General features: G+C 36.6%; 2 protein-coding genes across 15 annotated transcripts in view; one reads left to right on the top strand and one right to left on the bottom strand.

The window, feature by feature from the left end:
* Window positions 1–3,976: 3,976 nt before the first annotated feature.
* Window positions 3,977–179,644, bottom strand: LOC131430657 (protein NDRG3). Of its 13 annotated transcripts, XM_058595783.1 has the most exons (12): window positions 172,086–172,237; window positions 171,445–172,053; window positions 104,259–104,470; window positions 64,402–64,497; window positions 41,961–42,154; window positions 41,564–41,684; window positions 41,342–41,483; window positions 41,101–41,280; window positions 40,915–41,035; window positions 40,691–40,803; window positions 30,229–30,313; window positions 3,977–15,359 (listed from the first exon to the last, which is right to left on the bottom strand). In XM_058595783.1, the coding sequence occupies exons 3-12, from the start codon at window positions 104,468–104,470 to the stop codon at window positions 15,112–15,114; spliced, it is 1,512 nt and encodes a 503-aa protein (XP_058451766.1). In that variant the 5' UTR covers window positions 171,445–172,053; window positions 172,086–172,237; the 3' UTR covers window positions 3,977–15,111. The 13 variants fall into 13 exon arrangements, with proteins under 13 accessions (XP_058451766.1, XP_058451765.1, XP_058451767.1 ...); XM_058595782.1 differs by having other exon boundaries at window positions 171,445–172,242; XM_058595784.1 differs by lacking the exons at window positions 171,445–172,053; window positions 172,086–172,237 and adding an exon at window positions 157,715–157,933.
* Window positions 179,645–209,856: 30,212 nt separating this feature from the next.
* LOC131430658 (FK506-binding protein 2) overlaps window positions 209,857–238,372 on the top strand; it is an 82,472-nt gene continuing 53,956 nt past the window's right edge. The window contains exons 1-2 of one of the 2 annotated variants that reach the window (XM_058595797.1): window positions 209,857–209,986; window positions 228,758–228,933. In XM_058595797.1, coding sequence (XP_058451780.1) covers window positions 228,758–228,933 — 176 coding nt within the window. In that variant the 5' untranslated portion in view covers window positions 209,857–209,986. Of the gene's footprint in view, window positions 209,987–210,723; window positions 210,878–228,757; window positions 228,934–238,372 lie in introns of those variants that run through there. The other variant, XM_058595796.1, reaches the window with a different exon arrangement.

Here is a 238,372-nt window from a genome sequence, read left to right on the forward strand (position 1 = left end):
TAAGCCCTTCTCAACCTAGTGCCTATCGGTCGTCAAAAGGTGAGATAACTAAGTGCACACAAGTTCCTATCTCATGCCTCCCCGTGTGTCTGTGATGTTGTTTGTTCAATAGGGACCGTGCACGAGGGCGTGGTCTAAGACAAGACCTGACAACTGGCTTCTTATTCTTCCTTCCGAATCATCCTTCTCGTCATTTTCGCCCTGTGGAATAAATACCAACGTATCGGCTACAGTGTAGCCATATTTCTTTTAATAACTATGCTAGGAAAAAAATATTACATTTAAATTTTTAGACTTTAGGTTTTTGATTTGAAATAAACATAAAACATGTTTTGGTGAATGCATTTCTTTATTATATATTAATGCTTAAAACAATTAATTGAGCTTTGATGACAAAACACGAAATATCTTATGTTGAAAAAAATTGAATCCATTGTTGACGTATTACCGGATCTTTTGCAAACCGGAAAAAATTAGGTTTGGATAGAAATGCTTAATGCGACCACAGTGTGGAACACAACAGTTGATTCTTCTCGTAAAACTAAACGCACTTTAGAGTTTACACTAATTTAACAAATCTTTTTTGGTTACACTTTAATTCACTAAACAGAAAAACGGCTTGATGTCTATTTTAAATACACAGTCTTGCCACTATAAACATTTATTACCAATGAGATTGAAAAAAAGTGAAACATTTTCCGAAAATTCTCATTTTCATTGGTGAGCTAAAATTATACATTTTAATAAATTTGTTTTCAGATTTTCTTTATACTTGGCATCATTGCTCGCGTACCCTGCAAAAGTTTTTTCTTTTCACAATGTGCAGGTGGCAACATCAAAATCAGCCAATCAGAAACTGGTCCATTTTGGAACGAAAGCAGCCCCCCCAGATGTCAGGTCTTGTCTTAGGGCGTGGTTAGTGGCCCGGCGACGACAGCGCACGAGGCGGCGAGTGGAAAAAATAATGCTACCATAGCAAAACTTGTAAACTGAGTTTGAAAATACTTTCTAGCGTATTTTCTCTGCGGATTTTTTTCCGAACCCTATGGAACTATTCGCGTGTGGTGCAAACGATTGTTCAACATCGACTGACTATTAAATTTTGAATCGAATTATTCATTCTGTATCTAAATACGGCCACATCATTTTCTGTCATTGCAGTTGGATTTGTGTATAATATTTGTCATATTCACTCAAATTCAAACACTCAAACGATATTCTCAGCACATTAAATGAATTTTTTAATCGACTTGACCGGAAACACTGAAAAATATCTTGCTAAAACATTCTAATTTCAGACCTTTAGTAAAAATTGCTTCTGTGTAATTTCTTTTTATACTTTCACTCAAAGAAAATACCCCAATAAAAAGTTTAAATATTTTTTAAATGAAGTTAGTTTATCTCGAAGTTATTCTTACTTTCGCTGAATTGCAATTATTACACCACTTTCTATTACTTTGTTTCCAGAGCAAAATAGACCCAAATAACTTTCCATCCGTCAAACTTTGAAAAGGTCCGCAGTTTTAGATAAATTTAACTACTCGATAAAGTATAACTACCCGTCTGTCAAATTTTGACTAAAAGTTCAAATAATTCGCAGGATGGTCCATACTCTTAGAATAGAGGAAGAAAATAAATTGTAATCGTAAAAATGCTCACGTGTAACCAGTTTGACGTATATTGATAATACGAGTCACGAAGCTAACAACAAATAATCATGTTATTGAAACGCTGAACTGTGTTTCTCGGAAATGACTTAATCGATGTTGACCAACTCAGATTCAAATGAAAGGTCTCATGGTTCTACACGGGATTCTTGAATTTCATCCGGATCCGACTTTCGGTTCCGGAATGATAGGTTGCAAAGTGTGTTAAAATTGTGTACCGCCACTTAAAGAGTCGAAACGAAAGGAGTAAAAAGTTTTCTAAATTTGTCTCGAAAGTATTCCCGGTTTTCGAATAACGACGGCAGATAATAGTCATACACTCAAAAAAGGATCTCACTTACTTTTGCACTTAGTCCGGTTCAAATGAATGATCTTATGCTCCTACCGAAAATTAAGTATATTTTTCGGTTGCAATTAAAATCATGTTAGTTGATGGCCATATGAACCAACTTCGATAATACGTTCTCGGGTTCTAGTGCCCGTAATACCTAAAATAGTGAAACTCACTTCGTTTTCTCATCGATGTCAGAGTACTGTTTCATTCTGTGGGTTATACTAGTTAATGCACAAACAATCTCTTTGGTTTATTTTAAGAATCGGAGAGAAATGTTTTAATAGTATACCACAGTATTATATATGAGAATATGATTGATGTGAGAAAAGGATCTTTACACCACTATGTTGTATTTAAACAGGTTTTTGACTATTTAATTCAGCGTGAACATATGGTAACAGTGTAAAGCTGTGGTAGAGTTTTTTCGCCTATTCGCCACTAATGGCGCTACTTGTTATCGTGCACGGTCCCTATAGAACGGCGTTGACTATCACCTTCTGCGTTAGTAACCGAATGAGATGGTGCGAATTGGTTTGTAGGTAATAATTCATTTGAAACGCGAAAATTATTGAAAATACTTCAATTAGGCCAAGTATTTCGCCTTCACGTCCTATTGCTGAAGTCTATTTAAACCCTTAATGCAACTTCAAATTGTCAACTCGTTTTCATGGAAACCGTTTGCAACATTCCTTGCAATTCATAAATTAGCATTTTGCATATAATCCTTATATAATTTGACGGGTAGCATTTCGAAGTTGTTCAGAATGGGTTTTACAATTTCTAGCATTTTAACTAGGCTTTTCGGAAGAATAAAAACAGATGAGAATTTTAATGGGTGAGTGTTATACTAATTACAGGTATAACAAAACAATTATCAATTAACACTCAAATAGGCTACAGTAATATCATTATTAACGGGTGGCAACTAAAATTTTGGAATTTCTTTCTCAAGCTGACAATAACTGATTGTCTTTCATATGTACTTTTTATTGAAAAAATAAAACCAATACGCTAAAGATGTAGAACCGATTCAAAACGGTTCTGCCAATCTTGTATGGCAAGAATCCGACAGAAACAGAACCGATAATAACCGCTGGGCCAAATTCTGTGCCGGAAACGGTTGTTGCATTGTTGCCAGACTTTTGCCGGAATTCTGGCAGAACTCCGTCAAAAATGGCTGGCAGACATAGCCAGCCGTCTGGGGAGAAATCTGCCCGCCGCGTACAAGTGGGCGATAGTTACATTTGGAACGATTCTACAGCCTGCTCGAATTTTGGCACTCGAGTATCGAAGTATTTTACGTGACCATTGTATAGTATTTTAGACAGTCAATTCGATTACAGCATTGAAAGCTTATTCTCCGTAACTGCGATCAAATTATTTCAGTTCTTTAGAAAGAAAGTAACAAATTAAATCAAAATTGAGCGAAAATGACTCAAAGTTCTCTGATAAAATGAATTTATTACCCGCTAGCTGCCCAGCAGCCCTTAATGGTTCCGTTTTAAGTCAGAATATTTTGATTTTGTTCCTCAAGTTACCGGGTGCAGTAACCAAGGTTACTAGTAACGGTTTTTCAAAATCAATAATTTACCAACTTGTGTTGCCAGTTTCAACATCTTTTCAAGCGATTTCGTTTGGACTTTACCAATTACTGAGGGGTAGTTAAATTTGCTATACAGTTTTGATAGTCGAGTGACAGATCGTATCGTCGGTTCAATGTTAGGTTTTATATGTAAAACTATTTAGGTTATGTAAAAAGATTTTTTACACGTTAGTTTGAGAGAAGGTATTTGAAGAGCTTAGACAGAAGAATGAATGTCGCTGGGCGATGTCAGGTAGAGAAATATGTCAATTACACAGTAAAAATTTGTTTGTTTACCTTCTTAGTTCATCGTTTTCTTTCGTTTCATAGTATTTTCAATCTCTACTTACCTTTGCTATGAATATTGTCAACATAAGCGAAAGAAAACTTCACTTTAACTTTCTTTGTTTACCTTTATTATCTTTACCGTTATTGTTAATGTCTTACAACAGAATGAAAAAAGTCAAAAAATCAAATAATCCGTTTGCTTCTAGCTTAGCAGTGAACTGTTTTTTGTCGTTTTTATATTTTCTTTCACAATTTCACACATTTGCTTAGTTGCTTATTGTGACCGCTCGGGCTTATGACATTTGTATTTGCTTCTATTGTTTGCTCTCTTGGATTCTCATACTTATAACTAGGATAGTGTTAGATTATGTAATATTATCATAAAAAGTTTCATATGTCGCGTTCTGCATCAGAGGCCTGTGTACTGGTTTCGTTTGGAGCTGTAGTTTAGTTCAGCTCAAGTAAGGTTTCTGCCACTTTGGTTGTTGATTATAGACAGTTCCGTCCCGTCAGCATATTCGATTGGTCAAAAATGAATGCAAGCGATTCCTTCTTCGATCCGCGAATCCGAATGCGAGAAAAATATAATCAGTTTGACGGTCGCTTACAACATGATATACTAAATTATCGTTAATTAGCTTAACTAGGACCACAAAAGTGCAACAACAGTGGGCACAAACAGATCAATGAGTGTTGTTCTAGGCTGCTTGTGCTGTACTTTTTTTCTGTTTTTATTCTGCTTGTTCTGTCCACGGTATAATTATTTTAAATTCCATCAGGCACTCAAGTGAAAAATAAACTGTATCATAACCGTCGCACGGCGGTAATTTTTAGTTTTTCTAAGCCATTGATGTTTTGAAGATACTTGCTTAAATAAGTTGCTTTGGTTCTGCGAATCCGCAAAATTGATTCGAAACTGAATGTTTTTTCTAAATGTTTTGCAACCTATGGTAGAACATTGAAACGTCAGCAACCAAACATAGATGAATTCAGATCAAACCGATTTCAAGACATAATTTGCATTAGTGTTTGGAAAGGAAACTCATCGGTCTATTGCTAGTAGTTGCTGATTTATTTCTATGTCTAGGTCCACGTTCAGTAAGTAGTTGCGCATGAAACTTCTAAAATACTTGTCAGGACCGGTAGCACGAAGAATTTCTATAGTTCGTGTCCTGTTGGTACACACTACGGCAATTTTTACGCACCCAGCAGAGCGGATTTAAGCTCTTAATGACTCTAGGATTCGAATTTTGAAGTTTAAATCAAGCCTTTACTGATTTTGCCTACTGGACAGTATAACTGTCCCTAACGTTTAGGAATCAATTCATAAACAGTTTGCCTGCGGGTGTAATTTTATGCCCATATAAATATACGCCTGTCTCTACATAAACATGCAACGTCTACAAATTTTCAGTAAGTTCAATAAGCGATGTAGCGTTCAGGTTCGATTTAAGTCAGTATATTTTTGTCAATACATCAGCATTTACATGCAATCATTGTGAATACTACTGCGTTGTTTGTTCGTTTGAATTTTTATTTCAAAGTATATTATAAACATTGATAAACATATCAATAGATCGAAACTTAACTCAGCAAACTGTTACTGCACGTGATTTGTAAAAGAAACATTTGTAGAGTATATGAAACGAAAAAGTCGAGTAGTTACAGCCAGTATATCAACAAATATAAGCTTAACTAAGTTCACTTCAAAACCACATGAATGAAATCGTTTTATAGCTTCCTAATGCTTACTAGTTATTATCTATTTCGCTTATTTAGCACTAACTAATCAACAATTGTTCAACTTTTTAAGGTAATCTCCTTTACCTTGTTCTTTGATTATCAGCCCTTCGCGATTCACTTGTTTAAATGCAAATTACTTATTTTTTTAAGCAAAACTCAAGAGATTAACATTTTTTCCGGAAAATTAACTACATAGCAGATTCAATAAATCACTAATCGAGTCAACTGTTGTTAGAACATTCATTTTGTTAGTTTGATTTAGTCTAAGTACGATAATGGTTTGCTTCGGTTACTCGAATGGCAGTTTAGTCAGACACTAAAGAGTACATATAATATGACACAAGTTCATAGGTTTCTGTTTATTGCAAATTACAAAACACACTGGGCGCGTACGGATAATTGAACGGGGTTTACAATCACTAACTTTTGTCTTGTTCGTACGATTCCATGTCACATGTGAGTGTCGAAGAAAACGTCAGGGAGCTGATTTTTATTCTCTAATAAAATAGCTGTCTTTCTCAGGAAGTAAACTTTTCAGCTTACTCCAATATTTCGCATTGGAGGAGGTGCTTTCATCAGCGTTTTCGTGTCAGTTGTCGGTTTACGGTTGAAGCAATTTGCATTAAACTGTGTTTTGAAGTGCTTTTTCTTTTGTTGATAAATGTGTTCGTGAGATTTATCATTTCTTCTTAACATTTGTGTTTGTTGTTTTGTGTCGTGTTTATGTTTAGAGATATGCATCTTGCTTAGCAGACCTATCAATCTTTTTCTCAACTTTTCAACGTCAAGTTAAACTTGCTTCCATTACTCTTTCTATTTAAAAACTCAGACTATCAAGCGACCCGTCGTAATAGAGTGATCCTTTTTTTTGCAGCTAGCATCCCTTTGGGTCGAAACTTTACTTAGATTTTACGTGCAGTATATTTGTAATTAACAATTTACTTCTTATATTGCTGCTTCTAAACTGATGTGATCTCTCCTGTCGTTGACAATTAGCAAACCCGAAATCGAAAAACGTAACTGGTAGCACTGTTCGTGTTAAGCCACATGCATCTGGGAAGTAAAACTCGGTAACTGTGAATTGTTTTCTTATATTCTCAAATGCAATTATTTTTAAAAGCTTGTCGCTTTGAAGCTACTGCACCTTTCATTCCATTGAATCGAATATTGAATTTAATTCGATTTTGTCTGGTATTTAAGTTAAGTGAGAATGAAAAGTTGTATCAATATTCTAAAATTGTTTGCAAGGATCTATATCTTTGGTAGCACTTGCTCCATAGTTACCATTCATAGCAACTGCTCGACTAGAAACCATTGAGAATACGTGCGCTCTAGCGGCGACTAGCAGAACCCCCCATGGCAAATGTCATTGCAACTTGCATGCCATTGAGCTGGTAGAATTTGAATAATGCCAGCATGAAATTAGTGCATTATCCCATTAAAGAGCAAGACTCTTTTCAAGCAACAACGTGTGCGTAAAAACAAATTCCGGCGCTTCTTTTTCTGATTTTACTCAATAAGTCTTCCATATGGTTGAAAAATAAACCATTTGGTTCATACTGCTTAAAATTGCAATTCAAGAAAAGCGAAAATCTTAGTCTAAAACTCTTCCATTTTTCTTAAAACTGCTCGAGAAAAAATTTTTCAGTTTCAGCTTACTTCCACTAACACATTTGATGAGCAACAAACACATTCCTATATCGATTTCCTCTTGCAGAAATTATTGCGATATAAAGACTTACGTACCTTCTATAAGTAAACCCGCAAAATAGACATCTTCAATTTAACACGCGAAAGGCAATGCATATGGAATGTTGTCGTAAAACTATTTGTTTTTCCGGAAAACTGCTTTTGTAACAGAAAATATTTAGTTTTGTTTATTTTGTGTAGTGCAATCTAATACAAATGCATTGAAGTAGTGTTGCTAATTTTTTGGTAAAGAATTAAAACCTACATTCATGGAATGTAAGCAATTTTCCATCAAACGTTCGTGAAAAATTGATCAAACTGATATTTCATCCAAAATGTCCGGCTTAACATTCATTTGCGAATAAATTATTGTTAGAAAAGATTGATTGAAACTCAATCGTGCAAGCCACTTTGATAAATTGGTTGCACTGCATATATGAATACATAGATCTATGACATACGTACCAAATAAAATGTACGTAATACACATATTACCAACACAAGTTAACTTGGTTTACTCTTGATCTTTAAAGATCTTGGCAAACAGCCTTCATTGGAAAACGCTGAAACCGTTTTCTTCACTACGGTTAAGTGGAAATTCATAAACGAAACATCAGTTTCTTAAGAAATTGTTGTAAATAGAATAAAGTTTTTTTTCTCGAAGCTATAGCCGAGAAAACTGTTTTTGTGGTTTTCCACAATGGCTGCTCTCCTGAGATGGCAAAAGCGCATTCACAAAAATTTTGAAACTTGATGGTTTTTTGAACAAAATCTAGCCAATCCTTCAAATTTTCGAATTTTTCAATTATAATAAAGATTAAATTCGCTGGGTTGTTCGGTATTCTTTTGAGGAAACTCATTCTGAATTCTGAACACCAGCTTAAAAATCGAGCACTTGCTTATACCGAATTCCGCCAATCACAAACTGCCCCCAATTTATCTATGAAAGGGGACAGATTTATCTTGCCCTGTCATAGAGTAATCAATGCTACATTATTAAATGAAAATGTGAAATTTACTGTATTTATTCAATTCATAAAAAACTTGAAAATTGATAGCCACTGATAATCCAAACTATTACTTGTTCTCAAATGATATAATAATTGAAGCACTTATTTTAAGGTATCAAGTAGATGACTGAGCCGATCTTCTCGAAACCAAATCTACTAAGAAATGCAGAATTATGGGCGATATTCGTTGAACAATTCCCATGCGAATCACAACGCATAAACAAAAACAAGTGTTCCAAATTATTCAAATTACAAGTCTCAGCGATTGTATCCTTTATTCGGATTCGGTAACCGGGACACTGCAAAACTCAGCTCGAATGGATTTCTTATCAATTTTCACAAACTTTGAATCGAATGGAAAATAAAACATTTCTAAAAATTGCCAAGAATTTTTTTTTCAGATTGTAGTTTTTGGTCCAGAATAATGAATGCGATTCTTACAATGTGTCGAATCGATTCAATTCTACATTAGGTGGATCAATCTTCATTTCCATTCTTGACAATTGATCACAACTCAGGGTACCCCACAAACAAATTTCGTTCCTGACTTTGAATGAGAATTCATATACACATTAGTATTTTAAATTTGTAGTTCACAATTGTTTGAATTTATGGCCGAGCGATGTTCTTAAGAATATCAGTTAAAAACTAGTCAGGAGAAATAACCAAAATCTTAGTTATGAGATTGAATAGCCTGTAATTTGAAGAAAAACAGTCAAGCAAACATTAGAAAATCAACAGTTATAGTTATAGCACATTATCTTATATCACATTTTGTTTTCTCGCTTGTCAGTCAATGGTTTTTTTGACTCATACACATCCATGACATTCGAATCTGTGTTCTATTCGTGTTTTAAACTTTAAATGATTCAAAACACTTTAGTAGTGAAAATAGAACTGCATCTCATCGTTGCGATTGACATGTTTTAGTCGAAGATGAACAATGAATCTGTCTATGAGAATTAGAACAGCTTATTGAACGGTCTTAAGGTTTCTATCGTTCGCTGTTTGTTAAAACCAGACGAATTAGTTTAACCTAATGACGTTTTCGCTTGAAGCAAAAGCCGACTAAAACAGCTGTCAACTGTATGGGTTTGAGAACTGGGTTCAGTTGAAACCACGAAAAAAAAATATTTAGAACGGAGCCAAATTATTCAAAAACCTCTGTAAACTTGAAGCTTTTTATAAGTTGAGAATGAGAAGCTATCTAACCCAACTTACCATAAGTTCGGATAAAAGCGACAGATTTGGTTTAAGCATCTTACACGCAGAGAAAAATATTGTAAATGTAACTAAATCTGGGTTTCACGTAGCGATTTATTTTGTTGAAATAGTGACAAAAGAAAAATTGGTTTAATATAGCAAATATTGTTGCTTGAAACAACAAAACTAGGTATTTGATTTTGCTCAGTGGACTAGTTTGTTTCTATAAATATTTTGTTAATTCCAACAAATATTTTACTTGTGCGTTCCTGTCAATTTGTTGACAAACAATTTCATAGTAAAGTCAACTTGCAAAATCAGTTTAAAATGAACTAATTTTGGATAAAGGTAATATTTATAGTGTTTTGAATTTATAAACTTGGCAGTTGAAATAAATGATAAGATATCAACTTGAAATGATTAGTATTTCAACTTACGCTTTTGTTTGTAAAAAATATTCATTTTGTTTTGTTTTTACGAGTAAAATGATTTCTTTCGAAATAATTTGAAGGCTTGTTGTTGGTACATTTTTCTTCAATTTATATATTTGTAAGGAATTTCAATTACATTTATATTCCATACATTTATAATATTTATCTACATACCACAATCAATCCAATACTACTTTTTATAGTATTCAATGATTCGGTACCCTTTCCCGGTGCCCTTCTGGTGAAGATAGAGATAACCTGCATCAAATATATGTTGTTAAGAAAGCGTGTTATTGTAGTTTCTAATATTATTAACTATCAATACTTACGCTTGGATTGATGAAAAGCCCGATGAAAAATATATAAGCAGGTAAAATTTTACTTTTGAAACGCGTAAAAAACTTTTCTGTTCATTCACGATTGAAAAAACGACTCTGGTTTATAAAAAATAGGACTGGTATGGTTCTTTTGAACAATAAACTTTGTTGTATCATTACACAAATAAGACAACAGATAAAATGAATAAATTTTGTTCTTAACATAAAGATAAAGCAGACTTGAATTAACATAGATATTGCGAATAAAATCTACTCTGCTTTTATTGATACGCAATACATTGATGAATTATTTCAACAATAAAATCAGCTGGAACAATTATTTTTTTCGTTTGGCAAGACCAAAATATTTATTCACATTGAACAGAGATCTTTGTTGATGTTGAAGGGAGAAAATGGTTTAAAACAATCATATTCTAGATTGAAATTAACATGAATCGGATTTGAAAATCTACTAACCGATTTGTTATTTTAAACAAGCTCCATTTCTCTGCGTGTACGAAGTTCACGAATAACATTCTCATCAGCAAGAAAGTTTACGCGGTACTTGTTCTGCAGAGATGCCAGGGAACAAGTCTGCAAAAAACTCGATTTTCAAAAGTCTGCAACAAACGATGTCTGCAGAACTATGGTAACAGAGGTATTTTGGTCAATTCATATATTTTGACCCACCTAACAAACTTTATGGATTTAACCGATGTTAAGTAACCCATGTTGCATCAATTTGAAGTTAATTACATTAAATTACCTATTGCGGAAGGGGTTTTCAAAAATATTACAACATTTGGTGGGTATTTTTACAAAGTGGATCAAAATAAAATAAATCCTAAAGTGGGCCGAAATACCTCTGTCCCCTGTAAACGAAATCTGCAGATCTGACATCTCTGTTGTTCTGCACTATCAAGTTGCCAAAAGTTCCTTACGTACTCTTAAGCAGAGATACCAGGTGAAAATTTCAAATCTCTTCAGGCAGGTTTGAAAAAGTCTGTAAATTCTGGAAAAAGTCCGCGGATTTCCATCTAAAATGATGCACGGAATTGTTTTAGCAAGAAAAAAAACGCGTCGATTTCAAGTTTGTAAATTTTGACAGCATGTCTACTGAATCTGGTATCTCTGCTCTTGAGCAGTGAGAAAGTTAACACTAGAGATGTCGATTTTTTTTTAATTACTCGATTATTCAATAATCGAATAAATTTTCCGAACTAATCGACTCAATTTTAATCGATTATCAGAATAATTAATTCATTACTCGATTAATTATTCGATTACTATCGTTGGATTTTTCGAATTATCCGATTAGTTCTTTAATCGAATATTAGTTTCAAACTAATCGATTAAATATTATTCGATGCGTAAATGCTCTTAAAATGCATTTATAAAGTTGCCTCCGCATTTAACACAACCATAGTAGCTAATGGAAAAAAGTACAACTAGTGATGTCTGATTTTTCGTATTAATCGATTATTAGGATTTAGATTAATAAAAGAGGAGTCGATTAGTGTAATCGATTACTATTAAGCACTAATCGATTAATGCAATTAATCGATCAAATTATTCTAAACGGAATCAGAACTGCCAAATGCCAAATAAGTTTATCATATAGCAAGCAAAAATTTGAGAAAATGTGGTTGAAATGTCTAGAAAATTTTCAGTTTCTTGGATTATTCAATAAAATCTATGATCAAACGGATAGAAAAATTCGCGAACATTGTAACCATGGGCAGAATGGATCGTAAATCATTATTTAGATCGAAATTCGTATTTCCTTGAATTATGACAGATGAAACTGCAACTCTCATCATAGCCACGTTTAGTTTTATGCTGCATACAGAGTGAGCTCGACAAGCTAAGCCGTGCTTGGTGCTAACCAAAGGAGGAAACGTACTCATAGCAAAACAGAGGAACCCTGTCAGAGTGAAATCTGAGTCGATTTCTCACTTGTACTCTAAAAGAGTCCTTTTGATTTGCTGCTAGTATCATTCCCTATTTTGATTTTCCAATGTCAGTCATCAGCTCGGCTCAGCTTCATACGCCCACTCTGTCTGCAGCCTAAGGCTAAACGTTATCTGCAAACTGAAATAAATCTCGATTAATTAATTGCTATTAATCGATTAGATCGAGTAGTGGCACTGCCGTTAATCGATTACAAATACTCGATTACTTTATCTTTATTTTGATTAATCGAGTAAAAAAACACATCACTAAGTACAACACTAGAAGCGCTGTTAGTGTCTCCATATAGTGAGAAATCTATGTTTATTCGATTTATGACAGCTGTCAAAAACAACCATGTGTTTTCTTAACAGCGTGAAAGTTCACTTGGAGCTTGTTATATGCATACAAATTCTTAAAAGTTCCGAATGTACCTTTAAGCAACAAGAAAGTGTATGTTTCCAGTAATTGTGAATCTTTTGGTTGCATGGGTGCAGTCGTCTACTCGATTGCTCGCCAGGGATGCCAGGTTCACAAATTGCTCTGCGTTTCACAGATTTTCAATATCTTGCAAAATTGTTAAAAACTAAACAGTTTTTCACAGGTTCCGAAAGCGAATACAGACTGGTACTGATTCTTCAGAAATGAACACCGATCTTGCACAGACTTATATTTGTGGTGAACACAGATTTTTGAAAAAATAATCTGGTTCCATAACGATGTGTTCGTTTGTATATTACAGAAATTTGGAAACATTGACACTGGAAAACAACTGTCACAATTTCCACTCGTACAAAACTTACATTTTCTTCCCATGTCGTAAGAGTTAAATGAAAATAAAAAGCATTGATTGAACTGTTGAAAGCAAAATTGGTTGAAAAAATCCGTTCAAGTAGTTTTAAGTGCAAGACTGGATAAAATTATTGAGTGCAAAAAGCGGACTTGTATTTTGCATGAAAATAGTCGTTTAAAAACTTCTCTATTGTAAGAACCGGATAGAAACCTTCGAATGTAAAAGCCAGATATTTTTTTTTCTGGTTTATCCGAATGCGGATGAATTATGGCTTATTTGCAGGGATGCCAGGTCATTTTTCCAAAAATCTGTGATGAAGCCAAAAACCTGTCTGTGAAAATCTGTGCACGTTTTCCGTACCATAATAGCTGATCAGAATCTTGGTGCTAAGCTGTGATCGATTTAAAAAATCTGTGAAAATCTGTGATTAAGTTCAGAATCTGTGAAAATCTGTGATCACTTTCAGAAATCTGTGTCATTTTTAAAATCTATGCTGAAAGTTGAAAATCTGTGAAACACAGATTAATCTGTGAAACACAGATTAATCTGTGAACCTGGTTGGGAAGGGCGGTCTGTTCCATGGCTCGTCCCGCTGCGACAGTCGACCCAGTCCGGGTTTTACCACGGGGAGAGTCGCTTAACACAATCTATATTGTGCCTCTAAAAAAACACGTGATATACTGTGAGTCTAATACCGTTTTCGTTTTTGAACCTAGACGCGGGCGACTCTGACTCCGATTAAAACGAACACGTGGTACGCGCCCTAAACAACAACTCATGAAAAAAGAAAAAATAAACAAACTTGCATGGATGCGTGGTGCGACCCGAGAAAATTTTCAGAGCGAAACTACGCGATTGGAGTCCGATCTAGAGCGACCGCAGGTTGCTAAAACAAACATATCAAACGTTGTTTGGGCGACTCTGGGTCAGCTTTCGGACTGCTCTGATCAATAAACGAAAACGGTATAAGTGTGCCACGCTGTTCCCCATGAAACAGCTACTTGTCAAAACTGAGCCCTTTGTGTGCCGCAACTGTGCAACTGTATGAAAACGAAAGTGCCAATATTGATAAATGCGCCAACGCATTGTGTTAATATGTGATTGGCACATTGTTCTAAGCGTCCTCCCATTGGGGTTTTACACACCTTGTTTTATCCGGTATTCCATTAAAAAAACTAACGGTATATAATCCTAGATCGCTCTCGTGATTTTTTTCTAAACGCTTCCGTGGATAAATAGTTTACTTCCAAAACCTTTTGCTAAGAAGCTTCTGAAATAATATTCGAGTGCGATCAATTTCACGATAAAATATTTAATGTTTGATAAAGCAAGTCGCAGAATTACATAAAAAGTTCCTTCTACCTCCAATATGCTGGGTACGAATCGACCCGGAAGAGCGTTCTAGGGTTGAGCTAACTAACCCGATTTTTTGCATTCAGCAACTCAATTGCAATGATAACCTCTCCAGTAAAAATGGCGTAAATTTTACACATAGTTCACAGTCCTTGTGTTATATTCCCTAAACATGTGACTCGTCTACCAGAACATAAGTTTACAGTATGGAAACAATCGGTTTTGAGTTTAGCATTTCCGGTAAAGCTCGTGGTTCCGTTATCATTGTGATGAAATTTCGATTATTTCGCAAGAGTGATAGAATTTTTATCCATTCACGATTTATAGTTGAGTAAGATAATCATTTTAGAACAAACGAAATCATACGACAAAGTGTAATGTTGTTTAGCGTTCTTTAGTTACTTCATACGGTAAAATATTGCGAATATCTTTTCGGGTGTGGCTTTCTATGGCAATTCAGCAGCAATATATCTTTTCTGGCAAGCTTCTGATCATGCAAAATCAGCCTCCTACTCTTTCTAGCCTTTAGCGTTCGTTCTTCCTAAAACTGTACAGAAAATATAGCGTTCAACAGTACCTTCTCTATCCTATACCGACGGTTAGTCCACACTTCCTGTTCGCTTTCGTCAAGCTCATACTTACCCGCCGGGAGCGGCGACGGTGACCATCGGTTCCTCAGTGGCCGGTGACCGCTGGGACCACCACCACCATCACCATCGCCACCCGTCGCCGGGCCCGATATGTGTCTTTTCTAGCATGTCACGTTTTCCGGCAACGGGTTCTCGGTTATTCGGATCGAGGCCCCGGTCGTTGCGCTCACCGGCAGATTGTTGTTATCAGCCACTCCCGGTCCCGTACCGCCGATGACACTACCTCCTCCATTTCCGGCGTTTCCGTTTAGCCTGTCGAACTCTTGAGTGTTGTTGATGTCGTTGTTGTTGTTGTTGTTGCAGTTAGTTGTTGTAGAATGGTTTTTAGCATGCGGTGAAAATGTTGGTGCTGCCTCAACACCATTAGTACGATTAATAGCTTTAGCTGAATAAAGCGAGGTGCGTGTCTTTGATGGGATGATGGTTCGCAAATGAGCTAGTCGTTATAATTTGTTGATTTTATATTTTCTCTGCATTTGGTAGAAAATATACACTGATTACATTTAATTAATATGATTCCGCACAAAATTTCATTGTTTTGTACTTTTATTTTCGAATTTTGCCTTCGCTAATTGTAAGCACGTTTGTTTGAGTGGTGATAGTATTTTAACAATTTTTTTTTAAACATTGCTGAGCTGAGAGCAAAATGAGCGTTCAAAAATCAAAATTGAATAACTTACGAGAAAAGAAAAAGAGGAAACAGTTGGCAGAACACGAAATAAACGCAAAGAAATGTGAAGTTACACGAAGGAACTGTGGTTCCCGAATGGTTCCGATTTACTCTTCATTACTAATCAATGGATATTTTCATATGTTTCCAATGGAGGTTTCAGTGATTCGAGCAATCATCCCGAACAAATGTTTTTTCTGTCTCTTATTTTCCTTATCGATAGAAACAAAAACAATTTACAAGCCAAACTGTTTTTAAAATAACATGGATAATACTGTTCAGAGTAGTAATAAGCATTGATGTTTAAACAAAACCGAAAGTAGGTGCTAGAATCGTGATAACTACTACTAATTTATGAAGCATATTCGTTTATGTTCGATGATGGTGAGTATGATAATGAAACCTGGACGTCACACATGTCTTACGGTTCGGTGAATAATGACGAATTTACGATGGAAGCTTGAATGAACTGATAGCAACAATTCTATTATGAATTGGAGATCACTTCGAACACAAGTTACTGATTGAGGTTCAATTATTGAAACATCGATTAAAAAACACATAAAAATTATTGCTGTTCTTTTCTATCAGTCAAAAATGTAATACATCCAAAACTCCATTTACAAAAATTTTTTTACGAAGTATTCGAAGTATACGTAGCTTTTTCTAAGAACCAAATCCCTAATAATGTATTTTTTTTACGAAGTAATTTGCAAATGACGTAAACTTTTTTTACGAATCTACTTTGTTAAAACAGATTTTTGCCAAATATAAAAATGTGTGCTATGCCATGCTGTATTTTAGAAAATGATAGTAGCTGGAAAACAACGTTTCAACTCGATTCAGAATCCAAGATGGCGACTTTCAGTTCATTGAAATTCAATAAAACCCCTTACAATAAAATGATGTCAGATTATGAGCACTGAATTTCCATATTCCATTTAGTATCGGGGTGGTGGCAGAGAAAAAAAACCTGTTTTAATTCTCCTAGTGGTGTAATGATGCCTTTCTCATATCAATCATTCTATCATATATAGTACTGTGGTATTCTTTAAAATAATTTTCATCGATTCTTGAAAGAATAACTGAAATCGGTTTGCTTGACCGTCTACTGATAAAAACTATCAATAGGAGAAGATTTGCGGTCAATTAAGAATTTGTTTACGGTTTTTCGCCCTTTTCAGTGATGGTATAAAATTTTTAACACATTTTACCCTATATTTCCGGAACCGGATGACGTTCAGAGATTCCGTATGGGACCGCAGGACCTTTCATTTGAACCTAAGTTTGTGAAAATCGGTCGCGCCATCTATGAGAAAAGTTAGAAAACATATTTTATTTTTTTTGCACATTTTACCCTATAACTCCGGAACTGGAAGTCAAATCTAAATGAAATTCAGGAGTTTCGTATGGGACCTAAAGAGCTTTCATTGGAATCTAAGTTTGTCAAAGTTTGTTCAGCCATCTCCGAAAAAAGTTGGTGCACTTATTTTCACAATTTTGGCCCATTTTACCCCAAAATTCCGGAACCGGAAGTCGGATCCGAATAATATTCAGGAATGTATGGGACTATAAGACCTTTCATTTGAACCTAAGTTTGTGAAAATCGGTTCAGCCATCTCCGAGAAAAGTGAGTGCAAAAAACGTTACATACACACATAGACACGTACACACACATACAGACATTTTGCGTACTCGACGAACTGAATCGAATGGTATATGACACTCGGCCCTCCGGGCCTCGGTTCAAAAGTCGGTTTTCGCAGTGATTGTATAACCTTTCTATATGAGAAAGGCAAAAATCAGTATAAATACGAAAAACTTATTTTACATTGATTACAGGTTCTTTAAATCAATTATTGCGATGGCAATGTGCGACGGTGCGTTATCGTGGTGGAAGATCCACGAGTTCTTTTCTCCGCAAATCTGGTCTTTTGGCGAATTGTTCCACGCAAACGTCTCATATTGACTGAGAGCGTTACACGGTGGTGAGCCGGGAACTTTTTGACCAATAATTAAAATATCTCGGTTGATTTTTCAAAAGGTCGTAAGAGCTAGTGATAGTTTTACCACTCAGCTCTTTGTACAAAATGATACCCGAAACCTTTGACTTTCAAACAGAATTGTAAAATCCAAGAAAACCTTCATAATCACGTTACAATAATCGTAAGAGAAAGTAAATAAAGAGAAACTCAGTTCGCTTTCACATCTCATCCAAGTCAGTCGATAAAACAAAACCGCTTACGCTCGGGACAGAAGAAACCAAGTACAGTATTGTGTAGTGAACAATAGAACGACCTCGAAATGAGTGAGCCAAACGAACAAAAGCTACCGCCGACACGAAAGAATACAATTGTTGTTGACTTCAGGCAGTGCAAAATTCGACCTTCGATACGAGAACTTGAAGGTTTGCTTAAGGAGCAAATGCATCTTGACATTAAACGTGTGCATTTACTTCAATGCAATAAGACAAATAATGTTGTTTACATCCAGTTTTATAAAGAGTTGGATGCAATTCAATTCGCAAAAGACTATAACAATGTGCACTACGAGGAGCATGAAAATATCAAGTACAACATTCCAGTATATATGGAAGATAGTGCTATAGAAGTGCATGTGCATGATCTTCCCTCAAGCGTCGCCGATTCTTATATTCGCAAAACTATGTCCCAATACGGAGAGATCCTCTCTATCGAAAAATAAAAGTGGAAGAACTTTTTCCCGGTATTCTAAATGGCGTACGTTTATTACGCATACACTTGAAGATGCCTATACCTTCTTATGTGACTTTCGATCAAGATACAAAAATTCCGTGCAAATCACTTGTTACCTATGACAATCAGATGGCCACATGTCAATATTGCTAAAAAGCTGTTCACTACGATAAGCCATGTGATAAACTGGACAAGGAGACAACTACACCAAAGGACAACGGTGCTTCCTTCACACCAACCCTAAGCAACCCCAGTACACCTGTGACAGTCACCAACAACAGTGAAGCATCCCCTTCAACGAAACCATCCAACGTATCCGCTATAGAACAAAATACACCAGCTGCAGTTAACAGCTTACCATCCAACCAACCAGAAACTGCAAACAATGTACAACAAAGCGCATCTACAGCCACTAGCAACGAAATCAACAACAATACCATCGATGCGGTAATGGATGACGAGACGAACCACGAACGAAGTGTCCCTCGATCCTCGCAGGAGGGAAATGGAAATGCTCCTCTCCTCCTAGAAAAAAGGTGACAACGAGATCCAACTCAAAAAAAAATTGTTAAAAAATCGGTTCAATCGGCCACGTAAAGCTTGTACGCAAATAGGCCTGTATAATAAAACAAATATATCTTTTAAATAAAGAGAAACTGTCACTTGCTAACACGGTCATTTGAAAAATCAACCGGGATGTATAATCTGCAAGAATCTGTCGAGAGGAGAGAGTATCTGATGGCAAATAAGACCAATTCTGCAGAATGCAAAACGTTTGTAGATATACTACAAAGGTTGGGTGCATTTTGAAAGTTCAACAGTTAATTAGTTAAACTGAGTGCAACTTGCGCAGGTTTCCAATGATTTAGCCCAGATTTGTCGGCCGGAATCGGTTCGATTGTCGAACCGACTGATCACATTCCTCTATAATCATCAGTGCTTGTATTGTGAATCCTCAAATGAATGAAGCAACACCTAAAAAACATCCACTGTGAACACTTTGCTTGACATAACTGAATGAGAGACCTATATTAGAGAGAAACTGGATGCGTGAGAGTATAAAGACTGTCCCAGAAAGTATGGACGCAACCAAAAACCGCTGCCATTTCACTATAGTTCAGAATCTGTCAATTTTTATGGCTGCGTCCTGTTGTTTACACTCTTCTCTAGCCACTTGTGCAGTTGTTTATTCATTAGTTTGTTTCGAAATGCGTGGACTTTCAGCAGAACAACTTCGAAAAATTGTGTACAAATGGTGCTCAGAACGCGGACTGTCACTGAGGAAGATAGCAAAAATGGAAGGAGTAAGTGAAAAAGCCATGCGAAATGCTATCAGCAAGTTCTGTGAGGATAACACGTTTGAGAATAAACCGAAAACGGGTCGAAAAAAAGGTCCTGCTAACCCTCATTTGAACTGCATAATCATTGACGACGAAACCTACGTAAAACGCGATTACAAATCCTTGCCGGGACCACAATATTATACGGTGCGAGAAGGGCAAGTGTTAAACCAGTCCGAGACATCGATTGAAGTCGAAAAATTTGGTAAGAAAACTATGGTCTGGCAAGTAATTTGTAGCTGCGGTAAGATTTCGAAACCCTTCATCACTACTGCTTCAATAAACAGCGAAATATACATCAAGGAATGTTTACAAAAACGACTTCTACCCATGATTCGAAGCCACAAGGATCCTGTTGTCCTCTGGCTAGATCTGGCTTCTTGCCACTACTCGAAATCAACGGTTGAATGATATACTACCAAAAATGTCACTTTCGTCCCAAAAGACATGAATCCACCAAATTGCCCACAACTTCGACCAATTGAGGAATTTTGGGCATTAACGAAGGCACATCTTAGGAAACATGTCTCGGCAGCCGAAACCATTCAACAGTTCGAAAAAGATTGGAAAAAAGTGTCAAAACTTGTCGCCAAGAAGTCTGTACGGAATTTAATGAGAAACGTTCGCAAGAAGGTGCACCAGCTAGTCTACAATGGCTAAGTAGCAAATGTTGAGAATAATATTCTGTTGTTGTAGTCTAATATTATCAGTATATCGAATAAAATTTGAATATCTAACACTTGTGAATTATTTACAGAGAAATCAAAGTGCGTCCATACTTTCTGGGACAGTCTTTATCTTACTGAGAAGACCAGTTCCCTAGCTTGGTAAATTCAAATTGTTCCTTGAGAATTTACACTGTGTATATATCCTAGAAAAACTAATATAAATGTTCTTTAAATTAAAATTTATCGGAGGTAAAAGTTATGAATCTAGTTTTTTCATAGGCATCTTCAATATGAGAACCATTCATCAAATGCTAACCTAATGAAACATAGTCATCAGCTAGCGCACATATTCATAAACTAATGACCGAACGAAGCAGCTTTTCTTGCTTGGGTTGCGCTGTGAATTTTACCCTGCTGCTTCAAAATCCTACAATTTTGCTTAAAAATTCGTGTTCTACAAAAATCTCAATCTTAGTAATACAAAAAACTATAAAAAACTGTCATTCCATTTGTTTACGCAAATTTCGCCCTCCGTGTTCCATGCCAACAAACAGGGCGATATTTCAATTGCTAGTAAGGAAGGGCGAAACTATTTTTTTCTTCTTTATATTTGAATCTTTTACTACTGGAAATGGTCAGCCAATTTCATGAACAATGTGCAAGGGCGTATCTTTATAATTCACACAGGAATCATAAAAGTAAACAAATCGAAAAAGGGCGAAACTCTTTTTATGTTGATTCATTCAGTGGATATAGAAGTATAGTGGTAACAATTGCGTGCCTTTTGAAGATAAACAAACAATTTATCGACTAATCATAAATTGATCTGAGAATATACGATAATTTCTAAACACGATTTGAAACCAAAATCGAAACATTCATCGATGTTTTTATCCATTTGCTGTCAATGTTAGATTCGCCGTTCATTGAAAAACAGCTGATATGTTCATTGAAAAATTTGTAGTGTATTAGTAACCTTTTTTGCCACCGCACTTTACTGTGATGTCCCTCGTGAATCGCTAGAGTGATCCGTATGGATATATAGTATATTTGGTTCCGTGCAAATCACTTGTTACCTATGACAATCAGATGGCCACATGTCAATATTTCCCAAAAATTTTTCACTATAGTAAGCCATGTGAAAAACTGGATAAGAAGACATCTGCACCAAAGGACAACAGCGCTCCCTTCACACCAAAAAAAACAATACATCGGAAACAGCCATCAATAACAATGAAGCATCTTCCTCAACGAAACCCATAGTCGCAACAAATCGACCGTCCCACGACCAAAGGGCCTAACGGCAAATGCCAGTTTCCCTTTGTTTACTTTTTATTCGCTTATTGCCAGATTGATTTTATATTTGAACCTTAACATTTCGCATAAGTTTCATGCCCAAACCACACACTTTTGTGTTTGGAGAAATTTCAATAACAGCTTCGTAATAATCGGAAGAGAAAGTAACCAAAGAGAGGCTCTCATTTGCAGTTAGGCCCTTTTGTCGTGGGACAACAGTGACACCGAACCAATGGATGGGAGCGAGAATAGCGATCCACTGCTCCCCCTTAAATTGTTGGATGGTAATGAAAACGCCTTTCCTCCTAGGAAAAAAGGCGGGTGGGTAATGTCAGCGACATAACTGGATGTCGTGAATACGAAAACAACTGACATGTTCCTTAACACTTCCGTATATCGATTAGTTGATCAATTGTATGAATTATGCAAGCATTCCCTTTTTCCACATTTTTCGCAAAAACAAAAAAGGCTTCACTTGATCTAGATTACTGTGAATTTCACACAGCGAAAAGTGCAAAAATCAAATCAAACAGTTCTAGATTTGCACTAAACTGAGGATATTTCCTTTCGATTTGCGAACAACAAATTCTAATAGTTCTTCAGAAAACTTTTAGAGCCATTAGTTGCTTTTTCATTCATGCAAATGACTGGCAAAATTTTTTTTTTATCAAAAATTTTTTTTTTATCAATGTTAAAGGGCCTTAAGTCAAGCTAAGCGCATATGAGCCAAAATAAAAAAATTCTTATGAAAAATATAAAATTCCCGGTGAAACCCTCAACGAGTGCACACGTTGTGTCGTGTGCATGCGGTAAGAATTTGAGTATTTCGCGAGAAAGAAAGGATTTTCTACCGAACTTTGGTGACTTCTGTTGTCACCAGTTGTTGAGGTTTTCACTTGTAGTCTAGTGAAAAGAAAGTCCATGGGACTATAAACGAATATTAACTGGCAATATATCTAAGTTGCTGTGCCATCAATCGGTGTCATCTCAAGTGAGGGACGCCACTCAGAAGTGAAAAAGAAGTAACCAAATCGAAACGACCTTAAACACTTTCTTCCGGCATAACCATTTTGTAAGGGTTTCTAAGGAATATCAATAAACCGAAAGCCGCTGTCTCGGATCTTGAAACAACCTCAAACATCATATTCTAGCACCTGCTAAGCATACATTTCTTTGTTTTCGGTGTCTTATGTTTATTTTATAAATAAAATACTCCGGCGAACTACTTTTCGAAGTTAAAACCGGAGCTAGCGATATAATAATAGTAATATAAATTAAAATTAATAAACCTAATACATGATGTCGTAATTTGAACAATTAGTCAAACAGTTAGTCATTGTAGTCAACCCGGGGTTGGTGGTTCAACGCATAGGGAACCTCTTCTTGGTTCTGTAGGCTATGAATCGGCTGCGAAGTCTGTTGAAACAGATGGTCAAATTCCACCCAAAGAATCCAATACCAATGATTTTTTTGGTAGTCAGCAACAGTACAGCAATGTATAGTACAGAATCGAAATTAACGTAAGTATTCCAAGTAGTTAAAATTTGAAACACAACTATAGCAAAATTCCAATGCAGCAGAAAATATAAAAAGAATGTCATCAAATGAAACTAAAACCCATCGAAGAACAGAATAACTAAGCATTCGGCATGTTACGTACTAGTTTTTATTTGCATTTATCAAATTATTGAACATGAACATGAAAAAAAACAGACTAAAATACTCTTCATTACTATTTGATTCGCTGATTATGACCTATGCTAAAATAAAAAACTATAACACAAATTAACAGAGTAAAACTCAGCATTCGTTTCGATCTGAAACATACCCGATATCGATCATCTAGCTCAGCCTGAAATGCGTTACACAAATCGTCACAGATCGGAGGGCGTGGGCACCCGGCCTACCACTACGTAAATAAATCTCTATCAAATTATTAAATAAAAAACTAAAACAAAAACGAAAAATGTTGCAGCAGAAGAATTGTGGTTGCACTGATCGAAAGAACCCCCATTCAGCGGGTGACGGACGAGCGCCGGTATTGATTTAATGCGCCAAACTGTTTTTCTTCTCGGCAGGAGGTGGAATATTTTTCGAAACTAGTTGCGCAAAATGTTAGTGGAAAAGTAAATGAAAAAGCTAGTATGAATCGTGTGGTAGTTGGAAAGAATGACATTTAGATTTTCTGTTTTCGATTGGTAGCTGCTAAAGATGCTAAACAATTTCTGTTTTTTTTCATTTTAAAAGGCACTCTAACCACCACGGGTTTTTAAATAATTCAAATCCTTCCGTTCCGTATTCAAATTGGTGGGAAAATAACAAGAGGAGGTAGAATACGTGGATATAGCGATTGACCAAATGCCTTGTGGTAATGCAACATTATGATAAAAGTAATAGTTTAATATATAAGCATCAACAATAGTTGTATGGAAAAATCGGATTAGGATTGTGTAATGTAGCTTAGTTACGAAAAGCATTTTTTTTCTAAAGTGATTAAAAATACACACATTCTCAGTCATTCTTAGTGTCACTGCAACATACATAGCGTACTACCGTTGGGATGATCAGAACTAAATCTTCCGCCGGGCACGTAGAAGCAGCAATTAGCAATTAGCAGTTCCAATCTTTGGTTTTTCACATCTTCACATCTACGGTTATGAATTTCTGTATGATACATGACAATCGCTAAACGTCTGTGTTGTGCGGCCTGAACGCAAAAGTGCAAATTTATGATTTGTGCGGGTGTAAATATTCCGTGTCGCGGTGATTGCAAAGTGTACATATGCGGTATGATAGTAGGTGCAGGTGTGCTTTTTTTGTTTTTTTTTTTCAACGTTTCAGGTATGGAATTTTCAGAGACATCCTCCGGGCGGGATAGGATCAGCCTGCTAAGCGTGCTTTGCTTGGATCGGTTCTTGGGGTCACTAGTAAGCTGTGCGTATGGGGGTAACATTCGGGCTCTAATCAAACACGCTCTTTCGCTCTCGCCAGCCGGCAACTCTCGCTCACTCGTAATTTAAACTTTCTACTGTGCCCGTGCGTGACAGTTTGCCTATCTTTTGTAAAGCGCCAACAGCTAAATAAGTAAACAAATGAAGAAAAAAAAGAAAAGATTCATAAGTTTAGTTTATTTTCAAGTAGAATGTCTTATTATTGATTAGTATGACGCTACGAAGAGAACGCTGAAAAAACTTTTCCCCGACATGGTTATAGACTTCGACGTGAATATTTTTTGCTCAGCTGTTTTTTACCAGTGATGATTTTTTTGCAGTCACAGAAGAACTGTTTTTTGTTCTGTTTTATTTGGACACGAAGATCGAGTTATTGTTATGAATTTCGGTAGTTATAAGAAAGTTTAATTTTTTGATCAGTAAATGATAACGTACGTATTTTTTAAGCTGCACAGGGCCTTGCAATTGAACTGCTACGTAACTTCAACTGTCATTATTACATCCCGCATAGCGTTTTGGCTACCTGGGCAGCCATGGCCACCAGACGGCTACCAAAATTGATTCAGTGAAAGTTGCCAAATCCAATTTGACAAAACAAAGTCGCCTATACCTTCGCTGAAAATGTCAAAGATTTAAATGTGGAAAAATCCTGGTAGATACGGTTGTATCGTTTGAGTTGTATATCTGACAGCGGTGAGGCAGTCGGTCACCAGAATGTCTGCTAGCCATATTTTTGCAGCTGGCAGCGTTTAACACATGGATCAATAAGTCCCGAGACTAAAGCAGAGATGGCGCTCGTAGTAAACCAGTAACCACATCTTTCTTGAGTACTAACTTTTGCTTGAAACGGGTCAAAATTTTAAGTCGATCCGACCCGAAACAGCTGAGTTATCGAGGTTGGAGTAAAGTCGTTTTGTAGTTTGTTTAAAAATGGAAAAAACCGAGTTTCGTGTTTTGATAAAACATTGTTTTTTAATGGGTAAAAACACCGTGAAAGCGAAACAATTATTTGAAAAATGTTATCCGGACTCTTGTCCATCAAAAGCAACGATTTGTTGGTGGTTCGCCGAGTTTAAACGTGGTCGTACCGACACAAATGACGCGGAACGCTCGGGTAGACCTGTGGAAGCCGTTACACCGGAAAATGTGAGTGATGTGATAAGAATTATAATGAAAGATCGTAAAGTGAAGCTCCGTGAGATTGCTGAGATGACACAGATATCATATGGAAGTGTATTTACTAACCTTCATGAAAAATTGAGCATGAAAAAGGTTTTTTCCAAGTGGGTGCCGCGATTGCTGCAATGCACCCTGCCACAAGTCGATGAAAACAATGGCGAAATTGAACGAATTGGGCTTTGATCTGCTTCCCCACCCCCCATACTCGCCAGAATTAGCCCCCAGTGACTACTGGCTCTTTGCTGATCTTAAAAAAATGCTCCAGGGAAAAAGATTTGGCTCAAATGTGGAGGTCATCGCTGAAACTGAAGCTTATTTTGAAGTGAAAGATAATTTTTTTTATGGTATTGAAAACATGGTATTGAAAAATTGGAAAAAATTGTTGACCATTGTATCACCCTAAAAGGTGATTATGTTGATGAATAAAAAAAAAATTTGCAAAAAAAATGTTGTTTCCATTGTTAGTCTCGGAACTTATTGATCCATGTGTTATATCAAGACAGACTATAAACAGCTTCTAGGATAGGAAAATTATACGGCAACTGAAATTCAAGCCGATTAAGCTGACGAAGTTTGCAAAGAAGTATCTCGCGCAGTAGGCCATCTTTTCCTGTGGCTCGAAGATTGACTTTCACAATGCGACTGGGACCATTAATCATGATAAAACTGTGTGAAAAAACGTTTGATGTCTTTATACAAGCAAACACAATTGTTCCGTTCTGTTTTGATCGGATTTGGCAACTTACCATCAAGGAAAAATACAATAAAGTGGTATGCTGTGAACAACGTCCAGATGATGCCCAAAGGACATGAATTCTCTCAACACAGCATAGCTTTCCCCATTAGAAAAATATTACGCCATAGTCTCAAGAAGCATCCCAGGATAGTAAGTAATCAGCGAGATGCAACTCAAGGCAAACTGAAGTTCTGTGGTGAGCAAAAAGACCCGGGAGGCTGTGCAAATATTATTGAAAGAAGTCAAATTCGCATTCGCTAAACAGGAAGCTGTCCGGGTTGGCGGTTCAATGCATACGGTGCTAGTCTTACAAACCAGTTGTCATATGTTCGAGCCCCAAATATGTAGGATTCACAGTGTCAGTAGGATCGTAGTACTAGCCATGCAATGATACGGTAAGAATCGGCTGCTAAGTCTGTTATGAAACAGAATGGCCAAATTCCACAAAAGGAATGTAATGCCAAGACTTTGCTTTTTTAAACAGCAAGCTGTGAATATTTTTTTCCTTATTTAAAAGAATTAAACTTTGAAAGGGCATGGTATGATTTTTTCCCCGTTCCCAGAATAAAGAGGCGTTTCCAAAATTATTTTTGTTTGAATGTTTGAAGTTCCTTCTGATGAAACGAAATAATTATAAATAATTATCTGAATTATCAACTTCAGCAATCTCAAAACTTGTATAAAAAAACTATAAGGTTCAGTCCCATGGGGTTGTTCGAGCCATTGATGTGGAACAAGGCAACCAAAATTTCTAATGATCGACATTTTCAATTAATCGTCACACTTTTGAATCCTCAAATCCACGAGCGTCTGCTTGGATTGAACTTTATTAGGAATCAATTGAACAATCCAATCAGCGTGGTCACCACGAGATAGCTTTATGGTGATTGTTTTGACATATCTCATGTATTTAGACAAATTTTTCAATTTACTTGAGTTTGAACGAATGCAGACGGCAAAACCTTACAAATATAGGTAATAAAAACGATTATTCACGTGTTGTCATCAAACATATGACTTCAAATTGTCCTATACTCTTGACAATTTCGGATGAAATTTGAAATTTTCAGTTCACATACAGATTTGATTTAGATGATAAAACATGAGTAAACAGACTAGTCATAAAACTTTTGATCATAATTTATCAATTACTCTCAAAATTCAACCCAAAAAACAAAGAATATCCCAGATATGAAAACAGTACCCAACCTCACTTCTTCGAATTTGGTATTTCATGTTACGATTTCTCCATAAATATCAATCAAACATACCACGGAAAGTTACTGAATCATTAATGATCGATTTTTTACCAAATTTTGACACGTTTTTGTATGTTAGTATTCGATTCATAAGAAAAAAAAACCCTGCATTTTGTTCGAATCTTCAAGCAAAATCTGAAAATTATCACCATCGCTTAGTTCAAAGCTCGCCACTCGGGCAGCGCAGCGATCGCAAAAGAGTTGATTGGATTCTTCAATACCGAACACGCGAACCCTGAATTTGTCGTGATTTGTATTTGTTTTGTAGCCGACGAAATTACATCAATAGCCCAAATGTATGCAATTATATGTTCGTACATGCTTGCGTTACGGATATCGATATTTAAGCTTCTCTTCGGCAAGCTTGTGTTCAAGTGTTGTATGCAAGCAGTTATTTTTATAGCGTTGTTTCTCTACCATTCTGCGATTTCGGTTGAAGCGATGAACTTTTTCTCATTTAGAATCGATATCATCTTATATAGATTAGAAATTAATCTTATGTACTCAAAATTTACCTTGGAGTAGTTGTCAATTTCTCAGGTGAAACGACATAACATAGAATTTCATCCGATCTTGCATGACACAAGAACAGATCATACCAATTAAAGCTTTAAATCGTTTCATGGCACTTTTTGTCTTGCTGTCTAGCAACAACCTACCTCTAGCATGCTACGCGTAGGAATGGAAACGTTAGCTATAATTTCGCTTCTATTTATGGATTCGCATGCTTCCAACAGCTTCGCTTTTGCATCGATTGACCAATCAGAGCGATGCTTTCCCATTGCTATATCGCTTACTTCTTCAAAACCATCGACTATGGCAGGGAAATCTGGTATGCCGCAGATTTTTTGCAGACAAAATAGGACACTGCTAGCTATTAATCAACATTTCAATGATATACAATTTAAAATACATGGCTATGAACATTCAAATCAATACGTCGAAATATTTCCAATCAAATGGTGACATAATATTAATAGTTGATACAAAATTGACTGAGCTGTAATTGTTCAAAACCTGACCACATTTCTACGTGTATTTTTCTAATTTGCACCCGTATATAGAAAACGAAAATGTGTTCTACATAAAAAAATTTTTTTTTTGAAAACGAAAAACAAATATCCCCACAAGCTGCGATAACCAAACCTGTAGTCCCTTCGATAACAGCAACATTCGACATGACGGGTGGTTTTCCGCGAAAAACACGTACGGATATGGAATGGAACGGAACACAAGTTTGCATGAACATGAACAAACGATGGTAGTATGTAGAAATTTAACAAAAAAAAAAAAAACACGAAAAACAAAACAGATCAAAGCAAATTAAAAGCCACTAGCCAGAGTACGGTCGTCTCCAGCAAAATTGTCCACACTCTGCCAACAACGAGTATTTGTTACGAAATCATATTATTTTTCCAGCCTGAACTACCAGAGCGAAACGAACAGGGACTCGCGCATACACACACAGTTACAAGAGAGGCACGGCACCGCGGAATTGGGTGGGTGATTTGGTTGGTTTACGAACACGTTAAGCGCGCGACGGTAATACGAGTTTCATCGAGGCCGGCTCGGTGGTTAGGCAATATGCGAAATAACAGGGATCAAAGTAATAATTAAAAGGCTAATGTTGTTCGGTTTTTCGATGAAGCCGGAAGCTTTCGCGTTTGAAGCTGGACTCGGGGATCCAAACCGGAAAACACAGTAAATTTTTATTAAACTTTTTATCTGTTTTTCTCTCTATTGGTTATATATTGTTATAAAATGAATCAACAACAAACTATCAAAAAAATGAGCTTTCGTTTTTACACAATTGTTAGATTCGCGTCAAGCTCACTGACATTAAATTTCTTGTTCTAGTCGTACAGTTAGTGGAACGTGATTCAAGCGATCATGTTAATTCATAATGAAACCAATGCTATCATTTGACTTTTACTTGGATTGATGCTTGTTATTGTTGAATTCTGTGCTTGCTAACTAGATGAGATGGCTTGACATTGGCTAAATGTTAAATGTTGATGAATCTGAGTTTGAGCAAAAACACAAAACTTTTACATTTACTTGTGATAGCATATTTGATGATTTGAAGGACTACTTTGTAAAACAAAAAGTTTTCTATGTGATCAATGAGCAAGCTTTAATTTTGTGTGTGTTTTTTGTTTTTGTTGTTACTTCGAAATTGGCCATATTAACTTAGCTCGTATTTGCATGTACGTGTACTAATTGCGCAGAAATTTTGCTCGCTACCGTCTTTAGGATTGTTTGGGTACGAATCGCAATCTTATAACTGTTGAGTACTTTTTTTTTTTTTTTTTTTTTTTTTTTTGTGTTTTAGGTTTTCATTTCTCTCTACTAATTACGCTATAAGACTGGACACAAGTGGTGGGGAGGAAGGTTTTAGCACTTACCGTAGCCCTCGCCCTGCAGGAATAATCGGAACGCTTCGGCCAGCTTGCCCGGCTGCTCCTCCAGTACCAGCCCGCAGTCGGATATCTGGAATGGAATGGATAAATTGAATGAATAAATAATAAATATTGTAAATGGTGATTTTTCAAAAAACAAAACTCAAAACTCATAATATTTGAGAAAATTAATGAAATTCTTATTGGAATCGATACAAAGCAAAGTCGTGGCATTACATTCCTTTTGTGGAATTTGGCCTTTCTGTTTCAACAGACTTCGCAGCCGATTTTCAGTGTACAGAATCATTGCATGGCTAGTACTATGGATCCTACTGACACTAAGAATCCTTCCAGGTCGGGGCTCGAACATACGACAACTGGCTTGTAAGACCAGCGTCCTATGCATTGAACCGCCAACCCGGGAATCGATACAACGATCAATATAATTTAATATTTGAAGATGATTTCATATAAATGTTGCGCAAGGTCCAATTTCGGCACCTCTCCAACATATCGGTATTTCACGAATAATGCTACCGATCCATAATCCATACACACAAACAGTGACTGTTTTTTGGGGTTGCAATGGTAGCTCTTGCAATGCTTCTGGCTAATTTTCACTCTAGATTAGTGATTCTCAAAGTGCCCACTAGAGAGCATTAGCTCATTTTCAGCGGGTAGTAAACTCAAAATTGATAACAGGTAGTCAAAAATTGTGGGCTTCCATTAAACATTCAAATCATGTCTATATTCTAAATTCAATTCATTCAAAATACAGAAAAAACAGGTCCACTTTCAGAATCCAGATGCTGAGAATGATTTTCTGAGTTCGACTTCTAGTCCAGAATCCTGTGGTCAGATCCAGAATTCAGATTCGTGTTCGGAATTCAGATCCAGAATCCTGCTTCCCGGTTCGGAATTTAGGTTCAGATCAAAAATTTCTGTCAGGAATTCAGACCCTGAATCTAGTCTTGAGATCAAAACTTATGTCCCAAACACACGAAAACCTATATATTCCTGTCAGGAGTTCAGATCTATAACCCTGGCCCAAACTGCAGGCCTAAAATTCGGATCCCGATTTTCGCTCAAGAAGCCAGGTCCATGTTCTGAAAATGGGTAGAGAATTCAGGTGAAGAGTCAAGGTTGAGGATCTAGTTTCAGGTTCAAAATCTCTGTCAGGAGCTGATCCGGAGTCAGAATTCTGGTCCAGATCCAAAGACCAAGTCTAGGTTGAAAATTTGAATTCCTAAATCCTAAATTCCGCAGAATTCAGGTTCAGGTGAAAAATATCTGTCAATAATTTTGATCCAGAATCTGAGACCAATTTCAGAATTCAGATTCCAGACTAAGAATTCCGGTCCAGAATCGAAGTCCCGATTTTAGGTTCAGAATTCAAATTCTGCACTCAGATCACAAATTCATGTTCAGAGGTTAGGTCAAGTTACTTAATTCAGGTCCAGATCTCGACTTAGGTTCCATGTACAGAATCCAGCTCCTGATTTAGAATCCAAATAATGAACTCTGTATCTGTTTCAGAATACAGAATCAGGATCCAAGATCAGAATGCAGGTCCAGAACTCAGATCCAGAAACCAAGTTCCTAATCATGCTTTCAATTTTGTCTCAGAATCCAAGTCCAGAGTTATGATTCTGGATCCAGCTTCAGGCTCAGAATGCAAATTCAGGATCAAGTTCCAGGTTCACGATTCTGGTGCACCCCCAGTATCTCTGTCACATTTTTTGAGTAAAAATCTTGTTTAGAATCCTGAATCTAGCTTCAGATTTACACCCGCTAGAATATGCAGCTGTTGTCTGGGCACCGACATTGCACGCATCGAAGCTATCCAGGGTAAATTTGTTAGATTCGCTCTGCGCAATTTACATTGGAGGGATCCCACTAATCTTCCTAGCTACAAAGATCGTTGTAAGCTTATTGACCTGGATCTGCTATCTGTTCGTAGGAATGTCTTCAAAGCCATTTTGTTGCTGATTTATTAACAGATCGGCTGAAAAGTTCGTATCGTTTCTATGAGAGGGCGCCACTAGAATTAAATCCATACCATTTTCAGTTAGTACCAACCTTCAAAAGATACGTGTATAAATTTGACAGCTGTCTGATTATTAGTTTGTGAGATATTGCATTTTGAGTGAAGCTACTTTTGTTATTGTGAAAAAATGGACAAAAGAAATTTCGTGTGTTGATGAAACACTACTTTTTGATGAAAAAAAGTGCCTCCGATACCAAAAAATGGCTTGATGAGTGTTATCCAGACTCTGCACCGGGCGAAGCAACAATTCGTAAGTGGTTTGCAAAATTTCGTACTGGTCATATGAGCACCGAAGACGATGAACGCAGTGGACGTCCAAAAGAGGCTGTTACCGATGAAAACGTGAAAAAAATCCACAAAATGATTTTCAATTACCGTAAAGTGAAGTTGATCGAGATAGCTGACACCCTAAAGCTATCAAAGGAACGTGTTGGACATATTTTACACGAATATTTGGATATGAGAAAGCTTTGTGCAAAATGGGTGCCGCGTGAGCTCACAAACGATCAAAAACAACAACGAATTGATGATTTTGAGCAGTGTTTGGAGCTGTTATATCAAAATAAAACCGATTTTTGTCGATATATAACAATGGACGAAGCATGGCTCCATCACTTCACTCCGGAGTCCAATCGACAGTCAGCTGAGTGAACTGCACGCGATGAACCGAACCCAAAGCGTGGAAAGACTCAACAATCGGCCGGTAAGGTTATGGCGTCTGTATTTTGGGATTCGCATGGTATAATTTTCATCGACTACCTTGAAAAGGGAAAAACCATCAACAGTGACTATTATATAGCGTTATTAGAGCGTTTGAAGGACGAAATTAAAAAAACGGCCTCATTTGAAGAAGAAAAAAGTTTTGTTTCATCAAGACAATGCACCGTGTCACAAGTCGATGAAAACCATGCTGAAATTGAACGAATTGGGCTTCGAATTGCTCCCTCATCCACCGTATTCTCCAGATTTGGCCCCCAGTGACTTTTTCCTGTTCTCAGACCTCAAGAAAATGCTCGCTGGTAAAAAATTTAGAAGCAATGAAGAGGTAATCGCTGAAACTGAGGCCTATTTTGAGGCAAAGGACAAATCGTACTACAAAAATGGTATCGAAAAGTTGGAAGATCGCTATAATCGCTGTATCGCCTCTGATGGCAATTATGTTGAATAATAAAAACGAATTTTGGCAAATGTGTTTCTATTAAACGATACGAACTTTTCAGCCGAACTGTTACAATCACGTATCGATTGTCCCGAACTTCTGCAATTGATTAATCTGGACATTCATCGACGTAATCTACGCTCTCATCGTTTCTTGAGTTTACCCATTGCACGAACAAATTATGGTTACAATGAACCATTTTCCAGTATGTGCAGGACATTCAATAGCTGCTCCAATGTTTTCGACTTTCATCTATCTCGAAATATGATCAAACGATTGTTTCATTGCCACTTGTCAGATTAACTTTGGATCAGGATTTGTCTGTAATCGTTTGTATTTTTGTTCAACCTAGTGATGGTTGAACAAAATTACAAAAATTTCTCCCATCACCGTTGGAAACTAATCGGATTCGCTCGATGATACTAACCCTTTCGCTTCCCCTCTCATTTTCTTCGTCTTCTTTATTTCTATTGGAAACTAATCAGATTCGCTTGCAAATACTAACCCGCTCGTACTTCCTTCTTTCCTCCGTCTTCCACCATCTTTTCGATCACTAATTAGATCTACATGCCGATTCTAACCCCGTTGTTCGACCACGCTTACTTTCCACCCCCTCCACCTACCTTTATCATCCATTTACCTATCCCTTTTTCTCCGCCAGTTGAAGCAAGAACACTATTGCTGCCCTGTAGTGCTTGGTGTCATCAACTAGATATAGGGTTACAGGTTTAGTTTTAATTATTAGTTTTTATTGTTAGTGTTAAGCCTTATTGTATCTGTTGGATCATTGTAATCTGTTGATACGAAAGATGAGGAGGTTTTATGCCTGCTGGAGAGAGAGATTGCCAAATTTCATCTCCATCGGGGTTTTCCCTGCTCCCAAAAAAAAAACAAAAAAATAAACAAACCCGAAACCTTCATCGAGAGTTCAAGCCAAGAAATCAGTTTCAGATCTAGAATCCAAATCCATGCTCAGTTCACAAGTGTAGATTTCTGCCTCAGGCTCAGAATCTCGGTCAGAATTCTGGTTCAAAAATTATGTCCAAATTCAATATTTAGATCCTGAAACCTTGTCGGATATCCAACTCCAAGGTTCTGGTTCAGAATCCTGGTCTAGGATTAGAATCTCTGTCAATAATTTAGGCTCAAGTTTAGAATTGAGAAATCCTAGAGAAATCAGGTCCAAAATCCAATTTAGACTCACAGTTCAAGTGCAAAATAGGTTCAAAGTTTAGTTTCCGAAACTCTGTCAAAAGTGCAGAAAACAGAATCCTGGCACAGAATCCAGGTCCAGAATCTAGGTTAAGGGTCTCTGTCAGGAGCTCAGATTCACAATCTAACTCCAGGCCTAGAATCCAGATCCATGTTCTCGTATAAGTACTAAATACTGCTTCAAGTTCAGAATCCATATTCGGATAAAGAATCCCTTTCAAGAATTTAGACTCAGATTCTAGTATTCTAATCCAGAAACCTAATATTCTAATCCAGTGTACAGGACCATAATCCAGATCTAGATATCGCTTAGTCATTACTGAGTGAGAGGACTTGGTAGTTTTTCTATCAAACATAGAACCAAATACTAACAAATGTTTGTTTGATTTAAAATGTTTTCGTTTTTGTGTCCCACACAAGAAGTAGAATCAGAACTAGATATGACTCGAAATGTTACTTTTGAGCGAGATCTTGAAAAAATCATAGTGTTGTCCACATACGCCACAAGAAAACGCACCTAATGCAGAACTTTTCTCCCTTACCTAACGAAATAATGAAATCCAAAAACTGGCATAATACGTTTTCAGAGACAGATGTAATGATACACAACACAGAAGACTTCCTGCTAGAAAAGAACTTAGTATTTGATCTGAATGTGCACGCTCGGTTAAGTTTATGTTTTAGTCGATCTTCTCCCAAGAGCACGAACATGTTTTTTTATGTTATACTGGTTAAAACAAGGTGACGGTAATATTTCTTTACAACATAAACATTGAACTAACTTTCAACAGTTTCTGCATTGATTCAGATAGCTATCGGTAGATTTTCCCAACGTAGTGATAATGAAAATGCCACCTAACAAACTTTTCAAACTGTTGGCTTGTATATGACGATCACACTATGGAGTCGCAAGAAGTGTATGGAACATAAATAAAACCAAGATATAACTTTTTTCAAAACTTCTTTTTGACGAAAATAATAAAAAGGCAGAATAGTAATTATTGTTCTTGCACTGTCATGAACACGAAGAAAATAATGCAGAGATTGAACATCGATTGTGATAACGTTATAATTCTCATGATATATGGCTTTTAAATAATGAGAAATCACTCTACTTGGATTAATTTGGAGCATTCTGAACATAGGGTTATTTCGTTGATTATTTTTCATATCTTCATAAACAGACTTTGATTGAAAGCGCATAGAAAAATAGTTAATTTAAATTAAATTCCGCTCGACAGTTTTAAAATCGTTGTGAAATTTGTACCTTGTATCAAGTTTGTAATTTCAAGTACTCTACTGCCTACTCAGTAATGATATTATAATATAGATATATATATATATATATATATATATATATATATATATATATATATATATATATATATATATATATATATATATATATATATATATATATATATATATATATATATATATATATATATATATATATATATATATATATATATATATATATAAATTCAGAGGTCATTCTTTGTAATCGCATCACATAAGAACGGATGGACATGATTCTTTTTTTGTTTGATCTGTTTTACCCCCACCGGGTTCGTACATCAAAAAAATTAGGAAAATTTACCGGAAAGGTGAGAAAAATCCATAAAGTTGTTTTGTATGGACAATGGAATTTTCCGTTGGAAAAGTGCTTGGCCGTCGAAAAAAAGAATACTAGATCGTCGAATAAATTTTTTGGCGCCAACGAGATGTTCTGTGTGGAGAATTCTCATGCATACGTGATTAATTGGGTATTAAAATTGGGTAAATAAATTAAGGTTTGAGGACAGAGGGCCACGTGTTGAGTTTTAAATCGACCACGTGGCTCGCTCAATTCCCTTTGCCCATCGTATTTCTCTTGTACTCTCTCGTATATGAGCAAACTGTACCGGGTTCTCAACATACATTTTATTATTTTGATGAGAAGTTTTATCACATTAATCTATCGTATGGGTTGGACATTACATAGATTCCAATGAACAATAAAAAAATATTCAACTTTCACAAAGATTGAATGTCTGTGTGTTTGGCAGCCTTGTTGAGCCAATTTTATTTCTCTCTCCTTTTTCAGAATGCTATCAGGAGACCAAAGCGAAAAAAAAGGGTGGATGCATTGAAACTGACTTTGTTTCACAGAAAAATACAAGACTTTATTTTTATCGCGATAACATATATGTTTTTATGTACTAATCGCATCTAAACTAAATTGTCTAGACTTTGTCACGGTAGATTTATGATACAAGCCTTCAAAGCCGAGATATTCGATGAACAAGTAGAGGTATGCATTTCCGAGCGTTCCAATTTTCAGCAGTTCTTCAGTCAGAAAAAAATACAACACGATCGCTAAACTCAATGAATCATTCTGGAAATTTCATAGAATATTCTCAACTAAATTTCGAAGACATTGTCAGGTAGGTTTTTCTATATTCTGCACCGTTTCCAAGAAAATTTAATTTGAGACGGGAAAATAGCAAAAAACCTACCACTTTACGATACTGTCCTCAGCCCTTAATGACAGAATGCATATGACTGACCGCTGCAGGTAGAAGAAAAATTTTGATATCCTGTTGAAGAATTGTATGTAATGATAATATTAATCGCTGTCATATCATATCATATTGATCATTGTGAGCGCGAGTTTAAAAAATCAGAAAATTTTTGAATGAATCAATGAAAAGATTGTGCTGTAGAAGCGCTAAGATCTTCCTTGCATTTTACTTTCTAATGATTTAGATTACACTAAGCGCACATAATAAGTTGCATTTAGATCAATGTTTAAGATGATTACCATAATGGATTGAGACTGCCATTTTCTGTTTCATATTCTGTGAAGAATGTTAAAATTGGTAAGATAAATACCTAATTTAAGTGTCGTCTTTACAAGCAACCAAAAGTTCCACAGTACCTGAAAAGTATCGACTTTATTACAGCTTTAATGTACGCGTGGTACTTTTTGGCAACTAGAACGTACAGAAAATGTTCCCAGAAAACTTTCTCGCTGCTTTAAAGCTGTAAAAGGAACTTCTGCAAAGTTTGTTTTGTTGCGTCGGGTGAACACTCAAGTTTGAGTAATTCCTTAAAAACGGACTGTTGGGAAATGGAGACATACGTGAAGCACTTAGTCGTTTGACAATTCTGCTGTCCGAAAACATAAATTCGAACAAAAAAATTTTGGGCGAGACGAAGTTCGACGGGTCAGCTAGTTGTTTATAATGACGATGGTGACTAGTTTACTTGAACACAAGTTATTTTCAAATTATGGAATGATAAGTTATTTCAGTAAGGCATTACAACGTAACGACAACTTGTTTTTAGCCGACTTAACAACCAGTAGATACTGCGCTTTTTGAGTCACTATGGATTCTACTGACAAAAAGAATCCTTCCAGGGCTCGAACATACGACAACTGGCTTGTACGACCAGCGCCCTATGCATTGAACCACCAACCCGGGGTTATATGCACATAGTTAGAATAAGCGGCAATAGTAAAATGATTCTATCGCAATTATCCACTTCCCATACAGAATCGGATCGCGAAACGAGAATAAGCGACCGTTTGTTGCTTCAGAGAAAATCCCCACAGCAGCGAGCTAACCTTTGATTCTCAGACAGGTCATCGAGAGAAATTCGCTCTCGTACTGGTGTCTATTCTATATTAAATGAAGCATGCCGGTTTTTTGTTGCTGCGACGATATCCGTCTCTTTTTGGCACTGATTGAATCGTGTGAAGAGTTGCTAGAGAGCGTTCTTTGGTAGGATAAAAGCCATCGATTATGCCGGAATCAACAAATATGTTTGCCGAAATTTCGAAATATGTGTAAGCTTTTGCCGTGCTTTTTAGTGAGTACAACAACTATAAATTCTTATTCATAGAAATCGCCTTCCATAGCCTGCTTTTACTGTCAAGAAGTTATTACGGGATACCGAATCAGACGAATTTGATGAAGGTGATTGCTCTCTGGTCTGGAGGAATATCGGAACATTTTTAGGGCGGCAAAGTAATCCTTGGGACCTTTTTTTTGCTTGCCCAAGTCAGCTTTCCGGAGATGGAGTTCTCTCATTTTTTTTGCGGCGGCAAATATCTCATTTTGCCCTGGGCTCCATATTTCCTCGGTACGCCACTGTCATACAGGAAGGATATGCAATCACTGAAAAACCGACTTTTTAACCGAATGTCATATACCATTCGACTCAGTTCGTCGATTACGCAATATGTCTGTATGTGTGTATATGTGTGTATGTATGTGTCAAATTTTTTGCACTCATTTTTCTCGGAGAGAGCTGAACCGATTTTCATGAACTTAGATTTAAATGAGATGTCTTGTAACCCCACACAAAGTTCCTGAATTTTATTCGAGTCCGACTTCCTGTTCCAGAATTACAGGGTGCAAAAAAAATGAAAATAAGTGCACTTACATTTCTCAGAGACGGCTGAACCGATTCTCACAAAATTACATACATATATCACAAGTACTATACATAGTTCCTGAATTACATTTTGACCTGACTTCCGTTTCCGGAGTGACAGGATGATTAGTGAAAAAAATCTTATATCAAATTACTCCCTCACTTTTCTCAGAAATGGCGTGACCGATTTCAACAAACTTAGAAAAAATGAAAGGTATCATAGTCCCATATAAAACTGCCAAATTTCACTCGGATCTGACTTCCGATTCCGAAATTATATGGCGAAGTGTGTCAAAAATTGGATACCGTTAGTTGAAGCGGCGAAACAAAACACTTAAAAAAATTTCTTCACTTGTCTCGAAACTATTCCAATCGGTAGTCATTGACAATAGACAACCAAATAACTCGATTCCGGCTATGCTGATTCTCGTTTTCTGATTCCGGAAGCACCGGAAATAACAAGTAAAATAATTTCTACACTTGCCACAAAACTATTGCAATCGGTAGTCTTTGTCAGTAGACGGCCAAACATTAATTTGGCTTTTCTTGTTCTTGGGTTTGGATCCCTGTCACTTTTCTCGAACCAACTTCGATTATACCGGTTCCCAGATTCCGGTTTCGGAAGTACCTCTTTTCGTTTCCTCAGAAATGGCCTAACCGACCTGAGTACTGTTTCACTCTGTAGGTTATATTAGTTTGTGGACAAACCTTTCTGTTGTTCAAGAATCAAAGAAAATTATTTTGAAGAATACCACACATTTATATATGAGAATATGTGAGATATAAGAAATGCATCATTACACCACAAGGTGGATTAAAAGAGGTTTTTTAACGCTGTTTACTTCGAAGTAGAGGCATTGAGTACTACCGGTAACAAATTCAATAATCATCTTTATTAGTTTGCATCTTTTGTACTTTTTTACGTTTATACGAGAATAAAACGAAACCTTGACCACACATTGAATATTTATAATTTCGAAAAACTAGAACCGATTTTTTTGTTTACCTTAAATAGCTGGAATCTCGGTAATTCATAAACTCCACTTATTGAACATACAGTAAAAGTTTTGCCGAATGTACAGTAAACTTTTTGCTGACAATTTCGGTAATAACTGACGTTTGTCAAACTTAAGGTTGCCGATAATTCGCAATTTTATCTTTTGCCGAGATGATTACCGAGTACTTGGCTGTGCAAATCTCGGCAACTATTTTACCGAAAAAAAAATTAAGTTTTTATCACCACTGGAAGAACTCATAGCTATTTAATTTAATTCAACAACTATTAAATTCAAAATTGAACAATTTCATGTTTTTTTCAAAATATACTGTTGTGTACGTCAGCGAATCAAGTAAAATGTTGTCATTAGAATCATAAATCGGTCGAATGGCACATCAGCATAATCGTTCGCTAAACACTATGCTGAAATCAGGTCAGAATAAAATGTGCCGTAAGCATCTTCCAATTAAAACAACATTCACTAGCAGCTCGCCAATTTGCGAGACCAGAATAATCTACCTCCTGTCACGGATATCTCTATCCACTACAGACTAGGATGTCCTTAGACGACCTCCTTCCCTCCCATCGGTCCCGTGGTGTAATGGTGCAAAAATCAAAGAACAGTAATTACCTTCATCCAATTTGTTTTCTCCGGTACCAGTCTGCCATTAAATGTCACCGTGTCGTCAATGTGGGGCGATAAGGCTCCCGTGATGTTCAGTACTGGCATTTTTAGGGATGCAGCTACAACCGGAACGATGTTGCCGAGCGGAATGAAAAACGAATGAACAAAATAGTAGCGTTAATTTTCCTGTGCTAAGGGGGCTTTTCAATTCTCGCCACGGCATTGTTTACCTGTTTGAGGTGAACCCGATGGTGTCCTGGCGATATTCAGATCGGTACGCTTGATGTACGAGTCGATGAGCATGGCCAGATTGACGGGGTTTATCGAACGTTCGAAGTTAGATTTGTACAACTGAAAGCAACCAGATCAATGAATCCCTCGTTGGAAGAAAAAAAAAAGGCAGCAGCATAACATACCTGAACTAAATCCAAATTCCGTTCCTCTGGATTCCGGCCGAAGTGGTGCCACATTAGGTAGTCCAGTACGCCCTGAGTCATGCCTTTGGTGCGAAGATTGCGAGAGTTTAACAATTGGTAACCCCATTCAATCCAACCGGCTGCCGTAGAGCTGCAGTTGATAAGGCATAATGCGCCGACCTAGAATTGTGGCAAATGTTCAATCCCGTTTCAAAACAACAACCGTTGCCGGTGCACGTACCTTATCGGGATTCGACAGGGCAAACCTAGCCAGGATGTTAGCTCCAGCACCGACCCCGAATCCGATGATAGTCTTTAGGTTGAAATGTGACATAACAAATAGAAGCTGCGCTGCCAGTTCGTCAAACGTTGGATAAACGTAGCTGCAAGGAGAAGATGCACCGTGATGAATAAGCTGATGGTCTGGAGCATCGAACACAATGCAAAGGACAGAAGCACTTACTCTTCCGGGAAGGTAGGGGCACCTTCCTCCTGACCCGGAGCGTTCACGTGGTACACACAGAAGTTGTCCAGCAGAGCACGCATCGATGGAAAGTTGAAAAATCCCGCAAAACTCGATGCATCTAGAAGATATGGAAGTAATTGCCATTTGCAAGTTAGTGTTGGAAATGGGTTGAATGCAACCGAGTAAACGGTAATTGAATTACACTCAAAGATACACTTCAGAGCAGCCTGTCGAGTGCAGGGAGGGAAAAAACAACGACAGCAAGACAAAGTTTCTTCCGATCACCGTATCACCGGAATTTAAATGTTAACCTAAATTAAGTTAAATTGTGCACGAAGAACGAATGTCTTCTGCACAATTGCAACCGGCCACAAATGGATATCGGTTCACTTACAGTTCAATCCCAAATCGTGGTACGTCAGAATGCCCGGTTTCGTTGTATCACCTTGCACCGCCACCAGGATGTCCCCCTTGTCGGTCGGAACTCGCCGCAGATCGCACTGACCCACAATCGAACCACGCTGATTTGGGTACTGCAGCTGTACGGAGCGCAGCTCGATGTCGTCCATCGGATCCACTGGCATGGCTCTGTTTTTTGGGGGAAGAAGAAAAAAACGAAAAATTAGTGACGCCAAATTAATTGCAGTGTACAGTAGCGCAAACAACGTCGATGCTGTGTCGTTATTCATCGGATTGTTTATCGGATGCAGTTTACATATTGACTTATATTTTCCGGTGGATTTTGTGACATTGTCATGTCCTTGGCGTGAGGAATAAAAAAACAAGTGCCACCACGCTAACGATTAATTGTCTCGCTAAAGTATCAAATATTTTACGTCCAAAATGAACATTCCAACTTTCACATTCGACATCCGTACGCGCAGTTTGAGATTTAATAGCTCAATGTTTCACCCAGACTCAGCGGATGTTTCCTAACGATTTCCTGCAAAACCCACCCGCCCTTAAAATATAGCAGACAAATCAGAGTTGGGTGGTTTGATTATTCGCTGTTATGCAATCGCTTCCCTGTAGCAGCAACCAATGGTCGGTTCTGAGCAGAGTCAAGCATGGAACTTTGTTTTCGATTTCAGGTAGCTATAGCTACCAGCCAATGTGGCGACTGTCGGTGTACTTTTTTCCCTGTGTTCGCTAACCACTCTTCCCAACAGCCTCACCAAATTGCCCCGTTCGAGTTGAGTGGCTGCAGCACGAAAATTTTGTGGTGCGGTTGCCATGCGATTCATCAAACGGAAAGGGGGTTTTGTCGGGAATATGTCGAATGTTTTGGTTGTGGTTTGCACTGTTATTGAATCAGCAAGTGCAAGGATTCGACATTAAAAATTCGACGGCTATTGGGTACGCTGAAAGGGTCAACATTCTCGGACTGAACTGATTGGTACACATAATTGCTGATTATTGAATTCAATTGGTATCGAGCCGAGATTCGAGAACCCGTTCCACTGAAATGCTACCCATGCTCATGCTGTGAAGCATTCAACAGGAGAAACCGTATCAGACGGCTGTTGTATGTAATATTCATCATCTAGACCGATTGCTGTAAACCTACGCTTTTCTCGTTCCGACCTTCGATGGGACGAAGCGGGTGGGGCAAATGAATTTTCAATGTTCAATCAGTCTCGGAAACGGTGAACTTTCCTGCTGCTAGCCGGAGGGAGCCCGAGCTCTGATTGGATCTGTTGACTTAAGCTCCCGATGGATGAATGAAATTAAAATCGATCGCCTCGGAAGTCTTCTAGCAAATTGCGTTCTTCCAGTCAAGCTGTGTCAATTTTTTTCGTTCCAGTCGTTAGATAATGGAATTTTAAAAACATGGCTTCTCCTGATGGATTTGAAATTACCGACGAAGCTTACGGCAAGGATATAATGTTAACGAAATAATTACTTTAACGTTCCTGATCGTCAGTTCGATGGGATATTAATACTGGTGGGAGGATACTTTACCAGGCACAGTAGTGTAGTTACACTTTTCGGATCTTGAATTGTCTCATTTAGGGATTTTCAATTACAGGGTTGCAGGTCGATTACCGATCTCAATTACTTAGTTTTTTTTTCTGTTTTTCCCGGTGTGTGAGAAAATAATCCGGTTATCAAAATTGCCTCTATTTAATCGATCCGATACTGGAACCGGAATCCGAAAATCGGTGTAGCCGAAGTCAGTTAAATTCACCTGAGGAGTTGTATAGTTTACATTTGATTCAAAATGTTCGAAAATCAGTGCAGACTGACTAAAACGCAAGATGTATTATAGAATCTTAAGACCTTTCATTTGAATCGTAAATGGTTCTTAGATTTCATTTGAACCTTAGATCGGTTCAGCCATCTTTGAGAAAAATGAGTTACACTATTTTAATTTCGTTTCACATATCATCCTGTAGCTCAGGAACCAGAAGTCAGATCCAGACATAATTCAGGAACTTTGTTTGGAAGCACTTATCGTATGAATCTGAGTTTGAAGAAAATGATTGAATCATCTCCGAGAAAATTGAGTGAAATTATTTTCCACACACGCATTTGCTGATCTCGACGATTCGATTGGTATATGGGTGTTATGTTCTTCCAGCATTCATTACTGTCAGTAGTTTAAATCAATATAATTATGCAATTGTTTTTAACTCGAAAATGCTGCCATCTTGGCCATCATCTGATTTACATGTCATATTCGAACGATTATGTTACCAAAAACGAACCGTGCTTAATTCGGTCCCAGGCAAAATATCATGAAAAAGGATGTTGTACACAGTCTTTCTGGTACTTTTATACTTTTACTTTTATGTAACAATACAAAAAATCGTGTTGCACGTTGCTCCCAAGCATTGCTTTGTCATACAGCGCTCAAAATTCCTACTACTAGAATAAAGGAAAAAGTCGCTTACACAAAAATGTCTATATCTCCGTTATATCATAAAATATCTAAAATTGTCATTCTATATGGCGATTTGGAAACTTTGACACTCATCGCCCTGTAACTACGAAACCGGAAGTCGGATCCGGATGAAATTTCACAGTAGCTTGAAAGATAATATGAGCTTTATTTCAAATCAAGATTTGTGAAAATCGGTTCAAGCATCGCAGAGAAATCAAAGTGAATTCTTTTTGTAGAGTTTTGCTTCATCACTTTCGGTGCTTCCGAAACAGGAAAAGGGAGGAACCAGTTCAGACGAATTAAGTTTTTATGCCTTAACTAACAAGCTCTGCAAACTAGAAGAATTTATCAGACAGTTTTATGGGATTTGTAACTGTTTTTGATCATCGTTCGTGAAATACACTTTTTACACGACCATACTTGGGGACTCGAATTTAGTGTTCGATCCCCTCAAGTTTCTTTCTTCTGATCATACCTATATGAGCCTGTCTAGCTTTTCCGTTCTAAATTTATAACTGATTCAATCTAGAATACCTGTTCGTCTTTTCATTTTCATATCTTTCGTCTCTCTCAGTTCATACTTGCCGAAAAGAACCAATCAAAATCGCTATAGTAGACATTATGCGGCAATTAAAACCAAATAACATATAAAACTTTTCATTTGAATCTTAGTTTGTGAAAATCGGTTAAGCCGTTTCAGAGTAAAGTGAGTGCACACTTTTTCTCTAATTTTCACACATTACCATGTAACTCCGGAATCAGAAGTCGGATCCAAATGAAATTCAATAGCAGGCTATGAGACCATAATACCTTTCATTTGAATCTTAGTTTTGGAAAATCGGTTCAGCCATCTCTGAGAAATATTTTGTGACATACAAAAACACATACACACACACGGACACACACACAGACATTTACTTAGTTCGTCGAACTGAGTCGAATAGTACACGACATTCGAAAAGTTTCAACAATATCCGATACTGAAGTTCCGAGGAGTCTTGATTCACAGTTCTTATTCGAGGAAACTATGGAAAATTTGAAATACTATCGCGTAACGAATAAAAAGAATTAGACAAAATAGTTGATTCATTGTAGTGACATTTTCTAGAAATTTTTAGAAAATCTTTTTAAATCACTAAACAAAGGTCAACAGATTTCACGCGCGACTTGATTTCTTCTTATTTCCGCTTTATAATTTTAATTATTTATTTAAATTATTAATTGGTTATATTGGTTGATCTGGGTAGCCGGCTACCGAGAGAAAATTATTAATTTATCAAACAAACAAGTATTTTTTACTATTTATTCAATATACCGATATATGTTATCTCTGTTATTAGCCTTGTAATATTAACGAATTTGCGAAATAGTTGATTTTTATCATTCAATTTATAATCTTAAAAGACAAGCAATAACATAGAAGAACAAAACATATTAAATAAAACCTCTATCCAAAGCTAGTCGCAAATTGATAAGTTGATTGAAGAGATAATTTAGTAAAATAGTGTAATCAGAAGTGAAACGTTGAAAATATCGAATAACTGAAAGGAAAAAGGAACTCCTGCAATTGTCGCCTTTTACGACATGGAAGCAGGAACCCAGTGGATCTATTTTTGGCTCATTTTTTCCGCCGGAACCCACACGCCATCTAGGCTGGTACTGTCCGGAGAAAGATAATAGGTACTATCAATCTCCTAGTGAACATCAGCCCCTGTATAACCCTTCTTTATGAGAAAGGCAAAAAGCAAAAAGCTTGTTCTAGTCATCTAGGGTATTCAGTTACAGGTAATTGGTTTGTAGTGAGCGCATATGACTGTTTTTCTTATTTTTTGTATACCTTAGATTGAAAATGAACCAATAAGTACCAACTCCCCTACCGTAAAATCGAATCCATCTAACAACATTTATGATATCCATTCAGAACTAAATTTTTTATGACACAGAACAAAATTCTTCCATATTTCTTAAGATGGACGCTTCCCACTCTGGAAAACCAACAACAAACTATGCTTGCAATTTAAAAACATTTCGTATTGAGCTTTCTTCGTTCCCTCTGGAAGTGAAAGTGGAAACTGCGAACCTAGCACAATATCGTCATTACCAGGGCTTCGGCCATGGTACAGAAAATTGTTTTATGGGCATTGTTCAAATTGTGGAAATTCGCTTGCAACTACGTCTGTTCAATGGAGGAATCTTTCAGATAAATTTTCATGCTCTGATTGGGATGCAAACCATAAAACCAATAATTGATGTAACATAATGTCCTGTCAGACAAACAAATTTAAATTCTCATTCAACAAAATCCAATTTAAAATCATTACATAAACAAAAATTTAGCAAACCCGTTCTGTTGCCACGGCTGGTTCTTCTCAACAATTTTTTTTTTCTAATGTACGTAAGTTGTTACTTATGTATTTAGCTTTGACAGTGTTGTCCGGTGGATTCAAATTTGGTGTATAACATCTGCATAGGTGACGAAATATGGATTTACTCATATGAGACCGAAACTAAACAGCAGTCGACTGCATGACTGCATGCGCTCGAAACACTTCAAAGAAAATGGTGGCTGGGTTTTTCGGTATAAACGGACATATTGCTACCGTTGCCTTAGAGGATCATAAGACCGTCAATTCTCATTGGTATACGACAATTTGTTTGCCAGAAGTTTTTCGTGAAATAAGGAATACAAACGCAAGACGCAGAATCATTCTTTATCACGATAATGCAAGCTCTCACACAACGGCTCAAACGACAGAATATTTGAGCCCCCAAACAGTCGAATTGATGGCCCACCCGCCTTATAGTCCTGACTTGGCACCTCACGACTTCTGTTGGTTCCTTTCCGTGGAGAATAAACTGCGTGAAGAACGATTCAATACTTCTGAAGAAACTGTAGAAGCGTTCAAAAGCCATGTTTTGGGGGTACCTCAAGCAGAGTGGAAAAACTGTTATGAGAATTGGTTCGAGCATATGGAAAAGTGTATTTATAATCTAGGGAAATATTTTGAAAAAAATGAAACCATCTGCGATCAAATATAATACTTTTTTTCATTTTAAGGCTAAAAACACAAGTAACAACCCTCGTATCTGAAACCACAAGACCTTCGATTTGTACCTAAGCTTGTCAATAGGTTCAGCCACTTCCGATAAATTCTAGTGACATTTAACGCAATTATCTCGGAATAAATTTTATTGTTTAATTGATCGTATTAAAAAACTCGTGTAGTTCAAAGATCGTTTTTTCATTCAAAATATTTTATAATCTTAAAGATTTAATTTTTTTGAGAAATCGTTCAAGTAATTGAACAATTAAAGTTTTTAGGTAAAAAAAGTGAACAGTCCCATTAACTATTGGTTTCAATAATATAACGGACTTTTTTCAAGGAGCTCGAATCATGTTATGAACACTTTGTTGGCAATTTTATTCCACCATCTCATTATCTCTGCAGCATTCCAAATCACGTTTCCAGCTTGTGATTTAAATTGTTCAATATTCCTTGATCGTGCACAATTAGGTGGATTGAAATCATTTTTGCTATATCTCACCTTGTTGGCAGTGGCAACTAGCCAAATCTTACCAAATATTTAGAGGACCTTTGCGTGACATTAGAGTAGAAGAAGGTAATGTTGTGAATTGATTGTAGCGACTGAATTTCATGATGCAAATTACTTGTCATCGGTATAGTAGGTGCCTTACAACAAACAAATATCATGTAGGTAAATGCGAATGTAGTGGTTACTCTTCATAGTTATGGCGTTGGTGTTAAAACTCGAGTATCCACAGAGGAAGTTATTGTTCTTTGTCTGCTCAAAAGAAGCCGTTTTCATTGAGATAAAGCGAAAGTTTTTTCAGGTGAAATTTCTCAATGAATACAAATCCGATGCTGTTTTGTTGATATTTTGGATCGAAATTGAGATTCCGAGTGTCAAATGACAAAAGTGCTTTGAGTCAAAGATGTGAAAGTGCTTGAGGGCAATGTTGTAAAAAATTAAAAATATTCTTTTTAATAAAAATCAACGTAAGAGCAGCCTCCAAGACTGTAATCAAACGTAGATGTAGGTGTCACCGTTAAAATGATTAAATATTCAGTTGGAGTTTATCACATACTCGCATTTTTTTAAGTTTTCGTAACTCCAAAATATATCATATGAGCAATTTGAAAAATTTGGATGAAACTTTGCACATGGCTTCAGTGTGGCAAACCATAAGTTTTGAACCGATTGAGAGGTCAATCCGACTAGGATGTTTACTTTTTGAGTTCAACGAAGTTTTATGTCAAAATTTTCAGATTTTTGCCAGTATCTGTCACATTTAACCTTGAAAACAGAATATGTTTATATACTTAGATTCCATACGGTAATAGCTATCCAACAAACCATAGATTGTTAAAATCAGTCCATTTTCAACGGAGATATCGACACTTTTATATTAGCGACTTCTCTCCCTATTCCAGCATCTATGATTCAAATGAGAGGTCTTAAAATCCTATAAAACATTTTACTTTTTAGTCAGATCCAACTTCTGGTTTAAGAGATACAGGGTGATTAGTATATAAATGTCCATTTCACATAATTAAATTTTTAGTTAAGGCGGTATTCGTTTTTGGATTCGGAATGTACCCCCAAATTTTAATTCACACTACAATTTCTCAAAGATGTCTACACACTCCTCAGGTGAATTTGACTGATTTTGGCTACACCGATTCTAGAATTCCGGTTCCAGTATCGAATCGTTTCTCAAAGCTCAATCATTTTCTCAAAATTTCTCGATCATTTTCGCCAAATTGAACTTCAAAAACAAAAATTCAGGTCCCATACAAAATACAAATCCGGACTTAAGGTCCCATACAAAATTGGTGATCCGATTCTAGAATTACAGATGATGAGTTTTTAAAGTTCATACCGATATAGAAGATGTAAATTGTTTGGCGTAATAATTTAAGGCCATTGGAATCATTTTGGGTTATGCTAGTTCCTGAATACCGGCTCTGGAAGTACCATAAATGATGACGAAAAGCACTAAAGTGGAACTCACTTCGACATATCATGGAATGCTCAATCGATTGTCACACGTTAAGATTGAAATTCGATACGATTTGCAATTTCGGCATTACAGGGTAATGAGTGATTAAAATCTCAATTTGCCATTTAAAACGACGATAATTAAAATAATGTCATGAGAACTAAAACACCTAAGAATATCCATGCAAAAAACACATGCGGATTGATAAAAAAAGGTATCATCTCACTGCAAGGTGGATCAATCACGATTTTTTCAGTAGTAACGTTTGTGACTCTTGAGCAATTCCAGAAATGGGATGGGATAGCCAATCAATCTATAGATCAATCTGTAGGTTTTATTCACAGCTTTAAAATACAAATTATCAAAAAAATTAAGACCCTGATTTTTTTTAACTTTTTCGGATTATTTTGTAATGATTGAGAAAAAAATCAAAAAATTTTTCTAGTGTATATTTTTTTAGAGTGCCCAATCGATTCCCTACAACTTCTTCCTGAACGCCATTTTTGAACAATTAACGGTTTCCGAGTTACAACGATTTGAAAAAGGCAATTTTTGTGAAATGCAAGAATAGATACGCCCTTCTTAAAAACCAGTCGTGAGTCGGATTGACCTCTCCATCGGCTCAAAACTTATGGTTTGCCATACTGAAGCCATGTGCAAAGTTTCATCCAAATCGGAGAAGGTCGATTCTGATTTTGATACTTTTTCGTCTACTCATTCCTGGAATTGCTCTATTACGGTTACATTTTGGTATGATTATTACAACCAGAGCATCATTCACAACTATAAAACCTTGCAATTCGTTTTGTATCTAAATTTGTAATTGAGTTTGACTCCATCGCGGTAGCATAACGTGTTCGATTCAGCAAAAAAAAAATCTGTTTTAATCCACGTAGTGAAGATGTTTCCTTTTTATATTATTCATGTTCTTTTAATTGCTGTGGGACTCTTAAATAAACTAATCATTGAATAGAAACATGACATGTTTTCATCGAGAGGTTTGGGTACAATGAATTGTTTTGTATTGAGCGCGACATGTCATGTGCGAATCGGTTGATCGTTTGAATCAGCTATTACTGAGCGCATCGAACCATGTGCGCTTAGTACAAACCGGTTCCTTGGATGGCTACTAGCTGAAAACGACCAGTATGTCCTAAAATTCTTTACCTTTGGGACTACATCAGTAAATAGTCTGTGCCTCGGTACAGTATTATTATCTCAAATAGAGATAACTTTACTTCTGCTAAGCGGTTTATGTTGAATTGCTGAACTGCTATGCACTGATGAGTCGAAGACAAGACGTTAAATAAAAAGTACGACAAGTTTGTTCGGGCGCAAACAAGCATAACCTATAAATGGAAAGAGTTTTGAGCCAAATGTTTGAAAATTCTTTCGTTTCATAACGACGGTTTGAAAAATTAAGCACTCATCACCTTGTTATTCTGGAACCACAAGTCGGATCCGGGCAAAATTCGGGAATCCCATATGAGAACGTAAGACCTTTCATTTGAATCATCTCGGAAAAAATGCATAGACAATGCCCAACTCGACAAAGTGAGCCGATTGGTATATAACATAAATGCCCAAACCGATTTTTTAAGTAATGGGATGCCCTTTCTTCAAGAGAAATGCAATGAGATATGAATAAAAATTTAAAATTGATCCCTTTGAAAAATTTACACAAAAATAGAACTCGAACGTATCTTCTTTAGCACATACGCAGTTCCATTTCGTCACCTGGACACAATTCCAGAACAGCACAAGGTTGACCGCAGTATACAACGAACGTGTAAACGAGGTAAATTTCAACAGAAACTTCTGTCGGAAGAAAGGATCAAGCTCAAACACTTTGAAAATCCAGCTCACAATTTTTACTGTATGCGACCGGAAAAAAAAGTTTGCAAAATATCCGAATCGACCGCCAAGGTAATATAAAATACATCGTAACAACGAACGTAACACCGCCGTATACAACAAAAGTCACTTTCTGCTCGAACAAGGTCTCATCCGGATAGCATGGCTCTTAGCCTTATCAAGTGGCATGCGATTATTAACATTCCCGCAGACTGAGGCAACCTGCCAACAAACGTGATTATCGATTCGTTTTAGCCTGGTCGCTTCTGCCTGGTCCGTACATCATACTGTCAACACTTAACCCATCAGAAGGGGGACAAAACAAGTCATTATGTCTGACTGTTCTGTAAACATGTTCGCTCCGGTACTTCGGCACTGGGGAGCCCGTCCCGACTAAGCGAATCAGCATCATCATCATCACAATCAGCACCATCCTCGTTACGGTTTTGTCATCTCTGGCGGCTGACCGGTGCTTCGCTTGTCACATGTTGGATGGTCATCTTCATCTAGCACATCTTGGCAGTTTTAATCGCATGCGGAAAGCACTAAGCTTGGTAGGTTCACCGTTGACTTGTGATTTCTGATCACGTTTCCGATATAGTTTTAACAAACTACCATCGGCCTCCGTTTGGAAGGGAGGAGTCTCGAACACGTAAAAGTGCCGAATGATGAAAAATCGATTCATTATCTAATATTTCCAGATACTGTCGCCAGGGCAGTACTCGCAAATGGAGCTCATTTTTTATTCGACCACGGATTCTTCGAAGTGGAAACTTTGGGCAAGTGAAACCATTTCCTACTACTTCGGTTGTTTCCGGGAAAATGTTAACTTAAATACGACAGGGCATTGAAAAAGGGAACCAATTTGTTCAATTGCTGTTGGTTAAGTATACACAGGCAAATCCTGAAATGAGTTCTGCACTCGATACCGGGGGCTTTCGGGTGCCATCAGGAAAATGACGAGGGTCCTTTGATAGTCGTTGTTACTGATCGATTAGCTTTGCTGACCTTTCGCCAGTATAAAAAGGTGTGGTCTGATGACCGTTCCGCTACTGAATTACATAAGTTGTTAGCACATGTACAAAAGAACAAATAATCAACTGGATTTCTCTGTTGTTGAGGGATACTATGTTTGTAGATAACAACTACATAGGATAGTTTTCAATCTATTTTCTTAAACTATGCGAACTGATATATTACTTCGTACTGTAAATGTGAAAAATAAAAATACATCCAAGAGCCTAAATTCAAGTTTAACATTTTGTGTTACAATTCCGTTCTTAGTGCCATACCGAACTGAAACAAGGGTACAAGGAAAACGAAGATTGAGTTACATTCGTCAGACACACGAACGACACAAACTTTTTCGCACGTCTTTCAGAAGCCGTTAGCGACTATGTGTCAAAAATAAATTAGCAGGTACACTCTGCAATTCCATCATTCACCATCGAAATGACGCATCATTCAATCAATAAGTTGCAATCGAAGCTGACGGTTTCATTTCTATATCCTATATCACGATGCTCCAGAAGTCAACATTAGATGAATGCAACATGAGTAATTGAATTTTTTTCCTGCCATTCGATCAACTCGTTCTGTTGCGTATTACCGCTAGAAATGTTAAAGCAAGGATGGAAAAAAACATAACTATCTAATATCAAATATGACTGGACAGTCGAAATGTGAAATGAAATGAAAATTGTAGTTTTTTTGCGTTAGTCTCGAAATAAGAGGATGCAAATTTGTTTGCGAGTATAATAGTTTCAAAGTATTGAGAACTGCATTAGATATTAGACCAGATTCGATTTTTTTTTTGGACTCTAATCTAATTTGCTAATCTATCTATCTTTGTATCTATCTATCTATACCAAACAAGGATGGCTTTTATCGTATCAAAGAACGCTCACTGGCAACTCTTCGCACGATTGAATCAGTGCCATCAAAGAGAGACGGATAACATAGAATAGACACCAGTGCGAGAGCGAATTTCTCTCGATGACATTTCGGAGAATCAAAGGTAAGCACACTGCTGTGGGGATTCTCTCTGAAGCAATAAACGGTCGCTTATTCTCGTTTCGTGATCCGATTCTATACAGGCGGTTGATAATTGCGATAGAATCATTTTACTATTGCCGCTTATTCTAGCTATGTGCATATAACCTTTGTATAAGTTGTGTCTATGAAAATGTCTGTGAATGCTCCACACAAGGGTTTTGAAATTTTGCAACCTAGTACGAGAATCATCAAGTTGAATCATCGATTCGATTTCCTGCGATAATTGTCAACTTGCGATTCTCTTTCTTTGAAATTCCACACAGCAACGAATCATTATCAGACTGTAATTTTTTTTAAGGGCGTGAAATACTCAGAGTATGAAATGGAGCGAAGAAATGTAGCAAAATTCTCTCACGGTTCATGCATTGAGATACTCGAGTTCTCGTAGCTTCTTCTACCGGAGTGAAAATGTTGTATACAATATAGATAGCAATATAGCAGCTTCTGTGAAATTTTCAGCAATCAGCAACACTGATACCAAATGCATATTTAATTCAGATACAGGTTTTCTTTTACGGTCATCAAAATACTTGCAAGTATTTTTATTTGGCCAGAAATTTGCAGTTACGTACCAAACCTGCAAGTGTTCGTTACGAATGCTTCTATGAGCTGGATGCTGTAAAAGAAAAATTGTATGAAAAAAACTTTTTTTAATCCACGCGAAACTGGAGAGTTCGATTTTGAAGATTTTCATAGCTATTTCTGGTATTTTCGTATAGTCAGAGACCGGTACGAGTATAGCCGAGGTCAGTTTGTGTAATCATTAACTAACTAGAAATACACAGTGAAATAATTTTAAGCGTTTTTTTGAATTGTCGCTTTAAAGGGCGGCTTGAATTGGAACCGCTGGAAGCGTTGGTAAAGCCAAATTTGTGAAATCAATGTGAGTTCCATTCAGCAATATCTGACCACTATTCTCGGTATTGTCCAGTACCGCTATAGTCGAAATTGGTTCATTTCGCCAACGACCAACACGACCTCTAAATCGAAACAGTTTTAGGCTCAGCGTAGAATTTTTTTCTCATGTTTGGCCAAATTGCTTAAAATAACGGTTTAAAATTCTTGACACTCATCAGACCATAAGACCAGATATGTCTATCTCTTCTGTGTGACGAAGAGCAAGCAAAATTTCTCCTCTCGCACTGACAATTTCAACGAGAGCTCTTCGCTTTTACATATATACACCACTGTTGTATAAAATGTGCACGCATCATGAGTGCGCGTGTTTATTTTCTTTTACCTCTAGCACTGAATCGCACCAAAGTGCTAGAGCAGAGCTATCAAATTCCCTGAGGTGGATGCAAATACTTTCACAGAGATGTACACGCCGGTGAGCACTACACAATTTATCGTTGAATTTTCGTTTTTTCCTCGCAAGTTTTTCATAGCAAGGCCAGATCTATTCTCTGTTAATTGAAGTTCACAGAAGTGTTCGCGCACCATCACTTGAGTGTATTTAGGAGAGAGCACGTGAGAGCGATTCATGCGAAGAGAATGTGGTTCTCTCGCACCAGCTTCTTTCAACACAAGCACACGCTCAAAGTCTCTCTAATGGACACTGAGAAGAAGTGCGCTTTCCTCTTTGTGTGGAGCACACCAAATGTATCCGCAGTGTAGAAATGATACTTACGCACTGGTGTATCACTCTAGTGAAATGCCTTCACTGCATGAGACTATGAAACTATGATACTTTTAAACCACTCGACCGATTCCGCTAATATTTGAATATATTGTCAATATATGTTTATAGTTTTGAGGAAAAATATAAGAACTTTACAGAGTTGGAATTTTGTATTTTAGAACGTCATTTGTATGCCCTTTTAACGGTTTTCAAGGTAGGTAGAATCTAAAAGTGGTAAGAATGTGTTCATATTATAATCACCATAGATAAATGGAGACGCATGATCGCTCACAACGATGTCTTAAAAATATCAAAAAATTGTATCTCAAAAACAGAAATAATAAATTTTTGGACATGTGATGTAAAAACGTTCAAGCTTTCAAAGAAAAAAATAAAATATTACATAGTGCTCATCGGTTGCAAACCGTGAATACCGTTGAAAGGGAATACAAATGATGTTCTAAACACAAAACTCTAACTTTGCAATATTCACATATTTTTTTCCAAAAATTGCAGATATTTCTTGATAAAATATCCACAAATTAGCGGAGTCGTCGAGTGGTTCAATAGTTATGAATTAATCAAAATACGGAAATTTTCATAAAATTATAACTAAAAAACAAAAAAAAAACATCCATCGCCAATTTTTGGATGTTATGTAAAAATGTTTAAGCTTTGAGAAAAAATATAAATAGACATTAGTCAAAAACCATGAAAACCGTTAAAAGGTTATACAATTGACTTTTTCAAGCACAAAACTTCTACTTTCAATATTCGCATATTTTTCCTAAAGACTATAGGCATTTATTGACAACATGTCCAAAAATTAACAGAATCGGAAGAGTGGTTCAAAAGTAATGATTTAAAAAAAATGTATTTTTTGAAGAAAATATAAAAAATACGGGTCTAATATGTTTCGATGGAGAACGATTCTTCCAAATTTTGAGAGATTGGACATCAATTTCTCATGGAATCCCTGTATATGTAAGCGACTTGTTCCCCTATTCCAGTAGTAGGAAGTTTTTGGACGTTTGGGAGAAAAGTGAAACACGACATGTATTACTGTAATTGTTTCTAAGCACCAAATAGACTGTGTACAGTATCCTTTTTCATTACATTTTGCCTCGTTCGATTTTGGCACGATTCGTTTTTGGCAACATAATTGACCAAATATGACATATGTATTAGAAAGATGGCAGTATTTTCGAATTCAAAACAATTTCATATTTATATTGATTTAAACTGATTACAGCAATAATTGTTGGAAGAGCATAACTTCTTACATTGTTATTGTGTGTTACAAATCATTTCACTCAATTTTCCAGAGAAGGCTTAGCCGATTTCTACAAACTTAGACTCCTATGAAAAATCTGAATTTCATTTGGATCCAACTTCTGGTTCCACAATGATATGTGTAACAAAATTAAAAAAATGTCACATATTTTTCTCGATGATGGCTGAACCGATTTTCTCCATCTCAGTTTCAAATGAAAGGTCTTAAAATCCAATGAAAACTTCCAGTTTTTCAATCAGATCCGAGTCCCGGTTCAGGAGCTACAGGAAGATTAGTGTAAAAATAACAATTTCACATAAATTAATCGGATTTGCAAATTTGTATAATCGATGACAAAATAAACTTATTTCAATATCACTGGTATTCGGGTTTCGATCCCGGAAGGTACCCAAAATTTTTATTTGTAACGCACAACGGTTTCTCAAAGATGGCTACAGTGATATTCAAAAATGTCGAATCAAATGAAATGATTTACAATCCCTTATGTTAATGTAATTGTCTTCGGCTACACCGACTACCGAATTCCGGTTCCGAAACTATCAGGAATAAGGAAGTTCAAATCGATTTCTCAAAGCAGCCCGAAAAAAAATTTTAAGGACAAAAATTTTAATTAAAAGACTTATGGTCCCATATAAAATTGGTGAATTTTATCCGATTCCGACTTCCGATTATGGACTTACAGAGTGATGAGTTTTTACACGTCGAACCGCTATAGAAGATGACGACAGCAAAAAATCTTTAAAGATGGAATCAGAACTTTTCCAATTTATTCGTCATAATAATTAATGACCATAACGAATGTATTTTTCAAAAACAAATTTTTCGACATAATACTTGATCTCGACGTTTCATGAAATTTTAAGACATTTGGAATAAAAACAAATAGATTTCGGAAATTTCATGTCATTCTTCAAGATCGGAAATTTTTGAACTTTGACCACCGGCGGCACCCTTTTACCCATAGCCGATTTAGCAAAAACTTTGCAAAGGGGCTTTTTTCGAGACGCTTAAATTTTTAGCACTACCGCTTTATGAAATTACATACGACCCCTTTTAATTGGTACCCTATTAAACACATGTGCACACACATTTTACGAACTCGACGAACTGAATCGAATGGTATACGGCACTCGGCTCTCAGGGCCTCTGCTTAAGCAGTGTTTGCATAGCCTGTTATCTATACATGAGAGGCAAAACGTATTCATCAAAGCACAGAAAGTCACTGTTCATTTTTAGTAGATTTGGCTAGCTGCCACTACCATCGAGCGATGCTTCAATGGATAGCAAGGTTTTGGATTCAAACGCAAATGACTTCAAATTACCTAATTGCCCGATCGAGGAGCAATGAACAAACGAGAGACTAAGATACAAAATGGTCGTTGAATTTTTTCAGAAAATCCAAAAATTGGTTCGAGGTATTTTATGAAAAGTTTGTCATTTCATCAAAACCAAAACGGAACAAAATTGTTTGTACTTTTCCTGCAAATGCGATTAATTTTGTTGGACTGTTTAATAGTAATAGAAAAACTCGTTTTTTTTTCTTTAAATTTCCCATCTTGCAATGTATAAGCGATGGGGAATTTAATTATTATATCTACATTGGGAAAAATTTAATCAAAAAACCAAAATGGCATTTAGAATTGTCACTCTGCGATTTAAACCATTTAAAAAACAAATGTAATAAAAATAGAAATAAGTTTGATTTTTATCAAGATTAATTTAAGAGAATAGAGTGTGCAAAGCTGCTTCTAATAACAAAGCCTACATGGTCAGAAAGTTTCATTTAAATCTGAGAGGATGCTGTCAACATTTATTCGAGTTGGCGCGAAATTCGTCCATTGCAACTTGCGAATGCGATCCTGTTTAGGTGGAACAGAGTTAAAGGCTCTAGTCACTAAAGTAAGTTATCATATGTTTGATCCAGAGCTTAAAATTGTCACGCATTCTCAATGAAAGAAACCATTCCACCAACCTCATTTTCAATATTTAACTGTCTCATTCGTAAATGACCGACACCAGAGCAAACGAAGAGAGACGAAGCATTTTCGTTTCTCATTGAAAAATGAGAGAGTATAATTGCCAACGTCACTCTGTCCTCTATGACAATACGAAACCAAACTAACATCTGCAGGGAGCATCAGCAGAATTTCAATTCTCATTCTTTCATCGATGTATTTAGAGTCTGTGACGCTTGGCTATAAAGAGTGACTAAAATATGACATATCGAAAACATCCCAGTACTGGTTTGGAAACCAAAACTACTACAAATTCGAGCACCAACAGGTAAAAGTCATTGTGAAACCTTTTTTTGTCATTTTCGATTCTCAAAGCTTCGGTTGAATACCGACACTGCATACTATGGGATTATCACTGAAAACCGCAAATGACAGAAAGGGTTTATGTCATTGACTGGACATGGATTTCGTTCTCATAGTTTGCAAACGAAGCTGATAGTGACAGTAATTTCTCGTCATTTTCGTATATTTTGAGTCAATGAAATATAGTACTTCTATTAGCTCTGGTTGGATCAACATTTTCGAGCGATTATAAAAATGAATAAAATGGAGGCATTAACTATGTAAAAGTTAAGTATCTTCATACTCGGATGCGAAGTCTTAATTTGGGTAACAAAAAGTGGAACCTAGACGTCGATGGCTTCGGGAACCAACTGTACACCGTTCCAGCACAGTAAGTTCTTCCCACGCAAGAAGTTTCCTGAATTCATACTGCGTTCCTCACATATCGTATATTCGCAGTGATGAACTAATCCAAATTTTCTAATGTGATTCCTTATAACAAGTAAAGTTTTTACGCTTCAGTCGTTTACTTTGTCAGTCGGCGATGCTAATAGAAAACCTAGTAAGAGCACATTTGCCATCGAATGACTACTTTCCACAGACAAACAGAAGCAGCAGTGTCTGTCTGTCGTTCCATAGTCGACCCCATTTCCTCATCAAACTGCAAGTGCCCCTTGTTCGGAACAATTATCGTAGCGTGACGATGTCTGCATGGCTGGAGTACCTCGTGGCAAACGAGCTCATTCTGGTTGAAGCTTAAGCCAGGTCATGATGGGAAAACGGCAAGGCCGTTTGAACAAAAAACTTCCCATTCGGGTGACTGCACTCGCGCTGTCCTGCCACCAGGCACACATTTTCACAATGGAGCACCGAAACAAAAGGGAATGAGCGGAGGAATATTGTGCATTATGAAGCTGCTTTTTTCATTATCAAATGGAGCCTTGCCAGGACTTCTTATCAGTTGACGACAATGGAAGGCACAGGAAAGTGCAGCCGAACCAACCAACCAACCAACCAACAGATCCCCGTCTTATTGGCACTCAGGCTTAACTGCCGGCGTAGGCACGGTCCGATGCATCATTCCAAAGGGATTTTACGGTCAGGAACGACAACGGCAGTTCATCGTTCGTGAATCATTTCGTCATGTCATAATGACCGTAATCGCGTGCGGAGAAATTATAATGCCAGCAACTTGGTAGACTCATTTGAGCGAATAAACGGGCTGGCATGCGCTTCGGTCTCTCAGCAACGGAACTGATTGGTGGAAAACGGAAATCTGCTTCCATCATTTAAATTCCATGAATAGTTAAGAAGGCCTGAATTTGCGATGGGCTAAAAGGGTGTAAACTGCCGGCGTTCGGAATTTTCATATTGAAATCGACGTATAAAAATAGAGTACAATTTTATGGATCTTCCACGAAAGTAATATGAAAGAAGCTTGAAGGTTGCATGTATTGAACATTTTCATTGCACTAACTTTTCGGATCGATAACTTTTGGTTATGTTACGATCCGGAAACTTGTACAAACTTGCCAAGTACAGTTTTCATTGCTTTTCAATACGCAATTATTATTAAGTTATTAAGTACAATCCATTTCCTTCAGAAGAGCCATATCGAAAATAAAAATTTGATAATTTTGGTTTAACATTTCGAGTCTGCATCTTCGATGGAAACAACCTTAAGGATCCTGAACCGGATCAAATCAATTAAATGAAAAAAATAGTTTTTAGCCGAATTTCCGTGTAGGGTCGGTATCGTTTTCCAACTGGTTTAGAAAATTCTATTAGGAACTGGCAGTAACTGTAATATTCTACGGATTTTTTCCAACCTAGAATTGAGTGTTTAATAACACATTTTATCACCCTGTCTTGTCTTTATGTGTCTGTGCTGCCAAAGCGATACTGAATATTCCCTTGATATTTTATCAAAGGAATCGTACAATGTCTGATCAGTATCAAAATAAGTTATTATATCTTATTTAGTCATTGATGAGTTATTCGAATTTCATTAAGTTCAATTGATCTAGTAGTTCTATCTTCAAATAAAGTACTATACAATGACAGAATTTTATATTCTGTTGCTATTTTCTCATGCTGATTTTGTTATGATTTTTGATATTTTAACTCTTATTTCAAACTAAAAAATGTCAATATATAGAGATGTTTGATTCTAATAATAAAATTTGTTATTGGTTTAAAAATCACTTCTACCCGTGCTGGTATTTCGAAAAGTAAATTTTTTTTCGGCAGTAGTATACTGAATACTAATAGTCTCTGATGAATGCAATCAGACTGATATAAATTATCCACGCGAAATGATTCGTGCGTGCATACTTGTAAATAGTGCTATAACCGAATAACTTATATTTGTGACCACGTTAGTAGTATCCGTTGGATCGTAGTACTAATCATGCATTGTACTGCATAATAAGAATCGAATGTGAAGTCTGTTTAAAACAGAAGGGGGCGAGTATAGCGTGATGGATAAGTCGATGCTTTACACGCAACCCATGTGGATTCGATTTCTTAAAGTTAGAACCTCTTTAATAGAAACAACAAAAAAAAAACAGAAGGTCGAGGATCTTGACGGAATATAGCACCATAAAATTTCAAGCTGACGTATGATTGAAAATCTCTGAACAGGGATAAATGATTGGTTGAAGTTTTGAAACTGACCAAATCTTATACCGAGTGATCCATCTGCATGTTTTGCCTTTCTCTATAGAAAGGTATTAGAATTGCTGGAAAAACCGATTTCCGAACGGAGGCTCGGAGACCCATAGTATTATATACCATTCGACTCAGTTCGACGAGATCGGAAAATGTCTGTGTGTGCACTTTTCGAAGATATTTATACGCGCTCAATTTTCTCAGAGATGGCTGAACCGATTTTAACAAACTTATGATCGTTTGAAAACTACTGTCGGGCCATTGATCAAGTTCAAAGATCAAATGGCTGTGACTTTTGGTTCCGGAGATATGATTGTATAAGTGACGTAACCGACAAAACGCGTTGTATTTTCACCGCTCAATTTTCTCGGAGATGGGTAAACCGATTTTAACAAGCTTAGGTCCGTTTGAAATCTATTGTTAGGCCATTGATCGAGTTCGAAGACCAAATGGCTGTGACTTTTGGTTCCGGAGATATAATGGTATAAGCGATGTAACCGACAAAAGACTTTATTTTTTACCGCTCTAATGTATATAAGGGTGCCAATATTTTGGAATCACCTCTAATTTCGTAAAGCGCTGATGTTCAAAAGTTTAAGCACCTCGAAAAAAGTCCCCATGCAAAATTTAAGCTAAATCGGATATGGGTAAGAGGTGCTGTTAAGCTTTGACTGTCAAACGTCTTAGAATTGCATGAATTGCATGTCGAGATTTAGTGTCATCTCAAAAAAAAATTTTTTTTTAAAATCGACTTTCTGGGACTTTGAGATTTGAGTCCCAGAAAGTCGATTGTTCGAAAAAAAAAATTTCCAAGATGACACTAAATATCGACGTTTCATGCAATTCTAAGACTTTTGGCATCAAACAAATTTTTCGATTTTGGAAATTTCATGTTTGTTAAACACATTGAACTGTCAAAGGTGTGACAAATTCAACCAGGGGTTTTTAACAAAAAAAACAACGCATTTTTATCCTTCAAATCAATTGCGGAAATGGGCGTTTCATGAAGAATAAATTTCGAAAACTTCGCGTTAGTTTTGTTCAGCATAATTGACTAACAGAGCCTGAGAGGAGCGGGTCATTTCGCCGAAAGCCGTTTCACCGAATGCCATTTCGCCGAATGGACCATTTCGCCGAAAAGATCATTTCGCCGAAAAAGTAATTTCGTTTACAACACATAATAAATTTGAAAACTTCAAATTCTGGTTATTCATCAAAATTCTTTATTTGTTTTTATGTCTCCTGAATAATTGATGTGTCGCAACCACATAACCGAAGCCAAGATGGCAATAAGTCGCCGATGCGACGCCAGCTGAGTTGTCCACCGAACCGCCGTCGGAAGCGGCGGCATCTTGCATATAAAGCTGTAACTCCCTCGTTTGCCCGGTCTATTCAAAGCTAGATTTCTTTACTTTAGTGGCGAAGCCGCATTTGATATTTTTTTTCATTTGCACTCAGTTATCGGCAAATACCGCAACAATTGACTCGTATATACTCAATAATGTTAACAAGTTCTCTTGGGGATTCCGTTCTAAGGGAATGGTCTTGTGATCCCATAAAAATTCCTGAATATTATTTGGATCCGACTTCCGGTTCCGGAGCTATGGGGTAAAATGTGCAAAAAAATGAAAATATTTGTTCTAACTTTTCTCGTAGATGGCGCGACCGATTTTCACAAACTTAGGTTCAAATAAAAGGTCCTGTGGTCTCATACGTAATTCCTGAATTGAAATATAGGGTAAAGTGCGTTAAAAATTTTATACCATCACTGAAAAAGGGCGAAAAACCGTACTAAATTTTCTAAATCGACCTCAAATCTTCTCCAATGGATAGTTTTTATCAGTAGACGGTCAAACAAACCGATTTCGGTTATTCTTTTGAGAATCGAAGAATATTATTTTGAAGAATACCACAGTATTATATATGATAGTATGATTGATATGAGAAAAGCATCATTACACCACTAGGTGGATTGAAACAGGTTTTTTATATTGATATTAAAAAATCCAATCTAATAGTGAAGTCACCTTATGTAAGACGCAGATCACATCGACCAGTTGAATGATCGTTTACTCTATATTAGTGTCTTGTTTCGAATATGATATGTAACCCGTTATTGTTGATATATTGTCAAAATGCCTTTACTAGTATGAAATGGCGTCCAATCGACACTAGTAGCAATCGATTGCGTGGGAATTAAAGAATGTTAAATGCAATGGAATATCATTGCAAAATTGCACTTCCACTAGAATATGCAAAACTAAAGCAATCGAGCTACCAGTGTTGTTCAATGAAAAAACGCTATTTTTAATCGCTTGAAAACAACGATATTTCTTGTATAAATACAATTAAAAAGATTTTATATATGAAAGGGGCGCAGGTTCAGATATTTTTTCTAACAAAAATTGCAAATTCGATAATGATAACATTCTAGAAATTTCGCGGAAAGACGCCTTAACCAATCACCCTTCCGGGAATCCTGGTTACCGTTCCAAATACCGGTAACCGCACAGTTCCATTTGTTTCCCTTGGAATTTTCCTACTACTGCACGGTGTTTGTAACTAAATATGGCAAATGGCCAATATCGGGTATTATCAGCAATTAGCTTAGGCTGAATGGCTCTGCGGTTCAACGCTGTCAAGTTTATAAGCAGGTGTAATTGGATGTGTGTTTGTAAGTTAGATCACTCGCCCAATTACTACTTTATTGCGAAAATGTGGTACCCGCGCAGTCACTAATTGCTGTCCTTTGCAATGATGATACTGCAGGCTAATAAATCAAAACAATATAATATATCTTTTCAAAGTGTTTACCTTCATGTATAATTATTTCGGATTCAAATTGATTGCTAGGAACAGAAAACAAGAATCTAATCAAATATTACCTAAAACGCAATTAAAATGTGACTGATGGTGGTAACTGTTCGGAAAATGAGAGCTGTTTCGAACGACTATCGTAGTTTGAGCTGATGTTTCGGAAAGCAAACAAAAAACAAACACGCGAGCAGCATAACTCAAAACTGCGGGCAACGGTCCGAATGTCAATCCAAACTCACGCTCGGAATACGTACTCTTCAATTTCTTCTAATCTTTCAAATATTTCTTCTCCTTCATATTGTACTACATTTGATACTCACCCCAGCAGGCGGGCCTCCTCGGCAGTGTGGGCTGGAGCAGATGGCATTCTGGCGTTGGCCGCTTTGCCGGTCTTGTCTCGGTCCCTGAAATTAGTACTATTACATGCAAAGGCCAGACAAAATAAAATCAAACAAGTAAAACAAAAACGCAATCATAGTAGAAAGTAAAAAAAATCACCTGATAGAGCTGCAGGAGATCGGGGTGAAAATAAGGATAAGGTAAATTAGATGGCTATTAGTTAGGATGAAGAATCGGAAGGGCGAAGCTGCGACGCGGAAGGATTAGATAACATGATATGAGAAACCAAAAAAAAAACGGAACAGAAAAACAGAAAGCTTCCAGGAGATTAGTGCGTGTTTCAGTTTCGTTCAGATGATTATAGTGGCGCAAAGTTTGCATGTTTTTGTGCCTTAAGCAAATTTTGCAAGCGAATGGCGGAGCTTCATTGCTTTTTGCTTGAGTAAGTATATGTATGTGTGTGTGTGTGTTTTTGCGGGCAACCAAACAACAGGTCAGCATGTGCATGCTGATGGAAATGAAACAGAGATGCCACATGGAACAACCTCTACACTATATTAAGACGATAGATAACTGAATGGTTCATAATGCCAAAGAACGAGTGTTGTTCAACATTAGCAGTTTGCCAAAAGTTCAACGATAATAATATTTTGGTATATAATAAATAAATACAAACTTCAATGAGAAACTAAGTTTGCCAGTAAGCCTGATGTCGCCTAGTGTAATATGAGGTAAATCGTTAAAAATACATTTTCATAAAGACGACGTACATTCAACGCACGACAGGACTCGACTAATATATCGTGAACACCTTTTGAGTTGATTTATACAATTTTCTTTACGTTTAGCCTTCAACTCATCATTGGTTCAGCAGTTCAAATTGACCTGCCAATGCCACATAGCAGTTCAACTTAAACCACTAAGTAGACGCAAAGTTGTTATTTAACACTAATGTAGAATATAGAACCAAAGTGCAATCCTTTCTGATGTCTCGAATTTATTGTTTTAGATTGTTTTTAGGACAATAGAATCAGTTCGCTTTGACGTCTCATCCGAGACAGACGATAAAACAAAACCCTTTAGCAATTAATTTATTCGTCTCAGTACGGAGAGATCTTTTTTCCATCGGAAAGGAAACTTTTCCCTCGGTTGAAATGACGTACATTGAAACACATGCGTTGAAAAGTCGTTATACCTTTTTATGTGACTTTCGGTCAGTGAACAAGGATGCCGTGTTAATCGCTTGTTACCTACGACAATCAGGTGGCTACATGTGTCACTACGGTAAAACGATAGGACCACATTGAGCTCGGTTTTATAATATTTAATTATATATTTATTGATTGAGTGAATTTCGCAACTTTTACTGCTTCGCTTCCAAAATTGAAACGGTGCATTGATACAGACTGACTTATTGGCGACAAATATTTTCTATCACACAATTAAATAACGCGAAACAAATGAGAGCAACAGGCACAATTTTGAAACCGATTATTATTTTTTGAATTTGCATATTTCAGTGAAAGAAACTAACAAATATTAAACACTGTATTTTTCTCGAAACAGTAAAATGCTGGCTTTATTCGCAAACGTTCAGTGCAAATTTTGCGCTGCGAAAATCGCAAAAGCTAATAAAATTATTCTAGACTTACACTAAACTGATGGTTTTTATCTCCGATTTGCAAAAAAGCACTCTTCATAGTTCTTCAAAGAACATTTGGAGCAATTAGAAGGGCTTATTTCGTGTAATGTTCCCCATCGTTGTCCACTTTTCGTTGTATTTTTCTCTAATGCAAACAACCAACTACAGGATGACGCAATCGAGGATTTCTGTGAAGAGGAACTGGCTCTGCTAACGACCCCTATTTGATTCAATACTGAAATAAATTCTTGATACCGGAGCTGAGATGTGGACCAGGTTAGCATGAACGAAATACATCCAGTGTTAACCTTTTATACCTACCCAGATACAAGGGAGGCGTCATGAGTTTTCTTCTTTGATATTCGTTGACACCAAACATTTCAGAAAACTTTAATTTTGAATTATTTGTGATTATGCCATACAACTGAAAATGTTATCATGAATTGGTGAACATATTTCCGATGGTATGTAGCAAAAGTTATGTTTATGCGATAGATACAACAAGTGATATTCACGATCAAAAACTTATCACTCTCTCAGAATATAAATTTTGAAAAGGCGCCTCATAATAAAGTAAGTCGTTTTCACGGCAAAAAAATGGCGTAACTTCGGAAATCCGCGTAAAAATAAACCGCGTAGTTTTGGAAATTACCGCAAAACTATAGAAGAAAAATTTTTGTTGCCAAATGTCTACAAAAATTCATTAAAGATTGATTATTTTTTTAAATATCGACTTTGGGATCTAGAAAATTTCCGAAAACGAGAATTTTGGTTGATGCCAAATGTTTTTGAAATGCATGAAATGTCGTCTCGTCTGGTGTAATTTCAAAAAAATATTATTTTGAAAAAAAAAATCTAAAATTTTCTAAGTGTCAGAGAGTTGAATTAAAAAAATCGAGATAACACCTTATCTCGATGCTTCGTGCATTTCTAAGACAACAAAAATCGCATGAAGCAACCGCGTAGCTTCGAAAATCCGCGTAAAAAACGCATAAAAACCACGTAAAAAGAAAAAACAGTTTGGAAAAGTTTGTTGAAACGCATTCGTAGAAATGAATTTTGAATCCCGTCACTGTGGTTTTGCCTTTATTTATAGAAAGATAATAGAGTTTCTGCAGAAACCGATTTCGGGGCTATATCACTCGACTCAGCTCGGCGAGATCGGAAAATGTCAGTATGTGTATGCATTGTGAATCAAGTTCGAGGATCAAATGGTTGACACTTCTGCTTCCGGAGATATTATCGTAGAAGTGACGTAACGGACTAAGCGAACTTTTTTTTATATATACCCTCACTTTTCTCGGAGATGACTTAACCGACTACAACAAGCTTAGGCTCATTTCAAAACTACTATTAGATTGTTGAGCAAGTTCGATGATCATATGACTAAGTCTAAGTAGGCCGGTTTTGTAGAGATAATCGTATAGGTGACGCAACCGACAAATAGTGCTATTTACTATTCGTGCAATTTTATCAAATTTGACAAACGATCAAGTTAAAATGTATCATTTTCAATATATTTCGTTTGAGGAATGTTGCCGAATATGTGACGTAAAAGCTGCAGTATACTTTTGTTAACTCCCCGAATCATTCTGAATGAATTTGTATCAAAAATGAGTAAAAAATCGTGTTAGAAATAATCTTAATAATAATCAAAAAATAAATATTATGAGACTGTATGAATGACAAGAGTAAGGCATTCTTACACCACTAGTTAGATTAAGAATAGGATTTTTCGTAAATTTTTTCAGATTGTTCCGGTCTGTTTCCTCGTTAAACACTGATCAAAGCTAAAAACATTCTCTGATTAAAATTTAATTAGTTAATGCTTCAAAGCGAATTATGTGTATGTTGAATATTGTTAGCATATATCCGGATTTCGAAAAAGTTTTCATATGCAGATCGATTTGACAAAAATTAAGTAAATTCGCATGACCGTATAACTTCAAAGATTGTATTTGAACATTTGCAAAAAAACAAGCGAAATCGAAAAAAAAACAAAATTTTTATGCTAGATTCCTCAGAAATGCGGGAATGGTCGAGATATGGTGTTATCTTGAAAAAAAAAACATTCTATCGAAAATAACACCTCGGTGAGTATATAAAAAAATGTTTGCATCCGATAACCGCATTATTTCGAAATTGGTATTGAAAGTCGGATAAAAATGGTACAAAAAACGCATGTAAAAACTTCAGTGTTGTTAAACCTCGAGAGTCGAACATCAAATGCTAGATTCATACTGGAAAAAAATCGACTTACTCTATTTATTTTACAAAAAAAGTTTCTCATACGGGATTAAATTCGCTTTATCAAAATTCTTTGCAATTATATGTAAACTATATAATCTTTGTTGTAGCTTAGGTTAAATTCAAATAAATTTATGCTAAGTGCACCTAACCAATTTCACTTATATTTACGATTCGTCATCGACTCATCAGCGCATTGGCAGTTCATGTGCAGCTGATAGTGCGACTAAGCAGTTCAATAAACACGACATAACAGTTCAACTAACACGAAGCACACGTAAATTAATAGTAGAATTGGTTATGTTCACATAGAACAAATTTGGTTGAATTTTGACCAAACACTTGAATGATTAAAGACTGTACCAGAAAGCATGGACGCAACCAAAAACCGCTGCCATTTCGCAATGGTTCAGAATCTGTCAATTTTTATGGCTGCTTAGTTTGTTTCAAAATTCGTGGACTTTCAGCAGAACAACGTCGAAAAATTGTGTACAAATGATGCACAGAACGCGGTCTGTCACTGAGAAAGATAGCAAAAATGGAAGGAGTAAGTGAAAAAGCCGTGCGAAATGCAATCAGGAAGTTCGGTGAGGATAACACCTTTGAGGATAAACCGAAAATGGGTCTAAAAACGGTCCTGCTAACCCTCAGTTCGATAAACGTATACTAAAGGCGGTCGAGCAAAAGAAGGAGGTTTTAGTTCGGGATGTGGCCAAAAAAGTGGTACTTCGAAGTCAAATGTTCTTCGTGCTAAAGAACGTTAGAATCTTCGAACCTATAAGAAGCAGAAACAACCAAAACGTAGTCCGAAACAAGAAGCATCGATCAGGCCGAGGGTTCGAAAGCTGTACAATACGATTCTTGCTGGAAATTTGAACTGCATAATCATGGACGACGAAACCTACGTGAAACTCGATTACAAATCCTTGCCGGGACCACAATATTATACGGTGCGAGAAGGGCAAGTGTTAAACCAGTCCGAGATATCGATTGAATTCAAAAAATTTGGTAAGAAAGCTATGGTCTGGCAAGCAATTTGTAGCTGCGGTAAGATTTCGAAACCCTTCATCACCACTGCTTCAATGAACAGCGAAATATACATCAAGGAATGTTTATAAAAACGACTTCTACTCATGATTCGAAGCCACAAGAATCCTGTTGTCTTCTGGCCAGATCTTGATTCTTGCCACAAATCAACTCAAATAGAATGGTATACTACAAAAAATGTCTCTTTCGTCCCAAAAGACACGAATCCACCAAATTGCCCACAACTTCGACCAATTGAGGAATTTTGGGCATTAACGAAGGCACATCTTAGGAAACATGTCTCGGCAGCCGAAACCATTCAACAGTTTGAAAAAGATTGGAAAAAAGTGCCAAAACTTGTCGCCAAGAAGTCTGTACGGAATTTAATGAGGAACGTTCGCAAGAAGGTGCGCCAGCTAGTCCACAATGGCTATGTGGCAAATGTTGAGAATAATACTGTGTTGTTGTAGTCTAATATTATCAGCATATCGAAAAAAAATTTGAATATCTAACACTTGTGAATTATTTACAGGGAAATCAAAGTGCGTCCATACTTTCTGGGACAGTCTTTACAATATAGACGGTCCGTAAGTCGTTGCAGACATCAGTTCAAACATTACACTTCGGTGCAATTCGAAAACAGTGTCACTCGCAGTTCAGTTTAGTTAGTTCAGTTAAGAACTGCTAATGCACTGGCGGTTCGATGACGAAACATAAAAACAAGTTATCTTTGTATGTTTTCTTTATAAAAGTTATCACTTTAATATTATTTACATGTCACAGAAAAACTTTACTTCACTCTTCGAAGTGGTACAAAATGAATTTAAGATTGGTTGCGTAACGTCTTACCCATTACGCTATGACAGTTGCTAAACATATGCGAACAAATGACATTTTACATCATATAACAGAAAAAATTATTTCACGGTGTACAATGTGGAATAAATTTTATATAAACTCGAGTGTGGCTCCAGTCGAGTACAATATTTATACTTCTGCTCTTCCAAATTTACCCACAGGTTACCAGAAATCTTGACTCTCTGACAATAAACCGTAAGTCTTTTGGTCACAGCTAGAATTCTTCCCGTGATATGCAGTCGCTTCCCAGTGATTACCGAACTGATTCTCCAGGAGACTGGAATCGAATCTACAAACCATATCTAATCCATGAAACTGGTTCACGATTGAACTTATAGATATTAAATTACTAAACAAAAAAGATTGCCACGCATGTACACTGTGCACGGTTACATCAGATCTTTTGTTCATCGCTCGTCGAGTAGAGACATTTGTGATCGGGACCATTGAATGAACAATGTCAAAAGAAATATCCGAGCCCGGTAGACACTAATCAAAACAAAAAATCATTATCAGCGAGGTACGAACATAGCGTGATGCGTAAGTCGTTATTTTACATATGAAACTAAAAAAATAAAATCAAACGCTGCTGTCATTTACACCGATGCAAATATACTTGGCGCATAAAAAGCAGTCATATAAAATCTGCATTTTGGATACTACAATAATAAATAGATTAATAGACAAAATTGAATTGACAGAATTGCTAACAGACAGAAAACTTAGTGACTGTTCCGTTCGGGTACTGAAGCGAACGGAGGTTGACAAATAGAACGGGAACTATACTTGAGCTTCGAAAACTTCATTGGAAACGACACTAGTCAATGTAATGACTCAACTCTTTCACCAACTTCGATATTTGCATTCAGATATTTATTCTAATTAGCATTCAAAGTGAATAGAGAAAATGTTTGCGTCTTCTTGTTTCGTCTATATTGAAAATCTCATCGTGTTTTACTTCGACTAGTAAAATACCTGAAATGCAATTAAGTCGGTATGGAATTGTTGAACAAAATCGTGTTCCCACTATTTAAGCTTGATGAAAACACTGATCACTAGAACATAAATGGCCATCACTGTTTTGTAAAAACGAACGGGTGATTGACGTCAGAGACATAACTGAATAAGTTGAACACAAATAAAACTAACACGCTGAATTCATCGAAAATTGTTGAATTTTTATTGGTTCTGTGCGAACGACACAAATTAAATCTTCAAACTGGTCTTCTCGTTGATGTCTGCTGGAGGCAGAGTAATAAATTTGCTCGATCGTAGAACTGCACACTCACAACGAGTGGAAAGCCTCTCTTTGAATATTACGTCATTACACGTCAATAGTCAAAAAGGTGGAGCATAGAAATACTTGACCACAGAACCGTACACGGTGCGAAATAAATTAATACTGATACTAGTTTGACATTAGAAGATGAGCTTTTTGGGAACGTTTTTTGTCGGGTCGGGTACGGCTGACGATTTGTTGAGCAATGAGAACTTAAGTAAAACCAGGGTACCAAATTCCGGAATGAGCATGAACATAGCGAGGCACCTTTCGCCGATGATAACGCAATTTGTTGCTAATTAGTTACGATAATTTTGAATTTGTTGCCTAATTTATTTTTTATTTTTTTGAGTACTTCGCTAAGTTCATATGAAGTTAGCGAAAACCTCCTTTCAAATATGCTTCAAAAAAGATCGCAGCCCAATGAATAATTTGTTGCTAATTAGTTACGATAATTCTGAATTGGTTGCTCAATTATTTTTTAATTCTTTTGAGTACTTCGCTCAGTTCATATGAAGTCAGCGAAGCCCCCCTTCCAAACATGCTCCAAAACAAATCGTAGCCCAGTGAATAATTTATTGCTTATTAGTTACGATAATTTCGAATTTGTTGCTCAATTTATTTTTCTATTTTTTTGAGTACTTCGCTAAGTTCATATGAAGTTAGCGAAGACCTCCTTTCAAATATACTTCAAAACAAATCGCAGCCCAGCGAAGAATTAGTTGCTAATTAGTTACGATAATTCTGAATTTGTTGCTCAATTATTTTTCAATTCTTTTGAGTGCTTCGCTCAGTTCATATGAAGTTAGCGAAGCCCCCCTTCCAAATATGCTTCAAAACAAATCGTAGCCCAGTGAATAATTTGTTGGTAATTATTTACGATAATTTCGAATTTGTTGCTCAATTTAGTTTTTATTTGTTTGAGAACTTCGTTAAGTTCCTACGAAGTTAGCGACGTACTCAAGAAAATAAAAACAAAAATTGAGTAACAAATTCAAGTTTTGAACTTAGTGAATTACACAAAAAAATTAAAAAATAATTAAGCAACAAATTCAGAATTATCGTAATTAATTAGCAAAAAATTATTCACTGAGCTTCGATCTATTTTGAAGAATATTTAAAATTGGGCCTTCGCTAACTTCATATGAACTTAGCGAAGTACTCAAAAAATAAAAAAATAAATCGAGCAACAAATTCGAAATTATCGTAACTAATTAGCAACAAATCAGCAACAAATTATTCACTGGGCTGCGATTTGTTTTGAAGCATATTTGGAAGGGGGCTTTGCTAACTTCATATGAACTTAGCGAAGTACTCAAAATTTTTTTTTAAAAATTTAGCAACAAATTCAAAATTACTGTAACTAATTAGCAACAAATAACAAACAAATTATTCACCTATTTGCGTTATCAGCGGCGAGAGGTGTCTCGCTAAGTTCATGTTCATAATTCCGGAGCTTCTGTTTGAACAGATTTCGCAGTCGATGTATGACAATTGTATGGTTAGTGAATCGATCCTACTGCCACTAAGAATCCGTCCAGATCGAGGTTCGAACATACGACAACTGGTTTACAAAATTCGGACCAACCAACGAAAACTTACAACGTTGAAAATAAACATGACGCACAAAAAACAGCCCACTGTTTATTTAATAATGTATTTATTAGGGCACACTGCGTCAAGCGCTAAGATGCCGAGGGTACAGCCTTCTGTTATCACTAATCACAATATACTGAGAACAAATCCATCTTCTCTGACTGATGAAACCCCAAAAGTGTTCGTGTCTGAACGAGAAAAAATCAATCAGGGAATCTAACAAACCGATGCCAAATTTATCATCCCGTCCGAACTGGAAATTTCGACTTCAAAAAAGGAACGACGAAATAATACCACTTCAACATTCAGTTCAAAAGGCGAACAAACGAAGCTGCCAGCAGCGAAAATCAGGCAGAATATTTCACATTATTGCAAGTTCGTAGTTGTTCAGGACTTTCATTGGGTTTCATATTCGTTGGATTGGACGCTTTTTCAAGCTAGGAAATGAGTGCCTGGTGTTTCAGCACAGACATTACAATTGACACAGTGTGAATATTTCTGTTTGTGTGAACATCAAATTCGTTGGAATGCTAGAAGGTAAGAAAGTACACTTAAATCGACTGGCCCCGTATTTCCGTTTATTTCTATATTTTTTAGAGCTTATTATTTTTTTTCCTTTCTCTCAATGAACACCCGAAACGTAGGAGGACCCTTTCCGTACCGAACTAACGAGCCTGGTCTGGTCTCGAGGAACCCGCATGCTTTGGATGCTGCTTGGAACTTGTTTCCCCAACAATATTTGCATGTGCTTTGCCGTGTCATTTGCGATACCGGCGTAAAAGGGGTTGGCGGACAAAAAAGAAACAGCCGGAACCGGAGTCACCTTTTGTAACCATCCTCATTCCTCACGCTGCCGGCGAAGGTGAGGTGTTGTTTGGAAAATGTTGGAAATGCAATCAGTTGGAAGAAAAGTTCGTATAGGGACTGTAAATTTTGGGAAAAAAACTTTGCTGGTACGAATACTTATCAGCAGCCGGTGAAAAATTGGATTCAGTTGAGGAGCCGCTGTTGTGAATATGTAATGGTAACGAACCCGATCAAATGGGGGGCAGAGTGTAACATTAAACAGAGTGTTTTGTAGAGAATTCTCAAAGGTAAGATTTTTCAATCAATTCGACAAAAGAAATTGTGATTAATCAGGTATTCAGAAAAAAAACTAATCCAAGTTCATAGAACATTTACCGTACGAATCTACAGAGTTTTTCACACCAAATTCGAAATAATCCCTTAGAGATCGGAAGTGTCTGTGTTTTTATCTGCGTCGAAATATGTTATTTATTTTCTCCAAAGATTAACTAAATTTCCACCAACGTTCTTGAGAACTGTTTTCAATGTATTCCGCCTTCATACTATTTGATTCCGTTCGAAAGGTTTGCAAACTACTTATCCGTGACTTCGATGATCTTCTCGTGCGAACTAAATTTTCCTATCGATGACCCATCTGTTAAGGAACAAATACTAGTCCGAATGTGTCAAATTTGGTAAATGATGTGGATGGGGAAGCAATTTAACTATTCTTGCGATTCTCTTGTGGTTAATGCAGTCTTTTAAAAACAGAATTTATTTTTGCTTACACGTGGGACCGTTTTGCAATGATTTCAGCCTTCGAGAACTCCAGTCATAATCGCTGCTTATGGTTTGTCCATTTCTAAGAAAACCGACGCCAGCATCATTCCGAACTTGAGACTACTTTTGCCAGTTTCCGTCCATTGTTGGGCACTTTTTCTATTGTTTTGTGTATTATATTAGCCAAAAGTTCACCCGATTCCACATCAATATGGACAAACGAACATCCGAAGTGCACTCGCGTTCATGTTTTTGGTCCAGAGTCAGCTTGCTCGGCTTCGAACTATGAAGTATTTATTCAACTGCAGAATCCAGTTTAAAATATGACATTTGCACTCACTACTGATCTTTGTGCTACCTGTTAACTCACGCACATACACATTCAACATGGTAAAAACACGTTAACCAAAATCGGCTGCCAAACTGATGCATCGCGTAGAAATTGGACATGTCTGCCTAAATACGAATGAACTTCAACACACCATCATCCTATTTGCGATTGCTGCGCATTTGGACAATCAAGACGATTTCTTTAGACCCTACTTAATGAAAGTGATGGGTTTCATATTCGCTTCTATTATCCAAAGATTAAATGATATTCCTTAATATTCCTTCAACATGAATATGGTTGAAATAAGTTTTCGACTAATTTGTTTCAAGAATTTATTATGGTAGGCTTTTCAATGACCGTAAAGTGAAGTTGATCGAGATAGCCTAAAGATATCAAAGGAACGTGTTGGACATATTATTCACGAATATTTGGATATGAGAAAGCTTTGTGCAAAATGGGTGCCGCGTGAGTTCACAATCACAATGTCACAAGTCGATGAAAACCATGCTGAAATTGAACGAATTGGGCTTCGAATTGCTCCCTCATCCACCGTATTCTCCAGATTTGGCCCCCAGTGACTTTTTCCTGTTCTCAGATCTCAAGAGAATGCTCGCTGGTAAAAAAAATAGAAGCAATGAAGAGGTAATCGCTGAAACTGAGGCCTATTTTGAGGCAAAGGACAAATCGTACTACAAAAATGGTATCGAAAAGTTGGAAGATCGCTATAATTGCTGTATCGCCTCTGATGGCAATTATGTTGAATAATAAAAACGAATTTTGGCAAGAAAATGTGTGTTTCTATTAAACGATACGAACTTTTCAGCCGAACTGTTATATTATTCGATTGAAAATGAAATTTTACCGCACTGGTTTTTTTACTTTCCACTTTTTACAGATTTTCTAAAAGATGGCTGAGCAGATTTTAACAAAATCAGGCTTGTTTAAGAGCTTCTTTTGGATTGTGAATCAAGTTCGAAGATCAATTGGCTGTCACTTCCATTTTCGGAGATATAATGGTATAAGTGTCGTAACCGACGAAACGCATGTTTTTGCTCTCACTCAATTTCTCGGACATAGCAGAACCTATTTATATAAGCTATGGTTTGTTTGAATGCTAATCTTGAGAAGTAAATCAAGTTCAAAGATCAAATGGCTGTCACTTCAAGTTTTAAAGATATAATGGTATAAGCGACGTACCCGACAAAACGCTTTTCTCGGAGATGACCGAACCGATTTCAACAATCCTAGGCTTGTTTAAAGGCTACTATTGGACAAAATTTTGTGGACTAACCGAATCACACTGAGCGAATTTGCTTCAGTAATTATTGAGTCAAAACTTTTTTTATCAATTATCATGCTTGTATATGGTAAACATGTATTCAAAATTCCTTACAACTCATCAATTCTAAACAATCAAGCTTTCAGATTCATTTACTGTCCCCCAAAAAGCTTCTTACTCCAAATCAAAGTGTTCATAGGTTACCTGGGATGAATTTAATTGAGGACATGTGGAGTTAGTTTGTTGCCGTTGCCGTGCATAAGGGTAAATGGTCAGATAACCAGTCCAAGATGGAAGCGTAACCAGAAACTAGAACATTTATAACAATTCAATGATCGACTTTCTTAAGCAGTACAATCATCGCCGTTTCTAATTGGCTTCAACACTATGAGACAGAAAGTAAGTATCATATGCAGTTTCAATGAAAAAATTCAATTGCAGCAATCAGCAATCAGCAATTCATATTTGCGCATCACTCGGTAAAATATTATTATGAATTGTTTTTTTTTTGTCAACATCGTTTCTCACAACTTTGGTTTAATTTTTAATATTACATACAAAATTCGAGCAAATTTTCAATGAGTGAGTGTTTTTTTCATATCGTTTATTACCCGGTTTATTACTTAATTTTGGTAGTTCGTCGGGTCGAGTGAGTGTTGCGTTGGATTGGCGGTTCAATATATAGTGTACTGGTCTTACAAGCCAATTGTCGTATGTTCGAGCCCTGACCCGGAAAGATTTCTTTTGGCAGTAGGATCGTAGCACTAGCCGTGCAATAGTCCAGAATCCTGAATGTTTAGAATAGGAATATTTTTTGGCATGAATACGACTTACTTTACTATGTGGTACCTTTTCAATATTTACCGTGTACAAGAATAGGTAGAACTCAATCGTGATTTTTGTTGTTGTTGTATTTAAGGCAGCAACATTATTTCTTCTTCATATCATCGGAAACATGTTCAGTAATTTATGTTTAAATTTTCAGTAGTATGAGATATTCAAATATATTTCAAAATTGAAGTTTTCTAACATGTTTGGTATGAACGAGCATTAAGGTAAAATTTAGTGCCAAACTAAGGCGCAAAAAATTCTAAACACATGAATTGAACGAATCATCGCACAAAGCGTTTTGTGCAAAATCGACACATAATCAAACGGAATATTTTCAGTGATTGAGTGCTGTGAGCTTACAACACGTTTCGTTCGCTAGTGAAGCAGACACTTACTATGTATGCTTATAAACTATGAAAACTTTTGATTGACTAATATGAGGTAGACATTTTTGTGCATGTTGTTTGGGCGGTCAATTTAGTCATTCAATTTAAAACCTAAATGCTCTTATAATTCATTTTCTCGTCAATAGCGAAATTGCCACAAATCAAAATCTTCGGCATGAGCTGTGTACTGTTCATTCGATTCATAAGTGATTGATGTGAATACTGAGTGTGATATTTGTTGTGTTCGACTGATCACATATACATCTGTGCAAATTAAGAGAAAATTTTGTTAGTACAAATGAGTTACACAGACTCACAAATATAGAACCATTAGATGGAATGTTACATAATATAACATAAGCAAATTCCGACAAAAATCGATGCAATCTTCAATTGAATCGATTCGCTCTCTGTATTAGTTAGTAAGTTAGTATATAAGTTCCTTTTCCCCATTACACAATACAAGTAGGTTTAGAATTTTCCCTACATAAAAATCTCAGAATTGCGTAAGCAAATGATGTCCTCATGGTAATAACCAAATCATATATATATATATATATATATATATATATATATATATATATATATATATATATATATATATATATATATATATATATATATATATATATATATATATATATATATATATATATATATATATATATATATATATATATATATATATATATATATATATATATATATATATATATATAATAGGGCTGAAAAGTCACCACTTGTGGCTGAACACCCAATTTAAATCTTAATAATTTAATTTTAACTCATATTCCATTAAATAGTTTTTCTAAAAAAAGAGAAATAATTTCGATTTTCCAAATTCAAACAGTCAAAACCGAGAGGGTTCTAAGCAATTTTGTTTTATTGTATCTTCTTATTTTTATCTATGTATGACTTATGCATTGTTTTTTTTTTGTTATTTCAATTATAGAGGTTTTAATCATTTAAATCATTTGGTTCCATACATTTTTTTTACATGTTAAACGTCGGTCGTCGCCGTAATTTTACTTACAGTATTATGAATAATGGGGAACGGGTGTGGCGTGATGGGTTAGTCAATCGAAACAGTATCATGAAAAATGTATTGATTCCAAATTTCTGGTAAGATTCGAAATAAATGTATTTTTACCTTTTCTATAATACATAGGTACAGAATTAGTTTAAACTGAAGAAAAGTTCACGTCAACCAGTTAAGTCTCTGATATTACCCACCCGTCTTTTTAGGCCCCGGTTTCAACCTTGCAATGGAGAGCATTGTATTCAAAGACAAAGTAGGATCCAATAATGCTAATAATTTGTCGAAGTAAATTTTGCGATGAAGAAACAGGCTCTTATATAATAATCTTTGGTACGCACTCTACGTTTGGTACGCACTCTTATAATCTTTGGTACGCACTCTACGTTTTGGTGACTCAAGGTTCGATAAAGGGAAAATGCTGTGAAATTTGGTCACCATAACTATTAAATGAACGTATCTTGCGAAATTACTTCCTAACGGAGAAAGAGTTCAACCAACAAATTTCAATAATTTACAAGCGTTGCCCATGCGTAAGTTTATTCATGAAAAATTCATGTTAAATCAAGCTGAGAAGTACAGTTCGGTTTCACATCTCATCCAAGTCAGTCGATAAACCAAAACCGCTTACGAGGAGGCCTATACCTTCTTATGTGACATTCGGTCAGGATACAAGAATCCCGTGCACATCACTTGTTACCTATGACAATCAGCTGGCCACATGTCAATATTGCCAAAAATCTGTTCACTACGGCAAGCTATGTGATAAACTGGACAAGGAGACAACCACACCAAAGGACAACGGTGCTTCCTTCACACCAACCCTAAGCAACCCCTATGACAGTCACCAACACTAGTGAAGTATCCTATTCAACGAAACCATCCAACGTATCCCCTATAGAACAAAGCACACCAGCTGCAGTTAACAACTTACCACCCAACCAACCAGCAACTGCAAACAATGTACAACAAAGCGCATCTCCAGCAACTAGAAAAAGGGTGACAACGAGATCCAATACAAAAAAAAAATTATCTAAAAACTCAGCTAAATCGGCCACGTGAAGTTTGTACGCAAATAGGCCTAAATAAAATATCTTTTAAATAAGAAAAACTGAGAAGTTCTGATTTAGATACATGTCACCAAATGAATGATAAACATGAGTTTATTATTTCTTTCTTATATACAACTCTTTCAATAATTAATTTCCCTAAAATGGTTTCACGAATATAGATTTTCTTGAGTAAAATGTTTTCAAAATTTTGCACATACACCTAGATTAAAAATAATATTAACTTCACTGTTCCTACTATGATATCCATTATTTCTGGAATCAACTTCCAGTAAAGCATGGTTGTAACCATTCGCTACATCAAAATTATTGCAGTACTTCAAGACCACAACGAATGCTTCAAATATGGACAAGATTTTCTAGACAATGCTGGTATCAATATTGAGAGTGAAAATTATCTCGTGTCCCATCCATAAACCTCATATTCGTTGTTTTTACTATTTCATTAGTAAATGATCGCAACTAAAACAAACGAAGAGTGGTAAGGAATTTTTGTCTCTCACTGCAACCAACGAAAGTATCAATGTCAACGTCACTCGTTTCCCTACGACAAGACGAAACCAAAATAACGTATCAATCGAAATTCAATTCGTATACTTTATTCGATATAATGAACATTTGTGAAATTTGGCTATAAAGAGTGGCTATGTTATTAAATCCGAGAACCTGTTTGGATTCTAAAACTACTATAGATTCGACACGAAAGAGGGAAAAATATTTTTTAATTGTTTTCTGTCATTATCGATTATCGAAGATTCGTTTGAATATCACAGTATACGATTTACACTGAAAACCAAGAATGACTGGAAGGAGGAACGAAAGATACAAACACTACTGTTCTGCTTTTGACCTTGAATGGACATTGATTTCGTTTTCATAATTTTCAAGCAGAGCTGAAAGTGACATTTATTTCTCAACATTTCCCACTATTTTGAGTCAATGAAATGGCTTTTTGCCTTTCTCATATAGTGATTGCATACACTGTGAAAACCGACTTTTGAACCAAGGCCCGGAGGGCCGAGTGTCATATACCATTTGACTCAGTTCGCCGAGTACGCAAAATGTCTGTGCTCGGAAAGACCGAAATCAGCATTTTGGCGAAAAAATTAGTTGATTTTCTGATTTTAGTTAAATATTTTTTGAGACAACTAAAAAAATCTTACTTTTGCTAATTTAGATTTTTTAATTCTAATTCCCTTAATAATAATAAAATATTTGTTGAAATAACTATTTTTTTAGTGGAATTCGCCAATTAAACGTGCTGTCAATTCTTAGCTACGACACACTTCATTTCCATTCTACTAATTTTTTAGTTGAATTAGAGAAATAAAACGTTGTTTTCAACTAACATAAATGGTTGAATTGGTTTTCTGCAATTTGCAGCTATATGGCGCACGGTCGACAGAAAAACGTTAACACCGTAATGTCTACTAGCCACTAGATGGCACACTACCACCGAAAAAAAATTCAGTCGCGGTTGTCTTTCTAATTGGCAGGTATAAATACGATGTTGTATTGGAGAAAAATACATAAACGAAACATAAACTTCTTTTTGAAAATTATTCTTCTAAATCGACTTTGCGACATCGACTCTTCAACTGAAAACTTTGAGCACTCGGAAAACAAAAACCGAATACAAGTAGTACACTGATGGCGTAGCCCGGAAGGTTGGAAGATACAAAAAACATCATTTGGTCTATACAATTAGAGTGCAAAATTCGAATACTGTTCCGCGTAAAAACATTATTACGCACAATCGCTTCAAATTCTGAATAAATACACTTTCCACTAAGAGTTTACGTCATTTTTACATATCGGTTTAGAAATTTATATATGGATATATCGATGTATATATGGATATATGCAAAACAATTAGCTAGCAAGGCTGTCCTTTTTAGCTTTTTAATGGATTGTTTTGCTTTGACACTTCTCATGAGCTTTTGGCTAATAAACTTGTTAATAAAACCAATTTCATTTTAGTTTTCTTTATGCTGTCCTTCAGGAATGATGGCGATAGATAAATAGAAACAAATTTTCTGATTTTAATGTCAAATTTAGTTGTCAATGAAAATATCGTGTTGGATTGAAATATTGCTGGTTTGTGCCCAGGATATTCGCCAACTAAACACATTCTCTAAAATTAAGAGTTTTTTTCAGCAAAGTAAATTCTTAATTTTAACTAATTTTATAGGTTTTTTGGAATTTTTGTTGTTAAAATCGACTAATTCAAAAACAGTAACACGAATTAAGCGCAGAGCTAATTTCGGTCGTTCCGTGTGTGTGTAACGTTTTTTTGCACTAACTTTTCTCGGAGATGGCAGAACCGATTTTCACAAACTTAGAATCAAATGAAAGGTATTGTGGTCCCATACAAAATTCCTGAATATTATTTGGATCCGACTTCCGGTTCTGGAATTATGGGGTAAAATGTGAAAAAAAATGAAAAAATTTGTTCTAACTTTTCTCATAGATGGCGCGAGCGATTTTCACAAACTTAGGTTCAAATGAAAGGTCCTGTGGTCCCAAACGTAATTCCTGAATTTCATCCGGATCCGGAAATATACTGTAAAGTGTGTTAAAAATTTTATACCATCACTGAAAAGGGCGAAAAACCGTAAAAAGTTTTCTAAATCGACCTCAAATCTTCTCCAATTGATAGTTTTTTTATCAGTAGACGATCAAACAAACCGATTTCGGTTATTCTTTTAAGAATCGAAGAAAATTATTTTGAAGAATACCACAGTATTATATATGATAGTATGATTGATATGAGAAAGGCATCATTACACCACTCATTACCCAAATATGTAAAATCTTGGCGTCTGCTACGCGATTGAAGTTGAATTGCTGTGTTTTATCAGTACCTATTTTAAAACTTCAAAGTGTTAATAAATCAACAACGTTTCGGAAATAATTCCCCCTCGGCCAGAGTAGCTCATAAAGAGGAAAAAACGTTTTGGAAATAATTGTTTAAAATGATTAAGTGCCCTTAACATGAAGAGGTTGTTTTTACCTGATCCAATAAAACATCAAAATTAGATAATTTTCTGTTACTTCTGGATTGATTTAGTATATTACATCGTATACTTTAGAATATTGGTTACACTCCATTTTCTTGAAGCAATATGTTGTCATCAAAAACATAACACTATAAAAGCCATTTCTTAAAAAAAACACCGTAAAACCGTTCGGATCAGTACAGAACAGGCTGTGCGACGAAAAAAAAAGTAATTTAATGGCAACAATAAAATCAGCTCACAGAACGTGAGTCGCAGTTCGAAAACAGTATGCACTAAGAAACAGATTCATTGCTGAGCATCCTAAATTGGACTGTTCCCCATATTTCAAGCGCAGAGTCATTCTTAAGCATTCTACGCTCCTCAACCTGGCCACTGATGGCTACGAACAAGGCTACATTTTGAACAATGAAATAATCTACTCAGATAAATCCGGCCATTCGTTTGTTCGTTTGAGTCCGCGACTAGCGACTACAATATTTGTGTAAATAAATAATAAGCCCCCGGAGCGAGATGTCTCTTATCAATAAACACTCGGACGACTAAAATATGAACTTCCACCGTGCCGCTCGGAACAGCTGAATAAAAAATAGTGCGACGTTGCTATAATTGGATCGTACTGATTATATTTGAACATGAAAACGATGTTACTCGAACTCAATTCCACTGGTTGTGGTATGCACTTCAAACCGACGATTGATTGGTGCATTTACCAAAACAATGAGTGTTAAACGTTAAAAACAAAAACAAGCTTCGTGGTTAGAATTATCCAGATCACATACTTGATTTTCTTCACTGCGAAGTCCAGCAACGCTAGCCATAACTTGGCATTCGTGTCTGCTGCCCAAACACGTTTTTCTAACTCAGAAACACCAAAACTCAAGGCTACCATCATAAAACTAATCTAACACGCAACCTCTTCCGAACTTCACTGCTCTGGACTCGCACCGGATAGTCAAATCCTGAATTTTTGCATGCTTTTCGTCCGGTGAGAAAGAACAACCGTTTCGTTATCAATGGGGTAAAATGGGTTTCGATTAATTATAATCCGTGCTGGAGCTTACAACACTACCAGTGATGTGAGTTAAAAAGATACTGGAAATACAATTTTCGTGGAAAATTGTGATCATAGATTCGTTTCGCCTCGTTTTACTGTAGCCAATGCCAATTTTTCATTAGTAATTGTGCAGAACTGAGATTGATTTTTAATCATTTAAGGGATTATTTACCATCCGGCCTGAGAAAAGAAGCCAAATAGTGAATAGCACGAATGAAAAGTGATAACCTAGAACCGCGACTCGTTCCAATTGATAACTGTTTTATAAGTATTATTATTCTACTTAAGGGGTTCCACACTTTTCGTCATCAGGAAAGAAGCTCATATCCTCCGATTAGAAACTAGAATATGATTTCAAAAGCGTTTTAAAGCAGGGGTCGTACAATCTACAATTTTCCACATGTTACGTTGAAAATATATTCACAAACATAACAAAACATGTACCATTAATGCTTTATAAATTATTAAAATTGAATCACTTTCACATTTCCTATATTAATCGAAAGATATAGGCTTCTTTTCTCGAGCCGGAAAGTGTAAAGCCCCTTAAGTAGAATAATAATACTCATAAAACAGTTATCAATTGGAACGAGCTGCGGTGCTACGTTATCACGTTTCATTTTGACTTGTTCACCATTTGACTGAGAGATTCACATTTAGCAAAGTCGGTGTGCTACATTCTGGTGCGTAACTTGTCCTGGGGACGGGTCTAGCGTCATGGGTTAGTCGATGCCTTTGATGTAACCCACTTGGGTTTGATTCCCATCCTCGCACGTAGGGTCAGAAAGTTTTTCTGGCGCGAAGAGATGAATGACATAAAGGTTTAAACCTCTATAATCGAAATAAAAAATATAAAATAAACATAGTATTATCCCGTTCTCTTATGTACTCGTCGGGGCATTGGAGAGAAAGATTTGGCGCTCTAGGAAATAAAAAAAAAATGAATGACACAGGTACATTAATCTTCAGGCGTTCCAAGTTCACGAACACCATTCGGGGACTGGTGAAATACATCAGTTCGTAATGTGCTGGACAGAGAGCACGAATGCCAGATGTGTTGTTCAGTAGGAAATTAGATTGTCAGCTTCGAAGCTGACATATCACTCACTTGATATGTGCAATAGGGTGGGACAAAATATTGATATCAGCTCCACCAAACTTTTCGTGTTCCTTTTGGGTCCCATAAGCATCATGCAAAATTTTAGCTCGATCGGAGAAACTATATTTTCGCGCCAGAACTTTAATGTTTGTATGGGATTTAGTATGGAGAAATTCACTTTTGACAATAAAATCGGGCGGAAATCTACTTATGAACTCTAAAAATCAATGCATGTGTTATTTTCGTAGGAAATTTATCGAGGAGGAAAACCTTAGGAAACAGCAAAACAATCCGACATTTGTAGAAAAAGTCATTAAAGGAAAACCGACTAGAGGTCCGAACAATGGCTAACTCCTTAATATATCTAGCATCACTGCTGCTAGTGGTGGTAATATGATTGTGCTTTCTAATATTATGCTAAAACGGTTGATTTGAGTTGTTTGATGACTTAGCAAAAGTTTCTCGGCTGAGTATGAGGGTTATTTTTAAGTGACAAGCCATGTTCCAAAACTCACTGTAAAGACACAAATAAGTCTAACTTTTTAATTTGAAGAAATAGGTTTTAGGAATCTTCTACAATATTTTAGATATACTCAAATTCAATAACTTTGCCGAATATATAAACTCTCTATCCCTTATAGTTTAGAAGATATAGATGGTACTATTTTATGCAAGCAAAACACAATTTACACGACTTTTTGTGTCTTTACAGTAAGGTTATACTCTGCCGTGTAACTATTGTGAAGACATCAAGCAACTCAGATTAACCGTTATAGCACATTAAAAGGAAGTCACATCAATACATCATATTACTTTCACTAGCAGCAGTGATGCTAGATATATCAAGGAATGAGCCATTGTTCGGACCTTGTGCCGGTTTTCCTGCTAAATTTCCTACGAAAATATCACATGCACTGATTTTTAAAGCTCATAGGTTGATCTCCAGCCGATTTTTTTGTTAAAAGTGAATTTCTCCATACTAAATCCCATACAAACTTTAAACCTCGGGCGCAAAAATATAGTTTCTTCGATCGAGCTAAAATTTTGCATGGAGCTTATGGGACCCAGAAGGAATACGAAAAGTTTGGTGGAGTGAGAAAATAAACCTTTTCATCTTTTTCCCATACAACCTTGTCCCACCCTAATGTGCAATCAAACGTGTGCTCTGCAAACACCAAAAGAAGCAATGCGGTGAAGTTTCATTTTTGAATTAAATTATTTATAGGAAAATAAATTTCTGGCCTTTCACTGTCAGTGTATTCCAATTCATTCAATTGACTGTTGTGGTCATAATCAAATGAGATCCACTAAATTCATCGTCAATTGAATAAACATGCCGAGTCATTTGAAATTACGCATGCTTCGTTAAAAGCGCTAATAAGTCCATATGTTTCTCTGTCTCAGCCACCGACAGTGAGCAAGTTCGAATGAATAGGCATGAACATCAGCTCCAAATTTATTCCGACCAGATGACAGAAACTTATTCAGACCGGCACAAAAAAACATAAGGTATCGGTTTCCATTTGAGTTTACAGTTATCGCCAGGAAGTATAATTTTCGAATTTTTGGTATGCATTGAGACGTATTTCAAAGTACTAGAAATGAAGACTGGAGTACAAAGCAAAAAAATAAGTTCATTCTGTGTCAGTCAGTCAATTGAAAGAGATGTTTGTAATTTTAAAGGGAGAAACTGACGTCGGATTAAATGAGTTTCAATTGACGGTGCAACGAATGATTAAATGAACGGTGTATGGAGTGAGTATGAAGTATAGTACAGTCAACTGATCCGCTGTGTATAGTCGATTTCAATTGAATGAAATTTAACCGCACTGAAAAGAAGATTGAAGAACAATGACGATGTCAGTTATCGTACGTTATATTGAAAGAGGGGATATCTGTCAACAGTTTTGCTCCATTTTATTGAAAAATATAATTATTAACTCTAGTTTTGAGTCATATTTTCGACTTTTCCGGGAAGCGCTACTTGAATTCATCAATACAAAGGAAAGTGGGCTGCTCCAGGACACTCATGAAACGGATTGTATGAATATCTATACCCAACTAATTAAACGGCATATCGGATAAGGGATTCACTACTTTAGAATGGATGTCCGTGCTGAAGAAACGAAAATAAGCGTTTTGTTGTCAAATGTTTGGTAATGTACATTTGATTTTATACAAATTTATTCTTGTTTCTTTTTTTAAATATAAAATGCGTATAGTCATCATGAGTTTAGTTATTTTTTCCCAATACACAAGGAAAGACAGTTCCGATAATATTAGATAAATGTACACTTCCCGAATAAAAAGCAATAACAAACTTATATCAAAGTATTAGTTCATTCAACCATCAATTGAGTAAATTTAAAAAAAATATGCAAGAAAAACTCAAATTTTGTGTGATATTCAATACAATTTTGGATTATAAAATGTACAAATTTAGACAAATAAAGATTCATAGTTTTATTTTATTGCATCATTCATTCGGTATGCATTAACAATGGAAATATACTTTTAGAAACCGCCTACCGATTTTAAAGTGTCTCTTAGAGGCTTGGAATTGAAGAAGGTTTGAGTAGGATTTGTGAGATATCATTGTTCAGATTTCATTTTCAAAATTTCGGTTTTAAGATCGTTCATTTGTTGAGTACTAGAAAAAAGTTTATTCTGTGCTTTTTATTTTCCACAGGAGATAATAAATTTTTTCACTAAATAGTAGTGAAATCAAATGAAAATAATTCTAGTATTTTGTAAAATTATTTCCCTAGACGTGAAAAATCGGGGGTTCAAATACATTTCTATCGCAAGAAATACAAATCGAAACAGGCTGATATAATATGAATACAAATCAGAATAGGTTGCGAAGCCTATTGCAACCGAAGCTCAAATTGCACAAAAGAAATGCATTACCAAGATTTTACTTACAAATTATTACTTACACCCAAAAAATTACAGCCTTTGAGGAACACAGAAACAGAAACGACAAGAGTTCAAATCGAATACCATTTTCAGACCGATTTGCCTGTTTAAATCGGAGAAAATAATACTTCTTTTGTATGGAAAGCAAAGCTAACTCAAGCAACAACGAAAAAAACGTCGAGTGGATGATGTCACAGACATAGATGGAGGACGTGAGTTCGAATACGGTATATTTTAATGACTCCCGATTTGTGGAATTTATCTGATGTTTACAGCTATTGAGTACTTTTTCCATCATATATTTATCTACACCAGAACCTAATTCTGGGCCAGGATTCAGGAACTCAATTCGTAGCATGTAACAGGATCAGAATTCAGTTGCAAAATTCAGGTTTGAAACTTAATCATGAATAATGTTCTAGAACTGTGACACTGGATTTAGCGTCCAAATTTAGTTCTAGTATTGAATTCTGAGCTTGAGTTCTGAACAAATTAAGTTGAATTAAGTTCAAGCATGTACGGTTCCGAATTCTGAGCTTGAAATATGGAAATGAATTCTGAAAGTGAATTTATGGGTTATATTATGAAACTGAAGTCAGGAATTAAGTTGTGGAACTGAATTCAGAAATTAAATTCTTGTTCAGAATTCTGCTCCTGAACCCAAATTCAGCTTTAAATTCTCAGTTTTAAGTTGTGAACCTGTATTCTGGAACTAAATTCTGAAGCTGAATTCTGTAACTAAATTCTAAACATGGAATTAAGCTCAGAATTCAGGTATTGAGTTAAGTTCCCGATCCAGATCTAGTATTCTTAGGCAAATTTCGAATCCTGATAACCTGAAGAGTGAATTAGAGCACGACCTGTACATTTGAGGATTTATACCGCCCAAAAGATCTGTGGTTCCTGCTGTTAGTGGAAGGTCCTAACCACGACGTCCAGTTCCGTGTAACGTACAAGAAGTAATGATCTATTGTTTCTTTGCAATCGATTTGTTAACCCTAAAAAGCACCATAATTCAGTGTTCTTCCATATTAAATAATTTTAATGATATTTTCCTCGGATGAAATAAATTACCAGAATTTTGATAAAAAACAGTGGAATCTCGAAATGATAAAAATATTGGACTCTGCCAACGGTACACAAAGCAGAGTTTTTTTCTAGCAGGCTTCTTACTCAAGTTTATGATATCACAACAAGGTATCAAACCACCAGTTTTATAGTGCAAATCACTCAATACCAATGCTGGTTGCGAAAGCTCTCTTTGAATGTTAGCGTCATTTTTTGACAACTGTCGTCTATGCTAAGAACAGTCAGTGACACGGAGAGTTGCTAAAGTTTGACTTTGTTTGCTGTTAACTGAAATGGCAACTACTGACTGAATACAAATAGATGTATAGGTGGAAATATTCCCAAACAGTAGGTCTATTAAAAGTTGATCATACTGTACCTTTAAATAGCAAAATTGTACTCTTACGTCAAATTAGACTTGTACGCCAACTAAAATTCATCAAATAAAGTATTTAAAAAAAACCTGTTTCAATCCACCTAGTGGTGTAATGATGCCTTTCTCATTTTCATTCTTTCCTTTATATTACAGCAGAAATTATTCGAAATACTACAATTTGAAAAAGCTTAGAAAATAGTTTTGAAGATTTCTGTTGCGTAATACTACTACATAGACATACTACATTTGAATTTAGGTTAGCGAAAATCTATTCAATCATAAGTTAGAAAGTGATGTGAGCTCCATTTTATCACATTTGATTATTATTGTCGGTACTTTCGGAACCGAAAGCTGGATATCGGCATAGTGACATTCGGTTCATTTAACCATACACTAATATGACCTACAAATTTATTCACGATTCTCTATGGAGATTTGAATTTTGGAATAAAATGTACCGGTAGTCGGACTTGGATAAAATTCAGCAGATCAATCACGGGACTATCGATAGTTTGTTTGAGTACAGACTCTCATGGTCTGCAAGCTAGAGGAATTAACTAGCCAATATAAAGATGTAGCTTATGAAAAAAAAATCTGGAAACTGACATTTTTACACTAAGCACCTTCGGAAGCAGGGTTTAAACCAAATGAAAATTGGGATTTTCCTATGGTATCTTAGGACCTTTCATTTGAATCTAAGTTTGTCAAAATCGGTTAAGCCATTTCCGAGAAAAGTGAATGACATTATTTTCACATATTTGGTACATATCACCCTGTAATTCCGGAACCGGAAGTCGGATCCAAGTGGAATTCAGGAACTTTGTATGGAACCAATAGACCTTTCATTTGAATCTAAGTTTGTGAAATTTGGTAAAGCCATCACCTAGAAAAGTGAGTGACATTATTTTCACAGTTTCGATGCATTCTTTCACATTTTTGTTGAATTTCACCCTGTAATTCCGGAACCGAAAGTCGGGTTCAAATGAGATTCAGGAACTTTATATGAGCCTTTCATTTGAATTTAAGTTTGTGAAAATCGGTTCAGCCATCTTCGAGAGAAGTGAGTGACATTGTTTTCACATATTTGTCACACACACATATGCACGTACACACACACACATTTGCTCAATTCGTCGAGCTGAATCGAATGGTATATGACATTCGTCCTTCAGGCCTCGTTTGAAAAGTCGGTTTTAACAGTGATTACATAACCTTTCTATATGAGAAAGGCAAAAGAAACATCAATTTTTTTTCAGTGTGGTACCACAGAGGACCATGGACCATGAAAAAAGGTTTTGACAAACTTATGCTTATTAGAATGTTAGTATAAGACCATCGATAAAGTTCGGAAGCGTAATGGCGAACATCTCCGGTTCGGGATATATAATCTTATAAGAGGCGTAACCGACAAATCGCAGTGCCGAAACAAAGATTTAGTATCCGATTTCATTACAAAGCTCTAATTGAAAATCGAGTAAACGGTAAAATAATATGGTGACTCTAGTAAATTAGAGCGATTTCGTACAATCGCCCTATTTAAATGACAAGAGAAAAACAGCAAGCAATGACATCACTAGGTGGATTAAGAAGAGTTTTTTTCTGTTAATAACAATTAACCCGTCCAATATTCAATAAAATTGTTCTTTTCGATTTTCTTTATTTTTCGTTCAATTCCTGTGAATAAAGTTTATTTAAATCGAAACAACACTAAAACTCATTGCCGTTTCAACCTTCCGAGCGAACGGACGTGATTTGGATTTACTGCGAAAGCATTGAAAACCAGTTGTGTGTGTGTGATAAAGTGGTCGGACGATCGAAACGATATTGTGTGATAGACAATAGTGCTTTTTCCTCTGAGAGGTTTTTTTTCGCATTATATAATAGAACAGTGCCTTATTGTGAGCGGTGGATCGAAACGGTACCGTTAGCCGGTTATTGTTTCGGCGATCAAGGCCAAGTGTGCGGATTATAAACAAGCGGCCATTGTGTGAGGATTATAAATAAGTGTGCTTTTTCCTCTCGGAGGTTTTTTGCACATCATCAAAGCGGCGATACGCCGACCGACGAAGACCAGCTTGGTGTCCCCCGTTGGATCTTAAGTTAAGTACCGTTACTTCGATTATTCGTTTTTGACCATTATATTTCCCCCCGAATTACTTGTTTCTGCGCGGAAGTAGTTCCGCGACATGTCTAATTTAAGTCCTGCCCCCCCCGCTCCCGATGTTCAAATGGAGACTTCCCTTGTCTGTAAAATGTCCCGCATAAAGAGCTATCCTGATGGGCTCGCACTACCGGCCGGGCCTTACGCGGTCTATTTCCGGACCAAATCAAGAGAAAAAAATTTAAATATTTTAAAAATATCGCGAGACCTGTTTTCGCGATATAATACTATAAAAAGTATTGATAGAATACGGCCAGACAAGCTCAGGGTCTTGTTTACTAGCTCTAAACAGGCTAATGAGCTTGTTCAAAAGGATCCCTTTACGCAGGAGTACCGCGTCTACGTGCCCGCTCGCGAAGTAGAAATCGACGGTGTGGTCACCGATGCGAGTTTGACTTGCGAGGATATTCTTAAGTACGGGGCGGGTTGTTTTAAAGACCCCTCACTTAAGAATGTCAAGATACTGGATTGCAAGCGATTGCATTCAGTATCGATCGCAGGGGATGGAACAAAGTCTTATCCCCAATCAGACTCTTATCGTGTGACCTTCGCCGGCACTGGTTTGCCCAACTACATCCTCTTGGACCGGGTTCGTTTGCCTGTTCGTTTATTTGTACCCCGGATAATGAATTGTACCAATTGCAAACAACTGGGGCATACAGCTACCCATTGCAGCAATAAGCCACGTTGTGCTAACTGTGGGGAAGCTCATGCGGACGGCTCTTGCGGTAAGGATGCTGAAAAGTGTCTCTACTGTAAGGAGGGTCCACATGACCTCTCTGATTGTCCCGCTTACAAACTGCGAGGTGATCGAATGAAGCGTTCCCTAAAGGAGCACTCCAAGCGTTCCTTCGCAGAGATGCTTAAAAGTGCCACCCCTCCTAAACAGACAACGAATCCATATGCCTGCTTGTCGACTGACGAGAGCGATTCTGACGACCCTTTGGAAGGTCCATCTTCAGCGGTCCCTCATAGCTGTAGGAAAAGAATGAATAAATCTTCTCATAAGCTACCTAGTAAGGGTTCGAAGGTGTCTTCCGAAGGGCTTCGAAAAGTTACAGCTAACGGGAATCGGGAAAAATCACCGAAGCAAAAAGCTCCTGGTCTCGGAAAACTCAATTCCGAGATGGAATTCCCACCACTTCCAGGGACTACAAAATCCCCAAGCGTCCCTAAAAATCCACCAGAGAACCAACTAGGTGCTGGACTTATCAAGTTTTCTGATGTTGTGGACTGGATTTTTACAACTTTCAATATTTCAGACCCTCTTAGAAGCATTTTAATTGCTTTCATGCCTACAGTAAAAACATATTTGAAGCAGTTGACTGCAAATTGGCCCCTTCTTTCAGCGATTGTATCTTTCGATGGCTAAATCACCCACCGAGGTCACGGATCTAATCACTGTTTTACAGTGGAATTGTAGAAGTATTATCCCAAAAATAGATTCATTTAAATTTCTAGTAAATAATCTGAAATGTGACGCATTTGCATTGTGCGAAACTTGGTTAACTTCTGAAATACCCTTAAACTCCCACGATTTTAACATTATTCGCCTGGATCGAGATGATCCCTACGGAGGAGTACTTTTAGGGATCAAAAAGTGCTATTCTTTTTATCGAATTAACCTCCCCTCGATACCAGGTATTGAAGTTGTCGCATGTCATGTTACAATCAAAGGTAAGGACCTTTGTATTGCTTCCATCTACATTCCCCCAAGAGCCTCGGTTGGGCATCGGCGACTCAGTGATATCATTGAGCTCCTTCCCGCACCGACGTTGGTTTTGGGAGACTTTAACTCACACGGTACGGGATGGGGCTGTCTTCACGATGATAACAGATCAGCTATGATCCATGATATCTGCGATAACTTCAATATGACAATATTGAATACGGGAGAAATGACACGGATTCCTGCACCACCAGCAAGACCAAGTGCGCTGGATTTATCCCTTTGCTCGACATCGCTACGGTTGGATTGCACGTGGGAGGTAATTCCTGATCCCCACGGTAGCGATCACCTACCGATCGTAATATCAATCACCAGCGGCTCAAAACCATCGAAGACAATCAATGTTTCGTACGACCTCACACGAAATATTGATTGGAACAGCTATGCGACCTCGATATCTGAGAAACTTGAAAGAACTCAACAACTTCCTCCGGAGGAAGAGTACACGTTTTTGGCTGGCTTGATTCTCGACACCGCGACTCAAGCTCAGACGAAACGTGTACCCGGCGCGAAAACTAACATCCGTCCTCCCAACCCGTGGTGGGACAAAGAGTGCACAAATTTAAACGCGGAGAGAGCCTCCGCGTATAAAATATTCAGAAAAAATGGAACACCTGATAATTACCGGAATTACGCGGCGTTAGACGTTAAAACTAAGAACTTGATTAGAGCCAAGAAACGCGGTTACTGGCGTCGGTTTATAGACGGCTTAACGAAAGAAACATCTATGAGCACTCTTTGGAACACAGCCCGACGAATGCGCAATCATAACACCACGAATGAAAGCGAGGAATATTCCAACCGCTGGATATTCGATTTCGCTAAAAAAGTATGCCCAGACTCTGTACCGGAACAGAAGATCACCCGCGCCGCGACACCAAACACAAACGAAACACCGTTTTCGATGGTAGAGCTCTCACTTGCACTCTTGTCATGTAACAATAAAGCCCCGGGATTAGACAGAATAAAATTCAACTTGTTGAAAAATCTGCCTGACCCCGCCAAAAGGCGCTTGTTGAGTTTATTCAATAAGTTCCTTGAGGGCAACATTGTTCCACATGACTGGAGACAAGTGAAAGTGATCGCCATTCAAAAACCAGGAAAATCAGCCACCGATCACAATTCGTATCGGCCGATTGCTATGCTTTCCTGTATCCGGAAATTGTTCGAAAAAATGATTCTCTTCCGTCTAGACAATTGGGTCGAAACTAATGGCTTACTTTCAGATACACAATTTGGTTTCCGCAGAGGCAAAGGAACGAACGATTGTTTGGCGTTGCTCTCAACCGAAATTCAAATGGCATTTGCTCGTAAGGAACAAATGGCGTCAGTTTTCCTAGACATCAAGGGGGCTTTTGACTCAGTTTCCATAAACATCCTATCTGAGAAGCTGCATCAGCATGGTCTTTCGCCAGTTTTGAACAACTTTTTACATAATCTATTGTCTGAGAAACATATGTATTTCGCGCATGGTGATTTGTCGACAATACGATTCAGTTACATGGGTCTTCCTCAGGGCTCATGCTTAAGCCCCCTTTTATACAATTTTTACGTAAACGACATCGATAAATGTATCAACACATCTTGCACGCTAAGACAACTTGCCGATGACAGCGTTGTGTCTATTATAGGACCCAAAGCTGGCGATCTGCAAGGGCCGTTACAAGATACTCTTGCCAACTTATCCACATGGGCTCTTCAAATGGGTATCGAGTTCTCTACGGAGAAAACTGAGCTGGTTGTATTTTCAAGGAAGCGAGAACCAGCACAACTACAGCTTCAACTAGGGGGTGAAAACATAGCTCAGGTCTTCACATTTAAATATCTCGGGGTCTGGTTCGACTCCAAAGGCACATGGGGATGTCACATTAGGTATATGAAACGAAAATGCCAACAAAGAATCAACTTTCTTCGTACAATAACCGGATCGTGGTGGGGTGCCCACCCAGGAGACCTGATCAGGCTGTACCAAACAACGATATTGTCCGTGATGGAATACGGATGCTTTTGCTTCCGATCCGCGGCGAACACTCATTTCATCAAGCTGGAAAGAATTCAGTATCGTTGTTTGCGTATTGCCTTGGGTTGCATGCAATCGACTCATACGATGAGCCTCGAAGTGCTGGCGGGCGTTCTCCCATTGAAAAACCGGTTCTGGGATCTCTCATATCGTTTACTCATTCGATGCGACATTTTGAATCCTCTGGTGATTGAAAATTTCGAAAGGTTAGTTGAGCTCAATTCTCAAACCCGTTTTATGTCCTTGTATTTTGATTACATGGCTCAGAATATTAATCCTTCTTCGTTTGTTTCCAACCGTGCTCATTTCTTGGATACTTCTGATTCTACTGTGTTTTTCGATACTTCCATGAGAGAAGAGATTCGTGGAATTCCGGATCACGTGCGCCCTCAAGTGGCCCCAAATATTTTTTATAATAAATTTAGAACAGTCAACTGTGAAAAGGTGTTTTACACTGACGGATCAAACATCAACGAGTCCACAGGCTTCGGTATCTTCAATCAAAACATCACCGCTTCGTACAAACTCAGTGATCCGGCTTCAGTTTACGTCGCAGAATTAGCTGCTATTCAGTACACCCTCGAGATCATTGAAACCTCGCCCAAAGACCATTACTTCATTGTCACGGACAGTCTAAGCTCAATAGAAGCTCTCCGGGCAATGAAGCCAGGAAAGTACCCCCCTTATTTTCTGGGGAAAATACGGGAACACTTGAGAACTTTATCGGAACGGTCTTATTCAATATCGTTAGTCTGGGTCCCTTCGCATTGTTCCATTCCGGGAAATGAAAAGGCAGACTCATTGGCTAAGGTGGGCGCATTAGAAGGTGATATTTATGAAAGACCAATCTGCTTCAATGAATTTTTCAGTATTTCTCGTCAGAAAACTCTCGAAAGTTGGCAAACTTCATGGACGAATGACGAACTGGGACGAATGACGAACTGGGACTCCATTATTCCTAAGGTATCAACGAAACCGTGGTTCAAGGGGATGAACGTGAGTCGTGATTTCATTCGCGTTATGTCACGGCTCATGTCAAATCACTATACATTCAACGCACATCTCCGGCGTATCGGGATCGTGGAGAACGGGCTCTGCACCTGTGGCGACGGTTATCAGGACATCGAGCATGTCGTGTGGTCGTGCGTAGAGTATCGCGACGCCAGGTCGAAGCTACTGGAATCCCTCAGGGCCCGAGGTAGACCGCCTGAAGTTCCGGTTCGGGATGTGTTGGCGAGTCGGGATAGCTCATATATGCTTCTGATATACGAGTTTCTCAAACACATTAATATACAAGTGTAATCTGTTACATCTGGCTTAGAAAGTTCCTCCTATTTATCGACGTTGTTTCAACTGTGGCTAAGAATAATCTTCACCTGCAGGTTCGACACTAACTTCCGCCGATTATCCCGATTCCTCATCTGTCCACCATCTTCATCGGAACTAACAAGATCTTTGTGCTGTCACTAACCTTTTCGCTTCCCCCCTCCCCGTCTCTTCACCATCTCGATGTCAACTAATTAGATCTCTGTCGTTTTAGTCAATTCATTCCCATATCCCCTTTTTACTCCGTTTTCCGCAATATTTACTTCGCTATTTTTTTTTCTCATTTTCTTCTGTAACAACACCATCATCGCCCACGGAAACTTACCAACAGCATGCGAGCCACCCGCCGGGTATTCGTAACCTGGGGGTGTTTCCCGCGGACCCACACGGACCGAAGAATGCGGCCAACATGAACATTCACCAACGCCATATGGAAGTCTCTCATGAAATATTCAATTCACCGGCCACTGCCGATCACCAGCTGAAGGCTGGATCTGCCAAAGTCAACCATTGCGACCCAATTATGACATTACTCAATGATACAACCCTAGTTTTAAGTTAGTCGTAAATTAAAATTAGTAAAAGCCCTTGGCATCTTAGAGCTTAAGCAGTGTGCCTTAAACATTATATTCTTGAATAAAAAAAAAAAAAAACACTAAAACTTTCGTTTTGGAGCACGAATAATTTTATGTATGCTGAAAATCTGAAACTAGGATACTTAGTTTTGTAATAACAATGATACGTTTTTCGGGTGGAGTGCGTACTCGCAGGATGTGTCGGACTAGCATTTCTTCTCATTCCACAATCGATCTAAGATCGGGCCAGATTGAAGGATTGCCGATCCCAGATTCAATCATCAGACAATTCTATGTACAATTTTAGCTGGTTACGATTAAAATGTTGTACTAAACAGGAGCGACAGTCAAAACTCAAGCTCCAATAGGACAATAGTGTGTGTTTTTAGAAGAGCTGAATAAGCAAAGAATCAAGATAAAATATATTTTCAATCATTGTTCAAGTAGTGGAACCTCCATAAAAAAACCAAGCGGCGATTCAATGAATCATATGGCCTTGTAAGAAATACATGCAATATTATCAGATCAAGCGTCAGTTGTGTCAAGAATTAACACAGTTCTAATAGAATCACATCAAACAAAGCACTCGTAGACAGCCACCACCAATGTTCAAATTGACATTGTTGAATACTGCTTTCACACCCTTCTGAGTTCTGTTCCAAAACACGGAAGAAGGTAAATCAATATTGATTCATATTCAATTAAATTAAGTTATGGCAGCATATTAACAGCAGCACTGCCATAGAGAGCAAGATCGTGAGCTCATTTTCTATATTTTATTGGAACAATTTGTATTCTTTGGTCACTGCAAGTTGTGGATTTGGAATGAAAATGATCTGTCAAATCAAATTGTGACAAAATGTCTTCGACAAATGATTCTTTCTTCGTTTCTAAGTGTTACGCTCGTTTGTCTGTGGTTATACATAATTGCCTCTCGGACTGTGAGCTTTGTACGTGTGACTGGCGCTCATAATGACATGCAATTAAGGAATATCGATCCACATTGTTGCTGTTTCCTGTGTAGCGCATGGAAAATGAGCCGAATGGGAACTGGGCAAGCAATCCACAATTTTGAAATGAAATTCGTTAGCTATGAAAAGACAACACGATTCCAATAAGGCTTCCAGGAATGAATTTCAAGAAGATATGAAATCGTTTATTGAAATCAGAATTCGAACGAAAATCAAATCCATATTTGAGGAAATTCAGGTGCCAGTGGTTTACTATTCTTGGTGAAAACCTTATTGTGCCTCAACAACAGCATGACCAGAAATAAATTAGTAACGCTGCGAACATCAAACCAATGAAAATGAGTTGCGGAAAAAATCTATCAACTCACAAAAGGAAAAAAATAAACTTACTCAGCACCACCCTCCTGTTACGGCTGGGTTCCCAGCCGGTTTCAGGATATTTGACAGAGTGTTGTATCCCATGTTTCCGCCCCACCACGCGCACCACGTATGATGCATCAATAAAATCTGTCGGAAAACAGCAGAGACGGAAATGGTTGAACAGAAGCGAACCGAATCGCGCAAAACATGATATTCGCTGATCCCAGTGCAAACCGTGAAAAGGAATCCGAAAATACTAAGCCGTACGACGGCTCACACAGTTCCGGAAACAGCTGAGATCAATAACGCTGCCTGCCGGCCACAATGGGAAGCGGTTTTGCGTTCATGCTGTGCTCGGATGGCGCTGGATTTCCCTATTCCTATTACGTGCCATGGGGCGAGAAAACCGAAGCTGTAAAAATAAATTTCTCTCGAAAATCTCAGACCAATCGATAAGCACTACGCTTTGAGCAAGGTGAACGAAATTTTTTTGGAATATTCTAATAAGAAAGCTATCATATTTTCGCTTTTAGAATGAAGTTATATCTAAGCTAATGAGATGATCTGATCACAAACAACTCAATTAGAGAATTAAGACGAATTTTCCCAACGGTATATACATTTTCTACAAGGAACCCTTTTCATGTCTATAACGAGCAGTTTGTAATGCTAATCAACTTGTGCTTCTTCTAGGTAACATAAATAAAGGAAATACTGCTTTCGAAAGCTATTTCAAATGTAGACTAAGAGAGATAATCGTGACCATATTTCACCGAGATAACATTTCCTCGACATTGCTGAGGCAGATGCTATTCTATGGCCAAAACATTGTACCTGTTTGCGTTTGTACATGAGCAGATTTTCATATTTGCAAAGTTTTAAATGTTCGTTCTGATCCGCTTTGTGAGGCACGATAATCCACAAAAAATGACTCCACCATAGGATGAAAGTATTCAAACAATCGTTTGTTGAGATCACATGGGATGGGTTTCGTTGTATCGATTCCTTTAATGGGACATTTTCTAATGTTTTATGATACAAACAAACACGGGAAAAAGCGCCGTTGCGCATATTCATCAATCATGCCTTTTACATTGATTTCGAATGACATATTTTTTTATATTTTGGTTTAAAAAAGAGAATACATTAGTTCTGAAACCAAGACTCCAGCCTTTCTCAAATAAAAAATCCGAAATAATAAACTGGAGCCAAAAATTGGAAAGAAGAAAGGTATCAGAAATCAGAAATCAGAAATCAGAAATCAGATATCAGAAATCAGAAATCAGAAATCAGAAATCAGAAATCAGAAATCAGAAATCAGAAATCAGAAATCAGAAATCAGAAATCAGAAATCAGAAATTAGAACTCAAAAATCAAAAATAACGAGTACAAAATCAGATAATAGAATTTAAAATTCTTCGGTTTTCAATAGCTTTTATTACAACATTCTTCACATTTTTAATTTGATTTGATTTTAAAAGATCTCAACTTTTTGGGGGAATTGCACCAATCTTATTAGTCGAGTCAGCATATTATTTTGCTTATTATTCGGCCTACAATCAACGGACTCCGTTGTAATCGGTCGATGTATATTTACTTCGGTTGTAAAAAGAAAAATGTGCAAAGTTATAGTGTTACAGTGACACGAAAGTTCGATGCGATTGTATCTGTTTATCTCTTATCCTATGAACCAATATATTGAACAAGGATGGCACATTTCACTCTAAACAATAGTTTTCCTATACGAGATAAATGGTGGAGTAGATATGATTATGAGAACAATTGCCATGAAGCCTTTTAAAACTTTCAGATTCAAACCTTTAAACTTCACAGTTTTTCACATTTTCAACATTGTTAGACATCTTTTTAGCTCGCTGACCTCTCAATATTCCAATTATTCATCATTCCAATTTTCAAACTTCCTACAATTTATACTTTTTCTTGGTAAAGCTTCTTCGACTTTTGAACCAATAAGTATTTAAATTTTGCTACTTATAAACTTTCAATTTTTAAAATTTTCAAACTGTCAGTTATTCAACTTGTTGAGGTTTCGATTTCTCAAATATTCTATTGATTTCTCACATTTTTCATCCCTCTTTTATTTTTCACTTATGAATTATATCAATTTATTTTTTAACAATTTTTCGACTCCTAAATTATTAAATTTTAACCGGTATCTTTAACTTTTTGAATTCGACATACGTATTACAGAGTTTAGTAACTCTTGAATCATTGAGTATTTCAATTTGTCAAATTTTCAACGTTTTTACTCTCCTTCTATCCTGTTCACGTTTCATTTTTCTACTTGTTTTAAAATTTTCACTAGTTGGATTTTTTATCGTTTTCGATACATCAACTTTTTTTTTTCATTTAGAAAAACCTCGAATTACCCAACTAATCAGTTTTTCAATATTTCAGTTTTCAAACTTTCCAATAGTCTAACATTTAAATTTGATAATCTTTCAACATTTTATTTTTCAAACATTTTATTTGCCTAACTTTCTTTTCAATTTTTCAGTAATTTAACTTTACAAATTATTAACTATTCAACTTGTTAACTATTCAACGTTTCTGAATTTCAACTTTTCAGTTCTTTCCTATACAATTTTGTAACTATTAAACGTATCTAATATCAATTTTTTTTACTTCTCCAACTATTTTGTTGTTCAATGTTTCTATTTTTCAACTTTGCAACCTCTCGACTGTTAAGCTTTTCAAACTTGAAACGCTTTAACTATGAAATTCTTTATTTTGTCGTGAATACGACTTACTTTACTATGGGGCGCCTTTTCAAAATTAGCCATATGGAAGAATGGGCCGAACTTAATCTTTTTGATGATGATGATGATGGTCCCACCTCATACCCCTACAATCGTGAATATCTCGACTTGTATTAATGGCAGCAACATAATTCTTTCACTTTTTCATCAAAAATATGATCAGGAATTTAGGATAATATTTTGAACAGTGTGATATAACGACAAACAACTCAAAAATTAGGTTTTCTGAAAATTTTAAAACAACGCGGAAAACTCTTCACTTTTGCCTGGGTTTTTCGCGCAAGGACGACGATTTTGAGGTATTCAGGCACATATCTTCAACTGGACGTCGGGGCGACAAGACGCATTCAAACAGCGGCATCGGAGAGCGCACCTTCTGCGTGGTTAAAAACCTCAAACTCTCAGGTCGTAGTTCTCATTTGCCTTCCGGTCGTCAAGGCGAGAAGACGCATTAAACCAGTTTCGCATCATTTGGCACTGCGAGCGGATGGGTCGGTTTGTTCGCAAAGCTAGTTTCAATTCAAGCAAGAACAATTGCATCAGCTGCTGGTCGTTTGCATTGGAGAGAAAGAAAACAAGAAACGGAAAATGGACAACATTATATAAAATCAGCCGATCTAATGGCTCTAAATGTTATCTAAAGAACTATTAAGATTACTTCTTTGCAAATCGAAGGTAGAAATCATCAGTTTAGTGAAAATCCAAAATAATTTGATTTGCTTCGTGCACTTTTGGCTGTGCAAAAATCGTTCGAGAAAAATGATCCGAACTGTGTTAAATATCGTAGAGAATTCCACAATTTGGTACTTCTAAAAGGCAGAAATGAATCCTGTACAGCATCTTGATAGTTTTTTTTAATGAAATATGCAAATCCGAAATGAGATAATCGACGTCAAACATCGTTGAAAATTTTAGTGTTGAAAAGGGGGAAAGTTTCGCAATTCACCCAATCGATCAACTATCAATTCGAATTCGAAAGTGTAAAGAAATCGTGTCAGTTTTATTCGTATTCACGACATCCAGTTATGTCTCTGACATTGCACACCCGTACTTTTTTCAACTTTTTAACACTTCTAATATCCAACTTTTCAAATTTTCAATAATTCAACGATTTTATAATTCCTTATAATTTTTAAACTAATTATTTTAATCGTTTCTTTAGCACGGTATTAACCTAATATTTCAAATTTTAACTTTTTCAATTTCTCTGCCGCTAAACTTCTTAGAAACTTTTTAGTTTCTTATCCATTCTATTTTCTTTAATTTTTTTAATGTTTGTCAAATTTTTCAGTTTTCAGTTCCCAGCTTTTTAGTTTAAATTTTTAATTCGATCAGTATTTAACGAGGAAAACAGATTGGAAAAATGACATGCGAATGCTGAATGTAATGGAAATCAAGAAAAGATTACCGCAGAGACAATACTCGAACCCGTAGCTAGCTACTATCCGAGGAAATCATTTCGCCAATTAAACTATCCTGCATATTAAAACATATGAATAAACAGTCTGATTGTCTAGAAGAACCGAGCATGCTTCGCTGTACTCGGGCACCACAGCATTCAATCATAGTCTATGGCAACCCCTCCGGCAGCAATCAACTACATTTCTCATCGCAAGTCTATCTTCACTCTCTGCTTTGCTGTCAAACACTGATATAAGATTTCGTTTTCTGTTGGATAGGTTTCCATAGAGATAGGACTATAGTTGAATACTGTGGTACCCGAGTACAGTAAAGCATGCTCGGTTCTTCTAAACAGCTAGGCTGATTCTTCACGTGTTTTCACACGCAAGTAGTTCAATTGGCAAAACGATTTCCCCGGATAGGAGCTAGCTACGGGTTCGAGTCTCGTCTTTGCGATCACCTTATCGCGGTATTCATTACATAGTTTTATTCGCATGTCATTTTTACTGTTTTTCTCGTAAGATACTGATCAAATTTGAAACAAGCTCAAGGCTGCTCTACGTCTTAACAAGACTATAACAATTTTCTCAAATTTTGCAGTATGGCAACATTCCTACTTTCATTTTTTTCAACTATTTCAAATTCATGATTTTAATTTTTAACTCAGTTTTTGACTGAAGCAATCACTTTATTTATGATTTTTTTTTCGGTTATAGAACTGGCCGCTTTTTGGATTTTAAATTGTGTCTCACGATATTCAAACTTTGCAGTACAAATTTATGAGTTCTGATTTGGGAATCAACAAAATTCTGATAAAGGTCAAATTTACAGTTCAGTTATGAATTAAGATTTTTGATGTTTACGATTGGAGAACCATGCTATATTTTTCTGTTCAAAATATTACAAATTTAAATTTTGTGACTGTTTCGATGTTCCATGGAACAAAATTAGATGTAAAGCCTAAGACATCATATTATATACTGAATGTAACTTAAAAAGGACGCTTCTTTCATGTCTGTCAACACACAAATTTACATGATTTTTTCTAGTAGTGTATGACTCAAATTTGCAGTAATAAATTTTGAACTAATTTTTTTTACTTATATTTCTCTAAAATTTGAAATTAAATTTTGCTTGCAGTATGCTAATTGTTGACAATTTTCTCATTCCATAGAACATTGTTTGTATGGCACATCACGCAATGTTATGTTTCTTTTTTCAGTATGACAGAAACCGCACCGAATTGTTGTCGCATTGTTTCTAATGTCTGCACACGAGATATTCATCCAAAACAAATTAAATGGAAAAACGCTGCCAGAAAATTACGCCAATTCTAATGAATCTAACGTGCGTGCTGATAGACTTTGTTATTCGTTTCATTGCATTTCGTGAATGTTTAGACAGAATTTGTTCTGAGCCAAGTTCTTAAATAAAAGAGATACAGTTTTTCTCATTTCAACAAAAAAAAAACTAAGTGAAACAGGTTACGATTTTCGGAACTTTCGAAACATTGGCTTTGTTTAGGCAATCAAATTCAAGCAAGCGTGAAGCCTTAGGAATACAAACATTCCACGAGACAAGTACACAGAAAAAACATACAATCGAAATAACGGCAAACAGAACGTGTCACGAAGCTTGTGCCTGCGGAGTGGCAACACACTTTCGCCAATTCATGCAAATATTTAACTACTGAAACAAACGATGGAGCCGCCCAGTTAATGAAGAAACATAAAACAAAAATAAAAGGTAGAAGGAAAAATAAGGAAAACAGAGAAAACTTCTCTATCGCTCTCGCCTCGGGTGTTTCTTATTCTTCCTTACGGTTGTCTTACCTGCTGCTGATGATGTAGGGTTGCGGGCCACCTTCCGAGTCCCGTTCTAGCAGGGAGTGCTTGTCCTGGGCACCGATGGCCGACCCGATAACGCGCTTTACCGCTTCCATAACCGACTTGGAGCCTGCGTGCGGTTCGGTGGTGGAATTGTACACCGATGGTGGCCCCCCGGCATTGCCGAGCGAAACGTAACCCCCGTCCGATTGGGGCATCTGCCGGTGGTGTTCGCATTTTTTTTTAATTTTTTTTTGTTTGTTGGTTTGTTTGGATTTTCGTGCGCCGACGAAAGCATAACCGGAAGTGCAAACGATTTCAGGGCGGCAGTGCCAGGACGATGCGGCGCGTTTTGTACAGTATTTGTGTATTTGTGTGATGAGTTGATTCAAAATTTTGATTAGTGGCAGATTCAAACCAATCGTTTTAGGATAAAATACGAAAATTGAAAAGAAAAGAGAGAAAAAAGGAAACATAAACAATCATTGCTGAATGTGACAAGCCGATAATATGCCTAATTAGTTTAAAAAACAAACAAAATAAAACTAGCGATAAACTACAATTACAGCAGGCAAAGTACTAACCATCACCAGTACAACTACGGAATAAGAAACAGAACAGAGGGGACAGTAAGTATACTTAATGAGAAAACTTGTTAAGCTAGTTCGACGAATAATTATTGGACCAGCATTCTAATTCTATTTTCCCAGAATGCTTGAGTTGTTAGAAAGTTAGATGAGCTTAGGCAATAAATGGACTAATTTATATAAAACAAGGTACCGGAATTTCTAAGAATTAGGTGAATAGATGGACATTTCGATTAAGACCGTTTATGGTTTTCAATGTGCAATTATGAGACATACATCGTCACTAACTACGAAATTACGAATTTGAATGAATAATTGGCAAAATTTGGAGTAAGCATCATTTCACACCATTTGGAATACATATCGTTTTCCAATCAAATCCTTTCCTTTCCATAAAAATAAACAGACGGTTGAGTAAAATCAGACACATAACCGTACTGAAGTAACTATAATTGGAACTAAAGTTGTCGGTAAAAAAAATTAATTGGAAAATAATCGTTCAAACAACAAAAATTCGTCCCCCTTGTTGGAACACTTTACATTTAATTATAGACTGCAAATATTTAGCACTTATTCAACATGAATATTTTGAAAAAAAAAAGTACAATAACCTTTCAAAGAATCAGGTATAAGAAACTTGAGCACTGATGAACATTTATTTTCACTGAACAGTTAGCCAAAGTGATGATACTCCGACTTTTCAACTCACAAGAAACGAATTTCAAAATCAACAGACATTTTGAATGCCCATAGCATTTGAACAACAAACTCTGTTTTTCACCATAGTTGCTGTCAAACCATTTGTTTGGAGCTAGTTTCGAATCTGGTTTTAATACCATTGCACAGTGGTCCGGATCCACATTTTAGGGGGACAAAAACATTTGTGGCTCAGCCTTATACTTTAGAGCTATGATGTCTTTAAAACAAATGATCAGTGAAAGACAAGCCATATTTTGAAGCATATGGTATTAGGGTGGTTCCAATCATTAGGGTGATCCCAAAATTATTTTTCGTATGTGTTGAGATAGAGGACTGCATCCTTCGGCAAAATTGTAGGAAAATTTATATCAAGCAACTTTGCCGAAAACACTATTGTAGTATCTCTAACGGTTTTAGTGTTACAGCTATTTTAATAGAGCAACTTAGGGTGTTCTTAAAAAATCAGATTTTCTGCTCTAGCTTTCTTAATTTTCACTTCTCGATTTTGGTGTCTTTGAATATCTTTTAGAGTTTGTTGAAACCAATTTTTTCATGACTAGCGCATTCAGGTACCGTTTTTTGAACCGAAGTTATGAGCAAAACTAGGTAAAAAACTGCTATATCTAACATTGGAGCAAATGAAAAAAAAATCAGTTTCTTTCATTTGATAGAATATACTTTCGAGCATATTTATAAAAAAATGGCGGAGGAGATATTTTTTTAAATTTTTTAAATTGTGTTCAAACATTGGGTTTTTTCATTGAAAAATGCTCTTTCATGTAAGACATTTATTAGCTATATATATTAAAATAAGGTATTGCTGTCTTCTAGCGTGTTAAAACTAATTCAGCTGCATAATCGGGAAGATGGAGTACACTCACGTTGGTTGTTACTCTATTCGATAATGCTATTACAGGATCAGACGTTAAAAGAAATCGTTTGAATACATCCTCTAGATTCACTAAACGATTGAAGTTCTGCGGATGGAACTGACTATACTTGCGAATTGATTTATTTCGGCTCTCTTGCGCTTCCTTACTGTATATACCAATAGGAAGCAAAGCATGTTTTAGAAAAAGAAGAAAAAGGATACTGGTGAGATCGTTCCTTGGAGATATTTTATATTTTTCTTACTTATTATATTTCTCTTGAGTATCGAAAATCAGGCTTTGTTGAGATCATATTGTTTACCAAAACATATCCGGATCTCGTTCCCTCCCTACTAACAAATCTCCTATCCCGTGATGCTCGTGGAAATACAGTGGTACCCTAGTCTCTAGAAACAACGAGTATCGGACTAACATTCCTTCCTTTCCCTCAGTAGCATAGCCTTTGGTCGTAGCCGGCGCCGTTATTGATCATTTAATGAAAAGTTAGGGTTGTTAAAGTTGAGTGGGTAATGTGCTGCCAAACCGATTCCGACAATATTCAACACACTTTACCCTATAACTTCTGAACCGGAAGTCAGATCCGGATGAAATTCAGGAATTCCGTATGGGACCATGAGGCCTTTCATTTGAATCAAAGTTTGTCAAAATCGGTTCAGACATCTCCGAGAAAATCTAGTGCAACCATTGGAACCCGATATAAAACCAGTTCAGAAACGGCTTTTACTTTAAAATCTTAGAGAAACTTTTCAACGATTCGAGAGGTTTTCATTTCATTCAGTACATTTGCAACGTCAAGACCAAACCATTGTAAACTTTTCAATACTTCCGGTTGTCATAATGTATGTGTTTATACAATTCATGCAAATGTTGAATTAATACTTCATAGTCTTAATAATTATTGCTTTCATGTTGATTGTGAAGCGCTTTTGAAAAAAATACACAATGCAAATTCCTCAACTCTTCAATTTTTGAAAAAAGCTTGTTAGAAGATGAGATCTCTTTTGAACAATGGATAATTACTGATAGATGCAATCGAGAAATCTTAACAAATTTGTTGATTTTGTAACATATTTAACAGAAGAACTACAAAAACTTGTATATCATGACTATACAAAAAAAACAATCTCAAATTTTTGAAGGACACAAAATCTTCATTAACTGAAAGAGAAGCAGTTGTAATTTGCGACTTTTCCGATATTATTCATTTGTTCTTCAAGATGCTGTTCAAAGTCATCATTGGAAGTCACCATGATGATATATTATAAAGAATCAGATACGATTAAAAATTTGAGTTTCGTTACAATATCAGAAGTCTCGAAGAATGACATAATTGCTGTGCTCGTTTTCATTTGCAAATTAAAAAAGTTTCTAAAAAAACGAATAAATATTAAAAGGCAATTTTTGTATCGGACGGGGCAGTTTCTTAATATGAAAATAGAAAGAATTTCGCGAGCCCCAGTAAATTTAAAACAAAATACAACATTGATTCTGAGTGCCATTTCTTCACAACCTCGCACGGTAAGGCAATAAGAGCTGCGAATGCTTTATACGATTTAGCTTCTAAAAGGAATCATGATTATTTTTACAGCAATCTCGTCACAAGAGAAATATGAAGATGGTGCTGCAGAATGGAAAGATATTTTTCAACAAACAAAAATGATTCAAGGTACACAAAAATATAATTACTTCTTTTCAGTAACAGAAAATAAGATTGCTGTGAAATTATTTTCAACAAACACAGCAATGAGCTATCATATTAGACATATATCTGCATAAATAAAGCTCAATGGTCAGTTAAAATATACTATTATTAAGATATTTAAAACACGAAAACTGTAATGAGTATTGGTGCCGGTGGGAAATACTATAGTTGGTTTGCAAAACGACAACTGTCTTATTATTTTTAGCAAATTATATCTTCAATTTTGTACTTTGCAACGTGAATACAGTCCTCCTTGGTTTAGCCTCTGGAAAACCGCACCTAATTTATGAAATAATGTGTATTTTTTTAAACAAGCGATTTTTCGTCGATTTTGTTTGCAAAATATCTCGAAATCGTTTTGATGTCAAAGAATAATTTATTTCAAATTTCATGAGGATTACAAAAATAATAAAATTTGCGATAGAGAACCCAGATTAATTTGAAAAAGGGCGTATTCTCGTGAAATATCAATTTTCCCGATTTAGTTCTTCATATAGCTCGAAGATGACTGCATTTAAGAAGTAGCTTCCTATGAACTTTTTCATTGCACATAGCTTGGAGAATAATATTTCATTGCTCAGATACATTTATTCCTATAAAAACATCATTTTTTCCTCGGTAAACTTTTTAATTCATCATCTCTCTAACTTGATAAAACATTAATTAGTTATATTGTAGCTTGACGTTCTTTGTGATATAAAATTAAAAAAAAAATCATTTGGTGAAATAACTGAGATTTTTGAAAAATTAATATTATTTTCGATTTTACAAAAAATCGGAAGATTTTTTTTCCAGTGTATATTTAATAAAAATAATTTCAATTGATTACCTATAACTTCTTCAAAGACATGTTTTATGTAGAAGTTGTAGATTTATAGTTATAATTGTTTGAAAATAATGTGGCTAAAATACATACGCCCTTTTCATAAACTAGTCTTGAGTGAAAAAAATCTTTAGACCAGTGAAAAATACTACATGTGGGTCGTGCCAGAATTTTGCCATTTCTGGACGATTTGGTGTGGAATTACTCAATACTATGTGACGATACATCTAATGATTCTCTATTTGTTAGTCTATGAGACTTATTTCTACTAAGACAACAAAGAACACTTATTTGGCTTTATTCAACAATCACTATTTCTATAGAATTGTGAATTACCCCTTAAACTCCAAGATCAACCAATCAAGTCATTGCCACACGATTATTTTAAACTGTCACAAATCACCATAAATTAACACAGCGTCGTCGTCGTCGTCTTCGTGCAGAATCCGATTATCCTACTCTCTTCGAAGAGAGTGCAGCGCAGAAGGCCGTTAAATACCCGCAAATAACTTAAAATGAACAGAGAACTGACGCTGCTGAGGAAAGGACACCCACTTGTCAACACTGACCGAATAACAAAGGCAGCAATGGTCTCCACAAAGAGCGACTGCTTCGATTGATCATGTATGCTACAATTGCACAGGGAAATGTATGCAAATGTGGTCAACTCGGAATGACAGTGAATTGGTCCGAGAAGAGATTTAGATTTAGACTGTGCTCGGAATAACCTATGGGATATATGAGAATAAATTGTGTAATCAAGAGAATTGTCTGACCGTAAAATTTGCATCCATTGTCACTAAGTCGAGATTTGTTGCCAACAAAGGAACTGAACAAAGTTTCGGTAAGTGTCATCATACTTTTAATATCCAGAATAACGATAACATATGTGCCTTTACCCCTAATGACTCTTCTAATATTGAAACAATTACGGAATCCTTCTGATTGCTACGACTATCGAAAATCGGACTGCGAACGACACTGCAGGGAAATAATTACTGTCATCAGCCTATCGAGAATCCGCACCTGGCACCACCCACGATTGTACGGATCGAGTTTGCTCATGTATTATTCCGGTTATGAAAACAGGAAACTTTTAGCACTTAGCTGAATTGGATGTAATTAGAGTTGATACATCCGCCACTGCTCAGATTAGAACACTGTCCGCAGCAGATTTTTATATCAACAATTCGGGTCAGTTCCGTTGAAAGTAGAACAGATTGAATTGGACTATGCGGGTTTAATCGTTTAATACACATCTACGCAGCTTTGTGAGTAGCGAGAATAAAAGTGACTCAATGACGTATCACACAAAGAACTGCTGAAGATGTGAACGACCATCATTTGAGCGGTCGGACAAAGCCGATCTATAAAAAGTAGGGAAATTTTTCAGACTCCGGGAACGATTTGACCATTTTCGATATAAGTTGGACCACAACAGACGGTGTAATGTTTTGAAAAAATATTTATTAAGCATTTATTAACTAAATAAATTGTCCTATCGTATACCTGAAGGTATTCATAAAAACAACCGCAAAAAGCGCGCCGCCAATTGGCTATCGTGCTTCACGGAACAGGTCGCTCCGAACTAATGCTTCGTGTGGGCTGTTGTCTTGAGCCGGTTACCACCGGTGCCATCAGCTTTGCAACTTCTGCTCAAATCTGGTGCTTATCTGAGAAATCCAGTGATTTCCAGTACGACCGGGTCAGACATTGCGTCGTTGGCTTTGCGACCTAGTTTGGATTGCAATGCTGGAGACAACAAGAATAGGTTTTGCAGCATGAGATATTCGTTACTGGCGTTGCTTATTGATAGAAAACGAACCAAATACAGTTTTTTTTGATAATGTTCTAATTTCTAACTTTTCTCTTCTACTTTTACTGATTATTTTAATTATGAATGACCAGAAAAAGTGAACATGAAAAATTGTTTTGCAGACTAGCACTTTTCATGGTTATGCATCTTTTTCAATTCCATTGCATTGCTTTGAAAGAAAATAAATTATATGAAAATAAATTATATTCTAATGTAACGAGATAGTAACAAACACAGTTACTTCGGTGTGCTATTTGCAACCTCACATTAAAAAAAACAGTTCAATTATTTACGAGAACCGAACGAAATAAAAATTTAAAATGAACACAGATGATTCAAATAGCGGAATAATATACCCGAAAGACGAAACTTAAAACATTCTCTTGTCCGTGAAACCAGTGTTGGGAAAATCATGGTCAGAAAAAGATCATTTTTTCTTTCATGAAACAAGTATCCACAAAGCTCTGAACCTCGAAGTTCACAAGGGATTTTTTTTGTGTCAGCGAAACTTGATGACGAATTTTCCCCCAAAGAAATATCACTGAAAAGATAATCTAAAGTGAGAAGAGTCTCCGATGATACTTCGATGCTAAATTTCCTCTACGCTTCAGTTCGGCACCGAAGTGATTCGTGCAAGATTTAATTATTATATTTTTTTCAATAAAAAAATCTCTACTGAATAAATTCGCAACTGAGATATAATGACTGCAATATATGCGATGCACAAACATATTTTTGCCGCATTCCAAATAGTCATTATAGCGATGAAAGGCTGTTTTCATTCCAGCTGGCTGATTACACTGCTCTATTTAGATTAAACCCAATATAATGCTATTTAATATTAATTTGATTCATAGAAGTAACAGGAGCGCAGCATCGTCAGCAAGTCCCGAACACACGGTAGGCGCAGTATTTGATTGGCACGTTTGAATTGGTATAGCGGTAGTCTGCGCTCCTGTTACTTCTGCGTATGTTATTCAAGCTAAATGTCATGGCATGCTAATATTTTTTAATCAGCTGCATACATTGTTGGTGATTCCCGATAATTTGACAGAAGCTGCTCGATATTTATCTATATTGAATACAACATTTTCAATCCGGAAGGTTATATGCACATAGTTAAAATGTGATTATTGTTTGGTTTAAGAAAAGAAGCTCTTGGCTTGTGAGGAAAGATAATTAATTGCGTTTTTGCTGCATTTGGTTTAATTTTCCATTTTGACAGATAATCACTGAAAATATTTAAACTTCTTTGTAGGCGACTGCAGATCACTCTTAGATTTCTACCTGTGGCTAACAGACTTGTGTCGTCGCAGAATAGCGATTTCTGACAACCAACGGGTAGATTTGGAAGATCAGAAGTGAAAATATTATACAAGATTGGAGCTACACTCGAACCCTGCGGAACACCGGCTCGTACGGGTAGCAATTCAGATTTACAATTCTGATAGCTAACCTGAAGAGTACGATCAGTTAAATAATTTTGAATCATTTTGATCAAATAAATAGGAAACTGGAAATCAGACATTTTTGCTATTAAACCTTTGTGCCAAACACTGTCGAATGCTTTTTCTATGTCTAGAAGAGCAACTCCAGTGGATAACCCAGAAGATTTATTTGATTTTATCATGTTCGTTACTCTGACAAGTTGATGAGTAGTTGAATGTTCGTGACGAAATCCAAACTGCTCTGGTAAAAAAATTGAATTCTCATTTATATGAGTCATCATTCTCAACAAGATAATTTTTTCAAAAAGTTTACTGATAGAAGAAAGTAAGCTAATTGGGCGATAACTTGATGTTTCTGCTGGGTTTTTATCAGGTTTTAGGATAGGAATTACTTTAGCGTTTTTCCATCTTTTTGGGAAGTAAGCTAATGAAAAACACTTGTTGAAAATTTTAACCAGGAGTCTCAAGGCAACATCGGGAAGATTTTTAATAAGAATATTGAAAATTCCATCATTACCAGGAGCCTTCATGTTTTTGAGTTTCCTAATAATTGATTTAATTTCATCAAAATTCGTCTCAATAATGTCATCGTGTGATAACACTTGGGTTGAAATATGATCATATTTCAGTGAGACTTCATTTTCAATAGGACTCACAACGTTTAAATTAAAATTGTGGACACTCTCGAACTGCTGAGCAAGTTTTTGAGCTTTTTCACCATTTGTAAGAAGTATTTGATTTCCTTCCTTGAGAGCAGGAATTGGTTTCTGAGGTTTCTTAAGAACCTTAGAAAGTTTCCAGAAAGGTTTAGAATATGGTTTAATTTGTTCAACTTCTTTAGCGAAATTTTCATTTCGCAAAAGAGTAAATCTATGTTTAATTTCTTTTTGTAAATCCCTAACTATGTTTTTCATAGCAGGATCACGAGAACGTTGATATTGTCGTCGACGAACATTCTTCAACCGAATGAGCAGTTGAAGATTGTCATCGATGATTGGAGAATTTAATTTAGTTTGAGCTTTGGGAACTGAAAGATTTCTAGCTTCGATAATATAATGATTCAAATTATCAATTGCTGTGTCGATGTCCGCAGAATTTTCTAAAATAGTTTCATGATCCACATGATTTTCAATGTGAGATCTGTAATCCAACCAATTAGCTCTATGATAGTTGAAAATAGAACTAATGGGATTAATTATAGCTTCGTTGGAAAGTCTGAATGTTACTGGAAGATGATCTGAGTCAAAGTCAGCATGTGTAATCGGTTCACTACAAATGTGACTTTGATCTGTTAGAACCAGATCAATTGTAGACGGGTTTTTCACGGAAGAGAAACAAGTAGGATTACTGGGATGAAGAACTGTGAAGTAACCAGCTGAGAGTTGATTATGAAGTATTTTACCATTACTGTTATTTTGCCTACAATTCCACTGGACATGCTTAGCATTTAAGTCCACTATTACGAAAAATTTCGATCGATATCTTGTAAGTTTTTGCAAATCGCCTTTAAAGAAATTTAATTGTTCGCCGGTGCATTGGAATGGCAAATATGCTCCAGCGATGAAATAAATTCCATGAATGGTTTCAACTTCGATTCCCAAGCTTTCAATAACTTTAGTATTGAAAGAAGGTAAAATTCGATGTTTAATTTGCCGTTGGACAAAAATGGCAACTCCACCACCCATTCCAGTAAATCTGTCAAATCGATGAACCACATAATGTGGATTACTTTTCAATTTTACATTTGGTTTAAGAAAAGTTTCTGTCACAATGGCAATATGAATTTTGTGAACTTTGAGAAAATTATAAAATTCATCTTCACTCGATTTCAAAGATCGAGCATTCCAATTTAAAATATTCAAATAATTATTTAACATCACTGTTAAATTTTAAATTCATTATAATATTATTTGCAAATTTCCATCCGATTTGAAATGCTTCAAAGAGTGATGAAGTCGAATTCATTTGGATGATCATTTGAAAAAGTTGATCTTGTAGGTAGATCATTTTATTTTCAGTTATATCGCCTAAATCGACTTCATTTAAAGAAGCGAATGGCATTGAAGGAATATTGGTAGGTAGACTGCCATTAGAAGAAGGTGATTTGGCCGGTCTACCTATTAATAAATTGTTTTCGTTAGAAGAAGAACTGCAAGGCGGTCCTGTGTTTTGATTATTTACATTAGAAGAAATAGGTGATAGATTTCTACCTAATATACCAGCATAACTGACATTAGAAGAAGATGATGACGAGGTCGATCTACCTGTCAATAAATTGTTTTCGTTAGAAGACGAATTGGCAGGCGTACCTGTTTTTTGTTTCGAAGAAATCAGTGCCTTAGAAGAATTAGGCGTGGCATTTGTAACGGTTTTTTGATTTTCAGGTATGTTCTGTAAATTTAAGGTCGTTGATTTGACTTGTTGTCGAAGCGAACGAGCGTTTAAAATTTTTTCCCTGACAGGACATTTCAAATAATTGGATTTATGATTTCCATTGCAATTTGAACATGAAAATTTATCAGTGGTTTCATTCATTGGACAGTCGTCTTTCGAATGCGATTTACCACAATTCAAACACCGTATATCCATATGACAATTTTTGGTTCCATGGCCGAAGCCTTGGCAACGACGACATTGCGTTAAGTTTGCAATACGATTATGCCGTTTATAATGTTCCCAATGAATTTTAATGTGGGAAATGAAACGTACTTTTTCTAAAGTTTTCAAATTGTTTACATCATTTCGATTGAAGTGTATTAGGTAAAGTTCATGGGAAATTCCACAGCGTGGTTTAGAAGTACCATTCGCTCTTTTTTTCATAAGTATTACTTGGGAAGGGGCAAAACCAAGCAATTCTTTTAGTTCATTTTTAATTTCATCAATACTTTGATCATTTGATAATCCTTTCAAGACAGCCTTGAAGGGTCTGTCTGATTTTATATCATATGAATAAAATTTATGAAGTTTCTCGGTCAAATATCGAATAAGACGTTCGTAATCTTCCAATCCATCCACCAAGACTCGACATTCTCCTCTTCGTCCGATTTGAAATGAGACTTTCACTTCCGGGAGAAAAGTAGAAAGCTCAGTACGGAATGCTTTGAAGTCGGAAATCATCACCGTCACTGGTGGCATAGATTGATGTTTCTTCCCAGAACGACAAGCGTCCATTTTGGGAATTTTTGAAGAATTTTCTTCTATGTCGCTACAATCGGATTCAGGAAAAATCTCGTAAATATTGTTAGACGGCATAGGATCAACGGAAGGGAAATCCGTCCGTTGTCTTTTATTTTTACATTCAGATTCTATAAGATCGTGAATGTTATTAGAAAAATGTTGAATAACGGATTGTGATTTATTCCGTATTGAATTATTTTTAGCCTTAGGCTTGTTGCCTTTCCGGTTGGACGCAGGCATTTTTGAAATTAATGAAATTTTAAATTTAATTAACTAGGCTAAATTAGTCTTCGATTAGACTCCTAGCTAGCCTTAAAAAAGGCTGATTAATTTCTTAGTCACTCTAATATCACTCTTTGTATCACTTAGTCACTCTAATATCACTTAGTCACTTAGTTAGTGATTCAGGTAGCCTTGAAAAAGACTGAAGCCTTGAATCAATGAAACTCTAGGTAGCCAGAAAAAAATTCCAGGAGCCAAGAGCTATACGCGTGCGGTGCGAACGACTGTTCAACACCGACTGATTTAAAAAAAAACCTGTTTTAGTCAACCGAATGGTGTGATGAAGCCTTTCTCATATTATTCATATTCTCATGAATATTCCTGTAGTGTGCCTGGAAAAAAAATCGTTCAATAGAAATAGAAACGTTTTTTCGGACGTAATCTAGCATCACCTACAATTAGAAATAATTTTAAGCCAAAGTTATCCGTTTTTACGCGTTGGCCTCAATGAAGCTTTGCAACACTTTAACCTGCAGCCTCGGAATACCATTTATATAGACCAAAGCTTGAGAAAATCGGTTGTGCCATCTCTAAGAAATTAATTATCCCCTAGGGCCTCGAAACTTTGCTGCATGAAAATTTGTCCCAACCGCAAAAACGGCTTTCGACATCATTGGGCCTGTGATCTAAAAAGTTATTCTGCCGCGTCTAAGAACATTAAGATTTACCCAACAAGTTACTTACTGTACTGTCTTGCGAAATGAAACCGAGAAAAAAAGTTTCGGGAGTGTCATAAAAAAAAAGTTTTTGCATCGTAAGACTTTTTCGCGACAAAATCTGGACAGATTAAATAGGGAATAAAATAAATTTGCTGTTAGTTCAATACAGGATGCAATTTTTAGTTATTTAATTATGCATTATTAGTCATTTTTAAACTAATTACCTGTACTTAGTTAGGTTGCATGAAGAAACTACGAACTCTTGAGTTTACTCCAGGTCTGTGCCGCCTTCTCTGCAACCGATGCAGATACCTTCGGCCAAAATTTTCCTGTAGTTGTAGTTTGTTGATTATATTGAGAGAGTTCTCTCTTCACTAGAGCCCAATACCGCTCGATAGATCGCAACTCCGGGCAGTTAAGTGGATTCGCCTCTTTCGATACAACATTAACTTCATTCGCTTTCTACCATTCCACAATATTTTTGGCGTAGTGACAAGATGCCAAATCAGTCCATAATAGCGAGAGAGTGTCATGGGTACGTAGGATTGGTAACAATAGCTTCTTTAGGCATTATTCACGGTGTATTTCCATGTTTGCCGTTCTGGCAGCGATGAAGCTTTGGCTTGCCCAGAAAAAATTCGGAGAGAGTTTCAGAACATAATGATTGATTTCCACAATCATGGATATATGAATATAATAAATTGTTGAATAAAGTCGTTTGTTCGAAACTTTTCATTTTAAAAATGACTTAAGTATGACGAATTTCGCGCTAAATCATATTTGCAGCTGGCAAAATTTTCTTACATTTGAATGGAATGGAAACTAACTAAAATTCAATGGATATTTTTAGACAAAGTCAATAAGTCCATTATTGACTTTGTCTAAAAATATCCATTGAATTTTAGTTAGTTTTTTTTAATTGTTCTACACTGTTTTTAAAAAAAGTGCAAAACTTTTTCAACCATTTTTATTCTAATAGTTGACGAAAAATAACAAATCATACAAAAAAGTATTATTCCATTGATTTTTACAGAATCAGTCGAATTTTGCAATAAAAATACTGAAAAACGTATATATCGAGTCCATTTTTCTTTATAAATCGTTCAATCTGATTTAATATGCGGGGGAAGTGACTGTTGTAGAGTAGCCGTTCCCGTTTTGGATTACTTTCAATGTTTCAATCCACTTGACGAAAAATATTTGATGCCGTTTTGCCCTGAAGATGAAGGGATATTCCTTCGAAACGTTGGCCTTTAACGCAGAATAAATACATTATAAAGCAACACTTGACCAAAAAGCCATCTTTCAATACATTTATCAAAAAGTGTCTTTTTATCGAAAATTAAACTTAACTGAAAGTCATTATCATTAGAGAATTTAATGGATCTTAATTTGAGAGGAGATTTCACAGAATACTGGTTGTCCGATATTTGCGAAAAGTATCAGTAATGGGCAAGAAATAGTTCTAGCTAGAAACACAGGACACACAAAGTTTCCTTGAATTCGAAAGTGGTGTTCTTTATTTGTAAATTGACTTCAAATTTTGAAAACCGATTCGTTTTTCAGCCTAGTATTCGAATAGACGAATTTCGCACCAAATCAAAAGTTTACTTTGCTTTTTCAAAATATATCTACACTATCTTTTGAAAAGGACTAGACATTTTTACCATGAAAAATACCAAATCCAACGAAAAATTGCTGTACTGGTGAAGTTCTCAAAATAAGTATAACTTTTTCACACTGAAAACAATGGTCATAAAAATTTGAAGTCAAACTACAACAAAACGCCACTCTTTATTTCAATGAAATTTGTTACCAACATAGATAATGATGTTCCCTGTCAACCTTCCATGTATTGTAAGATGGTCGTTTTCAAGGAAAAAAGTTTTTATAACAAAAACTTTTTCTTATCCAGCACTGATACTTTCTTATCCAGTACTGATACTTTCGGGCAACTAGCAACAGAGTATTCGGTGAAATTTTCTCACAAATTGAGAAGCGATGAAATCTTGGAGTTTAGTTTTGTTTTAAGTTTAGTTTAGCTTTTAATAAAAGGACACTGGATAAAAAAATCAGTTGTTTGAATATTTTTTCCTTGAGTGTGCCCATCTTGCAATGTATGATCGACAAAATTTCATCAAATCAATAATGGTTTTCGTACGGCACGTCAGGAAAGACTTAGGTACTTCGGTACTAAATAAATAAGTGTTTTGCAAATAGCATTAACTTTACGTCTGCTTAGCGGTTCAAGTTGAACTGTTTAAGTTTGCAAAAAGCTGTTCAATTTGAACTGCTCAGCACTGACGAGTCTAAGACGAAACGTAAAGAGCAGTAAATAATGGTTTTGTTTTGTAAATCGATTATACATTTTTGAAATAAATTTTTATCAGTGAAGGACTCGATAAGGATTTTTTTCAGTACTTTTGTTGAAAAATTTAATTGATTTGTAAAAATCACTGTTATACTAGTTATACTTTGTTGAAGGATTTTTCGTCTTCAACAATAGCACTCTGAAAAAAAAAATTGGTTCAAATTGTTTAGCCCTTTTAAAAAGGCAGCCCGGATCAAAGTCTACATGTCCAGAGATTTTCATTCTAATCAGAGAGGGTGTTGCCAACATTTGTTAGAGTTGGCACGAGACTCGTCGTATGCATAGAAAAGACTTTTCATAACATAATTTTTTTTTACTTTCGGGAGGGGTTTGAAGATCCTGCTTCCTAAAGTGGAATCACAAGGGCATTTCACTCTACATACCTTGCTTTGAAGAGATCAAACCAATAAATGTAGTCCTGTAATGAGAATGCATCAATCCCAACTAATTCGGTACAAGTAATGTTCCGTCATGACAACTTTTGGTCATATGTTGCGCCTTAAGTCTAAACCTGGTAAAAGTGAATGGAAAATTTTGCCTCACTAACTATATAGTCTTAACTTTGTGCCAACCAACTAACACTTAAAATAGCTTTAAACTTCCATCCAAAACAGATAAGAAAACAAAGTTTAACTAAAAACTAATAGTGCCTATAGCTTAAAGATTTCGCAATGGTTCAGAATCTGTCAATTTGTATGGCTGCGTCCTGTTATTTACACTCTTCTCTAACCACTTGTGCAGTTGTTTATTCGTTTTCATTAGTTTGTTTCGAAATGCGTGGACTTTCAGCAGAACAACGTCGAAAAATTGTGTACAAATGGTGCACAGAACGCGGACTGTCACTAAGAAAGATAGCAAAAATGGAAGGAGTAAGTGAAAAAGCCGTGCGAAATGCACTTCGAAGTCAAATGTTCTTCGTGCTAAAGAACGTTTGAATCTTCGAACCTATAAGAAGCAGAAACAATCAAAACTTAGTCCAAAACAAGAAGCATAGATCAGACCGAGGGTTCGAAAGCTGTACAATACGATTCTTGCTGGAAATTTAAACTGCATAATCCTGGACGACGAAACCTACGTGAAACTCGATTACAAATCCTTGCCGGGATCACAATATTATACGGTGCGAGAAGGGCAAGTGTTAAACCAGTCCGAGACATCGATTGAAGTCGAAAAATTTGGTAAGAAAGCTATGGTCTGACAAGCAATTTGCAGCTGCGGTAGAATTACGAAACCCTTCATCACCACTGCTTCAATGAACAGCGAAATATACATCAAGAAATGTTTACAAAAACGACTTCTGCCCATGATTCGAAGCCACAAGAATTCTGTTGTCTTCTATCCAGATCTTGCTTCTTGCCACTACTCGAAATCAACGGTAGAATGGTATACTACCAAAAATGTCGCTTTCGTCCTAAAAGACATGAATCCACCAAATTGATCACAACTTCAACCAATTGAGGAATTTTGGGCATTAACGAAGGCACATCATAGGAAACATGTCTCGGCAGCCGAAACCATTCAACAGTTCGAAAAAGATTGAAAAAAAGTGTCAAAACTTGTCGCCAAGAAGTCTGTACGGAATTTAATGAGGAACGTTCGCAAGAAGGTGCGCCAGCTAGTCTACAATGGTTAAGTAGCAAATGTTGAGAATAATATTCGGTTGTTGTAGTCTAATATTATCAGTATATCGAATAAAATTTGAATATCTAACACTTGTGAATTATTTACAGCGAAATCAAAGTGCGTCCATACTTTCTGGGACAGTCTTTACAGTCAATTATTTTTCGTTTTCATTCTAGGTATCAGAATAGACATTGAGCTGTTGAAGTAGTTGAAACTCATGTAACTAAAGCACCGTTGAACTTGATGTCTGTTAGTTGATCAAGTTCAGGAAGCCGTCAAATTGGAACTGTTTTGCATAAGTAAATCGAAGACGAACGGTAAAGAAAGCAATAACGATAAATCGATATTGTCTTCAAATGCAACGTAGCATTTTTCTCTACAACCGTCTTTGGCTCTAAAATTCAGATCTATAATCTATAAAAAAAATATATAGTTACAATGAATCACAGCACTTCAATCGTTCTACATTGAATTGCTTGAACAAGGCTAGGACAAGCAGGTGTCAACTATTGCACTCTAGTGCTACTTTTCCCGTCTCAGTGAATGCCACTAAACTTTACTGGTGGAGCACATGTCAGTGCCATCAAATTAACACCACCTGTTGATGGACGCCATGTTCAAACGGGCGTTGATTCGTTCGTTCGCTCACGGTGGATGTATCATATTTCCACCATCTTCGGAGCGATAGATTGCGTAATACTTGGTAGAATTTCAATCATAACTGGAAACCCCATTACCGGCCCCATTCGGTATCACATCGTAAGCAATGGGAAGAGAGCGCGGAACAACCTCTGGGTTGATATCCTGTAACCTCGCGCCCCGCAACAATTCAACCTAAGCTTGGAAGCGAAATAACATTCCGAAAGCGAACTGGAGCTCGGTGAGCCGGTCGTCGGTTCGGTGGAAGGACGAGCTATCCTGGAACGCAATCGCAAATTTGCCTAGTCAATCGACGAAGACGGAGCCAACGAAGACGAAGACAACGCTGTTTGCGTTCGTTGTCGATAGTATTAAATAGGACAAACTTCATCAATGATAAATCTTTAGAGTAAAGACTGTGAGCACAGATTGCTCAGCAAAGCCACCATGCACTATTGCATCCTGCGGTTGGTTCATATTCACAAGCACGATACCTCAAGCCGTCCTTTTCGATAGTGATACCATAGAATTGCCAACCGCCGGTCCATTAATCGTACAAGAACCGTTTGGGAGGGGGTTTCTGAGATTGCTGGCGTGTGGCGGTCAAAGGCGGGTGGTGGTGCCTGATTGAATCGAGTAGAATGTGATAGCAAAATGCGCCAACGAAGATATGAATAGTCAGATTATTTATGTGTAGGTGTTTGAAGCATGTAGGTTAGAAATAAGCAACACATTTCTGTGCCGTCTTGAAACCACATTTTGCGCATTTTATTTATCACATACTTGCTCATTGGTGCGACTGGTAATCATTTTCACTGTCATTGGACTTGACAGTTGTTCACTGTTGTTGTTGAAGCCAATGATAATTTAGCAGCAGTGATAAAATGTTTACTTGTGTTTGGTTTTGATTGAACCACTTTCCGAACCGGTTTCATTCTAGGGGCCTAATCAACTGTATTGTCAATCTAATTAGGGCTTTGCGCGGCATGACAGAGCTGTTTAGATCGCGCTAGACTAGTTTGAGCAGATTGTCAATGGAAAAACATTATTGAAGGATCCTGACGCAAAACTGTGTCAGTGTTCTGGTTAGGTTTTCATTGCGTCATGATTCAATCAATTGAAAAGCTTTATTCTGCCATACTCAGGTAAATCGAGTCTCAACTAATGCGTATCAATATCGTACGGTAATTTTACTAACCTCGATATCGTTTCTCGGCGTGTTGAAATATTGGACGATTACACGGAAATGGGATGTACATAATACAATAAGTTTACTGTGCTGGTAAAAGCTTTCAAGTACTTGGCCCCCAAGAGAATACGCTTCTGTTTATACAGTAAGATGGGTAATGCTTTTCAGCCGGTGTTTTCCATCGACCTCAGCAACAAGTTTGAATTGCTACGGGAAATGAAAGTGCCGAAGCTGTTGTACTACTTGGTTAGCTGGTTTCCGGTTGGACCCCGCAATGGACAGATGCTAAGATAGCTATAAAAGAATATATCTGGGGCAATTGTTTCACTGTACGTACTTCAGTTGTATTATGACCACCACTCTACTAAACGAAAACAATTTTCTCTCGTTGTGTCCTAATGAATATTAAATCTATGAAAAACAGAAGTAAACATAATCATCATGGAAATATTATTGCGACGCTTTTCCTATGGAAGGATTATTTCGCTACGACGGAGTACGATATCATTTCTTCGAAATTGATATTGGATTGGCTTCATCGTTGAAGAGCAGGTCGCAAATATACACCTAAATAAGCTGATTAAACATCAAGAATTTGAATGGCGTTCTTTTTCTTCCCGGCTGATCATAATAAATGAATAAATTATTGAATTGGACATAGAGAGTTTGAGAAGTTTATTACTAGGAGGAAATGTGCAAACTACAATTCAAATTGTTATGTCAATAAATAAATAAATAATTGATAACCAAAAAGGCCATCATGTTGATACAATAAAAAAGTGGTTCTTGTCGTTTACGTCACTTATCCTATTATATCTCCGATACTACTTGATCAATGACCCAATAGTACCATTCAAATGAGATTAAGCCTGTTGAAATCGGTTAAGTCATCTCCGAGAAAATTGTGCAGAGATAAAAAGCGCGTTTAGTTGGTTACGTCACTTATACCGTTATATCTCCGGAACCAGAAATCACGGCCAATTGATCTTCGAACTTGATCAATGACCCAACAGCTGTTCGGTTCGGTTGAAATCGGTTCAGCCATCTTCGAGAAAAACAGCACAACATATCGGTTACGTCACTTATACAATTATATCTCTATAACCAAAAATGACAGTCACTTGACCTTAGAACTTGACTTAATAGTAGCTTTCGAACGAGCCTAAGTTTGTTGAAATCGGTTCAGCCATTTTCGAGGAAATTGTGCGCGAAAAGAACAACCCGTTTTATCGGTTACGTCACTTATACCATTATACTTCTGGAACCAAAAGTGACAGCCATTTGACCTTCGAACCTCAAAAAATACATTTTTGAGCGGTGAACTAAATCGATTCAAAAAGAAAAAGTATGTTCCATTTAATTGCACTATACAGGGTCCGGCACTCGAAGTGTAACCAATTAAAAAGGCCATAAATTCAGTTTGGAAAATTACTTTTACTTAATTCAAAGTACAAAAAACGAATCGCAAGCTGCCCGAATGTGACTTGCAGGTGTATTTTGGCCCACTCGCGGACAATAACTTTTTTCAGCGCCTCGAGACTGGTGTATCTTTTAGTTCGGACTTTGCTCTCCAAAATGGCCCAAAGAGAATAATCCATTGGATTCGCATCTGGTGAATTCGAGAGCCATTGTGTGGACGTGATGAAGTTCGGAACGTTGTTTTTCAGCCATTCTTGGTTCACTCGAGCTTTGTGAGACGGTGCCGAGTCCTGCTGAAACGTCCATGGTCTGCCACCGAAATGATTGTCTGCCCACGGCTTCAAAGCAACGTCCAGAATACTTTCCCGATAATATGTCGCATTTACCTTGACGCCAGGCTCGAAGGTCTGAAGTTGGTTACACTTCGAGTGCCGGACCCTGTATTTTAAAAGTCTTTACTGTTTCGCCACGAATATCACGAGCTAGTAACAGACATAGATACTAGTATTTTGGTGTGCTATTTACAACCTTCTTCAGTGTATCAGTTATGACAGGCCGGAATGTCACATAAAAATCTGTGTGTGTGTGTGTGTATGTGTGTATGTATGTAATAAAAATATGCACTCATTTTTCTCTGAGATGACAGAACCGAGTTTCACAAACTTAGATTCAAGTGAACGGTCTTATGGTCCCATAGCTTGCTATTGAATTTAATCCCGATCTGACTTCCGGGTCCGGAGATATACGGTGATATGCACAAAACAATGTAAAAAATTCGCTCTCACTTGTTTTTAGAGATGGCTGAACCGATTTTCACAAACCTAGATTCAAATGAAAGATCTTATGGTTCCATAGCCTGCAATTGAATTTCATTTGGATCCGACTTCCAGTTCTGGAATTATAGGGTAATATGTAAAAATTAAGAAAAAAATGTGCACTCATTTTTACCGATTTTCACAAACCAAGACTCAAACGAAAAGTATTTATGTTATTTAAAAATTTCTAGAACTTTTCATTCGGTCCGTGTTCCGGTTTCGGAACTAGAGCGCGATAAGTGAAAAATCTTTCATTTTATGAGCATTTTTTCACAAACGATGCCAAAAACAGACATAGATCCCCAAAAAACTAAATGATAAATTCTTCTATCAGGTGTACAACTTTGCCTATGCCGTTTTCCGATAGGTGGCTGTACCGACTGAGGCTGGTCAAAATACATAGATGATAATGCCTTTAAAGTGAGTGTGCACAGTGCCTAACGAATTGCCATCGCCATTTCAGTGACAGTTGTTCTTGTTTTCGTATTATTCACGCTCGAAAATGTCTGTTTATGTGCCCAATTTTTGCCATTTGCGGGAAGTTTTACTGTTACAGTTCGAAAAAAATGCAGCTGAAGCGCATCGAATGCTCGCAGAAACTTACGGTGATGCTACTCTGAGTAAAAGAACGTGTCGGGAGTGGTTTCAACGTTTTAAAAATGGTGATTTCGATGTCGAAGACAATGTTGGTGGAAGAGAAAAAAACAACAACAAGAAGCATTGCTTGATGAAGATTGGTTCCAAACCCAAAAAAGCTTGCCGAATGGTCAGCAAGCCATTTCAAAACGTCTCAAGGCCCTGGGCATGATTCAGAAAGAAGGAAACTGGGTGCCGTACGAGTTGAAACCGAGGGACATCGAGCGCCGTCTATTTGTATGTGAGCAACTGCTTTAAAGACAAAATCGTAAGGGGTTTTTACATCGAATCGTAACCGGTGATGAAAAGTGGGTTCGATACGATAATCCTAAACGCAGAAAATCATGGGGAAAGCCCGGGCATGCTACTTCGTCGAAGGCAAACCCGAATATTCACTGCGCCAAGGTTATAGTTTGTAATTGGTGGGATAAGTTCGGTGTGATTTATTACGAACTCTTAAAACCGGAGGAAACCATCACAGGAGATCGCTACCGAACGCAACTGATGCGCCTTAGTCGTGCGCTAAAAGAAAAGCAGCCACAATATCAAGAGCGACATGACAAAGTCATCCTCCAACACGACAATGCTCGGCCTCACGTCGCAAAAGTGGTCAAAAAGTACCTGGAAACGCAGAAATGGGAAGTCCTGCCCCACCCGCCGTATTCCCCAGATGTTGCCCCTTCTGACTTTCACCTATTCCGTTCGATGGCACACGGCCTGACAGATGAACATTTTCAATCCTTCGAAAAGTTGAAAAAATGGATTGCTTCATGGATAGCGTCAAAAGAGGAAAGTTGTCGCTAACGACGGACAATACTTTGAATAATACATCTGTAAAAAAACGGCGGAAGCAAACTTGTACACCTGATAGTTTGCAGAACATGTTAGTTTATGAGCATATAAACTTAATTCAACTTTACTGGTTCCCCATTTTCTGTTCCGAAAGCACCGAAAGTAGTGAAGAACAGCTGCAAAAATAGAACTCACTTCGATTTCGTATGCTTGCGATGCTTGAACCGATTTTCACAAATCTTGATTTAAATTGAAGCTCATATTGTCTCAAAAACTACTGTGTAATCTCATCCGGATCCGGCTTCCGGTGCCGTAATTACAGGGCGATAAATGTCAAAGCTTTCAAACTGCCATTTGAAATGACTATACAAAACCGGTACGCTCCGGTACGTGCTAGCACAGAAGAAGAAAACACAACACGCCTTTACAAACGACGCACACAGTGTGCTTTGTTCAATTTCGTACACGCCATAAATAAAACGAAAACCAACACCGAAGCTGATTGCTGCTTACTCACTTTTCTCAGATATAGCGTGACCAATTTTCAAACCAAAGGCCCTATGGTCCCATATAAAGCTTTAGAATTTCATCCGGATACAACTTTTGGAACTTTTTCCGGAATTACAGGATGAGGAATGATAAAAATTTCAATTCGCCACATTAAGTGGTGAATCAGAAAACGTAAAAAGATTTCTAAACTGGGTTCGAAACTATTCCAACCGTGAGTCATGGTTAGCAGACGGCCTATCAAATTAACTCCGGCTATCCTGGCTCCCGATTTTCGATTCCGGAAGCACCGAAAATAGTGTTGAAATACTCCAAAATTAAACCCAGACTATTTTCTCAGAGATGGATAAGCGTTAAAAATTTTATATCGCCATCTAAAGCGACTCAGTGAAAGAAGGAAAAATTCTTTTTAACTAGGTTCAAAACTGTTTCAATTTGGTGGTCATGTTTATTGCTGGTCATATGAACAAACTTCGGCTATTCCGGCCCTCGAAGTTATATTTCGGAAGTCTTACCATGGAATTGTTATGGATAATACTTTCGATTCCGGAACTGTAGAATGTTATGATTCGTAGATTCGAACTTCCCTGTTTCTATTCAATGATTGGTTGATTGGTTTTTTGAACACTGCAGTAATATTTATGACAGTATGCGTAATACTAGAAATGCAACATTACACCACTAGGTGGATTAAAACAGGTTTTTATGCATTTTTTTAATTCGAAAGTCAACACTAATCGGTAAAAAATTCGATACATTAGACATATTTTATTGAACGATTCGTTTTTAGTCTGGCTAAGACGTCGAGCCGTCTTGAGCTTGTTCTAAGTTATTTATCAGTTTCCAACGAGAACACGTTTGAAAAAGACTGATAAAGGCAACAGCGAAATGAAAATTTGCGAAAAGGTTACGCGCAGAGGACGGGACTTGGATCCGTAACTTCTATCCGGGGAAATCGTTTTGCCAATTAAACAGTGTCAGAGTGACAAGCTACAGAAGCATAGCGTGAATTGGATTGAACTCTTGCGGGAAAAATGCCGTTGGGGTGGGACTATTGATTGAACTGAGTGACACCCGAGCTGAACATGCTCGATATTTTTTTGTTCAATTACGATGTTTCTTCGTTTCTTCTTGTTGATTTCAAAGTCTTGTTTTGATCCAGAGTGGCAACTTACTTACGATTAATGAATATTTCTCAAAAAGCAGTTTTTTCCACAAACCGAATTTTGCAACTATCCAGCAGCATATCGAATCATCGCAGGTTGACTCGAATGATTACTGTGTATAGGGACCATTCCACCAATTGCCGACACAGTTTTGAACCCGTGCATCTCCGATTTCGATGAAACTTTATAATATGATAATCTGAACCAAAAGAAGATGTTTGGTGTACTTTTTAATGGGCGGAGTTACACCATTGATTTTTGGTGCGCGATTAAAATTTCGATTAATTGAAAAACAACACTTTTAATTCGATTTTTTTCTACCTTTAAATTAAGTGCAAAAATTTTAAAATATACATGTTCTTATGTAAAAATGTTCCAGCTTGTTGATAAAAATATTTTTAGAACTTAAAAAATATTCTAAAGTACAAAAAAAATCATTTATTTAAAAAAATACTTTTTTTTTGCTTTTCCGCAAATTTTATTTTAAATTAAATATTTTCATTCGATTCCTCGTACATTTATACATAAGAATCAATTTTCAAAAATATGGGACTCTTTTTGCATCAACAGCAGTTGAAGCGCAAAACAGTAAACTGTAGTCACATCGACAGTAGTGTTCAGTTGCGATTTTTTCTTTCACAGACTTCATTAATTTCTGTACCTGCTGGTAAATTGATATTGTGTTTTTTTATAATACTCTGGTTTACTGTGACTTTAACCGTGTATAAATATAATAACGTAAGTGGTTTTTTTTAAATATTGTCAACGAGTTCAAGCGCATAATTTCAAGTGTTGTGAAATTCCTTTACTGTATTAAAACATAAGTTAAATTAAGTTCACTCAACAACAAAAGAAGAACAATTTGTTGTAATCCGTTTGGAAAGCCATCATCTCGTAAGTTTGTTACAATTCATCTCAAAAGAACATCAGTTTCACTTCATAACAAATTACAGATTGACTAAAAATTCTTATACATCTATTAGGCTGGAAGAAAGGCCGAAATTAGTAAAAGAGCGATTCAAGAAAGATTTCGGTATTGTTCCCTCAACATATACGAATATTTTGACTAGAGAATATTCCTCAATTATCGAAAATATCAAAAACGCTTTCAAGTTGGAGAAAAACAGGTATAATTGACATCTTGTTTCTTTAATACAAACCATAACAATAATACTTTAGATTTCGGAAAGCTCAACTTTTGAGTCTTTTACACAGTGAATGGTAATATTGTAAAATTCGCAAAAATATTGAAGGATCAACTACGTGGCAAATTAGAACTGCAAAAAAAATCAAAATAATACCATTACTGCTTCATCGAATATGAAAGGAAAAATTGGAGTCAAATTTTTAGACACTTCTACTAATGTAAAAGTTGTTGCATTTTATGAAAGTGAAGAAAACTCAAAACAACTTCCAGGTAAAAAAGACTAAGTTTTGATGAATCTTTCGGAATTATACGCAAAATTTAAAGAAAAATATCCACACGTCAAAATTGGATTTTCGAAATTCGCTTCACTTCGACCTCAACACTGTGTCTTGGCAGGTAGCAGTGGAACTCATACTGTATGCGTGTGCATTAGTCCTGAAAACGTCAATTAATGTTGGAAGGTTAGTTATCCTTTATTAAAATACGTATGTTGAAGTACTTCTTAGAAACAGCCATAAGTTCAGTGAATACCTCGTAAGTTTCATCGAAATCGGAGATGTACGGGTTCAAAACTGTGTCGGCAATTGGTGGAATGGTCCATAAACAAATGCAAATTCATAATTGTTTGGCTATTTGACGCTGAATTATTTTTTTATTTGTTGCTGACCTTCATTTTTAAAGAATAAAATCCATTAAAATGATCACATTGTACGAGCTATGAAAGATTTATTAAATGCAAGTTCCTTTTTGTTTATCTAAAATATGCTTATAACTGAACTAAATAAATTGAAGAGCACTAAACGAAAAGGTGAGGTGCAACTTGACAGATTCCATACATCCGTCATATACACAGATAGAAATATTTACATCTATTTCCATGCACATACTTGAAGCAGGGAATTGAATTTAAAGTAACTTTTACATCGATGATGGTTTTCAATAAAAAATTTTATTCAACTGATGTCTTTCATAGTATCATTGACATTCCATGTCGTGTAAATTTCATATTTTTTTAATTATAATGGTACAAGTGACGTAGCCAGCAGAATGTTTCTATTTGCTCCGCTCATTTTTTAGAAATTAATTAGACTGGTCGATTTTACGGATCTACATTTATTTGGATCGAACGCATTATGGAAAGTTTTGACTCATAAAACTAAATAAATACGTAAAATTCAAATCTTTGATTCTTCATCCAAAAAGCTAACATGTTTTAGTTTCTATATGCAGAAGTCAGTAATTGAACCTAAGATGACCTTTTTTAAAGTCATACTCTTACGGTTAAATAGTGTATTTCAGTTTTTGGCCATAACCAACGTTATAAAATTTCAGAGAGATAAGATTTACGAAAAAGCATTTTCCAGAGACAAGATGTTGGAGAAAGTTTGTTGGTTAATATCGCCTTATCAATGAAATTTAACGTAGATAAAGATTTATACATTCATCCAGAGATCTCATACTACTCAGCACTTCCTTGGAACTGCGCCATTAATGACTAGCACTATCCAGTTTGACCCAATTATCGCTCTGGAACTTATTAGTGACGAAACAAGTTAAGCTCAAACGGAACCAACAACACATGACAAATTGCGTTGTCGTTTGACATGCCTTACATGCCTGGTACAGGTACTCCCAGTGAAGGCCAACTGGTGCCGGCTCCAGCCTTGATTCAACATGAAACATAGCGTCGTGTGTTTGTGTGTGTGTGCGTGCTATTTGCCACGGAGCAGCGGAGCACAGTCAGTCGATGCGACTGTGCGTAGAAAGACTGGGACAATGACTGCTGCCCCTCACAGACACTACTACACATAGCGCACTGCAAAGCGATAATCACTGATAGTGGATAATTAAATAAGTTATGCGGTGTTAATTTTCACTACGATTGACGTATTGCATTGTTGTATTGGACGGATCGTCTCTGTCAGGTGAACTTAGTTCGAATAGAACTGCGTAGATGTCTGACAGATTCGAATCGAAGGCGTTATAATTTCATTCGCCGGAAGGGCGGTTCTTAGGCTCAATTTCTATTTGAAATTATCGAAGCATTTACGTTCAATAAAAAAAACCTGTTTTAACCCACCTTGCTGTGTTATGATGCCTTTCTCATATAACTCATGCTTTGATTAATATTATAAAGTGATTTTTCAAAACACTTTTCATTGAATATTGAATAAGAACAAAAAATCCTTTGCAATTTTTAACAGTTTTTCCCAATTTAGACCGTTTGAAATTTTAAGCACATCTCGCTCTGTTGTTCCAGAACCAGAAGTGAGATCCGAACAAAAGTCAAAAGTAGTCTATTTTTATAGACGTTGACCCTTTTATTTGAGTCTAAGTTTGTGAAAATCGACCCAGCTGTTTTTGAGAAAATGTTCGTTCGCTCGGAAAATACTTCGTTCGTTTAGCCAGTAACTAGCATATCCTATAAATGGAAACAGTCTCGAACAAAATTTATAAGGATTTTTACATTTATTGCATTACTCCGCACGACAGGTTGCAATTTCATACACACTACCCTGTATTTCCGGAACCGAAAGCAAGATCTGGATAAAATTTTTTTTGAACTAATGGAAACGTAACATTCTTCTAACCAGAGATCATTTTTTTGTAGAAACAGACAATGAAAATTATAGAATGATAGTACTCAAGAGAGAGGAAGGATGTGAATATATAGAACGGAAAAGGAGAGACGTGCCGGTTCGGATAGTAAATGGTAAAAGACCTCTATCACTACTTTCCGACATACCAGAGACTTGGGTGATTCGCATTGTTCAGATGCCTAAGCCCAACTCCTCTGGTAGAAGGTAAAAGTTAAGTTACTAGAAGATTTCTGCTTGCTTAAATGACCCTCTGTCACGTCTCACTTTTCCGTTCTATATTTTCACATCCTTGCTCTCCCTTGAGTACTATCATTCTATAATTTTCATTGTCTGTTTCTACAAAAAAAAATGATCTCTGGTTAGGAGAATATCACGAAAAGAAAAAATAAATATTGACTACTAAACTTAGCCGTTAAAAAAGAAAAAGAGTGGAAACGTAATACTTTTTAAAAAAACTGAGTTTGCGAAGATCAGTCTGGCCGTTTCTGAGAAGTTGGAATGATTTCCGGTTTGAAGAACTTTCCCGGTACTTCCGGAACAAGGAACGATGATCCGGTATACCCAAAATCAACGTATTTGGTCAAGAACTAATCATAACATACCTGCCTAACTGAAAAATTATACGGCTATTTGAATGATTTTGGTTTGAATTTTCCGTGTCGTATAAAAAAATGCTCCTAAAAATTAAATATTTATACTTATCAGCCTATAATTCCGGAACCGGATGTCGCATCCGGATTAAATTTGGTAGGGTTATATGGTAATTTGGGAGAAAGATATTATCAAATGACAGTGATGATGGCAATGCTGTCAAATTAATTCAATTGCATTTGAAATCAACAACAAAGGACTTTTGAAGTTGCATGAAAAGCTTTTAACATAGTTATCTTTCACTTAGGGATTAACCGTTATTTGTGCTAGGGCACAAAACCAATTTCACTATCTTTACGTTTCGTCTTGGACTCGTCAGTGCAGAGTAGTTCAAATTGAACTGCTTACTGCAAACTCAAACAGATCAATTTGAACCGCTAAGCAGACGTAACGTTATTGCTATTTGCAACATACTTGTAACAAGCACAGAAGTGCTAAGTATTTCCTGACCAGCCGAATGAACTGCTCTGCACTGACGAGTCTAAGACGAAACGTAAAGATTGTGAAATTGGTTATGTGCCCTAGCACAAAATATGGTTAATCCCTAAATGACCATCTGAATCGGCCAGTATTAGTCGAAACTTGTTTTCGTTCGGCACGTCAGGAAAGACTTAGCACTGCTCAGCGATGCCAACCCTACGGATTTATCCGAAGATCTACGGATTTCAGTGTATTCTACGGATCTACGGATGAGCCTTTCAAAATCTACGGATTTTTCCGGAAATCTTCAGATTTCGCATTATTTCTCTTTAGATATCTACGGAGAATCATAAAATCACGCACTTTTTTCTGACAACGGCCAATAAATCTCTCAACAGTCATTCATAACATTAATTGAAATGGGAATGTTTTATCTTTCGTCTGATGTTAAAATCAATACTTCAGAATTTATTAATTGAAGTTCATCTATTCGTCACAGATTTTTTCCTGTTATTATGGCTCAGAGCTGCAAGCTGTTAAATTTAAATATACGCGTATAGGTACACTTGAAACTGAATCTACAGATTTTACTTCAGCGAAAGTTGGCATCACTGCTTAGCACTTCTGTGCTTGTTACAAGTGTGTTGCAAATAGCAATAACTTTACGTCTGCTTAGCGGTTCAAATTGAACTGTTTAAGTTTGCAGTAAGCAGTTCAATTTGAACTGCTCTGCACAGACGAGTCCAAGACGAAACGTAAAGATAGTGATATTTATTTAATTATTTAGGTAAAGAAAGTAACGAAAGGTTGCGATTGGAAGCAATTAATTTGCTGGTTCCAGCTAATCGTTTTGAGCTAGGTGCATACAACAATTTGTTGACGGTTTACGTATCATCTTTTTTTTCAAATAAGAGATGGAAAATATCATCTAAAATCGGTTATCGATTATATCAATATTTTGCAGTCCGATATCGATATTATCGATAGATATTTTTATCCATCAAAGTGCAAAACTATAATAACAAGAGGGTATGATGCCAAAAATTAATTTCATCTAGACGTATAAGGAAATAAATCTGCAGATGGATATATATAGGCAAATTATGACAAGTTAAAAAGTCGGTTTTCACAGTGCATAGCCTTGTTTTATGGGAAAAGCCAAAAAAACTCTTCTTAATCCAATCCAACTAGTGGTGTGATAAGGCTTTTCTCTAATCGTCTCATTAAGGTCTGAGGCCAGTGTGTTTTAGGGTGTTTTAGAGGGGCATTTTCACGCTTCAAATTTGATTTTCTCAAAAACGGTAATATCAAAAAACCCAGCTGACAATCTTTTAGAAAATTAGTTTGGATTATTCTGTAAAAATTTCAGAATGTTTCATTGACTTTAACGGTCGGGAAAGTCTTTCAACTTGTTCATTGAATATCCCGCCTTCAAAGGCGTGCATCAAAAATCTATCCTGACAATGTCTAGATAAATTTATTTAGATGCGATTAGCGCATAAAAACATAGGTGTTGTCGCGATAAAAATGAAGTGAATTTTATTTTTGTGAAGGTAAGTCGATTTCTATGCACGCGCCATTTTTTCTGCTCCAGTTTCCTGGTAACGTAACGAAAAAATGAGAGAGAAATAAAATCGGCTCAACAAGGCTGCCAAACAAGCGGTAGCTTTATTGGATTCTACGTGATGTAGTCAAACTTGTAACCGAAAATATCAAAACTTTCTTGGCCACCCGGTCCATCGAGAGTCATTTTGCACATATGCGAGAGAGCATGGAGAGAAATGTAATACGCAGAGCGAGGCACGTGGTTATACGCGAACGACTGGACTCAGCCCTTAGAATATTTTTTCATTATAATAATTTCTGACAAATCCCAGATTTCCCAATTCAAAAACATCAGTAATAACAAAATTGAACCTAACCCTTGGTCACTTTCCGAAAACATGCGCGAATAGATTTGTCGGTCACTAATACGATTATATCTTCGAAACCGAAAGCTTCAGCAATCTGATCTTCCAGCAGTTACTTTCAAACGAGACTACGTGTGTTGAAAACGGCTCACCCATCTCTGACAATATTAAGCGGAGGAAAAAAATTGCGTTCTGTCGGCTACGTCACTTATGCCATTATATCGCTGAAACCAAAGAAGATAGCCAGTTGATCTTCGAAATGAATATCACTTGTATCACTATATATCCTGAGCAGGAAGCGACAGCGATATTTGAGTTTGATTCACAACTTAAAAGTAGCTTTCAAACAAACCTAAGTTTGCGGAAATCGGATCAGCCTTCTCCAAGAAAATGGAGCGGAGAAAAAAAACTCGTTTTGTCGATTACGCCACTTAACCCAAGAGTAGCTTTCAAACAAGTATAAGCGTATAATTGTGTACTTTTTAGTTTTCAGGGATCCCGTACAAGATATCTCGAAGGCGCGTAGGATTTTTTTGAAGACATAGGGGTTTTCTTTGCTTGCTCACTGCTTTGCATACAAGCTGCAAAAAAGTTACTCAATATTAAGGAGCAACACTCTTTGCAATCGTATGAGTAATGGCAACAATGTGTGCGTAAAAACAAATTCCGGCGCTTCTTTTCCTGATTTTACTTAATAAATCTTATCCATATGGTTGAAAAATAAACCAATCGGTTCATACTACTTCAAATTGCAATTCAAGAAAAGCGAAAATCTTAGTCTAAAACTCTTCCGTTTTCCTTAAAAATGCTCGAGAAAAATTATTTCAGTTTCAGCTTACTTCCACTGACACATTTGATTAGCAACAAACACATTCCTATATGGATTTCCTCTTGCAGAAATTATTGCGATATAAAGATTTACGTACCTTCTATAAGTAAACCCGCAAAAAAGGAACTTTTAATTTAACACGCGAAATGCAATGGATATGGAATGTTGTCGTAAAACTATTTATTTTTCCGGCAAACTGCTTTTGTAACAGAAAATATTTAGTTTTGTTTATTTCGTGTAGCGCAATCTAATACGAATGCATTGAAGCAGTGTTGCTAACTTTTTTATTAGGGAATCAAAATCTACATTCATAAAATGTAAGTAATTTTCCATTAAACGTTGGTGAAAAATTGATCAAAAGTGATATTTCATTCAAGATGTCAGGCTTAACATTCATTAGAGAATAAAGTATTGTTAAAAAAGATTGTTTGAAACTCAATCGTGCAATCCACTTTGAAAAACTCGGTGCACTTCATATATGAATACACAGATCTATGGCATACGTACCAAATAAAATGTACGTAATACACAAATTACCAACACAAGGTAACTTGGTTTACTCTTGATCCTTAATCATTGGAAAACGGCCATTGTTGCAAAACGAAAAAGCACTTCTCTCCACTGTCGTTGAGCGGAAATTCGAAAAAGAAATATAAATTGATATTTTTTTCTTTTACACTCCAAAAAAAATTTGAAATTTACTGGTGACTTAAATCCATATACAACACAATCCAGAAGAAAGTAATCCGTAAAATGATTGAATTTTACAAAAATGATTTAAATTTACGTTAAACATACCTCACTTTTTAAGCAGACGTGTAAACTTACATGTTTCAGCAAGTAAAAATTTATCAAAATGCAGGTAACTTGTGTTTGATAAACTGTAAAAATGAGTCATTTTTGATACTCGATGTAAAAAAGATGTAAATTTACACTATGTTTTTCTAGGTGTGTAGCTATCGCGAAGAAGACTGCTTTTGCGTTTTTCACCCTGTAGAAGGTCAGCGTGTAGGAAGTTAATTTTTTGGTCGAATGTGGCATCAATATCTCTCATTGAATGAAAACTTACTCAAGCGAAATAAATATATGAAATTATAATTTCACACACTCACTTAATTTTTATATCGGCGAAAAAAGGTGCCGAAAACAAACGACGAATCGATATTTGTGACTAAAATTTAGGCAAAGATAACTTATGCTGAGTTTATTATTTCCGATTTCTAATCGGTCGTTTTTTTTTTAAATCAGCCAATCAACTTACCAGAATCTCGGTGAGCAGTTTTTAGACAACTGAAATTTGGTGATTCATCAAAGTAATCATTTTCCTTCAGTTCAAAACAGAGCGATGCGAATAAGTGCATGTGTTCATAAGCGAGCGGAATCAGTTGCAACTAAAAATTGTATCTGAATATATCGACATATTTGGTGAGATTAAAAAGAAAAAGGCAAAGTTTTACCGAGATTCGGGAAAAAAATCTAGGTATCGAGTGGAATGTCGACAAGTTTACCATTTCTACTTCATTTCTAAAGAAGTTCAAATTAAATCCTAGTGATGTTCAAAATTGAGTAAACTTTTACGATTCATGTCGAATTGTTTCCATCAGCTGTTGAATTAAAATGGCTCTGTGTCGAAGACTAAAAAGTAATAAAATTTGTGTCAATCCTATTGGCAAAATTAATTTTCCAAAGCCACCGAAAGCGAGCTACACTCAATTAAGAAACGATTCTGAACATTAATTGGTGCTTCTTTTTCTTCTCCTTAGTCGTGCCATGCGACTGAAAATTGTTGGTAAGCAAAACATCAAAGCGAAAAAAAACAATAAAATGGATCAGCCTGACTGAAACGCCATTAAAACTTCAAGGCACCCGAACGCGTGACAGAACGCATTTTATTTGATTGGATTAGCTACTTCGAAGTGACGCCCAAAATCATACCGTCGCGCCCCGTGCAAACATGGAATAACGAACAGACGTTTCAACAGGAGCGACGACATTTCACACGGAATCCTGTGAGGATGTTCGAAACGGTTTTCCAAATTCAACTCAAACACGTAAGTTGATACGTCATCCAGGCTAATAAAACTGAAATAGCTCCGGAAGAACCCCAAAGCCTTTCGAGCTGATGCTTCGTCGTCAGACCATTCCCGACAGTTTCGTCCGCCTTAAGGAAGAAAAAGTGTCGACCTTGTAGAGAGGATTATCGTACCGTAAGCTGAACGAAGCACGTTTCAATTTCTTGACAGATAATGAAATGTCACCAAAAGCCTTTCCGCACCTTCACAGCAGACAGATGGACCCCGACATCGAGACTACAACAACGCATATCAAAATCGTGACAATTAATCTGATGGGGAAATTACCATTTTGCGTACGGCTTCGGCGGTGACCGGAAGGCAAACGGACTATCATAGAACTGGAGTGACAGTAACAGTGACCCTTCCGTTCGGGTGGGCAACCATAATGCCGACAGCTCTACTGAGTCTACTGAGCTTATTTCCGTATTCTGTAATGCACGGGTTTTAATTAAACCCATATCAGAATAGGATTGCCGGTTTGAATGAATGGTACCGGACTGTCAGAGCCAGCTACATTTTACCACTCTCGGTTGATGACAGAACATAACTCACTCGTCGGAATACTAATGGAGATGAACTGTACCCACCGACAGCAGGAGCGAGAGAGGGAGAGAGAGGAGATCGAATCCAATTTGAATGCCACGATTTGGTGAGGAAAGCTTTTTTGCCATCACTGATCCTAAGTGGTTCCGGCAGTTATATTCATACCATAGATCATTTCGGGTGCCATAAGACCCTGGAATAATCATTAATAATAGAGCGACTATGAAAACAGATACACCCAGAATCTTAAACGTCAAAAAACTTTCCACCGTTGTGACCAAATGTGACAAGCAATCGAATATTACGGAGGGATGAATCAACGAAATTGTTCACCATAAATCTAATTTTCCAAACGGTTTAGCTTCGAAAGTTGTCATCGAAAGCTTCCAGAAAATTAAAACGACTGTAACTTTTTCTATTTACGCATCTTTTCAACCTCCATTACGCAGCAAAACGTATGATGAACAGTAAAAACAAACACCTACAAAAAAACGCCGGCGATGGCACCGTTTTGGCAACCTTCACCTTGACACTTTGTTTGATCCTGTAATCATGAGAATAAAAAAAAACATTGGCACCTACCGGAAAGGCACAAAACGAAATGAGTAGCGTTAAAGTTCTAGCACCGGGTTTTTGTGGTACAAGTCGAACCAGGACCCACCGAAAATAGGCCGGTGTCCAAAAAGAATTTATCTTTTATGTGAGATAAAACGAGAAATTTGAATTGGTAATTCGGGTACGACCCAAGCCACCCACTCTCTCTCACACACACGCACGTACCTTTTCACATACCAGTGCCGTTCGAAGTTTGACCGCCGATTTCGAGGGTCTGCGTGTATCGCGGAGAATGGAAATGGTTCTACGGAAATCTGCTCTCGGTCTTTGTTATGGCAACAGTAGCTTCAAGTTCGCGGTAAAAGCTTTCGTTCAAGGCTTCCGGAATAAATATTCATAAGGTATTTTGGGTGATTTTCGGGTGGTGATGCAATCACGGGGATCATGGATACCAAAACGCTATCCGACGTCAAAGTCAACTTGATACTTTCTCGGTTTGGGTTCATTCTGTTATCGGAAAACTGCGGCTTCTTGTAAGTTCGAATATCAGTAAAATCACACAAAACAAATATCCAAAACTTGTTCTCAAACTCGTTTGTCATTCTGGCAAGAATAATAACTAACAAAATACTTGCATCGTCTAAATGTTGGCTCACCAGTTCCTATCTCATGCCTCCCTAGAGTGTATCCCTAGCGATTATCCTGGAACCAGTCTATACATGTATTTTTTCTTGTATTTTTATTAGTAATGACTAAAAAGGACAATTTACATCATCAGTTTACAGTTTTTGGCTCGAGCCTAACTTTTGTAAAGGGCCTATACAAAAATTCCTTAGAAATGTTCAAATACATGTAATAGGTAAATAATAAGTTCGTGCCGTTTTGGCGTAACTTGATGTTCTAGCTATGCTGTAGCTATGCTCCAGCTGAGCGAACCTGTCGAACGTGGATTACACGGTTTAGAAGTGGCAATTTAGATTTTGAAAACGAAGAACGAGCCGGAGCGCCACCAAAGCTTGAAGGTGAAGATTTGGAGGAATTGCTCGATCTAGACTCATCACAAACGCAAGAATGGGTCAAAATCACTCTAACGTACTCAGTCAGCCATTCGCCAACGCCTAAAAGCAATAGGAATGATCCAAACGGTAGGCAATCGGATGCCGTATGAATTGAAACCAAGGAACATCAAACTTCGTAAATAAAGCAAAGATTTTTTTTCATCGAATAGTTACTGTCGATGAAAATCACGGGTCCATTACGATAATCCAAAACGTATGGATACCCCGGCCATGCATCATCATCAACGGCCGTTCAGAATATTCAAGGCTTGAAGGTTATGTTCTTATATCGTTTTCGCTTGATGCCAAACCTAACCTAGTTTCCCATCTAATTGCTGCCAAACCGTTAGTTTGAAACCAATTTCGAACCTAGTTTCAACGGTATTGAGCTGAAAATCGAGTCAGTTTCGAACCTGGTTTTTATATCAGATTTGCTCACTCCTCCGTTGCTAAGTGCGAGCCAAACTCAATCGCCCTTATTCTGAATAACGTCGTATCGATTTTACGATCGTATTTCATTTGTATTCCTAATAACGCTAGCAAAATCAAAGGTAACTAGGATTCGATCGAACCACATTCGATCGAAAAATCAATACGTCGTTATTCAGAATAAGGGCGAATTTCTTGATAAGTGTTTGTTTGATTAAACTACACTGGATCAGTTTCAGTTTTCTCAAGCAAAAAGACATTAGAATAGCTCAAATGGGAAATCCTACCCACACACCTTACAGCCCACACATTGCTCCTTCCGATTATTACAGTTTGGCCCGGTTGACCAGCCAGGCTCCATTTATGATGAAGTCAAATAATGGATCGATTCGTGGATTGCGGCCAAACCGTTCGGATTTTTGAAAAGGGTATCCGTGATTTGCCAGAAAGATGGAAAGAAGGCTTACAATATTGAATTTTTAATCATTTTTTTGTGAATAAAGTTTCAGATTTCGAAACAAAACGGCATGAACTTATTTATACCACATACACCTAATCCTCCATGTACGAGGTCTGTTCAAGAAGTTCCCGGAATTTTTTAATTGCGCGCGTCTGGAGAGTCCGGTGGTCAAATTTTTTTTTTATTGTGTTGGTACATATGTCCCTAATGTATGGTGAAATTTTCAGCTGTATTCATTGTTTACATTCTGTCTTGTAGTGGCTGGTGTAGGCGTGTTTTTTGAGCTCGGCGATTTTTGTTAGTTTAAAGAATTGAAGAGTCAAAGAATTTGTATTAAATTTTGCGTGAAAAATGAAATAAAGTGTAACCAAGTGTGCGAAATGTTACAGAGAGCCTACGGTGAGTCTGCTATGAAAAAAACAAGTGTTTACGAGTGGTATAAGCGTTTCCAAGATGGCCGCGAAGACGTTGAAGACGACGAACGCTCCGGTTGACCCAGCACGTCAATAATCGATGAAAAAGTGGGAAAAGTGGAAAAAATGATTATGAATGATCGCCGAATCACTATTAGAGAAGTTGCTGATGAAGTTGGCATATCAGTTGGCTCATGCCATCATATTTTTTCAAATGTGTTGGGCATGAAACGAGTGGCAGCAAAATTCGTTCCAAAACTGCTGAATTTTAATCAAAAAAACAAACGCATTACCATCGCTCAGGAGCTGTTAAACGACGTCAACGACGATCCAAATTTACTTGAAAGGGTTATAACTGGTGATGAAACATGGGTGTACGGTTATGATGTCGAAACAAAAGCACAATCGTCCACGTGGAAGCACCCAACGTCACCAAGACAAATCGCCGAGCTCAAAAAAACACGTCTACACCAGCCGCTACAAGACAGAATGTAAACAATGAATACAGCTGAAAATTTCACCATATATTAGGGACATATGTACCAACACAATAAAAAAAAATTTGACCACCGGACTCTCCAGACGCGCGCAATTAAAAAACATAAAATAAACATAAAACCCGTTCCAAAAATACCCATATTGTAAAGGTTTTATGGCAATATCAATAAACCGTAAGTCGCCATCTTGGATTTTTAAATCACCTGAAACATCGTTTTCTGACATGTACTCATCAAACTCGTTCCAAACGTAACATCGTAACATCAAACTCGTTCCAGAACGTACATCGAACAAGGTCCACAGTCTGCCCATCACCCGACCGGTACCATACATCTAAACATCTTCTCTGCTCATCAAACACTACTCTTCTCACTCTATATCTATTTTCCGCTCAAGCACTGAGTGGGAGAGTGTATTTTTATTGTCACCTTCTCTACTGGTGCCAGATCTGTCTCTGAGCGAATCTGTTTTTCCAAAAAATCATCTCTTCTGTTAAGTTTTCATTCATTTGGCTTCTCCAATATATGTTTTCACTCAGTCATTGCAAAAACTGAAGAACTATCCTTCAAACAAAAAATAATAACCATTAGTTTATTGCCGTGTCTCTTTCGGTACAATCGTAAGCCGAGTACGGTCGGTAAAATATTACTGTAAATTGCTACCGGAGCTGGATCGTCCGCAGTCAAGATCACTCACCGTTGATTTCAAGTATTTCGCAGAAGTAGATATAAAAAGGTGTAAGATTATTAAGATTCGGTTAAACAAATCTGCTAGTGCTATTTACATACAATTCTTTGCCAAGTACGAATAAATGTGTGATAGATTCGCAGCTGATAGAAACAACTCTGTCGAGTATGAAAATTTTAAATACAACACACCAGTATATTTGAAGGAGTGTACCAGAGAAATGTTTTCTCCCGGGTTGGCGGTTCAATGCATAGGGCACTGGTCCTACAAATCAGTTGTCGTATGTATGTGTCAGTAAAATCGTAGCATCAGCCATGCAATGGTTCTGCACACTGTGAATCGACTGCGAAGTCTGTTGAAACAGAAGGAAAAACTCCACTACAGGAATGTACAACCAAGGCTTTGCTTTACCATAGAAATGTTTGTGATGAGCCTTTCTCGCAGGACGTTAGCGATGAGTATACTACATTTCGATGCGAGGCTTGACTTTTTGGTTCATCTGATTTCACAGTCGATTCGTAATTGTAAACGACAATAGCATTGCTAGTGGTAATTTACCGACACTAAGAACCCTTTCAAATCGAAGTTCTAGCATGCCGCAATTGGCCTTCAAGACTAGTTCCTCAAACTTAAGAACCATCGACCCAGTCCCAATTTATTCGAAGAGTCAAGACACAAAATGTCAAAGAACTTTCCATCTAAACTGACGTAAATTTCCATGGCATCCAAAATGGAATACGTGTGTCATGTGTAGACCTTAGAAAACCTGTTCCTTCTTACGTAGTCTTTGATCAGAATGCAGGACGCTTCTGTGAATTGTTGGTTACCTACGAAAGTCAACTGACCATATTCTAATACTGTCAATAACTTGTTGGTTGAGGTAAGTTTTGCATCAATTTCGACTGATACTTAAGATAACGGGAACTTCCCTACAGCTGTTCAAAGAAATCCCAACACTTCTGAGACCAAAAACGCACCTATAATATACACTCTAACAATATAACATCCTCATAGATCAAACCATCGACTTCTATCGTTATGCATCATGTTACCGCCCGCTTAAAATGAAGAAACACCCACTAGTGGCTGGTATGGACCACTTTGAGAATCACTAACGCAAAGCATTTATGTGACACAGGGTACCCAAAATCAATTAGGATGCTTTCCATCACAGAGCCAACATTTGGTTGGCAAATGACTGTGTGATTTTTTTTCACTTGAACACCGAATAACGTGCCTGAAATTATGTTACAGTTAGGACTCCTCTAGTACGGTTCACTGACCAGCGAAATCGATGTTGATGGACCCAAGAGCATTTGCTATTTAGATCAATTAAAACAGTGGCTGTTCCACGTTTTACCACATTTAATAAACGGGGTTACAGCCAGCAGTATCGTTTTGCTTCATTATACATACATTGAAGTTGAGTGTCTGTGCTATCGCATGCACTTTGTTTCGTGAATGAATTGACACTTAATTAAATGATAATATCGAACATCATAATTATTATGAGGGGAACCGTGTACGAACGAGTATGGAAATTGAAGGCTCTAGGATAGTTGAAATATTATTTCGAAACAGCACGACATGAGTTTCTTAGAATATCGAGTATATGGTAAAGATTTATTCCACCGAAAGACTATGTTAATTCAGATGTTTTAGTCTTACGAAATTTCTGAATTTTTCGAAAAATATTATTGACATTCAAATCGTGAATTTTGGGAAAATATGACCCTCAATTTGTACAACTATTGTCAGACATATATAATTAGAAGGTGTAGGAGGCGGGGTTTTTGGTTTGATTTAAAAATATTTCAATTTTTTTTTTGCGAAATCGCAAAATTGGAACTACTTATTTACCTTAAAATTAAACTAAACTTCTAGGGGAGTAGTTGTTTATCGAAATGAGCTCCGTGTACGCGAAACACATTGAGACTGTCCTAAAGAGCGAAAACAAAGTTGATAACCTTCCTAAACGCCTCAACCCGATAAGGTGACGTTTACAAGAAGCCAAATCGCAATACCGTTCTACAATCCCGAAACTTTGTGTTTTTTTCACAATGGAAAACTCTGAGCTGAGCTGTGAAGCATATTCGTTCAACGCAAACCCAAATAGTTTTGAGCAGAATTCAGAATTTCAGGCACGATTTTGGATCTTCACTCAATATGACGGTTTGAATTTTTAAACACATTACATCCTACAATTCCGAAGCTGAAAGTTAGATTATAATGAATGTCAATAGCAGCCAGTAGAACCATATGACCATAAGCCATCTTTTCATGTGGTCAGCAACTAACAGGACCTACAGTTTGGATTAGTTTTGAAGAACGAACCTGTATCAAGCATGATTCGTATATTTAATCGTTGTTATACTTTTTTTGATTTTAATCTGTCTCGTACTACTCTCAGACGCTCATTTATTGTATTTTTGTTAAGACAGCTAAGAATTTTTTTTGACCTAAGAATGACATTATTTATACTTGGTATGTTTGTATTTAAGTTTGTGAGAGCTAAGTATTTTATATTAGTTTGTAAGTGTACGTTGTATTAGGATGTGGTTATCTGTTGGTACAAAAGATGAGGAGGTTCTATGCCTACTGGAGAGAGAGACTTAATAAGTATAAACTCCAGTGGGCTTTACCCTGATCCAAATAAATAAATAAATAAATAGATAAATAAATAAATATGAGAATATGTTGTGCATCGTTCGATCGACGATATGAAATTTTAAATACTCATTGCCCAGTCAATCCGGGATTGGAAGTAGGATTCGGATAAAACTAGGCAGCCATCTATAGAATTGTAAGACCTTTCATTTGAATCGCAAAATTTGAAAATCGGTTGAGCCAGCTCCGAAAACCAGAAACTGAAGTGAATTTATTTGGTCATCAACTAATAAGATCTACGAACTAGAGAACTTTGAACCAATTTCATGGAAATCGTTCAACCTAACATGGTCAATTATGAAAGAACACTTCTAAAATCGAGATTTTCGAGTGAAAGAACACTTCTAAAATCGAGATTTTCAAACTAATCACTCTTTAGTTCCGGAACCGGAAGTTGGATCTTAATGGATCGTGTTTCGTGTTTCAATTTTACACTGATTCTTGATGGGAAAAAATACCATTCGAGCAAAGCAATGGCTTGAACATTGTTATGGAGACTCCGTTCCATCAGAAACAACAATAAAAACGTTGGTTTGCTGACTTCAAACGTGGTCGTAGAGACACCGATGATGCAGAACGCAGTGAACGTCCAAATGAGGCGGTAACGTCAGAAAACATATAAAAAAATCTATAAAATCGTTTTGAATGATCGGAAAGTGAAGCTTCTGTTCTCTGGGTGCCGCGTTTGCTCACTAAAAACGAAAACATGTTGATGATTCTGAGCATTGTTTGACCATGTTCAAACGGAACAAACCGGAATTTTTGAGTCGATATGTGACAATGGATGAAACATGGATTCATCACTCCACTCCGGAATCAAAACGATCGTCATCTGAGTAGGCAGCAACTTGTGAACCTCGTCCAAAGCGTCCGAACGCACATCAATCGACTGAAAAATTATTTTGGGATGTGCGTGGTGTAATGTTTATCCACTATCTTGAGAAAGGAGAAAGGAGTTATTGGAGCATTTGAAGGCTGAAAATGCAAAGAAACGAGCGCATATGGCAGAGAAAAAATGTTGTTCCATCAAGACAACGCGACGTGTCACAAGTCAATCAAAACAATGACAAACCTACATGAATTGAGCTTCGAATTACTCCCACATACACCATATTCGCCAGATTTGGCTCCCAGCGACTACTGGCAGACGTGAAAAAATACACGCCGGAAAGATATTTCGCACGAATGAAGAGTAACCTCGCGTAAACTGAGACTTATTTTGAGGCAAAAGATAAATCGTTTCATTTTTACTGAACTGTTAGAACGGCACAGGAATGATTGCGTTGCTCTTGATGGAGATTAAGTTGATGAATAAAGTTAACTATGAACCAAAAAAACCGTGTTCTCTTTGCTAGACCCGGAACTTTTCAGCCCATGTGATAGTTATGATATGGCAAGCAATTCGCCTTTGTGTCAAAATCATCATACACATAATGGTCAATTGGTCATTCAATGTTGATATTTACTTTAAGCAAAGCCGTATATGAGGTTTTCGTAACCACGAAATAAGCTCTTTAATGGTATAAATCTAAAACCGTAGTTATTTGTAAAAAAAAACATATGCTAGTTGAAATCGACCGAGTGTTAGAATTTGGAACATAATATTAAAAAATCTGACTAATTCACAAAGAGGCATAATGGTGCCTTTCTTATATAACTCACATTTTCATAAATATTACTAAAAGTTTCTCCAAAAACCTAATAGAACAAGAAAGTTTACTTCGACAGAAACTAGCATAACCTTTTCAATGGGCTGGCCTATTATCTTTTTTCCGGACAGGATCCAGCCTAGAGGCCGTATGGAATCGGGTTTGAAAAAACGCGACAACCAAGAATAGAACCACTGGGTTCCTGCTTTCACCTCGTAAAAGGCGACAATTGCAGGAGTTTTTTTTTCTTTCCTTCAGTTATCAATTTTTTTAAAAGTTATACAGGTGGTCGCTCAAGCTCACGTATAACTTAGCAGAACCTTTTCAATTTGTAAACAGTTTTGAGCCAAGTTTGAAAGAATTCTTTCTTTGTTGCATTGTTGCTCTAAACGATGGTTTGAAAATTTAAACTCGCTTCACCCTGTTGTTTCGGAACCATCAGTCGGATTGAAACAAATGTCAATAGCAATGTATGAAACCTTAAGACTTTTCATTTGAGTCAAATGTTGTGAAAATCGACTCAGCCGTCTCTAGGATAGTGTAGATAGTTCCGTTTATATGTTTTTGACCACTATTCCTGGTTTTTCCGGAACTGGGAACTGGAAGCCGGATCCGGACAAAAATCTACATCAACTTATGGGACTGTTATAGATTAAAGTGCTATTGAAAGACACTATTATCTTTCGTTTGAATCTAAATTTGTGAAAATCGGTTCAGCCGTTTCTGAGATATTCGAGTGAAGATTTCTGACACGAAGAATACGATCACTTTTTTCGGTACTTCCGAAACCGGAACAACAATCCGGTTTATCAAAAATCAATGTTTTTGGTCATCTAGTAACCAGACCTTGCGCAAGTGAAGAATTATACGACTAGTTGAAAGTATGTTGCTTGATTTTTTCGGGTTATGTATAGAAACACGCTCTTGAAATTCAAATTGAAAATTGATCGGGCGGTTTTCGAGAAAATCGAGTGAATTTTTATATTTTTCTTAAACATTTTACCCCGCTACTCCGGAACCGGTAGTCGGATCCGGATAAAATTTAATTGCAGGCCATATGACTAAAGCTTGCTTCAGATAGAATCGGAACAAAGACAATTGCCTGTATTATTGAATTCAAGATCTTTTTTATACAAATGTAGCGTTTTTTCATACTATTAAGAAAAAATACGGATAAGATTATTCGTCACGGTTTCGAAGGAATTCTCGAATTTTTCCTGTAACACGGCTCATTAGGCGGCGCACACCTTCTTCGTCCATCGTTTTAGCTATCCTATTCCAGCAGGTCATCATCTGATTGATGTCTTTGACAACCTTTCCCTTTGCCTTGAGTCTCCTTTTCATGATTGCCCAGTATTTCTCAATAGGGCCGAGCTGGGGGCAGTGGGGTGGGTTAAGGTTTTTCGGAACAAACTGGACCCCTTTCTCTGCATACCATTTTTGAACGGCTTTGCTGTAAAGACAGCTTGCCAAATCTGGCCAAAACATTACGGGATGATCGTGGGATCGAATTAACGGCAAAATTCGTTTTTGGATACACTCTTTATGGTATAGTTCCGATGTCATTGTCTTATTTGTAACGAAAACTTTCGTGTTTTTGCCGCAGCTGCAAATGCTCTGCCAAATCGTAAATTTTCTTGTAACTTTCTCGGCAAAAACAAATTTAAATTTGGCTGGAACATCTCCCCGAGCCGTTGCCAAGTAAAATTTTTGACCTGTGATTTAGTTTCATCGTCCATCAGAAGACATCCGTCGAACTTGGTCAGAACTTGGTCATATAGTTTCCGAGCACGAATTTTGACCACACTATTATGTTTTATGGTCCGATTTGGCTTTTTGCTAGATCGATACGACTTGATTCCTTCTCGGAGTCGAGTTCTCCTCACGGTACTATGAGCAGCACCGAATTTTCTGGCCAAATCACGGTCCGACAGATTAGGATTCCTGGTAATCGTCTTCAAAATCTTACCACGCAGTTTCCGGTCGACAGTTTCACTCCGACGATTGGCTTGAGGATCCCGAATCGTCGTCAATGTTTCCTTATACCGTTTGATAACGCGCCATACGGTATTCCTGGGCAATTTCAGTTGTTTAGCTAGTCTAAATGCAGACCACAATGGATTTTCCAAATAACTGTGGACATTTTTTCCCTTCTTTCGGCTTCCATGTTGATTGTTTACAAAGTACAGTCGATTTGCGGAATGTCAAAAATCATACGTGAAGCTGACATGATTCCCGACACGTGGGCGCCAAGAACTTCCAAATCCATCCACCAGGAGCGCCACAATATGAGCAAAAGTTTGTGAAGCAAGCTTTATAGGGTCTTTCTAAGTTCTAAAAAATCGGTTAAGTGACAAAACTGAATGCATATTTTTGTTAAATATGCTCCTACATACACACACAGACATTTTGCGTACTTAACGAATTGAGTCGACTGGCACATGCCACTCGGTCTTTCGGGCCGGTTTGTGACGTTCGTTACGAGACGAGAAAAGCAAAAAATTTAGAACTTGAAACTAAGTCCATTCCAAGTATTACGAAGCTCCTTGAGGGAAAAATAGGTAGCCTAAATTTAGTACTATGACTACAACGTTTTAATATCTTTTCGATTTAATGTATCAATATCTCAGGTAGAAGAGATTTCACTCGTTATTTAGTCAAGATAAGATAGAAAAACCACCAGTTTTCAACCAGTGAATAATAAACATCAATTTTCTAGTCAAAGCCCGAAAACTTCTCCAACATCTGCATTGTTTGCCGGATGCAATCTTCAGGTCAGTTGGGTTCACGTCCTAACAGGCAACAATAAATACTAGCCAGCGACATGTCTCCACCAGACCAAGCAGCGGGCCACCCAGAGCTGGTGGAAATAAATTTATAGCTTTTTTTTTTTTGGTTTGTTTATTTCTTCACACTAAGCCTACCCGTTCATACCGTAGTCTCTAGGCTTGCCACACTTTGTCTCCATAACCCGTAAGCCAGGTTCCTAATCCCTTTGCGAAACGGGCAAAATATTGCAACTGAGCTTTTCTTCTCTTTTGTACAGTTTATTTAACTGGCAGAACGATGTATCTTAGGGTGTTCCGCAAAGTTTTGCATCAGTATCATCATGATCATGATAACATGCAATGCGGATTTTCCCCGTTCCGCACTTTGGCCCCGAGATGTTTTTGTTCATAAAATGCGCAGGTCATTAGCCTGGATGCGTGCAAACATTTTTGCCCAACGACGGCACTGCCGTCATAACCGTCATCCGGTTTCGGTAGGACAAAGGACCGATAAATCGGCAGCGAAGTTGACAGTTTTGGGTGATGTGGTGAACACATGCAGCGCCACCGAAGCTCACTGACGACACCCTACCGACACTGCGCTGGATGGATGTAGTTATGTTGAATCGACCACTGCTTGGTTTGTAGCTTGAAGCGATAAAATCCAAAAGAGAGAAGTACATAAAAACAATCCACCATGATGTAATGGAAGTTTCAAGTAAAATGTATTCCAACCACGAACAGATGACATATTGCATGGAATCTTTGTCACTCGAAGGCTGGTAATGGATGTGGTGTCGGTGTCACCGCGAATGAGCTTAGGGCTGAGGCTTTCCGCTGCTAAGTCAAAAGTATGTACAATTTCATAAGATAAATTATTAAAATTTTACCGATCAACTGGGAGCTTTTAAATCATTTCGCTGAATAAGTCTATCCAGAAGAACGCAACGACTGAATTAGACCCTGGAGAAGCACGTCAAAGTTCACACTGAAGAAGTATCCATAAAGTGTCAAAGAACCCATATGCGTTCAAGAAAATCGATGTTGGTTTGTACAACAAATTTCCCGGAATCGTGTTCATCAACACCCATTACATTCACATCGCAGAGTGAGAAATCAACTCGGGTTCCCTCCCCGGTACGTTTCCACTTTTCGCCATATCGTTTCACCTACCTACTGGCCTACAAGCAAGACCGTAGTTCGAGTTCAGGCGGTCTCATGTTGTCGTTCCACGTGACACATGTGGTTGTGAAAATTACATTCCGTGCCAGCCAACCAACCACTTCAGCCCTCCCCTCTACAGACCACTCACTGGGTGTGAAAGTGGAATTGCCATCGGTATCATCATCACCGAACTAACCGCATCGAGTGGAGGACGAGAGCTCACTTCATCGGATCCGGTCATTTTAGAGTACGAACTGCATGACTTCCGCAAAGAAACGGTACAACTTTTTGGTTCATGAAATTGTACTACTGAAGCTAGTTCGATTTGATCTTTTTTTTCAGTACCAAAATAATTATGATTAGTTTGCAGAAACCAATTATCTCGAAAGCAATAGTTCACGAAAATTGTTGGTTTCGTTTGAAGAAATAAAAATTGAAACTCGGCTGCTAATTGGAGTCAATAAAGACTGTCCCAGAAAGTATGGACGCAACCAAAAACCGCTGCCACTTCGCAATGGTTCAGAATCTGTCAGTTTTTATGGCTGCGTCCTGTTGTTTACACTCTTCTCTAACCACTTGTGCAGTTGTTTATTCGTTTTCATTAGTTTGTTTCGAAATGCGTGGACTTTCAGCAGAACAACGTCGAAAAATTGTGTACAAATGGTGCACAGAACGCGGACTGTCACTGAGAAAGATAGCAAAAATGGAAGAAGTAAGTTAAAAAGCCGTGCCAAATGCAATCAAGAAGTTCGGTGAGGATAACACCTTTGAGGATAAACCGAAAACGGGTCGAAAAAAAGGTCCTGCTATTCGTCAGTTGGATAAACGTATACTGAAGGCGTTCGAGCCAAAAAAGTGAGCACTTCGAAGTCAAATGTTCTCCGTGCTGAAGAACGTTTGAATCTTCGAACCTATAAGAAGCAGAAACAAGAAGCATCGATCAGGCTGAGGATTCGAAAGCTGTACAATACGATTCTTGCTGGAAATTTGAACTGCATAATCATGGACGACGAAACCTACGTGAAACTCGATTACAAATCCTTGCCGGGACCACAATATTATACGGTGCGAGAAGGGCAAGGGTTAAACCAGTCCGAGACATCGATTGAAGTCGAAAAATTTGGTAAGAAAGCTATGGTCTGGCAAGCAATTTGTAGCTACGGTAAGATTTCGAAACCCTTCATCACCACTGCTTCAATGAACAGCGAAATATACATCAAGAATGTTTACAAAAACGACTTCTACCCATGATTCGAAGCCACAAGGATCCTGTTGTCTTCTGGCCAGATTTTGCTTCTTGCCACTACTTGAAATCAACGGTAGAATGGTATACTACCAAAAATGTCACTTTCGTCCCAAAAGACATGAATCCACCAAATTGCGCACAACTTCGACCAATTGAGGAATTTTGGGCATTAACGAAGGCACATCTTAGGAAATATGTCTCGGCAGCCGAAACTATTCAACAGTTCGAAAAAGATTGGAAAAAAGTGTCAAAACTTGTCGCCAAGAAGTCTGTACGGAATTTAATGAGGAACGTTCGCAAGAAGGTGCACCAGCTAGTCTACAATGGCTAAGTAGCAAATGTTGAGAATTATATTCTGTTGTTGTAGTCTAATATTATCAGTATATCAAATAAAATTTGAATATCTAACACTTGTGAAATATTTACAGCGAAATCAAAGTGCGTCCATACTTTCTAGGACAGTCTTTATAACCGTAGTAGCGATGCTCATGTACTTCATGTAAGGCGATTTCGGTCTTTAATCGTTCCATTAATGCACGCTAATACTTGCATTGAAGTAATCCTCCAAAGGTATACCATGAAATCCAGCCTTCCATGTACTCGTGCCGCTTCGAAGCACGACTTCGGTCCTTTGCCGAGTAATCATTTTGTTCCCTAGCATATAATAATGAATCCATCCAAATATGTACTCAAAGTGCACTTGCGTTCGTCTTTTTAGTCCTAAATAAGGTACATGCGGGATCCAGCGGCAGGGTAACTAGTCATCGTTGTGACCGTGAACAGATTAATCGTATCTACGATAAAAGATATGATGGATGCATGGAAATAGTGTTTTCGCAATATAAACTGAATGTGTGATCCACGTCAGTGACAGTCCTTTCCGTTAGTAAAAAAAAGTAAAAAAGAAAAGCTATGTAACCACTGTGAAAATATGCACTCACTTTTCTCGGAGATGTCTGAACCCATTTGAACAAACCTAGATTCAAATGAAAGATATTGAATTTCCTCTCGATCCGACCTCCAGTTCTGGAGTTACAGGATAATATGTGAAAATTAAGGAAAAAATATGCAATCAATTTTCTTGGAAACGCCTTAACCGATTTTCACAAAATAAGATTCAAATTAAAGGTCTTATAATTCTTAAAATTTTTTAGAACATTTAATCCGGATCTAATTTCCGGTTCCGGAACTAAAGCGCGGTAAGTGGAAAATGCTCAAATTCATTAGCATTTTTCTAACGAACGATGGTCAAAAACAGATACAAATTCCATTGAACTGACTGATAAATGCTTCTAATTCGCAGAACTTGTTAGTTCGTAGGTATATAAATTTAGTTCGGCACTACTGGTTTCCAGATTTGCCAGCGATGCTTGAGTTAAGTTTCACAAATCTTGATTTAAATTAGAGCTCACATTGTATCCAAAGATGCTGAAACGCAACTACAGAGCGATCAGTGTCAAAACAAATAAATGATTTTCACAACCTCTTCCTGAAGCCAATTCCTTATTACTGAGAATGTGTTGCAATGTAAGAAAAAGAATGATGTCAGGTTCAAATTATATGGCAGATATTTCAAAACTTCTCAACCAAGCTCGCGGAGTTTCTGCCGAGTTCTTACTACAGACTTGTGTGGTCGTCAAATGGTGAGATAACTAAGTCTTCACAAGCAGAGTTGTCCATCTCCTCTGTGTGACGAAGAGCAAGCAAAATTTCTCCCCTCGCACTGACAACTTCAACGAGAGCTCTTCTCTTTCACATATATACAATTTCGGAATTTAAATGAACATCTCTATATTGAAGGTCGGCACTCTCGTGATGGTAACCAACTCTCCCTTGGCTGATCACACTTGAAGTCGAATTTGGTGATCAGTACTCAGTAGTCATTGCGAGGGACCGGTCCTTCGAACGTTTGAACGACTAATATATCGAATGAATCGGTATTCTAAACTAATCGGTAACGTTTTTGATCCGAAATCATTGATAGCTGTGGTCATCTGTGATCTGTTAGTAATTAGAACCAATAAAATTGGGGGCTCGTCTGGGATTTCTACAGTTCACATGATCCAAAGTGAGGCCACGCGCCTGATAACAATTGCCAGATTTGTAGCTAGTAGGCTACGGGTTAAAGTTTAACCGAATAGTATTTAATGGTGATTATTGTCACAAACGAAGTGAGAACAGTCTTAACAAAAACGTGTTTTAGTTCGTATCTTGATAATAAAGGATTTATTCTGAAACAGTGAAAAAAAAAACACAAAAGATTGATCGATAAATTAGTGCTAGTGGGTGACGCGCAAAATTAGCGCCGACACCAACATTAATATGCATCCTTCGCACAATTGCCCTCCGCCTCCCTTCATACCGTCTCATCCGAATGATCACACATTCGCACGATTGCTCGATCAACTCAATTTTTCGAATATGACCTTGGCCAATATATACACCACTGTTGTATACAGTGTGCACGCATCATGAGTGCGTTTATTTATTTCCATTTACCTCCTCCACTGAATCGCACCAAAGTGCTAGAGCATTAGCTAATAAATTCTCTGAAGTGGATGCAGATACTTTCACAGAGGTGTACACGCCGGTGAGCGGTCTGGTGTATGGTTTGCGTAGAAAAAGCGTGGGGCACGCAAAATCAGCAAAATAAAACAATTTATCGTTAAATTTTCGGTTTTCCTTGCAAAGTTTTCATAGCAAGGCCAGATCTACTCTCGCCATCACGCGCCAGTGATCACTTGGGTGTATTTAGGCGAGAGCACGTGAGAGCGATTCGTGCGAAGAGAATGTTATTCTCTCGCACCAGCTTCTTTCAACACAAGCACGCACTCAAAGTCTGTCTGTCTGAGAAGAAGTGCGCTTTCCTCTTTGTGTGGAGCGGAGCAAATGTATCCGCAGTGTATAATTGAAACCTACGTCTTGGTGTACCACTCTAGTGAAATGCCATCTCTGCTCACAAGTTCCTATCTCATGCCTCCCCGAGCGTCTATGATGACATTTGGTCAATAGAACGGCGTCGACTGGGTGCTATCGCCTTCTGCGTTAGTAGCAGAATAAGAGGGTGCGAAATGACTTGTAGTTTGAAGCCCATCCTAAAGTGCAATATTTATCGTGGTATATTGCAACATGTGGTTCTGTTGTTTGTTGCAGTATTTGTTATATATTGAATTGAGTTATGTCATTATTATTAAATTATTATTTTATTATTATTATTGTATTATTATTGTTATTATTACTATTATTATAATTATTATTATTATTAAAAAAGCAAAGCATTTAGTGAAAGCAGAAGTAAATTCTGAACCTCTACGAGGTCCCGAACAGTCTGCTGTTAATAAAACCTCCAACCCCCGAGAGGATTTAGAGATCTTACAAAAGCGACACCATTCTGCACTCCCGGAAGAATGCAGAACGATTCGCAGTATGTACGAGCAGAAGTAAATTCGGTACCCTCTAAAGGATGCCAAACAATCTGCTAAACCCTATTTAAGGTGAATACAGAAAGGATTCATTCACTCCAGGAAGAACGATGAACCCTTCTGACAATAGCTCCTTACCACATTGGGTGAGAAACGAGAGAATATCCTTTAATTTTAGCTCCGCATACACAGACTCAACCATGTATGGAGAACCAAAAACCCGGATACGTAGTTGCGTCAATGCGGGACAGTTACATATCAGATGATATGAGGTACCACAATCGCATTCACACAAATCACACGAATAATACTCAGCACGTTGAATAGTAGCCATGTGATAATTGAGTTTGCAATGTCCAGTCAGAGCTCTGACCAGAATACTGCAATGTTGCTTGGAAAAAAGCAGTAGACACTTTGACATTTTCAGATTTAAATCTGGTAGAAATGCTTTTGTCTGAGCGCAAGTTTGCAAGCTGCGCCAGTAGCTGGCATGTTTGGATGGAGCCCAAGAACGAATCCAACTAGTTGAAAGTGATAAAACTGGTTCAGGACCAACGAAATTATTCGTTGCACCAGCTCTAGCAAACTCATCAGCCCATTCATTTCCAGTAATACTAGAATGGCCGGGTACCCATAAGAAGTAAACAGCATTTGAAATGCTAAGGTCTTCAATTTGAGTTCGACATGCGATCACTAGATTCGACCGTGAATCATTCGAACTGAGCGCTTTTAAGGCTGCCTGACTGTCGGAACAAAAATAAATTCGTTCACCACAGATCCTCTGCTGAAGTGCCGATTTTACTCCACACAGAATCGCGTAGATTTCTGCTTCGAACACAGTACAGTATCTACCAAGTGAATGAGACTGCTCCAGCCTCATTTCACGACAGTAGACACCAGCACCAGCACGACCATTCAACAGAGAACCGTCCGTATAACTAACTATGTGTTCATCAAGTTGTCGTTCCAAATAATCAGACAACCATTCCTTAGTACGATGCAAGAAAGACAGTTTGCTATTCCGCTCCGACAGCATTTCAAACATGAAACGTTACACAGAAAAAAATTATGAATTTTACAGATGACGTAATTCTACAAACGACACAGCTCATAACAACTTAACTTGTCAAAAGACTAAATATTTCATTCGCACAGAATTTCACAGGCTCCGAGTGCAATTTTCATTTGGCTTTCATTAGCCGCTATGAGGATTTCTATGCATCAATAATTCATCGAGCATTTATGTGCTTCTATGGTACAAGTCGCGCTGTTTCTATCGAAATTTTGTTTTTTATTTCCTTCGATTTCAAGTCATGTAATTTTCCAATCAAATCATGAATTTAAATTTGAGTGAAATAAGACGCTCCACTTATGTGCTTGTTATAAGATGTAAAATCACATGATTTTTTCGAACTGTGTACTGTTCAACACTTCTTCTCTTCAACTCGGATGATAACTGATTTTCAATGTTTTGGATGAATTCCAACGCTTCGAAGTATAAGAGTAACGTCATTTTTTTATAATCCCAATGATTGAGTAAATCTTTCCTGCATGTGGCACGGATACTCTTGCATTCAAGTTTCAGTGTAGTTCTCTGTATCACCGAAAAATGTTAATATTATGATAGAATGTGAAATCAGTTTTTCACTCTGACTACAATAAGGTTTTCTTTTCTTTCGATTCAATTATACTTATTTATTGCTTTTTAACACTAAGTATATAACTACATAGTTCGGTCACTATTGAACATGTTATACAACAGATGTGTTTACAAAACCAATAAAAAAGCACAAATAGTGACTGTCCATGTGCATGTTGGAATCAAAAAGGCAATTCTCAGCGCGATGATTAAACATGTTCCAATATAAGAACTAACAATGGAATTTTTGAACGATTCTAGCTTTCATTGGTTAAATCAGAAAGTTATCACTGTTCACAATTTTGTAGAATAACCTCTTAACGTATCGCTTTTACTCTTTTACTGTTTTATTTTTCACCCGAAAGGAATTCGTGCAAGCCAACACTGTTCTGTTTTCAACATTGTATTGACGGCTGCAAACTGTTCGAATGTTTACGTAACGCAATTTTCCTACCCAAAAATCTTTGTCAGTAAAATTCGATTGCAGCAAACAAAAGAATAACTTTGAAGTCAAGTGAAACTACGGATAAGTTGCAAAACTAAAGCAAAAGCAAAAGACAACAGGAAAATACCTCTACTCACCACGGTCATGTGATCACAGTAAAATCGCGTTTTTTTTCGTCAACTGCCGAAGTACACAGCAACATTCAGAAAGCATTCAAAACCTCTAAATCAACCAACTCATGCACCACCGAGAATTATGCAGTCAAAAGTCCAAAACAGCTAATTCTAACGACGGAAGCATTCTTATTCCGGCCACAGGTTTTGCTTCGTGGGCTTCAACCCACTGGGCTGTGCGCCTGCAGCACACAAACCGGCCCTGCTGCTGGTGGTGGTGACAATTTTTCCCTTTTGCCATACGAAACAATGTGCCGCACTTGAGTCGACGTCATTTTTTTTTCATCCAGACCGTCGCTTGTTTCGTGTGACTGTTTGCTACCTTGCCCCACTAGCCAGCTTCCAACAAAGGGACGTTTCGGTGTGTATGTGTGAGTTAACGTACGTACGTACGTACATGAGTCCACCGAACCGACTGGAGTTCCCTTTAATCTTATGTAACTCTCATGACCTGTGATTTGAGCCGAAAAATCGAAATAACATTTTCGATCAAACAGCATAGTCCGTTTAGCGTGAAAATTTTATGCAAAAATGTCCGTCGTTCGTATGCAGAAACGATGCGAGAAAAATCAATTGCTGAAGAGGAAAAATTACCCCCAAAAAGCAACGAGCAATTACACAATACTGCACCATTTTCAAACTCCCAAATAGCGTAGACGACGAGGAATTTTACTTTTGCTAGCAGGTACAAAAGCCATTAACGACATCAGCCAGTAAAAGATGGCACACAGATCGAGCCACGAAGCCACCAACTTTGGGAATGCATTTATTTACCTTAGAAGTCGATTCGGTTATCTCCAACGGGGTGGTGCCTCGAAGCGTCTCTGGCTTTCCGTCGCGCGTTTGCACAATAGGAACAAATTGCACACTAAGTTCCGGACTAAGGGACCCACAAGGACTGCTACTAAACACTCAAAACCGGAGTTCAGTTCGCGAGTTGTGTAACGATTGCACAAGGCCTGCCGAAAGGACACTGTGCAGAAGGCTGTGCTGGAATGACAGCTAGCAGAAATTTCACATCGCCCGCTAGTACACATACACGCACACGAATGGGGAAGGGGTGGTTCTGGCATAGTTTGGACTGGAAAACCTGTGAGAAAACGCTGACTCGCTCGCTCACTGCTTCTGCTGCTGCGGCTGCTGCATGCTGTTACCACTACTGACAAGGCCGCCGTTGTACAACTGTCAGTGCCGTACTGGCGGAAAAGGATACTCGGTTGGAAACTAGCACACAGTCACGGTTTGTGTAGTACGGAAATGGTGCTGATACCAACTACTGCTGAGGCTGATCAGGAGTAACAATGACTTTGAAAACTTTCAAGCCTGGAAGGATTTTTGAGCCAAAGGGATCGTAGCACTAGCCATACAATGGTTCTGTACGCTAAGAATCGACTGCGAAATCTGTTTCAAATTCGTTTCAATTCATTTCATTCATCGCTAAGAGTCAAACCGGGACTGACTGTACCTGTTTGAGTGTCGGCAAATAACTCATACGAACTGATACAAACCATTACACTCCTGATTAACAACTATTGCTCATAGTCCGTGCTACGGGTTTCATATCCGGAAAAAAATTTTAAAGAGTGGTAATTAATCTGCACCCAACCAAAATAACAGATTTGGTTGCGGTAAACTGTAAGCATTGGAAAACATGAATACTTTTGTTAGAAATTTGTTGTACTCAAAAATATATGTTTTTAAAAACATTTTGAACCCCATCTTCGCATTAGCGTATGAGCATATGAGATTAACGTGAAATGCTTCGTGTGAGCCTTTCTGTAAGCTGTAGTTTTTTCATGATTCTCCTTATCTAGAAGAATCAATATTTCAACGACGTAGTCGGTGTTGAACAGTCGTTCGCACCGCACGCGTATAGCTCTTGGCTCCTGGAATTTTTTTTCTGGCTACCTAGAGTTTCATTGATTCAAGGCTTCAGTCTTTTTCAAGGCTACCTGAATCACTAACTAAGTGACTAAGTGATACAAAGAGTGATATTAGAGTGACTAAGTGATACAAAGAGTGATATTAGAGTGACTAAGAAATTAATCAGCCTTTTTTAAGGCTAGCTAGGAGTCTAATCGAAGACTAATTTAGCCTAGTTAATTTAATTTAAAATTTCATTAATTTCAAAAATGCCTGCGTCCAACCGGAAAGGCAACAAGCCTAAGGCTAAAAATAATTCAATACGGAATAAATCACAATCCGTTATTCAACATTTTTCTAATAGCATTCACGATCTTATAGAATCTGAATGTAAAAATAAAAGACAACGGACGGATTTCCCTTCCGTTGATCCTATGCCGTCTAACAATATTTACGAGATTCTTCCTGAATCCGATTGTAGCGACATAGAAGAAAATTCTTCAAAAATTCCCAAAATGGACGCTTGTCGTTCTGGGAAGAAACATCAATCTATGCCACCAGTGACGGTGATGATTTCCGACTTCAAAGCATTCCGTACTGAGCTTTCTACTTTTCTCCCGGAAGTAAAAGTCTCATTTCAAATCGGACGAAGAGGAGAATGTCGAGTCTTGGTGGATGGATTGGAAGATTATGAACGTCTTATTCGATATTTGTCCGAGAAACTTCATAAATTTTATTCATATGATATAAAATCAGACAGACCCTTCAAGGCTGTCTTGAAAGGATTATCAAATGATCAAAGTATTGATGAAATTAAAAATGAACTAAAAGAATTGCTTGGTTTTGCCCCTTCCCAAGTAATACTTATGAAAAAAAGAGCGAATGGTACTTCTAAACCACGCTCTGGAATTTCCCATGAACTTTACCTAATACACTTCAATCGAAGTGATGTAAACAATTTGAAAACTTTAGAAAAAGTACGTTTCATTTCCCACATTAAAATTCATTGGGAACATTATAAACGGCATAATCGTATTGCAAACTTAACGCAATGTCGTCGTTGCCAAGGCTTCGGTCATGGAACCAAAAATTGTCATATGGATATACGGTGTTTGAATTGTGGTAAATCGCATTCGAAAGACGCTTGTCCAATGAATGAAACCACTGATAAATTTTCATGTTCAAATTGCAATGGAAATCATAAATCCAATTATTTGAAATGTCCTGTCAGGGAAAAAATTTTAAACGCTCGTTCGCTTAGACAACAAGTCAAATCAACGACCTTAAATTTACAGAACATACCTGAAAATTCTTCTAAGGCACCTGCCAATTCGTCTTCTAACGAAAACAATTTATTGACAGGTAGATCGACCTCGTCATCATCTTCTTCTAATGTCAGTTATGCTGGTATATTAGGTAGAAATCTATCTCCTATTTCTTCTAATGTAAATAATCAAAACACAGGACCGCCTTGCAGTTCTTCTTCTAACGAAAACAATTTATTAATAGGTAGACCGGCCAAATCATCTTCTTCTAATGGCAGTCTACCTACAAATATTCCTTCAATGCCATTCGCTTCTTTAAATGAAGTCGATTTAGGCGATATAACTGAAAATAAAATGATCTACCTACAAGATCAACTTTTTCAAATGATCATCCAAATGAATTCGACTTCATCACTTTTTGAAGCATTTCAAATCGGATGGAAATTTGCAAATAATATTATAATGAATTTAAAATTTAACAGTGATGTTAAATAATTATTTGAATATTTTAAATTGGAATGCTCGATCTTTGAAATCGAGTGAAGATGAATTTTATAATTTTCTCAAAGTTCACAAAATTCATATTGCCATTGTGACAGAAACTTTTCTTAAACCAAATGTAAAATTGAAAAGTAATCCACATTATGTGGTTCATCGATTTGACAGGTTTACTGGAATTGGTGGTGGAGTTGCCATTTTTGTCCAACGGCAAATTAAACATCGAATTTTACCTTCTTTCAATACTAAAGTTATTGAAAGCTTGGGAATCGAAGTTGAAACCATTCATGGAATTTATTTCATCGCTGGAGCATATTTGCCATTCCAATGCACCGGCGAACAATTAAATTTCTTTAAAGGCGATTTGCAAAAACTTACAAGATATCGATCGAAATTTTTCGTAATAGGGGACTTAAATGCTAAGCATGTCCAGTGGAATTGTAGGCAAAATAACAGTAATGGTAAAATACTTCATAATCAACTCTCTGCTGGTTACTTCACAGTTCTTCATCCCAGTAATCCTACTTGTTTCTCTTCCGTGAAAAACCCGTCTACAATTGATCTGGTTCTAACAGATCAAAGTCACATTTGTAGTGAACCGATTACACATGCTGACTTTGACTCAGATCATCTTCCTGTAACATTCAGACTTTCCAACGAAGCTATAATTAATCCTATTAATTCTATATTCAACTATCATAGAGCAAATTGGTTGGATTACAGATCTCACATTGAAAATCATGTGGATCATGAAACTATTTTAGAAAATTCTGCGGATATCGACACAGCAATTGATAATTTGAATCATTATATTATCGAAGCTAGAAATCTTTCAGTTCCCAAAGCTCAAACTAAATTAAATTCTCCTATCATCGATGACAATCTTCAACTGCTCATTCGGTTGAAGAATGTTCGTCGACGACAATATCAACGTTCTCGTGATCCTGCTATGAAAAACATAGTTAAGGATTTACAAAAAGAAATTAAACATAGATTTACTCTTTTGCGAAATGAAAATTTCGCTAAAGAAGTTGAACAAATTAAACCATATTCTAAACCTTTCTGGAAACTTTCTAAGGTTCTTAAGAAACCTCAGAAACCTATTCCTGCTCTCAAGGAAGGAAATCAAATACTTCTTACAAATGGCGAAAAAGCTCAAAAACTTGCTCAGCAGTTCGAGAGTGTCCACAATTTTAATTTGAACGTTGTGAGTCCTATTGAAAATGAAGTCTCACTGAAATATGATCATATTTCAACCCAAGTGTTATCACACGATGACATTATTGAGACGAATTTTGATGAAATTAAATCAATTATTAGAAAACTTAAAAACATGAAGGCTCCTGGTAATGATGGAATTTTTAATATTCTTATTAAAAATCTTCCCGATGTTGCCTTGAGACTCCTGGTTAAAATTTTCAACAAGTGTTTTTCATTAGCTTACTTCCCAAAAAGATGGAAAAACGCTAAAGTAATTCCTATCCTAAAACCTGATAAAAACCCAGCAGAAACATCAAGTTATCGCCCAATTAGCTTACTTTCTTCTATCAGTAAACTTTTTGAAAAAATTATCTTGTTAAGAATGATGACTCATATAAATGAGAATTCAATTTTTTTACCAGAGCAGTTTGGATTTCGTCATGAACATTCAACTACTAATCAACTTGTCAGAGTAACGAACATGATAAAATCAAATAAATCTTCTGGGTTATCCACTGGAGTTGCTCTTCTAGACATAGAAAAAGCATTCGACAGTGTTTGGCACAAAGGTTTAATAGCAAAAATGTCTGATTTCCAGTTTCCTATTTATTTGATCAAAATGATTCAAAATTATTTAACTGATCGTACTCTTCAGGTTAGCTATCAGAATTGTAAATCTGAATTGCTACCCGTACGTGCCGGTGTTCCGCAGGGTTCGAGTGTAGCTCCAATCTTGTATAATATTTTCACTTCTGATCTTCCAAATCTACCCGTTGGTTGTCAGAAATCGCTATTCTGTGACGACACAAGTCTGTTAGCCACAGGTAGAAATCTAAGAGTGATCTGCAGTCGCCTACAAAGAAGTTTAAATATTTTCAGTGATTATCTGTCAAAATGGAAAATTAAACCAAATGCAGCAAAAACGCAATTAATTATCTTTCCTCACAAGCCAAGAGCTTCTTTTCTTAAACCAAACAATAATCACATTCTCAAATTGAATGGCTTGGAATTGACATGGTCTGATCAAGCTAAATACTTAGGTTTAACGTATGACAAAAAACTCACTTTCAAGGATCACATTGAAGGAATCCAGGCAAAGTGTAATAAATATATTAAATGTTTATATCCTCTTATAAACAGAAATTCTAAGCTCTGTCTAAAAAACAAATTGTTAATTTATAAACAAATTTTCAGACCAGCCATGCTTTATGCGGTACCAATTTGGTCAAGCTGTTGTTCCACCAGGAAGAAAACGCTTCAAAGGATTCAGAATAAAATTCTGAAAATGATTCTGAAGCGTCCTCCCTGGTTTAGTACAAATGAGTTACACAGACTCACAAATATAGAACCATTAGATGTAATGTCACATAATATTATAAGCAAATTCCGACAAAAATCGATGCAATCTTCAATTGAATCGATTCGCTCTCTGTATTAGTTAGTAAGTTAGTATATAAGTTCCTTTTCCCCATTACACAATACAAGTAGGTTTAGAATTTTCCCTACACAAAAATCTCAGAATTGCGGAAGCAAATGATGTCTTCATGGTAATAACCAAATCATATATACAAGGTGAGATGAAAAAACTGCAACAAAGTAAAACGCCATAATTTTTTCATTTTTTTTTAAATTTTATTGAATGAAAGCAAAAAATGTCGGAAATAACATCAAATTTGAGAATCGGTTTAGATTTGTTCGAATTGGCCACCTTTGGCACGAACTATGGCCTTCAAACGGCCAATGAAACCATCACACGCTGCCCGAAAGTGGCTCTGCGGTATTTTGTCCCATTCTCGGCGAAGCGCTTGCTTGAGATGATCGACACTTTGGTATTTTTTAGTGCCAACCTTGCTTTCCAAAATACCCCAGGCACAATAGTCCAACGGATTGGCATCCGGAGATTTTGGTGGCCATTGTGCGGTGGAAATGAAGCGAGGAACCTCATTTCTTAACCATTCTTGGGTGGCGCGTGCTGAGTGCGATGGTGCTGAGTCCTGTTGGAATGTCCAAGGTCTGCGGCCGAAATGTTTGCGTGCCCAGGGCTTCAGAACTCCCTCCAAAATATTTTCGCGATAGATTTGCGCATTTATTTTGACCCCACGGTCGATGAATACGAGCGGCGAGCGACCATCGGCTGTTATGGCGGCCCACACCATCACCATGGCCGGCTTTTGAGTTCTGGTGGCCAACCGAAGTTGCAAATTTTCAGCTTACCTCTCTGGCAAGTAAACACGATCATTTTGTTTGTTTACAAACTGCTGGATAACGAATGGTTTCTCATCGGAGAAAACCAAATTCGGCAGTTCACCACTTTCGGCCAAGCGAAGCAACTCTTTAGCTTTTTCGAGTCTAACTTTTTTTTGCGCATCAGTAAGATCTTGCACTTTTTGGAACTTCAATGGCTTTAGTCCAAGCTCATTTTTCAATATTTGCCGAATGGCATATTGCGATATGTTCAGCTCACGAGCCATTTTTCGGCCACTGCGACGCGGATTTCGTTCAATTCGCTTCTTCACTTTTCGAACCATTTCTGCCGATGTTGCTGTTTTTTTTCGTCCACTTCCTTGACGTCGGGCTACGCTACCAGTATCACGGTAACGAGCGATGGTACGAGACACGAAAGATTTATTCACTTTTAAATGCTGGAGGGCTCTAACGATAGCCACTTGTGGTTTTCCAGCCAAATGCAAAGCAATCACACTATCACACTTGAATTCCATCACAAATAACTTTTTTTCTGAAAAATTCCCACCAAAATGCTTTTGTGCGCTTGTAAATAATATAATGAGCTGTCACTAGAATAAATCTGACAGCTGTGGGACGAGCGGTTTAGAAATGACAGCAGTCTGAAGTTGGTTGCAGTTTTTTCATCTCACCTTGTATATATATATAACAGGGCTGAAAAGTCACCACTTGTGGCTGAACACCCAATTTAAATCTTAATAATTTAATTTTAACTCATATTCCAATAAATAGTTATTTAAAAAAAAAAAAAAAAAAAAAAAAAAAAAAAAAAAAAAAAATATTTCAACGACGTGCTCGTAAAATTTTGAAAATAAACTTTCCAAAACTAGATTGTCCAGAAATAATTAGAATCAGAATCTGCTGATTTCTTCGATATAGATGAAGCAATGTACACTTCTGCAATATGACAAACAGGCACGTACCCAGAGAGGGGCTCGAGGGACCCTGGCCACTTCCGAAATCAGAAACAGAAACAAAAAATGTATGATAGGGAAAAGGCGGGTAATAGTGCGCGGCACATATTAGTGCGCATCTCATTGCGAGCTTCTGTTAATGCTTATTCACCGTTTTTTTTTTTGCTATAAGCATTGAGATTTGGTCCTATTATTCGGCTACATTTCACCTTCCCTGTTAATTTCATATCAAAACAGCAGACGTAAATATAAAATCTGTCATTCTCTTACCGTATTTGGGTAGCAGAAAATAAGCTTTATATTGTTTATTTCTCATGGGATCACGTTTTCCTTGGTTTAGTAACAATTTTTTAGACCAAAACGAAGTTATTGTCATTTTGTTTTTTTTTTGTCGCGTCAAATTTCAAATTATAATCATAATAAAAAATAATAATTTCATTTCTTCAAATAGTGCGCAAACTACGTTCGATAATAATGCGCTTCGTGCATAGTAGTTGTGTCATTTCCGTAGATTGGCATTTTTTTCGGAAGCTTTCGTGGTGGAAAGCTATTATTTTTGCTCGTCAGACAAAACTAGTTTTCTAAATTCCCGTAGAAAAAATCCAACATACGTAGATTTTGTCTGCGGATCCGTAGGTCCGTAGAAAATCCGTAGATCTGACATTGCTGTTACTACATATTTTATCTGATACACGCCGCGAAAAATTAGGCCAGTTTGAAATAACAAAACAATGAGTGGAACAGATCAAATACACAAGTTTATAGTATCAAACTAACCCATTAGGAAATAACAAATGTCTTGTTTTGTTGTTAAATGAAACATTATTTACAATATTGAACTAGATTGCCTGTTATCACTATTTCTATTAAATGAATCGTTGTGATAAGCCCAAGTTTAGTTAGTTTGACATTTTTTTTCTCTGCGTGTACAAGTGAGAGCGATGTCTATCGTTTTCATTGGCAAAGATGCCAGGTTCACAGATTAATCTGTGTTTGATAGATTCTCAATATGCGGCACTGATTGAAAAACAGTTACAGATTTCTGCAAGCGATCACTGACTGGCAATAAAGACTGTCCCCAAAAGTATGGACGAACTTTGATTTCGCTGTAATTAATTCACAAGTGTTAGATATTCAAATTTTATTCGATATACTGATAATATTAGACTACAACAACAGAATATTATTCTCAACATTTGCTACTTAGCCATTGTAGACTAGCTGGCGCACCTTCTTGCGAACGTTTCTCATTAAATTCCGTACAGACTTCTTGGCGACAAGTTTTGACACTTTTTTCCAATCTTTTTCGAACTGTTGAATGGTTTCGGCTGCCGAGACATGCCTTCGTTAATGCCCAAAATTCCTCAATTGGTCGAAGTTGTGGGCAATTTGGTGGATTCATGTCTTTTGGGACGAAAGTGACATTTTTGGTAGTATACCATTCTATCGTTGATTTCGAGTAGTGGCAAGAAGCAAGATCTAGCCAGTCGACAACAGGATCCTTGTGGCTTCGAATCATGGGTAGAAGTCATGGGTTTTTGTAAACATTCCTTGATGTATATTTCGCTGTTCATTGAAGCAGTGGTGATGAAGGGTTTCGAAATCTTACCGCAGCTACAAATTACTTGCCAGACCATAGCTTTCTTACCAAATTTTTCGACTTCAATCGATGTCTCGGACTGGTTTAACACTTACCCTTCTCGTGGTCCCGGCAAGGATTTGTAATCGAGTTTCACGTAGGTTTCGTCGTCCATGATTATGCAGTTCAAATTTCCAGCAAGAATCGTATTGTACAGCTTTCGAGCCCTCGGCCTGATCGATGCTTCTTGTTTCGGACTACGTTTTGGTTGTTTCTGCTTTTTATAGGTTCGAATATTCAAACGTTCTTTAGCACTATTTGACTTCGAAGTACCCACTTTTTTGGCCACATTCCGAACTGAAACCCCCTTCTTTTGCTCGAACTCCTTCAGTATACGTTTATCCAACTGAGGGTTAGCAGGACCTTTTTTTCGACCCGTTTTCGGTTTATCCTCAAAGGTTATCCTCACCGAACTTCCTGATTGCATTGCGCACGGCTTTTTCACTTACTCCTTTCATTTTTGCTATCTTTCTCAGTAACAGTCCGCGTTCTGTGCACCATTTGTACACAATTTTTCGACGTTGTTCTGCTGAAAGTCCACGCATTTTGAAACAAACTAATGAAAACGAATAAACAACTGCACAAGTGGTTAGAGAAGAGTGTAAACAAAATGACGCCATAAAAATTGACAGATTCCGAACCATTACGAAATGGCAGCGGTTTTTGGTTGCGTCCATACTTTCTGGGACAGTCTCTACTTGGATTGCATGCATTTCTTTCAATAGGCAAATTTTTAGTTTTATACTACAATATGAAGTAATATCCATGATATTACACATCAAAGTAACATCAATACATTGAGCTAAACGGAGTTGGACATTACTAATGTTATAATATCAGTTACCTTAGAAAATATATCTTATAATACTCATTCTATTGCATTGAAATCGTTGTTATTTCAACACAAAATCCAATGCATAATATGCATTAATGTTCGCTCACGTTATAATGACACCACCACCACCACTTAGTTGTGATAAATTTAATTGCGAAAACATAAAACTGTATTTTGGCATTTAAAATCCCTTACTCTTCGCTATACGGGGCCGGGTGTCAATTAAAAGTTTCAAAAATACCCGCGTAACCTTTTTCTGTCATAATTTTGAACGTCAATAACTCAGTCATTTGTTGATGGATTGATATAATTTAACAAACAATCGATTCGGAAACTTTTAACCTAAACTTATGAGGTAACGTCGTTTAAGTATTTCAATTGCATACCATTGAAATATTGGTTTGAATTGACATTTGTTTTCACGAGCCAATAACAGTAGCAGCGCGTGAATGATGTCATCCTCTCGTCCGATTTGCGAAGCATGAACTATAGAACAAAAGGGAATCTATAAATATATGCCCAAATACATTTCTGCTTCAGTTAACCCCATGCTGTGAGCAAGCATGCTTCGTAGGCCGGCGAAGATGTTTGAACAGTGAATGGATGAAAGTCACATCCATTCGCTCGTTGAATAGTCGCTTTTGTATGGGTGCGGTGTGTTCAGTATAATATAGTAGTTTTATTTTGGTTCTCTGGTAACTATTACTGAGTTTACTGGTACAACATATTTTGTTAAAATATATAAAATCTCTTGGATCGATTAATTGTTTATAAATTAATAAGTTTGTACGTTTCTCGAAAATTATTATCATAAAATGAAATCGTTTCATTTGTTCAGGTTTAGGTTGTTCGTATCTAAAATTCAAGTAACTTTGAATTCATCATAATTGACTTCTTCACTTATAAAAAATTGAATTTTACAGGTGACTTAATCCCTCAATTCCCTCAAATGACGGAAAATTTTATTTGTAATGACTTAATGTTAGATGAGCTGGAATTTTACTGGTTTCGACTGTATCTTGCGTTCTGCTAGCAGGTGCGACTGTGTGAATTTAAATGCACCTTTTACCAGCCAAGCAAATGCATGCTTCTGTGGCTCAGTCGATTAACAGACGTACCTGCGATCCAACGATTCTCGGTTCAAGTCGCGGCGGTTTCTATCAGTATTTCTAATTTCTAAAATTTCTAATGATCGACATTTTCAATTAAACAGTTCAATCAATCGTCACACTTTTGAATCCACAATTGCACAAGTCTGCTTAAATTGATTTTTACTAGGAACCAAAACCGAACACGTGAACCCAGAATATAGACTCTGTTTGTCTTAATTTGTATTTATTTTGTAGCTGATGAAATTGAATCAATATCCCAAATGTATGCAATTATATCTTTGTACATACTTGCGATACGGAATTCGATATTACAGCTTCTCTTCGCCAAGCTTGTATTCAAGTTTTGTATTCACACTGTTACTTTTATAGCGCTAAGTTTCTTGACTATTTCTACCATTCTGGGATTTCGGTTGAATCGATAAACCTTTACTCATTATTAATCGAGTTCATCTAATATAAATTAGAAATTATTCTTAAGCACTCAAAATTTACCCTGCAGTAGTTGCAAATTTCTCAAACGAAAACGACATAGTTTCATCCGAACTCGCATGACACAAGATCAGTGCATACCAATTAAAGCTTTAAATCGTTTTATAGCGCTTTCTGTTTTGCTGTCTTGCAACAACCTACCTCTGGAATACTACACGTGGACATTAGCTATAATTTCGCTTATATTTATAGATTCGCGTGCTTCCAACAGCTTCGCTTTTGCATCGATTGACCAATCAGAGCGATGCTCTCCCATTGATATATTACTTACTCCTTCAAAACCGTCGTCTACGTTAGGGAAATCTTCAAATTTTCATCAGCAATTCAAACAAACTAAGCGGCCCTTTTCAGGGCATCCAAAATTCTCGAAGTATTTTTTTGAAAAAACATTTCGCGTAGATGTACATACATTTTGGAAGTGATTTTTTCCGTACAACTGTTCCTTTTAGTTTTTTCAACTACAGTGAATTTTCCACTCCCATTATCAGTAAGGATCGAAACGCTGGCCACGAAATCGTTCTGTGAACTGTACACGAAAAGATTACAAAGTCTGTGAAGCAAAGGGTGAAGATTCTGCATCGAAATGTAATATTCTAACTAATCAACTATCTCGTGAAACACATCGGGTAATTTTTTTTGTTGAACCAATGTATACGCACTTTCCTAAGATAACGAAGAATATACATGAAGCTATTGTACCGTAGTTTACTTTTACCAGTACAGTACCTAGTTTTCTAGAGTTTAGTTTGTTCAGAAACAATGTTTCTTTAAGAGTCCTTGATGCAGAACGGAAAAAACTACATTTTACCAGCACACCAGATTCAGGACGCGTGAAGAACGTGCGTAACCACGAAGATGCTGACGTTAGGGGAACGAATAACAGTTACACAAGTTCTGCAACAAATCCCAACCGTACGTGATAGCCATTCGACAGGAGCAGACCATGACACATTGCACATTATGTTTGGTGCGGAACGAAAATAAGGGAAAGAGTTTCACATAATTTATTAACGAAATTGCATGCACTTAGTTCTGGGTCTGTAGAATATTGATCGATGTCGTTTTCGTAGCATTACAATAATTGTTTTGTGTTACTATAGTCTCATACCGTCAAATTCTCCAGGCTGCCACAAACATCCAATTGTGGATGCCAAGTTGCAATCGTTACTCTGTGAAAAAAGTGATTGTATCATCTCTCATTCATTTTGATTTTCTAGTTCACCCCGAATTACCAATAAGCTCCCGTGTCAGATGATTTTTTCCCGCAAAACAACAATTAAGAGACAGAGAACTACTCGAAGCCCGATACACGAAATTATCCAAAGTTCTTGTGCTACTCGTTCGGATCGGGTGCCCCAAATAACAAGTTTTGTTTCATTACCTGTCATTCACTGTCTGGTTTGTTTCTGTTCCGCGAAAGCTTCTTTTTTTCGTTCCAGCTGTTGTTCTAGCACCGGTATGACTTTGCCGTTGGTGGCACGCAAGAACCTGCGAGTTACTAATTAAATGATAAGGCGAAGAAAACCGAACGGTCACTGGTATTGGTATTGGGTAATGTAAACCGTGAAAATCGCCCGACACCAGCAAAATATTGATGACTGCAATGACAGTGATAAAGGCGGTACGGTTCGGCTGTTTGGGGCGGAAAATCAATAATCCATGTGCGACTTGCAGCATGACTAAGTGGTAGTAGTGGTTGGTATTTTTAGTGCATCAGCTGAATGCATTTCGATTGACTAGCCTGGACACGAGTAAGCAATGAATCGAATCCAGTCACAAACTATTTCTGCCTAAGGTTGTGAACCATTTCGAGTTATTTTTTACCTTCGGTTGAAATCTGACAATCATGTAGTTATTTACTTCGTTGTCGAAAATAACCCTTTTTGAGCGAGAGCTTGACTGTTTTTGACAGTTCGATAGTTGTTTTCAGAAACCGAGAAAAAAGAAACACGTGAAAAAGTGCTTGCTTCAAATTATAAAAATACGCTTATGTTTAACTTTTTTTTGTTATCAGCGGCCTAAGAAGTTACTTCATTTGTTCCGACAAACCACGCAACTCAAACGAATTTTTTTTATTCTGATCGTCTGTTGGTTGAAGAATTTTAGAAAAACCCTTTTACTGGTGCCAATTTCATCACAATCAGAATTACTTCTTTAATTTATCTATTGCATGATTTGAGTATAAATCCTTTTATATCTATCATTTGTTTCAAGCATCAAATGTATGGTACTTAAAGCTCACACACACACGCAAACATAAAGTCTGTCATTAGTTCTAGCAAAACCCATCAGCAAGAACTATTTCCCGATGTTAGCACTGAATACTGAATGTTTACTGGAAAGACGCACTAATCACCACAGAAGTAGTAGTATAATTAGAGGAACATAATCTAAGGGATAGTAAATGTAAAAAAATAACAAATGACTTAGTGTTTTTACACATACCTTGTCTTGTTTATTACACTAGAGTGTCAATTGGTCAACCGTGTACGGGAGCTCTATTAGTCGGGCCGCTGTCAAACGATGCAGTTTCGATTTTCGTTCGGTCTAGTCGCGCGTCGTCCACTATCAAATGTTACACAACAGCTCCGCTCTAAATAGCTTATGCTATGGATAGATAAAAAAACACCGCCTGCTGTTCGTTGGAAGGGCACCGATGGAAACCTATCGCCAACCCTTTTCCGCGCAGATAACACACACCGCTTGCTAAATCACTGGACTCGATTGAGGCGCAAACGATTACACTACTTATACTCGGAGGGCTTGACCAAATCCTGGGTTGACCACTCTCGTTGATACTGCCAGGAAAGCTTATTTTTTCCTATGCACTGGCGTACTACTAGAACAGTACAGTAAACGATAGCAAGCAGAAAAATTCAATTTCTCAACTTTTTGGATACGCTACCAAACACACCGACTCGAATTGGGGCGACTGAGTCACGCACCAGCCGTGCGGAGTGACCTTTGCAACTCGTTTAGTACACCGTGATTAGAACTCCAACTTTTCAACTTCGATCCACCCTGAGTGAGTGCACACTCTTCAACTTATGACACCTGATGTAGAAAGCTTCCACCGGACCAAACACAACACCACCTGGATGCACTGCACTTGTATTAATCTGAAATTCCAGAAAAACTAACCAATCGCGTCTACTCTCGGACTCGGTTCCTAGCACTCTGACACAAACAACACCGAATTGGACTGGATTGGGCCACCAGAAGCAGGACAAGATCGCAGTAAAAATATAATCGAATGAAAGCCAAATAAAAGTGACACCTCTCTCTCGCTCCGTTTGTGAGGATGACGTTGCTATGACAGCTGTTGTGTTTGACACATTACTGACAGACCCGGAGCACGAGGTGGGTCGGATCGTTCGTCAAACAAGCGGCAGTTGGGCATTATGGTGAGTTTTTCTCGCAGTGGTGAAATAAGTCGGTGGCGGACTCGTGTGGTATCGATTGGTAATCGGAGTTGGGCGCAAGTGTTTGTGTCTTTGCTACCGTGGTGGCGTAAACTATGGACCGAATTTGGACTTTATACCGCTGACACAAAGATGATTTCTGTACAACGCTGCACGCGTACACAGCGCTAAGGTGAAAGACATTTTTGTTCCATATAAAATGAGTATACAGTGGAACTGTATACTCATTTGTGGTATACTCAAAACTGTTTTCCCAGCTCCGATCAATTAGATAGAAACCACAAATGTTCGCGGTTCGTAGCGCATCCCTTGTAACGGTTATATGAAAGCTATAATCGATGCCACACTGCTAAAAATCGACGCTTTTTTTAAATGTGTTTCTATAAATACATTTAATGTTCCAGACTCACTAACAATTCAAGTACGCTTCATTTGTGCTTTAAAATTTTAAAGCATGTAAATAAAGTATGTCAAATATCATCACATTTTAATCTTAAATGCAAACATGTTCATATCAAATGCTTCGAATATAAGACTAAAGTGTGTAGATCAATGTCATAACATGTCAGTTTGAAGTGTCGCTGTATTGATGTATATATGTTTTCTCAATAATCCTTGTATTTCCTGACAATTGCAAGAATCTTCGTGGAAGTGATTGAATCTGGTTTTGTACCTCATTCCTTAGAAAGTCTACACAGTTAGTAACTTTCATTAAATTATCGGTGACTTTTGGAAACATCGTATCAGCAAGTGACAGATGATTTAAAAGTGCACGATATTTTCATATTCCAAAATGTAGAAAAACAAGGAAGCCTCTAAAATAATATTTGAGTTTGGTAAATTTTACTATGGGGCGCCTTTTCAAAATTAGCTATATGGAAGAATGGGCAGAACTTAATCGTGAATATCTCGACTTGTATTAATGGCAGCAACATAATTCTTTCACTATTTCATCAAAAATATGATCAGGAATTTAGGATAGTATTTTGAACAGTGTGAGATAACCACAAACAACTCAAAAATTAAGTTTTCTGAAAATTTTAAAACAACACGGAAAACTTTTTACTTATGCTTGGGTTTTTCGCGCAAGGACGACGATTTTGAGGTAATTAGGCACATATCTTCAACTGAATGTTATAAAAGGGGAACGGTCGAAAATCGCTCATTTCTTCTTGTGCGTTGGATGAAATCAGAAATCGGGGCGAGAAGACGCATTCAAACAGCGGCATTGTAGAGCGCACCTTCTGCGTGGTTAAAAACCTCAATGCAAAGCTACTTTCAATTCAAGCAAGAACGATTGCATCAGCTGCTGGTGCTTTGCATTGGAGAGAAAGAAAACAAGAAACGAAAAGTGGGCAACATTATATAAAATCAGCCGTTTCAATGGCTCTAAATGTTATCTAAAGAACTATTAAGATTACTTCTTTGCAAAGCGAAGGTACAAATCATCAGTTTAGTGAAAATCCAAAATAATTTGATTTGCTTCGTGCTCTTTACGCTGTGCGAAAGTCGTTCGAGAAAAATGTTCCGAACTGTGCTAAATATCGTAGAGAATTCCACAATTTGGTCCTTCTAAAAGGCAGAAATTATTCCTGTACAAATGATTCCTGTACAGCACCTTGATAGTTGATCGTTGAAAATTTTAGTAGTGAAAAGGGGGAAGGTTTCGCAATTCACACAATCGATCAACTATCAATTCGAATTCGAAAGTGTAAAGAAATCATGTCAGTTTAATTCGTATTCACGACATCCAGTTATGTCTCTGAAATTACACACCCTTACTTTTTATTAAACAAGTTCCTAAATATGTCAAAATTCCCTTTTCACTCTAATTTTTCTGTATCTACAGTATTTCACAACCGATTTTGATCATGTTTGTGCATTTTAAAGGTTCCGAAATTGTTTTTCCATGAATGATAAATATTTTCTAACCAGTTGAAAAGTGTTATTATCGCCATATTTAGATTGAGTTATTGTATATTACTTATGCAAAAGATAAGAAGGTGGGTTACAGAAGATGAGAAATCATATGTTGCAAACTATTAAACATTGGTGTTACAAGGTATGAAAATTATGACATATTCCAATATAACGATTATATTTTGTCTCGTTGATTCGTAAAGCCAAAAATATAATATGATATAGCCATCGTTTCACTCGTATTAGCCACTACTTTATAATGATTTTTATCAAATGATTACAAGAAAGACATCGCTTTTGTTAGACAATGTTTTAGCTAATAATATCCTTTACATTTTTCTCGTTTACTGTTATTAGATATTTTGCTCATAAAAAAAAGTTATAATCAAATTTACGTATTTTTCGCTAGCAACAAAACACTAACGTATGCGCTCTCATGGGGTACATTTCTATCCCAGGCCAACTTTAAAAGACCATAGCTCAGCCGGTTAAGTGAAATGAAATTTAAAAAAAAAATAATGCACGAGTGTAAATAAAGAATATAAAATTCACTTTTTATATCGAAAATAAGATCCTTTCTAAGCTGTTTAAAAAAAGTATTCATTCTGTAGTAACTCTTGAAAATTACTAGAAATAAAATTGATGTTTTTTTTTGTATTAGAAGTTTTAGAGTTTACGGAAGTGTTAACAAATGTGATAAACGGAATTTTGATTGGTCATCAACTAACATAACAGAATGTTTACACAACTGATTTATTCATGAAATGGATATTTATCGTTTAGTATTATTACATGTAAATTCAAAACATGACTAATAATTTTTTCTAAATCCTTTTAAATAATAAACTTACGTGTCATTGAATAAAAAACAATCACGAAACAGTGCTGATTTCATGTAGAAATATTATTTTCCTTATGTATATTTCAAAACTACCAAATTCAATTTTAATTTTTTTTTTAAATTTGCTACAACTTTGTTGAAGCATTTAAGTTTTATGTTAATTTTTAGCATTTTGCCGATATTTGTCTTCAAATTCACAGGCTTAAAATAAATACTGCTGACATTGTTCGACTACTTCGGATAAACAAGACAAAAGAAATTATTCCTCTTCTCAATCCACCTACTGGTGTGAAAATGCTACTCTCTTGTCATTCATACAGTCTCTTTAAACCTTTTTTATGTGGATAATTTCTAACATAAATTAGGCCTCATTTTTTATACAAATTCATTCAGATTGATTCAGGTAAAAAACAAAAGTAGCATTCCAGCGCTTACGTCACATGTTCTGCTACATTCCCCAAACCAAATGTATAAGCAATAATACATTTGAACTTGATCGTTGCTCAAGTCTGATATAATTGTGCGGATCGAAAAAGGTTCTTTTTGTCGATTGAGTCACTTATACGATTATATTTCCCCAATCAGATGTGTTATTCGAATGAAACTAATCATCTAACTCGATCAATAATCTAACAGTGACATTCAAATGAGCCTAAGCTTGTCACAATCGGTTAAGCATCTCCGGGCTATAAAACAAAACAATTTTGTATGGAAACTTCGATTTTGCAAAATTTTTACCGTCAGTTATCGCAGAGATGACTAAACCGGTTTCAACAACCCTAGTCTTGTTTGAAGGCTACTACTTGGCCATTGAACAAGTTCCAAAGACAAATGCAGACATTTCCGAAAATGTAATCGCAGTAGTGGCTTAACCGACAAATCGCACTTATTTATCTGCTTAAATTATCTCAGAGATGAGTGAAGTGATTTACGCATTTATGATTTAAAAGCTGCAACACAGAAACATATCAAGTTTAAAAAGATTATAACAGACTTTTCGGGACTTGAAAATATAATTGTAAAAATGACGCACCAGACCGGCAGAACATTCATTTTTCTATTCTCACGAAATCGGGTTAACTGATTCCGTCAATTTTGAGCCAGATCCAGGGTGGACACTTCCGATTAGAATAATCAATGTTGATAATCAAGATGTCGAGAAGCTCAACAATTATAATAATATCGATTATTTGCAAAAATCAGACAAGTCGCATCAAAACAAAACCCATTCTCTAGTAGCTATAAAGCTCCAGTAGTTAAATTGACATGTTGCGATGCAACAAAATAGCCATTTTTACAAAAATATTTGCATCTTAGCCATTTTTTTCTCGTAGTGTTTTAATAAACTCTACATTTTTGAGGATTTATAATTATGGATATGAAAATTCGCATAAAAACCGCACAACTTTGAAAACTCGCATTAAAAAACCGTATAAAAATAAAACGCATAAAAAGAGACTTGAGTGGAGCTTTTTATGCGGGGAATACGTACGGCATAAAAAACTGCGTGAAAAAATACGAATAAATTTGAAATTTTGAATAAAAATTCGAAAATTCGCGTAGAAAATTGCATGAAAAGAACTTTCAGCTGTTGGATGAAAATCTATGACATTCAATGGAATCAAAGGGTCATTCATCATAAACTCTTAACAACCTCAGCCAAATTAACGTATCCAATCCGAAATAATCACTCCTAATTCCTTATAATCACTCCACTGGTTTCAAACAATCCCTGCACAATAAACTCAACACAATTACTGCTAACTTTTCTGAACTCGCTATCTCCGCACCTCCCCTCCTAAACTAACTGATAAAACTAATGAGTTGAACATTGAGTTCAGACCAAGTTTAGAGTGATTTGCCCCTCAGATGGAATCGATTTTTACTAGATTCGTAGATTGTACGGTATTTTTCTTTCAGTGTTCTACACAAGAAATAAAAAGTTCCCATTATTTAACCTAGGGTAAGGACCCCCTATTTCATCTCAGCTCCAATTTCCATCTCATTCCTTCATCTCATAACTTTGAACATTAACCATATCTTTAAACGTACCTGAAGAGAACTGTGGAACGTTTTAAAACATTTATGCTAGGTTTTGCCACACTTTCCAATTGAAAAAAATAGTTAAAAAACCTTCAACGATCGCTTTTTTTAAATTTAAAATAAGCTCACTTTTGATTTAGGAACCACTTTCGTCTGAAGTTTTACAATTCATCATGTTTCTGAATATTTACTAATCGATTCGTCTCAAAACATGATCACTATTTCACATAATTACAATGTTGGATGATTTTATAGTTAGTAATATTCACTTTCCACTTGTTTATTCAACGATTAAAGACTTCTGAAATTACCTGATAAGCAATAAAAGCAATGAAAAATATGAGATGAAAATTTGCACTTAATTCACTTGATTGCGCTTTGTTTTCATCTCATTTCGTATCGCAAGGTTGCCAAGTTTTCTCATAAAGTTGAAAAAAAAAATATTCTTTCTTCTATAAATTATCATCAACAAATATTTTTTGGTATCCGTGACATTAGTTTAATTATATCATTGATATTTATATATAAATAAAACTGTTTTGGATTCTAATAATACCAAATAGAGCGTGTTACATACTAATCAAATAACCTTTGTGGCAAATCTAGTAGCACTGGTTTCTTTCCGCTATACGTCACCATAACACTGTTAAATGTGTGTGTTTCATCGGCTGTGCACAGAGATGCCAGATATTTTCATAGAAAATATGTATCTGCTCTATCTGTTTTTACTAATAAAATGAATCAAATTCAAATTGGTTTTAAATTTTAATATAAATGTTTATCAGTGTTCATCATCAAACATTTGCACAAAAAAATTCCATTTTAACATGTGATTTGTCCGTTGATTAAAAAACTTTTAAAGAAGTACTGCAATCAAATACTAATAGATTCTCAGAGAGAAAAGTCTAACGTTTTACTTCTCACTTTTTATGAACCTTTACAAATCTGTATTAAATTTAGAAAATCTGTAATCTGATTTAACGAACGCGAACGCAAAAATCTATACAATACAGATAAATAAATCTGTATGAATGGCATTTCTAATTCTGCATTTTGTTTTAAGGAGGGCTAATGCCTAAATAGTAACAATTCTTTTTTTGTTTTATTTTTAAGTTCTCCAAATTAACTGCAGAGTAAAATTTTGAATTTGAAACGAAAGGTAATAAAAACGATTCAACAAATTTTAAATGTCGAAATGATTTTTAAAATATCGTGTGTTGTGTCATAGTTGGGATTAGGCCCTTTTTAACGAAAATTCTGAACCCGAGAGTGTAATAATGTAATATTTTGGTTTTGATTGCTGTCGCCATTGCTAATTTATGGGATGAATAAAGGACCAACGATAGGATGAATATAAAACCTTTGAGATGAAATTAGGAGCACAGTAGCGAACATAGCAGAAGTGTTTTTAGCTGATTTTTTAATTATTATTTTAATTTCCAAGGAATGTGAATCAATTCCCAATGTGGAGCAAGGCGAATTAAGCAGAAATATAAAAAAATCGTAGTGATTTTGGTGGCTGAAGCAATTTTTGAGGTAACGTCCTTACAAATGAGATGAAATAGGGAGTTCTTACCCTATTTTCATTCAATTTTGAGTTCTTTTGAAACTTCTGTTTCATTTACTTTTTCCATTGTCATCATAACACAAAGAGAAAGACCTCCCAGTGGTAAGAGTATCAATCAAAAAGCTAAAATAGAGTAAACCTCGTTCAATCTGAAATTGAGTCAATATAACTCAACAGTTGAGTAAATGCAATTTACTATTAAGTAAATATAATTCACCTTTCCGGATATTTTTGCAAGTGTCTTGAAGAGAGTACTACTTTTCTTTAAATTAGGTTACTGTACGGAAGTTAGGTGAAAAATACTCAAAACTAGGTAGTTAGGTAATTCATTGTAGATATGCTAGGGGAACAACGAAAATCTTTGACAAGTAATATAAAATCTCAACGAATGGATTTTTAATGTGTAAGAAAAAAAATAAAATCTATGAAATTAGAAAAAATCTGAAAAAAAATATCATAATAATGTGCCTTATTATCAGTTTATTAAGCGTCAGTTCATAAAACAGGTCAAATCACGGTTCGACGGAAACTTTGAATATCGTTCGTAGCTCTCATTTTTCTCCTTATTTTACCACCATCAGCACAGATTTTTATTTGCCTACGATTTGTAGATACTTTGTTTTATTTATTTTCTGTTTTTAACCCGAATCAGTCATATTTACATTGTAAATGTCGGTACTTACGGAGGTGTCTCGATGTGCGGAACGAAGCAGCCTGATGTCATCCTGGAACAAATTGAACAGCGACTCACATAAAAAACTGCCGAATTGACGTGTTTTACTAGCAAGTTACTCGCTAGCACGAAGAAACTTTATGATCCCCGTTCGTTGAACAGCTGTTGTTTTCTAGGCACTCACTATTTTTTACTTTTGCATAATTTTCTCTTTTCTATTCGAGTAAATTTTATCACATCGTCTGTTAGGCGTATCACTGATTCATGGAAATCACTGGAAAATTGCACATATCTAAGACCGTTAGTGAAGATTCTTATAACAGCAGCTTGTGATGAAGCAATGATCATTTGTCAACCAATTTTCACGTTGACATACTTCTTAAACTAGTTGATGCTGAATTATGAACACTGGTAACATTGTCTTCGCCAAGAAGCTGCAACTTTCTTGAAAGACCATGTCAAGGCCAAACCACTATACGTGCTGGCAAACTTCAGCTTTGGCACAACCGACAAGACAATAATCACATATACAACCAACATGGACCACATATGAACAAAATAGTAGTAAACTGAAACGAAAGATATCAGTGTCAGAAAGCTCCCATTAGTTTAGTTTTTTGCCCCATCATTTAGAGTAGATATTTGATCCACAAGGATAATCAAAAGGAACCTGCGAAAACGCAAATTAAGAAAACATATCCATTTGTTTTCTGAAATTTTATTTTGAAATATTCAACGCAAAACAGTCGTTATTAGAGTTGAATACCGATAACTGAAGCGAATACAAGATAATACATCTTCCAATACTTATCTGAACACTTCTAGTGCTCAAAGGGCCTAACCGTAAATGAAAATTTCTTTATATTTAATTGTTAACCTATCGTTAATTACGTGACCAACACACAGCCTAAGATTTTAGTTTTGGTTTGACGCTTATGCAATGAGTTGAGTATTTAACAAAACTACAATCGAACTCTTCATCGAACAGAAACTACAAACTGATGATTTACTTCATCACTCCGAAAGAAACGACCTGTAGAGAAACCCCCGTTTAGAGAAAACAGGTTTCCTGGTCGTTCCCTATAGTTTCGTTTCGAGATAAAAACAGAGCTGACCACTCGGGACGCGATAGAACACTTGTTGCAGTCTTGTTTTTTTTTTCATTAGTGGATGATACTGCCTTCTGTCATCCGCCACGTGTTAACCCATTCGCATACTTTTGAAGAATAACGTAGATTAATGGTTTTTCCCCTTCGAATGGTTCTGCGTGCTCGAAATGCTGCTTCTAATCACTGTTTTATTCACGGAGGCGACCTTCGAAATCTATTAGATTATGTGATGACTGTCAGAATTGTACTTGAATTTCATATTTTCCCCTTAAGATATGAGGGGGCTATCGTTCAACCACAGACTAACAGACACGACAGTAGGAGAAATTCTTATAAAAATATTTTTTCGTGATGCATTAGTTCCACCTATACTGTACTGCGCGAACTATTTACTATCTGTACACCCCTTGTGTTATGTAAAAGTTTTTTTACTAGTTGGTTTCCCCTCGTTTGTCAACACCGATCAGCTGCTTGCAGGGATGCCTGATTTCATCAAAATATTTGAAAATTAATCGTCACAATAAATTATGGATTACGTTGATAATATATTTAACTTTTTCGCGATGTTGGAAGGTAACCATTTATTTGACTCAACGTTGTTCATCTAGACTCTTTTTTATTGTGTTGGTAGTTTTCACCCGAAATTAGGTGGCGGCAGACCAGCAAGTAAATATTGTAACAAAACGAGTTCAATTTTGTATTGCGTTGGAGGATGAGAAGTAGGCACAATTATGTATATAGTTTTGGCAATATGTATTAAATCTGTATCCTGCATGAAATTCTCATGGACGTATACAAATCAATACATTACAGGTAATTCTGTATGAATGGCAACTCTGTTGGTAAATGAAAAAAATAAACAAAGTCTAGATAACAGACAGGATGTTTTTGATAGGGTAACGTGGCGCCATCATGACACATGTGAGTACTGTCCCAACTAAAGGAATATTCGAAATAACCGTTAAAATGATTGAAGAATCTAATTTGAATGTCCTGTCGGTTAGTCTGTGGTTCAACTATATTACTATAGCTATTTATAAAATTGTCTAACGAAATCCACAAAAATGTTTTCACGAATTTTACAGATTTCATTGATTTTTAATAAAAAAATTCTCTTATTTTCCATTTCGAATTGAAATGAATTCCGCTAAAATATGACCTGTTTCGTTATTTTATTTATCATTCTTCTCATTTTACAGTGTATAATTTTTCCAAATGCCATTTAGTCGAATTGGTCGTTTTACTGAAAGAGGTATTTTTTGCTAAAACTCAGCAATAAAATTTAAGTGTGTACCTTCCCAAAACTTTCGCAGTGAGAGAATCAAAAGTTTTCATTTAATAGAAAATCAAATCGACTTTTTTTAATATATCGATAATTTTCTATCATCTTTGTCCTGTTTCATCTGATTTGAGTCTTCAGAAGCACCTTCTTCTCGTAGAATGTCACCGCTCCGTCGTTAGGCACCGGCCATTTCAGGAAAGCAATCGCTCCTAGAAATTTTATTAGTTTTGGTTTACTAGTATAGTTTGGTTCTCAAAATCTAAATTATATGGCATACATATATAAATTCTTATGCGTGAAGGCGAGGTCTGATAGGAAAATGTTTTCTAAATCGATCTACCGAACCAAATTTAAAATCAATGGGTTATTCGATAAAATGACCCTTCCGACCAAATACTCATCGTCAAAACCGGTAATCAGGAATATGACCCAGACTACACTGAAAATCATTTTTACCTATTTTTCGAGGAGAAAGCACTCATTGTCGAGCTCTTCTATGAGCTACCCAAAATTATATCGTTTTCTACTCAAACTTTCACTTGATCGTGAAAAGCGTGCTTTGTTATGGCATAACACTTTGGGTAAACTTACATTTACCTAAATTATGAGGTCTTCACTCGTTACCTAAAATTAGGGAGCTGAACTTCAGCTGATTTGGGATAGGTTTTGACTCAAAATTAGGTAGTGGCTGGTAAGAGTGTATGCTCGAATTTTTTTCTATGTACACTGCAACTCACTTTTCCCAGCTTTTCGTTTGATTGGCACTTGTTGACCTCAATACAGTAAATTCATATAGAAAACATTCATATAGAGGTACAAAAATTTAAAAAAAGACATTTCGATTCAAATTAAAATGTAATATCAATGTACATAATTCGCGGATAAAAATAATAAAATAATTCTTCCGTCAAAAATACCAACAATTGTAAGTCCAATCGAAATCGAGGGTAATTTTTTGTAAGAATGCGACTGATGCGCAGGAGCACCTTTATAAAAGATGTCCGATTTTCCAGGAAACGACAATCCAAGAATCGATGTATTACTTAAAACTTTATACAGTTATCTTTCGGGTTTGTTGCGCTCGGCAAAAGCGATTAGGATTGAATTATGATTTGCCGAGTCATCAGTAACCGAACGTAGAAGAGATTTTTCTTTATTATTGCTGCTGATAAGCTCGATAATAATTGACAGTTAACAAATTAAGTATTGACGAGATTCTCAGTAATTATACATTTTTCGGGAGGATTACCAAGCTCTTGCCCGCTTGTGAGAAATTCTAGCAACCGGCAGAAGCTTAACTGCATTCCTCTGCTGTCGAAATTCTCTGCTGTAAACGGTTGTTTATTGTTGCCAGACTCTTGCAGAATTCTGGCAGTACGGCGGCAAGATGGCTGGCAGACATGAAGCAGCTAACTAGTTTTTTTCGATTCTTGAAATGACGAGTACCTTGCTCTGTAGTTTCCAACAAAAATAGTTTCAGTATAAAGCCAGATTCTATTTTTCCATTATTTCAAAATAAAAAATCGACATTTCAAACCAAGATTTGTACATTCGTTTTTCTCTGCATGTTATACATTTAACACAGTTTTGAAAATTCGTAAAAACGGTGGGTGTGATTTTTGATTATAAATGAGTTAATCAAATTCAATAACGAACCAATTCGGTTTTGTGTTGATTTGTAAATGAACGGCTGAAAGCAAAAATCGGATAAGTGCAACTTAGTTTGGAAAACCCGTTTAAGTATTTTTGGATGCAAAAACCGGATAAAAACATTGAGAGCAAAAACCGGACATTGATTTTGCAATGCAAGAATCGTTTAAAAACATCTTTTCTGCAAGAACCGGACAAAAAAACTTTGAATGCAAAAACCGGACAAAAACTTAACCGGTTCTTCCAAAACAAATGTATTTATCCGGTTTTTGCATTCAAAGTTTTTCCCTACTGTCGCTGTGGACGAAGCATGGTTTGCTTGTTTGTTTGTTGTTCCGACAGCGGCAGTTTGTAAAAACTTTGAATGCAAAAACTTGATAAATATATTTGTTTTAGAAGAACCGGTTAAGCTTTTGTCCGGTTTTTGCATTCAAGGTTTATTTGTCTGGTTATTGCAGAAAATATGTTTTTAAACCATTCTTGCATTGCAAAATCCATGTCCGGTTTTTGCTCTCAATGTTTTTATCCGATTTTTGCATTCAAAAATACTTAAACGGGTTTTCCAGACTAAGTTGCACAAGATTTTTGTGTGAATAGCTTATAACCCACCAAATCTGGAACACATAGTACTTTTCGGAAATAATCTAAAAATTACACGATAAATCAAATAGTATTTGTTTTCATCTTCGAGATTGAAACGCGAATTGTATTTCCAGGCTAGAATTTTTCGACAATATTTAGTTTTAGTGCAGAGCTCTGTCTGTTTCCGAAAACAAAACAGCGCATTGATCTGAACAAATGAAGCATTTCCTTTTTAAATTAAATTCGAGGCCAAATTTTTAAATTAACAACTATGTTTTATCCTCATTCATTTACACAGTTGTTTCTTTCACAAACAGCAACTGCCGGCTCGTATCGATACATCTTTCTCTAGTTACACGGGAATTACTGGAAGAATATACCTTATTTGTGACTTCTTTTGCATCGGACTCAAAATCATCTGAATCAGAATTAGAACCGTCGTCAATTTGTATCCGTCCAGTCGTTGTTTCTGGGCGGATTATAGGAATCTGGAAGCTCGATCCAATTGAATTTAATTGCAAACATTTCTAATCTTTTTAATTTAACGACATTTGTTTAAAGAAGAAAATTGTGGGTTTTTAAAGAAAGATCATTATTTGTGTGTTCGTCGCATTCAATAAAATGCAATAGAGACTTCAGGTGTTTTGTTTAGTCGATATAACATCTGCCAAACAGTCGTCTTCAACTCATCAGTGCATTAGCAGTTTATGTTGAAGCGTGATGTCGATGCCTTTCATACACCCCACCTGGGTTCGATTCCCAATCCCGCACATAGGATCAGAAAGTTTTTCTGGACGGAAAAGACGAATAGCCTCAAGACTAAAACCCCTATAATTTATAGTATCGATAATCACACGTACTAGTTAATTAATTGTGTTAATTTTGCCAACTTTCAATGCGTCACTTACATAATTGTAACGGTACGAAATGTTCAAATACCTTCACAAAATTTAAAAATCCACTAAAAAATCGTTTTTAGCCATCTAGGATTTCCAAATTTAAGTTCGGAATTAATATGACAATATATAAATTGTATAGCGATTTAAAAGAATATCCACAAACCGAAAGCCGTTATTTTCGATTTTATGAATTATAAAATGTAAATAATTAATAACCGAGCGGTCAAAAAATATCTATAATTCCTTCAAAAATTCATGAGAATTGGTGGAATATTATTACTTTTTATATTGATATGATATGCACCTCACAAACTAAATTTTTAAGTGAACTTCTAACAAGCCAGTTGTATTTCCATAAAAAAAGATCTTGTTTGAATATTATTTAGTTCTTTTATAAAATGATCCATAGTTGGAATCAGCTAGCTGCAGTATTGTTATCATGTCAAAGGTTTTGATTTGTAGCAAAGAATGGACAAGAAAATTAATTATAAGAGCTATATAACAACATTAACACACTAACATAATTAGTGTCTGTTTTACTGGGGAACAAAACATGTCGTGCCCACTGTGCTCAATAACTGAAAATTTTCCGTATTTCTATGTGTCCGTTTTGAACGAAACGCTTTGTGCGATGATTTGTTCAATTCAGATATTATTTTGGCACTGAATTTCACCTTAATGCTCGTTCATACCAAACATTTTAGAAAACTTCAACTTTGAGTTATTAGTGATTATCTCATACTACTGAAAATTTTCTCATAAATTGCTGACCATGTTTCCGATGATATGGAGAAAAAGTTATGTTGCTGCTTTGAATACAAAAAAATATACATTTTCGATTGAGCTCTACCCATTTTTGTACAGGGAAAATTTTGAAAAGGCGTGCCATAGTAAAGTAAGTCACGACAAAAAATTGTACTAAAATAGAACTCATGCGGTATCAAACCCCCTAAATATTCATACATTATTGTTCCGTTTTAGGAATTTTAGAAGAATTTTGTTGTTGGACTGACCAAGAACTATTCGTGTGTAACATCCACTGAATGATATTTATAACTTAAAATTTTTTTTCAAAATTAAACATTTATTTGTGTTTCCATTCATTGAACAGACAATGCTTGAATGCGCATTACAACATATCAAGAAGCGTATATCTGTATGAAAGAGGTGGATGGTTAATGTCAGAGACATAACTGGATGACGTAAATACGAATTAAACTGACGAGTTTTTTTCCACACTTCCGAATATCGATAATTGTACGTACTAGTTGATTGATTATGAGAAATAAAATTATTGGGTTGCGTAGAGTAAAAGACTGATTACGATGATATTAAAAATGCAATGTTCAAATGCTATCATAAATTAATTTTGAATGAGATAAATTTATGGGTTAGCCAAATTAACCGTTTTCATTATTTTTACGTTTCGTCTTTGACTCATCAGTGCAGAGCAGTTCAAATTGAACTTTCCCGTTCCAAGTTTTTTTTCGAGCTCAAAACGTGCCCTATCTGCATTCATGCGGCACCTGCATCGCGAATCGGATATTGAGAACAGCAACTTTACCGAGTCATAACTTTGTTGTTAGTCAACCGATCTTCAAAATTTGTTCACCATTGGAAAGGTAATACTTCCACAAAAAAATGCACTGAAAAAACCGAAAAATAGGGTTGTCTACCCAAAGTTATAATGAAAACTGTAGATAGATGACCTAAGAAAAGATGAGACTTTTTACAATGATCGTAAATATCTCGAAATTCAAAGCGATGACCTATATATTTTTATACATCATTCGATTGCTAGTGATACCAGCTACAATTTTCGCTCAACTACCATTCCTGCACAATCAAAAGAAAACATTAAAAAATCGATGAATTTATAAATATATATGAATTTTTCATTTTTTTTTTCACATGTTTGTATATAACTCAAAAATTAAAGCGATGACATGTACATTTTTTTGATTCAGAATATTGGAATCATTACCAGAAACAATGTATTGATGATCAAAATTATATATCCGTTCAAAGAATCTCAAGAAATTTGGTACAAATACAGAGAATTTGTGTTATTGGGAAAATTTTGCCAAACAACATGAAATCAAAACTTTTAAATTTTATGACATATATTTTTTTATTATTTTAGTTGAAAATTTATTATAAACAAAATTTACAAAAACAAAACTGAAACTTGGATTTCACTGAAAATTTTAAAATTTTTAGTAAATAACCTAAAACTCTTAAAATATTTTTATATTGGACAAACGATCTAAACAATTTGTATGCACAACCAGTACGCATTTGATAACTACTAAAATTTTGATTTTGTTGTAGGTTTGCCGTAGAATTTAAAAAAATAGGTAAAAGATCGGAAATTTTAAAATTTCCGAGTTAAATTGCATTGCACAGTGGTCCGGATTCACAATTTAGGGGGACAAAAACATTTATGGCTTAACCTTATACTTTAGAGCTATGATGTCTTCAAAACAAATGATCAGTGAAGATAAGCCATATGTCGATGTACATGATATTAGGGTGGCTCTTATTATTAAGGTGGTCCAAAACTTATTTTCCGGATGTATTGAGATAGAGGACTGCATTTTTCGGCTAAATTGTAGATAAACTTATATCGAGCAGCTTTGCTGAGGACACCATAGTAGTATCTGCAACGGTTTTAGTGTTACAGCTATTTTTAAAGAGCAACTTAGGGTGTTCCTCAAAAAATCAGATTTTTTGCTCTAGCATTTATATTTTTCTCTTTTCGTATAGGTATCTTTGAACATCTTTTAGGGTTTGTTAAAACCAATTTTTTAATGACTGGCGTGTTCAGGTAGCGTTTTCTGAACCGAAGTTATGAGCAATACTAGTTCAAAAACAGGTTATTTTTAAACTGCTATATCTCATTCGTAACCGAATGATCGAAGTGAGCACACGCGTTTTTTTAACAATCGACATCGGTAAGACGAAGGTGCCTATCACAGCAGAGGCTGTAGTATAGGCATTAAATAAAAGTGATAAAAAGTAGCATCCCCGCAAGTGAGTTCTGTCTGTGCACCGGTTTTGTATCGGTATCGACGGTAGACGCTATTGTGCTATCCTCGGGCAGCAGTTATTTCTATTGTTTGCTACCCGCATCGCAGCAGCCAAATCCTGAGTCAAGGTCACGCTGAAGCACAACGAAGGAGTGAAGGAGCAACTCACCTAACAGCTTACCGTGACATACTGTTAAGTATTTTCTCAAACTTTTTCTTTCAACTTTTACTATTCATATATTTTCTTTTCATTTTATTTCTTTCTTTCTCATTTCAAGTGCGGGAGACTTCTTTACTCCCGCACTTTAAATATGAATATTGATGACAGTGGGGGTGTCTCGGAGGAGGGCGAAGCTGAACGAATGAACGAAGAACATTTAGAGGCTGAGTTTGCTTCCGAGATGCCATCTACCCCTCCTATACCATCTCCCCCTCCGATACCATCTCCCTCTCCAATGCCATCTCCCTCTCCGATGCCTCCATCTCCCTCTAAGATATTGCCTGCTCGCCAAAAAGTTTACCAAGACGATGGCTCGGGGGGTCCGTGGGTGGTATACTTCCGGCCCAAATTAAAGTCTCTCAGAGTTTTAAATATTGCTCGGGACCTGGAAAAACATTTCTCGGCAATAAAAACAATAGATAAGGTTTCGCCAAACAAGTTACGCGTTGTTGTGTCCGACCTGAAGCAAGCAAACGAGATTGCTACCAGCGAGTTGTTCACGAAGGAGTACCGCGTGTACGTCCCGTCTCATGTGGTGGAGATCGACGGTGTGGTCCGTGACGAAAGTCTGACAATCGAAGATCTGATGAAGGGCGGGGTAGGCCGTTTCAAAAACCCCGACCTTCAACCAGTGAAAATTTTGGAGTGCAAGCAATTGCACTCCAAATCGATAGATGGTAAATTTTACCAATCGGACTCATTTCGCGTGACTTTTGCCGGATCTGCACTTCCAAATTATTTGGTAGTGAGTGGAGTTCGTCTACCTGTTCGGCTGTATGTACCGCGGGTAATGCATTGTACAAGCTGCAAACAGCTAGGTCATACGGCAACCTATTGTTGCAACAAACTGCGATGCGGCAAATGCGGAGAGGCTCATGAGGACGATCTCTGCAGAAGAGCAGTGGAAAAGTGTTGCTACTGCGGGGAGAATCCTCATGATCTTTCGGTGTGCCCTACGTACATACAGCGTGCGGAGAAATTGAAGCGATCCGTGAAAGAACGTTCCGAACGTTCTTATGCGGAAATCTTAAAAAGAACCACTCCATCGACCCCTGAGAACCCGTTTGCAATCTTGCCAGTTGAAGAGGATACCTCTGACGACCCAGGCGAAGGACCTTCCTACACACAGGTTGAAGGAAGCAGGAAAAGACAAAATCTGGCTTCTCCCAAGCTTCCTCGTAAAGGCCTCAGACTGTCCTCTTCGTCACAAAAGAACCAAACGGAAACAAAAAGTGCTGACTCAAAACCGAAGCAAACACCTCCTGGGTTCAAAAAACTTAGGGATGATAAGGAGTACCCAGCACTTCCTGGGGCATCAAAAAACCCGAATGACCCCAAAGCACAACCAGAAAATCCAACAAACGCTGGATTATTGAAATTTTCTGATATCGTGGACTGGATATTAACAGCCTTCAATATTACTGATCCTCTGAAAAGCTTCCTAACTGCTCTACTGCCAACAGTAAGGACATTTTTAAAACAGTTGACTGAACAATGGCCCCTCCTTGCAGCGATCGTATCTTTTGATGGATAATTTACCACTGAGAATCGAAGATATGATCATTGTGCTTCAGTGGAATTGCAGAAGTATCATCCCAAAACTTGATTCTTTCAAACACTTAATACATACTCATAATTGCGATGTATTCTCCTTGAGTGAAACTTGGCTTACTTCTAACATCAACCTCGACTTCCATAATTTTAACATAATCCGCCTGGACCGAGAAGACTCTTATGGAGGGGTACTTTTAGGGATTAAAAAGTGCTATTCATTTTATCGTATTAACCTCCCCTCGACACCGGGAATTGAAGTTGTTGCTTGCCAAATTAATATTAAAGGCAAAGATCTATGTATAGCTTCTATCTACATTCCTCCCAGAGTCTCGATAGGGCATCGTCGGCTTGCAGACATCATAGAACTTCTTCCTTCACCGCGGCTGGTTTTAGGGGACTTTAACTCGCATGGTACAGGATGGGGCTGCTTATATGATGATAATCGTTCTTCGTTAATTCAAGATCTGTGTGACAACTTCAATTTGACAATTCTAAACACGGGAGAAATGACACGGAACCCTAGACCGCCAGCACAACCAAGTGCGCTGGATTTATCCCTTTGCTCGACTTCGCTACAGTTAGATTGCAAGTGGAAGGTAATCTGTGATCCTCACGGTAGCGATCACTTGCCGATCATAGTTTCTATCACCAACCGTGGAAGACCATCGGAAACAATCAATGTTTCGTACGATTTCACACGAAACATTGATTGGAAACGTTACGCGAGCTCGATATCTGAGAAACTAGAATTTTGGCTGGCTTGATTCTTGACACCGCAATTCAAGCTCAGACGAAACGAGTACCTAGCGCGCAAACTAGTATGCGTTCTCCCAACCCATGGTGGGACAAAGAGTGCTCAGAGCTGAAAACGAAAGAAGCTTCAGCCTTCATCTCGTTTAGAAGGAACGGAACTCCAGATAATTATCGGAAATACGCGGCGTTAGAATTTCAAATGAAAAGTCTGATTAAAGCTAAGAAACGCGGTTACTGGCGAAGGTTTGTTGACGGATTAACGAGAGAAACAGCAATGAGCACTCTTTGGAATACGGCCCGTCGCATGCGCAATCGAAATCACGCGAACGAAAGCGAGGAATATTCTAACCGCTGGATATTTGATTTCGCTAAGAAAGTATGTCCTGATTCTGTTCCGGAACAGAAGATATCCCGCGTCGCGACATTGAATACAAACGAAACACCGTTTTCGATGGTAGAGTTCTCACTTGCGCTCTTGTCGTGTAACAATAGAGCCCCGGGGTTAGACAGAATTAAATTCAACTTGTTGAAAAATCTGCCCGACTCTGCCAAAAGGCGCTTGTTGAATTTATTCAACAAGTTCCTCGAGGGTAATATTGTCCCACACGAATGGAGAGAAGTGAGAGTTATTACTATTCAAAAACCTGGAAAACCAGCCTCCGATCACAATTCGTATCGGCCGATTGCTATGCTTTCCTGTATTCGGAAATTGTTGGAGAAAATGATTCTCTTCCGTCTAGACAATTGGGTCGAAACAAATGAATTGCTTTCAGGTACACAATTTGGGTTCCGCAGGGGCAAAGGAACGAACGATTGTCTAGCGTTGCTCTCAACAGAAATTCAAATGGCATTTGCTCGTAAAGAACAAATGGCATCAGTTTTCCTCGACATCAAGGGGGCATTCGATTCAGTTTCCATTAACGTTCTATCTGAGAAGTTGCATCAGCATGGTCTTTCACCAGTTTTGAACAACTTTTTATATAATCTATTGTCCGAGAAACACATGCATTTTGAGCATGGTGATTTGACGACAAAGCGATTCAGTTACATGGGTCTTCCTCAGGGCTCATGCTTAAGCCCCCTTTTATACAACTTTTACGTAAATAACATTGATGAATGTATCAACACATTATGCACGCTAAGACAACTTGCCGACGACAGTGTTGTGTCTATTATAGGACCCAAAGCTGCCGATCTCCAAGGACCATTGCAAGATACCCTCGACAACTTGTCGACATGGGCTTTTCAAATGGGTATCGAGTTCTCTACGGAGAAAACTGAGCTGGTTGTATTTTCAAGGAAGCGAGAACCTGCGCAATTACAGCTTCAACTAGGGGGTGAAACCATAGCTCAGGTTTTCACATTTAAATATCTCGGGGTTTGGTTCGACTCCAAAGGTACCTGGGGATGTCACATTAGGTATTTGAAACGAAAATGCCTACAGAGAATCAATTTCCTTCGTACAATAACCGGAACTTGGTGGGGCTCTCACCCAGGAGACCTGATCAGGTTGTACAAAACGACGATATTGTCAGTAATGGAATATGGATGTTTCTGTTTCCGCTCCGCTACGAATATTCATTTCATTAAACTGGAAAGAATTCAGTATCGTTGTTTACGTATTGCCTTGGGTTGCATGCAATCAACCCATACGATGAGTCTTGAAGTGCTGGCGGGCGTCTTACCGTTGAAAAACAGGTTCTGGGATCTCTCATATCGACTGCTAATCCGATGCGACATTTTGAATCCGATGGTGATAGAAAACTTTGAAAAGCTCGTCGAGCTTAATTCACAAACCCGTTTTATGTCCTTGTATTTTGACTACATGGCTCAGAATATAAATCCTTCTTCGTTTGTTCCCAATCGTGTTCATTTTGTGGATACTTCTAATTCTACTGTGCTTTTCGACACATCCATGAAAGAAGAAATTTGTGGAATCCCGGATCCTGTACGCCCTCAAGAGATCCCAAAAATTTTTAATAATAAATTTAAAGAAGTCGACTGTAATAAAATGTTTTACACTGACGGATCATATCTAGACGGGTCCACTGGCTTCGGTATATTCAATGTAAATTTCACCGCTTCCTATAAACTCAGTGATCCAGCTTCAGTTTACGTCGCAGAACTAGCTGCAATTCAGTATACCCTTGAGATCATTGACACTCTGCCCACAGATCACTACTTCATTGTATCGGACAGTCTCAGTTCCATTGAGGCTCTCCGTTCAGTGAAGCCTGGAAAGCACTCACCGTATTTCCTGGGGAAAATACGGGAACAATTGAGTGCTTTATCTGCAAAATCATACCAGATTACCTTGGTTTGGGTCCCCTCACATTGTTCCATACGGGGCAATGAGAGGGCGGACTCGTTAGCCAAGGTGGGCGCACTAGAAGGTGATATCTATGAAAGACCAATCTGCTTCAATGAATTTTTCAGTTGCTGTCGTCAGAAAACTCTAGCTAGCTGGCAGAATACATGGAATAGTGGAACTCTGGGACGATGGTTACACTCAATAAGCCCACAGGTATCGACGAAAGCTTGGTTCCGGGGGTTAGACGTGAGCCGAGACTTTATTCGTGTAATGTCAAGGCTCATGTCTAATCATTATATGTTCAGCGCGCATCTCCGTCGTGTGGGGCTCGCTGAGAGTGGTGTCTGCGTTTGCGGTGAGGGTTATCATGACATCGAACATGTTGTTTGGACATGTGTCGAGTATTGTGATGCCAGGTCCCAACTCATAGGTTCCCTTCGGGCCCGAGGTATACCACCCTTCGTACCAGTCCGCGACGTCTTGGCAACTCGAAATCTTCCTTATATGACTCTCATCTATAACTTCTTGAAAACTATCAATGCTCAAATTTAGTGCTCTCCCTATCTCTTTCTCGTCTACAGCTCTACCGCACTCTTCTTTACGTTGCTGGAAGTATGGCCTGTGTAAACGATGCTTCGGAGCATGCACCTGCCTTGAACTGACTGAGTTGCTGGAAGCTACCCAAAAACGTCACATCAACGTCAGAACACACCAACGAAGCATCCCAATCCAGAATAATCTCTTCATTGCTACAAGCTGAAAAACATGAAGATTCATCGAACGCAAAATGTGTCTAAAAGATGTATGCCACAAACCAATGATGTATTCAAATTTCAATTCAATACTGTGTAGGTCCCACCCTCCCTATGTCCCCTTACTAACTGGGGAGTATGCCGCCCCGTAATACGGCATCCCTTTCTCTCTCCCTAACAACAAGACAATCGGCCACGTTAAGCTAAAGCAAATGAGCCTAATAAAAATTTTATTTGAAAAAAAAAAAAAAAAAAAAACTGCTTTATCTAACATTGAGGAAAACGGAAAAAATCCGTTTCTTGTATTTGACAGAAAATATTTTCGAGCATGTTTATAAAAAAAAGGCGGATAATAAAAAAGGCGGATAATAAAAAAAAGGCGGATAATAAAAAAAGGCGAATAATTTTTTTAACTTATGTTCATACATTGGGTTTTTTTCATTGAAAAATATTCGTATCAGTCATTTATTAGCTATATAAGGTATTTTTGTCTTCTAAAGTGTCAAATTAATTCAAGTGCATATTCGGGAAGAAATCGTTCTGCATTCTTCGGGGAATGCAGAATGGTGTCGTTTTTGTAAAATCTCTAACGCCTCTCGGTGGTTGGAGGTTTTATCAACCGTGCATTTTGGCACCTTCAGATCGTTCAGCATCCTTTCGGGGATGCAGGACGATTTATTTCTTTATGTTTTGTGCTGTTTTCCCACCTCACCCAATTCTCAATTCCCTTCCATGTTCCTTTTATCCTTCTCTTCCCATCAGGAAGTTGATGAGAAGCTACGCAAGGCACGAATCTCCAAATAACTAGGGGAACATGCCACTTGAGCCAATTAGTTCTGATAACATAGGTGCAGGGTTTCATTCAGTAAAAAGCATTCAAACGAAGAGGTTGTTTTTCGAGACGAAGACAACTGTAAGCTGCAAATAGATTGGTTGGTTGGTGCTAATCGCAAAGGCTGCTGCAAAGCTAATATTCGGGGCGATTCCAGTTTCATAAGTGCCTGAAATAGTGGAACTCACTTCACTGAGAAAGATGGCCTAACCGATTTGAGAACTGTTTCATTTTGTAGGTTACACTAGTTCATGCACTAGCTTTCATGTTTTTCAAAAATCAAACAAAACTGTTTGAAGAATACATATTTTATATGAGAATAAGAGAGATATGAGAAAGGCATCATTACACAACTAGGTGGATAAAAACAAGTTTTACTTAATTTCGTATAATTTTTTGTGCTAAATTCAGAATTCTACTTTTTCTGAATTGTTTGCTAATAGAAAATTCAAATGAATTTCGAATTCTAAACATTCCGAAATAATTCTAAGTTTGTGACATTTAAATTCTAATATTCTATCGATTATAATTGATGTCGTTTAGGATAGCGGAAAATTTAAGATTTATGTTTTTGTTCTTAATTGCTTGTAAAACAAAAATCAAGCAATAATTTTTTTTGAATTGTAGTTGGTTTCTTTGGCCATGGGTTAGTATATGGAATTCATATAAATTTACGTTCTATTTCTTTTTGTACAAAGCCATTGAAATAATTTAAAATTTTCGTGTTGTCACAAAATTTATTTTATTAATAGAAACAAATTCTACGTCTCTTTGAAACAGATGAAATCAAAACGGATTCCAATATTTTCACATTGATTTGCAGAAACGTTGGAACGCAATATATATATATATATATATATATATATATATATATATATATATATATATATATATATATATATATATATATATATATATATATATATATATATATATATATATATATATATATATATATATATATATATATATATATATATATATATATATATATATCAGAAATTTTGAAATTTCCGATCTTCTACCGATTTTTTGAGATTTTACGGAAAACCTAAAACAAAAAAAAACTATTTTTAGTAGTTAACAATTCCGTTTGTGTTGTGCATAAAAATTGTTTAGATCGTTTGTCCAATACAAAAACATTATTATTTTTAGAGTTTGGGTATATTTACCAAAATTTTTAAGATTTTCAGTGAAATCCAAGTTTCAGTTTTTTTGTAAATTTTGTTCATAATAAATTTCCAACTTAAATAATAAAAAAATATATGTCATAAAATTTCAAAGTTTTGATTTGCTTTTTTTTTTGGGAAAATTTTGCCAATAATAGAAATTCTCTGTATTTGTACCAAATTTCTTGAGATTCTTTGAACGGATATATAATTTTGATCATTAATACATTGTTTCTGGTAATGATTCCAATATTCTGAATCAAAAAAATGTACATGTCATCGCTTTAATTTTTGAGCTATATACAAACATGTGAAAAAAAAATGAAAAATTCATATAAATTTATAAATTCATCGATTTTTTAATGTTTTCTTCTGATTGTGCAGGAATGGTAGTTGAGCGAAAATTGTAGCTGGTATCACTAGCAATCGAATGATGTATAAAAATATATAGGTCATCGCTTTGAATTTCGAGATATTTACGATCATTGTAAAAAGTCTCATCTTTTCTTAGGTCATCTATCTACAGTTTTCATTATAACTTTGGGTAGACAGCCCTATTTTTAGTTTTTTTTCAGTGCATTTTTTTTTGTGGAAGTAGTACCTTTCCAATGGTGAACAAATTTTGAAGATCGGTTGACTAACAACAAAGTTATCACTCGGTAAAGTTGAAGTATTCAATATTTTCTATGCGACGTTTATGCCAAAGGAAAGAAAAATGGAAAGCAGATAGGGCATATTAGGCGCGTGAAAAAACTTGGAACGGGAAAAATCAAATTTTCATTGGTTTTCCTTTGTCAATCGTCTGCTACAAAGTTTTGGAATCAATCTACGAACTTCACAAAATTCGAGGGTGTAAAATTTATTGAGATTCGTTGAAAAACAGCTGAGCTATGACAGCTCAAAGTTACCGTTCCAACTTTTTTTGAGGCTTGGTATTTGGAGTGTTAAAATGTACTTCTTGTGTTATTTTCTAGTTACTTGCTTCATTTTGATTGAAGTGTATTTGATAAAGTTTCTGTGAATTTCGAGAGCGTTCGCTCTGTTTTTCATTAGCATTCATTTGGGAAGGGTTAGCTAATTGGTAAAACTAATTCTCCGAATATGACCATTTACGGATTCGAGTACTGTCTCGGTGGTATTTTTCGCAAATTTTGTTTGATCTTATTCGTCAATTTTTATCTCTATTTTCCCGTTCAGTGCTGATTAAAGCAAAACAGAGCTCAAGGCGACTTTACATTTTATTAAACCAAACCAATGCTATTTTCTTACCACATATGAAGTGTAATTTTGTATGTGCGTGACCAAGTTTGTTGGTACAGAAGATCAAGATTCACATAAAAATAAGACTTTGTTTAAATGGAGACAAAACAATTGTCCCATTTTATATCAATTCGTCATGAACTTGTAATCATTGTCACCGAAAAAATCATTGTCAGGATACAGAATTTCAAAGGTGATCCTGGTCTTCACTTAAAATGCCTCAATAGGGGAAAGTATTATATACACACCAAAAAAATTTGAATTTTACAGGTGACTTAATCCCTCATACGATGTAATTCATAAAGACCTAATTTGTCAAATGACGGAAAATTTAATTTGTAATGACTTTATGTTAGATTAGCTTGAATTTTACTGGTTGCGTTCTGCTAGCAGGTGCGACTGTATGAATATAAATGCACCTTTTACCAGCCAAGCAAATACATGCTTATGTGGCTCAGTCGAATGACAGATGTACTTGCGATTCAATGATTCTCGGTTCAAGCCGCGGCGGTTGCTATCAGCATTTTATCTTTTTATTTCAATAAATTTCATGACATGGAGTTTTAGACACAATATTAAATGTTCTGCCACGTAAACTAGCGTGAACTGTGACGCTCGATTTATGTGCATCTAATAAGATGTAAAATCACAAGGTTTTTTTAAGTGTGTAGCGCCCCTGCTGGCCAAAACACCCCCCTCCTTTTTTAAGTATTCAAGACTTTTAAACAAAAGTTTTATCACTAACAATATCTTTTCATAAGATCTTTCTGATATACAAGTTTGGCACTTGTCGTTTTCTGGAAAATATGAAAAACCTGAAAATATCATTCGGCAGTTTCTCGATGTAAAGTTTTGCTTCGACTAAACATCATTTTAATTGTATAAAACGTCTAATGGTCGGTTGCTACTTAGTAATTAACTTTTAGCAATGCTAATGTATCTATTTACAGTATAAAAATCCAGACAAATAAAGGCGTTTTGTCGTGAATACGACTTACTTTACTATGGGGTGCCTTTTCAAAATTAGCCATATGGAAGAATGGGCAGAACTTAATCGTGAATATCTCGACTTGTATTAAAGGCAGCAACATACTTCTTTCATCATTTCATCAAAAATATGATCAGGAACTTAGAATATTATTTTGAACAGTGTGAGATAACCACAAACAACTCAAATATTAAGTTTTCACAAACTTTGAAAACAACGCGGAAAACTCTTATATACATAGAAGTGATTTTTAGACAAAAAATCATCGATCAGAATCAAACTGCAGAAAAGTTCAGTACTGATTTTTCGACGCGATTCTCACTAAAAAACTTTATGTTTTGCACTCTTCTCAAAAAACTTTATGTAAAAAAAACTCAAGCATTAAAATGTAAAAAACTTTCTCCGTTCCTATGCGAATTATCTAGGAAAAATTTGTAAAAAGAAGAATTATCAGATTACTAATTTCTTTTATTTTTAGGGGAATACAGTTTGACCATTGTACCTACAACAGTTTCGTACTCTGGAATTAATTTCTGTGGCTCATTGTTGTATTTATCAACTTTTTGTTTATATGCGTCATCTTCTTTCACCGACTTATCTAATTGCTTCTGTAATTCATCGATTTGTTCTTTTATTCCCAATAACATAATAACATACAAGCTATCGAAAATGTGATCAGGAATATGTGATTAAATTTTCAACAGCGTGAGATAACTATAAATAATTGAAAAACAACGTTAACTAAAACTTTTGGAAATAATGATCAAAATTCATCACGCTTGCTTGCCTTTTTCGCACCCGGACGACGGTTTTGAGGTAGTCAAGTACATATCAGCTCCGATTATCTACTGAACGAGTATGAAAGGTAAACTAGTGCTTCAGTAAAACCATCAGTGTAGTTCAAATCTGGGATGATTTGATTAGCTATGTGAAATTTTTGCACTGCCAAATTCGCAACAGTGTTTAAAATCGTTTTTATCAAACCAGTGTCAATATCTTAGAGGATTACATAATTTGGTCCTTCTGAATGCCAGAAATTAATCCAGTACTGCCCTTTGATAGTTTCTTTCACTGTAATATTCAAATCCAAAATTAAATAATTGACATCAAAATTCTGTAATTTATATTCGGAAGTATAAAGAAATCGTCAGTTTTATTCGCATTCACGACATCCAGTTATGTCTCTGACATTACACACCCGTACTTTTTTACATAAAGTTTTCTGAGAAGAGTGCTAAACATAAAGTTTTTTGAGTGAGAATCGCGTCAAAAAAATCAGTGCTGAACTTTTCTGCAGTTTGATTCTGATCGATGATTTTTTGTCTAAAAATCACTTCTATGTATATTTTCAGATCCAGCATGGCAGGCGAGGAAGTTTTATGAGAAAGCCACTGAATTGCAGGAATGTAAAAAACCCATTGGAATATGAAATGATCGATTTTCGACCACGGTTCCCCTTTTATGCGCAGTCAGTTGAAGATATGTGCCTGACTACCACAAAATCGTCGTCCTTGCGCGAAAAAGCCAAGCAAAAGTAAAGAGTTTTCCGCGTTGTTTTGAAAGTTCAGGAAAACTTAATTTTTGAGTTGTTTGTGGTTATCACACACTGTTCAAAATACTATCCTAAATTCCTGATCATATTTTTGATGAAATGGTGAAAGAATTCTGTTGCTGCCGTTAATACAAGTCGAGATATTCACGATTAAGTTCTGCCCATTCTTCCGTATGGCTAATTTTGAAAAGGCACCCCATAGTAAAGTAAGTTGTATTCACGACAAAACAGCGAATGTGGTCGTTTTGGAAAATGCTCTTGTATCATCAATTCTACTGGAATCATACGAAATTGTGTTCCGCAGGTGTATTGCAAAGAAATACCTACATTCTCGAAGAAAATATATCAGTACATTTAGAAATACCTCAATGTTTTCTTAAGGGGGCCGTATTATAACACTTTACCCTACCAAGACTACACTGACTTCAGTAGACTGTGGATATTTGAAAAAATTCTGGACAATCATAAAGTTTGCAATATTGCAATGGTATAAGCCTTTTTCTGTTCCGCGTTGGTTGAAATGCTGTTATATTGTCGGTTGGCTTCGATGACAGATCGATAGTTTGTTGAAGATTCATCGAATGATTTTGCTTTTTTTCCTTCTCAAAACTCCATGAAACAGCAAACAACCACTATACACATTTGCACCGATGATTTATTGATCCCTCTGCTGAGAAGATTCACGCTAATCTGATAAGTCGGCATCGAATCGTAAAGGGCTAATGGAATTCTCGCAAACACTTTTCTGAATCACTTCACAGCCGAACTTAGTGCACTTTAGAACACAATATATCAGCACTGGATTGCACTGCATATACATTGCAATCGGTAAATCTTCAGCTCAATATATTTTAGCATTAACGACGCACTTCCGGTTCGGTTTGATTAACAATCACCCGCGGTTCAACTCGGCTGGATTGTGAGTACACAATGCCCTGCGGTAACAGTTGGTTGGAATTGACCATTCACCGACCACTCCTAGAATTTTCCGCGCATAAGAAGTTTGTAATTTGGTGTACAAAAACCGAGTTTTCCATTACCGTTTCAGATGTGGTCACGGTCGATTTCGGAATGATATTTATCAATGAAAACTTCGAAAAGTGATTGAAACTAGATGGAATAAGAACATAAACATGAACAGTTTTGAAATACAGCAATCCTAATATTTTCGATGTTGCAAATGTTGAAACCGGTACACCTGCACTTTATTATTAAGTCACTGAGTTTTACACATTCATAGTTTTTGCTTCGATATCAAATATTCCTCTTGGATAAAGAATAACTGCAAATTATGCACATATTTTATTATCACAATCACACTTTGTTTCATAAGATGTAAATATTCTGTGATTTTTTTTTCAAGCCACGTCGACACTACTTCAATCAGGTAATTGGCAAACCTTGCATTGAAACCATCGAAATAACACCGAAATTTGCAACCCGCAAAACATCCAACAATCCAAGAAAGGCCAGACAAACAATCAATAGTTTTTTCCGTTGCACTCCATCGGCTGAAATGAACCGAAACGTGCAAATAATTACGTTTGAAGAGCGACCGCGCGCGAATGCTGTTCGATGAGTACTGGATATTAGTTTGAACAGTGACCCGTCTGTCTGTAATAGTCGAATGGTGTGTTCACAATGAACGGGCGTTGCAAATCTCCTCACATACCATCCACATCGTTACTGAAACCTTAGGCAAGGATGGTTCGAACGTGCTTATTCTGTTGTCATGGCAGCTCAGCTTGCCTTCAGTCAGTCAGTCAGTTGTAAGAGAATGCATCTAAGGTAGCGGCTTTGTCAAACTAGAACTAAACAAAACTATTCGATTCTCGCTGGATGCATGGTAATCATCAGGTGTAATTGATCGTGGCACCGCTGCTAGGTGACGATGAATGTGTTAGCTACCGTGCTACTACCAGCATCTATAAGTGGAGTGATTATTTAACCGGTATGGAACCAAGGTGAAATGTAGTCCCAAAAAATGCGCGAAAAAAATTTGAACCGGTTGAGTTAAACGAATCGTCGCACAAAGCATAACAGGCATAACCTACACATAGATAAAACGAATATTTCCAGTGATTGAGCGCAGTGGGCTTACCACAGGTTTTGTTGGCTTATAAAACAAACTCTAGTTGATTCTTAATATATTTTTGAATATTTCACAAGTTGAATATATCCTAATTCAAACTTTATTGTTATTCATTGCTACTACACTATGAACCATGAGTATTTATAATTGACTAACATGAGGTTGTATGTAATTGTACATGTACTGACTAACGTGCCTAAGTTTGGTAGGAAGATGAGATTCTCCCGCTAAAGAATGATTGAAAACAAGAACAAAATTCAAGTACTTTCGGTATCTTTGCCAGTACCAAACACTAAGTCGCCGTATGAGAGAGCGCGGTCGAATCTCACTAACGATTAAAAAACTGTAAAATGAGAAATTACTCGACATTGACTAGACAACGAAAATAATTGTAAACTACATAAATACATTTTCCAACGTTCATATTTGGCGAGATAGATCTCCATAGGCCTGTTGACATCTCAGAAAAAAAACCTGTTTTAATCCATCTAGTAATGTTATGATGTCCTCATATTACAGAGCTGTAGTGAGCGTTTCTGGTGCCCGAGGTAAACTCAAAAGTATTAGCCCTCGCCAATTTTTTAATAAAACGTGATGAAGACGAACAAATTATCAAATTTGCTATAACCAGTTCGCTTTCACATCTCATCCAAGTCAGCCGATATAACAAAACCGCTAACGTTCGGAACAGAAGAAACCAAGTACAAGTGTAGTGAACAATAGATCGTCCTCGAAATGAGTGAACCAAACGAACAAAAGCTACCGCCGACACGAAAGAATACAATTGTTGTTGACTTCAGGCAGTGCAAAATTCGACCTTCGATACCAGAACTTGAAGGTTTGCTTAAGGAGCAAATGCATCTTGACATTAAACGTGTGCATTTACTTCAATGCAATAAGACGAATAATGTTGTTTACATCCAGTTTTATAAAGAGTTGGATGCAATTCAATTCGCAAAAGACAATAACAATGTGCACTATGTGAAGCACGAGAACTTTAAGTACAATATTCCAGTATATATGGAAGATAGTGCTATAGAAGTGCGTGTGCATGATCTTCCCTCAAGCGTCACCGATTCTTATATTCGCAAAACTATGTCCCAATACGAAGAGATTCTATCTATCGAAAAAGAAAAGTGGAAGAACTTTTTCCCCGGTGTTCTAAATGGCGTACGTTTATTACGCATGCGCTTGAAGAGACCTATACATTCTTATGTGACTTTCGGTCAGGATACAAGAATTCCGTGCAAATCTCTTGTTACCTATGACAATCAGATGGCCACATGTCAATATTGCCGAAAAGCTGTTCACTACGGTAAGCCATGTGATAAATAGGACAAGGAGACAACTACACCAAAGGACAACGGTGCTTCCTTCACTTTTTTTGGCATTACATTCCTTTTGTGGAATTTGGCCTTTCTGTTTCAACAGACTTCGCAGCCGATTCTTAGCGTACAGAATCATTGCATGGCTAGTACTACGATCCTACTGACACTAAGAATCCTTCCAGGTCGGGGCTCGAACATACGACAACTAGCTTGTGAGACCAGCGTCCTATGCATTGAACCGCCAACCCGGTGCTTCCTTCACACAAACCCCAAATAAACCCACACGGAACGACCGAAATTAGCTCTGCGCCTAATTCGTATTACTGCTTTTGAATTAGTTGATTTTTACAACGAAATTTCCAAAATAACTATGAAATTAGTTAAAATTGAGAATTCACTTTGCTGGAAAAAACTCTTACTTTTAGAGAATTTGTTTAGCTGGCGAATATCCTGGACAAAAACCAGCAATATTTCAATCCAACACGAAATTCTCATTGACAACTAATTTGTTATTAAAAACAGAAAATTTGTTTCTATTTATCTATCACCATCATTACTGAAGGACAGCACAAAGAACACAAAAATGAAATTGGTTTAATTAACAAGTTTATTAGCCAAAAACCCATGAACAGTGTCAAAGCAAAACAATCCATTAAAAAGCTAAAAAGGACATCTTATTGAAACTGCTTGCAAATTGTTTTGATGTTTTTCGCATGTGTTACGATATATCCATATACACGGAAAGACCGAAATCAGCATTTTGGCGAAAAAATTAGTTGATTTTCTGATTTTAGTTAGTTATTTTTTGAGACAACTAAAAAAATCTTACTTTTGCTAGTTTAGATTTTCTAATTCTAGTTCCCTTAATAATAATAAAATATTTGTTGAAATGGCTATTTTTTTAGTTGAATTCACCAATTAAACGTGCTGTCATTTCTTAGCTAACGCACACTTCATATCCATTCAACTAATTTTTTAGTTGATTTAGAGAAATAAAACGTTGTTTTCAACCAACACAAATGGTTGAATTGGTTTCTGCAATTGGCAGCTATATGGCGCTCTGTCACCGAAAAAACGTTAACACCATAATGACTACTAGCCACTAGATGGCACACTACTATCGAAAAAAATTTCAGTCGCTTTTATCTTTTCTATATTGGCAGGTATAAAAACGATGTTTCATTGAAGAAAAAGACATAAGCGAAACATAAACTTCTTTTTGAAAATTTTACTTCTAAATCGCTGTTTTCTTCATTCGACGTCGCGAAATCGACTCTCTCACTGAAAACTTTGAGCACTCGGAAAACAAAAACCGAATACAAGTAGTACACCGGACGGCGCAGCCCGGAATGTTAGAAGATACAAAAAACATCATTTGACTTGTACAATTAGAGTGCAACATTCGAAATTCACTTCACTGTTCCGCGTAAAAACATTATTACCCACAATCGCCTCAAATGCGCACAAATTCACAAACACAAACAATTTGCAAGCAGTTTCAACAAGACTGTCCCTTTTAGCTTTTTAATGGATTGTTTTGCTTTGACACTTCTCATGAGTTTTTGGCTAATAAACTTATTAATAAAACCAATTTCATTTTTGTTTTCTTTGTGCTGTCCTTCAGTAATGACGGTGATAGATAAATAGAAACAAATTTTCTGATTTTAATAACGAAATTAGTTGTCAATGAGAATTTCGTGTTGGATTGAAATATTGCTGGTTTGTGTCTAGAATATTCGCCAACTAAACACATTCTCTAAAAATAAGAGTTTTTTTCACCAAAGTAAATTCTCAATTTTAACTAATTTTATAGTTATTTTGGAAATTTTGTGGTTAGAATCAACTAATTCAAAAACAGTAATACGAATTAGGAGCAGAGCTGATTTCGGTCGTTCCGTGTATAAATTTCTGATTCGATTTGTTAAAAAGGACGTAAACTCTTAGTGGAAAGTGTATTTATTCAGAATTTGTGCGCATTTGAAGCGATGGTGCGAAATAATGTTTTTACGCGCAACAGTGAAGTGAGTTTCGAATGTTGCACACTAATTGTATATGTCAAATGATGTTTTTTGTATCTTCCAATCTCCCGGGCTACGCCGTCCGGTGTGCTACTTGTATTCGGTTTTTGTTTTCCGAGTGCTCAAAGTTTTCAGTGAGAGAGTCGATTTCGCAAAGACGAATGAAGAAAGCAGCGATTTAGAAGAAAAACTTTCAAAAAGAAGTTCATGTTTCGCTTATGTCTTTTTCTCCAATACAACATCGTATTTATACCTGCTAATATAGAAAAGACTACAGCGACTGAAATATTTTTCGGTAGTAGTGTGCCATCTAGTGGCTAGTAGTCATTACGGTGTTAACGTTTTTTTTCGGTGACAGTGCGCCACATAGCTGCAAATTGCAGAAGCCAATTCCACCATTTATGTTGGTTGAAAACAACGTTTTATTTCTCTAATTCAACTGACAAATTAGTTGAATGGAAATGAAGTGTGCCTTAGCTAAGAAATGACAGCACGTTGAATTGGTGAATTCAACTAAAAAAATAGCCTTTTCAACAAATATTTTATTATTATTAAGGGAATCAGAAATAAAAAATCTAAATTAGCAAAAGTAAGATTTTTTTAGTTGTCTCAAAAAATAACTAACTAAAATCAGAAAATCAACTAATTTTTTCGCCAAAATGCTGAGTTCGGTCTTTCCGTGTGGGATCTATCCGAATAAATTTAATGTTGATTGAAAAACAGGTCTTACAGTTTTGAATCATTTTGAAAGTTTTTGAATTTTGAATCATTTTGAGAAAGATTTAGTACAGGCTGATGCTGACTCTTCATTTTGCTTCATAAATTTTATGAAGAATTTTTCACCTGGCTGGATTGTGATCTTTGAATGGCTTTGTGAACTTTACATGTATTTACTGAAATGAAAATTGTTATTTTGATTGCCTTTTAAATTTTAATTTGTTAGTTGAATTAGAGAAATAAAACGTTGTTTTCAACCAACATAAATGGTAGAATTGGCTTCTGCAATTTGCAGCTATGTGGCGCACTGTCACCGAAAAAAAACGTTAACACCGTAATGACTACTAGCCACTAGATGGCACACTACTACCGAAAAATATTTCAGTCGCGGTAGTCTTTTCTATATTAGCAGGTATAAATACGATGTTGTATTGGAGAAAAAGACATAAGCGAAACATAAGCTTCTTTTTGAAAGTTTTTCTTCTAAATCGCTGCTTTCTTCATTCGTCTTTGCGAAATCGACTCTCTCACTGAAAACTTTGAGCACTCGGAAAACAAAAACCGAATACAAGTAGCACACCGGACGGCGTAGCCCGGGAGATTGGAAGATACAAAAAACATCATTTGACATATACAATTAGTGTGCAACATTCGAAACTCACTTCACTGATGCGCGTAAAAACATTATTTCGCACCATCGCTTCAAATGCGCACAAATTCTGAATAAATACACTTTCCACTGTTCATGGGTTTTTGGCTAATAAACTTGTTAATTAAACCAATTTCATTTTTGTGTTCTTTGTGCTGTCCTTCAGTAATGATGGTGATAGATAAATAGAAACAAATTTTCTGATTTTAATAACAAATTAGTTGTCAATGAGAATTTCGTGTTGGATTGAAATATTGCTGGTTTTTGTCCAGGATATTCGCCAACGAAACAAATTCTGTAAAAGTAAGAGTTTTTTCCAGCAAAGTGAATTCTCAATTTTAACTAATTTCATAGTTATTTTGGAAATTTCGTTGTTAAAATCAACTAATTCAAAAGCAGTAATACGAATTAGGCGCAGAGCTAATTTCGGTCATTCCGTGCATAGTAAGAATATCTTAGATTTTGTTTATGACTTTGAGGCTTTTTCTAAATTGAAAAAAAAAACGTGCGCTTTCATTTTTGTTATGAACGTATAGATCAAAAAGCATCATTCGAACAACATTTTGTAATTTTTTCGTGGAAAAATATTGAGAAATAAGTCGGTAAAAAGGTAATTTTGAGGACGCTTCTTAAAAATCATGATTTGTGGTGTCCACTGTATCTCAGCGCAGACTAATCAGAAATGAACAAATGAACACAACATTGTTAGAGAAGAAGTTTTTCTATACCCCAACGTTTCTGCTTTTTTTTAATTTTTTGAATTTTTGGTGGTTGTTCAACTTCAAAAGTACGATTTTTCACGAAAAAATTCGCCATTTTATAGCTGTTAAACATCCCCAAAGTAACAAATAACGAAAAGAAAAACGTTGGGGTTTGGTTTTTTGTATGTAGAAAGTGTGTTCAAAATTTGAAAAAAATTGGTGCAGTAGTTTTTGAATGGCGATGGACACGGACTTTCAAAACCTGCTTTCGAGGAAAACGCGTTTAAAGTTTTTTGTCTATACAATCAATGGAGACAAATAATTACTCCAGGGAGCCCACAGGGTCTAACATTTTCAAAAAATCATATTTTTGCCTTTCTCATATAGAAAGGTTATGCAATCACTGTGAAAACCGACTTTTGAACGGAGCCTCGGAGACCCATAGTGTCATATACCATTCGACTCCATTCGTCGAGTACGCAAAATGTCTGTGTGTGTGTAACTTTCTTTTGCACTAACTTTTCTCGGAGATGGCTGAACCAATTTTTACAAATTTCCGGATTCCGGACTTCCGGATCCGGAAATATAGGGTAAAGTGTGTTAAAAATTTTATACCATCACTGAAAAGGGCGAAAAACCGTAAAAAGTTTTCTAAATCGACCTTAATTCTTCTCCAATTGATGGTTTTTATCAGTGGAAGGTCAAACAAACCGATTTCGGTTATCCTTTTAAGAATCGAAGAAAATTATTTTGAAGAATACCACAGTATCATATATGATAGTGTGATTGATATGAGAAAGGCATCATTACACCACTAGGTGGATTAAAACAGGGTTTTCTTTAATAATTCTTAAATGCTTCTGTGGCTCAGTCGATTATCAGACGAACTTGCGATCCAATGATTCTCGGTTCAAGCCGCGGGTGGGTTGCTAAAAAAAAATTTTTTTTTTCAATGAATTTCATGTCATGGAATTTTAGACACAATATTAAATGTTCTTCCACAATATTAAATGTTCTTCCACGTGTGTGGAGTGAATACTCACAGAAAAAAAATTATGAATTTTACAGGTGATGTAATTCTACAACCGACACAATTCATAACATTTTAACTTGTCAAAAGACTAAATATTTCATTCCCACAGAACTTTACAAGCTTCGAGTGTAATTTGCATTCGGCTACCATTATTCGCTATGTGGATTTATATGCATCAATAATCCATCGAGCCGATATGTGCTTCTATGGCACAGTCGATTACTGCCGTGCTTTGCGAGCTAATGTTTCTCGGTTCAAGTCGCGCTGTTTTTGTTTTGTTTGTTGATTTTCAAATCACATAATTTTACATGTTCTTGAATATAAATTTGAGTGGAATACGACGCTCCATTTATGTGCATGTTATAAGATGTAAAATCACTAGATTTATTCGAACTGTGCTTTCTTTGTTGGCCTTAGAAGGTTTTAGCAGATTGTTTGGCATTTCTTATGGGGTGCCGAATTTGATTCGTCTGCCTTTACATATTGCAAATCATTCTGCATTATTCCGAGAATGCAGAATGGTGTCGCTTTTGTAAAACCTGGGGTTGGAGGTTTTATTAAATGTGCATTTTGGCACCTGCAAATCGCTCAGCATCTTTTCGGGAATGCAGAACGATTTGTTTTTTTTTTGTTTTGTGTTTTTTTTTTCACCCTACACGGAGGACCCGCAGATCACAAAATTACAATATTGCAATTGTTGTTTCACGCCCTGGTTGGTTCAACTAAAATGTTGTTGATTCAACTAACATATCTGTTGATTTTGTCATAACCATTCAGGTAACCGAAACCGACAGCAAAACGCAGAACAAAAAACCTTTTCCTTTCACCAGAAGCGTTTCATATTGAAAATTCATTTATGTTAGTTACGTAGTGGTCGTTTTATGTAAGTGAAAGTATGCAGAAGAATATAACAGTTAATTGTAAAACAAGTTTTCCATGTGTTAAATAGATATTCTTACAGTATAAATGTTTTAATTTCATCTGAAAGTATTGTATTGTAGGACAGTTCATGTCAATGTTATTAAAACCACTTAACGCTTAAAAATTTGCTGTTAAAGTGAAGTGGTACTATTTGTATTTTCTTGAAAGTGTATCTGTAGCACCAAGTTTTGGATAAATTTCCTAATTCTCTGTGACCATTTTTCTGGTGAGTCCCCTTTTGAGAATTGTAATCTTTTGGTTCATTTCTATATCCTTTGTGAGTTTAGTGACAAAGATATAGGCAGTTAATTGAGTATAATTTCGTTGTTCAAACAGTGAACGATTAGCTCCCTCCAAACCCCCCCACTGAAGATGCTAAACTAGACACAGAAAAATCACTTACAAAGATTAAATAATAGGTGAAAATCCGGACAGAAATAAACAGAAAGTCGAAAGCTCAGTCAGTCTAAAAGGATTAATAGCTTCGCACCACCATGTGCGTCGAAATCACCACTCGTAGCATCACTTGTTGCCTGATTTTAGGCGTAACAAACGACTCAGCAGGTCTTCGCTAAACCAAACACTATTCTTCTCGTTCACTCCTTGGAGCACTTGGAATGATGGGAGTCATTTTATTTCGGTCTTATCAAGGATTCATTCCAATCGAAAAAGGTATTATTTTCTCTTTCACGTTAGTACAATTTCATATGCTATCTCGTCGCATGAACTAACCTACGAGAGTCGACGAACGCAGCCAATTTAAGTTCATTCGTTGATGGAGGGGTCTATCAATGGATTGTTTATTGATGGAGTGCTGAGAATTGAACCAGCTACAAAATATTGATGATCCCACCGTCGGTAGTGAAGCGACTACCTGTTGAATGCCAGTGTGAATGTGGTCGAAGTACCACCCTCGCCAATGAAAGCACACTCATACGTACCACCGACGACGACGTTGTTCATTGTGTTCAGTTAGTCAGTCAGTCAGTCGCATGCTTTCGTCGGGTTTAGTTGTGTTTCAATTGACCGAGTGAATCGAAATACGCGAGTGGTTTACTTTCTTGACTCATTCCAGTGACCATACTACAGCAAGATCATCCAGGCAATCTCAATTGGCAAGGTAATTTTTGCAATACCCAATTGAATGTGGTCTGTGCAATGTTCAAATCAATCGATAAGAATTGTTTTGAGAACGGTTATGCAAACCAGCTGCCGGCCGGGTCGTTGCGGCCACCACGTAAACGTTTGCGATTGGATTTTGGAAGCGAAAGTAGTCGTGCATGAAGGCAATCACTTCAGCAGTTCAAGAAGTCGAAAAAAGTCACTTATCTTTCCAGCGTCGCTGCGCTGGTGTGCGTTCCGTTACCGAGACGACTGTTTACGCGATTTATGCTGCCTCGTCAGAATCCAATTGCTGCTGCTGGATTACTCGAGAAAGAACAACGTGGCACATCTCACAATCTGGCTCAGTTGAGTTCAAGTTCCGTCATGTTGGCGACTGCTAAGTCAGATGGTTGGTACTGGCACTGGCTTGCCATTACTGTTTGCGGAATCAACTTCGGAAAGATGCTCTCACGGCAAGACGGTAGAAAGAGAAGGCAAATATGAATGTTATCTGTCTGTATCTAAAACCTACCACCGAGGCAGCCACAAACAACATCGTGGCCTATGTGCATCGTGACTTGTATGCAGGGGTACGCATGGCTGGTTGGGATGATGGTTGGGGACAGATAGACCAGAGCTCGAAGGCATGAAGAAGAAAGTTTTGCTCCCCGCGAGTTAACACTAGACTAGCTTTTGGTTAGTCACTTCGGTTAGTCTTTCACGTTGTGTCGTCGCGTTCGGGTGGCTCCTAGGCAGACAACCGTACGGTTCGTAAGGGGTTTTGGGTCGTAATCCGGTTTTGCTACAAAGGTTCACACAGTTGTCCGAATTAGCTAGGACAAGTTGTAAATAGTGCAATTTACACGCAATCGGGGATTCGTCGAACGAAACTGATTTCGCGAGAAAGGTCAGTATACTCAATGCGTACGGGGTTTCGTTCAAGGATCAGCCGTATTTTTTTTTTGTTTTTCTGCTGCTGAACAGCCTGAAAGGGATGGATGGATCCAGTTAGGGGTACGATTGTACGGTGTAACACGTATCGCTTGCGGAAGTGACTGTTTATTTGCTTTGGAAAGTGTTTCGATTGGATGGCACAGTTGGAAAGTGTAAATTAATGTAAATCTGTGAAATTGGAAATATTAGATCAGACAAAGTCATACGAGTAAAGAGTTCCGTACAGTTTTGGGCAGCCCAAATTAGCTTCAAACGAATACTATTTTCCGAAATGGAAATGAATAGATCTGTTAATTACGATATAGAAAATATGTTTTTAGTTGCACACCAAACTGATTGAAAACGACTTAATTTGAAATATAGTCTTACAACTGGTGAAACGATCAACTTCTATTCTGTTTATGCGTACTTCATTCCTGACATTTAATAATTCATGAATAATTCGCAGAATTCGGTAAATTTTTACCGAATTTTCAACAGCTAAACGTTCCGTAATCGATTCGGCTGAACTGTCAAACAACTACCGTAAACTGTAAACCAAATGTATCTAACTAATTGTTCGATATTTGTGTGTGTGTTTGTTTTCCTCTGGTTAAAATTCTGGATTTTCGGATTTAAAAAAACAACACAAATTCACAAAAACGAATGATGAAAATTTCAACCTGTTGTGGCTATGGTTTCATTCCACGAAAAAAAGGGTTAAATGTTCTTGCTGACCGGAATTATGAGCGCCTTCCAAAACACTGCACAATCCGTCGAGTCCACCAGAAGGCAGCAAGTGGACCAGTGATACAAAATTATTTTCTGCCTATAAGTAAACAAAACGATTTAAGTGGTTCTAATGTTTTAAAAACTTTAGCACCTGTACCTCAATCCATTCGATAAACTATTCAACATTTTTTTGATTGGTTAATGAAAAGACACCTACTGGAAATTTTAATAACTGTTTGACATTTAGTTTCACAACAATCAGTTGTCACAGAAGTTCGGTTGTTGGAAGATAATTTTACCGTACGGACAGTATGGATTTTACCGTACTCGACGACTATTCAGATTTAGCGTATGAATTGTATATCTATTTACAAAATTCAGTAATGAAAATTTACGTAAAACTGATGTACCGAAATATTGGTCATTTCTATAGATTACCGAAATTTCTCGTCAAAAATATCACCGAACAAATTAATTAAATCTTAGTGTGTACAATGCCAGTACCTGTGCTGTACGATACAACAAAATTACCATCTAGCAAAAGATGATTTTTATACTCGATTTCAACTGAAAAAGGCGGGTGGGTAAGACATAACTGGATGTTGTGAATACGAAAACAACTGACATGTTTCTAAACACTTCCGAATATCAATTAGTTGATCAATTGTATGAATTATGCAAGCATTCCTCTTTTTCACATTTTTCGCAAAAACAAAAAAGGCTTCACTTGATCTAGATTACTGTGAATTTCACACAGCGAAAAGTGCACAAATCTAGCCAAACTGTTCTAGATTTGCACTAAACTGAGGATATTTCCTTACGATTTGCGAACAACAAATCCTAATAGTTCTTTAGAAAACTTTTAGAGTCATTAGAACGGCTGATTTTGTGTAATGCTCTCCACCGTTGCTTTTTCACCAATGCAAATGACGCAGCTGTGACGTAATCGCTCTTGTCGGAAGCGAAACTAGTTTCGCAAACGACACAAAATACATCTGCTCGCAGTGGCGATAGAATCCAAACTGATCCAATTCTTGTTGAGAGGCTTGTTTTTACCTGATTTCGTTTGCAGCTTTTTCACTAATGGGCATTCTTAACGGCTATAAAAATAGCCGCAAGCAGAATTTTAACGTCGATTATTTCATTTCGGATTTGCATAATTTATTGAAAGAAACTATTAATATGATGTAGGGATTCGTTTCTAGCATTCAGAAGGACCAAATTGAGGAACTCACTACGATATTAAACACTGTTCGGAACATTTTTCTCGAACGATTTGTTGTACAGTTCTCCAATAATGTACTATTGAAATACTTCAATGCTTTTTCTTTACACGCTTAAGTTGGAAAATTTCGATTCTATTGGTAGTTAGATTATAAAAATCCTTTCACAGATCACTGAGCCATAAGCTTTAAAAATACGAGCAAGACAAACGCGCCTTATGAATTATTCCCTTTGATACTCGTTTATACCAAACATTTCAGAAATGTTTAATTTTGAATTATTTGAGATTATGCCACACAACAGAAAATTTTATCATAAAATTGTGATCATTATTCCGATGGGGTGTAGCAAAAATTATGTTGATTCGTTAGATACAACAAGAGATATTCACGATCCAAAACTTATCACTCTCTCAGGGGGTAAATTTGGAAAAGGCACCCCATAGTAAAGTAAGTCGTATTCACGACAAAAAACGCAAGTCTGACGGGTCTGACGAACGCAAGGGAATAAAACTGCTCGACCGCAAAACTGTGCACGATGCAAACTGAATCCATGCCGATGCAAGCCACTTGAGAGTGCTTTCTTTAAATATTCCCGTCATTAAACGTTTTCAGTCGAAAAGGCGGGGTCCGTGCATACGCGCTACCATTTCGCCACTCTGAATCTTGTTTTAGTGACTCTAAAACGCCAGTCAGTAAAAATAGCGCGTACATCGAACATGGTCTACATCCTGGCCGTCATCCGACCGATACCTTATATCCAAACATCTTCTCTGTCCATCATTGGAATGCATAAGAACGCAGGTTCGAGTGCTGTCTCTGAGCGTATCTTTTTCCAAAAATTAATCTTTTCTGTTAGTTTTTCATACATTTGGCTTCTCCAATATATGTTTCCGCTCAGTCATTGCAAAACTGAACTTAGTTATGGCGGCTTTACGTCAAACAACTAAAATTAATAAATCATCAAAAAGTAGTTCTTTGACATCGATTTTCGGTTCTACATTTTCCTTGAATGCGAAACTTCTGCTGCTGAATATGTAAGTGGCACTCGTTCGTTCTGTATTTCGAATACGAAATTCGGCATTCTGTGGCTCGATTGAGCACGAATTTTCCATACAGAAGCATCACTCGATCGAATTAGAGAATGCAAATTGTTACATTCGTTCGACAAAATCCGATTCGACCGAAATACAGAATTGGGGTGATAGTTTTCACTCACTTGGTTGAATTTCGAGCATGGTTATTCATAATTTTCTGATCATGAACCTTTTGGGGTTTTTGGTTTGTGAAGGAAGCACATATATGTTTTCATTTTCTTCACGTTTCGTCTTCGACTCATCAATCGAATTGAACTACCATGTCCCCCTAGCAGTTCAATTTAAACCGCTAAGCAGAAGCAAAGTATACACTACTTATGTAATACCTTAAGGATATTGCAAGGCGCAGGTAAACAGATTACGACTGACTATTAATTCATAAAAGGTAACCCACAGTATGGTAAGACATTTTCACGTCAAAAAAGAAGATTTTACTTACACTCTCTTAACAGCACAATCGACCTTAACAGCACAATCGACTGTCGATGTTTCTTCCGACTTGCATTCAAAACTTTTCACAACAGTCGATAGTGCAAAACTCAGCGGATACAACCGGTTTCGATTAGCTCATACCGAAAACCTGTCCTGAAGCACCCAAACACCGAACCTGTCCAATCTTAGCGAAAGCATTTCTATGCCATATCGCAAAAATTGACTAAGCGTTGCAACACCACCCTGCTTCTAATTCTGCGTTGTCAGTTTCGTCCCACCAAGACCGGATCGATGGCGCAGAGATTCCTCCACGGGGCGGCAAGATTCAAAGCAATAGTCATTCCGGTAAATAGTTCAGGTTGTGAGGAAATTTCTACTTTCATGTTTCGAGCCTCTGGTGAACCGAGTCACCAACAGCTCGGATCATACCACCGGCAATTATATCGTCAAACCGCTTAGTTTGCCGATCACAATCCTGGCTTTTGCAACGTCGGGCGTTGTAGAGAAACGGGGTGGCACAGTGGCAATCGTTATTTCAAATGCATTTCTTGAGCTGGAGCGATCGTGACGGTCACGTTGGCGACCACCATGTGAAGACGTTTAGAAAGTATCAAGTCCGTGAAGTGTTTTGTTTCTATGTTTCAAAAACATTTCGCGCCTGCTGTGCTGACTAGTTGCTGGAAGTAGTCAAGTTGAACTGTTGGAAATGGTTGAGACTGTCGAAAATTTGGATTTCGGATCAAGGATGACTAACACTTGCAAGCAAAACAAGTATTTTAAGTTTTCAAATTGATGTCTGGAGAAGAGGTCATAAATGAATCGCAGAAATATCAATAGTGTCATCAAGTTTTAATATATTAAACAGAAGTCTATTAAACCGTATTTTGACCGGGAACTAAAATGTAAAGATTGATTTCAAGTGACAATATCAATCATTTCAATTTTCCCTGTTTTCGGAAGCGAAATACTAAATCGATCTCACATCAATTTATCGAATGCTGACTGAACCAATCAAAAGGAAAGGTCTTATGGTAGCGTACGAAATCGTTCAAACTGGTCTCTAAACTATTTTAATATGACGTAAGGTAATTCCCAAAACAAAACAACTTTACAGTTTCCATTTGCAAGTCAAGTTCTAGTATTTCAAAAAATTCCTCAGTGACATAAACGGTTGTGAGAAGGCACTACTACATCACAAGGTGGTTTAGAATGGTTTCATTCGTTGGCGACAGTTGACTTGACCACTGACTGGGTGTGCGATAAGGTTGGATTTTTGTGATGCGCGAGCTAAATTTTTTTTCCATAAATACGTTTATTTAAGAAAGGCAGTTTACATAAGTTTTTCTTCGCCGTAGCATCACTTTTACATAACATTCTTATCCTAATATAATTCTAAAATAGTCACAACGGTTTAAATTTATTAAAACATATTCCTCTTATTACTTAAATATCATCTTAGGTAATTCGTCATTAATTATGTAAACTACTCGGAAATATTATTTGAACCAAACGATTAACTTCTATAAATTATAAAATAAGCTGTTATTTTCAGACGTTTTGTTGATAATTTCCTAAACTATTTCGAGTTTGTTTGTATCATTACATAATTTCTATTCTAATTTAGCTATTGGTTGAACTGATGGACGCAGCTGGAATCAGAACTAATTCTTAAAAGGATCCTTTATTAAATTGAAACTCCAACTTTCTTTATGAAATGATAAAGAAGTTTCATGTAAGGGAGGTCACGACAAGCAAGAATGTCTCGAACTGGAACATTGGATAGTCTACCTTTGGTACGCAAGGAATTTATTAGATGCAAGAGATCTGACATCACGATACTCCACGCATGTCCAAACGACATGATCAATATCGTGATAACCTTCGCCACAAGCGCAATGATTAGTCTCGGAAAGTCCAATTCGAAGGAGATGTGCATCCAACGTGTAGTGATTGGACATGAGTCTGGACATCACTCGAATGAAGTCCCTACTCACATCCAGTCCTCTGAACCATGCCTTTGTCGATATTTTAGGAATAATTGAGTGCATCCACCGACCTAAATCATCTATATCTCAAGAAGTATGCCAGCTGGCAAGTGTTCTTTGGCGGGACGCGCTATAGAATTCGTTGAAAGCAATCGGTCTCTCATAAATTTTTCCCCACAACAGCACCACGTTTGGCTAAACTATTGGCTCTTTCATTGCCTGGAAAGAAGCAATGAGCCAGGACCCAAACTATTGTGATTTGATAATTATTATTCAATATGACGTGCAGGCACTATTTTATTTTGTCCAAGAAAAACGGTTCAAAAAATAAAGCTGAGTCAGGGACATTTAGGAGGCTGTCATGAATAGGAATATATCTTGAAGGGGCGATGGCGATGTGACATATGGTTAAAATATACTATCATAAATCTTGTTTGAGATTGAAGCTCGACTAGTTTTTCGAAGTTACTAATAACCAGGGGATTCAGTACCTCACATCTTATTAGCAGTCGCGATAAAAGCTCCCAAAAACGATCTTTCAGGGGAAGAGCTCCCGCCAGAACTTCGAGACTCATTGTATGTGTCGAATGCATGCACTCAAAGCAATTCGCAAACAACGATACTGAATTCGCTCCAGTTTGATAATATGAGAGTTTGCAGCGGAACGAAAGCAAACGCATCCATATTCCATCACTGAAAGTATCGTTGTCTGATACAATTTTATTAGATCTTCCGAATGAGCACCCCACCAAGATCCTGTTATTGTTCAAAGAAAATTTACTCTTTGTTGTCATTTTGTTATCAGATAACTAATGTGTCCTCCCCACGTGCATTTGGAATCAAACCATACCCCGTGGTATTTGAAAGTCAAAACCTGTTGGATCATTCTTCCCATCATATGAAACTGTTTTCTCCGCAGAGAATTCGATACCCAGATGAACAGCCCAAACGGATGAGTTATCGAGTTATGGTTTTTGCAAATCAATAGCTTTGGGTCTAGTAACTAAAACATGTAGCTAATTCTGAATGTTGCCAAATCGCCATGTGAAAAATTCATGCATTTATCTGACAAAAGGTTGTGCCAATAATTATTTATAATCGCTGGAAGTCCATGTTGATGGAGCTTGTCTGCAAGAACACATCAATGGAAACTGAATCAAATGCTCTTTTAATGTCTAAAAATACAGATGTCATTTGTTGTTTTTGAGCGAAGGTGGATGTCAGACGAAAGTAATGCAAGGCAATCATTCGTCCCTTTATTTCTACGGAAACCAAACTGAGTATCTGACAACAAACCGTTCGTCTGGACCCAAGTGTCGAGACGTCGTAGAATAATTTTTTCGAACAATTTCCTGATGCAGGACAACATCGCAATGGGTCTATATGAGTTGTGATTGGAAGCTGGTTTCCCCGGCTTTTGAATGGCGATAACTTTCACTTGCCTCCAGTCAGGAGGAACAATATTTTGCTCAAGAAACTTGTTGAACAATTCCAACAAACGTCTTTTTGCAAGGTCGGGCAGTTTCTTCACCAAGTTGAATTTAATTCTGTCCAACCCAGGAGCGTTATTGTTACAAGACATGAGTGCTATGGAAAATTCCATCATTGAAAAGGGCCTATCAATGGAACCATTATTTGGAGAAGACTCCCTAATAATGCTATGCGTAGGAACAGAATCTGGACAAACTTTCCTCGCAAAATCAAATATCCATCTATTCGAGTATTCCTCACTCTCATTTCCTACGTGAAGATTCCTCATTCGTCTGGCCGTATTCCAAAAACTAGCTCATTGCGGTTTAACTAGCTTATAATAACATTAACTATAGTGCTTTTTTCCCTGAAAATCATCTTAAAACTTCTCAAGCATTATATAAAAATATAACTCAGTTTTTAATAATTGAACAGTAGTGAAGAACGGCATATATCTAAAGTGGCAGCGTAACTGGGATTTTGAACGTAACAGCAAATTACGGGAAATAAAAAACACCATCATGCCTTTCAAAGAGGCAATAGGCGAAAATAGGAAGGAAAGCGTGAAACTTTGTAGACTTCGCATAGGACACACTGCTTTCACACATGGAGACTTACTCGAGAGAACCGAAGCACCGCAATGCAAATTCTGCAACGAAATCTTATCGGTAAAACATGCAATTGTGGATTGCGAAGAACTCAGCGAAGTACGAACACGAACAGGATTGCCGGCTAACATGAGAGAAGCCCTCGCAGACGACTCGGAAAGAGCTAGGAAAGTGTTGAACTTTTTCAGAGAAGTTAACTTGTATGGTAACATATAAATGAAAGTGAAATGTAAATAAGTTTTTTGCGACGAACCCTAATTACAAAGTTATAAAAGGTACTAAATATACAAAAAAATTGAATATGATTTAGATTTCCCAAATTCCGCTGAAAAATTCAATGCATTTATAATTTCCCACAAAACTTGTACGTGGAACATAAAAAAAGTGATTTCTCTAATATTGCCAAATTTTCTACTCAACGTCGATTGAAGTATGTCGGAATTCAGAGTGCGGCATGAGCATTACTGCATTACTGAGAGGAAGGGCCAAAACCAAGCAATTCGTTGCTGATTTCTACTGTATTTAGGGCATTTGATAAATTCAGCAGGAGAATCTTGAAATTGGATGTTATGTCATATGGATAAGTTGTGTACGGCTGTAAAGATAAACCTACTGAAGAAGATGCTTGAGATCCCATCCTCCAAGACTCGACCTTCTCTCCGTCCGATTTGTTTCGAGACTTCAACTTTCGGAAGCAACGAAAAAAAAGCTTGAGCGAATTCTATTCCTATTTTTATATTTATAAAAAAGGTTAAAAAAATATCGCCCTATTTTGAAAATTTTCGTAAGAAACAACGTCACTTTGGGAATTTATATGAAAATATTTTTATCATTGAAAATACGCAAAAAAAACACAACCATGCTTGGTGAATAATCGGACAGAAAAAAATATGTATGTTCCTTTCCGTTTTGAATAAAGACAGTAAAAACATATTAACTACAGGGTGGGCCATTTATAGTGAACAAAATATATGAAAAAAGAACCGTTTTATTTATTTTCATTTTTTTATAATTTATTTTGGTTCAAGGAGACAGCTTTTTTTTGAAAATGATATTTTTTCGGCGTTTCCATCGTTTTGACCAATGCAATGGCTGTAAGTATGTACTATTTGATGTTTTTTTATTCATCGCAATAAAATGATTTCTGCATTTCTTACATTAATCGAGAGAGATGGGTTGACGTGAAAGTAACAAAAATTGAAATATCCAAATTCCAGTTTTCGTTAGAAACGCACTCTAATTATTTTCCCTCTAAGAGAAGGAATAAAGCTTCGAAACGTTGGCCACTGGCGTGAAATAAATGTAATGTTAATGGAATTCAATGGTATTTCGAATTGGTATTTTTATTTTACATTCCATTAACAGTTCCCGTTACAATTAGTGAAATAAATGTTAGCTTTGCATTTCGTCTTCGACTCGTCAGTGCTAAACAGCCAGTGTAGAGCTATTATGCCACATAGTAGTTCAGAATAAACCGCCCTGAAGACCGAGTTATGTAATGGCTACTTACAATACTCTTTTCATTTTTGCACCGAAGTGTAATATTTTTCCTAACGTGCCAAACGAAAACATGTTTCGGTAAATATTTACTGCCTGATTCAGATAGTGGTCATTAAGGGGCTGACGTTTTTTTTTTGCTAGAGCACTTAACCGATTTTGCTGGCATTAAGCTGAAATGAAATTTGTAAACACTAAAGAAATTTAAAATTTAGTATACACCCATATTGGCCAGAAGCAGTCAAAATGACTGCATTGTGAAATTCATAAAAAAATATTTTTTAATGTTTTTTTTTGTGTGAGAATCAACTTTTTATTCGAGGCCCGAAGAGCCGAGTGTCATATACTCAGCTCGACGAACTGAGCAAATCTCTCTCTCTCTCTCTCTCTCTCTCTGTCTGTGTGTATTTTACAAAAAAGTGCACTCGATTTTCTCAGATATGGCTGGACCAATTTTTACTAATTTACATTCAAATCGAAGGTCCTTTGGTCCCATAGGTTGCTATTTACCTGGATCAGACTTCCAGTTCGGGAGTAACGAGGTAAGATGTGCAAAAAATTAAGAAAAAGTGCACTCGATTTTCTCAGAGACCGCTTAACTTATTTTCTACAACTTAGATTCAAATTAAAGTCCTCATGGTCCTATAGTTTGCTGTTAAATGTCATCTGGATTCGACTTCCGTTTCGGGAGTTACGGGGTAAAACGTGCAAAAGGAACAAAATAAACCGCTTATCAAATTTCCACAAGCTTAGAGCACAAATGGGAGGTCTAATACTACCAAATTTCATCCGATACGACTTCCAGTTCCAGAACTACAGGTTGATAAATATAAAAATTCCGTTTTCAGGAGACTCCAACTCCAATTTCTCAGAAACGGCTAAACCGATCTTCGCAAACTCAAATTCAAATGAAAAGTATTATGTTTTTATAAGTCGATGTAGAATTTTATCCATACATCCGGATTCAGGTTCCGGAAATACAGTGCACAGTGGTCCGAAACGGGAAATTAGCGTGACAAAAATATTTTCACTATTAAATATTAGTTTTTTGTAGTTGGTGTCTTCACAAAAGTTGTTTGTAATCGAATGGCGCTCCTTTTGATCATATGACGCTCCTTTTGATCAAATGACGCTCCTTTCGACCAAATGACGCTCCATTTGATGGAAAAAGTTACTAGGGAGGTCCTTATTTAGATTGAAATCTGAAATCTAACTTTCTTAATTGAACTCAAAAATGATTTCGTTGTACAATAAAGTTGTAGAAAATTTTATTTTGAGCAACTTTGTTGAAAAATGCACCTCTCTAAACTCTCGAGTAAAAGTAGGGTGGCTCCCAAAAAATCACTTTTTTTATTCTAACTTTTTTGTGAAACGTTCTATCGAAAAGTTGTCTTTAGAAGAGTTGTAGAACTAATCATTGCGCACAATCTATTTCCGGCTGTAGTTTTTGTGTGTCTCATTTCTCGAAAAAACTATGTATGGAACATTTGTAGAACTGATTCGATACTATTATTTTGCTCATGAAAGTATGTTGATACGCTAAGGCGTTTAAGAGTTATGCAATGTTTATGCTTTTTTGAGGGTATTTTTAAAACTAATTTAAATAAGTTAAAAAAATAACACCCTTCCAATTTTCTCTTAAATTTTTACTTATATTATGACCTTTTAGGAACCGCATAGGATACATTTTTATCGATCTGGCATCTAATGAATATTGATATTTGAAGCTTGACTAGTTTTTGATGAAAAAACAATCATAACTTTTTACTGGTAAAAAGCTTAGTTGAGCCAAATTGTGCGCAATGATTAGTTCAACAATTCTTCTAAAGACAATTTTTCGATAAAACGTTTCACAAAAAAGTTAGAATAAAAAACGTGCTTAATCCACCTAGCAGTGAGATGATACCTTTTTTTATCAATCCGCATGTGTTTTTTGCATAAATATTCTTCGGTGTTTCAGTTTTCATGACATTATTTTAATGACTGTCGTTTTATGCTGCAATTTGACATTTTAATCACTCATCACTCTATCTAAAAGTGGGACAATCGATTAAACATTCCATGATATGTCGAAGTAAAGTCACTTTATAGTTTACGGTAATTTAAGGTACTTCCAGAGTCGGTATTCAGACACCAGCATAACCCAAACCGATTCGTATGGCCATATAACGAATAAATTGCAATAGTTTTGAGTCCAACTTTCAAGCTTTTCGGGATTATCATCTTCTATATCGGTTTGAATTTTAAAAATTCATCCTCCTGTAATTCCAGTATCGGAGGTCAGCATTGGATAAAATTAATTAATTTTGTTGTGACTATAAGTTTATTTTAATTTGAATTTTTGTTTCTGAAATTCGATTTGGCTTTAGTTGAGAAAACGATCGAGCTTTGAGAAACGATTCGATACTGGAGCCGGAATTCGAAAATCGGTGTAGCCGAAGTCAGACAAATTCATCTGTAAGCCGTATAGTTTACATTTGTTTCAAAATGTTTAAAAATCAGTGTAGACATCTTTGAGAAATCGTAGTACGAGTCAAATTGTTGGGTGCCTTCCGAATCGAAAACTGAAAGCCACTAAAACTGAAATACGTTTATTTGGTTGTCGACTATTCTAGTCAGCAAATCTTAGATGATTCTTAGATTTAATTTGAATCTTACATCGGTTCAGCCATCTACGAGGAAAATGAGTTACAGAATTTTAATTTCGTTTCGCATATCATCCTGTAATTCCGGAACCAGAAGTCGGATCCAAACATAATTCAGAAACCTTGTTTAGGAGCATACGAATTTTCATATGAATCTGAGTTTGTAGAAAACGGTTGAGTCATCTCCGAAAAAAAATGAGTGAAATTATTTGTCACACACGCATTTGCTGATCTCGACGAACTGATTCGAATGGTATATGGGTGTTATGTTCTTCCAGCATTTATTGCTGTAAGCAGTTTAAATCAATATAATTATGAAATTGTTCAGAATTCGGAAGTACTACCATCTTTCCAATATGTCATATTCGAACGATTATGTTGCCGAAAACGAACCATGCTAAAATCGGTCCGAGGCAAAATGTCATGAAAAAGGATGCTGCAGACAGTCTTTTTGGTACTTAGAAACAATTGTATGTAACAGTATAAAAAATCGTGTTTTACTTTGCTCCCAAACCTTTCTTTCCCATACAGCGCTCAGAACTTCTACTGCTGGAATAGGGGGAAAAGTCCTTTTTCACAAAAATTTCGATATCTCCGTTAAAAATGGACGGATTTTAACAATCTATGGCTTGTTGAATAGCTATTACCGTGCGGAATCTATGTCTGAAAACATACTCAGATACTGTCAATTCAGATACTGTCAAAAAACTGAAAATTTTGACATAAAACTTCGTATAACTCAAAAAGTAAACATCCGATCTCAAAACCATTCAATAGCGTTTTGGGTGACGGGAAGACCTTTCATTTGCGACTAGTTTGATCCAAATCGGTCCAGCCATCTCTGAGATCTCGACCTCTTAGTTGACAACACACATACAGACACACACACATACACAGACAGACATTTGCTCAGTTCGTCGAGCTGAATCGATTGGTATATGACATTCGGCCCTCCGGGCCTCGGAAAATTTTTCGAAAGTTTGAGCGAATTCTATACCTATTTTTTATATATATAAAAAAAGGTAAAAAATGATTTTTTGGGAGCCACCCTACTTTTACTCGGGAAAAATTATGTAACTCGATCAAATGAAGGGATAGAGAGGTGCTTTTTTTCAAAAAGGTTGCTCAAAGTAAAATTTCCTACAACTTTAACGTACATCAAAATCATTTTTGAGTTCAATTAAGAAAGTTAGATTTCAGATTTCAGTCTAAATGAGGATCACCCTAGTAACTTTTTTCATCAAAAGAAGCGCCATTTGATTACAAACAACTTTTGTGAAGACACCAACTACAAAAAACTAATATTTAATAGTGAAAATATTTTTGTCACGCTAATTTCCCTTTTTGGACCATAGTGCAGTGTAGTGTGTATGAAATTGCAACCTGTCATATAGAGCGATAATGCGAAAAACGTAAAAATCCTAAATTCCGGTTCCGGAAGTGCCGGTTATAGAAGTTGGAAACTCAAAAACGGAGCTCTCTTCACTTTTTTAGAAACAGATAAGTTGATTTTCACAAACTTAAACTTAAATAAAGGAGTCATAGTCTATAAAATAGACTGCTTTTATTCTTTGTTTGCACCTCACTTCCGGTTCCGGAACAACAGGATTAGATGTGTTTAAATGATTTTAAACCGTCATTTAGAGCGAAAATACAAAAACGAAGAATTCCTATTAACTTGGGTTACAACTCCTTAGAATTGAAAAGGTTATGCTAATGTGTTCCCAAACAAACTGTTTTGTTCCTATTTAAAATTCAAAGAAAAGTTTTTTGAAGAATCCCTTAGTAATAGTAATGTAAACATGAGAAACTATATATAACTATATCAGAAAGGCAGATGGATTAAAACAGGTTTTACCTTTCTCATATAGAAAGGTTATGCAATCACTGTGAAAACCGACTTTTGAACCGAGGCCCGGAGGGCCGAGTGTCATGTACCATTCGACTCAGTTCGTCGAGTACGCAAAATGTATGTGTGTATGTAACGTTTTTTTTGCACTAACTTTTCTCGGAGATGGCTGCACCGATTTTCACAAATTTAGATTCCAATGAAATATCTTGTTGTCCTATACAAATTTCCTGAATATTTTTTGGATCCGACTTCCGGTTCCGGAATTATGGTTTAAAATGTGCCAAAAATTGTGACAATAAGTGCACCAACTTTTTTCGGAGATGGCTGAAGCGATTTTCTCAAACTTAGCTTCAAATGAAGGGTTTTGTGGTTCCATACAAAATTCCTGAAAATCATTTCGATCCGACTTTCGGCTCCGGAGTTAGGTTCAAATGAAAGGTCCTTTGGTCCCATACGTAATTCCTGAATTTCATTCGGATTCGACTTCCGGATCCGGAAATATAGAGTAAAGTGTGTTGAAAATTTTATACAATCACTGAAAAGGGCGAAAAACCGTAAAAAAAAATCTAAATCGACCTCAAATCTTCTCCAATTGATAGTTTTTATCAGTAGACGGTCAAGAAAACCTATTTCGGTTATTCTTTTATTATTTTGAAGAAACCACAGTATTATATATGATAGTATGATTGATATGAGAAAGGGATTATAGCACCACTAGGTGGATTAAAACAGTTTTTTTTACAGTAATTCAACTTCAATTATTCATGAACGTATTTATATGTTGTACAAAAAGTCACCAAAATCTGAGAAATTGTGTTATTACATATGTAACACTCTCTGATTCAAATTAAAAACTTTTCATTTTTTTTAAAACAACTATTTATTGGAATATGAGTTAAAATTAAATTATTAAGATTTAAATTGAGTGTTCAGCCACAAGTGGTGACTTTTCAGCCCTATTATATATATGATTTAGTTGTTACAATGAGGACATCATTTGCTTCCGCAATTCTGAGTTTTTTGTGTAGGGAAAATTCTAAACTTACTTGTATTGTGTAATGAGGAAAAGGAACTTATATACTAACTTACTAACTAATACAGAGAGCGAATCGATTCAATTGAAGATTGCTCTAATGGTTCTATATTTGTGAGTCTGTGTAACTCATTTGTACTAAACCAGGGAGGACGCTTCAAAATCATTTTCAGTATTTTATTCAGAATCCTTTGAAGCGTTTTCTTCCTGGTGGAACAACAACTTGACCAAATCGGTACTGCATAAAGCATGGCTGGTCTGAAAATTTGTTTATAAATTAACAATTTGTTTTTTAGACAGAGCTTAGAATTTCTGTTTATGAGAGGATATAATCATTTAATATATTTATAACACTTTGCCTGGATTCCTTCAATGTGATCCTTGAAAGTGAGTTTTTCGTCATACGTTATAGTATTTTGCTTGATCAGACCATGTCAATTCCAAGCCATTCATTTTGAGAATGTGATTATTTTTTGGTTTAAGAAAAGAAGCTCTTGGCTTATGAGGAAAGATAATTAATTGCGTTTTTGCTGCATTTGGTTTAATTTTCCATTTTGACAGATAATCACTGAAAATATTTAAACTTCGTTAATGGGCGATTGCAGATCACTCTTAAATTTCAACTTGTAGCTAACAGACTTGTGTCGTCACAGAATAGCGATTTCTGACAACCAACGGGTAGATTTGGAAGATCAGAAGTGAAAATATTACACAAAATTGGAGCTACGCTCGAACCCTGCGGAACACCGGCTCGTACGGGTTCAGATTTACAATTCTGATAGCTAACCTGAAGAGTACGATCAGTTAAATAATTTTGAATCATTTTGATCAAATAAATGGGAAACTGGAAATCAGACATTTTTGCTATTAAACCTTTGTGCCAAACACTGTCGAATGCTTTTTCTATGTCTAGAAGAGCAACTTCAGTGGATAATCAAGAAGATTTATTTGCTTTTATCATGTTCGTTACTCTGGCAAGTTGATGAGTAGATGAATGTTCATGACGAAACCAAAACTGCTCTGGTAAAAAAAGGCGGGTGGGTAATGTCATAGACATAACTGGATGTCGTGAATACGAAAACAACTGACATGTCCCTTAACACTTCCGAATATCAATTAGTTGATCAATTGTATGAATTATGCAAGAATTCCCCTTTTTCACATTTTTCGCAAAAAATAGAAGGCTTCACTTGATCTCGATTACTGTGAATTTCACACAGCGAAAAGTGCACAAATCTAACCAAACTGTTCTTGATTTGCACTAAACTGAGGAAAATTACCTTCGATTTGCGAACAACAAATCCTAATAGTTCTTTAGAAAACTTTTAGAGCCATTAGAACGGCTGATTTTGTGTAATGCTCTCCACCGTCACCAATGCTAACGACTGGCAGCTGCGACGTAATCGCTCTTGTCGAAACCGAAACTAGCTGTGCAGACGACACAAAACACATCTGGTCGCAGTGGCGATAGAATCCAAACTGATTCAAATTTTGTTAAGAGGTTTCTTTTTATGTGATTTCGTTTGTAGCTTTCTCACTAATGGGCGGTCCTAACGGCTATAAAAATAGCCGCACACAGAATTTTAATGTCGACTATTTCATTTCGGATTTGCATAATTTATTGAAAGAAACTATCAATATGCTGTAGGGATTCGTTTCCAGCATTCAGAAGGACCAAATTGTGGAACTCACTACGATATTAAACACTGTTCGGAACATTTTCCTCGAACGATTTGTTGTACAGCAGCAGATATTTTGTTCTCTTCCTCAGAACGCGTTCTGATTGGCTGATGTTGACATGGGTCAAATGAGACAGGTTTTTCAAAAGTGTACTATTGAAATAGTTGAAAAATTTCGATTATATTGCTAGTTAGATTATATAAATCCTTTCACAGATCACTGAGCTATGAGCTTTAAAAATACGAGCAAGGCAAACGTGCCTTATGAATTGATACTTTGATACTCGTTTATACCAAACATTTCAGGAAAGTTCAATTTTGAATTATTCGAGATTATGTCACAAAACTGAAAAATTTTATCATAAAATTGTGATCATATTTCCGATGGCATGTAGCAAAAATTATGTTGATTCGTTAGATACAACAATAGAAATTCACGATCAAAAACTTATCACTCTCTCAGAGGGTAAATTTTGGAAAGGCACCCCATAGTAAAGTAAGTCGTATTCACGACAAAAATTGAATTCTCATTTATATGAGACATCATTCTCGACAAGATAATTTTTTCAAAAAGTTTACTGATAGAAGAAAGTAAGCTAATTGGTCGATAACTTGATGTTTCTGCTGGGTTTTTATCAGGTTTGAGGATAGGAATTACTTTAGCGTTTTTCCATCTTTTTGGGAAGTAAGCTAATGAAAAACACTTGTTGAAAATTTTAACCAGGAGTCTCAAGGCAACATCGGGAAGATTTTTGATTAGAATATTAAAAATTCCATCATTACCAGCAGGCTTCATGTTTTTAAGTTTCCTAATAATTGATTTAATTTCATCAAAATTCGTCTCAATAATGTCATCTTGCGATAACACTTGGGTTGAAATATGATCATATTTCAGTGAGACTTCATTTCCAATTGGACTCACAACGTTCAAATAAAAATTGTGTACACTCTCGAACTGCTGAGCAAGTTTTTTGAGCTTTTTCGCCATTCGTAAGAAGTATTTGATTTCCTTCTTTGAGAGCAGGAATTGGATTCTGAGGTTTCTTAAGAACCTTAGAAAGTTTCAGAAAGGTTTAGAATATGGTTTAATTTGTTCAACTTCATTAGCGAAATTTTCATTTCGCAAAAGAGTAAATCTATGTTTAATTTCTTCTTGTAAATCCTCAACTATGTTTTTCATAGCAGGATCACGATAAAAACTTTTCATAATGACCTGCAGTGTTAGAACATCAAATAACCAATAAAACCAGTAAATTTGAAATATTAAAAAGCCGAAAGAAATATGATAAGTCTTGCACTTATAAGCATGCGATTGTAGAATATGCAAAAAAAAAGAAAACCCACTTCTGCCACGAGATAATTACCTGACAAGGTAGCAGTTTATTAGCTGAAATGCTAGCATTTATCAGCATCATAAAATAGACTCCCATAGAAGTTTATTTTTGTATGTTCAAGTTCAGACATTGTTTCGAATCTAGCGATAGCACATACCCGCCATACGATTGGTCAGCACAGCATTTATGACCGATCACCGTTCGTAATTCAAAGGTCAACTCCACATAACTAATCAGTGCGATTCCGTTTACCGCTTTCCATTGCAGATGATTTCCAAAGTGCTAGTCCTGTCCTGTCTGGTGGCGGTCGTAATCTGCGAGTCGAAACTGAAGGTCGACGTGGTCAGCGTTCCGGAGGGATGTACCACCAAAAGCAAAAGCGGCGACATGCTCACGATGCACTACACCGGCAAGCTCACCGACGGGACCAAATTCGATTCAAGGTAAGTTTTGCAATCGTTCACCCGGGGCGAATTAGGATCGGAGTTCGAAATGCAAAATATTTGACTGTTTGTGTTTGTGTGAGTGTGTGAGTGCAATTGTAGGCAATTAGTTCAGTTATAATTGGGTCAAGCGCAGTGATTTACACACGACCGAGGGCGCAACAGTCATAAACGATTCGGCAAATGTTACAGTTTTTCCCGGTCGGAAAATGCCTAATTTTTGACTAACATGCTATGAATGTCGCACGTGCCGATTCGGTTTGTGCTTATCTGTTTTCCGATATCTCCTGCTTGATTCGGGCATTGCAGCAGTCATCGGTCCGGGCATGTATGCATATATCCATCTGGTTGTTTACACATTGGTCGACCTGTTCACTAATTATTGCCCCTTCCAATGTAACTGCTTTGTTTTGCTGTACCCAAAAGTGCAGACAAGATAACCCTCTCACTGAGTTATGGTTGGCACGGGTTGGACTAAGGTTGGTTGTCATGACCATTGTGTACGTACGATACAACGTCTGACGAATTTTCATTTGAAGGCAAGTTGCGAAAATTGTTTTGACAAATTTAGCTAAATAACTTTTACCCTCCGTCTTTCGGTACCGTTACCATTTGTGCTTGGGACAGTTAAGTACTATGGTCGCGACATAATGGCCTCGTCAAGTTTGACTCCACACCTTAAATGTTGTGAACATTCGGTAACAGATTCATTTCTGCTGCTTTCGATCTGACACTTGAAACGAAACAAAAAAATCCCTGTCATATCTTCGCCCAACCAATATATTAACCGTAGTGTAATAAATTACCGCAGTTCCCAATAAACCCTTTTGATCGTTTTGTGCAATGGCTTCGATGACAGGAATTGAATGGGAACCGCATTGCGTACAGTTCGGTCTCACTTCATCACTTCACTGTGGCGGCGTTGATACTGGAATCAGACTTGGACTGGACTTGAACGCGTCTGGTTCGTGTCTGGTTCGGGCCTGGGCCGGTCTGGTGGATGTGCCTACTGCCTACATTGTCGTCGTAGGAACTGGAACCGACGTTCCATCATCGGCATCTACCGTTCACATGTTGCCATAACCATGCGGGAAAAGTAAGTCATCAGCCGGTCGGTGCTATTTTTATGCTCTTCACCGACGCATAATATTTGCGCTTTTGCGCTCGCACCTGATTGAGCTTACCGATAGCGTGTCGGTGGAACCTGCTCTGCCGGGACGCGGAGGACCATTGTGCGTCGAAACACAATAGGAAAACATATGATTAACGACTGTTTTATATTGATTTTACGATCATCAAGATTTCAGTTTGCAGTACGCTTCACCCTATTGAAGATACTTTTCGTACTAACACAGTTTGCTGTTGAAGTGCAGGGCTCATTCATACCATTTCACAGACGATATCCAAACTTCCGCAGCTTTATTATGGTAAAACAAGTGCGTTAACAAGCCCAGTACGTGTTACTCTTCGGTATAATTTAAATTGCAACTGGTTTTAATCGCAAACTCGTTTTTCCTATTTGAAAAAAAAGCTTAGTCGTTTCAATCGTATCACAGTTAGATGGTTGAATCAATTTCATGCCAAAAAGGTTATGCCTAAAGATATGATGAGCTATTTTCTCCACTTACTACTTATTATGTCTGGTCCAATGATTGCGAGTAATTTTGTAACAAGTTTAACCATTTTCAACAGACCGATAATGGAAATGTGTTAAAAAATTACTTTTGTTGTTAAATGATCCGGTAATCTATGAACCAATAACCTAATGGTTGAAAAAAAATCATTTTAGAAAAACTAACACATGGGCTGAATAGTCTCGGGCCTTACAAACAGAACGCAATTTTTTTTTGGTTCAAAATTAACTTTATTCATCAACGTAATCTCCATCAAGTGCAACGCAATCAGTTTCAGCGATAACCTCCTCATTCGTGTGAAATTTCTTACCGGCGAGTATTTATTCCCGGTCCTCGAACAGCCAGTAGTCGCTGGGAGCCTAATCTGGCGAATACGGTGGATGTGGAAGCAATTCGAAGTTTAATTCGTGTAGTTTTATCATTGTTTTGATTGACTTGTGACACGGTGCGTTTTCTTGATGAAACTAATTTTTTTTCTTTGTCTGCGGTCGTTTCTTTGCAATTTCAGCCTTCAAACGCTCCAATAACGCTATAAAATATTCACTGTTAAAGGTATTGCCTTTCTCAAGATAGTCGATAAATATTACAATACGCACATCCCAAAATACCGAGGCCATAACCTTTCCAGTCGATTGTTGTGCTTTGGACGAGATTCACCAGTTGCGGTCCACTCAGATGACGATCGTTTTGATTCTGGAGTGAAGTGATGAATCCATGTTTCATCCATTGTCACATATTGACGCAAAAACATGACCAAACACTGCTCAGAATCATCAACACGTTCTCATTTTTTGGTCAACAATGAGCAAACTTTGAACAGAGCTTTCTCATAGTCAAATGCCCATGCAATATAAAGCCAACATGTTCTTTCGATATCTTGACGATGTTAGCTAATTCACGCAACTTTACTTTTCGATCATTCAAAACGATTTTGTGTATTTTTTTATGTTTTCTGGTGTTACCACCTTATTTGAACGGCCACTACGTTCTGCATCGTCGTTGTCTCTACGACCACGTTTGAAGTCAGCAAACCAACGTTTTATTGTTGATTCTGATGGAGCGGATGTTCCATAACATTGCTTCGCTTGAACGATATTTTCCCCATCGAAAAGCAGTGTAAAATTAAAACACGAAATTGTTTTTAATCCATTGTCCTGAAAATAACAAAAGTAGCGTCACTCTTAGCACAGTAACTCACAAACTAATGAATAGAATATCATTAAATTTTACTAGCTGTCTTTTAAAGTATTAATTGAAAAAAGGTGACTGCAATAAAGCTAGCGTCATCTATGTGTTAGGCCCTGAACTTTTCAGCCCATGTGTTAGTTTCGTACTCACAGGTGTTTAAGCGTTTCTCTACTCTTAAGATTTAAAGATTCTGACTTCCACACAAATAAAGTTCCGATCATTATATTACCACAAACTTATGGCGTTTTTCATTGAAAAACACTGGTGGCGTGGATTGCTCTGGTTTTGCACTTTCGAGCAGAAATCGCAATGAAACACCGTTAGAATGTTGCATTTCTGCTCGAAAGTGCAAAATCAGAGCAATCCACGCCACCAGTGTTTTTTTAATGAAAAATGGCATTAGATTCAAATGAAAGGTTTCAATATTCAGTCTTTCAGTTTAAATAATCTTTATTTTCTTTTATTTGTTTGAACATCTATATATATAAAAATGCAGAGATCATTCTTTGTAATCGCATCACGTAAGAACGGATGGACGGATTGAAATGCTTTTTTTTTGTTTGATCAGTTTTTACCCCCACCGGGTTCGTACTACGAAAAAATTAGGAAAACTTACCGGAAAAGTGGGAAAAACCAATAAAGTCATTTTGTATGGGCCATGGGATTTTCCACTGAAAAAGTCGCTAATGATTGCTAGATCATCGATAGGTGTTTGGCGCATAACGAGTTGCATAAGTGTTTGACCGTCGAAGAAAGGAATACTAGATCGTTGAAAGAATCATTTGGCGCACAACGAGTTGTTTTGTGTGAATTCATGTGGTTCGTCATTTCGAGCCACGTGCTTAATTGGGTATCAACATTATTGATTGCCAAATGATTCAATGATGGAACGCATATGAGTGTTCTAGCTATACCGTAAACATGATCAAAAGTTCTGATACTGTTTACCAGAAGATGCATTGTGTGCAATGTAATCAGTTATAGTTGTTTATTGTTGGCCATCGTAGGCGTGAGTTGAACAACCTTATAAATAGAACGATTTTTGTACGAATCAATGATAAGATGCTGCTGTTTAAATAATGAGATCAATCATAGAGGTTTGCTTTGAATTTAGCATGCTGAAGTTCGTTCGCTTCGGGTAAATTCTGGTGGATTGAAAACCATTAGTTGTGAGATTTTATGCATTGACTCGAACGATAAGCTGCATACTGGTACAATCACTCCTCATCTTCACTCCTCTATAACAGAAAAACTGCACATTATTTTCATATAAAATTTTCTGATATAGATTCTCAGTGCCGAACTCCACCATTCATTAATTGTAGGTGGGGTACTAAACAAAATTATGTGGTGTTGACTAATGAGATGACTATTGATAAAACTATTAAACGAATGCAGTGTTCATGTAAAAGTTAATGGATACAATATTCAAAAGAATGGTAACTTGAACTTTCGAATGTCCAAGAATTACTCATTTTATCATTCGATTTTTTAACAATATCAAATTAACCATAGTACTCAAGGAGAAGTAAGGATTTGAAGATAAAGTGCGGAAAATTCGACGTAACAAGGTTCATTTAAGTAAGAAGAAGATTTCTCGCATCTAAACTTTTACCGTCTACCAGAGGAGTCGAACTTAGCGATGCGAAACATCCGAGTCTTTGATATGTTAAATATTTTTTTTGCCCACCACACTCCCCCACACCAAAAAATTTACTAAATAGTTACTGACTGACCAGAAGTCATACATTAAAAGTAAAAATAAAGTTTTATCGCTAAATTGTTCATGGAAATTTTTTCCTGTGATTGTCACGCTACGAACATTCATCAAACACGATTAAATAGTATCACCAGACTAGCGAGAAGTGACGAACTAAAAGTCGCGAGGGCAGCTTTTGTAAATTTGTTCTAATCAATTTAAAGTAGTCATCTCAGTTATTTTTGCTTCCCTTTTTATTCCATATGTCGAAACCATAGTCTGAGAGAGATCAACAATCGCTATTCGATGCACTGACTCAAAAGATGATTCGCGGTGCATTCGCTTTATTTTTGCGTAACAAAAGCTTTTAACATATTCACAATTTTTTTATGAATTCATCGCAGCCAAGTAATCAGTAAAATAATGGAAAGATACATTAACACCATAACGTTTGACAATTCTACTGTCCGAAAACATAAATTAAAAAAATCGGGCGAGACGAAGTTCGACGGGTCAGCTAGTAACTTATAACAGATCGGCTGAAAAGTTCGTATCGTTTCTATGAGAGGGCGCCACTAGAATTAAATCCATGCCATTTTCAGTTAGTACCAACCTTCAAAAGATACGTGTATAAATTTGACAGCTGTCTGATTATTAGTTTGTGAGATATTGCATTTTGAGTGAAGCTACTTTTGTTATTGTGAAAAAAAAATGGAAAAAAGGAATTTCGTGTGTTGATGAAACACTACTTTTTGATGAAAAAAGTGCCGCCGATACCAAAAAATGGCTTGATGAGTGTTATCCTGACTCTGCACCGGGCGAAGCAACAATTCGTAAGTGGTTTGCAAAATTTCGTACTGGTCATATGAGCACCGAAGACGATGAACGCAGTGGACGTTCAAAAGAGGCTGTTACCGATGAAAACGTGAAAAAAATGATTTTCAATGACCGTAAAGTGAAGTTGATCGAGATAGCTGACACCCTAAAGATATCAAAGGAATGTGTTGGACATATCATTCACGAATATTTGGATATGAGAAAGCTTTGTGCAAAATGGGTGCCGCGTGAGCTCACAATCGATCAAAAACAACAACGAATTGATGATTCTGAGCAGTGTGAAATTGAACGAATTGGGCTTCGAATTGCTCCCTCATCCACCGTATTCTCCAGATTTGGCCCCCAGTGACTTTTTCCTGTTCTCAGACCTCAAGAGAATGCTCGCTGGTAAAAAATTTAGAAGCAATGAAGAGGTAATCGCTGAAACTGAGGCCTATTTTGAGGCAAAGGACAAATCGTACTACAAAAATGGTATCGAAAAGTTGGCAATTATGTTGAATAATAAAAACGAATTTTGGCAAAAAATGTGTGTTTCTATTAAACGATACGAACTTTTCAGCCGAACTGTTATTTGATTTTTCAAATGATTTATATCTTTCTCCAGATCTTGGATAATTCTGATCAGTTTTTACGTGTGAATGGAATTCTAAAACAAATTTCGATTTCTAGCGATTCGTACGGAGTTTTTTTTCCCACAGTCTGTAATGAAATTTGTTCCGGGTCCGACGTTCGGTTTCAGAGTAACGGGGAAAAAGTGCATTCGATTTTCTTCTAACCCGCTTAAGAAATGTTTACATACTTAGATGCAAATGAATTGATCCCACAGCTTGCTAATGAATTCTATCCAGATCCGACTTCCGATTCCTGAAGAATGGAGTAAAATGTGCAAAAGAATGAGCAGAAGCGCACTCGATTTTCTCGAGAACACCGCTGAACTGATTTTTGAAAAACTTTAATAACAATAAAAAATGGTTATGATCACAGCTTATAGCCTTTGATTTTTTTATGTGGATCCGGTTTCCGATTCAAACAATCATTTAAAATGACGGTGACCGTAAAAAAAAGTACGGGTGTATAATGTCAGAGACATAACTGGATGTCGTGAATACGAATAAAACTGTGTGAATTTTGCAAGCTTTCGCCTTTTTAACTACTAGAATTTGAAACGATACACCTAAACTAAAGTACAGATTAGTTACATTAAACATTCTGACATACCTTATGATACAAATTTTGACGCATATCGTACGATTTGTCGCTTCTCGGCTGGTGCCAACAAAGCTGAATTTCATTCAAAAACAGCGTCTGTTGATGTGGCCAAAGAGATGATTTCCAACGCAGATAGTGACCCCACATTCATCGAATGCATCATAACTGGTGATGAGGTGTGGATCTATGAATATGACGTCGAAACCGCACAACAATCGACCGAATGGCGCTTCGAAGGCGAGCCGTTGTTCTAAATTTTCATCCATTAAAAAAATCGCCACACGAAAATTTTTCAATTTCTTTGTATAGACGCCAAACAAAAACTAATCGTACGATATGCGTCAAAATTTGACAGAATGTGTATAAAAGTGTTGTTCCGGTTCTTTTTTGATCATAAGGTTAAATATTACGAAATAACCAGTATAATTATTTATGATAAAATAATAGTGGTTCTGAAAAGAATCGTTTATGAATGCGTTCGTGATGGAGAGTGACGAGTTGAGTTCGAATCTATTCTGAGTCGGTGCTATGCATAAATCAAATCAGCAGAAAGTTCTACTACAAACTACAACTGGTTGACAAATAGGCCGTATACAGTATAATGAAGGAAAATTTCGCATAATTCTTTGAATATACAATTATGATTCTAAATAGCAACGTACAGATTTTTGATGTCGATTACTTCATTTTAGATTTGAATATACCAGTAAAAGAAACCATCCAAAAGCTGTACGGGAGTAATTTCTGACATTCAGGAGGGTCCAATTATGTAATTCTCTAAGGTATTAAACACTGTTTGCATATAAACGATATTAAACACTGATGCGAATTTTGCACTGCAAAAATTGCACAAATCTAATCAAATTATCCTAGATTTGCAAAGAAGCAATCTTTATAGTTCTTTAGATAACATTTCGAGGCATTAGGAGTAGAGATGGCAAAAACAGTTCATTTTAAAGAACCGTACAGTGCTGCAGAGTTCTATTGAAAGAACTAGCTCTCCAGAGCCGTTCGTTCGTTCTTTTGATAGTTGGTATATTTGTGCAATGACTAAACGAGAACTTAGTTTTGTTTTTTGAGCAAAAAAAAAGGTCGCACGAAGTTGAACTGAGGTTTCGTGATGAAGTTTTCATATTAGATATTAGATATTATTAGTATCGCCTCCGATGAAAAAATGTTTGATCATTCATTCCTTCACAAGAACTAGTTCTTATGAACCGTTCGCGAACGAATTGCCCATCTCTAATTAGAAGGGCTGATTGTGAATGATATTCCCCCATTGTTGTCAATTTTTCGTTGTATTTTGCTTCAATGCAAACGACCAGCAGCAGGATGATGCAATCGATCTTCTTTTAAGGGAAACTGGCTCTGCGACCTGTGCGTTTGAGGTTTTGTACCACTCAAAAGGTCTGCTCGCAATACTGGCGACTGCTGCTCAGAGCTGCCTATTCTTAATTTGTGTCTCCAAATGAAAAATCTGTTAACCATCTGTGATGCGTAAAGTACATGAAAATCTGTCAGTTTTACGCAAATATCATGAAAATCTGTAGAAAAAAATGTGGAAAATCTGAGATCTGTGATACAGAATCTGTGTAGCAAATAGGATGAAAAATTTGTAAATATGGTAATCCCAATGGTCGAAGTCAAAATGAAAGCACGACCTGAGCGTTTCACGCTTTATACTTGGTTTATTCTTACTGATGTTAGAGAAAGAACCTCACCTCGACATCCTGTTCCGTTTGAAGCACCAGAAGAAAAGCACGATTTTCAATCAAAGTTTACTTATTATACTCGTCCAGTAGATAATCGGAACTGATATGTGCTTGAATACCTCAAAACCGTCGTCCGGGTGCGAAAAAGGCAAGCAAGCGTGATGAATTTTCCTCATTATTTCCAAAAGTTTTAGAAAACTTTGTTTTCCAGTTGTTTATGGTTATTTCATGCTGTGGAAAATTTATTCACAAATTCCTAATCATATTTACGATAGCTTGTAGAACTAATTATGTTTTCTGGGTTAAGTATATCAAGAAATATTCGCGATAAAGTTCTGCCCATTCTTGTATAGGGTAAATTTTGAAAAGGCGCCCCATAGTAAAGTAAGTCGTGCCACTAAAAATTCTTACTAACTCCTTTTAATTTATATAATAACGCGGTAACACTATAAATTATTCTTTTACTTTCCATATGACAAAAGGTTTTACAATATATTACAACAGATGTTATAATGTAAATATTACGGCAGAAAAATCACCAATGGCGATTTAATCGAACATTACCGACTGAACAAAAAATTAACAAAAACAAATTTAGTTATGTCATGGTTCAATAATTATAACCATTTATAGTCACAACTTAAAGTACACAGAGTAACGTTCATATTTGTGTAAACATCGTTAGTCTGCAAAACATCTCGAAGCAGTGAAAGTGGGCTGCATATCGTATGAATATGGATATGAATATGGTTGTGTTCAGCCTAAGCGTATTCAATCCATCAAAGTATCTTTAGGTCATGTAGCTCAAGGTGATCCGAAGAGTACAATTCTGCAGTTCGCTACTCCAGTCAAGTATGAAAACAATATACAAAACGGATTGCACAAAATTGGCATGCTACCGAGTGCGTGATTAATGTACATTATGTATTAGGTTTCAGCTTGCATCAAACCATTAGTGCTCGTAATTTTTTGTTAATTTGTTAAATCATATGCTGTATTGATCCGTTTCAGCAAACCGGTCACAACTTTTTGTTGATTAATCTGGGACGTTTAATGAACTGTATAAAACAGTTAAGCTTGTATTTTTCTATTTTTTACTGGAATTATAATTTCAATTCAAACCTTTCTAAAACTTTCTAACCTTATTTGTGGGATTGGTA

The sequence above is a fragment of the Malaya genurostris genome, chromosome 2, assembly GCF_030247185.1.
Source record: "Malaya genurostris strain Urasoe2022 chromosome 2, Malgen_1.1, whole genome shotgun sequence".
NCBI classification, from domain to species: domain Eukaryota; kingdom Metazoa; phylum Arthropoda; class Insecta; order Diptera; family Culicidae; genus Malaya; species Malaya genurostris.

What these genes read in the sequence shown, in the direction of transcription:
- LOC131430657 (XM_058595782.1), bottom strand. Translation starts at nt 104,470, where the DNA reads ATGCCCCAATCGGACGGGGGTTACGTTTCGCTCGGCAATGCCGGGGGG. An exon ending in CCCTACATCATCAGCAGCAG is followed by an intron (nt 64,498 to 104,258) that starts GTAAGACAACCG and finishes TGCATGTAATAG; the next exon opens with TACTAATTTCAGGGACCGAG. An exon ending in ATCGGGTTCACCTCAAACAG is followed by an intron (nt 40,804 to 40,914) that starts GTAAACAATGCC and finishes TTCCGGTTGTAG; the next exon opens with CTGCATCCCTAAAAATGCCA.